Raw genomic sequence first — 288,358 nt, forward strand, 5'->3', positions numbered from 1 at the left:
AAGATAACAAAACAGAGAAGCAGTACAATGGAGAAGATGGAATGTTTGCTGGCTGATTGGATTGATGACCTCCATCAAAAGAAAATGACTGTGAGTTTAAGCTTGATTCAGGAGAAGGCCAGAAGCCAGTATAATGATTTAAAGGAAAGAGAGGGAGAGAGCTCAACAGCAGAAAAGGAGATCTTCAGTGCTAGTCATGGGTGGTTCCGCAGATTTCAGAAGCATGCCAAACTACATAATGTAAAACTCACAGGAGAAGTGGCTGGTGTGGATGAAGAAGCGGCTGAAATGTTTCCTGCGTAGCTAAAGATAATTGTTTCAGAAGGTGGCTACTCTCCAAAACAAGTTTTTAACGTAGATGAGATGGGCCTCTACTGGAAGAAGATGCTAATGAGGACTTACAGTTCTCATGACAAGAAGACTGCTCCTGGATTCAAGGCCTCCAAAGACAGCTTAACCCTTCTGCTTGGGGGAAATGCAGAAGGTGATTAGAAGTTGAAGCCCTTGCTTGTCTATCACAGTGAAAACCCAAGAGCAATGAGGGACTATGTCAAGTCTTGTCTCCCCGTAATTTGGAAGTTGAACATTGCCTGGATGACATGCAATATTTTCGTGAGTGGTTTGTAGAGCATGCTGTTCCTCAATTTATGGCTTACTGTCAGAAGGAAAATTTGGCCTTTAAGATTCCCCTTCTGCTAGATAACGCAAGTGCCCACAAACTGGACTAGGAAGCCCTCTGCCTGAATGTCAAGATCCTATTTTTGCCACCCAACACCACATCGTTGCTGCAGCCTATGGACCAGGGTGTTTTGGCCACATTCGCGGCTTATTACCTACGGAGGACGTTCTCCATGCTGATTAAGGAGACAGCAGGTGAAGGAAAGCCCAATGCAAAGGAGTTTTGGAAGTCCTACAACATCTTGAATGGCATAGAAAACATTGACGCATTGTGAGAAGAGGTCACTTCGCAATGCAATTCGGCGCCATGCATGGCCAGATGCTGTGCACAGCTTTGTGGGATTTGATGCCGTTCCTGCTCTCCGGCAAGAAATCATCAAGTTGGAGAAGGATGTTGGCTTCAAGGAGGTGGAGAAGAAGGATGTAGAGTTGTTGTTGGAGTCTCACACTGAACAACTGACAAATGAGGAACTGATTGAGCTGCACCAATGACGGATATCTGAAGAAAGCAAGGATGACGATGACAACATAGAGCAGGAAGCCAGGAGTCCGACGACAAAGAATCTCTCCCGTTTCTTTGGATTGCTGTATGCGATGATCGAAACCACATGGACCGCTGATCCTTTTCGTGAACCGTCTGCCAAAGTCTTCAGGGCTCTCAATGATGCAGTGGCTTGCTACAGAGAGATCTATCCGTCAAAGATTCATGCAGGAGAGCAGACGTCGATATAATATTTTTTTAGGACTTCTGCAACTGAAAAGCCAGCCATGGAAAAGCCAGCCCAAGAAAACCCAGCCGCCACCCCTACGTAAGGTACTGTAAGCCTAATTGACACTGTTTTATATTATTTATTAAAATGTTCTATGTGTTTGAACGGTGTCTGTAGGATTCTACCTTATTTTATTCAATGTTTTATGTGTAAAATTTGTGCTGTATAACCTGTCATTGTAAAAAGGCGCACTGTTTAGGTGAAAAGAGCATTGTCATAGACAAGTGTGGCAACACTGTGAACTCATCTCCCCCCCTTATTCCATTATTTCTTACGGGGAAAAATTCCCCGGTATTCATTGTTTCGGTATCCGTGGCCCTTTCAAGAACGCAACCCTGACATATACTAGGGACCCCCTGTAGATGTCAAAGATGGAGAAAGAACCCCATCCTCATGGCCTCAGTTCCCTGTTATAACGTCTAGATAAAACTTCTGGATCAGATATTATGGTCCAGATCCTCAACTGGTGTTAAATGATGTAGCTCCATTGAAGCTAAGCAGATTTACATCAGCTGAGGATCTGGTCCTGTGTGTCTATCTTAGACTTGGATGCTGCAATAGATACTGCACTGGTGGGCAGCTGCACTATGCAGAACCCCATAGACTTCAGTATGGCTCACAACATAGCACTCCACCAATTCATTAGTTTGCAGAACAGGGGCCTTAATGTGTAATGTTTGTCTCTGTTTGTGAGAGTGCGTGTACCTGTAATCTTTTTGTGCATAGTGTATGTGTAACTTGTGTCTAATATCTGTGAATATGTCTGTCTGTCTCCCTCTGTGTTTGTATCTTTCTCTCTCTCTCTCTCTGCCAGTAATGTATGCATGTCTCCCTTTGCCTGAGTGTGTGTAATTTACATCAGGTATCTTTATATTATCTACATATGTCTGTCTGTCTGTGTAACATGTCTGCCTTGTGTGTTATGTGCACATTTTGTCTACAGTGTATATGCCGGCCTGTGGATGTGCTGAACCAGGACACACACAACTGCAGTAGAGGCTGTTGCTGCTCGAAAGGGGGGCGCTCCAGATACTCTGGCTCCCTAGGAGGCTGGAGTCTTTTTCTCCCTGGCCGCCCCCTGCTCCTGGGCGCTCCTGCAGGCTGAATATTTCATTCATGCTTTCTCCTTCGCCATCTCTCTCTCCGATTCAGGGAAAACGTGTGTGGGCGGCCTTTGAAAGGCTCCCTGTCAATCAAGGCGGTGAACTGAAAAGAAAGAGAACGAGAGAGATGGGGGGAGAACAGCTTTAATGGGGGTGGTGGGCGGCTGTTGTCGCTGCTGCCGCCAGGCTTGCAGCTCTTCCCAGGGGCATCTGCATAGACAGGGGGAGTGATTCCTGCACCACAAACCTGCTCGGGGGGGGGAGGGGGGGCACCACCCCACATTCATCACCTGCTGCGAAACCACCTCAAACAAGGAAGGGGGGAAACTTCCCTTTAGCGGGTGCTCTGCCTAGCTAACCCCCAGGGCCCCTGGCTGGGCTGCCTTTGCCTTTCACAGGGGAAGGCAGCTCTGCAGCATGCAGGGTGGGTTGGGGAGCTTTGCACGGTGTGCTGGGGGCTCTGCAGGCTGTGGAGGGGCTTGGGGCGCACTGGGTAGTAGGGTGGAGCGCTGCAGAGTCAGGAGGGTTGAGGTTGCAGTGTGTAGGGAGGCTTCCCAAGGTGTAATAGCGTTGAAGGGGCTTTGGATTGTGTAGGGGGATGGGGGTTCTTTGCAGCCTGCAGTGGGGTTATGGAGCCCTTGTCCTGTGGCGGGGGTGGTGGTGGTTGTGATGCTTTGTACTATGTAGTGGGGTGGGGCTTTAAAATGTGGAGGGGGTGGGTGGGTGCCCTGAAGCGCCTAAGGGGTTAGGCAAGTTTTGCATTGTGGGGATGGGTGTTTGGGGTTTTTTTTTGCAGTTTCCAGAGGGGTGGGGACGAGTCAGCGTTTGGGGGCTGTGCAGGCTCGGGGGCTGCAATGGGGGGTGGAGCTCCGCCGTGCTAGGGGGACTGGCCGCGCGCGGCAGGGTGGGGGGCTTCGCCGCCTGCATGGAGCCGGGGCGGACGCGAGGAGGGGGCTGTGCGGTGTGCAGGACACACACGCATGCCCTCGCGTCGCCTTCCTCGCCCGGCTGGGCTGCGCTCTCCTGCCGCGTGAGTGAGGCGGGGGCTCTTTCTTTGTGCGCCCTCCGTACCTGAGCGGGGCGGGAGGGACGGAGCCAGGCTGGGGGGCGGCGGCGGCGCGGCGGGGGGGGGGGGGGGCAGCGTGCATAGCAGCGGCAGCGCTGCGGGGAGCCCTGGAGAAAGGCTGGGGGAAGGAGGCGGGCGGGGTGGGGGGGGGGGAGGCTGGTTGTGCAGCGCGGCGGTGGCGGCTCCCAGGAGCGACGGGACCAGCTTGCGCTCGATGGTGAGAGGCGAGCGAGGGGCAGGATCGGGCCGCACGGGTTGGTTCAGTTCGTGCGCGTTCGTCCGGGGTGTGTGTGTGTCTGAGTGTGTCTGAGTGTGTGTGTGTGTGCGCGCGCGTGGGCAGCCGCTCAGCTCCCCTGCCTGCCTTTCCCCCCGCCGCGTCCCAGCTCGCCCTGCTGGCTGCCCCCCGCTGCTCCACCGGGCGCGATGCACCGGCAGCCCCAGCTCCAGGCAGGGCTAGGGACCTGGGGTGGGGGCTGCGTTTGGTTCATCTTGGAGGGTGAACAGCCGCTAAATAAATGAACCCCGCCGGTGTTGAGTGACGGGGGGAAGAGAGAAAGCCGGAGGTGCGGGGACATTGCTCCGATTTCCACGCATCTGGCTGTAAATCTGCAAGCAGCATTGAAGGCGGCCGTATAGATTCCGAGTGATCGATAAGACCCATTTTCTCCATCTCTGTTTACATCCCCTAGGCAAGAATACTTAGGGGACTCCGGTCTCCCCCCCCCGGTCTTTTCCAGCTGCGAGCAGGAGCTGGGCTGTTGTTGCGATGTGCAGAGGGGGTGTGTGTGTGGGGGGAGGGAGTGTTTTCAATAGAAAAATCAGAAGTAATGCGTTAAAAATACAAAACAAACCCAGGCTAATCTAGTTGTTTAACGGATCTTTCTGGATGAACATAATGCAGCTGGCAGGACCCAGGGTTTGGGGGAAATTGGTTTCGAATCACGTACTGGGTTGTTAACCTGATAACTACTCACTGCAGTAAAATATTAACAATAGCAACAGCTTTGCGATGCTCTCCTGGAATAATGCTGCCTTTCGAGCGGATGTGACAGCCAACGCCATGGTAGACTATTACTTTCTACTAGATGGCAGTGCTGAGACCTGTATAGTTAATGTAGGTAATGAAGTCCTGGGAAGCTGGGGACTTTTGTGCAACTGCAGGTCTGTGAGGTGGTTTGTTTGGAAGGGGTTTTGGTGGCACAAAGCAGAGAATGGAACAAAACAGTGACTGTGTGTAGCCAGTTTGTTGGCTTGTTTACAGTTAAACAGTTATTAAAACTTTCTGATTTTTCATATGGTTATCTTAGCATATATATGTCTCTTTCTGTGAAGGGTAATTCTTACATCGTATTTGGGAAAGAAGAACAATTCAATATTTTAGATCTCTTGCATTACACGATTATTACTACATTACATTCCTTACATTGATTTCATCAGAGGGATTCTGCTTGATAGCAGCTGAGGATCTAGGCCCTTTCCATGTGTTAGATTAATAAATGATAGATTTCAAAGAAATGTGTGAGCAATACCCTCTCTTTGTTTCTTGATAGCCATGTGTAGTGGGACAGCATTTGTTGGTGTGAGCTGTGTATTCAGATCAAACAGTTTGAGAAAATATTTCTTGCATGAATCATGCATTCACGGTCACATTCAGATCTCTAATACTCACAGAGGTCTCATAGACTAAAGCAGGAATTGTTCATACATCACTTAAGGCAAAATTTTGTCCTTCATTATAATATTTGAATAAAAAAATAAACTTTTCCTACACTTGTTTTTTGATATCCCATTATGAACGCAGAGACAAGCACAGAGTGCAGCACTTTAAAAGATATTTGTATCAGAGCACTGGGATTAAAAGGTTTATAGTTAGAGTCACTTCCATTTATGCCTCAGAGGTCTGATTGTGCTCCAGTTGCAATCAGTGGGCACTTTGCCATTGACTTACTTGGCCAAATTGGAACCCACAACCCTGATGCTACAAACACATATGCACCTGATGAGTCCCACTCATTTCAATAAGTGTAAATACACGAGCAAAGTCAAGCATTAGGACTCCAAGTGTGTAACTTTGTTTTGCTGAAATGAAATAGGAGTAACCTTTTGCAGTAGTGATCTTTTGTTGATAGCCACTGTCCAGGCTGAATATAGCATTACTGCCAGTAATTTAGGGTCTGAACTTTTAAAGAGTGTTCATTCCTTTCTTACAATGCGATCTGCAAGCTAGATGTCATACGGGTGAAGCAAGAAAGTTTATTAGCCTTTAAACAGCAGCCACACACATTCATGGATACACTGTTAGACTAAAATGAGATATATATATTCTCCAACTAATTAAAATAAAGCCATATCTTTTACTAAAATGTCACTGGTGTACTTTATTCTACTTTATTTGAGCCCAATCCCTTATATTTCCGTAAGAGAAGGACTACTTTGTTGGATAGAGTTTAAAAAAAATACAAAGAAATAAAAGCAAGCCAGTCTTCATGTTTCTTAACTTTGCAGAGTGCCAGAGCTCAGTTGATTGCTTGACAGGAGGAGGGCTAAGGGCTAGCCATGGAAGACGCCTGCGGAGGGTTTGTACCACCCCTGCATGCTATCCTCCATTTATCATCTACTCCTGCAGGAGTGTTGCTGTGACTATTTACATGTGTTTTAAGTAGCATCTATAGGCCCTTAGAGAGAGCTGTATCCCATTGTGCAAGGCACTGTACGGGCACATGTTAAGAAAGAGGCTGGCCCTAAAGAATTTACAACGTATACAGACAGGACAGACACAGGAAGTATGTTTATCCCTATTTTTACAGATGAGGTCTGAGGTGAAGAGAGGGGTGATTTGCGTGAGGTCACATAAAAAAGTCTGGGTGGAGTCAGGAATTCTACTCCTGAATCAGAGTCCAGTGCCTCAGCCACAAGAGCAACCTTCCTCCCTGTTGACTTCTTGTCACGCCCATTCTAGCATGAGCAGGAAGGGGCAGTGCAGATGATATTTTGAAGTTCAATACACAGATCCAAGTAGCTGCACCTTGCACACCAGGTAGAAATTGCCTACAGACAATGTGCACTTTGGCAAAGCACCATTACAGCCACTGATACAAGTAAATACAACTGGTGGCCTCAATAGATCTATTAGAAATACCTTAGTTAGGTACATTCTCCGATGTTACAATTGGCAGAAAATACACTGGCTCATTGATTACATGCAGCTGTCCAACAGTCCGTAAGCTCCTCTCTCATATCCACTTCAGCAGCAATGCGCTGCTTTTACACCCAAGTCCTAGAGCTATGCATGACAAGAAAGATGAGAATGGTGGTTATGTGTATGTGCCACTTGACTGTATGCCTCCAAATTCCTGTGCCATAGCTTTGTAGTGCATAGGAGCTGTTTTTCCAGCCTGGGAGCTGCAGTATGTTGTCAGGATAATTTGTGCTGCAGTGCAGCTGTTTGGCCAGTAGGGCATAGGGAGTAGTTGCTCTGGGGTCCTTTCCCAGGTCCTTTCAACACCTGATATGGTAACTCTTTGTTCTCCATGGTGTGGAGCAGTTTGAGGATGTGTAAATGACAATGAATTGCAGTATACCATGTGCATGTTAGTCGTCCCATCCCTAGGGATCTGCAGCATATTCCTCTGCAAAACCAAGAGGGATCCTTAATAATTAACTTGTATTAATCTCTTGAACTCATTTAAGTCATTCAGTTTTATTTGAAAATGCTTGTTTACTGCATATGCCTTATCTCAGTTGGAAATCTTTTAAAATATCTTAGTCTTGAAATGTAAGAGACATTTATTTTTAATTTGATGTTTCTCTCCCCCAAACTGTTATTTGTGAAATCAGTTGCTCCTGAACTAAAGTTAATTAAAAATCTTATCAATCGAGAATAGAATTCCATATCATAATAGAGTGCACTTTCCAGACAGATCTTGCACTGTGAAGAGCTACACATACTGGAGGCTTACAATCATGCGTAAGAAACCTCCTACTCGTGATTTTGATTTATAACATCTCAAGGGATCAAAATAAATGTATTCCCTTCAGTCTTTGTTTATTAAATAGCATGTACAATGAGCAAAATCTGCTCTGAAATTCAGGCCCTTATCCTCCACTACTCCCTTCTGCATTGCTGGGGAGGTGCAAAGCAGCCATAAAGCTGAGTTAAACTACTCACGGAGGCTTCTCTTTGAGTAAGAGGATTCTCAGGATGCTGGAGAGGTGTCAGTGACTCCAAGACACACTCAAAGGCTGGGGCAACTTGAAACGGAGATAAGTGGCACAGGTTCAGAGTATCTGCACAGGGGCTGGGTGGCATCACAGGGTTGTAGCTACAACCGTTCAAAAATTTCTACTATAAGCAGACTAAAGGGCAACACACCTTACGGGATTTGCAAGCCTTCATATTTTGGGTTTTTTGTCTGTTTATCTCTGGCAAAGTTACTGAAATACCCACTGTGTAGATTGCTAGTTGGTGCAGTCTTTCCTTACAATGTTAGTTCTTCAACTGTTTAAGAATTCTGCTATAGATTTAGTTTTGTTTTACTCAGTAGAATTAAGAAAACAACTCAGTAAGTCTAAGATCGTATTGAATGGAATAGTAGACTCAAAAAGTAGCAACACAGGGCCATTTGAATGCAGAGTTACTTGCTACTTTCAGAGCCTGATCCAAAGCCTGTAGAAGTCACTGGAAAAAAAAATCCTCTCCTTGGCTAAGATAGAAACTTCTGTTCCAAAGTAAGGTTTGAGAGTAGCAGCCGTATTAGTCTGTATTCGCAAAAAGAAAAGGAGGACTTGTGGCACCTTAGAGACTAACAAATTTATTTGAGCATAAGCTTTTGTGAGCTACAGCTCACTTCATCGGATGCATAAGTGTCCACAAACAGACTTGCACCAGACTAACTACATTGGTTTTGGAAAGTCAGTTTAGTTTAGTTAAATCATTGCAAGATTTGCGTTACACTAGTTCATAAAATTCAAGAATTGGTCTAACTGGCCTAAAGGGCAGATTCTCATTTACACTAAGGCCCCTTTCAGACCAAAGGGGGCTTAATGTATATGAGAATAAAACTGCATCCAATGAAGTGAGCTGTAGCTCACGAAAGCTCATGCTCAAATAAATTGGTTAGTCTCTAAGGTGCCACAAGTACTCCTTTTCTTTTTGCAAATACAGACTAACACGGCTGTTACACTGAAACCTGAGAATAAAACTGATATGGATGTGGGGCTTTAGCTGTGCAACTTCTTTTAGGATTAAGATGAGCAGTATTCCTCTTACTGTAGACAATAAAAGGTCCAGTGCTCCCAACTAACATGTGACAAGCATTTTAAGCAATAAGACACAACAGGCACTGCATTTTTGGATGATTACAGCATACCTCCATTGGTATTTGTAAGACACAAGGCTGAAGGCCAAGGAGCTTTAATCACCTGGGAAGTGCTATACTTGCCTTGAAATGCAGTGCCTGGAATGGCTTGCTTCCATTACGAAATGGAATTTAGACATTTATGCAAAAATGGGTATGGAAAAGAGAAAGGCGAATTTACTGTGTATTCTAGACCTGGAGGTGAATCACACTGACAAACTGTCCGAAATTTCATTGTGTGTCAAGACTTAGAGAGAGCTTTCCTAATCATTCAATCATGGAGAAAGTCAAGCCTTGTCTGTACTAGGGACATGTGATAAGTTATACTAGTTAGAAACTTAAAGAAAAGGGAGAAAAATCAGTTTGTCTTCATTATAACAAATGCTTATTCCTGCCCATTACTCCCCCCATTTGTACTGTCTTTTACAGGGAGAAACCACTACTTTAAAGTTTTCACAGATGGCATAAAATCTTCAGGTTGGAGGAGGAAAGTTAGTGTTGCTTTTGGCTGGTAGCTTATCTCCTTTTAGTCTGAATCTCTATCTTCTTAAGACAAATGCACACGGAGAAGAGAGAAAAGGATAGCAAGAGACAGGAAGATACAACTTCTGTCTGAGGCTTTAGTTGAGTTATTGGAAGACCACAGGCACAGCACGTGATCCAGTTAGCCACCCCTAGACTTTGGCTTTATTCCCCTGGCTGTGGAAAGTGTTTGGCTAAGTTGGTCTGAGATTCCTCTAGCCAGTCTGTTAGAGGCAAGTATTGAGGCCAAGTTGCTCAGCATTGCTTTTGACTTGCCAAACTGGTCACAGCAAGCTGTTACAAGGCTATATTTGTCCTGGTTTGCCACACTGGACTTTTATTACATAGATGATAAAGAAAGGTAAGGGTGGAAATTGACACATTAGGATTGGATAATGGCTTTAGGTGCACATCTTAGGGGTTGTTTAAGACAAACCAGGAATTGGTGATGTCACTTAGTTCCCTCTCTTTAGCTGCTCTGCTCAGAAGCTTTTCAGGATCAGGAAGAAGATTACTGGCATGATTGTAAATCCAGAGGTCCCAGCATCTGATTGTGTTAAGGCCCATGGAGATAGTGATGCTGGTTGAAGTGCTAAGCATGACGCTACCCATAATGGCCCTGCCACCCTGAGTCCATTGCCAAATTATCTCAGTGAAAGCAGTGTCATTAATGGGCAGCCTTGTCCCATCAGGATTACTCAGTAAAATATTTCTAGTGATCTGTGCATGGACACTTCCCACCGTGAAAATTCTGGTCTGTTGCTGTATCAATTTTATATCTTCAGTATAAGTCTGAAAGATGTCCATTCTTTGATTCCTTTAGTCCAAACAAACTGCAGCTCACCCCATTCTTTTCACCCCACTCTTTCAACAACACATTTGAGGTAAGATTGTATATAGTTTAAAATGACCTTCCTTTCACCTACTTTGGACAATTTGAAATGTTAACCAATAGTAGGCTTTAGAAAAACAATACAATAAAACCAAACAAACAACAAAAGCTAATCAAAATCCTCAGTGCAACTCTTAATGTCAGCAGGCTAAATTTTACCCTGGTTTATACTCCTGTGCAGCCACTTGGCTTAATGGATCCAGGTGTGTGCATCTGAGGGCAGTGTTTGGAGAAACTGGTTCACTGGAGATAATCGAGGCTTGGATTAAGGGGGTACAGTTGAAATGAATTAGTTAGATTAATGTAGTATATAGAAGAGGGTGCAAGAACTCCTCTTGCCAGGCCTGACCTTGCATTCCTCACAGCATAACTCCCACTTAAAGTCAGTGTAGTGGTTTCCTGTTTTATTTAGCCTCTCATCCTATGTAGGCTCTTTACATCTTCTTCTTATTCTGCTTAGCTTCGCTCACACTCTGCCACTGCTTTTTGTTTGTGGCTGTGATGTAGGAGTCAAATTTGTCCCTTACTTAACTTGTGGTACACTCAGTATAAGTCATTTCATTGCCACAATTTGGTTTTAGGTTTGAAGTATTTCCATTTTACAAGATATTTGAAATCTGTTACAGCAAGGTACATGCAGGTGGAAGCATAGGTGCTGGGGGTGCTGCTGCATTCCCTGGCTTGTTTCCATCATATACAGGATTTACAGTTTATTTCAATGGCTCTCAGCACCCCCACTATACAAATTGTTCCAGCATCCCCAAGTGGAAGTCAAACAAACTGGTAATTGACTCTTCCTCTAGGCCTATTTCAGTGGAACAGTACATGAGGAAAGTACCAGACTAGTTGCCCTCTTCAAGCCCCAATTTGCATTAAGCAACAGTTTTGTTTGTTTTAAATGTGTTGATTCAAAATCAAATAAGGATATCAAAGCGAAAAAGCGTCAGTTTTCCTCGACAATTTGTGCATGTGTAATCTGCTGTCTTTTAGAAGGTTGGTAATCTGTTCTTTGCCATGCGAACTGCAGGGTCTTTGGGGCAGAGACTGTCTTTATTGTATGTATGTAAAAGGCTTGCCACATTGGGGCCCAGATCCTGAGCTGAGGCCTATAGGGTGCCACTGCATTACAAATAAATAATAATGTCCAGAAAAGGCAACAGTATTGTAAGTCACTGAGAAAGTACCATACAGTCTCGCCCACTGCAGAGTACTCATTGGGTTAGAATAGTACAGTACTTGTTTTTTGCAGGACATTTGTCCCAGTTCAGACTCATGTTCCCATAGTGATATGCAGGATGCAGCCAAATCCTGTCCCTGTGATTCTGAGTAACTCTTATAAGACCTGATTTAGAAATAATTTGCACATTACGGTTAATATTCTAAATGGAGTGAATTCTGGCATTAACACATTTGTTTTTGTATTCATCTTAGGTTAATTTACTTCTGATAGAATGATCATTGCTAGCCTGATCTCAGGCATTTCTACTGTATCCATCACTACAGCATTTAGATAGTATGGGTATACCCTTATTTATCCCCATCAAAAAGTTTTCACAGACACAGATATATACATTACCAGGAACTCCTGGTTCTGAAACAGGCTTACCCTAAGGGCATAAGCAACACTCTTGCAATATGGATTGATTCTGATCTGTTGCACAGCAGAAGACAACCAGCACTTTCAGAATAGCCAAGTTAGTCATTGCATTGTAACAAAACCCTGAAGGCACTTTTCCAAAGGCAAGTGAGAATGTGCCATGGGGCTGGCACAGCACATGGGGCTGGCACCCATAAAAAATTGTGGAAGGGCACATCCTTTTTATGGTCTAATACTCTTGCAAATGCTGTACTCTGATGTGCCACAGGATCTGTGATTTATTTTGAAAGCTACAATTAAAGCTACTAGTGGGTGATGTGAAGTGCAGATAATGCATCTTCAAAACACATTACCATTTACAGACAACCTCTTTAGGTCTAACTGCTGCACATGGCCTTGCACTGGAATTTTGCTGGTATCACTGGTATATACAGCCGGTATGCTATTTAAACAAGATGAAGCAAACTGTAGTCCCTGTTCATACTCTGGAACATGACACTGGTACAGACCAGTCTGAATCCCATTGCCTAATTCTACCGCTCAAGTGTGTCATTTATATGTCATTAGATTTACACTAGCACTCTCGGTTTGGCTCATAGACTTCGAATAGATCAACTTTCACTGAAAGCACTAAATAGCATTCACAACTCGGATTACAACAAGTCAGCAGTTTGGTGCAAGGTAAGACTATTCCTTTTAAGGAATGGATAGAAGATAGTTTCCCTGAAGTCCCAGAGCCTGGTGCTGCAAGCATAGGATGCTACTGTAGATTGTCTGAAATAGTAAGTCTCAGAATAACAAGATGTCCTCAAATTTCCACAAGTAAAGTTATTAGATTTGAGAAAAAAATTGATATTGGGCCAGATGCAGCGCTTCTCACCTGTGCAATGCCATTGGGCTAAATTCCAGTCAGTTACACTAGTGTTAATACAGAGTAACTAAGTCAACTTTGCTGGCCCAGATTCTGATCTTATTTATACTGATGCAGTTAGACTGACTGCCTTAAAAACTGTTCTTGCCTAAGATCAGAATCCGGACCACTATTTTAAACATGTATTACATCTTAGGAAAAATAGTAAAAGAGCAAGCTAAGATACATGAATTTTTAAGGTTAACAATATAACAGGGGTTTGTTTCATCGGGGCAAAGAAATCCCCCTCTAATAAAAGTGAAGCTTCAGGTGCAACAGATGTGTGTTGGGGAGCGGGGGTGGAATTGCAATTTCCCATAGTTACTAAACTGCCCACATCATGAAGAAACTGTGTCAGCTGTCACCCTGATCCTGCAGGCTGCTCCATGTGGGTGATCTCTGCACGGTCAGATGTTAACATCAGTGGGGCTCTTTGCAAGCACAAAGGCCGGCCACTGGGGAGCAGTTTGCAAGATTGGGGGCCTATGACAAATGAAAAGGAAAACAGCATACTGCCGGTTGTAGCTCATGTTAAATATAGAGTACAAAAATAACACCACACATGGCAGATTGTTAAGTGTTAGAGGAAAAAAATCAAAGTTAATATTTTCCACTGAACATTCAACGTAGTTAGTGGGTTTAGATTCAGCCATTTTTAAAAGTGCAAGAAATACATCTCGAGCTTCCATTTCCTTTCACCTTCATCTTAGGGTTTATACACTAGCATCAACCATGAGGCGTGAATGCAGAAAACAACTTTACAAAGCATGTTTCTATTTGTAAGTCGGCAAAGACCAAATCCTCCCATTCTAGTCATACATGCCTATTACCCCAAGAGAGGCAGGAAGACAGGTATATTTGGCGGGGAAACTTAGGGCTTGTCTACACAGGAATATTTACCAGAAAAACTATACCAGCATAATTATAACAGTACAACTCCCTGTGGTGACACTGAGTTACTGTCGTATATATTGTTATAGCAGTAAATTTCCTTGTTTAGACAAGTCCATAAATAGAATCTCCTCCTCAGATGGGGAAGTCATGTCTAAATCCAGAGAAGAACTGCAGCAGAGTCCAGTAGTAATACCAAATACTAGTATGAGAACAAGGACCACCAAGACACGAATATCTTGTAAGAGGCATTTACATTGTACTTTGTTAAACAAAATACAAGAAATTCGGGGACCAAATCTCCACTGCTTTGTATGATGTATATTTATTTAACCATTTTGCACAACTGTAAAATACTCTCCAGTCAGAAGGGTTGCCGTTTGCACAGATATGAATACACAGTGTGTTGTCAGTGCAGTGGAGAATCAGGCCCATAACATTTGCACGTCCCCAGTGTGTAAAGCTGAAATACAGCAGACTTAGCGCAAGGTAACAGATCAGAATCTGGCTTGATATTTTGCATTTCCTTTGTCTGGGATGCCAACTCTCTATTCAACTTCAAGGGATCAAAATCAGAGGTGATGTGAATGGTAGTGTAAGTTACATGTCACTAAGGATTAGATCCATCCTGCAAATGGATGTCTGAGCCGTGAGATGTTCTGCAGGGTGCATGAAAGTAAATTTGTTTTTAAATAAATGTTGAATGATTAGAAGTGAGGGGCATGCGAGGGATGTTGCAGGAGAAGCTACCATGGGAGGCTGAAAGGAGATGTGGAATAATAGAAAAGGAATACTTGTGGCACCTTAGAGACGAACAAATTTGTTTGAGCATAAGCTTTCGTGAGCTACAGCTCACTTCATTGGATGCATGCAGTGGAAAATACAGTGGGGAGATTTTATATACACAGAGAACATGAAATAATGGGTGTTACCATACACACTGTAACGAGAGTGATCAGGTAAGATGAGCTATTACCAGCAGGAGAGCGCGGTGAGGGGGGGGGGACCTTTTGTAGTGATAATCAAGGTGGGCCATTTCCAGCAGTTGACAAGAACGTGTGAGGAACAGTGCGGGGTGGGGGGGAATAAACATGGGGAAGTAGTTTTACTTTGTGCAATGACACATCCACTCCCAGTCTTTATTCAATCCTAATTGTGTCCAGTTTGCAAATTAATTCCAATTCAGCAGTCTCTCGTTGGAGTTTGTTTTTGAAGTTTTTTTGTTGAAGAATTGCCACTTTTAGGTCTGTAATCGAGTGACCAAAGAGATTGAACTGTTCTCCGACTGGTTTTTGAATGTTATAATTCTTGACATCTGATTTGCGTCCATTTATTCTTTTACATAGAGTCTGTCCAGTTTGGCCAATGTACATGGCAGAGGGGCATTGCTGGCACATGATGGCATATATCACATTGGTAGGTGTGCAGGTGAAGGAGCCTCTGATAGTGTGGCTGATGTGATTAGGCCCTATGATGGTGTCCCCTGAATAGATATGTGGACACAGTTGGCAACAGGCTTTGTTGCAAGAATAGGTTCCTGGGTTAGTGTTTTTGTTGTGTGGTGTGTGGTTGCGAGTGAGTATTTGCTTCAGGTTGGGGGGCTGTCTGTAAGCAAGGACTGGCCTGTCTCCCAAGATCTGTGAGAGTGATGGGTCGTCCTTCAGGATAGGTTGTAGATCCTTGATGATGCGCTGGAGAGGTTTTAGTTGGGGGCTGAAGGTGATGGCTAGTGGCGTTCTGTTTTTTTCTTTGTAGGGCCTGTCCTGTAGTAGGTAACTTCTGGGTACTCTTCTGGCTCTGTCAGTCTGTTTCTTCACTTCAGCAGGTGGGTATTATAGTTGTAAGAACGCTTGATAGAGATCTTGTAGGTGTTTGTCTCTGTCTGAGGGGTTGGAGCAAATGCGGTTGTATTGTAGAGCTTGGCTGTAGACAATGGATCGTGTGGTGTGTTCTGGATAAAAGCTGGAGGCATGTAGGTAAGCATAGCGGTCAGTAGGTTTCCGGTATAGGGTGGTGTTTATTATTTCATGTTCTCTGTGTATATAAAATCTCCCCACTGTATTTTCCACTGCATGCATCCGATGAAGAGAGCTGTAGCTCACGAAAGCTTATGCTCAAATAAATTTGTCAGTCTCTAAGGTGCCACAAGTACTCCTTTTCTTTTTGCGGATACAGACTAACACGGCTGCTACTCTGAAACCTGGAATAATAGGGAATTTTTAAATAGAGCTGTTTAAAGATTAGAAAGTGATTTGCAGCTCTTTTGGCAAAGGCAAAAAGCATTTTTGTTCTGTTCTTTAATAGCTGTCCAATATTTCTATTTGCTGCAGAATTCTTTTCAACAGTTTTTTTTTAAAAAAAAGAAAGAAATATTTGACTCCCCTTTAAATATCATAAATAAGAGTCCTAAAGATTTATTTATTTATTTATTTATTTATTTTTGAAAAATCTCACTATGTGACGATGCTGACCCATCAAAACTCTGGCAGGTGGGGGGCACAACCACCCAGAAAAACAGACGAAACCCTACACATTTAGCAGGACAACCAACTGATTTTTTTTGGTTACAAAAATCATGTTTTTTAAAGTTTGACAACTTTTAAAGACGTTTCAAGGTTTAATTTAAAAAAAAATCTGTTTTAAAAAGACCTAATTTTGATTGACATTTTTCATTTGAAGTATTTGATCAACTCCAGTTGTATACCTTCTTGCACCTTCTTTCTGGGAGTTTCTGTGGCTACAATCCCTCTTTTGCCTCTAAGCATGTTCCAGACACTAACTTAGAGCCCATCCTGAAAAGACTTATGCACGTGCTTAACTATAAGCAAACAAAATAGTCCCATTCAAGTCAATGTGCCATTCACATTGCTAGAATTAAGCAGATTTGTGTAGGATCAGGGCTGTAGTTGCTTATTGTACAATTGCTTACATCAATCTATTTACCTCTGAACTGGGCCCAAGCATATGGAAATCCTTCTGTTATGAGTTATAGGTATTTGTCTTACCTCTATGGCTTTAAGTGAGCTTATGCCTCAGCTTCTGCTCACCAATCTCCGATCACCCTCTGCTGGTAGAGAGTTTGTGCCTCACTCTCTAGGAATGGCAGGCCCATTCTTGGTGGTTGGGAGTGTGGCCTTTCAGCCCAGCATTAGAGTCCACCCTGTCTGGGATAGCAAAAGGTCAAAGTAAGCAGAAAAACACAGTCATTTGCTCAGCGTTCACCTTGGTCTTGCTCCTTGATGCAGGGAGCCTTCCTTCCACCCTCTCTAGAAGCCCTGCAGGTGCAAGCACCAGGCGTCAAACCCACGGTGCTGCTTTCATAGCAAACTTCTTCCTTTTGGTTTTTCTCCAGGTCGCAATCTTTACCGCTTCAATGAAGTGTTTTATTCCACTGAATCTCTTACCCCTCCCCACAGTTCTTTTCCCTCTTGCATCTTCAGGCCTTGAACAACCTGCACCTCTCCAGGGTTTCTGCCTATTCAGGCCTCCTTTTTCCTCGCCCCCCCGCCCTTTTTACTAGAACACCCCACTCCTTGCCTCATCCCTGGACTCTTCAGGACAGGGGCAGATGTAGCCTCTTGATTCGATGGGGGCACTATGCTAAGATAATGGGGGTTGAGGGGGGGCGGTAAGGGAATGGGGAGTCCGAAAGGGCCCAGGACTGTGGGGTCTCTACTCTCCCCATGGGAATGGGGGCTCTGCCTTGCATGTGGTCAAGGGCTACTCCCAGTCCCACTTCTCTCTGAGCTCTGGCCCCGCTGTTGGTGAGAGCAGTATCCCCAACCCGGCTCCTACCGCTGCACTCTTGGCCTGGCAGGTCGCCTTGGGCCTGGCGCATTGATGCCAGCAGCAGCAATAATAGGATCTGAGCCCAGCTAGAGTGGGCAAGTCACTCCCTGCACTATCATAGATTCTTAGATATTTAGGTCAGAAGGGACCATTATGATCATCTAGTCTGACCTGCACAACGCAGGCCACAGAATTTCACCCACCACTCCTGCGAAATACCTCTCACCTATGTCTGAGCTATTGAAGTCCTCAAATCGTGGTTTAAAGACTTCAAGGAGCAGAGAATCCTCCAGCAAGTGACCCATGCCCCATGCTACAGAGGAAGGCGAAAAACCTCCAGGGCCTCTTCCAATCTGCCCTGGAGGAAAATTCCTTCCCAACCCCAAATATGGCAGTCAGCTAAACCCTGAGCATATGGGCAAGATTCACCAGCCAGATACTACAGAAAATTCTTTCCTGGGTAACTCAGATCCCACCCCATCTAAGATCCCATCACAGGCCATTGGGCCTATTTACCATGAATATTTAACTACCAAAACCATGTTATCCCATCATACCATCTCCTCCATAAACTTATCGAGTTTAATCTTAAAGCCAAATAGATCTTTTGCCCCCACTGCTTCCCTTGGAAGGCTATTCCAAAACTTCACTCCTCTGATGGTTAGAAACCTTTGTCTAATTTCAAGTCTAAACTTCCGGGTGGCCAGTTTATATCCATTCGTTCTTGTGTCCACATTGGTACTGAGCTTAAATAATTCCTCTCCCTCTCTGGTATTTATCCCTCTGATATATTTATAGAGAGTAATCATCTCCCCTCAACCTTCTTTTAGTTAGGCTAAACAAGCCAAGCTCCTCGAGTCTCCTTTCATAAGACAAGTTTTCCATTCCTCGGATCATCCTAATAGCCTTCTCTGTACCTGTTCCAGTTTGAATTCATCCTTCTTAAACATGGGAGACCAGAACTGCACACAGTATTCCAGGTGAGGTCTCACCAGTGCCTTGTATAACGGTACTAAAACCTCCTTATCCCTACTGGAAATACCTCTCCTGATGCATCCTAAGACCGCATTAGCTTTTTTCACGGCCACATCACATTGGCGGCTCATAGTCATCCTATGATCAACCAATACTCCAAGGTCCTTCTCCTCCTCCGTTACTTCTAATTGATGCGTCCCCAGCTTATAACTAAAATTCTTGTTATTAATCCCTAAATGCATGACCTTACACTTCTCACTATTAAATTTCATACTATTGCTATTACTCCAGTTTACAAGGTCATCCAGATCCTCCTGCAGGATATCCCTGTCCTTCTCTAAATTAGCAATACCTCCCAGCTTTGTATCATCCGCACACTTTATTAGCACACTCCCACTTTTTGTGTCGAGGTCAGTAATAAAAAGATTAAATAAGATTGGTCCCAAAACCGATCCTTGAGGAACTCCACTGGTAACCTCCCGCCAGCTTGACAGTTCACTGATGGTGGGCGCCAAACAGAAGTGGCAATGTGACCCCGTGTGCTGGCCAAATTTGAGTGAGGGGGTTTGCAACCTGGTGCCTGGGTTGCAGCGCACCATTAGAGTGGCAGGACAGAGTATCTCTGCAGATTCCTGGAAGGCAGTTTCCTGTGCCTTCTCTGTCTGCGAATGCCGAACAGAGCCAGGGGGTGCCAAAATCAATCCATCTCACAGTATTCCTGACACCAGCTAGAGTTGTTCGTAAATTTTCATAAGCATTTCAGTTCTTTCCCACCACCAATCATGACACCAATGCCTTGTTTAAATATTTTAAACCAATGGGGCAGGAGCAAGACTGAGGCATGATCTACACAACAAAGTCAGGTCAACGTAAATTGCCTTGTGTCGACCTAATTGTGCATGTGTCTACACTTAAATTTGTCTCCCACTGATGTAAGTGACACATGACAGCGACGCAGCAACACTACCTCCCCGAGCGGCACTAAGCCATAGTTGGTGTAGTAAGGTTGACGCAGTGCGAGTGTAGACACTGTGTTACATATGTTGAGCGTAACAGGCTTCAAGCAGCTGTCCCACAACGTCCAACACTGGCTGCTGTGGTCACAATTGTGAACTCCACTGCCCAGGGCTCATACTTACCCGAAGCCTCCCCCCACTTTAAATCCCTATAACATTTTAAATGCCTTTTCCTGATTGTCCAGCTTGGCGAGCACATGTGGCAGCTCTCATTTATTGTGTGCCTAACTGACCATGCTGGCTACGCACTCCAGATGCTCTCTGACCTGGAGTACAGAGGAGATATTGGATCTCCTGGGCCTGTGGAGAGACGAGTCTGTGCAAGTACAATACGGAGCAGCTGTAGAAATATGGACATTTACGAGCAGATTGCACGGGGGATGCAGAAGAAGGGTACAACAGGGACCAGCAGCAGGGCTGCTTGAAAGCAAAGGAACTGTGTCTGGCACATCAGAAGGCCAGGCAGCCAGTGCTGAGCCACAGACCTGCTGCTTTTACAAAGAGCGGCAGGCCATACTTGGTGAAGACCCCATTACCACCCTGCATATGGCCGTGGGAACAAGGAGAAGGTGAAGGAGGAAGAGGAGCAGGATGCGGGCCTGCATCTAGTGGGTCCAGCTATGCTGTGAGCCAGGACCTGTTTGAACTCCACCGCAGTCCAGTCAGTCCTGGCAGGCGAGCCCGATGCAGTGGAAGGACTCTTGGGTAAGTGTGTAAATGTATTTCCCATTAGAGTGATGGCACCCCCAACTTAACAGGTCACAGCTTTTGACTTTTCCTTAATTTACTTGTATTAGAGGAGGTGGCGGTACAGCTAAGAGAAGTAGCGTTATCTGCTTTTCATTCCGCTGTAGACTTAGGTAAGGGGGAGCGGGGCGTGCAGAACACTTTGTTTATGTACAATGGAATGTCCCTTGAATCCTCCTGGGAGATCTTAATGGAACTTTCATGGAGGCACTCTGCAATCCTCTCCTGAAGGTTTGTAGGGATGGCTGCCTTATTTCTTCCTCAGTGGTAGGATGCTTTCCCTCTCAAGTCAGTGATAACTTCAGCAGCACCACTGCGGTAAACAGGCTAGCAGCATACAAGCCTGGGCAGCTTTGGGACATCATCAGCAGCTGTGCTCTCTCTGTCTTTATTACCCTGAGGAGTGAGATATCAGCTAAAATCGCCACTGCCTGTGGAAAATGCTGCCGGTATTCAGAACCATTGCACTACATTCATAGTTTCAGGCAACTGAGCAATTCCTTCCTAATTTCCCTCACCCCGGTGGGCCACACTCACCATGGCTGGAGCTGTGAGTGGTGCCATGCACAAGCAGTTTGAAGCAGAAGTGTCAATAAGCATGTCTAGTTTAGAACTTTAGGGGAGCAAGGGAAGGGAGTTCTGAATCTTAACTTTCACTTTCCATTGTGACCATACTGACAATGACACCTGTGTTTATCTGCAGCTTCTGCTGTTGAGGCCTTGAGGGGCTCCCCCTCTACACCTGTGGAATGCCTGAGCCAGATAAGGAGGAGAAAGAAGAGGACTTGGGATGACATGTTCAATGAGATCCTGCACGCCAGCGCTGCATCAGACTGTGAGCAAAGGGCCTGGAGAGTGAACATTGCAGACAGCATGGAAAAGGAAAGAGCAGAGAGGAGAAAGTCCCAGCAGGAAAAGGAGTGGGAGATGCATCAGGACATAATGGGGCTCCTCCAGCAGCAAACACAGATGCTGTAGGCTCTTATGGACCTACAATCATTGGCTTGCCTCCCTTTGCAGTCCATGGAGAACTTCTTTGCAGCACCTCCCTACACCTTCCATAACATTCCACATGACATCAGAGGCTACTGCACTACCCCTACCAGTCCACTCCAGGGGACATTATGGACAATAACAGCTTCTCATACGTTGACCTGTGAAAACCATGGTTGCTGTATGTGTAGGTAAAATGGACATGAATATTTTTTCCCCTTGTTAGGTTATGTTCCATTAATATATTAAGTTTTTAATATATTTGCTTTTAAATAGCACAGATTTTTTTGAACTGGTTTTGTTAGTGAATAAATTCCATTGTTTGGAAAATAATTCATCTTTATTAGTTCACAACATATGCTGCAAAGTGCCTAGCAATTTTGCAAGCACCCACTTACTTGTTACTGTACAGTGTGACACAACTCATAGGATCAGTGACAAACAGCGTAATAATCATAAATGTGCAGAAAGCACCTCAGAATTAATAGGTGCATTGTCAGTGTTATATTCATAGATTTACACCAAGCACCACACAATTCGTGACAGCCCCCAAAACAGCAGGGCCATGTAAAGCACAGTACACCACAACACATTACTGTGATTCACAGTTAAAGTGCTCTTTCAAAGCCTCCCTGAGCTATGTAGCTCTGCAGTGAGCTTTCCTAATAGCCCTTGTGTCTGGCTGTTCAAAGTCAGCAGACAGCTGCTTCACGTCCACCCTGCATCCCGGTAGAAATCTTTCCCCTTTTGCTTCACAGATATTGTGCAGAACACAGCAAACAGATATAATCATTGGGATGTTTTATAATTGAGATCCAAATCTTGTGAGTAAACAACGCCAGCATCCCTTCAGTCTACCAGAAGCTCATTCAACTGTCATTCAGCACTACTTGCTGACCCGGTAGTTGAATCTTTCCTTGATGCTGCTGATGTGACTGGTGTACAGCTTCGTGAGCCCGGGGAACAAAGGCTAGGTTGGGTCCCCCAGGATCACTGTTGGCATTTCAACATTGACAAGGGTAATCTGCTGGTCAGGAAAGAAAGTCCCTGATTGTAGCTTTCTGAACAGTCCTGTGTTCTTAAAGATGTTAACGTCATGCACCTTCCCTGACCAGCCAACCCTGATGTCAGTGAAGTGTCCCTGGTGATCTGCCAATACTTGCATAACCATAGAAAAGCAGCCCTTTCTGTTGATGTACTTTTTGGCAAGGTAGTCAGGTACCAAAATAGGGATATGCGTGCCATCTGTTGCTCCACCACAGTTTGGGAACCCCACTGTTGCAGACCCATCCACTATGTCGTGCATGTTCCTGAGAGTTACAGTCCTGTGTAGCAGGAGATGATTAATAGCCTGCACATTTGCATGACAACAGCCCCCACAGTGGATTTTCCAACTCCAAAATGATTTCCCGCTAACTGGTAGCTATCTGGCATTCCAAGTTTCTACCATGCAATCACCACTTGCTTCTCCAGTATCAGTGCAGCTCTCATTGTGGTGTCCCCTGCACTGGAGGGCTGGCAAGCGTGGCACACAGATCTAGGAATGTGGCCTTGCACATCTGAGGGTTGTGCAGCCACTGCATGTCATCCCAAGCCTGCATTATGATGCGATCCCACCAGTCAGTGCTCATTTCTCAGGCCCTGAAGAGGTGCTCCGCCATCTGCAGCTGTTTTGTGAACACTACCAACAACCTTGAATTGTTTCTCGCTGTGTCCCACAGCAGTCTGTTCTCCATAGAATTGTCATGTTCCCGGTTTATTTGGTTTTTCTTATGACTCTGCAAACACCAGAGGATTGTGTGTCCTGTGCTTGCAGTGCTCATAGCAGAACTGCAGATCCGTGCAGGCTCCATTCTTCTGTCATAGATAGTGGACAGCAAAGAGGGCAGCATGGGTTCGTGGAATTTTTCTAAAAGATGCAAAAATTATGGAATATAGATGACATTCTGGGATGGAGACAGTTGCATGCTAGGAAGTTGAGCCCTTGCTTCCAGTCACTCCTACGTGACTCATTTCTGCTTTATCATGAATTGCCAAAACTTCCCAAAAGACACTGCTATGGATGGTTGCACACTGGGATATGTACCCATGGTGCACTATACTGTACATCGACCCAAGCTCTCCTGGTGAGTATGCCCAACTCCATCACAAGGAGCCAAGTATGCATGCACACAAGCAATATACCAACTGTGGTGGCTTCGTGCTGGCATAACTTGTGTCAGCCAAAGTTTGTAGTGTGGCATGGCCTGAGTATATGTCATCACTGCAGAGCTAACTCAGGTATTGCCCCAATCCCTCTCTTGTCCACACACAAAAACCTCTCACCTGAGTTTGTAGGGAGGATGCAGGCTAAACCACATGGGTGCTGCTAGTCCTCCAGTGCCTTCCCATAGTTCCCCCTGTGTGCTCAGAAAGACATAGAAGTTCTACCACAGGCCACTGGGAAAGAAACATGGAGTGACCCGTCTTACTGCAGCACAAAGAAACATGGGATGTGCCCCCAGAAGTCCTTGCAGCACACATGGGTGAGGACACAGTAATTCAGGCAGGGCTTTGCAGTGTGGCTACTCACCCCTGGGGCGGGCTAACCTGAGTGCTCAGACCCGCTGCCGATCATCTGAGTTAACTCCACAGTGAAGGTTTACCTGACTTGGATTATAGACTAGGATGTTATATGACAAGCACAGGACAGAGGTAAACCTTTTCCTGAGGTTGCCACCGTACTTGAAATTCATAGGAAAGTCCCTACATTTACAGAACTGATTGAGGCCCTTTGTGCTATGAAGCAGATTATTTTAAGTTGTGGGCTGAAATCCTAGCTCCACTGAAGTCCGTGGCAAGATTCCCATCCAGATTCTTGATTTTCTACCAGCCCAGCTCAATAGGGACAAAAATTGTTGTTCCCATCTAATAGATGTTTGGTGGCTTCTCAATGAGATGCAGTTCCCTCCACAAAAGCCCATGACCACGCTTTGCATTAATTGGCAGACTCAGCATAGACGTCCAGAACTCCATGGGTTATAGAGACTGAACTGTCCCTGTTACCACAAGAGGAAGATTCCCCTGCCACCTGATCAGGGTTGTGGTATGGCGGCAGGGTGTGGGGGAAGCTCACCCTGTAGATACAGATAGGACTTCATTACAAGGTTGTCAGGCTGACACCTTTTACTAGCACTAAATCCATGCATGGTTTATTTTTAAAACTGAACTGTATGCTCACGTGAAAAGTACTTACAAATGTGTTCATTAAGGGTATGTCTACACTGAATTAAAAGACCTGTGGCTGGCTCTGGTCCAATGACTCGGGCTCGAAGGTCTCAGGCTGTAGGGCTAAAAATGGCTGTGTAGACATTCAGACTCTGACCAAAATACAGACTCTTTGGCCTGTGTTCCTGCAATGAGATGCATGCAGGCACACCCCTACACCTGTGCAGAACCCCATTAATGACAATGAGGCTGCGTGGGCATCAGGTTATGCTTGCCTGCTTCTATTGCAGGATCAGGGTAATTGGACAAGCCAAGATGCTTATAGCACCCCAAGTATCTTGGTTCCATCAGCTCCAGCAGGAGAGAAGATGTTTTGCCAGAAATGTTGGTTACCGCTGTACCTTAGCTCCTGAATACATAATGCTGCGTTTGAATGTACTGCAGCCTCACAAAATTCTGCTCACTCGATTTTTTTTATGGGTAAGTAAAATATAATTAATATTTCCTCCAGCATCGTCTGTCATTCTGCTGAAAGGGAGTCGTTTGGTGCCTGGGCTAGTAAATTTTGCTGATGGTTTTGCAAAGCTGATTTACTATTAAAACAAGAAGGATTTGCTCCCTCTCTCGTAAATCTTTACTTGCCTTGACTTGTTGAATATTGTTTTCTTTAGCATAGCATCTCCCATTCAGACCTGCAATAACATCTGTTCTATAATTTTTTGTTTCTGTAACAATGCACTCTGCTAGCCTGGGGCCAGGGATTCGCCATCTCATCGAGAAGCTGAGCCTTACTACTGTCAGTACGAATCACTGCCACCATTCTGTTACACTCACTGACCATTGTGTCTTGTTCTTTAAGTTTGAGAATGGCAAGCAAGGGAGGTGGAATGGTTTCAGCTAATTGGCTTGTTTAGGTCCCTCTTAAATATGGAAATCAGAGAACATGAATGTTTACAAGATGAAACTCTGGGAGAGCCATGAATTTCTGAAACTGTGGATGTGATTTTACCTTGTTGTGAAGCTGTGGGAGCTCCGTTAATAGCTGTGACAAATCCTGTGACTAAAAAGCATATAACTACTTTAGCTTTAGTTTATTCTGCTGCAGCCATCCACTTGTGCCTTTGAAAATCTTCCCCCCCTATTCTATTAAGCTCAGATCTGCAAATGTGCCCAAGCACCTAACCCCGGGGCTGGTCTACTTACTAGCTGTATGTAAACCAAAGTTACACTACTTCAGTTACGCGGTGTCTACGGGAGATGCTCTCCTGACGACTTACCTAACTCTTCTTGGGGAGCTGGAGTACCTGAGTCGATGGGAGAGCGCTCTGCAATCAACCTAGCGGGTCTTCATCAGACAGACCCGCTAAATCGACACCACTGCATCGATTGCAGCAGTGCCGATCGAGCTGTGAGTACAGACATGCCCCCAGACTTAGGCACCTAAGTCCCAGTTTTAGGCTCCACTGTGATCCACAGAACTCCTCTTCAGCTGCTGCCAAACCCTATCGGTGCCTAAACTCACTCGGCGCCTAAAAGTTTTTGCAGTAAATGTTCCGTGGGCTCCTAAGTTTCAGTTTCCTGGCATGCACACCGCTGCCTGATGGTATGTGTTGGGGCCTCTCTCTCCCAACTAAGCCCCAGAGCAGTCTATGAACCAGGGGAAGACAGGTGTTTGCCTGATCCAGCGGGGCCTGATCCAGTGGGCATGCTCATATGTATTGGGTCCCATTTGAAAGTGGGCTGCTGGAGAAAGAGGAGGTGGAAGTAGTGGTCTTATCACTTTTAGCCCTGTGCTTGGAGCACTCATGTGGAATTTGATACACCCAGGTTCAATTCCCCACTCAGGCAGCAGGCGAGAAAGGATCTGAACAGGAGTGCTCTAACCCTGTGGTTCTCAAGCAAGGATACATGTACCCCTGGGGGTATGCAGAGGCCTTTCAGGGCGTACATCAACTCATCTAGATATTTGCCTCGTTTTACAACAGGCTACATAAAAAGCACTAGCGAAGTCAGTACAAACTAGAATTTCATACAGACAATGACTCGTTTATACTGCTCTATTTACCATACACTGATATGTAAGTACAGTATTTATATTCCAATTGATTGATTTATTATTATGTGGTAGAAATTATGTGGTAGAAATGACAAAGTAAGCAGTTTTTCAGTCACAGTGTGCTGTGTGTGACACTTTTGTATTTTTATGTCTGATTTTGTAAGCAAGTAGTTTTTAAATGAGGTGAAACTTGGGGGTAACACAAGACAAATCAGACTCCTGAAAGGGGTACAGTAGTCAGAAAAGGTTGAGAGCCACTGGTCTAACCACTGAGCTATGGCATATTCTGGTAATCTTGCCTGTTGAAGATTAAAGAAAGCGTGAGAATGACTTTGTAGCCTGGTGGTTTGGGCACTTAGGTTGGAGACCCTGGGTCTAGTCCCCCGGCTCCAATTGCTTTTTCATTATCTGTCCTCAGTGGAACAACTTCAACAGGAAAGACTGAGGGAGCCCCCCCCCCGCCAATTAAAATGTCCCACAGCTCAGTGGTTAGCACACTCTCCTGAGAGGTAGGTGACTCCTATTCATATAATTTTTCTCCCTCAGGCAGAGGGGAAGCTTGAACTGGAGTCTCTCTCATCCCAGGTGAATGCTCTAGCCACTTGGCTAAAAGTTATAAGGTGGGTGACATCCCTAGAACTACCTTCTCCTCTTCTGGCCACTTTGGGGAGGGGGGCGTGCCACGGGCGGTGTGAGGCAGGAGCTTCACTCATTCTCACAAGTAAGGACTGAAGTGCCAAAGCCATCTGACTCCAGCAGAGCGTTTCTGGTTTCACAAGCAGAGATAGGCACCTCCCTGCAGCCCAGACTTAGGCTCCTATCTCCAGTGAGAGGAGTGGGGCTTAAAATGTACTCCTCTCCTGGGCTTTTCCTATTAGTTAGCTTAGGCAGCGGGGCCACTGACAGCGCATGGTTATGGGGGCCACTGACACATGATCCCTGCAGGCACAAGGTGCTGGAGGGGTCTTGGGGGAGGCTGCTGTCCTGGTGGGGCAGAACAGAGACCCCTGGCTAGGGCTGCAAGAGGAGGAGGAACACAGCCCCCAGCAGGAGCCATTCAGCAGAGGAGTGACCTCCCCCAATAGTAATGGGCTTGTCCAGGTCATTTGACACCCTACAGAAACTTAAATTAAAATAAAATAGATACAAATCCAGAAAAAAAGGTAAAATATAAAAATAAAATTTTCCATCAACATTAAAAAACTAAAAATTGAATTCTGACATGCCTGCCTATAACATATTTTGTTCATCTTTAGTATTCTGGCCCTCTCAATCACATGCACTGTAATGTAGTCTCGTCCTTTATCTCTTTCCAGCCCTAAACGTGCTGTACAATTGTGTAGTATGGTTGGTTAACAAGGGAGTAGTAATGAGTTACAGTGTGTTTCGCCTCCAGATTGCTGGTGTATATCCAGCTCAGATTGTCAATGGCCAAAGTTTGTTACCATCTGATGGATTCTGAGTAGTCTCTCAGTCCACTTCTTCAGTGGAGACATCACAAAACATCCTGATTACAATTGGTACCGATTGCCTCCCTATTGGCTGTCTCAGCAGAGAAGGCTAAGGACTGGATAAGCTTGGAGACAAAACTAACCCCTCATCTCTGGAAGTGGTCCCTTTGGGTCAGGGTCGAGGCATGTTCATGGAGGTAATATGAAAGAGCTTTCATGCTGTCTGCCTGTTCTGTGGGCAAGGCCTTGACAGCCCAAGTGAGTAAGGAATGAGTATCACAGTCACTGACTGAAGCCAGAGCCAGGATCTGGTCCCTCTCCAAAACTACTACATGGACCATACAGTAGGACATATAGACGGTTCACTTTTGCCTGCAAATACAGTTTTTTAAAAAATTGGATTTTCCCACCTAAATATCTAAAAATCTCCTGACTCTGTCTCCTGGCCTTTCTGGCTACAACTCTCATGTCTTTATTTTTCAGCTGCCACAGTTATATCTCTCCACTCATCTGACCATGTCTCTCATCCCTTCCATCTGCTTCTCTTATCCCCCTCTAGCCCCAGTTGTCCTCTCCACTCTCCACTGTGTATCTCTTTCACTCTCACAAAGTGCAAAGATCCTGATAACAATACTTTGGAGTAAGGAAAATAGAGGCTCTAAGAATTCCCCCCCCCCAAACATAGAATTACAAACTGCAGACTTTTTGTCCCTCAAATCGTTTCAAATTAGCAACATGAGCAGCAGTAGCTAGTGGAGATGGTTTCAGTAAAGATGGATGTTCCCATCAAGTAAGAGGCAGTGTGAACCTAGATGCTTTAAAAGTGCCTATATTTATGGCTTCTGGAGACTCAGACACAGCAGATTGTCCATAACCACAGTAATCAGCTCAGCTGTGAAAAGTCTCTTGTTATGCAGAGCATAGAATTAGTGGCAGCTGATGGTAGCAACAGATGCAAGTAGGTAGGCAAAGTCAAGAAGAAGAGTGGATATTCGGAATGCAGTTCAGAACCTCAGAAAAGATTACAATTATAGTGGTAAATCAGAGGTGTGGCAAGATGCAACATGAACACACAACCAAATAATGCAGGGCACTGTACAACCTACCATAAGTCCAGCCACCAGTGTGATATCATCTGCTCATGGATAAACTTTCATACACATAGAGTAGAACTGTTGCTATTTAGCAGACTGATGCTTACACTTTTCGGCTATCTGCCTGGTTTTTGGGGAGGTAGGTGGGTATATAGTTAACTACAGTTATTTCATAGAAAGAGAGTGAGCTATGTCCATGCCCTCTGACACTAATTATTAAACTGAACTGTCTTCCTGGTTTCTGAACTGGTGAGTAGAAAATTTGGGCTAGAAATTGGCTGTACAAGTGCTGCAGTGTGCGGTTTCTTTAGTGCTTAATCGAATTATGACATCTGTTGGTCTTTGTCCTTCAAAAGTTCATTCAGTGGGCTAGAAGTAGCAGGAAGGGACAGGTGCTGCTGGTGGGCTTTAGTAGTTATGATAATTTTTCTCAGGTTGGTAACCAACAGCAGCTCATGTCAGCACGAGTAGAAGTAGTGATAGCTTGCCACTCCTACTCAGACTTGGCTGATAAATGCTGAGCGTATGAGAGTGGGTGCTGTAGCACTGTTTGTGGCCAATTTCCCTCTTGTGAGTGCCTCTTCGTTATGTTTGACATTTTTGAGACTGAGCTTTGTTACAGACTACGACAGTGAATTGGGGAGCTGAGACTTCATTGAGATTTGGAAAACACCAACCAGTGGGAAAAAGTGGATTTAGTAGCCAGTTCTTTAGGGACTTTGAGATGGGATGAAATGAGATTAAAGGTTATAACAGAATAGTCAAACAACATTTTTCTCTGTGCCTTTCTTTCCTGTTATACCACTTGAGGGTATGAATATGACTTTTTCCCATTCTGATCATGAGATCAAAGCCCGAACCAGTGTTTGGAAAATTTATTGAACCTGAAATTATCAGTAGTGGGCTCTCAAAGTGATTCTAGCCAAGACAATTAATGAAGTATTGACCTTTAAAATGGCATTTTACTGGATATGATTGTCATCTTACTTTCTTTCTCACTTCAGTTACTACATGATTTTAGCAGCTGATATCTCACAAACTGCTGAAGTTACAGATTAATCCTTATACCATTAGAAAGCTAAGATCTAGTGCTGTCATCAGATGATGTAAAAGCATTGCTTGCTAGTCTTGGTGATATGTAAGATATTGGATGTTAAAACTGTCATTGGTCCTTCACTCTAGCAAGGTTTTTTGACACTTGTCCAAGAATAAGTCTCAGCTTCTAAGTAGCTTAACTAAATGTAATAAAAGGTAATTTCAAAAGTGACCCAAAATGAAGCTTGAGCCTGTTCTCATTGAATTTAGTGGCAAAACTCCCATTGATACCAGTGGGAGCAAGATCAGGCCCCAAATGGTAGTTTGCTGATGCTAGGCCTTGCCATGTGTATTAGGTACTTCCCTGTCTGAAAGGATCTTGAAATGTGGCCAACTGGCAAATCCCACTGTTATGTAGTGATATGCTTTCTAACTAGTGCCAATATTTTTTTATTGCAGTCAGCTCACTTTGTTTTTGGTGCTACTGTTTTCCTGGAAAAATTCATCAATATTTGAAAAAAAAAACCCAACGGTAATGTGAATAGACTATATGGGTACAGTAGTGATATGCTGATATTTTTATATACTGTATTAGTCAAATTAAGGGATCCAATTCTGATATCTTTATTCATGTGGAGTAGCACCTTATTTTGCAAATTGATTTCAGTGGGGTTTAGCACTGATTGATTTCAGTGGGACTCGTTGCTCCCAATAGGAGTTTTGCCATTGACTTTGATTTCAGTGGGTATTAGGTGCCCAAGTGTCTTTGTAAATCCCACCCTGAGGTGCTGATCCTGCAAGGTATTGAGCACCCTCATTTCCCTGTGAAGAGAGTGGGAAAGGAGGACACTCAACACCTTCCAAGATTGGACTAAATGTTGCCTTTTATTGTTACTTTAAAGTGTCAGAAACCAGTTAAAAATCCTTTGTTCCTTTTTTGTTACTTAAGATAGAACTTAATGTGATTAAGGGTAGAGGAATCTGGCCCATTAGATGCAAATACTAGTGACTTTAACAGATCTGATTATGTCTAAATCTTAACCTGCTTAGGGATGGAGTTGCTACTTAAAATCAATTTATTCTGTGTATAAAGTTAGTCAATTTCAGGAAGCCTATTTATGGAGAGACAGTTTCCCAAACCAAGAGTTGAGTCATTCTGACCACAATTTAAAGCCTGTCATGCATCAAGGAGTGAAAGGAAGAAGAGTTTGGTTTATAATATGATTTCTAGTCAATAATCTTCACTCTAGGAAGGCAACAATCCTGCCTTGCAAATGCTATGGCTGCTGACTTTAAGGGGTTCTAAGGATCAGCCCTTGAAACCCAGGTATACGTAGGGCTCAGCCCTTCTCTCATTTATCCTTTCTATGGTCCCCATTACTGTATTCTCTCAGCATCACACACACACTTTATTATAGTTATCTACGACACTCCTGTGAGGTAGGGCAGTGCTATTATCCCCATTTTACAGCTGGGAGCTGAGGTACAAAGACACTAAGCAATTAGTCTATGTCATAAATATAAAGGGAAGGCTAACCACCTTTAAATCCCTCCTGGCCAGAGGAAAAACCCTTTCACCTGTAAAGGGTTAAGAAGCTAAAGATAACCTCTCTGGCACCTGACCAAAATGACCAATGAGGAGACAAGATACTTTCAAAGCTGGGGGGGGAAACAAAGGGTTCTCTCTGTCTGTGTGTTGCCTTTGCTGGGACCAGAGCAGGAATGCAGGTCAGAACTCCTGTAATGGGTTAATAAGCAATCTAGTTAGATATGCATTAGGTGCTGAATGGAATGTATATTCTGGTTTTTGTGTCTTTTTGTAACTTAAGGTTTAGCCTAGAGGGATTCTCTATGTTTTGAATCTGATTACCCTGTAAGGTATTTACCATCCTGATTTTACAGAGGTGATCCTTTTATTTTTTCTTTAATTAAAATTCTTCTTTTAAGAACCTGATTGCTTTTTCATTGTTCTTAAGATCCAAGGGTTTGGGTCTGTGTTCACCTATGCAAACTGGTGAGGATTTTTATCAAGCCTTCCCCAGGAAAGGGGGTGTAGGGCTTGGGGGGATTTTGGGGGAAAGACGTTTCCAAGTGGGCTCTTTCCCGGTTATATTTGTTAGATGCTTGGTGATGGCAGCAATAAAGTCCAAGGACAAAAGGTAAAATAATTTGTACCTGGGGGAAGTTTTAACCTAAGCTGGTAAAAATAAGCTTAAGGGGTTTTTCATGCAGGTCCCCACATCTGTACTCTAGAGTTCAGAGTGGGGAAGGAACCTTGACAGTCCAGCATCACATAGGAAGTCTTTAGGAGAGGGCAGACCTGAACCCAGGACTCTTTTAGAGTGCTAGGCTAGCACGCCAGCCACTGGACTATCCTTCTTTAAATAAGAAAATGGCAAAACTCTCACTGACTTCAGGATTGGGCCATAGAGTTCTTTCCTTGTTCTGTCGATAAACAATTTGAATGTTGGCCATGCTGCCCCCACCATGAGCACAATGATGAATATTTGATGAGTTAAAGTGTTTAGACAGTAAACAGCTTGCTGGGAGCCCGGTTCAGTAAACTGCTTACCATTTCCTGCAAGGGGCTGGGTGCCCTACATTCTTATTGGCGATGCTGGGGTGCTCAGCACCTTACATGCTCAGCCCTTGCCTATGCAATTGAAACTGTAAAATCTTTTTTTACAAAAACACTATCAAGATTCCAGCAAAATAGAGTATAGCACATATAAATATTACAAACAGCCCAATACCACTTCTGTCAAGTCTAAAATATACCATGAATGCAAAAGAGCCCTGCTATGACATGGACTTTATATTTCATAAGATGTCTCTATGGTATGCCGTGTATATGGCTCTGATCCTCCCCATTGATGCCAATAAGAGTTTTGCCATTGACTGTGATTTCAATGGGAGTTAGACACCTAATTTCTTTTCTGAATCCCACCCTGAGGTGCTGAGCATCCTCACTTCCCTTTGAAGAGAGTGGGAAAGGAGGACACTCAGCGCCTTCCAAGATTGGACCAAATGTTGCCTTTTATTATTATTTATTATTATTTCAAAGTGTCAGAAACCAAATAAAAAATCCTCTGCTTTGTGCTATCCTCAAACAAACAAAAACCTGAACCAGAAGCTAGATTAATTTCAACCTTTTTTTAAGAAATATGTTATATAAAGACATTGCCTCCTGGACTAAAACCCTGTATCGTGTATATTGTGTTTCAGCAAGTAATGAACTGTTTTGCTGAAGTATAATTAGGGATTTATAATGGAAACGCTGGTACAACCTTAACTATCCCATTGCAAATGTGACACTATTAATTAAGGGATCTCTGGGGTGCAGTACGCTCCTTAGTGAATTAGCCTGGTGGAAATTTATTGGCAATTTGCAAATTGGTTTCCAGTTTTGTTTTTAGCTTTTCCCTCTTATTACTGTACAAAGGAATTTTGATTCAGATAATTTGAGATTCTGTTTTACTTTACATTTCTCTTTCATCTCTGCTAAAGAGCACTCTCCCTCCCCTTTTTTTCTTCCATGCCTTAGGTGAGGGCTGTGGCATCTGATGATTCAGCTGGGGAAATCCTGGAGATGTGGTATAATGACTGTATCCTTGGTAAGTCTATTTAGTGCCTGTTTAGTATTGTAGGAGATTATTGCCCTGACCTCAACAACAGGCCAAATTCTGATCTCAACTCCACGTATAAATCTGGTATAACTCCTTTGAATTAAGAAGAGTTACTCCCCATTTACACTAGTGTAATTGAGATCAGATTCTTGCCCAGTAGCATTGTGTAACTGGTACCTAGCATTTATTCTATTAGCAGACCTAGAGTAAGATATAAATAGCTTATTAATGCATTGTGTGTGTGTGTGTGTGGGGGGGGGGGTTAGATTGCCTCCTCCCATAGAAAACCCTCTGGAGGGGGATGAAGTTGGGGAATGAAAGACCACAACATTCTTTTTGTGGAGTTTCCTCTGAAGCAGCTTGTGAGGTGGTGTCCGACCTCTCCCTTGTGGCCTCAGAATATGTGCTGATACTGTGAGGTCCCCGTGGATCTGATGGAAATCACTGAAGGCCGAGGTTTATTTGTACACTGTCACTGTGCATTCCCACTGGCTTTTGAGTCCCCAGCCCTCCCTCAGCACCCTGTCAGCAGTGCACAGCTGCCTGCCTGCCTGCCTGCCATTTTCAGTCCTTTCACAGGGGTTTTCATAATGTGGAGAACTCAATTTACTTTTAAGTAGATTCCCCATTAGGCTGGTGAGTGAATGCTGTCTGCAGCCCACACTATTCCCATGCATGGATTTCCTCACCCTATAGAAAGGTGGGGGTCATGCAGGAAGAGTGGCAGCCCATCTCTGCTCAGAAAGGGAGCCATCCACTTTAAGGGAGGATTCTCTCTGCTCAGCAATCTTAACAGGAAAATCTGTCCCTGTGTTATTCTGATACACAATTAGTACTTTAAGGATGGCTTTATCATGATTTGAGCCAGTTTTTTCCAGACCTCCTGTATCACCAAGAATTTTGTTTCCTTTTTCAGCATGATATAGGATTTTAATCATCCTACTGAAAATATTTTGTACCCCTTATGGCTTGCCTAGGCATAGAGTTATTCTTGAAAAACTACATGTGGATACTCTTATCCAGAGTAAGAGTCCCTTCTTCCAAAATATCTTAATCCACTTTGGAAGTGGATTAAGCTAAACCAGAAAAGGCACTCCTATTCCAGAATAAGAGTGTTCACATGGAGTTATTCTGGAATAGTTACTCCATTTTAAATTCACACCCTACCTTATTCTGGAATAAATTTAATGTGTAGACAAGCCCTTAGATGCTTATAAACCTCTGGAATGCCTTAAACCAGGGGTTCTCAACCTTTTTCTTTTTGAGGCTCCCCCAACGTGCTATAAAAACTCCACGGCCCACCTGTGCCACAGTTGTTTTTTTATAAAAGCCAGGGCTGCTGTTAGGGGGTAGCAAGCATGGCAATTGCCCGGGGCCCCACGCCACAGGGGGCACCACAAAGCTAAGTTGCTCAGGCTTCAGCTTCAGCCCCTGATGGTGGGGTTCGGGGGCCTCAGTTGCAGCCCCATGAGGCGAGGCTTTGGCTTTCTGCCCTTGGCCCTATCAAGTCTGATGTCAGCCATGGTTGGTGGACCCCCTGAAACCTGGTCACGGCCCCCCCCAGGGGGCCTCGGACGTCTGGTTGAGAACCACTGACTTAAACTATGACTGTACTGATGAGTGTAGAAAAAATTCCTCCTGCATTGTTGAGGTTAGATATTTCAAAAGAGCTTGGCTTGTATTCTGGCACCTAAATGAAGAGCCTAAATTTTTCAACGCCTGCAATCACCACTGTTTTCAGTGAGAGTTGTTGGGTGCTGAGCACTTTCTGAATACCTGATCATTTCATTTAAGTGCCTACTTAGGGAGTGAACTCTTTTGAAAAATCTGGCCATTATAATGACTGGCCTCTTAGTAGTGGGACCATTAAAATGCATCACTTCACAACCATCATACCTCCCCAGGCAGTTTTACAGCCCCCTCAGCCCCGAAGACAGGCACAGATGCTCATTAGCCATGGAAGCTATTTTTGTTTAAATTTTAGCAAGTTACCCCAGCCAGGCACTCACTTAGGAATGGCATATCCTCTTCGCTATGGGCACACTGTGATAGGGTTGGTTGCTACGTGGATAAATTTGACTAGCAACTCTTAAACTCAACTAATGTTCTTTGGAAGCATGAAGGGCCATTGGCTACCTACACTCTTGCCCCTCTGTTGGGAGGTCATTGTGCTCACTCATTTCAATAGGAAGTAAGAATCAAGGACCCATAGTCATGCACCCATAGTCATGTGTGCTGGCAATAGAGTCTTCAGAAAGATATTTACGTAAGAATCAGGCAACTAGTCCAGAGTGTAATGGTGATCATTGCAACCCTCTCCCAGGGAAAGAATAGGTGCTTTCAACTTGTTGATTTTACATAGGAAGCCCCTCCTTGTGTAGGATTTAAAGAAGGAGTGAACAGGTTCTGGGCTCCTGTCAATAGTGAGTCCCTGCAAAGAATAAGATAGCAGGTGGTCACAGTTGTGAACAGCAGTATGAAAATACCTGTTAGCAGAACGTAGGTAGGCAAGTAAGAAACAGGCAGGTTCCCTTAAAAGGTAGTCTTCTATGGGGGTGGTGTTAGTTTGCTCCGGAAAGCCCTTCCCACAGCTTACTTTGCCTGCTCAGAGGATGCTCAAAGATTTGAGCGTAAGCCAGTTGGTGGAGAGGCCTCACTAATGCTAAATATCTCCATGAATGCTTTGGCAATACCTCTGAGTATATGCTGAATACAGAATTACAGTATTTCAGCTTCTGTACATGGACTAATGAGCATGTGACCTGTTTTTATCCCTTGTATGTTGTTGTCGATCGTAGGCCATATTCTAGTTTCCGTGAAAGAAACTTTTAGCTGCTTGTGTCAACCTTGAACTTCATGAGCTGCACTGCAGAAGTTTTGCATATTAGGAGTGAAATTCAGTTGAATTTCCATGAATTTCCTCCATGCCACTTAAGCCCAGTAATTGCCCTGAGTGACATGAGGTGAGGGAAAAGTGATTAGCTGGCACAGGGGCCTTGACCTCTGCATCACCTTTAGACAGGCTAGTGTGGAGTGTAGCATTGAGGATGAGCAAGGGGTAAGGCTACTGGATCTGCAGTTATGTGGATCTAGCTGTCTTAATATTTCTCATAAATGTCCCAGGCTGGGGGATGTGGTAATTTTGCTTCCCAGCCGTTTTGCACTATATTTACATAAGGCCCAGCTAGATGAGCCCATCCTAGAGCCCTTAGATGTTAGAGGTAATATTTGCAGATTATATTGTGACCTCTGGTACCAAATGGCACTGTGGCAAGAATTTTGTCCATTGTGGAGGAGCATGTGTTTTAAACAGAAGCAGGAGGTTTCATTTCCTCTCACACACTTATTTTTCTTACATGAGAATCCTGGAAAAATGCAACTGTGCACTTTGCGCCATCCTCGTGAGAGCAGAGGTGCTTGGGTGGAGACAGCTCTTCCACGTGGCTGTGAAAACAAGGGCCCCGATTCCGCTCTCAGTTATACTGGTGTAACTCTGGAGTAACCATTGTTCCTGAGATTGAAGTTCTCCATTGGAGTTCCTCTAGATTTACACAAGTTGTAGCTGCAATTAGAATCTGTCTTGGAGCTTATCTCACCAGACTTCTGTGCCTCCAGTAAATTGACTGCCAATTAACTTGAGGAAGTTAACATGTTTGGAAAGGTTGGTATGGACCCTCCACATGTTTGATCCAAGCTGTTTGTTTTTTACCTTAAACTGATCCCTTGGGTAACCTGGTAACCTTTGTACCTTTGATCAAACATGGGCGGGGGAGAGCACCCACATTGGTCTTTACAAATGTGTTAACTACCTCGAGTTATTAGGCAATCAATTAAAGAGAGGTGCAACAGTCTACTGAAGATGTGCCCTCGCTGTGTTTACTCTGTTGCTTCCGTAGCTGAGACCCTGTTACTGCTCCCCTTGTTTCCTCTCCTGCTGATTCCACTGCACACCCTTTATCAGGTTTCAGAGTGACAGCCGTGTTAGTCTGTATTCGCAAAAAGAAAAGGAGTACTCGTGGCACCTGAGAGACTAACCAATTTATTTGAGCATAAGCTTTCGTGAGCTACAGCATCCGACGAAGTGAGCTGTAGCTCACGAAAGCTTATGCTCAAATAAATTGGTTAGTCTCTAAGCCCTGGTCTACACTAGGACTTTAGGTCGAATTTAGCAGCATTAAATCGATGTAAACCTGCACCCGTCCACACGATAAAGCCCTTTATTTTGACTTAAAGGGCTCTTAAAATCGATTTCCTTACTCCACCCCTGACAAGTGGATTAGCGCTTAAATCGACGTTGCCGGCTCGAATTTGGGGTACTGTGGACACAATTCGACGGTATTGGCCTCTGGGAGCTCTGCCAGAGTGCTCCATTGTGACCGCTCTGGACAGCACTCTCAACTCAGATGCACTGGCCAGGTAGACAGGAAAAGAACCGCGAACTTTTGAATCTCATTTCCTGTTTGGCCAGCGTGGCAAGCTGCAGGTGACCATGCAGAGCTCATCAGCAGAGGTGACCATGATGGAGTCCCAGAATCGCAAAAGAGCTCCAGCATGGACCGAATGGGAGGTACAGGATCTGATCGCTGTATGGGGAGAGAAATCCGTACTATCAGAACTCCGTTCCAGTTTTCGAAATGCCAAAACCTTTGTCAAAATCTCCCAGGGCATGAAGGACAGAGGCCATAACAGGGACCTGAAGCAGTGCCGCGTGAAACTGAAGGAGCTGAGGCAAGCCTACCAGAAAACCAGAGAGGCGAACAGCCGCTCTGGGTCAGAGCCCCAAACATGCTGCTTCTATGATGAGCTGCATGCCATTTTAGGGGGTTCAGCCACCACTACCCCAGCCGTGATGTTTGACTCCTTCAATGGAGATGGAGGCAATACAGAAGCAGGTTTTGGGGACGAAGAAGAAGAAGATGATGATGATGATGAGGTTGTAGATAGCTCACAGCAAGCAAGCGGAGAAACCAGTTTTCCCGACAGCCAGGAACTGTTTCTCACCCTGGACCTGGAGCCAGTACCCCCCGAACCCACCCAAGGCTGCCTCCTGGACCCAGCAGGCGGAGAAGGGACCTCCGGTGAGTGTACCTTTTAAAATACTATACATGGTTTAAAAGCAAGCATGTGAAAGGATTACTTTTCCCTGGCATTCGCAGCTCTCCTGGATGTACTCCCAAAGCCTTTGCAAAAGGTTTCTGGGGAGGGCAGCCTTATTGCGTCCTTCATGGTAGGACACTTTACCACTCCAGGCCAGTAACACGTACTCGGGAATCATTGTACAACAAAGCATTGCAGTGTATGTTTGCTGGCGTTCAAACAACATCCGTTCTTTATCTCTCTGTGTTATCCTTAGGAGAGTGAGATATAATTCATGTTTACCTGGTTGAAATAGAGTGCTTTTCTTCAGGGGACACTCAGAGGAGCCCATTCCTGCTGGGCTGTTTGCCTGTGGTGAAACAGAAATGTTCCCCGCTGTTAGCCACAGGGAGGGGGGAGGGTTGAGGGGGTAACCACGCGGTGGGGGGAGGCAAAATGCGACCTTGTAACGAAAGCACATGTGCTATGTATGTAATGTTAACAGCAAGGTTTACCCTGAAAGAGTGTAGCCGCTGTTTATAAAATGTGTCTTTTTAAATACTGCTGTCCCTTTTGTTTTCTCCACCAGCTGCATGTGTTTCAATGATCACAGGATCTTGTCCTTCCCAGAGGCTAGTGAAGCTTAGAAAGAAAAAAAAAAAACGCACTCGAGATGAAATGTTCTCCGGGCTCATGCTGTCCTCCCACACTGACAGAGCACAGACGAATGCGTGGAGGCAAATAATGTCAGAGTGCAGGAAAGCACAAAATGACCGGGAAGAGAGGTGGCGGGCTGAAGAGAGTAAGTGGCGGGCTGAAGAGAGGGCTGAAGCTCAAATGTGGCAGCAGCGTGATGAGAGGAGGCAGGATTCAATGCTGAGGCTGCTGGAGGACCAAACCAGTATGCTCCAGTGTATGGTTGAGCTGCAGCAAAGGCAGCTGGAGCACAGACTGCCACTACAGCCCCTGTGTAACCAACCGCCCTCCTCCCCAAGTTCCATAGCCTCCACACCCAGACGCCCAAGAACGTGGTGGGGGGGCCACCGGCCAACCAGCCACTCCGCCACAGAGGATTGCCCAAAAAAAAGAAGGCTGTCATTCAATAAATTTTAAAGTTGTAAACTTTTAAAGTGCTGTGTGGCATTTTCCTTCCCTCCTCCACCACTCCTCCTGGGCTACCTTGGTAGTCATCCCCCTATTTGTGTGATGAATGAATAAAGAATGCATGAATGTGAAGCAACAATGACTTTATTGCCTCTGCAAGCGGTGATTGAAGGGAGGAGGGGAGGGTGGTTAGCTTACAGGGAAGTAGAGTGAACCAAGGGGCGGGGGGTTTCATCAAGGAGAAACAAACAGAACTTTCACACCGTAGCCTGGCCAGTCATGAAACTGGTTTTCAAAGCTTCTCTGATGCGTACCGCGCCCTCCTGTGCTCTTCTAACCGCCCTGGTGTCTGGCTGCGCGTAACCAGCAGCCAGGTGATTTGCCTCAACCTCCCACCCCGCCATAAACGTCTCCCCCTTACTCTCACAGATATTGTGGAGCACACAGCAAGCAGTAATAACAGTGGGAATATTGGTTTCGCTGAGGTCTAAGCGAGTCAGTAAACTGCGCCAGCGCGCCTTTAAACGTCCAAATGCGCATTCTACCACCATTCTGCACTTGCTCAGCCTGTAGTTGAACAGCTCCTGACTACTGTCCAGGCTGCCTGTGTACGGCTTCATGAGCCATGGCATTAAGGGGTAGGCTGGGTCCCCAAAGATACATATAGGCATTTCAACATCCCCAACAGCTATTTTCTGGTCTGGGAATAAAGTCCCTTCCTGCAGCTTTTGAAACAGACCAGAGTTCCTGAAGATGCGAGCGTCATGTACCTTTTCCGGCCATCCCATGTTGATGTTGGTGAAACGTCCCTTGTGATCCACCAGAGCTTGCAGCACTATTGAAAAGTACCCCTTGCGGTTTATGTACTGGCCGGCTTGGTGCTCCGGTGCCAAGATAGGGATATGGGTTCCATCTATGGCCCCACCACAGTTAGGGAATCCCATTGCAGCAAAGCCATCCACTATGACCTGCACATTTCCCAGGGTCACTACCCTTGATATCAGCAGATCTTTGATTGCGTGGGCTACTTGCATCACAGCAGCCCCCACAGTAGATTTGCCCACTCCAAATTGATTCCCAACTGACCAGTAGCTGTCTGGTGTTGCAAGCTTCCACAGGGCTATTGCCACTCGCTTCTTAACTGTGAGGGCTGCTCTCATCTTGGTATTCATGTGCCTCAGGGCAGGGGAAAGCAAGTCACAAAGTTCCATGAAAGTGCCCTTACGCATGCGAAAGTTTTGCAGCCACTGGGAATCATCCCAGACCTGCAACACTATGCGGTCCCACCAGTCTGTGCTTGTTTCCCGAGCGCAGAATCGGCGTTCCACAGCATGAACCTGCCCCATTAGCACCATGATGCATGCACTGGCAGGGCCCATGCTTTCAGAGAAATCTGTGTCCATGTCCTGATCGCTCACGTGACCACGCTGACGTCGCCTCCTCGCCCGGTATCGCTTTGCCAGGTTCTGGTGCTGCATATACTGCTGGATAATGCGCATGGTGTTTAATGTGCTCCTAATTGCCAAAGTGAGCTGAGCGGCCTCCATGCTTGCCTTGGTATGGCGTCCGCACAGAAAAAAGGCGCGGAACGATTGTCTGCCATTGCTCTGACGGAGGGAGGGGCGACTGATGACACGGCTTACAGGGTTGGCTTCAGGGAGCTAAAATCAACAAAGGGGGTGGCTTTACATCAAGGAGTATTTCAGGCAGGACTTCATGGAGGGTTCCAATAAGAAATGGTGCACCTAAGTTATTGTTCTTATCGGAACAAGGAGGTTAGCCTGGCCTCTGATTGATACATGGCTAGATTTACCGCGCTGCACCTTCCCTGTGAGTGACTGCAGTGTGACCTAGAGGAATGAGTCCCCTAGACGGGGGAGGGGAGGAAGCAAATGAGTACAAAACAAATCTGGTCTATTTCTTGTTTTGATCCACTCCATCTATCTTTTACATCTTTGGCTGGCAGCAGACAGTGCAGAAGGACTGCATGCCATCCACATCTCATGGCTGCTCGGCAGAAGATGGTACAGTACGACTGCTAGCCATCCTCATCTCTTGCCTGCCCGGCAGAAGATGGTACAGTACGACTGCTAGCAATCCGTATCGCCTGCCTGCTGACCATAAGACGGTTCAATAGGACTGACTGCAGGACTAAAGAGAATGACCTGGTCAAGTCACTCCAAATTTAGTCCCTGTGCCCATGTCTGCCCAGGCGCTCCCAGCCGACGTGGCCAGGAGCACCTCGGACACGACGTGAACGGCTACCAGTCGTAGTGCACCATCTGCTGCCAGAAGGCAATGGGTTGCTGCTACTGTGTAGCAATGCCGTACCGCGTCTGCCAGCACCCAGGAGACATACGGTGACGGTTACCTGAGTGGGCTCCACGCTTTCCGTGGTATGGCATCTGCACAGGTAACTCAGGAAAAAAGGCGCGAAACGATTGTCTGCCCTTGCTTTCACGGAGGGAGGGAGGGAAGGGGGGCCTGACGATATGAACCCAGAACCACCCGCGACAATGTTTTAGCCCCATCAGGCATTGGGATCTCAACCCAGAATTCCAATGGGCAGCGGAGACTGCAGGATCTGTGGGATAGCTATCCACAGTGCAACGCTCCGGAAGTCGACTCTAGCCTCGGTACTGTGGAAGCACTCCGCCGAGTTAATGCACTTAATGCACTTAGAGCATTTTCTGTGGGGACACACACACTCGAATATATAAAACTGATTTCTAAAAAACCGACTTCTATAAATTCGACCTTATTCCCTAGTGTAGACATACCCTTAGGTGCCACAAGTACTCCTTTTCTTTTTGCACCCTTTATCAGTGGCCCTGGGGGAGACACACACAGCATTCACATGCCCAGAGAAGGAAAATCTTAAAAGAACAAAACAAGCAACTACGGGTGAGCAATTGAAAAGAAAATCAGCCTCTGTCATGTTATGTTATAGGAGTCTTGAAGATTCAAAGATCCGCCTCATTTGTACTAGATAGTAAAGGCTCAATTGCCAGCCCTTTATAGGTGTGGAGCTACAATGGAGAGATTGTGCCGTGGGTACTCTGTCTTCCTCCGTCTGCTCCTTGCAAGGTGTGTGTGTGTGTGGGTGGAAGGTAATATGGGAAAGCAGTCTGCTCCATTCATGGCTCTGCCTTCTCCATTGAGTCCCAGGAGGAACAGGGGTGAGCAGTCCGTTGTACGCCGTAGAATGCAGGTAGCATAGGGGTTGCTATTGTGTGTAGCCCTTCCACAGCACGCTTGGATGCCCTGGACGCCCCTCCAATCCTGCATTTCCATGCAAGGGCTGCAAACAATCTGGCCCTCAGTATTTTACATTTATAGTGTAGGACATATTGTGGTGGAATCCAGCATACTTGTTTAGATTATATACATACAGCACAGCTGAAATGCCAGCAGCTGTGTGTGGAGAACAGCAGCCAGCACACAGCCTGCTGACCAGTCATCTCACCATTACCTTGTCCTCCCCCGTCTGTTTTCTACTCATGCTGTCTCACGTTTTACACTCGGACTATAAACTCTTCATGGTAGGCACTGACATTTTGTTATGTGTTTGTACAATGGACCTCTGGGCCCTCCCACCATACAAATAATACTTAGGTAGGCGGTGCACACTTCCTAGCTTGTGTAGGCTGAGCTTATTGCAAGCACCAGGGTCCCCCTTCTCCCTGCCCCATGGATGAGGTTCTCTGAGGGATCCTGGCATGGGGGAAGAGGGGCATACAAAGCCAATAGTGGGGGGAGAAAGAGGGTATGGGGGCAGACAGAGCCCCGGACATGGGCGGGGTAATGGGGATTCACACATTGTCTACATCCTCTCTTCAGGAGCCGTGGTCCTGCTCCCGGCTCAGGGGAATGCGGAAAGGGGTGAGGGAGGGTGCGAGGTACAAAGTTTGGGGACCACTGCCCTACTCTATAGACAAAGGCAGAGGTGCTGAAGGCTGTTGTGTGATATAGAGATGTACAAATTTAACCGCTTAACTGATAAGCATCAGTCTTATCGGTTTCAGTTCAGGGTTAACGATTAAACTCCGCTGCCTGGAGCACAGGCCCTCACGGCCGCCTGGGGCAGCAGCCAGGAGGGACCCCGAGTACGTGGTTGGTAGCGGAGTTTCAGGTGCAGGGCTGGGACCTCGGCCGCGGGGGGCCAGCAGCGGGGACCTGTATAAAATGTGGGGGTGCTGCAGCACCCCCTGCACCCTGCAGTTCCCCCGTTAAACGTTTCACCGTGTAACCGATAAAATTTTAATTGGTTACACGGTTACTTTTTTTAACTGCTATTTACATCCCTAGTGTGATAAAGAGCTGGCAGGGGCTTTATGTGTCCCCCATTTCCCCTTAGTTTTCCAGTTTTCCTCAAAAGTTAGTTGCCTAGAACGTTCCTTGAAATCATAGAATTGATTTCTATGAATTGGGCCAAAAGAAATCTGATGAGGTTCAATAAGGATAAGTGCAGGGTCCTGCACTTAGGACGGAAGAACCCAATGCACCGCTACAGACTAGGGGCCGAATGGCTAGGCAGCAGTTCTGCGGAAAAGGACCTAGGGGTGACAGTGGACAAGAAGCTGGATATGAGTCAGCAGTGTGCCCTTGTTGCCAAGAAGGCCAATGGCATTTTGGGATGTATAAGTAGGGGCATAGCGAGCAGATCGAGGGACGTGATCGTTCCCCTCTATTCGACATTGGTGAGGCCTCATCTGGAGTACTGTGTCCAGTTTTGGGCCCCACACTACAAGAAAGATGTGGATAAATTGGAGAGAGTCCAGCGAAGGGCAACAAAAACGATTAGGGGTCTAGAACACATGACTTATGAGGAGAGGCTGAGGGAGCTGGGATTGTTTAGTCTGCAGAAGAGAAGAATGAGGGGGGATTTGATAGCTGCTTTCAACTACCTGAAAGGGGGTTCCAAAGAGGATGGCTCTAGACTGTTCTCAATGGTAGCAGATGACAGAACGAGGAGTAATGGTCTCAAGTTGCAGTGGGGGAGGTTTAGATTGGATATTAGGAAAAACTTTTTCACTAAGAGGGTGGTGAAACACTGGAATGCGTTACCTAGGGAGGTGGTAGAATCTCCTTCCTTAGAGGTTTTTAAGGTCAGGCTTGACAAAGCTCTGGCTGGGATGATTTAACTGGGAATTGGTCCTGCTTCGAGCAGGGGGTTGGACTAGATGACTTTCTGGGGTCCCTTCCAACCCTGATATTCTATGATTCTATGATCAGACACAGCATTCAAAAAGTTACTCCATTACAGACATACAGACAGAAATGCCTTTGAGTTGAGTATAAGGCCTTCGGGGCACAGCCAGTAACAATTAGATGGCATCAAAATGATAACAAGCAAAAGGAATCTTTTGGCTTAGATCCTAAACTTTATGAAATATGGCCCAGGAGCGCATGTTCATGCAAAGCAGAGAGTACCTCACTGTTTTAAAGTCTCATCTGAAAAAGTCACACGTGCATTAAAATGTTAAGGTACTCAGTTTATATAAATGGGAAGAACGAAGGCTGTGTTGAGCCTGTTGAGATTAGGGTTGCCAATCCTCCAGGATTGTCCTGGAATCTCCAGGCCTAAAGATTAATCTTTGATTAAAGATTATGTCATATGATGAAACCTCCAGGAATACCTCCAAACACAATTGGCAACCCTAGTTGGGATGCCACATCAAATTTTATTTATGCATTGCTCATTATGCCATCCCTTCCACTGTACCAATGTATGTGGACCCCCATTGACTTTAAAAAGGACATGTTATGTGTCTGGCATGTACTGAATTCAACAGGACTCTGCAAAGGCACAGGGGTCTGTCAACCCATATGGATTCTGTTGCATTCTTGGGGCCTTAATCTATAGTGAATATATAGTTTTACTTCAAGCACTACATTCAGCTGCTGAAGCTTTGTACAAAACTGAGAGCAGGGCATTCAAAGCAAAAAAACTGAGAGCCTAATCCAAAACCCACCAAAGTTACTGGAAGGATTCACATTTACTTAAACGGGCTTTGGATCAGAATTTAAATTAGGCCCCAGTTAAGGAAAATATCCCTATTTGTGACACACTTAAGTAGATGCTTAAATCCAATTGAAGTCAGTGGGATTTCAAAAAGAAAAGGAGTACTTGTGTCACCTTAGAGACTAAAAAATTTATTTGAGCATAGGCTTTTGTGAGCTACAGCTCACTAAATTTGTTAGTCTCTAAGGTGCCACAAGTCCTCCTTTTCTTTTTGCGGATACAGACTAACACGGCTGCTACTCTGAAACCAGTGGGATTTCAGTATATGCTTAAAGTTAAGCATGTGTCTAAGTGCTGCCCTGGAAAGGGGATGAATTTAAGCACACATTTAAGTACTTTCCTGAACTGGGACTTCACTGTAGACCAGTCCAGCTTCCAACAAAATATAGTTACAGACACCTTAACCTGAGGGGTTCCGGTATCTCTGACTGATGCGTACGTAATGAAGATGTAAAAATACAATAAATTGGCAATCATCTTTCTCACCATGTGAGAAAGCAAAGATATTGTGCCAATCAAATATGCACATTAGATGACTAAGTGCTCCCACACTTTCAGTGTAGGCAGGGAATATGCTATGCTGCCACATATGTGCACCAGACACATACCAAATGCTTTTTATTCTGACTGTTTTGTTTTGGGGGTTTTTTTTAGATGAGAGTTCAGCTCACTGAGCAGGATGTTTATCTCTGTGCCTGGAAAACAATATTGATCATAATTTTTAATGGACAATAGCGTTTTTAAAACAGATAACCAATATGGATGCACCCTGAGTGACATCAGTACCTAAAGTGGTTGCTATAAATGTTCCTCAGGAAAGATTTGAGCATCACGCTTAGCATTTGAGTATCTTAGTAAGTACTGAATGAACTTTTTTTTTTCTATCAGAGGTGTTGCTGGAGATGGGAAAGTTTCACACGTAAGCCATATGATTTGGGTTTGATTTTCTTTCCTTGATAAATATATGTGATAAAAAAACCTAACAAAGTTGTATTAAGGAAATTAATTCCATCTAATTCTTGCTCAGATATGCGTATATGAGACAAAATATGCATTCAGACACTACTAGGCCTAGTGCCAGAGAAATAGCTCTTAATAAATACCCATACATGGTTACAGTTATTTGAATTACAGTAGCACCCACAGGCCCAAACCAAGATCAGGGCCCCGTTGTGCTAGAATATGTGCTAGGCACATAGTATGAAACCATCCTTGACCCAAAGAGCTTACAGTTTAGACATGCAAGGCAAATGGGGCAACAGAGACACAGAGAGGTGAAGTGACTTGCCCAAGGCAGCACCACAGGTCAGTGGCAGAGCCAAGAATGGAACCCAGGTATCCTGAGTCCCAGTCCTGTGCCTTAACCACTCGATAATAATGCCTCTTAGATAGATAGAGTGATAGGGAGTATGTGACTAAAAACCTGTAGCCTGTGGTCAAAAGGAGGGCAGATCTGAGAGAGACTCTAGGAAGAGCAGACCTAGGAGTCAATATTCCATCAAAAATGTAGGGGCCAGTCAGTGGTGTTGGAACTGAGGGTGCTGCCACACTTTGTGCCTTGAAGTAGTAATAACAAACACCAAATACACTGTTTCCATCATCAACACCCCACTATAAAAATTGTTCCAGCTCCCCTGGGGCTGGTCAAGAAAGTGCCAGTGAGGAAGCCAGGCATGGAGTGTATAGAGGCCCATGGAGGGAAAGAGCGGGAAATTTAGGCTGCAGAGCACACGTGGCTGGGAACCCACAGTAGAGTGTGTATGTGGATTCCTCATATACCACCACACCATGAGTTGGTGCAGTAACCCCTGGAGGAGCTGAATAGATCCCAGTGTGGCTGAAGACAAGGTGAAAGAGGACAGATCTTCAGAGGGAGGGTTGTACCCTATAGAAGATCCTGGGGTAGAAAATTTGGTTTGGAGTTTATATTGGACTTAAACCCCTGGAAGGGGTGGAGTTTTGGACTTAACTGGAGGGCTAAATAATTGCAAGGACCTGACAGCACTGGGAGCTGGTGAATGACTGACACTAAGGGGAAACTGAGGCAGAGAAAGGGTCTGATGCGTGGTTTAGAGAGATCCTTCTGCACAATTCCTATCCAGCAACACACCTAACCCCACACTTATAACCCATTTACTTCAGTAGGACTTACCATGCTTACGTGCTTTGCTGATTCAGGGCTTCAAAGGAAAAGTGGGAGAATATTTCTCCAACAGCATCTTGTGCCATAGTAGTGGTGATGGTGATATGTATTATAAGCCCCACAGGACTTGTTTCCATAAGTTGCCTGTGCAATGACTGTCTTCCAGAAACGAAGACTTCTCCGTTCTTTCCAGCAAAAGAAAAGAAAAGAGTAGCAATTGCTAATCCTCTGCTGCCATCTCACTTTGTGAAATGTTTCCTCTTTGCTAGGTTTGCATTAAAATTCTGTGTAGCAGTGCTTGCAGGTGTTAGTGTCTCTTAGCTACTCCTGCAGAGCCAGAGCATGTGTGCGGATGGCTGCATGTACAATTGTGTATGTGCACGGGCAGAGCCTGGGGCTATGTCTACACTTAAACCGCTGCAGCGCTGTAGCACTTCATTGTAGGTACTCGTTACGGTGATGGGAGGGGTTCTCCTGTCGCTGTAGTTAATCAGCCTCCCCAAGAGGCAATATCTAGGTCAATGGAAGAATTCTTCTACCGCTGTCTATGCCAGGGGTCAGGTCAGTTTAACTATGTCACGCAGGGTTGTGGATTTTTCACATCCCTGGGCGACATAGCTGGTTGACCTAACCGTTTGAGTATAGACCTGGCCTGAGTTGAAGCTCCCAATGAAAAATCAACCCAAGATCTTAAAATATGAATTTGTGCTAGTACAGTGCACTGGGTGAAGGTAGTTCTGCTTCTGTGAAATACTCTAAATAGGCTTTTTAGTATTTGGCTGTCACTATGCTTGAGTCTCGCAATTCCTTAATAGTCCGTTCGCCGTGACTTATCCTCCAGAGGTTTCAAATACTACAATAGAAAGTAGGCTGAATTCTTGTCTAACTTGGAGCCTGACCCTGCAAACACTTATGCACATGAATAACTTTTCTCCTGTGTGTAGTTAGAACTACTGACGTGAGTATAGTTAAGTACATACAGAAGAGTTTTAAGACACTGTGGCCCTGTTTTTTAAAATCACGGGCTGCCTTTAAAATTCCATTTTGATTTTAAGAGTCTTCTCATACTTACAGGCACATAACAACAGCAGCTTGGCATATCTTTCTGATTTCCTGCTACTATGGGAATGTCCATTCAAGAAAAGCTGTGTATGGGCCAGCCTACCTGAGCTAGCCCCAGTCCAGTGCTGTAACAACAGCGGTGAAAACAGAGCAGTGTGGGCTTCAGAGCAGGCTACAGAGCCAAATCCATACCCAGGGTCCATGCTGGGCTTGTGTTATCCGCACTGAAGCCCATGTGGCACTGTCATCACGGCGGCTGTTACCTGTGCTAGGTGGAGCTCAGGTAGGCTACCCCATGAACAGCTCTTGCCGTGTCGACATGCCCTGAGGACTCCCACACATTCAGATATGCCTGAAATTACTTATGTGGAATGCCTTCAATATCAATTTGAAACGTCAGTCAGGTCTTTTAGTGATTATGCACCAAAGCAGTAGAATCAAATAATTGTGAACAGCTGAATTTCTTCTCGTTTAAGTCAAAAATGGGAGATATGCATGTTTTTCCCTCCCTGTAGTTAGTCTTTAATTATGACGTGCTGTGAGTATTGTAAAGGCCAATATATAACTCATACTATGGTGTCAATTTGTGTAGCTCCACTGAGTTCAGCAATAGATCTGGCCCAGTTATAATTGTGTTGCTTTGTAAAATCAGAGCCGGAGGAAAATGTTAGTGCTGGCTCTTCTTATATTTTTCCTGACGTTAAAGGCCTGATTCCCCACTGCCTTGCACCTGGGCTAGTCATTTATACCAGCGCAAAGTGATTTCAAAGTGGGTATAAAACGCTGCTGAATCTGAATGGTTGTATTTCATGCCCACGTTGCACCCATGACAGTGACTACATAAGGCGCAAGAGAGCGGAGAATCGGACTCTGTGTCTTCAGAGACATTGCTGAATCAGACAGCTTTGCTTGCTTGCTTTCCTTCCAGTACACTCAAAATGTGTTTAAAATGGGCAAAAAGTCAGGAGCATTTAGTGGGGGGATTTTTGAATGGTCTCATCCCTTCAAACTAGTGAAAATAAAAAGTGTGCCTATATTGCTGGGGGGAAATGCCTAATTCCAGAGGGCATATGAGAATCTGCCACAGATGCCAAGCAGACAAGCAAAAATAAGATGCAGGGACTGACAAGGCACATATATTAAAAGCCAAATTATGACTCTTACAAGACAGGTACATCGGGGATAGGGGAAAACAGCATTGTGTCTACGTGCTAGGGAGAGCCAGTGAGAGGCAGCTCTTGCTTCCTATACATTGAAAAGTGTGTAGCCAAGCTTCAACCCGAGTGCAGTCATCCCTATGCTCAGAGATCAGAGCCACCCACACAGATATATCTCCTTCAGGGGTGCCTTCCTGAACACACACAATTCTTGGCCAAAGGAGCTCTGGGACCAAGGAGGGACCTGATACGTCTTCAGATATCTTAAGGGCTGTTACATGCAGGGTTGTTATAGCCTGTTGGTCCCAGGTTATTAGAGAGAGACAAGGTGGGTGAAATAAATGTCTTTTATTGGACCAGCTTCTGTTGGTGAGAGAGACAAACGTTTGAGCATACACAGAGCTCTTCTCCGGGACCTGAAAGCCAACAGAAGTTGGTTCAATAAAAGGGATTACCTCACCCACTTCTTCTCTTTAAAGGCTGTTACAAAGAGAATGGGGATCAGTTGTTCTCCATGACCGCAGAAGCTAGAACAAGAAACAATCAGCTTAATCTGCAGCACAGGGGCTTTGGGTTAGATATTAGGAAAAATATTCAAACTATAAGGTTAGTTAAGCTCTGGAATAGGTTACCAGGGGAGGCTGCAGAATTCCTGTCATTGGAGGCTTTAAAGAACAGGTTAGACAAACAGCTGTCAGGGATGGTCTAGGTCAGGAGTCTCAAACCTGTGGCCCGCGGGGTTATTTTCTGCGGCCCGCCAGCTCCCTGCGGCCCCCCCATCATTTACCTAGAACGGCTCCAGCCCGGTGCGAACCAGGGGCAGGGCAGGCTCCCTCCCTGCCCTGCCCCCACGCCACTCCGGGAAGCAGCTGGGACCTGGGGGAGGAGGGGGCACAGGGGTCCGTGTATTGCCCTGGCCACTCCTCCAGGTACCTCCCCTGAAGCTCCCATTGGCTGCGGTTCCCCATTCCCAGCCAATGGGAGCTTCGGGGGAGGTACTTGGAGGAGCTTTAGGGCAACACACAGATCCCTGTGGCCCCCCGCCTCCCTTCACCCCCCCCCCCGCAGTTCCCGGCCGCTTCCCGGAGTGGCGCAGGGGCAGGGCAGGCAGGCAGGGAGCCTGCCTCACCCTGCACCCCTCCTATACCCCACCCCACTGCCCTGAGCCCCCGGCCGCACCCTGCACCCCTCGTGCACCCCCTGGAGGCAGGGAGGGGGCGGAGTTGGGGTGGGGATTTCAGGGAAGGGGTTGGAATGGGGGCAGGGAAGGGATGGGAAGAGGCGGGGCAGGGGTGGGACCTCACGGAAGGGGTGGAGTGGGGGCGGGGCAGCAAGGAGAGGGTGGTCAGTGGTGTGACCCTCGGGCCAATGTACTAGTCCTCATGTGGCCCTCGAGGTCATCTGAGAGTGAGACCCCATGTCTAGATATACTTGGCCCTGCCTCAGCACAGGGGGCTGCAACAGATGACATCTCAAGGCCCCTTCCAGCCTTACATTTCCATGATTCTGTGAAATTGGCACTGATAGAAATACCTGTGTATTGTGACTGTGATGGTTTACAACATATGACTCTATTAGGGCTGGTTGAAAACTGTTCTGAGAAAAATTAGGTTTGGGTCTAAATGAATTTTTTGAGGGGAAAGTGTCTGCCTGGAAAATTTTGACATTTCATCGAAAACCAGAACACCTGCAAACCAACAATTTTTGGCTGAAAAATAAAATATTTTCATTTAGTTATGCTGATGTAATGCCTCATGTCCCTATTCTCGTTTATGGACCAGGTTCCCATAGAGGAGAGCGTGGTGCATTGTGGGAAATGTAGTCTGACTACGGAGTAGTTTTCAGCCATAATATTTCAACTTTCTCCTGAAAATTTTTAGTGCTTGAATTTTGGTTGAAAAATCAAAATGTTCCTCAGAAATATCCTCCCAGCCATTTTCTGACCAGCTCTGAGGGCTATAAATATGATACATAGATTGTAAATGTGTCCTACATATAACTTTGCTGCTCTCAAAAAATGACATTTGAATGATATTTAACGTACAAGTCATGTGCAGAAAACATATTCCTCGCACTGAACCCAGTGTGCCCGTGTGGTTCCTTCATGTTAAATTTGTTGTGAAACAAGCATAGATTAATCACTAGATTAAAGCAAGAGCAGGTATGTCTACAAGAGCTACAATTACACCTTAAATTGTGGTGTAGACACAACCTAAATTTCTTCTGATTGCCCCTGTCATTGCCCCTATCCTGGGTAGCGGCACCAGGGGATTCATTAATGCTGTGACTTCCTGCATTCGCTGAGGTGATTTCAGAGTGCCTTTTTTGGTGCCTTTCTCACCACTTTATTCTGCCTGACTCTTTCCCTTTGTACCCTGGCATGCCCGCATGTTTGTGGCCTATCTTAAAAGTGTATATATCTTTAAAACTTAAATCTGCCTAACAATACAATCGCAGAGCCAACTTCCCTGCACTTAGGCAGGCTTTGGCCTGTTCCTTGCTTATTTGGCCCTGATCCTTCTAGCCTTGAGTGGAAGGAACTCCCTTACATGTCAGCAGGTGCTCCATGGGTGGAGTGCTTTCAGGATCTGGCTCTTTGTACTCTGGGTCCTGCTCAATAGAGATCTTTCTGACTGGGGACCTGATCCAAAGCCTGTTGGAGCCGATGAAAAGATTCTCACTGCATCAGATGGCTTGGGAGCAGGCTGCAGATTAACTGGGGCAGTTCTACAAGCTTTAGATGTAAAATGGTGTAACAAACACATACAGATCTCCAAGGCAGAGCAACTGTATCAGCTTGATACTGCATAAGGAGTATGACACTAGCCCTTCTTACAGTACCAGAAATTAGCAACGTAGTAGGGGAAAGACTGTGGTTTATTAGAAATTAATTGCTTTCTTTTCACGCTCGTCGTTTTCTTTTTTTGCTTGTCATTGCACAGCATCTCAGGTTGCCTCACAAAATCTCCCACATTTGTTGGAATTTCATGTCTTTCTTGCCTGAATCAGACTCCTCTTTTCAGAACCCCTCCTTGTGGTACATGTGAGTTGGCTGGGCAATAGGCAGTGAGCTCTCATAGACCCTGGGCAATCCTACCGGCTTCCTGGAGATTGAATGGGGTGGTTGCAGTTCAGGCATTTTTATTTAAATGGGAGTTTTGTCTTCATTAGAATAGTGGGAAAGATTGCTCCCTTTGGACACCTTGCACATAGATCACCCCCTCATTACCTGGAAACAGAGAGACTCAGCTGCCTCCATGGCACATATCCCCCACCCCCAGGCCACATGGAGAACTTTGCATCATCCAGGTTTCCACGTGTGGGGAATAGGCAGACTGCGGCAGGCCAGGAGTGGGGGAGACAGGTGCATCACCACCAGTCCTACCCCTGTACCCCCCAGAAAAGCCAAAGGAAGATCAGATTCAGCAGCAGTGAGGAACCACTTTAAATTGTTCTCCTGGAAGTAGTGCTGCTGGGAAATACTTGCCAGGGGAGATCCTGGGAGAGCTCAGAACCATTAAGAGGCACAGGGACCATGCATGGACCCTGCCATTCCCAGAGATCTGTGTGATGGGTGGGCCAGATCCAAGGGGTTTTCCAAGGGGAGGCAGACCCCTTCTGCTGTGGAATAATTCAGAGGAGAATCCTGTGGAATTTCCTAGTGAGTGTACAGTCAGTTTCATGAAGGGACAGGATCTGGATCTGAATAAGGACTACAAGAGTTTACCAATAGCCAGTGAGAAATACTGATGCTAATGTCAGCACCTTAAACAGTTTTTCAGCTCCATAATTTAGTTCCCCTGCTCCCACCTGCCCCAGATCAGTGACTTGATAATACCATGTAGTCACACATCTCATACTTCTTCAAATGTTGGTCCTTATGCATATTCCAAATGTAGGTATGCATGTGTTCCATACACTTGAGACCAGAGATTTCTAGCAAATAGTGTCTGTTGGTCTGCTCCTGCTCAGTTGTTCCTCTCGTGCTTTGAACCCAGGATATAAGGGCAGGTGCCTTTACAGTTTCTTCTTACTGATGCCTGGACTGAGTCAGAATCCTCTGTGCCCAAAAGTATCTTTGCACTGTCTTCGTACCTTTAAATATAACTGAATATAGTTTCTAGTATTTTTAGTGTTTTTAGTCTTCTAATTAGTTAGTGAAGTGGGAGTACTCAAGGCCGACCCCCTATACATCACATTTCATAAGGAGAAGGTTTTCCTTTGCCTCCACTCAAAATTCACACCTAAGGTAATTTCTGAGTTTCACGTAGATCAATCTATTTATTTAATAATATTCTTCCCTTAACCACATGCTTCCAATGAGGATAGGAAACTTCACCCTCTGGACGTCAGATGAGCTTTAGCGTTCTACCTACAAAAAACTAAACCAATTAGGAAAACGCATATGATATTTATTGGTATAGCAGAGCAATTGAAGCACAAGTGTGATCTACTCAGAGGCTCTCTAAGTGGATCTCTGGCTGTATCACTTTTTGTTATCAGTTGGTGGGTCTGCTTTTCCCAGATGTGTTGAGGGCACATTCCACTAGAGCACAGGCAACCTCAATAGCCTTACTTCAAGAAGTTCCTGTATTGGAGCTCCAGCCATACCTTCATGAAGCATTATGCCTTAGCCCAGGCCTCTTCTGCAGATGCAGCTGTTGGGACAGCAGCATTGCAGATATCTATATCAACTGCGCCTCACACCCCTCTCCTGTTTGAATACTGCTTACCAGTCACCCACATGTGGAATACACATAGGGACCGGCATTTGAAGAAGAAATGGAAGTTACTTACTTATAACTAGAGATTCTTTGAGATGTGTGGTCCCTAACTGTATTCTACTACCTACCTTCATTCCCATCTCTTTTGGATCCTCTCTGATTCATGGTAAGAGGAGGAACTGGAGAGCCTTTGGTCAATACCACACCTTACACCAGTGGTTCTCAAACTATTGTACTGGTGACCCCCTTCACATAGCAAGCCTCTGAGTGCGACCCCTCCTTATAAATTAAAAACACTTGTTTATATATTTAACACCATTATAAATGCTGGAGGCAAAGCGGGGTTTGGGGTGGAGGCTGACAGCTCGCAAGCCCCCATGTAATACCCTCATGACTTTCTGAGGGGTCCCGACCCCCAGTTTGAGAACCCCTGCCTTACACCCTCGCTTTGAAGCATGAGGGGAACAACTGTACAGGTGTGGACCAATAGACTCTACTTGCTAGAAAACTCTGGTCTCAGGCACATGAAGTGCATGCATATCCACATGTGCAATACAGATATGGAGTACACATCTCAAAGAACCTCCAGTTACAGGTGTGTAAATTCCATGTATCACCCCATAATATTTCTTTTCATGCCTATAATGTAATAAATCCCCACTTATGCCTGAAAGACTTAGATTTTAATTTTTTTTATTTTAGGATTCTAGAGTGTAAACCACATAAGGACATAAACTATCATCTCAAAGGGCCGTGTGCCAATCAGACGAATCCTGGAGGAGATTTTGCAAGGGTTTACCATGTGACTAAGGGTACTCACTGCATGTCAGATGGTAAGTACAGAAGTTAATCATTCATTGCATCACAATGACACTACAATACTGGAGGGGAAAAAAATCCAACAATATTCTTTTTGAGAATTTGTCCTAATTTTACTGTGGAATAAAGGGGACAGGTAGAGAGGAAAGGGAAGAAAATGAATGCAGGTTGTACACATCTTCCAAAGCCCAGTTAACACAGACAGAGCCCTTGTTGCTTTTTTTCCAGTAAAGGACAATATTCATGAACAGATCATCAATCCTGACAGGTCCCACCTTTCAGAAAGTATCTGTTCATCTTTCATGTTAATGCTGGGCTTTTCAAAGGCCCATAAGGGATTTAGGCACCCAGATCCCATTGAAATTGGATGGGATCTGGATGTCTAATTCTCTGCGCCTCCTTTGAAAATCCCAGCCTAAATGAACTTCATGGGCATCCAGTGGGTTTTTAGACTATTCATCATACTTGTTAATGATACTGTGCTAAACAGTTGTTAAATGACTTAGGACCCAGTGGTTTAGGTGCTTGGCATTCTCAAGTGGCGTTGGAGTCAGTGAGAGCTGAGGGTGCTCAGTGCCCCATCAGAAGTGTTTAGCACCTTGCAGGATGAGAGGCCGCTGAAGTCAGTGGGAGTCTGTGGGCTTTGAATCAGGCCCTTAGAATAGTAAATCTTTTTTTTTTTTTTAAGTATTAAGTAGAAGGTTGATTTAATTTGCTGGAAATCTGATATATTTGCCTTCCTGTTGCATCATAAATATGCTTTTATACTTCCATTAAATCAGCTTTTTATAGTACTCTGTAGGCCGAGCTACCTTGTATTCAATAATCCATGGCTGTTTTTATGGTACAGAAGTACTTTCAAGCTATGTGAATATGGAATCTGAACATAATTCCATGTTGAAAATGAAGCTTGTGGAAAAGGGGGTAATGTAATACTATACTGGAAAATGTTTGGTGGGAAAAATAATTCGCCTTACAAGAACAAGCTGGTCAGGTAAATGGGATTATTCCACCCACATTCTGCTTATCTCATTTCAGAAGTGATTTTTTGCAAGAGGTGCTGACCTCTCTTTTTTTTACATAAGAGTCCTGAGCACGCATAAGATAATTTCTCATGCAGATATGTCTGATTGATCCTCACATTCTCTGCTGAGAACTGGGATCAGGTGACAGTTTGGCCAGTTGAAGATCAATGTATTCAGTGTTCACTTGAGGGCAGGAAGGAAGTATCTCATAATGTCAATTCACATCACCATGCTAAGGCTTGCTCTTTGCAGCCTTTGTGCAGTAAGGACCTGATCCAAAGCCTTTTGAAGCCAATGGAAGTCTAGGCACAAAAACCTCACATGATTACTGTTCAACATTTATATAGTGGAGCACCTAGAAGCATCAAATAGGTGGAGGCCCCATTGTGCTAGACCCCATACAAATATACAGCAAATGGCAGTCACTGCTTTAAAGAACTTGCAGTCTAAATGTTGGTATCTTTGTTAGTTTTGCCTGAATAAGGTTGTAGAGTTTGGTGTTGTCTGTTCTAAACATCCTTAAATTATTTTGTGTTAATTTCAGAGAGTGGTATACACAGTTCTGCTCACAACTCCACTCCTATAACAGACACAAAATAATATTTAAAAAACACTGTGTAAATTCATATCTGGTGTAACTACACTGAAATCAATTGAATTGCACCAGGGATGAGTTTGGACCATTGCCTATACAAAAATCACATATTTAAAAATAAATATTAGTGTTTTCCTGTATTACTTACAATACCTTCTATTATTAAGACAAAAAGATGTAAAAAAATCAAATATACAGTCCTTTTAGCCATTTATGATGTAGTTTACTTTTTGCATTTTTCTTAGCTTGGACTATAAAATGAAACTGACCAGTTTCACTTTTATGTTCCAGTTAGTTTCACTTTCTGCTTTGTATGCACCAACATAATGTTGTGGGTTTGGGGCTCAGAAAACTGCATAAGGAATAGTTAAATGAAAATAAGTCTTAATTTCATGAAAACCCTTCTGTTCATATGAGGCTTTGTTTCCCCTTCCATTTTTACTTACCATAATTTAAATTTTGATCCTGAACTAAGAAGAGAAGTGCCCCAAAATTGGATTCTGTTTGTCCTAATTAATTTTCTACTCACTGTGGACCAGATTGTGGCCCCGTACTCCCATTGGTGATCACACAGACAGTCCTATTGACCTCACTGGAATTTCTTGGATGTGTAACAGCGTACGGCGAGTAAGGGTTTGTCAATCTGGTCCTATGTGCTTACACTATTTCTGTTTCAGAAATAAAATATAGCAAAACACACTTTGGAACGAATGCTTGCTGCTTGGGGGAGCAAAGAGGAAGGAAGAAAGATCATTTTTATTACTTAGTAGTTTGATGAATACAAATATAGGGACTGCTCATTTAAAAATGAGCTTTCATTACATGGGCATTCCATGATTTCATTATGGCAATTGTAAACAAGAGTCAGCATTTATAATGAAGGCTCCATTCAAAAGGACAGGTTCATGCTTGTGAAATGTATTTGCATAGTAACATATCAGTGGAGTTTGGCTAACCATATGTTTGCATATGGAAGTCAAATAGAACCATGGAAAAATCTACTTTTTCAACATGAAAAAGAAAATCAACCTGTTTTAATGCAAGATTTGCACTTTGTCGTCTTCTTTTTTTTTTTTTTTTTTGTAAAAAATCAATCATGAAGGAGCAGCATCCATAGCATACTGGGTGATGCTAGTGGAGGTTTCAATGAGAACACAAAAGAACATCGGGACTCAAAAGGAGTAACTCCTGTTGGCAAGCTTAATATTTGTAACATGAGGGTGACACACCAACAGTGAACGTTCTGCATTTGTCAAGATTTTGAAGCAGAAGTGGTGGCACAGTGGTTAGTGCATGAATCTGAATCTCCTGTGTGGGAATGAGAGCCTCCCCTGTGGTATATTGGTTAAAAGAGTTGGAGAGATTATAAAGTACTCCTTCCTTTCTATGCATAGCCCCTTCCAGAGAACAGTAAATGATAAGGGAATTGACTCGGTTTTCTTCTCTTTCTTTATCCCATGCATTAATCAGTTTATTTCTAGTTTTCTTGCCTTAAAACTATTTATTCTCCATGGGCCTGATCCTTGGCTATTGTAGACTGGCATAGTTCCATTGATGCCAATTTAGGAAAAGGTCCCCAATGTGTTCTTATTTTTTATCCAATCCTTAATTAGTGGCAATATAAGAATTACACTTAAATATTGTCTTTGTTTGATGTCAAACATCATCATACCATCCATACCAGGGATAGTGCTACCGGTTTTGATTTCTAAAGGAGACTAATAGAATTAGGTGCCAACTCCCCTACAAATTCAACACCATTGAAAATGCCAGCCAGAGTGTTCTGCACTGAATTGGATTCATTTTACTGATAAACCATCCAGCTTTATTTTTTTCCCTTTAATGATAATTTTCTTTTAGATCACAATAAAGAGACTCCAGCTCTTCACATTATGCCACTGAGAAGGAAACCAACGATCAGACCATTTCAGCAAACCCTGTTGAGTTACTTTAATAATTCCTTTGGAAAGAGGTGTGAACTTGGCTTGTTCTGTGCAATGCTGGCATTTTACTGCTGGTGGTGCCTTTGCACCTTTGGATTCCAAGCTGCACTAAGAACTTGCTGCTGTGCGAGAAGGCGAATAGCAATGAACAGTTTCTATATCCTAATCCTCCCTAAATACCCATTGAAGATGGTCCTTTTCTTTCCTGCAGGTGCTTCCTACCCTGCCTCTGTCTCTTATTTCCCATTGCAACAGTGGAATCATTAACATTTTTTGCTGTGTATTTTACAAGCTTATCCAAACTGATTGAAAGATCAAGTGGTCTCTTGTCTGTTTGATAATGCTGTCTTGTGTCTACGGGAGAGGGATTATGGCACGGTGGCTGCTATAATGAACTGACATAGAAGGCTGATGAGCAATACATTGGGTTTATATGTTCAAATTCACTGATTGCACCAGTTATTCTTTTTGTTTTCAGTCTTTGTACATAAACTGAAGAATATCAACAGTACAATTAAAGATACATGAAGAGGTCAAACCTGATCCTGAAAAGGGAATTGAGGCAAACATGCTTGCTTATCAGGGAGCTTTCTAGATGTTAGCAGAAGTAGGTAGTGTATTTAAAAGCTTGATCTTGCAGTCCTGTCTCAGGCAAAACTGTCATTGGTACCAGTAAAGACTGAAGGATCTATGTTCAAAAATAAAACAAAACAAAAAACCCAACAATATTTGACAGCCTCTCAGGGCAAGGTTGCAAAGATGCAGCAAAATAATCTTTTCTTTTGTGCATCCAGGCTACCACAGCTCCCAAGAGAATCTTAAGGGGCCAGCTCATCTACGTTTCTGTCGCCATTCATAGGGCACCCTTGACATAGTCTCCTTGCTCTCCACAGGTCTCCCAGTGCAAAGCTTTATCTTCGGAAAGGTCAGTCATAAAGATAAAAGAGATCCAGGACACAGCACAAACCAGACATCAGGGTACACCATGTCATGGCATATCTTGCAGCTAGATGTGTCGCCTCTTTAATAAGACCATGCTCCACCTATGTGGGAATGTGATAGAACTTATATCATTCCCAATTCTGGGTAGTTTACATGTACATAGGAGTTGATATCCTGCAATGAGACCCTTGTCGCTTTCTTGTCAGTGACGTCAATAAAGACTCCATGCCTAGCAAAGGCAACACAGAGTACATATTCTGCATGAATATGCCCCATTCATAGATACGCCCAGCTTCCCTTCCACAAGTGTTCAGGTGAAGGGCTGTCAGAGACATAGGAGATGGAGGCAGGGCTTCTTACTGAGGCTCTGAGATCAGGGTTGAAGCAGGGAAGTTCTTGTTTGCTGCGCTTTTGGCTGATGTTTGCTTTGTGTGATATGAGATATTGCCTGTTGCTATGTTTAGTTTCCACTCTGGTTATGCCTCCTCTCTATGCTTGTCTTCTATAATGTCTTTTTTCTTTGTTTCTATTATTTCCCCCTCTCTTCCCTCCCTTCCTCTGCTCTGTATCACTAAGCTTATCCTCTTTTCCTCATTCCTCCTTTTTTTTCTTGAGCCTCTCCATCTTCTCTTGTCTTTTTTCTCTGTCTCATTTTTTTTCTTTTGCTTCTATGTTTGTTGCCATAGTCACTTTTCCCTAACACATGCCCTGTTCTTTCTAGTGAAAGCATAAAAATGACCTTCAAACTTTAGTAGGAGGAACATTTTAGACTTTGAATAAGTAGCAAGTGGACTGTCTTTCAGGCATGCAGCTGCACACACTAAAGACCTGATCCAAAGCTCATCGAAAATAATGGGCGGACCCCCACTGACTTCACTGGGTATTAGACCGGGCACTAAAAGGTAGCATACCTAATTTGTGTGCATATTCATCACAGTTATATATTTATTGATCGACTGGGAAACTGGTTAATTACACGCCGAAACTAAGAACACAACTGAATATCAAAACTGTCTGAAAATCAGGTCTGTGCAGGCTTAAAAATATATTAGTCATTTTTAAGATTAGGGTCTTGTCTGCATGGGACAGTTGCAGCAATTTAACTTAAATCATTTTTAAACCAAGTTAGTTAAACTGGTACAAAGCCTGGTTGGAGCCTCTTATTCTCATTTAGGAGTGGTTTATTTCAGTTTAGTTTAAATCTATTCTTAAACAATTTAAGCTAAACTGCAATGAGCCTGCTTTAAACCAAATAAGAGTGTCTACTCAGACTTTTGCACCGGCTTAACTATCGGTTTCAAATCACCCCTTTAGTTAGACCGGTGCATTTTCCTCATGTTGACAAGGCCTAAGCCCAGAGAAATGTAATCTCTCTTCACTTTTCTCACAGATCGACAGCTCGTGATTTCATGTTTTCCCTCTTGAGATCTCAGCACCTTACAGCACAGGGAAGGATAAATCTCAATGGGAAGATACATTAATAAAAATTGCATTGAGAGGAGGGTGGGAGGGGAAGGCCTCCCCAAGAATGAGAGGTTTTAATGACGGAACATTTTCCTCATTGTATCACAGCTGTAGAAGAGGAGGAGGAGGAAGCCAGAGACTGCTCTATCTTTGTACAGATTCTTATCTCCTTCCTCCCACTCTTGATGGGTACCTATTGCTAATCGGGATCTGCTATGTACATTCATGGGGAAGAAGCTGATCAAAAATATCAGAGTCAGCAGTGGGAGGCCAGAATGTGTCTGGTTCTGCACAAGCTGGGAAGTGGGCGAAAGGAGCCTTCCCCACTTACAGCAGAGGCCAGCCACAATCTGGAGAGGGAGTGCAGGCACTGAGCCTGCCTAGTGCCAACAGGGGCAGGGTAACGCCATCTGTCCCAGAGGAGCTGACAGGGTACGGAGGGGAATACATATGCCGCATTCACTCCCTGGCTGACAGACTATTAGCTGCAGTATGCACTCTTTGGGAGCTCCTCCTGTAGCACAAAGATAGAGCAGTCTCCTCCTTTGAGCCACCGTGTTTACCCAAGTAAGGCAAGGCATGTAACTGAGAGGAAGAACAGGTGGAGAAATCTGCCTTGGTGCACCTTTCCCAGGACTGATAAGATTCTGACTGAGCGGTCAACCAGACTCGTAAACCACCCAAAATTCCCATGGATCTCGTGAGAGAGTGTGACCCTGTTACTGGACTAGACGAACCTCAAAAAGACAGAGTGGGGAAGTAGGTAAACACTACAGAATCTGATTATGTGTACCACCTTGTTTCAGTCTTTGTCATAGAATCATAGAATATCAGGGTTGGAAGGGACCTCAGGAGGTCATCTAGTCCAACCCCCTGCTCAAAGTAGGACCCATCCCCAGCTAAATCATCCCATCCAGGGCTTTGTCAAGCCTGACCTTAAAAATCTCTAAGGACGGGGATTCCATCACCTCCCTAGGTAACGCATTCCAGTGCTTCACCACCCTCCTAGTGAAAAAGTTTTTCCTAACATCCAACCTAAACCTCCCCCAATGCAACTTGAGACCATTACTCCTCGTTGTGTCATCTGGTACCACTGAGAACAGTTTAGATCCATCCTCTTTGGAACCCCCTTTCAGGTAGTTGAAAGCAGCTATCAAATCCCCCCTCATTCTTCTCTTCTGCAGACTAAATAATCCCAGCTCCCTCAGCCTCTCCTCATAAGTCATGTGTTCCAGTCCCCTAATCATTTTTGTTGCCCTCCGCTGGACTCTTTCCAATTTTTCCACATCCTTCTTGTAGTGTGGGGCCCAAAACTGGACACAGTACTCCAGATGAGGCCTCACCAATGTTGAATAGAGGGGAATGATCATGTCCTTTGATCTTTTGGCAATGCCCCTACTTATACAGTCCAACATGCCTTTGGCCTTCTTGGCAACAAGGGCACACTCTTGACTCATGTCCAGCTCCTCATCCACTGTAAGCCCTAGGTCCTTTTCTGCAGAACTGCTGCCTAGCCATTTGGTCCCTAGTCTGTAGCAGTGCATGGGATTCTTCTGTCATAAGTGCAGGACTCTATACTTGTCCTTGTTGAACCTCATCAGATTTCTTTTGGCCCAATCCTCTAATTTGTCTAGGTCCCTCTGTATCCTATCCCTAACCTCCAGCGTATCTACCTCTCCTCCCAGTTTAGTGTTATCTGCAAACTTGCTGAGGGTGCAGTCCATGCCTTCCTCCAGATCATTCATCAAAATATTGAACAAAACTGGCCCCAGAGCCGACCCTTGGGGCACTCCGCTTGATACTGGCTGCCAACTAGACATGGAGCCATTGATCACTACCAGTTGAGCCCGATGATCTAGCCAGCTTTCTATCCACCTTATAGTCCATTCATCCAGCCCATACTTCTTTAACTTGCTGGCAAGAATACTGTGGGAGACCGTATCAAAAGCTTTGCTAAAGTAAGGGAATAACACATCCACTGCTTTCCCCTCATCCACAGAGCCAGTTATCTCGTCATAGAAGGCAATTAGGTTAGTCAGGCGTGACTTGCCCTTGGTGAATCCATGCGGACTGTTCCTGATCACTTTCCTCTCCTCTAAGTGCTTCAGAATGGATTCCTTGAGGACCTGCTCCATGATTTTTCCAGGGACTGAGGTGAGGCTCACTGGCAAATGCTGCAGTACAGGAAATGTGATATTTTAGGAAAAAATTATCAAAATTCCTAAGAAACCTCGCAGCCACCATTGAGGGTTTCACACTTTTATTTCCTACTGTCAGGAAGTGGCAGCTTAATTTCATGAAGGAGTCCATTAACCTTTTGCAGTCACATTTGCATATGTGGAAATAGACAAGCTTATCTGTTGTGCTTTGTGTTTGTTCCATGGCATATTCTATTCTAGTCAAGTTCTGCTAGCATACTATTCAATATCTAAACCTCTCTATACTATATTCTATCCTGTTCAGGTTTTTGTATTGCACTCCTTGCCATTGTATTTGAGCACCGGTGAGCAGTATCCTACTCTGTTCAGGTTCTCATACAGTGCCCACCACTGTGCTATTTCCTATATAGTGTATTCTATTCAGGTGCACCATATACCTTACCATACTATCTGAGTGCCTGTATACTGTACTCTATTCTATTCTATTCAAACATCCTGCAACCCTTGCTGTGCTAGCCAAGTGCCTGGGTACTATATTCTATTCTGTTCAGAGTCTTATATGTCCCCACAGTATGCAAGTGACTATCTAGTTTCCCAAATATCTTGTTTTAATTTATTTTCAACTCAGATTTTTAGCAGAGAGAATTTATTATTTTAAAAAATAGCAATTGCACCTGGAAGTGAATAACCAAGATGATTTTTATTTTGTCCTTACAATAGAGGCTACACGTTGTTGGCTATTGCTATTATTGAGCTCTTTAAGTGAGAACAAACCTAATACCCCCCCTCCAACACACACAAACAGACATGCCCCTTTTTATAACATATTTATTCATTAAACATACGTTTCTTTTTGAAAGACAAAAGCTATTAGCACTTCAAAGTAGAACGCTTTTTTCACTGCTTTTCATAGAAACAGTGCCACAGTGTTATGGAAAAAAACCCATTAACATGCCAAATTTAATTAACTAACTAAATATTCCATTAAAGCTCTTTTCTGCTCCATCAGTTTTGACAATAGGTATATAAATACAATATGTTGATGACTGACCTTCAAACTAGTGTTTTTGCTTTGTTAATCTCTGCTGTGGTTTGAATACCATTGTCCCGTGTGCACAAAAAAGCCTCCTACCTACGGAAGCTGGATGGATGACTAGATGGGTCAAATGAGGGAGGTCAAATCCTGACATTCTTACTCAAGCAAAATATCCTCTGATGTCAGTAGGAATTTTGACTAGATGAGGATGGAGGTGTCAAGCTTGCAAGAGGCTGGATAACTCCTGCAAGGTGCTGGATACCATCAAATCCCATTGGTTACTCTGGGAGTTGAGGGTTATTATAGTAAGCTCTTCAGGGCAGGGATTGTCTCAGTATGGGTATGTTTCAAGCTGGGGGGTGGGATGTCCAGCTTGAGAAGACATTTTCACACTAGCTCTCATCAAGCTGCTGCAGCTATATTCTGTTTTGAGCACACTGGCTCAATGAGAGCGGCTCAATGAGAGCTAGCATAAGTATGTCTCCCTGAGGTGGGAATCACACCCCCAGACATACCCGTTGTTATGTGATGTAGCAATGGTTACTTTTGTATCTTCCTCCTGAACTTCGCTGTGCTTTCCGTGCTGGTCTGGAGGATCTAGGCCTGGGTCTTCTCTGCATGACTTTAAAGATCCTATGGCACCTCCATAAGAGCAGGGGTTTGCTCAAAAGTCCTTGATGAAGTTCCATTATCCCATGGTGGTTCTGTGTTCCCTTTGGTTGCCACCTCTCTAATCCAGAGGCTGCTGCATTTTAGTGGTGCTGCATGTATGTAGTTTGTAAGGCCCGCTGGGGTCTGTTGAGGTGAAAGGCAGTGCCTTTAAGACAATGTTATATTTGCCTTAAGCAAAAGGACTTGCTATTTCCCTGGTCAGTCTCACTTTTCCTGCTTCTGTCTGTCTGAAACAGGCCATGGCACTTTTACTTTGAAAAGAAATAAACAGTGGATCTTTATTGTTCATTTCTGTCACAGGGTGACTGGCCCTTGAAAGGGAAATTGGTTCAGCCTCACCTGTGGGATACTTAGCTTACCTCCTCAGGTAGAGAAAATGAGCAAAGTCACATAACAGGCAGCCATGTGGCTAAATCAGAGTGTAGATTACTTTGACCCATTAAACTTTTACCCCAAATTGGGGAGATTGCAGATTATGTATTCCTTACGCCACCCTTTCCTAAACCGAATTTCGCACCCCTTGATAATCTGTACCTTATTCCCTGATAACCAGAAACTTCTATGCTTAAACTCTGTACTATTTTCTTTTTACTTCAACATCATCTTAATAAAATTATTAAATCTGAAGAGAAGCGCCTGAAGAGTGACCAGGAGGAAAGAAAGACTCAATATAGGAAGCAGTGGGAGTTGCTGATAGATAAAGAGTAGTGAGAGGTTCAAAGAGTCTGGGAGTGGCATGGGGCTGAGAAGAGAGACTCTGAGGAAGAAGGGGCTGTGACCAGACTGGGAGGTTGGGTGATCCAGAGTGTGAAAGGAGAAACAGAGGTAGTGGTTAGCACAAAGCCAGACCAGGTAGGCAGTGCTGTTACAATTTCCATTATGATGTCACTAACACCAGTGATCCTACTTTTGCTGCAAAAGGCCCACCCAATGGGCTGAGCTCCTCAGCTAGTGGGAGTTGAGAGCGCTCAGGAAAAATTGGTCTGGAGCTTTCAGGACTGGGCCTCAACTAAAGAAGAAAATCTTGGGTGGGGGCTTGTCTGAAACTTCTATTTAAGCCCCAGGGTGAAGGATGGGATTTTCAAAACCAGTCAGTATTGGCCTAACTCTGGTCTTATTGAAGTCAACTGTAAAGCTCCCACTGGGAGTAGGAGTAGGGTGATGTAACTGCCTCAAATGTCTGTCCGTGCAAATGGAACATTCTGGACAGAATGACAGGAATAGTTGTACTGGTGAGAGGTATAACTGAAAGATGTCCTGGTTCCCACTGATACAAAACTGTCACCTGGACAAAGCAAGTAACTGCCCACCAACACACTAGCAGCATGCCAAGATAGCAGATGAGTTGCATATGCTTAAAAATATAATACACTTTAAATAATGCAAAAACTTCAGAGGGAATGACTGTCGTAGTGTTTTGATGTGGAAGCAATGAGCTGGGACAGCCATGTATGTATAAGAATGTGATCTGCTGTGTTTGGAATGAGATGAAATGTTGAAATCAGGTGCTCCTGAAAATAAATTGATTAATCAAGGAGGCCTGAGGAAAACAAAGGCATTTACCAGCAGTCCCAATCATACACTAAGGAGGTAAAACTGAGCTGATAGGCTTTTATGGCCATCTCTCTATGAATCTATCTGCCCAGGTGCTTATTCTGGTGTCTAGCACTGTAATAGCTGAGCACTGCTTCCCCAGTAGTGTGAGCAGTTCAAGGACAATACTTCACTTTTCTATTCTCAGGAAGAAGAGAAACATCCATTCTTTGGACAGTGCCCTTGGGGCTTACAGTTAATTTTAAGGATTGGTTCCCATAACCTGCCTTGCTCATGAAAGAATGTCTTTGGAGTGAAGGTAATTTTTGATGGTGACTCAGCTAGTGCTTCCTTAGGTGGCTTCAGGGAGGTAAGAAGGCATTTAGTAAGCCAGTTTATACCCCAACGAAATGTCATCAAAAGGTCCATTTTCTCAGCAGGGTGAGAGACGGCCCCATCACCCATGTGCATTAAGGTGCAAAACCCACTACTTCCCAACAGCAGAAAGCTACTTTCAGGCCTATTGACCAGTAGGCAAATAAATCACTAGGAAGTTAGAAACAGATGCCATTTATCCTGTATCACTGCTTAGACGGAGAGTTTATTTTTTATAAAACACTTTCTTTTCATCAAGCAAAATAACAATAGTAACACAAATACAAAATACACTTAAATTGCAGTCTTTAATTTGTGTGAATGGGCTACTGTATTATAAAAGTTTTTTTTTAAATTAAAATATTCCACACTTGTGATTACATTAAATATACCCTTAAGTGTGTGTCTGCCAAAAGGATAAAGATATAAGTAGTATTTTATTTTGGGCTATCCTCTTCTAAGGGTATGTCTTCACTATCCACCGGATCAGCGGGCAGCGATCGATCCAGCGGGGATCGATTTATCGCGTCTAGTCTAGCTCTCCCGTCGACTCCTGTATTCCAGCTCGGCAAGAGGCGCAGGCAGAGTTGACGGGGGAGCAGCAGCAGTCGACTCACTGCGGGTAAAGACACCAGGGTAAATCGATCTAAGTACCTCGCTTTCAGCTATGTTATTCACGTAGCTAAAGTTGCGTAACTTAGACCAGGTCTAAGAGTAGAACTTGGCCCTATACATCTACATCTACATCTGTATTGTTGACAAATCTCAGTAACGTTATTTTGTCTCCATTAAGCTGATTTGTGGACAGTTAAAGCTGCAGCTCTTTATTTTAGCTATAGAATTATAGAGCTTTTCTGTGTGTTTCCATTTTCAGAATTAAAGAGAGAGGTTGCTAGCTAGGACTGGTGTGGGAAAAAGAACACAGCTGAAGGCCATTTATTGTCCGTTAACAAAGCTTAGAGCACCCACAAATTACTCCCATGTATTCCAAAATCTTCACGGAAAAAAAACAGGGAAACAAAGAGAGATGTATCTTTTTTTTTTTTTTTTTAAATTAGACTGTAGTTAATTGTTGGTCAATAATCAGAAGGACCCTTTGTGAGCTGTTGAACAGAAAAGGAAGGAAGGTCCTTGTGCAAAGACAAAAGAAGCTTTGAACAGAGCTCTGATTGAAAGATGGCAAATGCTAATTATGTGTGGGTGTGACAGAAGTTAATATTCACTGCCTCTGCCCACCAAGGGTCTACATTCACTTTTTTAAAGAGCTGTAATTTGACACCACATTTAATATTTTTATTTTTAAAGCAAAACTAACTTAAGAGGCTCCAGCTGTTAGAAATATCATATGCTCTAATCTGGTATGGTTTCCAAGGGGAAAAAACAGGACAGCCCTTAGCAACAAGTCCTGGGTTTCAGCCTGTAAATATTAACAGATCCTATTAAGAATAAATCTCTTGCTTACAGGATTTGAATAATCAAAGTACATTTTATATATGCACACATGGGGCTTGATTCTGTTCTGCTTATGCTAGTATAAATCAAGAGTGACTCCAGTGAGAACAATAGAGTCATAACAGTGGACCTCCAGTGTGGGAGGAGAATCAGACCCACAGTATATGATGTAATGGCTAGTCTATCACTGCTGTTTTCTGACTGGGTTTTTACTCCTGCTGCTGCTCTTAGCATTTGTATCAGCTAGTGGAGTTTCTTCTTTAGCCTGAAGTGGGAGAAGCCTATAGTTTTGGAGCAAAAAGCCTGATGAGGGCCTGACTCTTCTCTCACACAAGTATAGCCCCCTCACTTGTGGAATTACTCCTGTTTACAGTGGTGGAAAGGCTCAGTATTTCACGCAGAGTGCTGTCTGTGAGCAATGTAGCTGCTGACCATGCTGTCTGTACTGCATGCATGATGAACATGAATTTGTTACAGATGGGCAACCTGGTGGGCTGATTTAAATAATTTAGTTTGTTACTAGATGGGCTATGGGTATTCACTACTATGAACGCCATGTGGGTGGGAGCACTCAGTGTAATTTGTGAGGGGGAGTGACCCTTTAGAAGGACTAGGCATGCCCAGGAAGGACATATTCAGCAGTATCTAGTGCCATCAGCCCGGGGGCCGGGGCCGGGGGGAGGCCTAGCTGTGTCTTATTCTCAACCTTTGGTGAAGCCAGGTCTGGGGGCACATGACCCTGGCGGCTACATCCTTCCCCTCCCAGGAAGGCTGTGTGGATTAGGACCTGTAATGCAAGATGCAGTTTTTCAGATAATCTGGATTGTTTGCAATGGAAGAACAATAAGAGGTTTAGGGTGTTGTCTTTCAGAAATCATGTTTTTGTTTTTTTTATGTACAATCTGCTAAACAACCTGAAATGATCCCTTTAGGGGAAAAAAATAGGTGGGAGGGAAGGCATTTTAGGGCTTGTCTATACTGGGAATTATTCTGGAATACCTACTCCTGATTAATTCAGTGCGTGAACACTCTTAATTCTGAATTAGTTTAATTCACTGGAATAAGAGCATCCACGAGGGAGTTAATCAGGAATACTTCATCTGTTTTAAATTCATACCCTTGTTTATTCTGGATTAATGTTCATGTGTAGACAAACCCTAAGTGTAACATTGCCAGACAGAGGATCCTAATGGAAACACGTTGGGTCCATAGAGCCCAAGCATACTTTCAAGCTTGTAGGCTGCACAAAAAGCAATACTGAGCCCAGAGTCCCAGCATTAGCTCAGAACAGATTCACTTTCCCATGGGGGAAAAAAGCACACTACACTCTCTTTTGAAGTGCTAATTGTGCTAAATAACACAGAATCATTATCCAGGTTTTACCAACCCCCCAGTTTTCCCTCTAAATACAAACAATAATACTAAGTTATGAATTACTCTGAAAATTAATCACAGTTGTTCTGACTCAGTATGAAAAGTCAGTGAGTTTCACAAGTGATGTTTCAGAACATTGATTAATAAAACTAGGAAATGTCTGGACATTTTTTTCCTCAGTGACCTACAAACTGTATTCTCAAGAAATCTCATTTAAACAAACAAACAAACACCTACTGTCTTGGTAATTTAATGAAATGTATTTTTCTTTTGCACCCAAGAAGAATTGAATCAAGAGAGACCTAAACCTGACTGAAAGCCTCTCTCTGTAATGATTTTGAATTCCAAGTTCACCCTTTTGGCTTAAGTTGGTATGTGAGTGGAAAGGGGATGGCCCAACAGATCATTCAATATCTCATTGTGCTATCATGCAAGACACCAAGGTTTGGAAACCACGCACACATCTTGGGCTTCACTGCAAAAAAAGGTATGTTTTTGCAGCAGTATAACTAACGTGTGTTAGCAATCCTGCTGTGGAATCCTGTTGTAGACAAGGCACCCGTATGTTTAACCATGAGGTAGCTAGATGAGGTCAGCACTGTGCTTCCCCGACCCCACCAATCTGTGGTTGACCTGGTAGTAAGACTACAGTGCCTTGTTGTTACTAGGATGTTACCGTGGGAGGCTAACACGCATTAGTTGCGCTTCGGTGAAAACATACCTTTTTTGGCAATGAAGACAAAGCCTTAGAGTGCCAAATTCTGTGCTTAGATCTGCAAGCATAACTCCTGTGGAAGTCAAGAGGGAGCTATGTGAGCACATCTGACAGCAGCATCTGGCTTTGAAGAATAGCCTCTGTCAAGTTCACTTCCCAAGTTGTTCCCAGTGAAAAAAGGATTACTTCTTAACTCTACTTCCTCCTTCTGCCACCTAGGTGCTCAGGGAAAGCGTAGCTTGACAGAGATAGGGATGAGAATGAGTTTTGGAAGTGGAGTGCCATACCCAGGCCCTATGGCGGTGGGATGTACCTTCATTGGGGAGCAGAGGGTCCTGCTTCCTTTCTGGATGTGTTGGCCTATTTTACTGTCTTGTCATTTAACACTGATCCTTGCAGAAAAGACCTTGCTGAGTGTAGTTGTATTTTGTTTTAATCCTCTTGGGTCATTCCGCTGTCCTGCTGTGATTTATTGCCCTGTAAAAATATTCTGGATAACCTAATTCTGTTAAGCCTGTGGGGGTTATTCCATGCTGATGAGAATCTCATTCAGCTCTTTGTAAAATGTTACTCCATTTCTTTAGTTTCTCACTGAACTGGCTCATCAAAAGGAAGAATATGATGGGCCTGATCCTCGTCTTATGAGTGCAGGGAGCTGCCCCCATGGCTGCATATCTGGGCTAGGAGCCTTAATATTCTCTCAATGTAGTGTAATTTACAGAATTATATCTCACTGACAAATAAAAAGGATCAGTTCCAACTCTGTTCTGTATAGAGCCAGTAGGAAAATTTCTACAAACACAAGACAAAGCTTTGACCAAAACAAAAAATGAACATTTTGAATGTTTTTCACAAAAATTGCTCCCTATTTTCCAAACTCCTCTGTGTCATATGCGCAGGGGAACATATACAGCCCTTATTTATGCCTGTGTAACCTCACTGCAGTGAATGGAGTTGCATGGGTTTGTCAGAGGGCAAAAATATGTCCCACTGTCTGTACTTTGAGTCTAGAATGGTGACACTAATGTTCTTTAGTGCCTCAAAAGGAAAGATACAAGCAGATCTTGCTTGTAAGCTAAAATGCTGTGCCGTGCTCTGAGTCAATTTAATTTCACCCTTGTGTCTCAACCAGTGGGAAGTATAATGAATAGAAGTCAATCTGCTTTGTATGTGTGGCTAGAGGTTTTAATGAGGTTCCCCAACCCCCCACCCCAAGTCAGGACTCTTCCCTGTATGAAAGCACAGAGCAACAGTTTGGGGAGCATTACTGTCTTCGGTTCTTGCAGTCTCCCAGCTAAACAAATTAGAAACAGAATATTTTTACACTTGCTGTGTAATTTGCATCTGTGCTGTAAATGAGATAAATGTCATTTGAAAATGACAGAACAAAATTAAATCTTTGCAAGACTGTGTTAACTGATATTGCTCTTAATTAGTATTGGGTGAAATGTTGACATGCTTTACTCAGTTTTAAACAGGAAAACTCACATTGGGTTTCAAGGGATGTTTGCCTAAGGGCTGAGTAAAAGGTCTCAGGATTTTACCGTTGGGGCCAAATTTAGGCTTCTACTCCATTTGCTCTGTGGCAGCTGGAAAGCCATTTTTAACTGGTTACCTGGGAAATCCCTTTGTGGAAAGGGCATCTTTCCGTTGGCCCCTAGTGTGTGGGGTGTTATCCAGAGAGCCTCTGTGCTTTGGCTACCAGAACAGCTCCTTGGGGCCATGAATAGACATAAAGTAGAGAAGCCTTTGGACTAGGGCTGTTGGTTAATCGCAGTTAACTCACGCCATTAACTAAGAAAAATTAATCTAGATTAAAAAAATTAATTGTGATTAATCGCACTGTTAAACAATAGAATACCAATTTAAATTTACTGAACATTTTTGGATGTTTTTCTACATTTTCAAATACATTGACTTCAGTTACAACAGAGAATACAAAGTGTACAGTGCTCACTTTATATGATTATTTTTAATTACAAATATTTGCACTGTAAAAATTATAAACAAAAAACATAGTATTTTTCAGTTCACCTCTTACAAGTACTATAGTGAAAGCTCTTTATTGTGAAATTGTAATTTACAAATGTAGATTTTTTTTGTTACATAACTGCACTCAAACACAAAACAGTGTAAAACTTTAAAGCCTACAAGTCCACTCAGTCTTACTTCTTGTTCAGCCAACCACTAAGACAAACAAGTTTGTTTACATTTATGGGAGATAATGCTGTCCGCTTCTTATTTCCAATGTCACCTGAAAGTGAGAACAAGCATGTGCATGGCACTTTTGTAGCTGGTGTTGCAAGGTATTTACGTGCCAGGTATGCTAAACATTTGCACGATTAATCACGATTAATTTTTTTAATCACTTGATAGCCCTACTTTGGACTGGTCTCATTTACATCAGTGTCGCAGGCTAGTCATTTACAGGAAGTTAGACCCAGCCTCACTTGTGATGGCTGGAGATTAGATGGCCTTGTTTAATTATTAAACCAAGCTGGGAAGGGTCATGGGATGCCTACAAAAGGCTGTGAGAGCTCAGCTAGGGAGAGGGAACAGCTGAAAGGTGCTTGGGTCCTCTGGCAGGTCCCGGAAAAGGGTGGTCTGGTAGGGAACTGTAGGGAATTGTAGAGTTACAGGAAGGAGGATGGCTCTTATGATTGGCCCTAGGAGAAAGGAGATTCCCAGATGGAGAAAGCCCAGAGTCAGTGCACTGTAGGAGAACAGCAGGAAAACTGAGAACTGAGCCCAAGGAGAACTGAGAAGATCCTTTTGTTTATGTTATACTTGGAACTGTTGTCTTAAGTTTTTTACCAGCACCTTGTCAGGTGATGCAGAGAGAGACTACTGCTTGGGAGAGTTTCCCTGGGTGGAAACTAAGGCAGGGTGAATAGTGCCATGGTGGTCCACAAGGGGGTGTTGCTAAGGCTGACCGTACCACACAGAGATTGGATCAATCTCAAACTTGTCCCCGAATCTGGGGGCTAAAGGTGGTGAATAGACACTGTTCCCCCAACCCCTACTCAAAGCTGCTTTCAATGAGATTTAGACTCCTAAGTCATATTTGAAATTTTTATCCTTAGTGTCTCAATTCCCCATTTTAAAAAATTGAAATAATAATAGTGCTTTCCTACACAGAGGTTACTGTGAGAATAAATGCATTAAAGATACCATGGTAGTGGAGGCCACATAAGTACCTAAGGTAGGTAGAAAGAGAGACTTGGTGATGACCTAACAAGTAATCACTCTGAACACTTATGGGTGACAGAATCTGGCCCTTAATTATTGGGCCAAGTGATGTCCTCTGTTATTGGGCCAAGGGATGTCCTCTGTAACTTTAGAGAGATCACATAGGTGTAACTGAGGGTTGAATTGTGGCTATTATGTTGAAATCCTAGTCAGCACAATCCTGTCTGACTCATGCTCATTATGCAGGTTCAAATGTCCATAACTGCTTGCCCCTGATAAACGGTGAAATGTCTCTGAAAGGATGGTGGGTAATTGCTGTTGTCATTTTAGAACCTTCCTTAAAGCTTTAGAATGAAACCTTTGCATATAGCCTCCAACAATAGAGACCACCAGGTTGCCAGTGCAAGTTTGTTCCCTTCAGTATATCTTCTAGCAAAGTTAAGACTCTGAAGGGGGACTCAGGAGCTCTAGATTCTATTCTCAGCTTTGCCACAGACTTCCTCAGGCAAGTTATCCATGCTCTGTGTCTCAGTTCCCCATCTGTAAAATAGGAATAATACTTCCTTTCTCCCACCCTTTCTGTCTTGTCTACGTTGATTGTACAACGGTTGGGAAAGGGATTATCTCTTACTATGGGTGTATATGTAGGTCCTAGCACAGTGGGGCCCAAATCTTGGTTGAGCACCCTGTAGTACTAATACTATTAATAAAAAATAGTGCTTTGCTCAAGGCTGGAGTTTCCATCATTTCCCTTGGAAGATTGCACAGCTCTATCAATTTCAATGTCAGGAATATTTTTTCCCTGGTATCTATATCTAAAAGTTCCCATTCTATATTGCATCCTTTTACTCCTAGTTATTCCCCCTTTGTATCATCCTAACCTTTAAACCTTTGTATATTGTTGGGAACATAGAATTGTCAGACTGGATCAGACCACCTGGTTCATCTAGTCCATTATCCTGTCCCCAATAGTGGTCAACACCAGCTGCTTCAGAGGAAGGTGCAAGAAACACTGTAGTAGACAATTATGGTAAAACCTGCCCCAGGAAAAGTTTCCACCTAACCTCCAATCCTTAGAGTTTGACTTACGGCCTGAAGACTTCCATCCCTCCCAAAATTCTTGCTTGTTTTTTTAATATTGTATACACTGGAGATTTTCATTATCCATATAAATGTCTGATCCTTTTTTTAATCCTGCTGCTCTCCTGGGCCTAAGTGATGTCCTATGACAATGAGTTCTACAAGTGTGATGACTGGCGTGCATGTGTATTGCCTTCCTGTTCCTGTTTGTTTCCTGGTTCCTGTTCCCTGAATTCAGTGCATGTGTATGTAACATTGGGTGTGTGCAGTTACTCAGGGGCTGCTGCTACATACCTGCCATTTGGACTGTTACGTTTTGTTCAGACTGTTGCTCTGTTAACTGGTTCATGGTTATTACATGTTTTGTTTGACCACCTGCTTGCGTGTCTGCTTCTGTTTGCTCGTGTTTGGAGATTGCTGTTCTAGGGAACTTCAGAGCATAACAGGCTAATAGTGCACTGTTTGTAAAAATATTGCCATCTTGGGTTTTGAGTTTGCTCAATTTCAATGACTGTCCCCTGGTTCCTGTATTACCAAACAGTGTGAATAGCAGTTCCTGATCTGCCTTCCCTATACGATTCATTCATGTCTCCTATCTAAGGCAAACACTCCCAATCCTTTCAGTCTCTTTTCACATGAAAGCTTTTCTATGCCCTAAATCATTATCATCACCCATCTCCTTCCTCTGCTGCTGCTCAGTGATATGGGTATCTGGTGCAATGGAATAAAGGGTCACAATCTGGCTCTATTGGCAATTAGCATTGAACCCTGGAAGGGTGTGTGTGTTTAATGAAATCTTGTAGGCAGTCCTATAAAGTGCACTAAAGCTAGGTCTACCCTGTGAGCTAGAAGTGTGATTCACAGCTTGCATACATATACTGGGCTCTAACTCTCATTGAAATAGCACGAGTATAAATAGTAGTATACCCGCAGTCCCATGGGCAGCGGAAGATCGGCTTAGCTATACTGAGTACGAACTTGCCTAAAACCAGTAGGCATGTGCTTGGTAAGGCTAAGCCATATCTCCACTGCCACTGCCCATGCTACTGCAGCTACACTTTTATACACATGAGAGCTAGTGTGAGGATCTGCAAATTGGAAATCACACTTCTAGGGGCATGGCTACTCTAGAAACTTCAAAGTGCTCCCGCGGCAGCACTTTGAAGCGCGAGTGTGATCGCGCGCGAGCGCTGGGGGAGAGCTCTCTCAGCGCCCCTGGTAATCCACCTCCCAGCGCTCAGAACCTGTCCACGGTAGCGCTTTAAAGCGCTCAGACTTGCTTCGCTCAGGGGGTGATTTTTCACACCCCTGAGCCAGCAAGTTAGAGCGCTATAAAATGTAAGTGTAGACAAGCCCTAGGTTGTAGTGTAGCCATAGTTAAAGATCGGATTTTCAAATGCACCTGACTTAGACTCCTCAGTCAGTTTTAAATTTTTTTACCCTAAATGATTTTATGTATTTATTAAAGGCCAGAGTAAGGCCCCCCAGTCCTTACCCACTTTGAGTAGCATCCGGCTCTTGGAGGAAGGTACCACTCACCCTGAATAAGAGAGGCAGAGTGTGGCCCTAGCTGTAAATGAAATGCAGGCTTTTAAGGCCTTAAAAGCAGTTACTGCAAAAGTACAGCAACTGCCTCTTCTCAGACTTTGTACTAAGCATTGAATCTGTGCATTATGAAGGAAATGAAAGGTTTGCTTCATTCTTTTCAAAGGAGTTTTGATGTGTGCAGGAGTCAGCTGTGTTAGAAGAGCGTACATTATGTTCGTCAAAGTGTTCATCAACAAATAGGCAATGTGAAAAATGTTCATTATTAGCACATATCATTGCTGCTACGGCTCTTGAGAGGAGGAACCGTACTCAGCCATAAAAATCTGCTCCAGGCTGACAATTTGCATTCACTTCAGTTCAGCCCAGAAATGAATAAATTGCAGATTCTAAAAGAAATTAATTAGGCTGTTTTTAACAAAAGAGGACCCCTCTCCCGCAAAAAGCAGCACCTTTGATCCAGATACTGTTTTGCTTTCCCCTAACTTAACTTAAAAGAAGAAGGTTGCATTGAAAAATGTATAGCCCATTCACTGCTAACCAATGACTGAAGAACCTGATCTTGCAAACAAATTCACACATATTTAAGTGTGTAATCTCATTGACTTCCGTAGAGCTACTCACAAGCTTAAAGTTAAACAGATGTACGTGTGTTTCCTGGATGATGGCAACAGTGAAGATGTGCCTTAATGCATTAATAACCATTATTAGGGAGGAAAATACTAGGTTAACTCCAGAAAAAGTTTGAATCATTTTGAACAAAAGATGATGTTCTTTATTTGTTTACAAAACACATTTGAAAATGTCTTTTATAATCACTTTATATATACCAACCCACGTATCACACCAACCAAATGCATGTAACTGGAATTTATATAGCTAATGAATGTGTATCTTCCCTGCAAAAGTACAGGATGGGTTTGTGTTCACTTCTAAATAAAAATAATTGTCATTTGCATTGACATCCGTTCAAATTTACAATAGATTAATGCTATTAAAATGTAGAAGAAATTATTATATTCTGGTTTTTAGTTGTCTATTTTGAATACTAAAAAGTTAACTCCATTTATAACTATTTTATAATCAATTGCATTTCTTGGAAGAAAAAGTATGGCTCATTTCAAATAAGATCTTGTAGAAATCAAGTGACATCCTGTGATAAGAAACTAGAATGACTGGTGCAGGAAATGAAATCAGATATTACAGTGGAGTAGTAATCATGACTGGAATACAGGTATTGAAGGGTATGTGCTGTTCAGGAAAGGCAGAAATAAAGGTAAAAGTGGTGGAGTAGCATTGTATTTTAATGATTAGGTAGACAGTAAAGAAATTAGAAGTGATGGAATAGATAAAATGGAATTTGTTTGGGTCAAAATCACTTTGGGGAAGAAAGGTAATATAGGGTCCACTGGGATAGTCCTTGGGGTCTACTACAGACTCTCAGGATCCGATATGGATAGAGATGTCTCTAATATTTTTAGTGAAATAAATGCTACTGGGAATTGTGTGGTTATGGGAGACATTCATTTACTAGATATAGATTGGAGGACAAGTGCTACTAATAATGGTAGAGACCTTATGTTCCTGGAGGAGATAGCGGATAGATTTCTTCACCAAATAGTCACTAAACCAATAAGAGGTGATGCTATTTTAGATTTAATATTGATAAGTATCAAGGACCTCATAGAAGAACTGGTTGTAGAGGTCAACATTGGTTCAAGTGATCATGAGTTAATTCTATTTAAATTAAATGGAAGGATAAACAAAAACAGGTCTGCAGCTAAGGTCCTTGATTTCAAAAGGGAAAACTTTCAACAATTAAGGAAATTCGTTAGGGAATGGACTGGGTTGAAGAACTCAAAAATCTGTGTGTGGAAGAAGCTTGGAATTATTTTAAGTCAAAGTTGCAGAAACTATCTGAGGCCTGCATCCCAAGCAAGGGAAGGAATTCATAGGGAAGGGTTGCAGGCCAAACTGAACAAGCATCTTGAAGAGAAAGCAGAAAGCCTATAAGCAATGGAAGAAGGAATGGATCAGCAAGGAAAGCTACCACTTGGAGGTCAGAAAGTATAGAGAAAAAGTGAGACCTGCAGAAAGCCAAGCAGACCTTGCAAAGGAAAGTAAAATCAATAGTAAAAGGGTCTTTAGCCATATAAATAAAAAGAAAACCAGGCAAGAAGAAATGGGACTGCTAAACACTGAGGATGGAGTGAAGATTAAAGATAATCTAGGTATTGCCCAACACCTAAGTGAATACTTTGCCTCAGTTTTTAATAAGAGTAATGAGGAGCTTCAGGACAGTAGCAGGGTGGCTAATGGGAATAAGAGTATGGAAGCATAAATTACCACATCCGAGGTGGAAACCAAACTCAAACAGCTTAATGGGACCAAATCGGGGAGCCTGGTTAATCTCCATCTAATAATATTAAAGGAACTGGCACCAGAAATTGCAAGACCAATAGCAAGGATTTTAAATGAATCCATCAAGTCTTGATTGTACCATATGACTGGACACCTGCAAATATAGTACCTACATTTAAGAAAGGAAAAAAATGATCCAGGAAACTACAGGCCCATTAGTTTGACCTCAATTGCATACAAAGTCTTAGAAGAAATTTTGAAAAAGAGAGTAGTTAAATGGTAAATGATAATTGGGTTAAAATATAACATGGTTTTATTAAAGATAGATCATGCTAGACTGGGTGGGTAAGTTAATATCTTTTACTGGATCAACTTCTGTTACTGAGAGAGACGAGCTTTTGAGATTATACAGACATCTTCTGGTATTCCCAATATGGAGGAGGACTGGAATATCATACAGGAAAATTTGGACAACTTTGAAAACTGGAGTAATAGTGCAAAGTGCATGGTCATGAATTTAGGGACTAACCACAAGAATTTTTTGTATAAGCTGGGGATTTATCAGTAGGAAGAGACAGAGGAGGAGAAAAAGTTGGGTGTATTGGTCTGTCACAGCATGACTATAAGCCACCAGTGTGATGCAGCTGTGAAAAAGGCTTCTGCAATCCTAGGATGCATCAAGTGAGGTATTGCCAGTAGAGATCGGGAAGTATTATTACCACAATACAAGGCACTGGCGAGACCTCCTCTGGAATATTGTGTGCAGTTCTGGTCTCATATATTTAAGAAAGATGAATTCAAACTAGACCAGGTGCGGAGAAGGGCTACTAGGATGATCAGAGGACTGGAGAACCAGTCTTACAGGAGTAGACTTAAGGAGCTTGTCTTATTTAGCCTAACAAAACGAAAGACAGGGCAACAAAATGGCAGATGAAATGTAGTGTCGATTAATGCAAAGTAATGCACATTGGAAAACATAATCCTAACTATACATATACAATGATGGGGTCTAAATTAGCTGTTACCACTCAAGAAAGAGATCTTGGAGTCATTGTAGATAGTTCTCTGAAGTCATCCACTCAGTGTGCAGCGGCACTCAAAAAAGTGAACAGAATGTTGGGAATCATCGAGACAGGGATAGATAATAAGACACAAAATATCATATTGCCTCTATATAAATTCATGGTACGCCCATATCTTGAATACTGTGTGCAGATGTGGTCGCCCCATCTCAAAAAAGAATGGAATTGGAAAAGATTCAGAAAAGGGCAACAAAAATTATTAGGGGTATAGAATGGCTTCCGTATGAGGAGAGATTAATAAGACGGGGACTTTTCAGCTTGGAAAAGAAGCGACAAAGGGAGGATATGAAAGAGGTCTATAAAATCATGAGTGGTATAGAGAAAGTAAATAAGGAAGTGTTATTTACTCCTTCTCATAATACAGGAACAAGGGGCCACCAAATGAAATTAATAGGTAGCAGGTTTAAAACAAACACAAGAAAGTATTTTTTCATGCAACGCACTGTCAACCTCTGGAACTCCTTGGCAGAGGGTGTTGTGAAGGCCAATACTATAACGGGGTTCAAAAGGGAGCTAGATAGATTCATGGAAGATAGGTCCATCAATGGCTGTTAGCCAGGATGGGCAGGAATGGTGTCCCTTGCTTCTGTTTGCCAGACGCTGGGATTGGGTGACAGGGCATGGATCACTTGATGATAACCTCTCTGTTCATTCCCTTTGGGGCACCTGCCATTGGCCACTGTGAGAGGACAGGATAATGGGCTTGATGGACCTTTAGTCTGACCCACTATGACCGTTCTTATGTTCTTATGAAAGAGGAGGGGAGATACAATTGCTCTCCATAAATACATCCGAGGGATAAACGCCAAGGAGGGAGAGGAGTTATTTAAGTTAAGGACCAGCATTGGCACAAGAACAAATGGCTATAAACCAGCCATCAATAAATGTAGTCTTGATATTAGATAAAAGTTTCTAACCGTCAGATGAGTGAAGTTCTGGAACAGCTGTCTAAAGGGAGTAGTGGAGAAGAAAAATCTAACTTGTTTTAAGACTAAGCTTGATAAGTTTCTGGAGGGGATGGTATGATGAGATTGCCTACAATGCCATAAGGCCTATCCACGACTGCTATTAGCAAATATCTCCAATGGACAGAGATGGGCCACTAGATGTGGAGGGCTCTACACAAAAGTTACTACACAAAATTATTTCCCTGGTATCTGGCTTGTGGGTCTCACCCATATGCTCAGGGTCTTAACTGATCGCTATATTGGGGGTTGGGAAGGAATTTCCCCCCAGGTCAGACTGGCCGAGACCCTGGGTTTTTCCACCTTCCTCTGCGCCATGGGACATAGGTTTTAACAAGAGAAAATGGTGGATTATCTAGAACTTGAAGCTTTTAAGTCAAGATTTGAGGACTTCATCCAGAGGTTTTGAGCCTATTACTGGAGTGGGTGGGAGACGGTTTGTGGCTGCGATGCACAGGAGGTCAGACTAGCTAATCGTGATGGTCCCTTTTGGCCTTACAGTCTGAGTCTGTGATGAGTATCTATTTATTGTATTACCTCAGCAATGGTACAAAGTTGAGTGTAAACCATAAAGGGTGGTTCTACTCTGAAAAAAGAGTATGTACATTTGCATCTTCTCGCTCAGCGTATTTGGTCCCCGTGTCACTTCAGAGTCACATAATTCATTTTACAGATTAAAATAATCATTTACTAGTTTTTAACTCCTGTTTAGCTCTTCCTCGTCAATGAGCTGGATTCTTTACGGGCTCATAAGTGTCCACAAAATTGTTAATAGAATTCTTATCTTTATTTTTTGAAGAAGGATTCAGGGGCCCTTGGACATTTTAGTTATTTTAGGAGTACCTTTCCATAAAGATGGCCTTAGGCGGGATGTGATCTGCCCAGATGGTATTTTTAACCTGTCATCGTGCTATCTTCATTCAGCAACAGTCAATTACTAGGCAGTGGCTCAAAAAGTTTTGGAGTGTAGAAAAATTACAGCCTGATGGAGAGTTTTTGTGATGCAGAGAACACAGGGACAAACTCAAGGGCTGATCCAAAGCTCATTGAACTTAATGGACAGACTGCCCTCCCTTTGGAATAGGCTCTCAAGCACTAGAAATTAAAATGACTGGTTGGGAATCTGCTCAGGCTTGCAACATGCTAGCTGGGACTGTAAGAAGAGGGGGAGGCAGTGTGCCATTCCATCTGATTATTTTTTTCAGTACCCCTCTCTGGCAGCTTGGGTTCCTGTTCTTGCTTGTGTCCCAGCATACCGTAAGAATGGGCATGGGTGAATGAGAATATTTCTTCTGACTTGTTTCAGAGTAGCAGCCATGTTCGTCTGTATCTGCAAAAAGAAAAGAAGTACTTGTGGCACCTTAGAGACTAACAAATTTATTTGAGCATAAGCTTTCGTGAGCTACAGCTCACTTCATCGGATGCATGTAGTAGAAAATAGAGTGGGGAGATTTTATATACACAGAGAACATGAAACAATGGGTGTTACCGTACACACTGTAACAAGAGTGATCAGGTAAGGTGAGCTATTACCAGCAGTGGGGAAGGGGGAGCTTTTTGTAGTGATAATCAAGGTCGGCCATTTCCAGCAGTTGACAAGAATGTGCGAGGAACAGTGGTGGTGGTGGTGGGGGGGGAAATAAACATGGGGAAATAGTTTTACTTTGTGTAATGACACATCCACTCCCGGTCTTTATTCAAGCCTAAGTTAATTGTGTCCAGTTTGCAAATTAATTCCAGTTCAGCAGTTTCTCGTTGGAGTCTGTTTTTGAAGTTTTTTTTGTTGAAGAATTGCCACTTTTAGGTCTGTAATCGAGTGACCAAAGAGAGTGAAGTGTTCTCCAACTGGTTTTTGAATGTTATAATTCTTGACATCTGATTTGTCCATTTATTTTTTTACGTAGAGACTGTCCAGTTTGACCAATGTACATGGCAGAGGGGCATTGCTGGCACATGATGGCATAAATCACATTGGTAGATGTGCAGGTGAACGAGCCTCTGATAGTGTGGCTGATGTGATTAGGCCCTATGATGGTGTCCCCTGAATAGATATGTGGACACAGTTGACAAAGGGCTTTATTGCGAGGATAGGTTCCTGGGTTAGTGTTTTTGTTGTGTGGTTGCTGGTGAGTATTTGCTTCAGGTTGGGGGGCTGTCTGTAAGCAAGGACTGGCCTGTCTCCCAAGATCTGTGAGAGTGATGGGTCGTCCTTCAGGATAGGTTGCAGATCCTTGATGATGCGTTGGAGAGGTTTTAGTTGGGGGCTGAAGGCAACGGCTAGTGGCGTTCTGTTATTTTCTTTGTTGGGCCTGTCCTGTAGCAGGTGACTTCTGGGTACTCTTCTTATGCTCAAATAAATTTGTTAGTCTCTAAGGTGCCACAAGTCCTCCTTTTCTTTCTTCTGACTTTGTTTCTTTTTCTCCCCTCCCACCCTTCCCATATGAAATGGCAGGTGGACTGAGTGGGAGCAGTGTGAAAATGAAGTGGAGAGAGTGTGTGACTCAGCAGTTGAGCTGGGAACTTCTGAGCAGAAAGTCAGCTAACTGGGCTCAAACACTCAGGTGCAAGATTCCCATTCAGTTCCCCCAGAGATTAGGATAGACCCTTATGGATTAATGCACCAGAAAAAGTGGCTGTTTGTTTTTCTGCAGGCTTATTTACAGTAGAGAGGAGGAACACAAAATGGTTGGTTTGTTCTTGGAGTTTGTACAGAAACTCACAGAGCAAAGGAAGGATGTCCTGGTGGTTAAGGCACAGCCATGGGTCTCAGGAAATCTGGGTCCAGAACCTGGTCAAGACACTTGATCTCTATGCTTCAGTTTCCCATTTGTAAAACAGAAAATAATACTTCTGCTTATAGGTTGATCCCAGTTGGGAAGCCCAGGCACTGCCTTTATGCTAAAACTAATTAGTATATTTTCTTAAATTCATGCTCTGTACGGAAGATGCTGTGATTTCAATATGTTAGTAATTACATAGTGCCTAGCATGATGAGGCCCTGACCCTACCTAGGGCTTCTGGTGCAATTAAAATATACAAATAAGTGGTAATAATACATTTATGTAGTACTAATGGACTGACAGCACTGTGACACCTATTCGAATCTTGCTCTCTGAAGTGCTGTCTACCGTGGATCTAAAATCCAGTTCCCTTTTGCTGCTCCCCACACACAAAGAGAGAAGAGTGACAGATTAAAGGAGTTGGCGGATGTGATTGCAGAGCCATTGGCCTTTATCTTTGAAAACTCATGGCGATCGAGGGAAGTCCCGGGCAACTGGAAAAAGGCTAATGTAGTGCCCATCTTTAAAAAAGGGAAGAAGGAGGATCCTGGGAACTACAGGCCAGTCAGTCTCACCTCAGTCCCTGGAAAAATCATGGAGCAGGTCCTCAAGGAATCCATTCTGAAGCACTTAGAGGAGAGGAAAGTGATCAGGAACAGTCCGCATGGATTCACCAAGGGCAAGTCATGCCTGACTAATCTAATTGCCTTCTATGACAAGATAACTGGCTCTGTGGATGAGGGGAAAGCGGTGGACGTGTTGTTCCTTGACTTCAGCAAAGTTTTTGACACGGTCTCCCACAGTATTCTTGCCATCAAGTTAAAGAAGTATGGGCTGGATGAATGGACTACAAGGTGGATAGAAAGTTGGCTAGATTGTCGGGCTCAACGGGTAGTGATCAATGGCTCCATGTCTAGTTGGCAGCTGGTATCAAGTGGAGTGCCCCAAGGGTCGGTACCTCGGGCCGCTTTTGTTCAATATCTTCATAAATGATCTGGAGGATGGTATGGATTGCACCCTCAGCAAGTTTGCAGATGACACTAAACTGGGAGGAGAGGTAGGTATAGGACACAGAGTGACCTAGACAAATCGGAAGATTGGGCCAAAAGAAATCTGATGAGGTTCAACAAGGACAAGTGCAGAGTCCTGCACTTAGGATGGAAGGATCCCATGCACCGCTACAGACTAGGGACCAAATGGCTCGGCAGCAGTTCTGCAGAAAAGGACCTAGGGGTTACAGTGGACGAGAAGCTGGATATGAGTCAAGAGTGTGCCCTTGTTGCCAAGAAGGCCAATGGCATTTTGGGATGTATACGTAGGGGCATTGCCAGCAGATCGAGGGACGTGATCGTTCCTCTCTATTCAACGTTGGTGAGGCCTCATCTGGAGTACTGTATCCAGTTTTGGGCCCCACGCTACAAGAAAGATGTGGATAAATTGGAAAGAGTCCAGTGGAGGGCAACAAAAATGATTAGGGGACTGGAACACATGAGTTATGAGGAGAGGCTGAGGGGACTGGGATTGTTTAGTCTGCAGAAGAGAAGAATGAGGGGGGATTTGATAGCTCCTTTCAACTACCTGAAAGGAGGTTCCAAAGAGGATGGATCTAGACTGTTCTCAGTGGTAGCTGATGACAGAACAAGGAGTAATGGTCTCAAGTTGCATTGGGGGAGGTTTAGGTTGGATATTAGAAAAAACTTTTTCACTAGGAGTGTGGTGAAGCACTGGAATGGGTTACCTAGGGAGGTGGTGGAAGCTCCTTCTTATACAGGTTGACTGTGTGTTATATGAAGAAGAACTTCCTTATGTTTGTTTTAAACCTGCTGCCTATTAATTTCATTGGGTGACCCCTGGTTCATGTATTATGTGAAGGGGTAAATAACGCTTCCTTATTCACTTTCTCCACACCAGTCATTATTTTATAGACCTCTGTCATATCCTCCCTTACTCATCTCTTTTTTAAGGTGAGCAGTCCCAGTCTTTTTATCTCTCCTCGTGTGTCAGCTGTTCCACCCCCCCTAATCATTTGCATTGCCCTTCTCCACACTTCTTCCAGTTCTAATACAGTAGGACCTCAGAGTTACAAACACTAGAGTTATGAACTGCCCAGTTAACCACACTCCTTATTTGGAACCGGAAGTATACAATCAGGCAGCAGCAGACACACACAGACAGAAAGACACGCACACACAAAAAGCACAAATACAGTACAGTATGGTGTTAAAAGTAAACTACTAAAAAAATAAAGGGAAAGCAGCATTTTTCTTCTGCATAGTAAAGTTTCAAAGCTGTATTAAGTCAATTTTCAGTTGTAAACTTTTGAAAATACAACCATAGCATTTTGTTTAGAGTTACGAGCAACCTCCATTCCCCAGGTGTTCATAACTCTGAGGTTCTACTGAATATCTTTTTTGAGAGGAGGTGACCAGAACTGCATGTGATAATCAAAGTGTGGACATACAGTGGATTTATAGAATGGCATTATGACACTTTGTCATATCATCTATCTCTTTCCTAATGGGTTCTTAACATTCAGTTAGCTTTTTTGACTGCCGCTGCACATTGAGCAGATGTTTTCAGAGAACTATCCACGATGACTCCAAGATCTTTTTCTTGAGTGGTAACAGCTAATTTAGACCCCCATTATTTTGTAGGTATAGTTTGGATTATGTTTTCCAATGTGCATTAATTTGCATTTATCAACATTGAATTTCATCTTCTATTTTATAGCCCAGTCACCCAGTTTTGTGAGATCCCTTTGTAACTCTTTGCGGTCACCTTTGGACTTAACTATCTGGAGTAATTTACTATTGTCTGCAAACTTTTCTCCCTCACTGTTTCCCCACTTTTCCAGATAATTTATGACTATGTGGAACAGTACTGGTCCCAGTACAGGTCCTTGGGGGACCCTGCTATTTCCCTCTCTCCCCATGAAAACTGAGAGGTTTCAGAGTAGCAGCCGTGTTAGTCTGTATTCGCAAAAAGAAAAGGAGTACTTGTGGCACCTTAGAGACTAACAAATTTATTTGAGCATAAGCTTTCATGAGCTACAGCTCACTTCATCGGATGTTTATTCCTACCCTTTGTTTCCTACCTTTTAACCAGTTACTGATCCATGAGAGGATTTTCCCTCTTATCACATGACTGCCTCCTTTGTTTAAACCCTTTTGGTGAGGGACCTTGTCAAAAGCTTTCTGAAAATCCAGGTACACAATATTCACCAGATCACCCTTGTCCACATGTTTTTGACCCCCTCAAATAATTCTAATAGATTGGTGAGGCATGATTTCCCTTTACAAAAGCCATGTTTGCTCTTCCCCAACATACTGTGTTCATCTATGTGTCTGATAATTCTGTTCTTTATTATAGTTTCAGCCGATTTGCCTGGTACTGAAGTTAGGCTTACTGGCCTGTAATTGCCAAAATTGCTTCTGGAGCCTTTTAAAAAATAGGTCTTATATTAGGTATCTGCCAGCTATCTGGTACAGTGGATAGATTTAAGTGATAGTTTATATACCACAGTTAGTAGTTCTGCAATTTCATATTTGAGTTCTTTCAGAACTCTTGGGTGAACACCATCTGGTCCTGGTGACTTATTACTGTTTCATTTATCAATTTGTTCCAAAACCTACTTTATTGACATCTCAATCTGGGACAGTTGCACAGATTTGTCACCTAACAAGAATGGCTCAGATGTAGGAATCCCCCTCACTTTCTCTGTCGTGAAAACCCAAGCAAAGAATTCATTTAGCTTCTCCACAATGGCCTTGTCTTCCTTGAGTGCTCCTTTAGCACCTGTCATCTCATGGCCCCACTGATCGTTTGGCATTCTTCCTGCTTCTGATGTACTTCAAAAAATGTGTTGTTAGTTTTTGTGTCTTTTGCTAGTTTCTCTTCAAATTCTTTTGTGGCCTGTTTAATACTTTTACACTTTACTTGCCAGAGTTTATGCTCCTTTCTGTTTTCCTCAGTAAGGATTTGACTTCTAATTTTTAAAAGAAGTCTTTTTGTCTCTAACTGCCTCTTTTACTCTGTTGTTTAGTCATGGTGGCATTTTTTGGTGCTCTTACTGTTTTGTTTTGTGTGTGTTTTTTTAAATTTGGAGTATACATTTAGTTTGAGCCTCAGTTATGGTGTCTCCATGAAGTTTGCTGGCATTTCACTCTTGTGACTGTTCCTTTTAATTTCTATTTAACTAGCCCCCTCATTTTTGGGTAGGTCCCCTTTTTGAAGTTAAATGATACTGTAGTGCACAGATCGGCAACCTTTGGCACACGGCCCAAAAGGGAAATCCCCTGGCGGGCCAGGATGGTTTGTTTATCTACAGCGTCCGCAGGTTTGATCGATCGCAGCTCCCACATCCCTTGGCCCACGCTGCTTCACGCAGCCCCATTGGCCTGGAGCGGTGAATCGCGGCCAGTGGGAGCTGCGATCAGCCGAACCTGCAGACGCTGCAGGTAAACAAACTGGCCTGGCCTGCAAGCGGATTTCCCTGATGGGCCGCGTGCCAAAGGTTGCCGATCCCTGCTGCAGTGGGTTTCTTTGATATTTCCCCTTACAAGGATGTTAAATTTAATTACATTATGGTCGCTATTACCAAGCGGTTCAGCTATATTCACCTCTTGGACTAGATCCTGTGTACCACTTAGTACAAAGTCAAGAATTGTCTCTCCCTTTGTGGGTTCCAGGACTGCTCCAAGGAGCAGTTGCTCCAAGAAGCAGCCATTAGGGAGATGAGGGAAAGACGGAACAGAGCAGAAGGAGAAAGGGAGAACTTAACTAGATGCGTGAAAGAGGGCAAGAGACAACATAAAACAAGAAGAAAATGAGGGCGGGAACATGCCACCAGCAGATGCACTCACTATTTTCAAATCTAAACTTATTTCTTAATCTCTTAACCACATCTTCAAAAAAGCATACCTTTTTGGGCCAGCTTATTCTGCCCTGTGGCTCATCTGCCGTATTCCACCCCAGAGATGGTTGCATTTCACCGGGGGGGATTGATTCCTACGGTATAGGCAGCTAGAGCAATATGTCCACACTTGTCTCGTGGCTGCACTTGAACATTTCCCATTGAAAGCCCATAGTTAACTTAATAAACTCATTTGGGCTCCTGTAGAATGAAAGGCTTTAAGAGTTCCTTATTATTATTTCATTTTTCATGTGGTTTTTGATCTGCTGTTAAATGGCTTCAGGTGGTTCTGCAACTTCCCTCTACTTGAAAGGACTCTCAGTTCATTTTGATTCTGGCTTTTGTTTCTCTTGACGTTTTCTTTCTTTGCTAGTCATTAGAGATGATCTCAGACAGCAGCCTCAAATTCTAGCACCACTAAACATGAAAGATGGATTGAGACCTCATCTTTGTGCCTATCCTTATTCACTGATAATGCCCACTTCCCTACATTACAATTTCTACATCTCCCCAGAGATCACGTGCCATCCCCACTACTGAACCTCTTCCACAGCCTGCATACTGTGCTGAGGACAATCACCTACTAAGGTAAGTTTGGATGAAGCTAAGTCTGGGTCACTTAGCTTCGTCCAAACTGACACTTCTGGGGTAGCTTAATAGCAAGGAAGGCAGTTTTAAGGATGAGCACAGGTATCTCTGGATTGTCATCTACCACACCAGCATCTGGCCAAGCATTTGAAGTCTTTCATTTTTGGAGCTAAAAAGGGATTTTTCTTTTTTGTTTGTTTGTTTGTTTGTTTGTTTGTTTTTCCCTTTCAGAAGGGAGGAGGGGATGAGATAGATATTGCTCCAACAATAGACTGAAGAAAAGTAAGTGGGCACTTTCTATCTATAGGTGCATTTATGTAAGATCCTATATTCAGGGTTCCAGTGTGTCACACAATTCCACAGCTGCAGAATTGTGTTCTAAGTCTGAACTTTAATTTAAAAAGGTAAAATCTTTCTAACCCTTTCTGATGACATAGATAGCATGGAAAAGGGAACCAAGTCTAAGCAGATCATGTGATATCTTCCTGTGTTTACAGAGAGCCTGAAGCAATGGTTCTGAAAGCTATAAACTTCCCCATTCCTCTCAATTAGGGTGTTAACCGTGAAACCCTAAAGGTGGTAGATTAAATCCCAACATTGTTAGTTATTTCAGCACTGATCATTTTAGCAGGAACATCTCGCTAATATGCATATGCTGCCATCCCAAGCAGATTCACTGAGTACTGAAAGTCTCAACTGTATCAAAACTTCTAGTTTCCTTCCACCCTCCAACTTTTATGAGGCATTAGGTGTTTTCAGTGCAAAAATGAGCAGAATATTGAAAACTGAAAATGTGAGGACAGTGTCAAATAAACGGAATTTAGTGTCAAAACAAATATGACAGGGGATTCAGCACCTCTGAAAATCAACTCTCTGGTATACATATTGATTCCTTTTTGGGGAACTTCTTTTTCTCTGCAACTGAGACAGTAATCAAAGCCTGTTCCAGCCTCTTGTTTAGAATAATTATCATTGTCCTATTTTATTTCTTCTTTAAATCCCCTTCCCCATCTTTATTTTAGGCTCCAACTGAAGCAAAGTGTTGTAGTTAACATTATAAATTGCATGAAGGAGTGTTGAGGGAATTCCATTGGCTTTCAGTTAAATATCAAACTGGCTTAAGAACTGCTTTGATGACTTACAGCATAAAGTGATGCACAAATTGGGACATATGGATTTATCCAAGTTGTTTCCAGTGTTTGAACCGAGCTGTCTGATCTTCTGAAGTGGGTCTCTTGGTAGTTTCACATGACAGGCTTACTTAACAAGTGCTTTTGGTTGCTCTGTATGCTAAAATCTGGACTTCCTCCAGAGAGGATTTAAAATGTTGAGTCGAGTTCATTTAAGTCAGGGCCCCTGATTGAAAACCACTGCTCTAGAACAAATGGAATGAGACCATGTAATTAAAGACTGTCGTCACCTGGTCAACACACAGATTAGCACTAAGTTAATTAAAGGTGTGTTTTAAAATGGATATAGTTAAATCAGCACAAAAGCTTGCATGGACGCTTCCACTGATTTATATAGGTTTATCTGCATTTGGTACACTTTTTCAAAATTGATTTTAATTAGAGTGGTGTAACTTCTTTGCATAGAAAAGGCTGACCTTAATTCTGGAATTTCCTAACATCTGACTTCTTGACTTTGAAGTCATAATGTTATTTTAACGTACATTTTGTATGTAATTTCCTAGGTTTTTATATAGAAAACTGGAAAATAAAAATATCCATTCTCTGGTACCATATTGTCTCCCTACATAAGTTATCAGCAGGGTTTGAACCTAGGACTTTTAGGTGAAATCAATGGGAGTTTTATTAATGTGAGAAATACAAGGCTGTCACTTTCAGATGTGGAGCACCCCATGCCAGGTGCTGAGCACTCTTAGCTCGAAGTGAAGTCAGTGAGTCGTTAAGTGTGCTGAGAATCTGATAGGAAATTGTCAGTACCTCCCTAACTCCTACTGATTTCAATGGGAGTTACATGCCTAAAAACCTCTGATGTGGGCTCATCTCTTGTTCTCTCAAACGGGCACCATAAGATCCGCACTGTCCTTCACTTGAATAGGAGAAGAACTGCCAGATAAGGGAGAATAAGAAGCTTGTGACTCTGTGCTCCACACAGTATTCTGTTTTAGAAGGGAGATAACATGCTTCTATAAAGTCTTATCTTCTGTGTTTAAGGTCAGATCCTCAACTGATGTAGATCCACTGTTCTATTTACTTTAGTGGAGCTGTGGCCAATGGACACCAGCTGAGGATCTGTCCCAAAGTTTGCAGTTTTTGGATCTTTAGAAAAATAAATGATGAATGATGATGCATCCTGAAGGAATCTTAGCTTAGCAAACCACAATGATAGCCCTTTTGTGGCCATTATCCTATGCTGGTGTGCTTGGCTTAGGATTTGTTGCCATGGCTATGGTCTTGGTCAGAGGGCAATCTTTGGGCTTGATTCTCTACTAATGTACACCAGTATAAATTAGGAGTAATTTCATTGACGTTAGTGGGCCTGATTTCTTGCTGCTTCACAGTCTGTGAATTCAGTTACAACTATACAAAGTGGGGATAAAATGCTACTACTCTGTGGTTAGACAGTCGGCTGGTGTAATTTGGCATAGCTCCATTGAGGCCAGTGGCACTGCACCAATAGTAATCAGCTATCAGAGCAAAATCAGACCAGTCTATTTATTACTTTTGCTACACCTAGAGGTTGCTACCAAGATCAAGGTCTGTGTTGTGCTAGGGAACTGTACAAATATATAGTAACAGACTGTGTCTGTCTTGACATCTTGCAGTCTAAATAGACAGGACTGGCAATGGGTAAGAGAGGAAACAGGCAGAGAGAGATTAAATGATTTACCCAGCATCATACAGCAGGTGAGTGGCCAGAGCTGGGAACCAAACCCAGGGCTCCTTAGAAAAAAAATGAAGAAGAAAAGAAAGATGCAGCAATGTAAATGAGAATTTATTAACAACAAAGCCCCAGGTTCTGTTACAACAGAAATAAAAGAAAAATAATTTATCCACCCACGCTTACTTTTTCTGACGAAGGTAAGTGAATACTGCTGTACTAATAGAGTGTGACGCTTGAATCTCGAGCTGCACTTAAGGATGCAGAACTGAGAGGTAACCAACATCTTTACAAGGATAATATTCCTCAAAGCCTCCATGACGGCTGCAGAGTTACACTGCTTTTCATTCCCTGCACATGTAATTTGCATTTGAAGGTCTCTCCAAGCCAACAGTGATGGAGTCAATTGATGAAGCTGATGGACAGCAAGGACAGCAAAGAGGGAAGGAACAATCCCAGAAAGCCTCACCGAGAACTCTGCAGCATGGCTGGGCTGCCTGGTGGAACGGATTAACGACAGGAGGCGGTGTATATTTGTTCGCCCTCTTGCAGATATTGGTAAGGCACTAGCATACTTTATAACTAGCTCAACATGAAACCCTAATTTTTAAAACTGTTCTTGTTGTTAGAGATTTCAGTCATGTGTTGTCGTGTAATTCCCAGCTGGTGTCAACTGGCATAGCTGCACTGAAGTCAGTGCTACACTCATCATTACTACAATTACTGTGCACCACAGGCCACCCTCGCAACCTTAACTCTGCCCCTCTGCATATGCCAGCCTTCCATCGCCCCCTTTAACCACCCTTCTGCAAACACCCCTTTGCCAGACTGCCTTCTCCCAACACAGCCAACTGCTATACCAAACATCCATAATGTTGGGGAAGAATAATCTGGTTAAGTGTGCGAACGGGGTGGGGTGGGGATAGAGTTAAGATTGTGGTGCATGGTATGTGATATGGTAATGGTAATGTGCTTCTGTGTGGAGGAGTAAAGGGTATGTACATGTAGGTGGCTTAACTCTTCATTTTCTTGTTTTGGGGGGTTGGTGCCAGCCATGTTGTGAGTAGCAATCCTAACTGCTTGAAATGAATTTTTTGTGTGTATTAACATATATATGTGTATATATCTATATGTATATCTGTCTTGATATAGCAAAAGCTTTATACATTTATAAGAGTTGTGTTACTGTGCATTTTATGCATTCTAATATTCTTGAATTCTTAATGGAAGCCTAAAATGCTCTCTCTCTTTATTCCCTTAGCCAGATTTTTGCTGGTGTAAATCAGCGTCACTCTGTTGAGCTCAAGGGAGCTACACTGGTTTACACCAGCTGAGCATCAGGCTCGCCGTCTTTTTATTCTGGTTAAGCTGCAGCATAGAAAATACCTGACTTCTGAAAGTGAAAATGATGATCAACATAAAAATCAATGAGAACTAAATTAGTTAATTATGCAGTCTTGAAATGAAAATGAATGTTTGTCTAATGAGGAATGCTTATTATGTATTATCTGATTGATTTCACAGCTTTTCTGCATGATGTTATGGTACAGCGGTTTCGGGACAATCCCAACAGCTCAGAATGCCTTTGACCTGCTGTCCTACTTGCTAACACCATTTGAACAGTTCATCTCAGATCCAGGAGAGGTAAGTTTGCTTGTTTCTCTCTATTGGAGTGCAGGGCTAAGGTCAATAGCCTTGAGTAATCATTTTGGTATCTTCTTGGATTAAATGTGTAAAAATATGTACTGTATTAAAACATGGTGATTGCTGTGCTGTGTATCTGCTCTGGAATGAAGAAGAACTTTCTCCGGAAACAAACGTCTATTGAATTAGTCTTTAAAAATCCAAGGCCAGATCTTTTTGGCTCTGCTATTAAATCAGAATGAAGACCTTTGCACCTGCTTCACAGAGAAGTAAAAGATTACATAGGGAGCAAGGCAGGGGAAAATCAAGCCCATAAGGTTTACTTCACCATAAGGGAAGGGCTAGAACTCAATTTCTGAAGGCAAATAAAATATCTTAGATTCTGCAGTAGCTGATGGAGGCTCACAAGACTCACCAGAACAGTTTACCAACTCAATTCCAGCCCTCGTTTAGAAACATAGCGGGCCAGAATCTGGCCTCGGTTATACCCATGCGTCCCCACTGGAGAAGATGAATGTAACCTATGTAATTTCATTAGAAATGTGTTTTAAATCATTAGCCTCATGATAAATAAAAGTAATTCTCCTGATTATTTTTTAGAGCATTTTAGGCTGTGTTTACATTAGAAAAATTTGCATTGGCAAAACTATATCTATGAAACCTCCCCAGTGCAAACTCCTAGCGTGTGACACCACTGTAATGCGGGATTTACACCAGTGTGACTTAATCTGGTGAGTTACCAGTATAATTACATTGGTGTAAATGTCTCTAATGTAGACAGAGCCTTAGGGTGTGTCTACACTGCAGTCAGAGATGTGATTGCAGCATGGGCTGGTATACTTGCACTAACTTTAGCTAGCATAGCTAAAGCACAGGCTAACAATGAGAGTATGTACCCAGGGTCCCTAGCGTGCTTGTACAGCCCATGCTGAAGTCCATGCCAGTGCATCTTTGCTGATATATTTAGCCATGCTAGCTATACCAAAGCTAGCCCAGGCATGTCGACTTGTGCTACAGCCAATTGCCATATAGTCACCTCCGTATGGGGCTACAATGATCAGCACCTTTGAAAATCAGGCAAAAATATTTACCATGTGGGTGTTCAGAGTCATGGTGCATAACTTTTCTAGTAGTAGCTGTGCAATGCATATAGGGGATCTGACTGCTTATATCAGGTGCTTAAAGTACAGTGGAGACTGCTTTCGGTGTTCCCTGAACAGTGTTTGTGAACTTGGATATTACCTGGCCTTTCGTTTGTTATAGACAAGTGCTTTTTATATGACTTTTTCTCAGTTGGATTCATTGTGCATAATCAAAACTCCTCCTGCAGCAGGAGGCACTTAAATTATCTGCATGTTATTTGCAGTGTAATTTGTCAATCACAACTTAATTGTTCAGCCCAGAAATGTCCTGACTTACGTGACTTTAAGTAAAAGTAAACATAAAGCAGGTTGAGTATGGAGGAGTGTGATTCTCAGAATGCAGCACAATGAGACGACAAGTCTGAAAGTACATTCGCCTGCAAAAAAGCCCAGCACTCCTCTCCAATTTTTGAATAGAAACATTTGGTAGACATACCTGGTCTGTTAAATATGTGTACATAGAGATTTCACTCCGTTTAATAAAATCACTAAAAATGACATAGGTAGTGTAATGATGCTTACTCTGTAATATGGTAACATCCTGTTACATAGAAAGATCTGATTACTATATTCCCATATAATGTCTCTCTAACAAAAGCTAACTATTGCAGTGGTTGTTTTGTTTCTGGTATTTACATGGCAAGAATTTGTAAACCTATTAAAACTTCCTAAATAAATAGTTTAAAAAAATACTACAAGTTTGCATACGCACAGATGTTCATGCATATCATTGGTTATTATTTATTACAACACCATTCCCTTGCAAAAGAAAGCTTTAAAACAGTAAAGAGGAAACAATCTGCTAACGTTCAGGAAAGTGACTCTTCAGCATGGATCTCTTTAGCTGTACTTAATGAGCCAATTCTGTAAAAGCCTGGCTTTATTGAAGTCAGTAGGAGTTCTGCCACTTGCTTCAGCGGGGCCAGGATTTCATCTCTGATCTTTTTGCACTTCCGTACTGGGCCAAATCCTGCAGTCCTTATTCAAGCAAAACTCCTGTAGAAGTTATTGGGAGTTTGGGATTTTGTTCCCATTATTGACTATCATATTGAGTGAAAGTCACCCCTGTGCAGAGGGCCAGCATGAGGCCTATGCACTACTTACTGCCAACTTAAGACCTGCAGATAGCACATCGTGCAAAGGCATGGATTTCGCTCATGGTGCTGTGAATAGACATAGCACTTTACATAACATGTAAAAAAACCCAAGGTTTCTGGATCATAGAGTTTATGCTAAAGAAACATGGCATTATAAAAAAACTTGTGAAATGAATACCAGGAACAATAAGTAGAGTTTCTCACATGTTCCCTTATGTCCTATCCCTTAATCGCTCTGTGAGTTGTTGTCATTTCTGTTGTTTCACAGGACCTGACCAGAGTTGGAAGCATTGCGATGTTATATTTCCTGCTGTCCTTAGTTTCGATAGGATTGTTACTCATAGGAACTCTGGTAAGCGACCGTATGAGAAATCCAATGTTCTTATTGAACAGTGCTAAATGGATTCACACCCTCTTGCAGTGTGTTCTTACAGGGTGTCTCATTTACTCTGAGTTGTTTGATTTCAAAATAATACCTTTGGGCTATTTCCACAAATTACTGCACACTTTATGTAGCAAAAGTGTGGAGTGCACTTTCCCCTGTTCGGTTTCCTTGATGAATGGTGATTCATCAGATCCCTTTATTTCCTCCACGCGCAGGTGGAGAATGTATTCTTACATTGAACAGGAGGGTGGAGTCCAGCAAAAGAAGGATCTAATCTTACTTCCTTAGCAGTCAATTGCAAAGCACCCATTAACTGCAGTGGCAACGGGAGCTGTCCCATAGCACTGAAGAAATTTGGGGCTGTATGCACCTATATATGTAAGTCAAGGCCCTACCTACTTAGTAAGATCAATCACGTCCCTACCGTTAACGTTCTGTTAGCTCTCAGTCAGCTGGGAATAGAGGGAGAGCACCCTGCCCGTCTCCACTGATGGTGTAGCTGGCATGAAAGCATGCGCTGCCTGAAAAATCTAGGAAGAAGTCTTTGTGATTCAGGGGACTCCAGTCACACACCGCAGGGTGCCAAGGCCCTAGTATATTTTTATATTGGAGATAGGGAATGAAATTCTTGAAAATAGCATTTACAAATATGGAAATGCTGATAGACTATGATCTTGTGCCCTTTCTGTAATATACCTTCTGACTGCCCAGGAGGTAACAACAGTTAACATGCATGTGGTGTGCGTGAGTAAGCATTGTAATGCAGTGTATACCATCGTTAAGTTCACTTTGGGACAATATACTGCTGAAGGGTTCTGCTTAATGTATCAGACTGAATGTGCTTTTTAAAAGCATGCAGAAAGCACAGTAAATTAGTGTTAATACCTCCATTATTCTGATCACTAGTGTGGGCAGTGAGGTTAGCCTGGCTGTGTAATTTTCTACTTTTTTGATGCCGCTGTTCTTTAGCCAGGTGTATTGTGTGATCAAATAATAAACTTCTGACGAGTGGTGCAATTGCACTTATTAAAGTACAAGAATTGGACTTTTCATCTTCTCTATGAACTGTGTGAAGTTAAGGCAGTTTTACAGGGAAACACTCCAAGCTGCATTATGAGGTAAATCAGAATAACGGGGGTGCGATTTCCCTAGGGAAATGTATCTAACCCGTTTGTAGGTGTGTTAGAACGTTATGGGGCGCCTTTATAGTCAAGTCATTTATATCACATGAGTTAACTCTAAGTAAAAGTTCACTATGCGCAAAAATTCTGATCTCATTTTTACTGCTGTAAATCAGGAATAACTCCATTTAAGCTTAGAGTTACTCCTGATTTACACCTGTGTGAAGGAGAGCAGAAGTTGGCCCAATGCAGTCACTGTAATGTGTTGAAGTAGTCTGGGACTTCTGTGTAACAAAGCAATTTCAAAACAGAGTCTTCTGGTTTACTATAAACTAGATGGGAATCCTACAAGTCGGCTGTGAATAATGGGCAGTGCAGGGTTACTGCACTGGGCTGAATTTCACTGTTTGCTCAGAGTACTCCACAAACACAGACAAGTCACAATGCAACTCCTTCTCATGCCAGGTCATACGGGTTTTACAGTTTGAACAAATCTGCTGTTACAGGCATTTGCAGAACAGCATCATGGAAATAAAAAGCTTACTTACCAAGAAATGGGAAAATAATGCGAACAGTGGAGCTTGGCAGTGTTCCTAGAACCCCAGCTTGTAGGAGAATGACAGTTTTATCAATCGGTTTTTCTCTATCTCCCCCCAGTCTCCTCTCAAACGAGGCTCTTCCGATTGCGTTTTCTGGTTCTTTAACCATGATCTCTGCCTAGAAGGGATTTGCATAGGACGAAGGCTAGAAGGCGATGTTTTCCAGACAGAGAAGTGCATTTATGATGAGATTAGTTTTGACCAAAGAAAGAATCCTGCATACTGTTCTCCCAAGAAAGACAGAAAGGGAGAGTGTGATGATCTTTAAAATTCTGGGGCCTGATCCATCCCTGCACTGATGCTAGTGTCAAAGTCACAGACAGAGGGGAGGCAACTTATGCATCCCCTATTCAGGGACTGCCCTAATTTATGCCCCTGCTTCACTGGCATAGGCAAGGGGGTCATATTGCCCAAGTCCAGGTCTGCCCCAACATGCCTCCTCTTGCCCTTAGTCCAACCTTCCCACCTCCAGCCCACGCTTGCCCTAGAGTACCCCCTGTTTGCAGTGGAGGCAACGAAGATCTGGCAAAGCTGACTGTGCACCTGGCGTACAGGGTCCCTGCACTGGGGGTATTCCCAGAAGAGTGCACCTCATGTCTGCCCTGTGGCCTCTTTATAGTAGCACCTCTATAGCGCAACAGCAAATTGGGCACCTAGATTCTCCTGAAGCAAGGTTTATTCAGCTCTTCCTTCTCTGCAAGATGGTACATAAACTGAGTGCAGGCCCTTGCGCGTGGGGGGTATCTTACAAATTACACCTTCAAAACTGAGGTCCTGTCTGCTCTGTGTGCACATTAAAGATTGCCTGAAATCCAGAGCCCAGCTCATCCCTATGGAATATTAGAGTTCATAACTCCAGAAAACGTGTCTTTATTCATTGCGTAAGTTATGACGCCCTTTCCTGGGAATCCTGGCTGTGATGCAACGTTACTGAACACAGTGATTCTCAACTGTGGACGTGGACCAGCTCTAGCCTAATGAGTCGTGACTGGGGCTTTTGTAAGTGGTGCAGTAGGCTTCCCTCACTCCCTGAGGACTAGATTGTGCCCTGATACTCACCCCTGCAGAAAAGCCTCTAGAACTTAAAACCAGGGTTACGATTTTCCAAACTGACTTGATGAATTTATCGTTTATTAATTTAGTTAAAGTTCTATTAATTTTAAATGTCATGTAATTTCCTCCAGTCTCTTCATGATCCTTATTCCCCACATGCCTTTTCAGCCTAGAGGAAAGCGCCTTTGTTTCGAAAGCAAGTTCTTGTGTTCCTTTGGGTTTCCAACCCATTGAACCACTGACAAACTCACCCCTACCTGCTTGGTCAGCTCTGCACAGGAGCCCATCCTGCTTAAGAGTTGCCTAGGCCTTGAGCAGGGCCCTCTGCAGAGGTGATTTACAGATGCATGCACACACACTGCCTCTGTGCAGTGACTGGGCACGCTCATGTTTCCTGTGGTGCCTGCAGCATGCGGACGGCTCCATACAAGTGCCCTGGCAGAGACATCCCAGAGGGGGCAGCGGGACAGGTATGCAGCAGAGAGCAACTGAAAAGTTGTAGCGGTGAGTGGTTTGGGGGACTCAGAGAGGAATTTTGCCTTCCTGAGTTGGGCTGGCTCCACATCACCTCCAACATGGGTTTAAGGCACAGCGGAGAGCCCTTAGTGTTAAGCTTGTGACCGTGGAGTTTAGGCTGCTCGTTGGCATATGGAGGGCCCCAGCTCCACAAGTGGGTTAGAGCATGCGCAGTGGCATCAGAGGTGACAGGCACTGGCTGGTACACAGGTACTGTTGTCCAAAGCAGTCCAGAGCCTCTGGTTTAACAGGCTGTGTGACGGGGGCTCAGTCACCACGCTGGTGTCCCCTGCTGGCCGTCTTGGGGATTAGTGTACACCCTCTTCCAATGGTGCTTCTCTTGCTGTCACGTCTGCCCTCTGACCCGTATCACTCCAGGGCGTCCTCTTCATGACACAGCCCTCCAGCTGTGTCACCATCTCGGCTTTCCCCTTGTGGGGTTTAGAACAACTGTCCAGCCACTTCCCCAATGATGAGTGGGGGGACCAGGACTGCCCGCTACTCTGGGTCCCGACCCAGGGTCCCTGTAGATGGCAGCCATGTGTTGCGTCCCCTCCAACTTCTCAGTACATTTTCCTGGGCCACTTCTCTACAGCCCCAGCACCTTCTTTACCTCATGGCCTCAGCATGTCAGTCCTAGCAGTCAGCCAGGAGTTCCGTCTCACTCCCCTGTTTCCTGCCAGCACTGCTCTGTCCATGGTGGTAGCTTCCATCCACCTGCTAGGAAGCAGTCCTCCCTCCTTACGCTCCAGGCAGTGATTGACCCTGCTCTGCCCTGTGCTTCTTCTTATATGGGCCTGCTGGGCCCAGATTGACTGCCCCAAACAGCTCTCTCCTATTGGCTGCTTCCCGCACAGCCTCCCTAGGGATCTACTAACCCCCTACATGCCAGTGTGGGGCAGATGCCCCATCACACACCCTTACCCTCAAGTCTGCAACCCTTGGGGGTAGGGATGCCTCTTGCCCTGCACCTGCTAAGCTGCACCCGCAGGTTGTCCCTCTCTTGCTCTACTCCCCGCAAGAGGAAACAGATATTTTCCTTCTCTTCTTTAGCCTACCGTGCCTGGTTCTTCTGGAACTCTGAGTTCCTCTCCGTTATTTGCAGGGCCTCCTTGGATCTCTGCAGAGAGTGCTCGGTAGCTACCAGTCTCCCCTATAGCTCTTTTTACCTGCCTCGCAGATCCCCAAGCACCCACTCCTCCAGGGTCTGAGACCCTACCACAGCCTGTTCTGCTTCAGTGCAGTTCCCTTATCTGTTTGGGCCCTTTCTGGCCCAGTCATCTTATCCACTTCCTCCTTATCCCGCCTTGCTGAGTGTGGGAGATGACTCCCTGCCAAGGACACATGGGGATGGGCGGAAGGGGGCTGCAGGGACACATGGGGACAGGGCAGATATGCCTGACTGATTGGAAGAGGCTAGGGGTCAGCCAGGATCTGCATGAGTGAGGCTCCCCAACTCCCTAGCAATCGCTCCCCTCAAAAATGCTACTGTTCTTCAAGTGCTTGCTCATGTCCATTCCATATTAGGTATGTGTGTGCTTGCCACGTGCACCAGTGCCAGAAGTTTTTCCCTCAGCAGTATCCGTAGGGAACCGACTCTGGTGCCATCTGGAGAGGCGCCCCCATGGCGCGGTATAAGGGACACCGCCGGCTCCCCCCACCCTCAGTTCCTTCTTGCTGCGCTGATGGTGCTGGAATGTCCGCTGCTTTGGGTAGCGCTGTTCCATTCTTTGTTCTTATGAATTTTGAAAACCTGTAATATAGTTTGTAGTTAATTAGTTACCCTTAGTAGTAGTTCTCAAACACTTCATTAGTCCTCAAACACCTCATTAGTCCTGAACGGGACTCAGTCAGGGGATGGGGCATGCCCTGGTCCCCAGGCTTTAAGCCCTGTGATCGCTGCAAACGGCCTATGTCCACCAGCGATCCACATACCAGCTGCCCATCTTCAAGTTCTTTAAACCTAGGATGAAGAAGGAGCGCGATATCTGTCTGAAAGCGCTCCTAATGGAGTCGGCACTCACTCCGGCACCAGAGCAGCGGTCCGACTCCGCACCGAGCACTGCGGCCTCTGTACGCAGTGCTCCGCAAGCACCTTCCACGAACCGGCACTGGTCGCCCTCCACGACTCCGGTCAAGAAGCTAAAAAAGACTGTGAGGATCTCCTACCTCCCATAAGAGAAAGGAGAGGGCAGGGGGCAAGCCATGACCTATGCTGGGCAGCTCAACGCTCCCTTCGGGAAGTCAAGCCCCAGCTCACGTTGAGCAGTGCAGCCCATCCCATGCCTTGCCTGCGACTCCAGATAGCGGTGTGGGCTCCTGCCAGCTTCAGGTGCCGTTGATGCCCGAAGCCCTTCAAGCAGTTCAGGAGATCCTGATGCTCCCAATGCCACCCACACCAGCTCCAGCAGTATCCCGGTCTGGGGGAAAACCCGCTTTGGGACCTATGCGTGTGTCCCCGCCTCAGCAGCACCGTTCCTCATCGAGAGGGGCGTCCCACCATCGTTCACCTGCCCGCAGCCACCACACCTCAGGACTAGAGAGGCAGGCTCAGCAGGGTCACCAGTTGAGATGTACCTCGCCGGTAGATTGGCACAGACCCTCTGAGACACGCACCACCCGGCAAGAACTCCCGGACTGTCCCCGACTGTCTCCAGGGGCCCGGTACCGATCACGAGACTGATCAAGGATCAGAGATTGCAGATTGCCAGGCCATCATCGTTCGTCTCCAAGCAGTAGGTTGCTCTACTCAGGAAGATCTTCCTGACAACCGGCCCATATTAGCTCCCGATCCCATTGGACATCCCAGTACCATTTGAGTAGCATGAGGCATGGATTGCTGGGTGTCCGATGCAGATCTACCAAAAGCCATGGGTCCTCGAGATCCCGAACAAGACGCCCATCTCACTCAGACAGGTTGGCTTCGGGACGCAGAGACCGGCACCGGTTGGACAAGAGCCACCGCTCCGCCCAGTCCTGGTCTCTCAGTACTGACTACTCTGTTTATACCTCCATCTTGGAGCGAGGTTCCCTGCCCACGGGACAAGCCCTGATAACCTGCAGGGCTGCCTAGATCATCAACATTGAAACCTGTCTCATGGCCCCAGGCGGAGTGGCCAGTGCCATGGTACCCGTGGAACCCGTCGGGGTTTGCCCAGCCTTCCCAGGCTGCCTGCTCGGTGTTGGGAGCCTCCGAGAGGCCAGAGGTATCCCATCCCCCTCCGGTGCTCAAGCCTTTGGGTGGGAAGACCGCACAGGTCCAGGGGGACCCAGGAGAGCAAGCTGCTGGACCACCAATGGAAACGGAGGTTCTTGTGGCACCAGCATTGTCCTTGTTGTCGCCACACAAGGCTATCATGGGGCCCCCTCACCCAGTTCCTCAGGATGACACCCAAGGTGCACCAGGAACTTTTGAAGAGGGTCACTTCCAACCTGAGGCTTCTGGAAGAGCACTTGGACTCTCTGTTTGATGTCCTCAGCTCCTGCCAGGGTGGCCCTACCCCTTCATGAAGGGGTTTCCAAAATCACTAATGCTGTGTGGCAGTCCCCCTCTTGGGTTGGGGTGCTTACATGGGCAATCGCATGGCACAAGGCTTCTGGACTCTGTGGGAATCCAGAATGCATATCAGTGCACTAAAACTCCAGGCAGTCTGTTGAGCCTGTGACACCTTCCTCCCACTCATCCAATCCAGATGTTGGATAATATGACAGTGATATTTTATATAAGCAGGGGGAGCGAGGTTTCTCCCTCTGTGCATAGAAGCAGTCACCCTCTAGAACTGGTGCATTAGCCATCACATAACCCTGTCAGCAGTGTATTTACCAGGGGTGCAAAACTCCCCAGCGGACTGCCTGAGCAGGTACGAGTAGGTCTCATTATGACCCCACCTTACATTCATACCTAAAGTAGTTTCCAGGTTTCGTATGATAATCCACTTACAAATATTTTATTCCAAAACCCCATGTCTCGCATGTGGAGAGACAGCTGCATTCTCTAGAGGTCTGAAGGGCTTTGGCCTTTGCAACTGCAAAGAACAACGGGTGTTTGAAAGGCACCTAAACTGTTCGTTTCCATAACAAGAGCCCAAGGGGTCAAGCTATATCGATGCAGAGACTTTCAAAATGAATCTCAGATTTACTATCCTTTTGTAACCAACTAGCTCGTATTCCTCCTCCCTAGAGAGAGAGGGCTTATTCCACTAGGGGACTAGCGCCTTCTGCTGCATCACTGAGAGATGGTATCCTCTCAGAGACATGTAGGGCAGCTATTTGGAGCTCTTTGCATACCTTCACGAGACGTTATGGTCTGGTCCATTTGTCAGCTGCGCAGGCAGCTGGGGGGACAGCAGTACTACAGTCAACTATCACTTCTGCATCCCTGCACCCACCTGCTGCCTGACTACCGCTCGTTAATCTCCCATGTGTGGAATACGGACAGGGGCCGTCACTTGAAGAAGAAATGGAGGTGACTTGCCTGTAATTGGAGATTCTTTGAGATGTGTTGTCCCTCTGTGTTCCACTACCTGTCCTCCATCCCCTCTGCTGCGGGCTGTTTGAACTGCAGTAAGACTGGGGGAACTGGAGAGGCATGGATGCCCATTCCCTTTCAGTATTTGTAACCCAAACCAGCCCAACCACCTTTTATGCTCTCTGTTTGGCATGTGTGGGCCAGTGGACAGTCCTTGCAAAAAATTCCAGACTCCGGTGCATGGTGCACATGTGTATCCCATGTATCTTGAAGAACCTCCAGTTACAGGTAAGTAACCTCCATTTCTGGGTACATACAAACTCCAGCTCCATCACCGGTCATCAGCTGGATGTCAAGTTACAAACATTATCACTATCAAAACAAAATCCCATTGGCTGATCTTGTTGGGTGTCATATATACAATATATTCCTGAGGTTTGGGGGAAGATTTCACTTGGTCTCTCCATTCCACCTTCTTTGCCCTTCTCTCCCCTATGATGATCTCTTTGGGTCAGGTTAGTAGCTGATACAACCCCTTGCTATGCTGAGTACAAAGGAACCATCTGGCAGATAAACTTCTTAGGCTTGAATAAAGACTGGGAGTGGTTGGGTCATTACAAAATCTAATTTCCCCGTACTGTTACTCACACCTTCTTGTCAACTGTTTGAAATGGGCCACTCTCATTACCACTACAAAAGTGATTTTTCCTCTCTTGGTATCCTACTGTTAATTGAATTGTCTCGTTAGACTGACCTCCCACTTGGTAAGGCAACTCCCATCCTTTCATGTGCTCTGTATTTTCCACTCCACGGGTGTGATGAAGTGGGTTCTAGCCCACGAAAGCTTATGCCCAAATAAATTTGTTAGTCTCTAAGGTGCCACAAAGACTCCTCGTTGGTTTTTCTTGGAGGGAGACTGTGCACCAACTCCACAAGATCCCCAGAGGGGGGCAGCCAGAGAAGGGAAGTGTTCACATGACAGGCGCATATGTTCTAGACTGTGACAGCGTGCATAACAGCCTCCAACTGTCCTTGATTAGGAAGGGCTGAAGTCATCTCCCCTCAGTCCCTGTGCCAAAGTGAATCTGCCCCTTTCTGTCTCCCCCCGCCCACTTTTCTGCCTAAGGCTGGAGCATTTTTGATCAATATACTCAGTGTACAGCAGACCCCCCTACCCCGCCATAACAATTTGGGCTGTCATTCAATTGAGAGAGGAAGGAGGATCTGTTGGTTAAAGTGCTAACCTAGGACTTTGGAAATAATAACGAGTTCATGCGTCAAGCCAAGCTTCAAAGGGCACTGTCGATTCATATTTGGCCCAAAGTTTTTCTAAAACATAAGGCCAATAGAAATGTTTCCATACTTTTTCTTTTAAATAATTGCCATGTAAACAGATATGTGTAAACAGATGCCCGTTCCCTTTCAGTGTTTGTAACCCAAACATTGCAGTGCAGTGCTAGTGTGTGTGAACCTAACATTGAAGCTGTCTATAAGCAAAAGTGAAAACTTGTTTCATTAATTTTCATTGTTCAAGCTCAGAGAAATGCCAAAAGTAAATGACAAGTATGTCTAGTGACAAGAAAATTGGCTTTTAAAATCCTTTCTGAGTTAATATTCTAGGTCGTTGTTTATAATGTAAGGAAAGAAACTTGATTTTTTGACAGTGCACGACTTTCACATTTGACAGTGTCCCTTTAAAATAAAGAAAACCAAGAAAGGCTTCATCCTGCAAGATGCTGAGTGCTTTCAGACGCCCACTGGACTCAAAAGGAGTCGAGGGCACTCAGCATGCGAAAGGAGGAGTGCAGCACTTTGCAGGACCTAACCCCAAATGAGTTTGAGATGGAGTTAGATTGTTCCTAGCCCTGTGCAGTAGAGACCGGCTCAGCCCAAGACCCAGATCCAAACATCTCAGGACTTTGGCAAAGTTCAGATCTGATCTCAGACTTTGCCACTAGGGCCTGTTGCTAATTGGAAATAAATCCAACCTAATGTTCCCAAACAATATAATCTGCCACAGCATCTGTGTAAACCAGTGTGGCTGGGATTTTCAGAGGGGCCTAACTTCCACTGAAAGTCAGTACGCTGGGGGAACGAAGCAGTAGGCTTAATTTAGGAGCAATGAAGTTTCATTAACAAAACATATTAGCAATAATTGGTGCCTGTGCATTAGTCAGTATCGCTCAGAGAAATGGGCTTAATGCAAGAATTATGGGTGAAATTCTATGATCTGTGCTATGCAGGAGATCAGATTAGGTGATCATAATGGTCCTATGGTACAGTCGTCTTTAAATTTGCGCCATTCTCGATCCTTCCTTTTACTATAGACATTTAATTTAAGATATTTATTTCACATAATTTAAGAGAATTTATTATACAGCTTGTCTTGTTTAAATCAGATTATTAGATTGCAGAAGAGGTTTCTATCACTGAACTGAAAATGGATGCAGGCCATTATGAAGCGCTTAACGGCCATCAGAAACCGTTGTAAAATGGGGGTTTCATGAAAAACAAATGTGAGTTTGGATATGAATTTGGGATACGGTGCCAGATCATCGGAGATTAAGGTTTAGGAAACTGGTATTTACTTGTTTTAAACCCAACCAAATCCCAGATGGACAGCATCTAAATCAGGGAAGGTCATAATCTGTAGATTAACAGAGTTTTGTTAACACAGTGAAAGTTGATCAATTAAACAAAGGGACAGTGATTTCACATTGGCATGTATGTAATAGTCACAAGCATAGAATACTTCCACTGTGTTCCAGAGCGAAGCCTGATGGGCTACAGGGAACACTCTGTGCCTGGAAGCAGAATTAGAATAGGAAAAGGTGTATTCTTGTGATCTGTACAGGAAAGTTCCTCTTGTATGGAACTCTCCTGTTCTCTTTAATGCAATTCAATTTTGCTGGGGCATAATGAATGATATTATTGCTCAAAAGGTGTATCTATCTTTAGATTTACAGAAAATCTGGAAATACATAGATAGTTTTAAAACTGTTTTTGTTTCCTCCAGATTTGGTATCTTGTGAAAACCCATCCGGATCCCCCCTTTCCCCTACCAGAGGACAGGCGTCAGTCTGTGAGCCGCCAGCCTTCATTCACGTACTCAGAGTGGACAGAGGATAAAAATGAGGATGATTTTCTAGATTTGGATCCAGTGCCAGAGACGCCGGTCTTTGACTGCGTGATGGATATTAAAGCAGAGACGGATCCAGCGACTCTGACAGTTAAATCAGTGGGATTGCAAGAAAGGTAGGATAGTTCTGATGGAGAGCAAGGCATTTGGCACAAGTTGTATAGAGTTTAGACGTTCTGAATGGACCAAATTGGTAGTTTCACTGTATGAAATTAATGTATTTTGTTTTAAAACATCAGTTCTAGACTGAATGGCTATTTAATTTGCTCTTTGTTTCTAGGACAGTCACAACTATGAGATATATAGTGACTTTTGTTTTATCATTATTAACTTTCAGTACAAGTGTTACCAAATCTCATTCATAATCTGTGTTTGTTGCCTTTAGAAAACCTATTTGTATTTGGTCAGCCTCTTATTTTTGTCTGTATGTTTATTTTGTTTAGATTCTGAAAATGGTAACTGTATATTATAAAATCTCTTTGATCCTGATATAAGACTCTCTGTCATCTTTTCTACTGAACGGCTCTCCCATACTTTATTTCTTCATTTATTTCTTCATTGTTGTTGGACTGGTCGTTTCCAAAAATAAATTGTCACACATCTGGCTACTCGTAGTAATTGTGTTATAAACGGGCCATTCCCCAAGTCAGTAACCTTCTTTGGATTGTAAACTAATAGACGCACTGTGGATTAATTTACTGCTTGCACCAGCTGGGGAAGTTGTGTTTCTGCTAGAGGGGATTCACTCCTGGGGAAGGGCAACTTTACAGTGGAAGGAAGGAGGATTATATGTCAGAATATCAGATATTCATGGCATAGATTTTTCTTTCTTTCGCCCATAGCTCTGTACTTCCGTCACACAAAAAATTCAGGCTGTGAGAGGCATTGTTTGGAAAGCACAGGTGTCCGACAAATATTTGGACTTCAGGATGTATAGTTGGGAGTCTGGAAGAGGTTTTTGAGCATTCAGTTGGCCTGAATTATGTCTGAGACTTTCATCCCCAGGATTATTTGTTTCATTCTGACAATCTAAAGACTAAGTGCATGTTTATGAGAGAAACAGGGCTGCCTTCACATACATTGAAATACATTCAGCACTTCTGTTCACTGCAGCTAAGGCTGAGATAAAGATCTTTTCCCCCTTTCTCTTCATCTCAGTGTGGGCCGCAGCCATCGGAAGCCTGAGTTTTATCAGTTTCTTCACTGCCCGTAACTCTTTCTCTTTCCTCCTTTTTCCTATCAATTGTGTCAGTCAAACAGAGGGATCCTGAGGATGGAAATCCCATCCAGGGGAGCTCTGCAAAACCCTGTTTGAGGGCCAAGATAGTGTGAATGAGAATAAGGTCATTTAATTATGCTACTGTAGTAAGCATCTCCCATCTTTATTCCCATGTTTCAGGCTTTGTCAGAGACACTAGCTAGTAGTTAATTCATTCATCTGAAGCTGAAAGCAGGATGCACACGATTTAAATCAGATAATTAAAGTGTGTCTGACCTAGTGAGTTTTCAGAGCTCCAGGAAGTTGCTAAATGATATACAAAATTGGGGTTAAATAAGTGGTTTCCGTCTAGCTGGGTTTAGAGTAGTTTTTGCTCTCGCAGTTTAATGATTTTGTTGCATTGTTTGTCGTGCATGCCATCAAACTCCTTATGTTGCTTTGCTCTGTAATGTGACATTCCAGTGACCTAGGGCATGACCCCTTATCTACCCAAATCAGTGATCCCTTTGCCATTTTTTACAGGAAGAGCAGGTTTAGGCTGTGAAATAACAACACGGTCACTTGTGCATTCTGCTGTCCCCAATTACTGTCCATACTTACTCGTAAACACATAGGTGCTGGAACTAGGGGTACTGAGGGTGCTGGCTTGAAGTGTTTTCCGTCATACACAGGGTTTACAGTTTGGTTCAGTGGCTCTTAGCATCCCCACTATACAAATTCTTACAGCATCTCTATATAAAAAGACTCATCGCTGCTCTTTTGTCAGGGGACACATAGCCAGTAAGGAGGATACGAACTATTCCAGTTTGTTAGAAGTCGCTAATGTCAATGTAGATTTTTGCGGCAATAATAAAACTGTCAGTTGGGAAGGAAGGAAGTGACTGACTGAAATCCTTTCACTAGGAGAAATATGTACAATTGGGATGTAAAATAACCTTTTATTCCCAACATAAACATATCTTGGGAAGGCAAATCTCTATTTCAAATGTGGATTATACTGTAGCACGGAGCAAGGAAGTGTTTGTCAGTCTTAGTTTTTATGCTATTTTGTTGAATTATCTATCCACCCTTTCTCCCAACCGCTCAAAATATTTCCACCCCTTTCTTTTCCGAACCATTTATGCTGGAGAAAAGAACCCAAGTATCTAAGGGCATATGGCACTAAATGCTAGTTCTTGAGATGGGGAAGGAACTCTACCGAGTCACCTCCATCCCTGGAGGAATATTAATAATATGTTTGCATAGCATCTTCCCATCCTGAAAGAACCAAGTCACTTGAGCTGTCACAGCAATACAGCCACTTCTGGGGTGGAGTGTGACAGTTACTTCACAGTTCACAGCAATGCTGCACAATACTGTAGGATGGGAAGTGAAGAGAATACTGTTTCTATCTGAAACAGCAGAGGAGAATTTAATTAGGCAAAACATAAATGTATGAACTGGATTTGAGGAGGATATGAGTAAACATGCCAAACTCTTCTGAAAAGTGCCATTTAATACTCCATGACTGTAAGTGTTTAGGGCCTCAGTTTTGTGTCTCATCCAAGACCATTCCCCTCTGACTTTGTGTCATGGCTGCTGTCCTGACAGAGAGCTGGGCAAGACTTCTTTTGGAGACTATCAGCGCCATTCCTTAATTAGCCAAAGGGCAGTGATCCATGCAACTCCTTCTGCCCCTGTCTTCCTTGAGGCAGACAAATATACATACTTCCTGGGGCTAAGGCATCTGCCTCCATAGTAGCCCCAGACTCCGCCAAAGGAGAAAGCAAACATAAATCTGCTGTATAGTTGTACAAAGCCTTACAACTAGGTCCTAGCAATCAGCCTGTTGTATTATTTTTAACACCGATTCAGTGGTGGCATTTGGATTTTACTGTTGAATGTTACGTGTGAACTTGGCAGAAATTTGTGAAGCCTTTTAAAACTGAACAGATACTAATCTAAAATCAATCAGCAATCATAAATTCAGGGGACGTGATAAAGCTTATCTCTCAGTATCACTACATCTACAAGCAATTTCATTTTGGCTCTATCATTCTGTTACTTGAATAACCTGTATAAATTAGTCATTTCTACACTCATGGCACTCATTTTTATCATTACTGTTAACCTGCTGGGACTTGAGGTTGTTTCCCCTTGTAGGGGTTGTTGATATTTTAATGGAGAGAAAAGCTCTTCAAGCAGAAAGATGATCCATTTTAATGGATCAGATTTTCCTACCCGAACTCACGTTGAATAACAGGTTATCCTTCCTGCTGTTCCACTGAAATAAAGTGGTTTAATGATAAAGTGGAATTCAACATGAGTAACGAGTCAGAATCTGGCCTAAAGAAAACTATGGCCGAAATTTTCAATATTGTACCTAAAGCTAGATAGCTCGCTACATATTTAGGTACCTAAATAAATGTGATGTGATTTGCAGAGGTACTGCAGCTTCCCTGGAATTTCCTGCTCCACATCTTTGAGAATGAAGTCACTTCTATTCAGGTGACTAAGTATTGGTAGAGGTGCCTAACTTTAGGCATTCGAATTTTGAAAATGTTGGCCTGGGTCTACCAATACCTTCACTCCACATCAGTGATAGCCTGACTAGTTGCTTGAGCTCTTGTCTACAACAGAAAAATTACCCTTTCCTGACCAGTGGGAGTCAGCAACAAATGCAGCGAACCAGTGCTGCACATTTGTCTATGCCTGCTACTAAACTGCCTTAGCACTGATTCAGCTGCGCCTATTGCTGATACCTGTTGTCAGCAACAAGTCAGTTGTTTCTATTCTAGACAAGCTCTGAGAGTTCCAAAATCTTCACTGCACCATCAAAAGCACCATTGTCTCAAGGAAAGCAGATAAAGGCCAAATGGGAAAACATGTTTTAATTAATGCAGAGTGTTTCACATAGCCTTCATAACTGATGTCTTCACTTGGGGCTGTGTTTTGCAGGAGAGGTTCAAATGTTTCACTCACACTGGACATGTGTACCCCAGGCTGTTCCGAGCAAGTCTTCGGCTATGTGATGTCACCAAGAGAACAATCAGCCCGAGAGTACCTACAAACGGCATCAAATATTCTTACTGCAGAGGAGCTACACAAGAAAGCATTAGATCCTTTCATACTCCAGACAGAGTTTTTTGTGAGTATTTTGACTTCTCAAGTAGAGAGAAGAGTTTGTGGTATCTGAAAAATGGGACATTGCCACCTCCTGTGACTCTCACGGGAATTTTCTATAAGTTCTTCTGGAAGACCAAAATAAATAAATACGCACTCCAGTTCCTTCAGTGAAGAGCTTTATTAAATCCCCAAATTTGTTACACTTGGAAATGACTGGATTAGAAGGCTTTCAGCTATCTTTTCATTTGCAGTCCTAGTCTTGGTAATGAAGATCTAGCTTTGTTTTCAGAAGCCTTTTTCTCACCATGTTACTTCTTAACAAAAATTTCACAGTTTCGCACTAGACTAAAGAAAAAGAGTCAAATTTGCTTTGGGTATAACTCTTGAATCCCAGAGGGTTACCCCAGGCATGACTTCAGCCTCGTATATCCACTTTACTGGTGGATACTCTGTACAGAGTTGCTCTTCTGAATTGTCTGAAAGTTATCCAGATGGGTGAAACATAGGGTGTTTGTCCCACTTAACAAATGCCACGGAGAATTTGCACTAACTATCCTTGTCATCCACTTAGAAAATGTTCATTAGATATTAGCTGCTTTTTCAGTTGACAGTATGAATCTGAAGTATCTTTCCCTGACTTCATGTATCCACTTTTATTTTTGGGGAGCGTTGTGACTCTGCTTTTGGTGGAAATACAAGCATCACATACAAGTAGAATTGGAGTTTTTGAGCAGCCTTGTGAAAAGACCGGCTACGTTTAATTGCAGTTAGCACAATGGCTTTTCAGTTTCTCTGCTCTTTATCCAAGCTTCTGTCCTAACTGCTCGATTCTCCACTGTCATGCAACTTGTCATTTGTACCTGGGCAAAGTGAGCGCAAAAGGATAGTATGAGTGTGAGTGAGTGGAGAATTCTGACTTAGCAGTGTATTATGCCCACTTTACATGAGTGAAAATGACTGTGCAGGATGCTAAGCAACAGAGAATCGGGCCCTTTGCTTCACCTGCACCCAACTTCTTGCCTCTTTTCATGCCAGGGTCTTTCAGAGCACGCAGGTAGGAACCGCCTAAGTTAATGCTGACCCAGTCTGCATTCTCTTAAGCATGGAATCCCAGCAAAGTGGCAGGAAGATGATGCCTTGCACAGCTGTTGTCCCCAGAGCCCACCTACTTCCTGACCTGACAGAGAATCCATGGAGGACCTTTTATGGAGCAGAGAAAGGAATGGAACAACACCTCAGAGTACTCCCTTTCTATTTCCCCACACCTGCAGCTGCTGGGCTTTCTTCCCTTTCAGAAGCACAGGCAGAGAAGACATTTTGGGGCACAGTTTCCAAACAGAAGGCCAGACCCTTGTGGTCCTTACTCATTTTTTACTCAGTTTTCCTTCAGTCCCACACTCCCTTTTGAGGAAGCACTGAGGAAAAGCTGATTAAAGACCTTAAGATTTGGCCATCAGAAAGGGCTCAAAAGCGATAGGCTAAAGAAAACAGGAGGCAGACAAAGCATCTGTCAAAGGAAAACCATCAAGCCAAATCCACTTTGTGATTCATCACTGATTCCTTGGTGGCTGTGAGTAATGTAATTAGTTATCACATTACTCAGGGGGAGGAGCACGGTTGTCACTACTGAGGCCAGGTCTTCACGTAGTTATACCCATACAAAAACTATGTGGGTAAGAAGTGTGATTATTTTTACCAGTATAGTTTATACCATTACAACCCTTGATGTGGATGTAATTATGCAGGTATGAAAGTGCCTTATACATAATATGATATAATGTCCTTATACCTTTCCCATATGGGAATAATCGGTATAAGCACCATAATATCAATGTAGCTATGTCTACATGAGAAGAGTGATATCTCTTTAACTATTCCGGTATAATTAAAGCAGTTCAACTTTTGTGTGTAGACAAATCCTGACTGTTTAAAAATGAAACATTTAATAATGGACAGTGCTGTTTTAGAGGAAAGTAGTTGTTGAGATGCATCTTTGCTGAGGAAGTGCCTGAGCTGGCTACTGTAGTCAAGCTGGGCAAGTCAAGAGTGAATTGTTGTAGCCCATGTGGCCTGCCCTATATTACAGGTTAGTAAAGTGATATTAAAGCTAGTCAAAAATGTACTTTATTTTCAGTGGGGCAAAAATAGAATTTTTTTCCATAAAATGTTTTGTCAAAAAAAGATTTATATGCAAAAATGATGACCAGCTCTGAATAATAAATAAACCCTGAACTTGTATGCCATGTGCTCTCAGTCTGCCTCTTACTCGCATGGCTAGAAATGTTCGAATTCATGGTGGAGAAAGCATCAAATTGTGTGTACGCTTTGAAGGGAAAGTCAAGAGCAATATCTGCTGGTCCGAGTGCTGAATGGCTTAGGGCTTGTCTTCCCATATAGCAGCGCAGCTTCAGCGCGTTAGCGAAGATGTTACTGTGCCGACAGGAGAGTTTCTTCCATTGGCGTCGTTAATCCAGCTCCCTGAGAGCTATCTACATGAGGTGTGAGGTCAGTATAACTACGTTGCTCCAGGCTGTGCATGTTTCATGCCCTGGAGTGACGTAGTTATGCCAATATAGCTCCGTAGTATAGACCTGGCTTTAGTTTTTACTCACGCAAGCAAATTCCCCTTGACTTCAGCAAGAGTTTACTGGAGTAGTGAGTGAGTAAAACCCGAGGAAGACCCTTTGGATTTTGCCCTAAACAGTACACCTGGAAAAGGTGGAAATTAGTCCCATGAAATGTTGGGGCTTAACAAACAATTTGTTTGCTCAGTGCTGTACGAGACACACAATGTGTACAGCTCTTGCCCCAAAGAGATTAGAATCTAGCCCAGAAAACAGAGGAGCACTGAGGAGACGAGAGGAATAAATAGCATGGGCTGGGAGTAGATTTGGAATTGCTATTCTTACTGTTCAGTTTTATCATTGTTTGTGGCCCTTCCTGTGGATATCTCAGATGGGGATATTCAGTGCAGAGATGGGGTGGAGGGTGTCATGATGAAACGGGAAGAGAACACTTCATTGATAATGGCTGCCATCTTGTCTGACACACCAGAGATAACATGGAAAAAATCATGAGGACTGGAAGGAGAGAAAGAAATGAATGAGATTGCGTAAATGGCATCATCAGCAAAGCAGAGGTGGATAGGAGTGGGGAATGGATGTAGTAAGAGACAAATGGTTGGTGTCAGCCAGAGTGGAATTTTACAGGGCCTTCAGAAGACAAGGACAAGACTCTTAAATTTTGTGCAGCATACAAGTGGTGGGAGCTAGTGAAAGGATTTGCTCAGTTGTGTGACCGTCAATCTGACTGGTAAGGAAGGTCACTTGAGCAGCTGCATTTTGAGTGAGTACTGTGGGCATCCTGGAGGCTAGAGAAAAGGAAGTGCTAGTAATAAAGGTGGGAGATAATCAGGATGAGGACAAGTGTGTCCTATTGGAACAGAAAAGGGATTTAATTCATTTTCCCATGTTTGAGGAAAATTGTTATCAACAATGATTTACAAGTTGTCAATTTTTCCTTTTATTTGACAGATTAAGAGAGTGTTGATTGTAATAGGGATTGGGGAGACAAAGTATGATTTTTTTTCAGTCTTTTTATAGCTAATTCTTGGATACATTATAAACAGAATTCTAGCTAATAAAACTGGCTGCAAGAAGAGACTCTGGGTCAATTGCATTACCAGTTCCAACTTGCTCATCTGTCCATCTGTCAGAGTAAACACCTCGACCTCTGCATTCAGTTCCCTATGGGACCCAATAGGAACTGATTTATGAGGGTTTTTTTTCAAAATTAAATTGAATAAAAGCATATAAAAATGTGGCCTTTCTGGTGTATTCTGGGACATCATCTCCCCAAAATCACTGATGGTAAGGGACAGGGAAAGCAAGGAAAACACATGGCTAATTGCAAAATAATTAGGTAAAGCAAAGATCAGCAAAACTGCATTTGCAAAATAGCATCAACCATGAAATATGACCTCCATTCTAGCAATGTATTTATTTTTTAGTTGGGTGCTTGCTAAGGTTGAAGATTACTAATGCTTTTTCCACCATGAATTTGAGTTAGAGGCAGGCTGAGAGCACCTGGAGTAGAAAACTCAGTGTTTAATTTTAACAGTCTTCTACCTTTTGTTTACCCACAGAACATATTAAACACAGAACCAGAACAAGCTCTGCCTTTGTGCCTCTATCCTGTTCTGAAGGGGAAAAATCAGGGTCTGAGGGGAGTTTAGTCTCTGTGGTCACATTCAGTCCTTGGTCTCTCACCTGAGAGTGCTTTACATGGCTGTGCATCCACTATGAATTGATCAACTAATTTCACATGCTGTAGCCCACTGAAGAGCAATCAATTGGCTCCTAATGAAACCAGCCTGAGCTCTGAGATTTCAGTCTGTAATATAGATGTGAAAGGCTCCATAACCCATTGCTAATTCTCTTGTTATTTCTCCCTGTGGCTGTTTCTGATAAAGAAGTAGCCCTGTTAAAGCTCATTTAAGAAATTACTATTGTTATGTAATATTTATATCATGGGTAGAGCCCAAAGACCCCACTGAGGATCAGGGCCGTGCCCGGAAGACCTCACCTTCTAAGGGCCAGTTAGTGACTTGGCCTGCACACCTGTGTAAGGGAGTAAGAACCTACCCCTGACAGCCCTCTGTGAGCTACCTGGACCTTGGGTTTAGTTGTGTAGGAGAGGTAGGTGCACACACAGTATCTCCTTACTGTCCCCCCTCCCAGAGAAGGTGGATGGGGAGGGGCAAAAACTGAGTGGTTCCTTGTTTCCACTCCCCATTCCCATACTACTGACTAGTGCAGGTGAGCTGTGATGGAGGGTGTTGTACTTTGCAGATGCAGGCCAGCAGCAAATTACTGACCCGGTTTTAACAAGGAGGAAGAAGGGGAGGGATTGTGACTCAGAGGGACGTGTCTGAAGTACGGTGCTTCCTGAGGTGCTGCAGCTTACGCACCATCCTTGGCTTACATTTATGCCTCAAGTCACAATACACTTCTAAGAATATTAGGAGCGGAAATAGCGCCATACTGTGTACCACTCACAGCATTAGTCATCCGGAACATTTTTTATATTCATGATTTCGAAAAAGAAAACCATTGACACAAAAAGGAAACCATCAGTCGTGCTTTGGTGGTAAATTGCTAGAACTACTATGCCATATGTCTCAATTGACTTAATCTCTGCTACTCCTCCACAGTCAAGACGTAATGGTTTTTTCCCCCTCGTGAATCTATTAATATAGTCTATTGTGCATCTTCCAACAGGAAATCCCAATGAACTTCGTTGATCCAAAGGAATATGATATTCCAGGATTAGTGCGGAAGAATCGCTACAAAACAATTCTCCCAAGTAAGTTCCAGACCTATTTTGTCATTCTGCAATTCGATGACGCAGTATTTAGAGAAGTCTCAGTATCCAGTATTTGCTTAGTTTCTTGCTTTTGGTGGAATGAATTTCACAAATCCTCTCCAGGATACTTCGGCTAGGCTAAAGCTAACATTGAGCAAGGGTAATGTTTTCAAGAGCATCCACGTCCCCTTTTCATTAGAGACTAAGGCCTGGGCGGGGGGATCGATCTAAGATACGCAACTTCAGCTACGAGAATAGCTGTAGCTGAAGTCGACGTATCTTAAATCGACTTAGAATCACTTACTTCGCGTCCTCGCAGTGCGGGATCGATGGCCACCACTCCCCTGTCGACTTCGCTTCCGCCTCTTGCTGTGGTGGAGTTCCGGAGTCGACGGCAGAGCGATCAGGGATCGATCTATCACGTCTACACTAGACGCGATAAATCGATCCCCGATAGATCGATCACTACCTGCCGATCTGGCGGGTAGTGTAGACGTGGCCTTAGGTGCTTAAGTCTTATTGAAAGCCAATGGGATGCAAGCTCCTAAATCACTTTTGAAAATAGGAATTAAGCTCCTAAATTACTTAGGTGCTTTTGAAAATGTTGCCCAAAATCTTGATGCTTTATTCAGGTTTTACTTCATTTCCTCTGGTAAACTCGTGTTTAAGGGCTAAATTCTGACGCCCTTTCTCATGCTGAGCAGTATTTTACTATCCAAGTGCTTCCTTTGAAGCCAGTGGGATTACTTGAGTCATAAGGTGCCATAAGTCATAAGGGCATTGGTCTAGTGCCCTTTAAAGTCAATGACAAGATTCCCACTTAAATCACTGTGTGCTGGATTGGGCCTAATGTGCTTAGCACTTCTCAGGATCAGGCCCCAAGTGAAAAATGAATAAGGGCCTCAGGATTTGGCCCAGTATCTTCAAGAAAATATAATACATCTTTTTTTTTAAATGTAAGGTTTTTTATTACTTATAGCAAAGAATGGAAATTTTGAGAAACATTTTGCTTGGGATTGATTTTACAGCCATTATCGTTTTCCCCTCTGTCACACTTAAAGATAGTTTGGAAAGTGATACAATTATAAGATGTCGTGTCTGAATATTAATGTTTTGACAGATCCTTCTCTTTTCTCTAAGCCATTGTCAGATAGATGCCGCCATCAAGTTCTGTTGCAGCTTTGTTAGGGAAGCCCAAATGGTTCAGAGTGCTAGTTAGGCTCAGATAAATAAGTATCCAGAAATTAGAATCTGATCAACTATGCAAATCACTTTAGTCTGCAAAACTGGAGTGGAAATCTGGCAAGAATAGGCTTTCTCCTGAAACCCCCAACTCTTAAACTTCCAGTCTGAGTCAGAAATCCCATATAGATACCCCTTCTGGGACCAGAAGTGTTAAAAACACTCAGCCAAACATTTCAGAACCTTCGTCCTAAAACATACTAACGGTTGGGTGCTTTATCATTTCTTTCAAACTTTACGTTAGTTTGGACATTACAGCGATGATTTTCAAAAATGACTAGTGAATCTGAGTGCCTCCATTTGGGAACCCAAATTGATATACCTTAAAGGAGCGTGATTTCTAAAGGGGGCTGTCCAGCACTTTTTTGAGGATTGGAGTTCTTTAACGTGTCTCAAGTTAAACACTCAAAAATGGAAGCACACAAAATTGCTAGCCACTTTTGAAAATCTTGTCCTATCACTTTTAATGAGGTTCCAGTTAGCTTTTCCCCTGTGCATTCAGTAAGTGCTTGGTCATTCCTCAGGCTAGTTCTCTTGATGCTAACTTCACCTCAGTCTTACAAAATCTGGTAATGCTCATTTCCTTTGCTGTGAGCCATCTAGATGGGAGGACTGGCTCCCACTCTAGACTGATGATAAATGTTAACAAGGAATTTATCCAGAGGAAATCAGACTTTTCCACTGACTGGAATAAAAATCAAGAATTTCAAAGTTTTGGGGAGTCTTTTTAAGGGGTGAGGGTGTGTTTGATTTTGGAGATGTGTCAAGCTAAGCAGATTAATTTGGCTGTTTCACAAACTGCTAAATTTGCATGTTGACAGAAAATCTGAAACCTCTTCCCTTATGGAAAAGTGCCACAGAATCGAATAGAAAATGATCATTTTTCTATAGTTTTTTGGATTATCTTGTAGAATGTGATATTTTATCCTTGCTATGGAACTCCATAGAGGGTCAAAATCTAAAAAGGAAAGATATTATATATCATTCTCTTTCAGTCTTTTTGGTTCTAAGCAAAATTTCTAGGCAACCATATTTAATTGTATACAGCCACATTGCTTTCACTCCTTATTAAATTTTGTAAGACTTTTCAATAAGTGTTATTGTTAGGGAGGCACTGTGGCCTAGCAATAGAGTACTGCGATGGGCCTCGGGTGAACTGGGTTCTATTCCTGGCTCTGCCACTAGAGCAAGTCGCTTCATCTCTCTGGGCCTCAGTATCTCCATCTGTAAACTGGCATTAATGATACTAACCTACTTTGAGATTTACTGATGAAAATTTGTATCTATGAACTAGGTATTATCATCTGTCACTTTAATTTAAAAAATCTCAGCCTAGGGAGATCCTACTACAAAACCTAGTGTAGGCTCAAAACACTCTTAGAAAAGACTGTAGAAAAATAACTAACATTGTTTTGCTTCTTTGTGCTGTGAGTGTATGACAGTACTTTAAGGGACACTGTCAACTTTGGTGTGGTCTGCGCACTATTTTTATACTGGTATAACTATTTCAGTTATTGGTTGGGGGTTTTTTTTGTTTGTTTTTTTACCAAAATAGTTATACCAGTATAACTCCTCCTGATGTGGATGCAGTTACAATGGTATAAAAATAGTTACGGTGGTATGGCTTATTCCCCAATGAATATGACCTGGTCTACTCTAGGAAATTAAGTCAGTATTACTCTGTCACTGAGGCCTGGTCTACACTACAAGTTTATGTCGGATTTAGCAGCGTTAAATCGAATTAACCCTGCACCTATCCACACAACAAAGCCATTTTTTTCGACATAAAGGGCTCTTAAAACCGATTTCTGTACTCCTCCCCAACGAGGGGATTAGCGCTGAAATCAACATCGCCATTTCGAATTAGTGTGGACGCAATTTGAAGGTATTGGCCTCCGGGAGCTATCCCACAGTGTACCATTGTGACCGCTCTGGATGGCACTCTGAATTCGGATGCATTGGCCAGGTGTACAGGAAAAGCACCGGGAACTTTTGAATCTCATTTCCTGTTTGGCCAGGCGAGCTCATCAGCACAGGTGACCATGCAGAGCTCATCAGAACAGGTGACTATGCAGTCCTAAAATCGAAAAAGAGCTCCAGCATGGACCGAACTGGAGGTACTGGATCTGATCGCTGTATGGGGAAAGGAATCCGTGCTATCAGAGCTACATTCCAAAAGACGAAATGCCAAAACATTTCAAAAAATCTCCAAAGCCGTGAGGGACAGAGGCTACAGCAGGGATGCAACACAGTGCCGCGTGAAACTTAAGGAGCTCAGACGAACATACCAGAAAACCAAAGAATCAAACGGATGCTCCAGGACAGAGCCCCAGACATGCCGCTTCTACGCTGAGCTGCATGCAATTCTAGGGGGGGGCTGCCACCACTACTCCACCCCTGTCCATCTACTCCAATGATGGGGTACTTTCCGCCATGCCTGAAGATTTTGCGGACGGGGAAGAGGAGGAGAAGGAGTACGAGCTTGAGGAGAGCACACATCACACCGTTCTCCCTGACAGCCAGGATCTTTTTATCACCCTGACTGAAATATCCTCCCAACCCAATGAAGCCGGAGAAGGGACCTCTGGTAAGTGTACCTTTTAAAATATAATACATGTTATAAAAGCAAGCGTTTTTTAATGATTAAGTAGCCCTGAGGACTTGAGATGCATTCGTGACCAGTACAGCTACTGGAAAAGTCTGCTAACGTGTCTGGGAATGGAGCAGAAATCCTCCAGGGATATCTCCATGAAGCTCTCCTGGAGGTACTCTAAAAGCCTTTGCAGAAGGTTTCTGGGGACAGCAGCCTTATTCCATCCTCCATGGTAGGACACTTTACCATGCCATGCTAGTAGGAAGTAATCTGGTATCATTGCATGACAAAGCCTGGCAGCATATGGTCCCGGTGTTTGCTGGCATTCAAGCAACATCCGTTCTTTATCTCTCTGTGTTATCCTCAGGAGAGTGATATCGTTCATGGTAACCTGGTTGAAATAGGGGAATTTAATTAAGGGGACATTCAGAGGTGGCCATTCCGACTGGGCTGTTTGCCTGTGGCTGAAAAGCAATCCTCCCCGCAGTTAGCCACACGGTGGGGCGGGGGGGGGGGCATTGGCGCTGAACTGTTCGCGTTTGGCTAGCAGGGATCTTCCCTGATACCAGCCATGTGGTGGGGTGAGGGGTAAAGCGATCACCCCAGAGAATTGGATGGGGTGGGGGGTTAGTTTGGTTTCTGCTGCTGCACGTTAACAGGAAAACCGCAGCACTAAACGGCCAACTCAACATGCTTTGCTTGGTATGGGAGCGGAGGGCGCTGCTGTTTTGAAGATTGCAGAAGCCAAAAGACTATGGCTTACCATGGCCGCCTGCAAACCGAATTCTGTTGCCCGGCCTGCGTGTGTGATCTCTAACACCAAAGCCACAGGCACTCAATATAAGATGCAAAATGCGACCTTGTACCAAAATCACATGTGCTATGTAATGTGAATAGTGTTGTTCACCGTGAAAGAGTATAGCCATTGTTCTGTAAAATGTATCTTTTAAAATACTTCACTCCCTTTTTTTCCTCCAGCAGCTGCAAATGTTTCAAGCCTCCCTCCTCCGTCCCAAAGGCCATCTCAGATAAGGCGGCGAAAAAAACGCACGCGCGATGAAATGTTCTCTGAGCTCATGCAGTCGTCCGGCACTGACAGAGCTCAGCAGAATGTGTGGAGGGACACGATAGCAGAGTACAGGAAAATAGCCGATGAACGTGAGGAGAGGTGGCGGCAGGAAGATCAGAGGAGGCATGAGGCAACGCTGGGGCTACTGCGGGATCAAACAGACATGCTCCGGCGTCTGGTGGAGTTTCATGAACAGCAGCAGGATCACAGACTGCCCCTGTTTAACCGCCCTCCCTCCTCCCCAAGTTCCATAGCCTCCTCACCCAGACGCCCAAGAACGGGGGAAGGGGAAGGCTCTGGGCACCCAACCACTCCACCCCAGTGGACAGCCCAAGCAACAGAAGGCTGTCATTCAGCAAGTTTTAAAGTGGCCTTTTCCTTCCCTCCCACCCTCCTCCCACACCCCATCTGAGCTACCTTGTGAGTTATCTCCCTATTTTTATAATCAATTAATAAAAAATACATGTTTTTTAAATGATAGTGACTTTATTTCCTTTGCAAGCAAGCTGTGATCGAAGGGTGGAGGGCGGCTGGCTTACAGGGAATTTAGAGTCAACCAAGGGGGCGGGTTTTCATCAAGGAGAAACAAACAGAAGTGTCACACAGTACCCTGGCCAGTCATGAAACTGGTTTTCAAAGCTTCTCTGAAGCGCAGCGCTTCCTGCTGTGCTTTTCTAACCGCCCTAGTGTCTGGCTGCACATATTCAGCAGACAGGCAATTTGCCTCAACCTCCCACCCCGCCAAAAACATCTCCCCCTTACTCTCACAGAGATTGTGGAGCACACAGCAAGCAGCAATAGCAGTGGGAGTATTGGTTTCACTGAGGTCTGAGCAAGTCAGTAAACTGCGCCAGTGACCCTTTAAACGTCCAAATGCACACTCTACCACCATGCTGCACTTGCTCAGCCTATAGTTGAACAGCTCCTTGCTACTGTCCAGGGTGCCTGTGTATGGCTTCTTGAGCCAGGGCATTAAGGGGTAGGCTGGGTCCCCAAGGATAACTATAGGCATTTCAACATCCCCAACAGTTACTTTCTGGTCTGGGAAGTAAATCCCTTCCTGCAGCCATTTAAACAGACCAGAGTTCCTGAAGACGCGAGCGTCATGAACCTTTCCCGGCCATCCCACGTTGATGTTGGTGAAACATCCCTTGTGATCCACCAGTACTTGCAGCACCATTGAAAAGTACCCCTTGCAGTTTATGTACTGGCTGCCCTGGTGGTCTGGTCCCAAGATAGGGATATGTGTTCCATCTATCACCCCACCACAGTTGAGGAATCCCATTGCAGCAAAGCCATCTAGTACGACCTGCACGTTTCCCAGACTCACTACTTTTGATAGCAGCAGCTCAATGATTGCGTTGGCTACTTGCATCACAGCAACCCCCACAGTAGATTTGCCCACTCCGAATTGATTCCTGACTGACCAGTAGCTGTCTGGCGTTGCAAGCTTCCACAGGACTATTGCCACTCGCTTGTGAACTGTGAGGGCTGCTCTCATCTTGGTATTCTTGCGCTTCAGGGCAGAGGAAAGCAAGTCACAAAGTTCCATCAAAGTGCCCCTATGCATGCGAAAGTTTCGAAGCCACTGGGAATCATCCCAAACCTGCAACACTGTGCAGTCCCACGAGTCTGTGCTTGTTTCGCGGGCCCAGAATCGGTGTTCCACGGTATGAGCCTGGCCCAGTAACACCATGATCTCCAAATTGCTGGGGACCGCGGTTTTAGAGAAATCTGTGTTAATGTCCTCATCACCGCGCTGCCATCACCTCCTCGCCTGGTTTTTCAGATGCTGGTTCTGCATAAACTGCACGATAATGCACGAGGTGTTTACAATTGTCATAACTGCTGTGGTGAGCTGATCGGGCTCCATGCTTGCGGTGCTATGGTGTCTGCTCAGGCAATCCAGGGAAAAGGGCGCGAAATGATTGTCTGCTGTTGCTTTCACGGAGGGAGGGTTGACTGACGACATTTACCCATAACCACCCATGACAAATTTTTGGCCCCATCAGGCATTGGGAGCTCAGCCCAGAATTCCAATGGGCAGCGGGGACTGCGGGAACTGTGGACTAGCTACCCACAGTGCACCGCTCGGAATGTCGATGCTTGCCACGATACTGTGGATGCACTCCACCAAATTAATGTGCTTAGTGTAGAAGCACGCACTTAACTTTATACAATCTGTTCCCAAAAACCGACTTCTGTAAAATCGGAGTACTTTCGTAGTGTAGACATGGCCTGAGGGATGTGAAAAATCCAGTTAAACTGACTTAACTCCTGGGATGGTGAGCATTACGTTTATGAGAGAATTCTTCTGTCGATCTCTTGGGGAGATGGATTACCCATGGAGTGGATTACAGGAGGGGTTCTCCTGAAGTGCTACAGAAGCACCCCTGAAGAGGTGCTGCTGTAGTGGTTTATGTGTAGACAGGCCCTAAGATATACCAATATAACTGCATCCACTCTAGCACGGGTTGTATAGCTTTAACTATACCAACATAGTGAAAATGGTGCAATTATTCTGTGTAGATAAGGCCTTAATTTAAGGCCAAAAAATAAGGTTAGGGATAGAGTTTATAAAACCAAATAGGGCAAATCTTGAGGTCCTAACACAGTTTTTACTCAGTCCTTACTTAGGCAGAAAGCCTCACTGAAGTCATTACTTGTTAACACTATTTGCTAAATAATACTTTAATGCACATAAAAATGAAATTAATGCAAAAGCAAATTACAGTAATGTAGTGAGCTTGCATACGTTACATGAAATTTATCTCAAAGCTTAGACATAGATGACATAGTCAAATGCCAAGAATCATTCAAATGCTATTGCAGTTATAAATGATGAACTACCCCTCTACTTAGAGCAGTAATATTAATTTAGTAAGATATTTAATTTTGTTGCATGCAAATATCTGTTGATAGTTGCACACTGAAGGTAAATGCAGTGATATATACACACATTTCAATCAGAGACTCCCCAGTGCCCCCTTTAGAGCATCGCAGGTATCTGTTGTGGCGACTAATGAATATGCCTGAGTAATTAGCTGTATTACTAATGGTTAGAAAACGATCTTAAAAATCTTTTACTCCTCTTGACAGATAACTATTAACTCTCTCTTTGCACACTGTAGATCCTCACAGCAGAGTGTGCCTTACCTCAACTGATCAGGATGATCCTCTTAGCTCATATATCAATGCTAACTACATCCGGGTAAGAGCTCAGCAGTCCAATGTACCTGCATAGACTGTTTGCAACTGATCATTTAAGAATAATCGCCATGTCCATTGGCTTCTAAAGACCATCTTGTTTTTTGGTTTCTTTTTCTGTCTTGTTTTTCTATTATTGGAAGCAGAACCTCAGAGCGCAACTGTAAAGGTTCTGGTCCAATAAAAACAAGATATTTGCATTTTTTGACATGAAGTTCCCTGCCTCACTGGCCTGATGCAAGCAAAACTCCCAGCAAAGTCAATGGGAATTATGCTTGCAGGATTTGACCTGGAGTTAACACCAGGCTGTTGTAGCATGAATCAATCCCATTGCCGTAGTATTGCCTGCTGCTTGTGTAACCTGAAGTTGTACCTTCTACCTTGCCTGTGTGTGTGTGTGTACGCGCGGGAGGAAGAGTGCGCGTGAGCACAATACCTCTTGGATTGATAACTGTTGACCTGATACTGCAGACTTTACTCAGGCAATAATCCCATTGTAGACAATGAGAGCTTTCCCTGGGTAAAGATTGACGTGTCCAGGCATGTGCGTGTGTGCGCACACTGTGTGATAGTGATTTATTGTTGCTTTGTTGGCAGGGCTATGGAGAAGAGGAAAAGGTATATATTGCTACTCAGGGACCCATAGTTAATACTGTCAGTGATTTCTGGAGAATGGTGTGGCAGGAGCGTTCTCCCATCATTGTCATGATTACCAATATAGAAGAGATGAATGAGGTAATGATATTACATATGAGCTATGTCTCAATCCTCTCTTGTAGCAGGTATTTCACAGGACAGGTGCCAGACCCATGGAAATAAATGAGTTGGTTCAGTGACCAAAGTTTATCGTGCTTTGCAGTTACCTTTTTTGAAGTCATCGCTGAAGGTTTCAAAAGCAACACCCCCACCAAGTTCAAGACCTATTAATTTTTGTATATGAATACCTATAAACAATAGAGTAATAGAGACTGAACCTCTTTATCCTGTATTTATTTTGGCTTATCTTCTGCATCCTTTTTCCATTAAGCTGTCCTTGCTTCATTAAACATACTATGTCTTGTTATAATGTTAGTTATGTTGAGAAGCAGTTAAAGATGATTTGTATGTGGAGGACTGCCCCGGTTGTTTATCATTTTGGGGAAATGCTGTTAAAATATTGCAACCATTAAGATGTTCCAAACTTTTTTGAATCATCCCCTGCTATAATTGGTATTTATGAGAGTTAACGTCTGTGGTTATAGAATGTATTTCTACCAATCCATCCCATACAATTCTGTCTGCAAAGTTCCAGACTTCCAGAGTTTGCATCACCACTGTTTTGGGATCCTGTGGCCAGTATCATAACATTATTCCACAGGATCCCAAAACAGTGGTGATGCAAACTCTGGAAGCACGGGACTTTGCAACACCAACGGAGAAACTGTGAGGCCAGAAATAAGAGTGGGGTAAAATTTTCAAAGTGCCCAAATGATTTAGGAGCTAATTTTCTAAAGTGTTGCAAGGCCTACGTGATTTAGACAGCTAAGTCCCATTTTCAAAAGTGATTTAAGCACTTTGGACCATTGGTCTTGTTGAAAGTCACACTTGAATGAGACTTAGGCTCCAAAGTCAGTTAGGTATTGCAACACTGAGCAGAGCAATGTCTACATACCTTTAAAAATCTGGGTCTGAAGAGCCTAGCTCCCATGGACTTTCAATGAGACTTAGGGCCAGATTCTCAAAGGTATTTAAGCACCTGAAGATGCAGAAAGGTGCCTAGTGGGAGTACCTGTGTGCCTAACTCCCATTGAAATCAATTACCTTTAAAAATCTGGCCCTAAATTCCTAGGTCACTTTAGAAAATGGGACTTAGACTTCAAGATCACTTAGGCCCTTTTGAAAATTTTACGACCATACACTTGAGAAGGAAGAAGAGACCAAGAAGCGATCATGTCCTTCATTGTCTTCTCTGCTCTGAAGCTTTCCCACTGTTGTTTTTACATCTGGGTTGTACCACTAGAATGCAAAATAATCTTTAGCGTCAGTGTTTCCTGTTATTCAACACCGACAGACAATCCCACCTGTCATGTCAGCCTCAGGAAACACTGCACGGCCATGCTACCGACACAGTAGTGACGCTGGCTGCAGCATATATCTAACATAGAGAGATACTGAGTCTTTCCTGATACCTGTGGTATCAAAAATTAAATGGTTCTGTGGGATTCAGACATAAATATAGGGTAAGCTCTTCCATGCCAATGTCTTCTATATTCCCTTTTTTTCTAATACATATTAATATATAAATATCAGGTCTCCACAGTGCGTAGATTCAGAACTAAAACCTTTGTTCTGCTATGATGCTAGTAAGGAAGTCTTTGTGCTTCTGCTATACACAGTGGCTTTGCTAACGTGAGGATGAACAGCTCAGTATCCCAGCCCTCTGTCACATCTAATCCAAACTGACAGACAGCCCACAGAAATGTGTGGGCGATCCTACTCCACTCATTTCAGCAACATAACGTCTGTGCTATTGATAGCTGCTGGCGCATTTGACGCTTTTTACCATGGATTCTGCAATTTAGGAGGAGGGGGAAAATTCAGTCTGCGTTCACAGTGACATAATGGGCCACGTTTGTTTCTAGTGTGAAGTGGCACGGCTCCATTAATGGAGCAGCAGCCGTTTACACCATAAGAGAATTTGGCCCAGCAACTTTTCAAGACACTTTTTAGTTCTTGGCCCTTCCCTTCCAGCAGATTTTTTTTTAACTTGCTCACAAAGTTTAAGGTTAAGGGCCAGATTGTGCTGGATTTTGCAGAAGGGAGGGCTTGCAAGTATTCTCTCTCCCTTCACTTATGTGGGTGCGCAAAGACCTCCCACAATAGCAGCCCCTGTACTCTGGGGAGCATGCGGGCTGCTTGCTCTCTGCTTCATCCCTGGGGAGCCATTTGTTCAGAATTGACCCCCCTCCACATTGGTCCCTGGAATAGGCTTACAAGGGGAGCAATCTCTGCTGATGTGAAGAGGGCCTACTCCGTGTGCACGGAGCAGCCCCAGGAGAAATTGTATCGGTGAGAGACAATCTTTCCCAGTACTTTCCCTGGGAAGTTTTGCTCTCCATTACCTCTCAGGCAACACTGTGGCACAAATGCCATAATATATCCTTAAATGTGGACTATAGCTTCAGTTATTCAGACTGTTTGAGTTACACTGAATGAGCCCATAGATTTGGCCAAAGTGATTTAGCAAAACTAAAATCTGTATTCTGACACTTTCTTCCTTTTTGTTCCTTTGCTTTGATGTAGGATCTTTTCCCATTTTATAGTGGGGTTTTGAACACACTCTATATTCCAAAATCATTTCCAGTCATGTCCTTTTGTAGGGAAAAGAAATGCAGCTTATAATTTCAAATTCAGAGAGCAATGGCTCTTTATTAGAGACAGAAAAGGTGTACTGTACATTTCCATATCCGTTTGTGCACAGCACAGAAATATTAATGATCAAAGAGCAGATTATTTATGAATATCAGTCATTATATAATAAAAATGAATAGAATAGAATATTAATAAACCCTGCTACATTTCTTTCGGGCTTCCCAAATGAAATTTTAAAACGTGCATATACATCACATGGTGCACACTCACAAATCAAGTTTTATGCACGTGAGTGAGGTAGATAATTGCACATTGGATTTTAACCAGGTGACTGCAAAGAAGACTACCTGAAACTTTGGCCCCTATATTTAAAATAAAAAGTTGAGTTGCATCCTGTTATAGAAACATTCTGCGTCCTGATCCATCTAAACATGCACTTGGCACAGTTTCTGCATAGTGAAGGGAACCACCGTTGGTGTCTCCTTAAATATATTTTATGTTGCATGCAGAAATGTACAGAGTACTGGCCAGAGGAACAGGTCACCTATGAAGGAATAGAAATCACAGTTGACCAGGTCATACAAGCAGATGATTACCGATTAAGACTCATCACCCTGAAGGTAAGATCGCTCAGATGTATTTACAATAGCGTAGAAATTCAAAGCCTTAAACAGGACTGTTCATGGAGAACTGAGTACAAATCGTATCCACTGTGCACTACTGTGCATATATCCCTTGTCGCTACTGCATTTGTGATGCCCCTGATCAGATCCCAAAAATGTAAACAATCCAATAATAAAAGCAGTCGGAGAGGGATAGCTCAGTGGTTTGAGCATTGGCCTACTAAACCCAGGGTTGAGAGTTCAGTCCTTGAGGGGGCCATTTAGGGATCTGGGGCAAAAATTGGGGTTTGGTCCTGCTTTGAGCAGGGGGTTGGACTAGATGACCTCCTGAGGTCCCTTCCAACCCTATGATTCTATGATCTATGTAGACAGTGAATGCATACAGTCTAAAGACTTTCAGACCACTTGTAACAGGAATGTGTTCATTCACTGGAAGAGACCGGTGAGTAATTCTGTGCAAGTGTCTTCTGCGCTGACATGCTAGTTTGGGGATAGTGTCTTACCTAACTTTGAACTGGCCTTTATAAGTCATACTAAAGACATTGGCTTTAGGTTAACATCATGAACTTAGTGATGATGTTGTATGGAGTACAAAGAATTTTATGCAATATGGGTCAGTTCCTCAGCTGCTGTAAATTGGCTTCGCTCAATTGGCTTCCCTGGAGCTATACTGATATATGCTAGCGTAGGATTTGGCCTTATGTGAGGTTTTACATTTTCAAGGTTGTGTAGAGATCTCTGGAAGCTGTTAATCTTGGAAAAGCTTAAACTGTGCTTCTAGTCTTCACATTAACATTATTAAACTTCTTGTATACTATTGTGTTTGTCAAATTGTTGGGTGCAAAATGTTATATAGAAAGCTAAGATGACTTTTGTGCCACTGAGAATATGCAGTAGAGCTGGGAAGGGAACTCAGGAATCTCAGTCTAATGTCCTGTCCCTCCTAGACCATCTGTTCTACTCCTTTGGCCTCTGTGTTGTCTCCTCCCTGTTTCCCTCAGTAATGTGTCCACCGATCTATTTAGCAGTTGCTGGTGGTACAGTAATTCCACCACTGCTCAATGCGGCTAACCCTTTTTTGATCTGTATCATCCTTATTATTCTGTTAAGCAGTTAGGTGAACTAGCACTGAAACTGCTTAAAGGAAATATGCTACAGTAAACAGAATAAAACTGCTGGTAGCTTGTTGAGCACTTTTCCACCACTACATCCCCAGAGTTAACTTTTCTAATTACGGTATCCTTTCTGTTAACTGTTTGAAATAAAACACTTAGATTTCCAAACGAATAACAGCCATGCCACCATGTGAATACTGAATTCCAGAACATAATTATTTTGTTAAATACTCTATTGCTACCTGATCCAGGATATCACCATCCTATTTTACAACTCACTAGGTTCCATGGTCTCAAGGCATATACTTAAATAGGAAAAGTCTCTTCGTATAATCTTCACACGTCTTTTCATGTATCAGATCCAGCCCTGAACTCAGTATAGCAAAGCAGAATTGCTTCCCAAACTGCGAACAAGCCTCCTTTCACACAAACAGCTTTGAGTCTCACCAGCCATGTGCTAATATGCAGGGAGCTGGCTTATGAAACCCTGTGTCTGGATCAAGAGCATGGAGAGTCTGTCAATCATGCATTTGGCGCAGAGGATGAGTTGAAGATCACACTCTGAGACAAGTGAGAAGGGGAAGGAAAGATTACTTCCAAGCATGTGCAGACTTGCATAATCCTTAAATACAACCATGTCTCAGACAGTGTGACACAACAGAAAGAATAAAGTTGAGCCAAAGTCCATTTGAGTCCCCTTGTCTCACAGACAAGGCTTTTGTTAATTTCACTCAGCTACTGCAGCTATCTCAGTGAAATTGACAATCCCGGTCAGGGTGCAATGTCCACAAGGTTATTCAAGAATTGTGGTTAAATGCAGCAGTTTAATACTAGCGATCAGGGCTGATCAAAATTTTCCCGTCAGAACTGTTTTTTGACAGAAAATTGAGTTTTCAGCCAAATAAAATTTTTTGCAAGACATGTCTGTCTGTTTTGCATGGAAAAGTTCAACAAAAAAAAACCAAAAGCACAAAAAGTTTTCAGTTAAGAAGCACCAGGCAGACTGCTTGGCGGGCCGGGAGCCCCAGACTTCCAAGGTTCAATGCTCCAGGGCAACCCCGCCAAGCACACTGTATAGGGCCACAGCTCTGGGAAAGCTCCTTCACATGCACTGTTCCTGGGCTGGGGACTCCAGGCTTACCAGGGTCTGCGACTGCAGGGCAGCTCTGCCATGCTAGGGATATCAGGGTTTCCAGACTCCCTGCCGTGGAGCAGAGAGCTTGAAAGTCCTGGGAATCCTGGCTCTAGCCGGGGCTTGGCTCCTGGGTCTGCACAAGGGAGCAAAGAAGCCCCGAGAATCCTGGCAGTGAATTCTTATGGGAATTTCTGCTTTGTGAAAAATTTTAAAAAATGTGGTTTTGTTTGGAAATCCTGATTTCAGCCAACTCTGCTCAGATGTGCATTTAGTGCAGGGGTAAATCTGGCCCCTTTTATGTATATAGTTATGTAGGATTCTACCAGAGAAAAAATAGAATTTTAAAACCAAATTGTGGGTTGGGATCAGAGATGTCTGATAACACCAGCCACCCCAAGGCAGATGAAAAGAGGTGGAGAAAGCAGGCAGCAGATAAAAAAGGAGAGGACTAAAAACGGTTTAAATTTATAATCTATATCCCTTCAGGAAATGAGAATGTTATGCTGACACACATGACACTGAAGCTTTGATTGGCATTGCATGTGTCCAAGCCCATAGTTCCTTTTCCATACAACCTGTTCCTTTCATTCATTTTAATGTCACATCCCCACTTGGTTATTCAACTAAGCAACACTTCAGCTTTCAGCATCAGTGGGACAGTACTAAAAAAACGAAGCTGGTAGGTGAATGGTTCCAAGCTGCCAGAAGAGAAATAAAGGAGCTGTTTAGTGAGATGTCATTGTCTGGGACTGTTCTTTCATCATATAGTGGCAATAATGCCTGTCACTCTGGACCCATACTTACAATAAATGGCATGGTAATGAAAACCATTACCATTAATTGCGTCACATTCTCCAATGCCATGGACATTCTCCCTTAGATAGAGGTAGGATGTTGCAGCATCTAAACTGATTAGAAATTTAATGTGATCCACCAACTGCACTCCAGAGACTGATGCGCATTTCTCAGCAACAAGGTTTGAGGATGGTTTATCATAATTCTTTCAGGACACAGGTCAGGCCTTAGCAGGCTTTGGGAATTCAGAAACAAATAAAGCAAAAGGGAGAAAGAAGCCTTTTTCGTTTTAAAAGGAACCTAACAAGGGTCTAGCCACTGACTGATTATCCCAGCTTTAGCAGTAACATGATTCTGGGCTTTGAACCACCAATTAAACCTTGTTTCTTCCCAACCTAACCCCACGCCTCCTGAATCTCAATGAAGCATAGATAAAAGAGTATTTTCTTTTCAGTAGGAATGGATGTATACAGTGTCACTGAATTCAGGGTTCTCTGATTGGAAAGTTTAAAATTGGGAACAATGTAAAGAAAACTAAATGCATCTTGAACTAGTGATTATTTTTTTCCCATCCCCTAGAAGAGTAACTTCACATAAGTATTCTTGTTTCTTTTCTTCTGGCATTTGTGTTTTGGAACCACTGTTTTTCATAATATTTGGAATCTGTTTTCAAAATGTAGTTATAAAACTAGTGCTCTTAACTGCCATGGCTTGGCTCTCAAGGAGCCTAGGGTGCAATTTTAAAAATGCCAAATGACTTAGGCTCGTACATCTCATTTTCAAAAGTGACTCTGGGCCCAGATCCTCAAAGGTGTTTAGGCAATTAACTCCCATTGTTTTCAGTGGAAGGTAGGAGCCTGAATACCTTTGAGGATCTGGACTTAAAGTGCCCAAATCCCACTGAAAGTCAGTGAGACTTAGGCCTAGATTTTAAAGGTATTCAGGTGTTTCTCTGCTCAGCTTTGCAAATCCTAACTGCCTTGAGAGCCTGTCTCATTTTCAAAAGTGACTTAAGAGTTTCAAGTCCCTGTAGTGAGGAGGCATGGCCTCCCTCAGAGAGTGACAGGGAGGGACCACGACACGCCCTCTGGTGGGCAGAACCAGGGGAGCCACTTCTGCCCCGCCATAAACGGAAGGGCGGAACAGGAAGCAGAAGTTGAGCTGGAGCTGTCACGGGAGACAGATGCATCCCGCCTGCTGCTGGAGCCTGCAGAGAAGCTGCGGGGGTTGCCTCCTGAGGACTGGCCAGAGCTCCCAGGGTTGCTGGCCGACTGAGGGACCGAGGAGCTGCTGGGGCTACCGGCTGAGGACTGGCCGGATCTCTCCCGGCCGCCAGCCGACCGAGATGCCAAGGAGCTGCTGGGGGCTGGGCCTGCTGCCTGAAGACTGGCCAGAGTTCTCCAAGATGACAGATGACCCCCACAGTACAGAGGTACCAAATTCCAGGGATGTAGGAAGTAGCCCAAAGGAACAAGATGACTGGTTGAGTGTTGGCTGGATACAAGGTCAGCATGTTGCTGGCGGATCCCAGCTGACCCAGTGGCGGACTACTCTGCCACTGTTAAGGCCTTGGGTTGGGATGTGAGGGAATTGGGTGGGTCCACATCCCCCTACCACCCTACCTTTGGGGTGGCAGCACCCCCACCTTTGGCCAGGAGGCCTGTGGTACCCTACTGTTCAGTCCTGCTGGAGCCCCTAGACTCTGCTGGTGCTCACCCCTGCCGGAGCCTCTAGACTTCGTTGGTACTCGACTTTATCTGGGGCTCACATACTGCTTAACCACTCTGCCCTGATTGCAGGTCAGAGCCTACTAACTATTTGCAGCCCTGCCCTGGCTGACGACAAACTGCCATCCTTCTCAGACAGACGGAGCACTGGGTGCAGCTAATTCCTCCCTTTTGAGCTCACCTTTACAGGTACATGGCAGCGAGGAGGCATGGCCTCCCTCATAGTGTGACAGGGAGGGATGGTCATGCAGCCTGCAGTCCCATTGACTTTCAGTGAGACTAAGTTTCCTTAGTGTATACATCACTTTTGAAAATAAGACTAAATTAATTAGGCATTGCAATGCTAAGCAGAGCAACACTTTTTAAAAATCTGGGCCTTAGGCATTTTTGAAAATGTTACTCCTAGTTCTTAGTCTGAAACCAAAATTGCTCTCCACTGCTTCCTTAAAACTCAGTCAAGTGTTTAAAGGAAGTCTGTGGAAGCTAAAGGTTACTTTCCTTGGACGCTTTCCTGCCTTTTGAAGAGAATTATTCAGCCAAATGCTGGCTGCTCCAGACAGTCTCTGCAAGGCTAAGCCCAAGACTTTGAGGCTCGCTAGCTCCATTTAGCACCTCTGAAACTTAGGCCTAAGGTGGGTTGTGTTGATGCCCAAAAACTTGAGGCCATAACTAAAGGCACAAATCTCGCTTTCCTCAATGTCTCTGAATGTCTTGCTGTGTGTGTGTATATTATTATTTATATAAAATATACAACAGAAAGGGTAATCGATCAATTTATCTGAGAGTCTATCAAATACTTCATTAAACCAATTGTGTTATAAACCACTGTAGCCTTCCTGAATGAATCTGTCAGGAGGAGAGTAAGATGACTGTAGACTGGTATAAAGGAGACATCATTTTGCACACAACTCTTGGCACTAATGTGGAGGAGCTGGGACGGAAAACTCTGAAAAAGGACATGAGAGTTTAGCAGGGTTTTTAGTGAATTTTTTTTAGCAGTTTGCTCAAGTGCAGTAGTGAGCCTTGAAATCAGAATTTCTGCGTTTTGTGGCTTTGTGTGTGGGTGCTTGTTTTCCTTTCGCACTGGTTTACTTCTGCTGTTCTCACAGGGTGTGGCTACACTGCATTTTGAAACTCACAGCAGCAAGGATCTATAGACTTGGGCTTGCGCTGTGGCACTAAAAATAGCAGTGTAGACATTGTGGCTCAGGCTATGAAGCCCCACCATCCTCCCTGGACTTCAGAGCCTGAGCCTGAACATCCACACAACTGTTTTTAGCCCTGTAGCACGAGCCCCGTGAGCCCAAGTCTGTCGACACAAGCTTGGAGACTCGCTGGTGGCATAGACATGCCCAAAGAAACAGATTGTCATAGTTTATCAGTTTTGATGAAGAATCTTTGAAAATATTTGCAGTAGTGTACTAATTTTCTGTATAATTGGGTCACAGAAAGGTGGTGAAGTAAGAAACCTGCGACATTACTGGTATACATCCTGGCCAGACCAAAAGACACCAGATCAAGCACCAGCCCTCTTGCAACTGGTGCGGGATGTGGAAGAGGCCATGCAATGTGCAGAAGAAAAGAATGCCCCAGTCATTGTCCATTGCAGGTAAGTTAATGCTGTATTATGTCTCCATGGAGCTCTGTGACATAGAGTGTCTTAAAGACCTAGCAGAGAAAAGAAAAACTTCATGCAATTGCAAGGAAACAGGATGAGCATCTCCTTAAACGTTTATTTATAATCTGTAAAAAGAAAAACTGCTTTATCACAGGGAAATTCAGTCTGGGAGACATATGCTGGAGGTCTCATGCAGCCACTAGTAAAATATCCTTGGAGTTTCTAAAAATTATAATTATAATTTTATGACACAAAAAGTATTGCAACTGACTTAGGGCAATTCTATATTAGATCTCATGCTGATGCATAAAGAGGAATTGATCACTGAGCTAACAACTGGTGGTGCCCAGGTACAAGTAATCAGGGAGCTATTACCTCTGTATATAATTAATTGGAAAGTATTCTGAAAAGAGCTACAAGAATGATTCATGATAATCATAATGGTCCTCTTTGGCCTTAATATCTGTGAATCCGTGTATGTCTCACTGAAATCTCATGGTAGCTTTCACAGGCAATACTGACCCCAGTCCACAGCTTCATATTTTGCTTTGCATGCTTGTTTTACTCTCTCGCCTACTGCTTTGTCTTTCCATCTCCAGTAGCATACTGGTGATTTTTGGAAATGCAAGACATTTGGTTCATTTTTCTTACCTAAGTATTAACATAGAGGGTAGTAGGCGTCTAGAGAATTTTATATGACAGCTGGTGACTAGAGCAGTGTCTGATTTTTTCAGATGCCCTTTTGGAAAAAATATATGCTGTGAATGTAGTAAACTGTATGTATTCAAGATTAGGAAGTGTACCAAACCTTAGCCTATGCCCTAAAATGTGCTGAATCCCACAATTCCCATTGGCTTCAGTGGAAGGTGCAGGTATTCAGCAGCGCTCAGGATTTGATCTTCTAGGAGAGCATAACCACTGCAAAGATGCCGATACTGTCAGCCCTCTTAAATACAAAGTAGTAAACCTTTTAAAAAATCAAACATGAGCCTAATCCTGAAAGTATTCTTAATAACAAGTACATGTTAAAGGTAGGTTGTCATTCCTAACATAGACCTGTGGGTAAGGCACTGGACTCAGAAGACTTGGTTTCTATTCCTGCCTCTGCCACTAACCTGCTATGTGACTTGAGCAAGTATCTTTACCTCTCTTTGCTCAGTTTTCCAATCTGTAAAATGGGGGTGCTACTTACCTTCTTTTGTAAAATGCTTTGACATTTATGGATGAAAAGCATTGTAGAAGATCTGTATATTATTTGTTATTTGTATCAGCGTAGCACCTAGAGAGCCAACCAACCTCCAGGCCTCAGTGAAATAGGTGCTATACATACACATAGTAAGAGACAGTCCCTGCCCTGAAGAGTTTCCCCTCTAAATAGACAAGACAGACAAAGGATGGGAAATGGGATGCAACATGGAAGTAGAAGGCTGGGAATTGAGGTATAGAAACAATGACTTATCGAAGGTCAGACAGGAAGTTTATGGCAGCACCAGAAATTAAACCTAGATTGCCTTAGTCTTGGTCTATGCCTGAAAAGTAAGATCGTCCTTCTTCCTTTGTAGTGCCTGCATTTTGTCATTTTAACCATGTTCCTGCTACAGCTTAACACCATTTAAGCACAGTTATTGCTAGCCCCATTTTCCTAACCAGCTTGGTCAGGAATTTCTCCCTGAAAATTTAAATAACGTGGTCAAAATCCTGTCTTTAGTGGTCAGGGAAACCATGCTGGAACTTTGCTAGCCACAGCCATATATAAGTCCAGTTGTTGCCTGAACACTTGTTGCCAGTGTCTTTGCACTATGATTTTAACACTGTTTAAATGGATGTAGGTTCTCTGGAGATTGTGAAGGGTAATTATTCCTGAGACTGCTCACTTAATTAGTTAACATGCAGAAGTGTTGTCAGCTTTGCTGCTCATTCTTCATGGTGGTAGTAAGAGGAGTTCACAGCTTCTCTTTGCCACAATAGCATAGCACATGTGAGAACAAAATCATCTCTAGTCATTAACCAGGGCCTGAAACAGATATACAGAAAAATGTCTTTACATTGATAACAGAAGAGAAAAATCAGTGGTTTCTTTAGTGGTGAATTGTTGTATCCTGCACAAATCCAGAGAATTGTGAGATTCCAGATCTGAATGACTTTGGAAGTGGCATCAGACTTACTGCGTGTGTTGCTGTTAGTCATAATTATTTAAGCAATATTTGTCACAGCATGTATGAATGAAAACTCATCTTGAGACGTGCACACCCGGGAGATCTTTCAAACTTAATCTGACCAAGGAATAATGGTTATTTGTATCTCTGTTATTTAGGGTATGTCTACACTGCAATAAAACACCCATGGCTGGCCTGTGTCAGCTGACTCGGGCTCACAGGCCTCAGGCTGTGGGGCTATAAATTGCAGTGTAGACGTTAGGGCTCAGGCTGGAGCCCGGGCTCTGGGGTGTTCCCCCCCGCCCTTGCAGGGCCCCTCATCTAAGTGCTGGATTCTCTTGAAAAAAATAAGCTCATGGTTACAACATGGTTTGCTGTGTCTGACTGTCCATTCCACACATTAGTAAGTAATTGCTTCTGAGGGGGAGGGGGCGAAGCACCTACTCCCACTTTATTTTCTAATCTCTTTTGTACATGGAGGCCATCCCTACTCCACCATGAGATATTCTCAGCTGACACCAAGTTTCTGTTCTTGGCTTGCCTCATCAACAATGAACCAACCAGCTCCTAGGTGGTGAGGGAAGGATCAAGGTTCAGAGTCATGGCAGGCATCTTTCAATCCCTGTTTCACTGCGGCCCTGCATTCCATAGAAGCACCTCCATCCCATTTTACATCAGACCCCTGCCGCAGTGGCATCACCCCCAGCCGCAGTCAGATGTGCTGCTTCCCAACCAAACTGAGCGGTGGACCAGCCATTGGCATACACCTCACAGCATTCCAGTCCTTCCACCTTCCCGTGTGCAAAATGAAGGTCCATGCCTGGGATTCAGTCTCTGATCCTCTGTTTTGTAGCATGATGCACCAACATGAGGTCATATCTCTTTTTCTTTATAATGTGCATCACTAAAATTCCTTTGCTGCTGAACACAGCCTTTTGGGGAGAGTACCTGTTATTTTTTTTCATAATCATGAAATATTAGCAACATCTAATACTCTGAAACATGTCAAGGGAGTGAAACTACTATCTATGAGATTTCAACAGACACCATCTTAGTGCTCAGAGGCTACAGTGATGATGGACTGATAGGCCTAACGTGGAAGACCACTTTACTATCTTGTACAGTACACCACTGAAGCTAACTAGAGCCATGCAAACCTTCCCCATGCTACCATAGAAAGGCAGCTGGGCCTCGTGGATAGAGCACTGAACTGTGACTCTGGAAACCTGTTTCAGAGTAGCAGCCCTGTTAGGCTATATTCGCAAAAAGAAAAGGAGTACTAGTGGCATCTTAGAGACTAACCAATTTATTTGAACATAAGCTTTCGTGAGCTACAGCTCACTTCATCAGATGCATCCTGGGTTCTTTTCCCAGTTCTGCTGCTGGGTCACCTTGGGCAAATCACATCGCCTCTCTGTAACTCATTTTCCCCATCTTTAAAATGGGGATAATGATACTGACCTCCTTTGTAAAATGCTTTGCCATCTTCTGATTAAAAGTGCTGTATAAGCTGTATTATTATTACTTAAGTCCCAGTGAAGCTAATGTCTTTTATTAGTAATTAGTAATGATTTTTCCATACACACGCCCCTAGGGATGATGGGAGATTCTGTTTATTTCACACATTTGACAGCAGCCTCCGTACATTATAAATGAAATTTTAACATTTTTCTTTCTGGGTTATTTGCCCACACTTTTTCTCCTCCCCAGTGCAGGTATTGGGAGAACTGGCTGCTTTATTGCCACCAGCATTTGTTGTAAACAGTTGAAGCACGAGGGGATAATTGACATACTGAGAACAACCTGCCAGTTACGGCTAGACAGGTAAGAGAATTTTCTTCCTTTAAAAAAAAAAATTCCACATGTTTAAGGGGGAAAAGAAACATGAGGGGGGAAAAAAGACAAACCTTAGGTCAGTGGGTAAAATTTTCAAAAGTACCTGAGCCTAAGTAGTGGCTATGAGTCAAGTCCAATTGACTTTTAGTGAGACTTAGGCTTCTAAGTCACTTGGGCCTAGATCTCAAAGGTATTTAGGTGCCTAACTCCCAGTGAAATCAATGCGAGATAGGTGCCTAAACACCTTTGAAGGATTTGGGCCTTAGATACTACTGAGAATTTTAAATGGCACCTCTCATCTGTGCTATGGTATTAGCCTGTGATACCAAAATTATCAAATCCCAGCAGCAGACGACAATCCCAACAAGTCACAGTGGGGGCAGATCTTCAGCTGACATAGCTGCCTTGACTTTAATGGAGTTACAGCTGATTTATTTTAATGGAACTACTGCTCATTTACGCTGACTGAGGATCTGGTCCACAGTTATAGCTAAAAGAATACGGCTGAGAGGGCCATTGCTCTCAGAATCACAGACCGGCACACAGCTGTGAGGATGGAACACCAATGATGAAGAAAATGAACTAGCTGGAATCGCAAGCCTCAGTGGAAGAGCACTGCAGTATGGAAGCTGCTGATAGTGTAGGCTGGGCGATGTTTCTTTACGCACAGGCAAGAGATGTTTGCAGACATGCGAAAGGAGATGCAAAGCTCTCCACAATCAAAAGGTTTCTGTTTAAGGGCTTCTCATCATGCCAGTTGCCTTTGGGTTTGACTACGACGTGGAAGGGCCTGAGTTTTGCACCAGAGAGATTATTTTTCTTCTCTCCTTGATTTGAAGCTCTGTCAAAACGTGTCCCCATGCTCTCTCTAACGATAATAATAAATGGAGTGAGGGGAAGAAATGTCATGAAAAATATATCAACGTTCTTTAAAAAAATGAATGAAAAACACAACCCCACGCTGAACCTTATTTCAGGCGAGTCGTTCTGCTCAGTGGGAGGCAGAAAATGAAATGCTTTTCACTCTGCTGTGGTCTTGATAGGCAGAGACCTGCAGAGGTGCTGGGTGTTTGGCTGTTTCAATGAAGGTCAACCCAGACAATGAATGGTCACAAAAGAAAAAAGAAAACATTGAACAGAACCTTGGTTTGTCCGAGCACAGAGAGAGTCGCTGGATCTGAAATGCCCTCCACTTACGTCTGTCTGAGTGTAATATGGGGGGTGTATTTCACAGCCAGGTAGCCACAGGAATGAGGGCGGAAAGTGTCCAGACAAACACTGTGCTTGCTACAAGAGGTACATTTTTTAGTGCTGGCCTGTGGGGATGGGAGTTCAGAAGAAGAGGAGGGCACAGCAGGTATTTAAATGTGCCTAATACCTACTGCTTCATCAGAGGGGGAGCAAGACCGGGGCCCTGCAGGAGCCCCCGATACATTAGGAAAGATCAGGCTGGGAGCCCTGCCTCTCCTCTGTCCCTGAAGGTCCCTTCGTGGGATGAGGGTAGGGGACAGCATTATGAATCACAGGAGAGAGGCCTGATGGCTAGCAAGGTCCTGCTGCTTCCAGGGAATGGGGGGAAAGGGGCTAGCAGCCCCTTTGAAACCATCTCTCCATGTGTCTGTCTGCTGCCACCACTGCCCCTCTGGCCCCGTGTCTCGTTGTGGCCTCAGGAGCAAGCACATGGGCGGCGGCAGCCACTGCAAAGGAGCATAGCAGACAGCAACCTCTTTGACCCATCACCATTATACCAGTTGAGTCGGCAGAGAAAACCAGTTGAGCAGGGGTGGAAGAGCCTCCAGGGACATGGTGGTGTTGGGGGATGAGAGGTTGGAATGAACATTTTGAGCAAGGGAGGTGAAAGTAGGAAAACACTACAAGACATGCAGAACAGTAGCCCTACGACGAGCGTTGGCACTAAGAATCCTCCTCTTGCGTGTGAACAGCAGGGAGCATCTTCAGACAGTCAGTGCCATGTCCAATATCTGGTTTGGGGAAGCTAATTTTACTGACCTGAAATAACAGACACCAGCACCGGGAAGGGGAGGCCTTCCTCAGGCCCATTCTGGAGTCTGGCATTATAAGGTGAATGTGATAAAAGAGTAGTGCAGTTACCACCCTCCTGGACTTCTGACCTTTGCTATCTGCAAAAGAAGTGCCCTCTTTTTCCATAGAGGGAGAAATCCTTTTGCCACAATAGCTGCAGAAGGCCCTAGCTGGAGTGTCACTACACTGGTTCTTTGACTGGAGAGAGACTGCATAGAACCCCTGGTGGGTAGGGGCGATACACACCTCCGTGTGCTGCTGCTAAGCACTGCTCCATGGAAGAACAAATACTTCTAGGGTAATGTCATCAGTGGATCTGTGACTACACAGCAGTAGTTCCTATTAAAGCCAGTGGGGTGTTTTTCAGCTTGCTGTCAGGTTAACGGGACAAAGATTCCTTCTCCCTAGGTCCCTTGCAAGGGCCTGTGTATTGGACTTTGTACAGGAGTCCAGCATTTGGTCCGAAAAATAGTCGACGTGACAAAGAACAGGCTGAGCAATGCTTCCTGCATCCCTTCAGCCGGTGTTCAGGGATGTTGGGTACCTTCTGTCAGTGAAAAAAACGTGTATTTGAAAGGTCTCTGTGGCAAAGAAGGGTGAAAATGTAGATTCTCGAGTCTTTGCCAAAGCTTGGACAGTGAACTCATGATGTGTGGGGAGGAGTGGGGGAAGGGAGGAAGCAGCAGCATAGCAGAAAATGAGATAAAAGGAAAATCATTTCCTGTGGTCTGAAACTAGATGGCCACCCCACTGCTTCTGTTGCCACAACGTCAGGGTCCAACCTAGCTGTTAATGGAATTGCATGGGGAGTAATCACCGGATATGACTAACATTCCTTGTGTGTCACAGCCTGATGGAGATACATTTTCAGTGCTGTGTGCAGCAGAAATGCGGTGCACAGAAACACTCTGAAGCAGGCGAACAAAGATGCTGTTCTAAATAGAGCAGATTGACAAATAGGTATGCTCAGCTGGTAATGGGGTTTCTTTGAAGGGGTGCAGCATGTGTTCCCCACCCCTGCCAGCTGGTGCAGGGGTTGTGGGGGGACACATGACACCACCATCTTCCTGCCGACTTTGGAGCATCTGCCTCATGCAGTGATTGCACTCCTTGAGCTGCTTGAGCAGAGGAACTGGGATTGGGCACAGCCACTACGCAGGGAAGTAAGGGAGGAGGCCACTTACGTACAACCTCGCCCTACGATTACAATGAGTGTAACAGCAAATCACGTTTCTCTTCTTGCCTAGTTATAGTATGGGTTCGGGTGAACTCGGTTTTCATTTCAGGTTTTCAGTTCAGTTAGACTGAAAGCTGAGTGAAGCCCAGATTTCTATGTTGAAAGTCCTTACTAATCAGGATGTGGGTGGTAGTCAGCTCAGAATCTGAGCTATTCTCTGTTGTAATGTCTTTGCCTAGTCTGAAATCCTACTGGCACTTCCTGGTTCACTGGAAGTATTCTGGAATGCATCATCCTGTGACATCAGAGAGAGAAAGAGAGAGGAAATCTAATTTACTGCATGGGAGACAGTGAGACCCAGTTGATAGGGCACTGGTTTGGGATTTAGGCGACCTGGCTTCTGTTCCCAGCTCTGCCATTGACCTGCTGGGTGACACTGGACAAGTCCCTTAACTTGTTTCCCCTCACGCCTGTCTTGTCTATTTAGACTGCAAGCTCTTTGGGGGCAGGGACTGTCTAACTATGTATTTATACAGTGCCTAGCATGACTCCTGTAACACATAATAAATTATGATATTGTCAATGAATTAGGGCCTCACTGAGAGAAAAGCAAAGGTAAAACTTATTTCTGTTCTGAATACCTCTCATTTACTGGTTAGCAGAGGCACTTGGGGCCAGATCCAAATGCAGTGCAGTCAGTGGCAGCTTTTCCATTGACTTCAGTCATTGGGCTTAGGAATAGGCTCTTGGAGCGTAAATCCATTTCATTTTAGCTGTGCCATTCACCATTAAGTGCACTGTTTACATGTAACAAAAGGACTGTTTCCCTCCTCTTTTTTTCTGCTTTCCTTTTCAGGGGAGGAATGATCCAGACTTGTGAACAATATCAATTTGTCCACCATGTCATGAGCTTGTATGAAAAACAGCTCTCTAGAGCAGCAGAAGAATAAGCTTTCATGATATTCCTAGTGGTTAAAACCAAGAGAACTCTTGACGGGAGTCAGCTATATTTTAGATCTGATAAGAGACACATGGTAACTTGGCAGTCTTTGTTGAATATATATATATATATATATATATATATATATATATATATATATATATATATATTTGTTTTACTTTGATATTGCTTTCTTTGCTCTTGTTTGCATCAACTTTTAAGAGCTGAGATACTGCTTGTCTTAAACATGTGGCAGAACATAATCACCAAAAAAATGGCTTATTTATACTGTAAATAAGAATAGTAGCTTCATTTGTTACAAAATCAAAAAAAAAATTCACTAGCTGTCTTGAGTTTGCTGTTTTTAAAAAATGATTTAATTGCTAATAGATCCAAATACAGTGTGGAACTCTTTGAAACTGTCATGCTGAAATATGTATGGTATGTTGACTAAGCTTGAAATTAACTTTTTGCCTTTTTCTGATTGTTTTTACATTTTAAACTACCGAATACTGTGTATATCATAAACCTTCTGAGCCTCTGCATTAAATGATTCAAGTTGATTCATATTGAAATCATGTTTTACACCTCATGTTTGCTTGTGAAAAAAGAAAAATTCCACAAAATGTAGCAGAACCAAGGGAGGGGAGAAAAAACAATTCATTGACATGAGGCGATTGCCACTTCTTTATCTCCAATATACCATGGAATCAAGAAAAGAATGGAAAAGTATGGTGACCATTAGAGATGAGTCTGAACCAAACCCTGAACTCAAGCATTCCCCCAATCTTTGTGAGCATTATGAAATCTTAACTTGGATCCAGATCTGAATTTGGCAAATAGCCTCTCTTTATGAGCCAGACCAAAATCCATGATACAATTTCCCATGAATTTTGGGGTGTTTTAACACAGATTCTGAATGTTGTGACTTGAGCTCTTCTCTAATGAATACATAGTAAAGGAGGTCACGTGTGCACTGTGAAGTTAGGTTGAGATTTTCAAAGCTGTCTGAGGCCTGGTCTGCACCAGGAAGTTAGGCTGATATAACTATGTTGCTCAGGGGTGTGAAAATTCCACACCCCTGAGTGACGCAGTTAAACCAACCTAAACTGACTGTAGACAACAGTAGCTCAATGGGAGAATTCTCCCATGAACCTAGCTACCGCCTCTCAGAGGTGGAGTACCTGTGCCAATGGGAGAAGCTCTCCCTCTTCACTGAAGAGTTACAGCTGTGACGCTGCAGTGTTTTAAGTATAGACAAGCCCTGAGAGAATGTCTACGCTGCAGTTAGGTGTGTGATTGCAGCACGTCGGACATGCTAGATCAAAGGTAGCTCGAGTAACAATATCAGCGAAGCAGCAGCAATCACCTCCTGGTTGCAGTGTAAACATACCTTAATTGATCTGAGTGCCCAGTTCTCATTACAATTAATGGGAACAGGGCATCCAAATCCCATAGGAAGTTTTGAAAAACCTCAGCCTTAATATGTTGGCCAATGTTTAGAGATTTGCCTTTGAAAATCAATTCAGACTGTCACTGTCTCTGGTTCCTAAAACCCCTGATCCGTGCAGCAACAGTTCCCTTTAGGCAATAGAGACTCTGCTGCTCTTGGCTGTGTTCTAGGCCCCAATTCAGCAAAGGACTCCAAGCATGCACATCGTTACATACATGCTTGAGCACTTTACTGAGCATGGATGGACTTGACTATGTGAGTTAAGTGCTTTGCTGAACTGGGACCCTAGTGAACAATTAAAGCTATCCACAACTTTTTTTTAAAAACAAAAAACATTTCTAGGAAGTGCTGAAAATTCTGAGAATTTATAGCACTTGTTGATCAAGAAGGGATCAAAAACAGCATTCAGAACAATAAGGGCTTGCGCCTGCTCCCACTGATGTTCTGCACAGGATCGGGCCTGAAGAGCTGTGCGTATATACAACTTACTGTGTCACTGTGGGGAAAGCTTTCCCAAAAGTTCAAGACATGTCTTCTGTTGGTTCAGTACCTGTGTTTACCTTGTATCCGTGCCTCTGTAAAAATCCTGTCAGCAGGGTTTGCATGAATGTGGCAAAATGTGTTATCTTTAAACCACTTGATTTTATTGCTGTATTTAAAATATTTCCTTCAGTGATACGCTAACCGAGTGAACTGGCGTTCTTTTTTTAAAAACTGTTGGTAGTCATTAAATAGAGCAATAAACTTAAGCATTTTGAGCATAACATGACTGTTAGTTTTATGTAAAACTTACCAGGTATCCTACTCCCCTTGCTACCAACTTTTTTATAAGGGTGACATTACCCTCGTCTAATGACCCTTTCATAGAAACAAGCATCACTGACGGTCAGAATGGCATTGTAAATGGAAACTGCCCCTCCCCCTCCAAATAATGTTTTAAGATGTTTTGTGCCCTTCAATTCAAACCAAGTAAGTGAAGAAAATGACATGTTTTCTCACGATTTATGCCATGCGTCAAATAAAGAATATTTGTTGCTGAGGGATAGCGATGTGGGTATGGGACAGTAGCTGAATCTAAACATTTGTCTCTTTTCTGCGGAGAATTCCTAGTAGAGAATCATTCCACAGCAAACAAAGTAGGAACTACTGTAAATAATGCTCCATAAGATCAACACAGAGGCTTAGATGCTCAGCTGGTGTAAATCAGTGTAGCTCCATGGACTTCAACCTAAGGAAGACTAGCCTGCTGCTCACTCCTGTTTTGCATTAATAGCATGCTCTGAGGGGCTCTTGAAAATGTACGGCCAGTTTCACCAGTGCATTTTCACTGCTTTGCATCCATTCATTGATACAAAGCAGCCATAAACCTGGCTTAACTGACTGGTTCAAATGGCTTTACAGCTGCTTTGCATCACCACAGGCAGAGCATTCTAGTTACTCATGCCCAAAATGTTCAAATGGCTCATGAGATGGTATTTTGTTTTACCAACTTGGCACTAATCCGCCTATTTATTGCTTGGCCTTGCCATAATTAACATCATTCACACATTTCTCTCTCCGGTTATAAAGTTTAAGAACTGAAGGGACAATTAGATAAGCATTTGAATATAGCAGAGGAAGGAGAGCTCCTGTATAGGGAAAGGTGTTTAGAATGGGCAGGATTCCTTCTTTCCTGCTACTTAATAGGTTGAAATCTTTAGCTGCCCTGCTAAGGACAGGGGGAACTCAGCTGATAATGGGCACTACCACTTTCCTTATTGGAGACACTTTATCTAGTGAAAAACCACAGGCCTACCACACTTTTACCTCCCTGCTCCACAAAGTTCAGCAGGTGGTCTTATATCAGAGACCTCACTTAGCATCTGCAGTGCACAGTGTTTCCCATAGGACCACAACAAATTCCTGTGTCCAGCGTGTGGTTTCGAAACACACCAAAAATTATTTTTCTCAGCATAATCAGCGGTAGTCTTTCTTCTGTCTTGTCATGTGAGCAGTTCCAGCTTGTGAAACGTGGTGTGAATGGGGCATGAAGACTGGTGGTGAGGAGGGATCTGGGTTGTGCTCGTCACTCATTGACTTGCTGTATGACTTTGGGCAAACCACACTTCTTGCTTCAGTTTCCCCCCAGCAGTAGAATGAGAGTGATGATGCTTCTCATCCTTTGTTAGGTGCTTTGAGATCAACAGATGAAAAGTCCTATGTAAGAGCTAAGTAAAATGCTTGAGATTGAAGAGGTCTGTAAACAGCAGCTTTATCCATTTCGGTTCCCTGCAGTTTCAGGCAGAGACAGCAGGGGGAGCAGAGGTACTGTGTAACTTGCACATGGGCAATCTTATGAGGTGCATGTTTGAATCTGGATTGGGTTGTAAACCTGAGAACTGGGATTTCAATGTTATGGCTGGTGACATTTTTATCAGGGGGAGATATTAAACAGAAAATGAGAGGTTAAATTTACAACTTCTTAATCATAACTGGGTCCTATTCATTGGTGTTTTTAAGTGAAACTAATATTTTGTATTTTTGCTTGAAAAAAATTAAAGCATATTTTCTGTGAGGTTAAACTCTCTTCCCCACCCTGCCAAGCCTAAATATATGTGTATAATTTCTGACATCTGCGAGGGTAAATGCAAGTATATGGTAATAAGGGGCAGCTCAGGATTCCCGGAGAGAAAAATAGTTTCGCAGCATTCAAAAAAGAATTAGAAATGCAAATGAGTGAAAGTAACATTTGCAGCTGTACTTGTGAGGGCAAAGCATTCTAAGGGCTGACAGTCCTCGTGCTTCAGTGTGCATGCTGATTGCCTTCTGAGGTCAGGAAGGGATTCTTCCCCTACCCCAGACAGTTGAATGCATTATACTGTGATAGAAGGTGGAGTACACTTTCCTCTCAGACTCCAGATACATTAGTACAATAGACTCCACATTCCAAATGGAATTCAGCAGCTGGATGTGAAATTCACTTCCATGTAGATGGCCTACACAGGCCACGTACGGTACATCTTCACTGGAATAGAAGACCTGCGGCACAGTTGCAGCTGGCCCAGGTCAACTGATTCGGGTTCAGGCTGCTGGGCTAAACATTGTTATGTAGACTTTGGGCGTAGGCTGGAGCCTTGGCTCTGGACCCTCCCCCATCCCAGGGTCCCAGAGCTCAGGCTCCAGCCCAAGCCCAAACATCTACATGGTAATTTTACAGCCTTGCAGCCCAAGCCCTGCAAGCCAGTCAGATGACCTGGGCCAGCCACAGCTGTTTAATAGGTGGGTAGACATACCCTTAAGGCCCAAAAAGGCTACTTAGTATTATGTCCACTTTACTGATGGGGAAGCTGAGAAGCAAAGAGAGGTTAAGTGACTTATTCAGAGCGATGCAGCAAGTTGGTTTCAGTGCTTGCAGTATGGCTTGTAGTATCTGAAAGAAAGCTACTATGTTGATGGTCTGCTGTACAAAGCCCTAAGATAGATATCTGAGTAGCAGCCATGTTAGTCTGTATTGGCAAAAAGAAAAGGAGGACTTGTGGCACCTTAGAGACTAAATTTGTTAGTCTCTAAGGTGCCACAAGTCCTCCTTTTCTTTCTAAGATAGAGAGAATGCCAGTATCCTGACTTCCAGTCCTTTATTCTCTCCACCAGACCCTGGTGTTCAGGTGCTGCTTTTCTTTGTCTCGTCTCACTCTCAGGCTTCTCAGAATGCAAACAAGGAACCACGCTGCTCCATTATTATTCTAAAATGTTCATTGTCACTGTTTTCTGGGCATTATTCCTGCCCTCTAGAGTGTGTCCTGCCAGTCCCCTTCCAATGTGATCAGCTTCCTCCGCTTCCCCTTTAACGTCAGTACATCTTTGAGTCCACGAGACAGAGAATTCCTGCAGCAGCATGTGTCTTATTACAGAGATTTCTCTTTTGAGAAGTTGTAATGCTTCCCTGAGTCAAAGTTTTATTATTATGTCTGACTTGAGTTCCTCTGGTCCCAGTGGCAGCTGCAAGTCTTCTGCTTTCTTCTTATAAGGCAAAGGCTTTTTGCAACAGCACTTCTCTCCGGGGATCAAAAGGAAAGAGTCCGGCACGGCCCCTCCTGCTCTAATCCTTCTCCTTTGCATGCTTAAATGGTGTGCCCCTGGACTGTGCATACGAAAAACGGATGTAAGAAATGAAGACGCTCTGGCATATTGGTAGATATCCATTGAGCAAAGGAAAGAATAGCTTAGTGGGGGTTCTTACATTGTAGGGTGACCAGATGTCCCAATTTTATAGGGGCAGTGCCGATATTGGGGGCTTTTTCTTATATAGGCACCTATTATCCCCCATCCCCTGTCCCGATTTTTTACACTTGCTATCTGGTCACCCTATTATATTGCCCATATCAGAGGGAGAGGAAGGGGAGGGAATGTGGTCTAGTAATTAGAGCAAAGGACTGGGAGTCAGGTGATTGAGGTTCTATTTCTAGATTTTATACAAAGTTCCAAGTTTTTCAGAGATAGGTAACTAAATATGTATTCAGGCACCTAACTAAGTAGCCAGAATTCCGTGAATTTCCCATTTGAAAGCTTTGGAGGTTTTACGTGCAAGTCATTTCTCTCTGATGACCTTTGGAAACCAACTAGTGATGGAGATTTCTTTGCATTCAGGTCTTTGTTTTGCTAGGCTCCTATACTTTTAAAAAGTAACGGTGGGTTATTTCCCAGAGTCCTCCTGGACCAGACTCAGCTCTCATTTACACCTAGCATAAATCCAGGGTAACCAGTCTAACAGCACTTTGAATGGACATCAAACGATGATAAGGTGTGGTCGCTACTTCAGCCACGGCACAAACAAGAGGTCTAGTCTGGATCCTTTGGAATGGAAAGTGCTATATAAATGTAAGGTGATTGTTGTTGCTGTTACGTATTTATTATTTTAGCATTTCTATTATTATGTCAAATAAAACAAAAGAACTAAATGATTAGATTCTGCTACCTTTACTCATGCTGAGAAATACCCTGTTCTGGGAGAATTCCCACTGATTTCAGCAGGATTATTCCTTCAGTAAAGTACTACTCCACATGGAAGGGTGGCAGAATCTAGAGTTTATTGCTGAATATAAAAGGGTAGATTTTCAAAAAAGCTCAGTTCCCATTTGGACACTTAAGTCAAGTGGTCAGGTCTGTGAACAACAGAAGCTGCTAGGCGTTGAGCACTTTTTAAAAAAATCTGGCCATTTCATTTAGGTTGTTCAATGAGTGCTGAGCTTTTTTGAAAATCAGGTCTCTTATTTAGGTGCCTTAAGAGAAGCTCTTGGGTGTTGAATTCTTTTGAATATCTGACCCCAAATGTTTTATATTTAAAAACAAACAAAATAAAACAGTTAAGTTGAATATAAAAAGGTATCTGAGCTTGGTCAAGATCTTGAAATCACACCCTGACATATCTTGAGAAAAGCTCCAAGAAGCCATCTCTTTGACCTTCAGACGGGTTATTCTTATTATATAGCCATCCTTGCCCTTGAGATTTTATCATCCTATTCCTCCAAGCATGTGAAACTGCTGAAGTCAGTGTAATGGATGTAACTACATAGCCCCCAAGAGGCCAGTATGTATTTAAAGTTTGAACTACTTAGATCCATATTTGTCCTGTGCTGAGGGACCCAGCTGTCTTCCTGAGACTGGAACTCTCTACAGTGCTTCACATCAGCCAAAGGATACAGAAGGATCCACTGATGGTCTGAAAACTCATAGTAGGGCTCAACCAGGACCGTGGCAGCTTGAAGAGAAGGTAAACTTTACATGAATAAATATTGTCTGTAATGTTAAAGCATTCGATATTCACTAACTGTCTTTGCTGTGGGTATCTGGGGTGGCAAAGAGTTCTCTGACATGATTAGCTTTATTTTAATTTTTGTTTTGTTCACTGTTTTGGGGTGGGAGGATTGACAGTTAAAAAACAAGGAACCTCATGAAATACCACCTTGAAGCACCATTGCTTGAGGCATTTAAAACTAGGCTTAAAAAGCTTTAGAAAATATCCTGTAGGGAATAATCCTACACTAGCTGCAGGATGGACTCGACAACTTGATCTTCAGTGACTGACACAAAATTACCATTCTTCGCACTGAATCTTTGTCACAGGTACTTTAATGGTGTTGGCCATCCATTTCTCAAGACCCAACTTTACTTGCAGATGTTTAATAAGATGCAATCATCATAAATACGGTGAAGTAATCACACTAGAAAGAATGAGCAAAAATCACCTCTGTGTGGTGGGGTTACCCAATTTATATATGGTCCCCATGATTTATCTCTGCCCCGAGGGAAAAGGATTTGCCTACACTGTCATTTTGTATTCTTTCTTGCTCAAAGACCTAGATACAAATTGAGCCCTGGTGATGGGCAGCAATATATGACAGTAAATGCCTTATCTTTAAAGTCCGATATTTTGGGCCTTTGAAGCTGGTACTAGTCCCACAGAGAAGCAAGTCATCTCTAATGGTATAAAGCTCTGTGCAAAGTAGCAGACCTTAAGCAATGACATTTTTATGTATAGAAAAGTTGTCGCTGGCCTAGGATTGAAACTTTCTTCTTCTTTGGCTCAGACAAGGGTAATTTGGAGGGAGAGGCAATTCCACATTTGGGAGGAGAGGAGGAAGCATTCCTGTGGAGGTTGATTTTTAAACAATGGCAACTGTGTGAAGTTGCTTAGGGTTTCGAAATCTTAGAATAAGTCCCAAGCCGTATGGCTTACCAGGCAGAGGAGCAGGTGAGGTGATCAAAGGAGTGTGATAAATAAATTTCTCCCATTAGCACCTCTGGGGCTGCAGCACCCACCAGCCACAGCTGTTGGGCGGAACTCCCAATCAGCTGTTTGGAGGCTTGGGGAAGGGGTTGGAGGAAAGTGGAGAGCAGCGAGCAGTGGGGGCTTTGGGGAGGGAGTGGAGTGGGGGCGGGCCTCAGGATGGAGTGTGGGTGAAAAAGTGAAAGACGGAGCCTATGGCTTCCAGTGTAAGTGAGAGTAAAATGTGGTTTTTCCCAGTGTGTTTGGTATTAGAAAGAATTTCCCCTTTCCTATCCTTTGCCCAGTCCCATCACCTGTGCCAAAAAAACATTGTATGTTGGGAAGGAAAGGGTGGGAGAAGAACAAGAGATGTGAGGGGAAGGAAAACATTTAATGTGGTCTATGAAAGCAGAAATCTTCCTTCACCTCCCTCTTAACAAGCTTGTTGTTTCCAGATAGTCACAACTTTTCCAAATCCTATCAGTAAGACAACGTCTGAGTAGAACAGAGAAAGCCACAGGGGCCGAGGGAACTCTGGGGAGGTTCTGGGGCTGGAACTGTGCCTTCCCACCTGTCCTCTACCCACAAGGAGTCAAGCGAATCTTCCCTCCAGTACAGGCATAGTGATGCTAAACTGGCCTCCCTCACACACCCTGGGGACGGGGGCAGGGTGGGAGGGGGCATGTCAGTGACAGGAGGGGGATTCACCCTTAGCCCATGATGCTATGGAGATTCTGGACTTTGAGGCAGCCGATGGGAGGCCGCCACAAATTAGAGCATCCCTGGAAAGGCTCTCATTTATGCTGGGAGCCATCTTGTCCCCGCTGGCAGCCTAGAATCTCATGCTGTGGTGAGGTATATAAATCCCACACTAGAACTGAAGAGGTTACGGAGCAGTTTGGGTCCCAGCAGGGACTCTGCCCCTTCCCCCCAACCTTCAGAGCATGCTCCTGCTGGAGGAAGGATCTAAAAAGGAATCAGACAACTCAGATGGGGGTAAGCAGGGGAACAGGATAGATCTACCCTGAGAGCTCCTGACCAAAGCTGCCACAGAAGTCTCCACTGGGGAGCAAGGGACTACCAGCGGAGCCCAGCTGGGTTGATGGTTCAGTTACCCTTTTCCCCCATTGCTATTTTAAATTGGACTTTGAGACTGCAGAGGGGGGTGGATGGTAGGAAGCGGCCCAGCAGGGCAGTCTTGGGGCACTCCCTAATGCCTGTCATAGTTTGCTTCTCAGAGCGCCCTGGGTCAAAGCCTGGTGGAGTGGAAGGCCTGGGCTCCCCTTCCGACCTCCCAGATAGGAGCATAAATCTCACTTCCACCCCTCCCGGGTGTAAAGAGAAGATAGAGATGTTGGATCCTCGTGGCAAGGATAAGCCACCTACAGGGGCCAAGTGATAGAGTGAGGGTCCTTCCAAGTTGTAAGGATGCAAGGCCCTCTACAGTTCATTGGACACTGCTACCCCGAAAGGGGGAGGGGGAGTTGAGCTAAATTGGTGACCCAGACAGAGGGCTGAGTTGCCGCCCACCAAAAGGTAGGCCATCCCACTACTAGAGGAGTTGCCAACAGGTGGCATCAGAGACTGAGAGAAGGAAATTTGAGTGACCAACGACATAACCACTAGGCGATGCCACCGAGAAGCCTGGCTTCCGGTCACAACTAGTTGCCTAGAGGCAGCATCAGAGACTGAGAGGGGAAATTGAGAGCCCAATGACCTAATCACTAGGCAACATCACTGATAAGTCTGGCGTCTGGTCACACACAGTCATAAAGGTGGCTTAAAGTTCCCCTTCCCCATGGATTGTGCCTTCTGTCCTGCATCCCCTGGAGGTGTAACACATAATCCCAACCCACATCAGACCAGGTCATTGTTCCAGGAAAACGGGGTGAGAGGAGATCAGGTTCCAGATGATGGTTCTCTGACATGATTCTTTAACACCACAAGAGTGTGTCAGGGACTTTGGGACCTATGTTCTAGTCTTTGTTGTATATCGGTTGCCAAAGAGGACTTTTAGCACTAGGGAAACAAAACATTAAGATGTTAATGGTACCCAATCTTTGGGCAAGCAGAGGGAGAGTCAATCATCCTTCCCACTCCTACAGTGCACTGGGTGGGCATGACCAATAGCCATTGTGATCGCACTAGTGCAAGGGTTGCTGGACTCTAACACTGCTGTTGGTATGAGAGTTGCTAGCAGGAGCAGAAAGAGGGTTTGGCCTCCTCTCCATGCCTTGCTGAGGAGGAAGCGGAATACTGCACACTGTTCCAGGGTAGCGCAGTGGGTATGCGTCCTACAAGCTCCTTTCAGTGGTGTTGTGCCTGCCTGACACACTGCTTCCTGCAGCTCCACCCAGGGCATATGGTCCTGCCTGTCCCCTACTGCAGGCTGTGGGATGCACCCAGAGTTGAACTTTCTGCTCTGGGCCTTGTTTAGGGAAATTCTGTCCCTCCTTCTCTGATTCACTCTTTAAAATTAGTGGATTAAAAAACCCTGAGTAAAATACAAATGAATAGGCATCAGGGGCCTAATCCTGCTCCCGTGCACATCAGTGGCAAAGCTCCCATTGACTTTCGTGGTGCAAAATGAGGGTATAAGTGCCTAATTACACGAACAGTCTTTGTTTCAGTGGGTGGACTTCAGTGAGGTTACTCAGGTTAGTAAGTGCTAGTTACATGAGTGAAAGTTGCAGGGACACACCCTAAAACCTTTTAATAAATGGTCAGAGCTGATGCAGTGCAGCGTAGTTTATGTTCTCAGCCAGCTCCTCAGCTAAATCGATCTAGCTGAAAACACCAGTTACGCTGGTTTACACCAGTTGACGAGCCAGTCCTTAAAGAATAAATAGCTAAAAGCACTCCTAGTGAGGGAAACAGACAGGAGCACAAGCTCTGGCAAGTCATGTGTAAAAGTTTTAGAAGTCAGGCCAAGAAAGAATTTGAAGAACAGCTGGCTAAGGATATAAAAACTAACAACAAAAAAGTAAGTATATCAGAAGCAGGAGGCCTGCCAAAGAGTCAGTGGGGCCATTGGACAATCAAGGTACTAAAAGAGCACTCAAGGACAAGGCTGTTGTGAAGAAGCTAAATTAATTTTGTGCATCAGTCTTTACTGCAGGGGATGTGAAGAAGGGCCCCACACCTGAGCCCTTCTTCTTAGGTGACAAATCTGAGGAACTGTCCCAGACTGAGATGTCAATAGAGGAGGTTTGGGAACAAATTGATAAATTAAATAGTAATAAGTCACCAGGACCAGATGGTATTCACCCAAGAGCTGTGAAGGAACTCAGATATGAAATTGCCAAACTACTAACTGTGGTATGAAGCCCATTGCTTAAATCAGCCTCTGTACCAGATGGCTGGAGGGTATCTTACGTAGTGCCTATTTTTAAAAAGGGCTCCAGAGGTGATCCTGGCAATTAAAGACCAATAAGCCTAACTTCAGTACCAGGGAAACTGGTTGAAACTATAATAAAGAAAAAAATTATCAGGCACATAAGCCCAATATGTTGGGGAAGAGTCAACAGGGCTTTTAACAAGGGAAAATATGCCTCACCAATCTATTAATGTTCTTTGAGGATATCAACAAGCATGTGGACAAGGGTGATCCAGTTAATATCTTTCAGAAAGCCTTTGCCAAGATCCCTCACCAAAAGCTCCTATTCAAACTAGGCAGTTGTGGGATAAGAGGGGACGTCCTCTAATGGATCAGTAACTAGTTAACCGATAGGAAACAAAGGGTAGAAATAAATGGTCAGTTTTCACAATGGAGAGAGATAAATATCAGGGTCCCCCGTGGACCTGTACTGTACTGTTCAACATATTCATAAATGATCTGGAAAAAGGGATGAACAGTAAAGTAGCAAAATTTGCAGATGCTACTAAATTACTCAAGATAGTTAAGTCCAAAGCTGACTGTGAAGAGTTACAAAGGGATCTCACTAAACTGGGTGATGGGCAACAAAATGGCAGGAGAAATTCAGTGTTGATAAGTGCAAAGTAATGAACACTGGAAAATCCCAACTTTATATACAAAATGATGAGGTTCTAAATTAGCTGTTACCACTCAAGAAAGAAATCTTGGAGTATTCCTGGATAGTTCTCTGAAAACATCTGCTCAATGTGCAGCAGCAATCAAAAAAGCGAATAGAATGTTAGGAACCATGAGGAAAGGGATAGATGATAAGACAGAAAATATCATATTGCATATATATAAATCCATTGTATGCCTATACCTTGAAAACTGTGCAGCTCTGATAACCCCAACTCAATGAGGATATATTAGAAATGGAAAAGGTGCTGAAAAGGGCAATGAAAATGGTGACAGGTATAGAACAGCTTTTGTCTGAGGGGAGATTAAAAAACTGGGACTGTTCAGTTTAGAAAAGAGATGAATAAGGAGGGATATGATAAAAGACGCTAAAATTATGAATGATATGAAGAAAGTGAATAAAGAAGTGTTATTTACCCATTCGCGTAACACAAGAAGTAGGGGGTCATTTGATGAAATTAATAGGCAGCAGGTTTAAAACAAACGAAAGGAACAACTCACAGTCAACCTGTGGAACTGGTTTCCATAGAATGCTGTGAAGGCCAAATGTATATCTGGGTTAAAAAAAGAATTAGATAAATTCATGGAAGATAGGTCCATCAATGGCTATCAGCTAAGATTGACAGAGACGCAACCCCATGCTCTGGGTGTCCTTAAACCTCCAACTACCAGAATGTGGGACTGAACGACGGGATGGATCACTCAAAATTGCCCTGTTTGGTTCATTCCCTCTGAAGCATCCAGCACTGGCCACTGTCAGAAACAGGATATTGGGCTAGATCAGTGGCTCTCAATCTTTCCAGAGTACTTTCAGGAGTCTGATTTGTCTTGTGTACCCCAAGTTTCAGGTCACTTAAAAGCTACTTGCTTACAAAATCAGACATAAAAATACAAAAGTGTCACAGCATACTATTTCTGAAAAATTGCTGACTTTCTCATTTTTACCATATAATTATAAAATAAATCAACAGGAATATAAATATTGTACTTACATATCAGTGTATAGTACATAGAGTATAAACAGGCCATTGTCTGTATGAAATTTTAGTTTCTACTGACTTCACTAGTGCCTTTTATATAGCCTGCTGTAAAACTAGGCAAATATCTAGATGAGTTGATGTAGCCCCAGGGGTAGATGTACCCCTGGTTGAGAACAACTGGGCTATATGGACCATTGGTCTGACCCAGTATAGCCATTCTTATGTTCACTAATTTTGACCAAAAATGAAGCATCTTGGAGCCTTCTGAAATGAATAATTTCAAAATCTTATCCTTTTAGCCTTTGGGCTGATAAGTGCTGAAATTGTTCCTCTGTGATAGTCCACCACAGAACATTATCCTGATTTGCTGAAAAAATACAACCGCAGAAATGGTAGTGAAAGGCCTTATGTCTGAGCGGATCAGCTAGGCATGTTTTTTTTTTTTATTCTGAATCCCATTCTGTCTCCCCTTTCTCCCCACCAAAGTTCACACGCATACTGAGAGGTGCAGAAGTTGAGATATTTTCATCATGGCAACCACAGTAATGCAAATGGAAACCAGGGTCCAGCAACATCACTCCATTAAAGTCTCCAGCTCCCAGATGCAACGTATATCTCAGACTGTGGGAGGCAAGTATCATTTCAGTCTCTGGAAGCTGATACAACCCCAAAGGATGTTGTCATGGCTTTTAGATTATAAATTTGGCTAGCAGAGAGGTCTTTCCTCATAATGCTTGCATTTCTGACTGCATGGAGGAGTATGGTTGATCCAAATCAGTCCATGGACCAGGCTAGATACCACAGGCAAAAAACAGGCCTTAAGAGGCTAAAACCCAATGCAAAGTGCATGACAACAATAGTTATTGAAACCTCTTCATGGGACTTTTGATAAGCAGGTTTTCTATAGTCCTCATATTCATAGTCTATGAGTGCTTCACAATATATGATGTATTTATCCTCACAACAACCCCTATGAGGTAGGGAAGTGCCATTATCCCCATTTTACAGATGGGGAACTTAAATCTCAGAGAGACTAAGTGACTTGTCCAAAGTCACACACAGAAAGTCTGTGGTGAAGCAAGGTCTCAAGTCCCCAGGGTCACAAGTCCCAAGGCTAGTGCCCTATGCCCTGAACCAGGCTTCTATCCAGGTTTCAGCTGATCTAAACCATTTTCAATATAATTAATTTATGTTGGGGGTCCCTCCCCCACAAGAAATAAACACCTCAAAAAACACATTTCTGTTCCTCCTGGCTAATATATTTTTCTTCGAACAGGGGAAGTTGTTTCTAGGAAATCTTCTACCACGGTGGAGTCCTTCAGCATGGTGACACGCTCCTTTGAGATCCCTTTAGGAGAAAGCATCCCTGAATTTGTGGAGAAGCCTCATCCACTGACAGCCCCTGAGGGTAAGCAGCACCCCATTCCACTGAAAAGTCACCTCATTACCTGGACACTAAAGATATAATGTTTCAAAACAGGTGCCTGAAATGGGCTCACCAAACCTGCACGTGTGAGTGTAAACAGGGCATTGTATGTGCAAAACATGTAATTGAACACACAAAATGGATAACTGTTAGGACTGTCAAGCGATTACAAAATTAATTGTGATTAATCGTGTGATTAAAAAAATTAATCGCACCGTTAAACATTAATAGAATACCATTTATTTAAATATTTTTGGATGTTTTCTACATTTTCAAATATACTGATTTCAATTACAACACAGAATATGACGTGTACAGTGCTCATTTTATATTTATTTTTCATTACAAATATTTGCACAGTAAAAAAACAAAAGAAAAAGTATTTTTCAGTTCACCTAATACAAGTACTGTAGTGCGATCGCTTTATCATGAAAGTTGAACTTACAAATGTAGAATTATGTACAAAAAAACCTGCATTCAAAAATAGAACAATGTAAAATTTTAGAGGCTGCAAGTCCACTCAGTCCTACTTCTTGTTCAGCCCAGACGAACAAGTATGTTTACATTTGCAGGAGATAATGCTGCCCGCTTCTTGTTTACAATGTCACCTGAAAGTAAGAACAGGCTTTCGCATGGCACTCTGGTAGCCGGCATCGCAAGATATTTACATGCCAGATGCACTAAAGATTCATATGTCCCTTCATGCTTCAACCACCATTCCAGAGGACATGCGTCCATGCTGATGACAGGTTCTGCTCGGTAATAATCCAAAGCAGTGCAGACCGACGCATGCTCATTTTCATTATCTGAGTCAGAGGCCACCAGCAGAAGGGTTTTTTTTCTTTTTTAGGTGGTTCAGGTTCTATAGTTTCTGCATCAGTATGTTTGATTTCAGTTACAACACAGAATACAATATATATGAAAATGTAGAAAAACATCCAAAATATTTTATACATTTCAATTGATATTCTGTTGTTTAATAGTGTGATTAAAACTGTGATTAATCGTGATTAATTTTTTTAATCATGATTAATTTTTTTGAGTTAATTGCGTGAGTTAACTGCGATTAATCGACAGCCCTAGAAACTCTGCATGCAAATGCCTGATTTCATTTGCAAATGCCTGCCCTGTGTACTCATCCATTTGGTCAGATACATATCAACTATTTATTTTTAGGGCCCTGCCCTGCGCACATTGAAGTATATGACAGAACTCCCGTTGACTTCAAAGGTGCAGATCTGTCCTTAGTGAGAACCAAATTGTGCCTGCCTTCCTCAGGCAAACCTCCCATCTGGGGAAGTTTTGCCTAAGTAAGGCCAGCAGAACATGGCCCTTGTAAATAGACGAGTAAATAAATAAGTTTTCCAGTCATCCATAAGTCTTCTAGGAAAAGCAGAGTATACAAGATATGAATGTCTAATGTAAAACAGAAAGACAGACTTTTCAAGTCTTCAGTGCCCATCTTTCACAAAAAGGGGACAATCCCATTTTTACCTTTTCCTAAAAGTGCAGATCATTTTTAATGAACCAGTATAACCCGCAGTATAACTCCACTGGAATCAATAGAGTTACATTAATCTGACCTTTTCCAAAAAGGAAAAGAGGTTTATACCATTAAGATGACCCCAAGTAATTTAGGCGAGTGTAGAGAAACTACATAATGGATAAATGTTGTTCCTTTTTAATTCCTCACTCTAACATTTCTCCTCCTGGAATTTCAGGAGACAAAGCAGTATTTCGAGCTAAAGTGAAAGGTAACCCCAAGCCCAGTGTAACATGGAAAAGAGAAAGTGGGATACCAATAAAAGAGGGTTCAAAAATGTTTTTTGACAGTATCAATAAGGAGTTTGTGCTAAAGGTAATGCATGTTTTTTACTATTTTTGGCTTGTAACTGATTGTGTTATCATTATCTCTATACAAAAGCACTACAGCATTCTTCAGCAATGGTCTAAGACACCATCATTTGCCATAGTCCTGCTGTAAGATTTGGGGGGGATTGCTCATGATGTGTAGATGATGACATTCAGCCCTGTACTTAGCGCAGGGCCTTGATAGTAAGCACTGACCATTTTCTGTGCTACTTATTTGTACAGGGTCTAGCACTCTTGGGCCCTCATTTTTCATTGGGGTTGCCAAGCACTACTGTAATGGAAATGATGATACTAAATAATGCTGATGGACAACGTACGTCCCATTTCAGCCCTATTTCATATTTGGGATCATTTGCAACAGAAGTTCTGCCCTTATGTCCACCTTCCTGCATCTCTCCCATCTGCTCTGTCCTTGACCCTATCCTAATTCATGTCATCTTTCAGGCAGTCCTTTATGCTTACCAGCCTGCCAGCTGATGTATGCCAAGCTCCTTCCCGGTCCTCTTCCACAAAGCTCCCTCATGAAAACCCATCTATTCCTTGGGCCTCAAACCCCGTGCCTGGTAGCTGCCCTGTTCTTTGTTGGATGCTCTCCATGCTGGATATGCATGGTTTTGGTTACATTCATCTCTGTGCAGAGGGCCTGTGCAGAGGGCCCGCCTAAAGGACAGAGCAGGAAAGAAACTCATCTGTTTTTGCTGATAAAATATCCCATTTCAGGCCAAGAACCATTAAATCTAGAGCCTGATCCAAAGGTTATTGAAGTCAATTTAAAGACTCCCTGCCCCAGATCCTTAAAGTTAATTAGGCACCTAAGCTCCACTGACTTCACTAGGCTTTGGATCAGGTCGCTAGTGCTTGACCTTAATTTCCTTAATCACTTGAGTAGGGGTTGCAGGATTGGGCTCCAAGATTCTCCTTCAAGCGTTTCTATTTTCAAGAGATGATTTCATAAACTCGTGTTAAAAATAGGGTTTAAAAATAAATACATAATGGAATTCCTGAGTCCATTTTAATACATTTGAGCCACTAACACTTTTGGTCTCTTGGTCCATGTGTTTCTTCTTCCAGCTGGAGTCCCTTGCCCCAGATGATGCTGATAACTACAAGTGCATCGTTTCCAATGACCATGCTGATATCATCTACACTGTGTCCTTGATTGTGACTGAAAGTAAGTGCCCGGGGTCCAGCTTGATTAATAACTAGACTAATTAATTAAGAATGAGATTTGGAAGGATCCAATTAGCTCTTTTTAGGAATCTCAGTGAATGCTTGCTTCCAAGAGAGTTTTCACTACCAGGTGAGGAAAAAACTACCCTGCTGTAATGCTTTTTATTTGTGCAAGATGTAATGACTGTAACAGTCGAGATTTAGCAATAAAATTAGGTTATTTGACCATTTTAATATTTCTCAGATTTCTTGCTATCTAATTTCTATCTGTGATACTTATCTCCCCCCCTTCCCCGTTTGTCTGAGTGCCTAACAATCTATGGAGAACTGAGGCACACAGAGACTAAGTAACCTGCCCAAGGTCACACAGGAAGTCTGTAGTGAAGCCAGAAACTGAAATTGGTTCTCCTGAGCTTGCAGCTAGTATTCTAACCACTGGACCATCCTTCCTCTCAGAGCAGGAGTGATATTCACCCCACATAGAGGGCTAAGAAGGCTTGGGGTGGTGCAGAGGACTTGTGAGGGTGCTCTGAACTGAAGAGAATTTCACCTCAAGCACTAAAAAGCAGGCAGATCCCAACATATCTACTGTCCAGTTGGGCAATCAGGTGCATCTTTAAACTCCTCTTCCACTTCACCCCTGATGTGTTCCTGTGCACGGCACTGGGAGCCTTGTTAGCCTTTTTGTAGACACACTTGTCACCATTCCCGTTTGTTCATTTTGATTATTAACAATGACAATTTCCCCATCATTGTTTGGGGGGTGGGAAAGTGATGCTTACGGACATTTACCTGTGAGAAGCCAACGTTTCCATGGCAAACATCTTGCACAGCCATATGGGAGTTCTGGGTTTGGCAATGAGTTCGGCACTCTCCTTGTCTTGGTCCCTCCCTTCCCCAAGGGTAATAGTGACACAGCGCTTTTGGTTAGCTCCATTTTATTCTTATGTTGGCTTGTCAATATGCAGCGAGGAGATGTAGGAGCCCCAGAGCCCTGACAACAGCACGCACAGCTGGCACTACTAGGAGCCAAGCATCTCCCACAAAGCTGTGACTTCCAGAGGGCATCTTACCTCAGAAAAGGCTCTACGGTCATTCCCTCAGAGAAGCAACAGCATTTCCCCTCCACTACACAGTTTGACCAGTGGATCCACCTAATTACATATCGATAGCCCATTCTGTGCCTCATACTGCAAACTTGTAGACATCTGCTGTCAATCACTTCTCTGTAGAACAGGCTTAGGATGGTGCTCAAATCTCCCTGCATAGTGTTTTTATGTCTTCGGCCTGTCCAGCAGCTTTTGAGACTTCCTGAAGGATTTGCCCCTTAGCCTGCAGAGTGCATCAAAGCCATGGAATCCCTCTTGATGTTATTTGTATTGTTATTTATTATTACGCTTCAGCTGAATGAATACAGGTAGTTACTTTGGGATTTGTTTTTTCAGGTCAAGAAAAGTTGGATTTCAAAAAAATGCTTAAAAAAAGGTGAGGAGTTTTGTCTCTGGAGGACTTATGTATTATTTCTTTATTTTTATTTCTTTATTTCAATTAGCTGAGCTGGGTTTCTCTGGTGTGCACTGAGACACTAGGCCATTTCTACAGAGACACTTTACAGAGCAGAACAACAGCACGAGCAGTGCAGGGAACTGCTCAAGGCTCCCAGCTTTGGGACGGCCATGTTCAGACTCAGTAACTCACAGGTCAGCCCACTCTTCCCCTCTGGCCTCAGCACTGGAGGAGAAGGCAACTAACTCCCAGCAGATTCTCTGACAGTGGTGCCGGGGAATTCTCCCCTCCCTCCTTCCAGCAGTAGGGGAGACAAATATCCTGCCCCTTTTTCCCCACAAGCGGGGAGCCCCATTCGTGTTTGGAATCCTACCAATGGGAAGTCTGGCCCTACAGCTTCCACAGGCAGGAGTCCCATCACATCCAAAGCTGTAGAGGTGAGAGGTGCGTTTGTCACTTTGAAATATACCCTGCATTATATGGGGTCTATGCGCAGGGGCCCTCCTGCTCCAAAGAAGAAAGCGAAGAAGGTGACTGATGAGAAGGAAATGCTTGAGATCCTCTCCAAGGTGCCAAAAAAGGACTTTGAGAGGGTCTGCATGGAATACGGCTTCACCGACTTCCGTGGGCTCCTCAGGAAGCTAAAGGAGATGAAGAAGAAAGTGGAGGTTGAGGTTAGTAATGCCATCAGCTTTCAAAACACCTTGAACATGCATTTCTATTTTTGTGTCTATAATGAACAACACTCCTACGCATAAACCACACTACAGTAATGGCCTTCAGAGGCAGCATTGCTGAACACTTTACAGAAAGTCAGCTGTAAGCCAAGGAGAAAAGGATTTCATTAGAGATGGGCCTGGAAAAAAATCCACATCCAAACAAATTAGCAGAGGAAGGACAGTTCAAAATCCAAAACTGGATCCACATCCAAGTTTTGCATCTGGTCCTCTGGCTTCAATTTTCAAAGGGGCATAAAGTTATTAGGTGTCCAAATCCCACTGAAATTCAGCAAGGATAATGTGCCTTCAGCCCCTTTAGAAAATAACAAATGTTGTAAGAAGAATTCTCATTGTAACAAAAGCTTCCACTTGCTCAGCCAGAATCTTTTCTGTATTGTTGTTTATTATCTGTATTATGACAGCACCTAGAGATTTTATCCAAGATCAAGGCCCTATTGTGCTAGATGCTGTAAAACATAAACAGTCCCTGCTCTAAAGGGTTACTGTCCAACTAGAGAAGGGAGACAAGGGACATATTAATATCCCATTTGCAGAAGGAGAGCTGACACACAGAAAAAAAATTAAGTGGCATGCCCAAGGTCATACAGGGAGTCTGTGGCAGAGCCAGACATTGAACCCAGCTCTGCTGTGTTCCTATTCAAGTGCCTTAATCCCAAGGCCATCCTTGCTCTCTGCATGCACAAAAAACAATACCAGATGTCCAGAAGATGGAAACAGTATTGCTTTTTGAGTATCACAAATTCCAAGAACCAATGCGAAATAAAAATAATAGTAAAAAAATCTATTATTAATGGGAACAAAGATCCAGTCTACTTCAAGTTGTGGGAAGCAATACAGATTTCTGTTATATTTCTTCATAAACTGATCTTGCAGGCAGTCAAAGTTCTAAAACCTCTTGAGGATGTCTCAGCTAAAGTGGATTCCACAGCTATATTTGACACCATTCTGGAGCTGAAGGACCCCAATACTAAGATGACATGGTATAAGGTAACCTCCCATATTTCCTTTGGTTTGACTAAAATAGGTGGAGGTACTGAGATTCAATCTGTCAGTGTTACTTAACTCAGGGCTTAGCTATTCTAGCTGCACATTCAGTTGTGGGTGGGGAAAGGTGGTAAGAATGCTGTGTATTATTCAGTGTCCTGTCTGACAGGGTCTGTTTGAGGGGTGTACAACTAGTCCTACTCCTTCCTTTTGCTTTAGGTAAAGACACTGGAGTGCTACATCTTTGGTAAAGAATCCCTCTAGCACAGATTCCCCTGTTTGGTTTCTTTTCTTTTTAATTTTTACTAATCCCTCCAACTGCTGACCCTCCATTTATTTTGCCTGCAATCATGATAAGTCAACTCCTGATGTTTTACACAGTCAGCATAAACCCACAGCGAAATCAGTGCCAACTAAAGACTAAGCAAAAATGAAGGGCCAGATTCTGGCATCCTTTCTCACATTGAATGATACTTTAAATTGCAAGTCAGTGCATTGATTTCAGGGAGACTGTTCACAAAGTAAGGTACAAAGGAAATAAGAACACCAGAATATAGCCCTGAGTAAGGAGTTGCTATGCGTTAAAGACTCTATGTTCTTGGTCACAATAATTACCCATCTCAGCACTACATGATGTATTCTTCTAGTAGCCTGTTACAGCCTCTGAAAGGCTGACGTGCCTGGGCAAAGCATCATTGCTGATCACTGATTTCTATCTGAAACTGGTCAGTAGGCACAGAGATTGAGGACAATTATTGTAGGGTTTACCGTGCAGCCCCATTGCTGGCTAAGTTGCTGGACAAGCTCCTTAAACGTGGTGTTGTACATATTCCACATGCATCTGTGTTTCTTGGAAGAGCCTTTCAAAGGTGCCACATTGTCAAAGATGTCAATGTTCTCCTTTTCAGGGTAATGATCCCTTGCGTATTCAGTACTGCCTAGGAAAATATGAAATAAAGCAGATGGGTACAAAGTATATGCTATACATATTAAACGTGAATGAAAAAGACTGGGGCACCTACAGTCTAATTGTGGCTGACAAGAAACTCTCAGCTCAACTGAAAGTGATAGGTAATTTTTTATTTTTAAATGCATGATAGTGTGTATGTCACGATGAAACTGAAGATTACGTACTTAAAAGGACACTGTCAAGGTTGGTGAGTCAAACTCGAACCTATGTATCTTTTTTTATATCTATTTGCAACATCCATGACTCACTGGTCTTTCTATCCTGAAACAGAAACCCACTACGGTACATGTCCTGATTAACCTCACAAAAACCACTGTGCACATATGATCAAGGGATGTACATCTGAGATGGTAAATTTCAGCATGAAGCTTGGTTATTATACACAATAGGCCAAATTCCCCACTGACATCAATGGGGTTGGCTGGGATATGAGTCAGCAGAGTGTAGGGGGAAAGATGTAAATGATGAAAAACACCTTGAAAGTGTCCTTTTAATGGAAGTGAACCATGCTTACACAAAGTCACCAGGAATGGAGGGGAATGCACACACCCAGAGAAGATTGGAGACTTTTCTCCATTGCTAGTCCTTGCTGTTGCAGGACAAGTGTGTGGTTGCAGTTTCGCAGGAAATCATGGATCCTGTCCATTTTGCATACAGCAACAAATCTGCCTTAAATTACTGCCCAAATCATCAGGATAAAGACTGCCGCCTTCCTTACCCACAGTACTCCTGTTATGCCCCTTATCTGCCAACTCTTTCTGTTGCAGCTGGCCCATCTCCTGGGGACATGTTCTGCCACTAGTACTTGTGTTGGGAAGTATCTTATTTTGCTACTTGTTTTCAAGAGGACCGTAGGAAGAATAAGGTCCTCCTAATGCTGTCAGTTCTCATTCTTTATTCATGAAAGTAAAATATTACACTATGTGTCAAATACAAGTAGATGCATTTGGCACAGGTTATCCAGTAGGGTGACAAACTCCTCTTAGGCCACAGAGTGATCATGGAATGCTCTGTTTCTGAAATGGCAGCCTCGGGGTGTCTGACCTGACTGCCGTCTCTCTGCGTGGCAGATGGTTCCAGATGAAACACAAATTCCAGGAAGGTTTCTGGATCTTGGCTGCACTGACCTGAGGCCATTTGCTTTACAGCAGGGGTCTCAAACACACGGCCTGCAGGCTGCATGCGGCCCACGGAGTTATTTCCTGTGGTCCGCCATAGCTCACTTCACCCCATGCACCCCCAAGCCTCCAACTCCCCCAAAATGCACCGCATCCCCGCTCCTCCACCTACCTCCCAGTGCTTCCTGCCACCAAACAGCTGTTTGGCGGTGCTTAGACTTTCCAGGAGGGAGGGAGAAGGAGCGGGGACGCAGCGTGCTCAGGGGAGGAGGTGGAGAAGAGGCAGGGCCGGGGCGGGGATTTGGAGAAGGGGTTGGAATAGGTGCAGGGAAGTGGCGGAGTTGGGGCGGGGACTTTGGGGAAGGTGTTGGAATGGGGGCGGGGAAGGGGTGAAGCCTCATGGAAGGGGTGGAGTGGGGGCGGGGCAGTGGGCAGAGCGGGGGCTTTTGTTTCTTTGTATGAAAAGGTGTCAGTGATGCGGCCCCCGGGCCAATGTACTAGTCCTCACGTGGCCGTCGTGATGATTTGAGTTTGAGATCCCTGCTTTACGGTGACTAGAATAAAGGGGAGAAAAAGGAGTAAGGCAGAAGAACTGGACTAAGAAGTAATGTGCGCACTGGTGATCAGCTTTGTAGGAAAACTTTCCATTTTTATTAAGTCCCAGGGACCACGATCAGCCATAGCATAAGTGGACACAGGTCTCTGTGAAGTTAATCACAGGTGTGCCAGCTTATATTAAGGATGCATATGTCCCTGTTATCTCCATGCAAAAGAAATCAAAATGGTAGTGCCCAGTTCTCAGATGGTGCAAATCAATGTAGCTCTATTGACTTCAATGGAGCTATGTTGATTTGCTCCAGCTGAGGATCTGGCCCAACACAGTGTAGGAAAACCCCCTACATTTAGGAACAAATTTAAACTGTTAGCATGACTGTTTGTCTGTCCACATCTTAACAGATGAGCCCCTAAAGTTCCTGGCAGAACTGAAGCCACTGAAAGTGACAGAAAGGCAGACAGCAGTGTTTGAAATCCGCCTGTCCAAAAAAGTGCCCAATTTCACCTGGAAGTTCAATGGGAAGGAGCTGAAGAGGGATGACAAATATGAGATCATCACATCTGACGATGGATTAACCCACACGTTGAAAATAAAGGACGTTCGGCCCAGCGACATTGGAGAATTTAGTGCCCAGGCTGGGGATCTGGTGCAGAAAGCGCCACTCTTCATTGAACGTAAGTGATGCAGGGATGGCATGCCTGAGCAGTATGTATGTAATCAAACCTTTCATGGCAGCATTTGAATGGGGGACCTACAGAGATGAAAAGCCCCGCTAACTCCATTAGCTGAAAGTAGTAGCAGACTCATCAAGTGCTTTTGTGGATCAGTCACTGAAGGGGACAAAGACCATACTTTTCTGTTGTGGATTCCATAGACTGTAGGGAATTTTAGAAGAAACCTCTCAGGTTCAGAAGGCACAGTCCCTATTTCATGGAGATTTAGCTATTGATCATTGTCCAACTGATTTGATTTAAAACAGAGGGCAAATGCATAGGGAAATTTGAAGGGAAAGAGAGGAGTTTACCAGCAAAAGCACAATAAGACTGAACTTATTGATTACATGAAAACAGAGAACAATCAAAATGGAGCAAAGAAAAAAAAAAGTATTCAACTCAGAATCTGCCGCATTTCAACAGAAGAGGAGATGATCCCCTGTGTATGTTTTGCATTAGTTTAAGGCTGCAAAGCTCTTCAGGGATCTTGTGCAAATGTAAGATCAGTGCTATCACCAGTATTGTGGTAACCGTAACCAACACCACAATACCTTGGAGTCCTTTCTAATATTGTTTTTGGTGAAAGAGCTATCTCCATCGCCCTACTCATGTGTGCCCAGTACTTTACCCTCCCAATCTTTCTGGGATTCCTGTCCATGCTACTCCAGGCCCTCAGCAAAGGTTTTCAACCTACCCTTCTCAGATGTGTCCCAAAATGCTTTGCTGTCATTACCAAGGGGCTTCAAATAGAATCAGCATCATTGTTTTGGAGGCATTTGAAGAGGACCAGTTGCAAACAATGAAGCAAGTCCTTTTTGGTGCAACCATAGAGTTAAGGAATGGGAGCCAGCCTCTCATGTTTCAGTTTAGGTCTCCACCCAAAGACTATTACATGAGGCACCAAGGTTTTATACTCAGACAGCCGTGCAGTTTGCACCATACTCATCAGGGAAAATATGTCACCTACAGAAGCGGCAGCCATCTTGGAAGTAAAGTTCTAAGCTTGGAATCTCTGTTCCCCACAACAGCATATTAATACCCCGCTGAGGTGATACTAACAGACCCTCTCTAGCCTTGATTTCTAAGATTATTCCGCAAATATGAAATTTCATACTGCTGATCTCTTTACCCTCCCTCTTTCTCAAGGAATTCCAATTAAATTTCTCAGCAACCTGAAGAATGTCCGAGTCAAGGAGAAGGGGAAAGCTTGCCTGGAGTGTGAGCTGACCTCTAAAGATGTTACGCTGAAGTGGATGAAGGATGGGAGGGTGATTGAGAGGTCTGACAAATACAGCATGACACGTGAAGGGAAGAGGGCAGAGCTAATCATTGATGATGCTGAGCTGAGTGACTCAGGAGAGTACACAGTGGTTGCTATGCAAGATAATGACCCAACAGAGTACTGCAGCACTGCCAATGTAACGGTGGAAGGTAAGGGCAACTGGGTCAAGAGCATGGTTTGAATTGAGAAGAGAAACAAACTTTAATCGTGCTGCGCTGTTCTACGTTACAGAGATGCTGTCTTGTCTAGTGGGGACAGCAGGGGACTTGGCATCAGGTGACTTGGGTTCTGTTTCTCACTCGGCAGTGTACTTGCTCTTTGACATGGGGCAAAATCACTTAACCTCCTTGTGCATCTGTTTTCCTATTTGTAGAGCAGAGATAATAGATAACCATTATCTGCTAAGTGCCTTTCTTTGATCCAAGATGCTATATAAGCATAAAGCAGTAGATGAAGACCTTGCATACAGGCGTCTGAAACTCACAAGTATTCAGTGACTCTTTGTGATTTTAATCAGTGTGAGCGTAAGGGAGTCTTATCCTGATACTTTAAAGTGTCCCGCAAAGCATCTGATTGCCTCCCGCCCAGTACCAGTAGTACATAGGCCACAGTTTCAGGAGATCACTGATGTAAATATTAATGATCATTATTGTTACAGGTTTCAGAGTAACAGCCGTCTTAGTCTGTATGCGCAAAAAGAAAAGGAGTACTTGTGGCACCTTAGAGACTAACCAATTTATTTGTGCATAAGCTTTCGTGAGCTACAGCTCACTTCATCGGATGCATACTGTGAAAAATACAGAAGATGTTTGTTTTTATACACATAAATCATGAAAAAATGGGTGTTTATCACTACAAAAGGTTTTCTCTCCCCCAACCCCACTCTCCTGCTGGTAATAGCTTATATAAAGTGATCACTCTCCTTACAATGTGTATGAAAATCAAGGTGGGCCATTTCCAGCACAAATCCAGGTTTTCTCCCCCCCCCCAATCCCTCCCCCTACACACACACACAAACCCATTATCCTGTTGGTAATAGCTTATCTAAAGTGATCACTCTTCTTACAATGTGTATGATAATCAAGGTGGGCCATTTCAAGCACAAATCCAGGGTTTAACAAGAACGTCTGAGGAAGGGGGGGGTAGGAAAACAAGGGGAAATAGGTTACCTTGCATAATGACTTAGCCACTCTCAGTCTCTATTCAAGCCTAAGTAAATTGTATCCAATTTGCAAATGAATTCCAATTCAGCAGTCTCTCACTGGAGTCTGGATTTGAAGTTTTTCTGTTGTAATATCGCAACTTTCATGTCTGTAATCGCGTGACCAGAGAGATTGAAGTGTTCTCCGACTGATTTATGAATGTTATAATTCTTGACATCTGATTTGTGTCCATTTATTCTTTTACGTAGAGACTGTCCAGTTTGACCAATGTACATGGCAGAGGGGCATTGCTGGCACATGATGGCATATATCACATTGATAGATGTGCAGGTGGACGAGCCTCTGATAGTGTGGCTGATGTTATTAGGCCCTGTGATGGTGTCCCCTGAATAGATATGTGGGCACAGTTGGCAACGGGCTTTGTTGCAAGGATAGGTTCCTGGGTTAGTGGATCTGTTGTGTGGTATGTGGTTGCTGGTGAGTATTCGCTTCAGGTTGGGGGGCTATCTGTAGGGAAGGACTGGCCTGTCTCCCAAGATCTGTGAGAGTGTTGGGTCATCCTTCAGGATAGGTTGTAGATCCTTGATAATGCATTGGAGGGGTTTTAGTTGGGGGCTGAAGGTGACGGCTAGTGGCGTTCTGTTATTTTCTTTGTTAGGCCTGTCCTGTAGTAGGTGACTTCTGGGACCCACCTGCGGAAGTGAAGAAACAGATTGATAGAGCCAGAAGGCTAAGGAGAGTGATCACTTTAGATAAGCTATTACCAACAGGAGAGTGGGTTTTGGGGGGGGGAGGGCAGAAAACCTGGATTTGTGCTGGAAATGGCCCACCTTGATTATCATACACATTGTAAGGAGAGTGATCACTTTACATAAGCTATTACCAGCAGGAGAGTGGGGTGGGGGGAGAGAAAACCTTTTGTAGTGATAAACACCCATTTTTTCATGATTTGTGTGTATAAAAACAAACATCTTCTGTATTTTCCACAGTATGCATCCGATGAAGTGAGCTGTAGCTCACGAAAGCTTATGCTCAAATAAATTGGTTAGTCTCTAAGTACTCTTTTTCTTTTTATTATTGTTACATGAACATATATTGTAATGGTATTATTAGTCCTGTAGAATAAACTGCTGTCTAGAAAATTCGATGGAAAGAGGCAAAGCCAAAAAGGGGAAAAAACTCAACATAACCCAGTTGCATGCACCTGGTACTTCAGCTTAAACCAGAGTCAGTTTTTTCTGAGTTCTAGTGGCTTTTACCATATTCAGGTGACTAATGGTGGAGGCAAGTTGGCTTTGATGTATACCGAGCTTCCTGCCATAAAAAGTGTTGTCTCATAGAAGCCCATCTTAGAAGAACCGGCACAGAGAATGAATGGATAAACACCTATTTCCCCCACATAAAGCCAGACGGTGAGGCAGGGCAGAGGCAGTGCACAGACTTGTCATTCAGGAAGGACAGGCTCAGAACAAAGCTCAGTATTCATAATCCCAGGAAGGATGGAGAGACCAAATGCAGCACAGGTTTAAACAAGACTAATAGGGGGCTTGGGCATACTCTGAGAGGGGGGCATGACCCCACCCCCACCATGACCCTGCCCATGGACCAGGGGCTTCACCCCTGTTTGGGGTGGCAGTGGCAAGGGACCCCCACACAACAGCTGGGCTGGGCACACCACCCTTTCCACAGACCACTGCTCCTCATCTCCAGGTAAACGGGGGTCTGTTCCGAAAGGGGAAGGACTCTTCCACACACACCTAAGCAGAGGACTCGGGGTGAGGGGGAAGGAGACTCTGCCAATACCACCTCAGCAGAGCCAGGCTGGGGTGGCAACAAAGCCCTTCGCAATGCAGTCTTCTATCAGAGTAGTTTGGCATGTTTCCTCCCCGCCCCGCCGTGCCCGAGAGCATGATGTTTCAGAGTTAACAGCCCTTTGAAATGAATGTGGCGATCCACTCCTTTACAGCTATTGTTTCAGGCTCCCTGCAGACTCAGGCAGGGGTCACTGCATGGGTTACACACGGGTCATTTTTTCAACATATCTTTGTGCAGCCATGAGGGCTATGAAGAGAACGGTTTTAAAATGAAAACTCAGATTCCTGTGCCATCATGTGCCTATAGAGACTATCCCTTAACCTGGCCCTGGGTTTGTGGAATGTGCCCGCTCATGTCAGGTTGAATTTGGCTCTTGGTCTTCAGGGGAACGGAGGGAAGAGGCCAACACAAAGACTGATATATGAGTGCCATCTACAGGCCACTTGTTAGAATGTCATAAACAGCATCTGCAGGGCTGGCTGTGTATTCCATCCTCCTGGCTAGGGGAAGATCAAGGGTATATTTTAGCTTCTCCTACTTCTTCAGTCAGAAAATTGGGGGCAGAGGGGGGGGAGAGATTTCACATGAACAGGTGTCCTGATGAGCTTTCAACTACTCTGGCCTTTTTAAAACTTGATTTAAAACCCATCCCTTTATAAAGACCACCTCCTTCCTATTTTCCAGAGGGGGCAGGTCAGAAGCAATGAATTTACCCCCAATGGCCTTTGCGCACTGAGGAGAGATTTCTTAGAGAGACATTCTTTCCCCCGTTTCTTGGGAAGCTTGACTGTACAATCGCTATTGGCATATCAGCCCCTTCCAGTTGTCCCCATCTCTCAGCTGTGATATATTAACACATTCACCTGTCCTCCTTGTTGGCAGATGTCTCTGCCAGTGGGTTTCTCTGCTCCCTTTTCCCATCATAAAATTGAACTTATCAATTAGAGACACGAGCCAGTGTGTGATCCTAGTAAGTGTCTAGTTGTTTATCACAACTGAACCAAACACCTTTATGGTATGAGGTTTATCCCTTGCTAATTCTGTGCTTTGGTGCAGAAGCGCTTGGTGAGTCAAAGTTGTTTTTACTCACTGTCCTTATTCACTTATTCCTTACTCTCCCTGGGATTTTTTTCAGAGAGATTTGCTACAGTTAAGAGCGGCATGTCAGACGTTCAGGCTCCAACTGGGAACCCAGCAGAGCTCTGCGTTGTCCTCAATGATGAGAAGGTAGAGGGAGTTTGGCTGAAGGATGGCAAAGAGGTAAAGAGTTTATGTTGTAATTAGAAAAATGAAGGGCTGGAAAAACTTAGTGGGATTTTTGCCTGAGTAAGGACTGCAGGTATCGGCCCAGTGTTGATAACTTGGAAAGGAATTTAGAATAAGGATGGACAAACTGGTCTAAGTCTTCCCAACTCAATGGAACCTCTCTCTTCTTTATGTTTTGAATCCCTTTAGCTTGGCACCCACCCTTTCTTTGTTTGTCATCTATCTTCCTCTGCCAAGTACCCCAAAAGTCATTGGATCACTCCCTTCCCACACCTTCTAACCAACCTTCTCAGCCTCTCCCTCTCTCTCAGGGAATCACATCCTTCCCCACAGGGTCAGCAGGTCCCACTCCCTCCCCACCCCAGGTCGTCAGCAAATTTGGCAATGTATCCACTGGACACCAAGGTGCTGCCCCAGTCAGATGTCATGTGCAGAGTGGCTCCCCCAGTGAGAAGCACTGATCATTCAGATCCTCACAGTGAATACATAACACCCGACACTGACACTCTTTTCAGCCAAGAATCACAAAGCATTTTACAAGCGTACAAGCCAGGACTCTTTGTTCCTTGTTCTAATCAGGCCCTTATAGTCAAGAATCTCTGATTAGGTCTTTTGTAAACTGCCTTAATCTTCCTTTCAGATCACGGATATGACAGGGATCCAGATAGTCAAGCAGGGAGCTGTCCACAAATTGATCATTGACAAAATGGGAGAGGAACATGAAGGGAAGTACACGTTCAGAGCCAAGGGGGCAGAAAGTGAGGCCACCGTAGCCATTGCAGGTACTACCTCCTTTCCTTAACACTACTCACGAATCAATCATTTGCACGTGTCGGATCCAATTTCTAACAGGCCTCCTTCCTGGGGCCTGTGACATTTGCAGTCTCATCCACTTGTTTGTGCAAAACCCCATTTCTTGACACACAAAAGGCCATTTGCTCACGCTTTAATGGGAGTAAATCAGAAAATCATTTTAAGTGGCTAGATTTAGGAGCCTATCTTTACGCATCGCAATTTGAAAAAATGTGGCCTGAACCATTTGTTGAGTATTATTCCTGTAGGAACAACAAGAAAAATCTTCTAGCAGGAAAATATTTTTTTTGCCTAACTCTTGGCAGGCAGGTGGCGCTAGCTGAGCTCTTCAAACTCCCTTCACTTTTAACATAGCAGTCAGCCTGCTTCTGTCCTTTAAATGAGTGGGGCTCAGACTGGTGATTGTTACTGAGACATCGGGCAGAGTGTAGCACAAATTAGTTACTAACATATGAACATTCCAGATTGAAAAAAATGTAACTGAACTCTTTAACTAAAAACCTACACTGAGTAATTTGGTTGGGGCTGTAGATCGTGACTTCTTTTGTTCAAAAAAGGATTTTTTTGACAAAAAGTGGCCTTTTATAAATGAAATTTTTCATGGAAAAAAAATGGTTTCTAAAAGTTCTGGTTGTATGCACAAAAAATGAAAACAGAAATTGTTTCGCTGTCGGAGGGGAGATCAGTTTTTCATTGACAAACAGGACAATTTCAGCAAAATATGTTGTTTAAAATTATGAAATCTTTTTTATAAAAAAATTGGCAGAAAATACTGTTTTCCAACCAGCTCTAGTGGCAGACGTATTCTGCAACATTATTCATAGTGCACAATACTTTTCTATTCCCGTAGTACCTTACTCTGCAAGTAGTCTCACTGGTTTTATAGAATCACAGAACCATAGGGTTAGAAGGGACTGCCAGGATTATCTAGTCTAACCCCCTACCAAGATGTAGGATCCCTATGGAACCCCATTTGAGACCTCCTTCCAATCTGACATCACTCCATGAATAATTACTCATTGTTTGCAATTGCTGAAGCAATTATGTGTGTACTTAATGGATACATAATTTCATAGTACTCAGTAGAATTTGGCCCTTGGTCAGGAGCATCACAGGGATTAGCCTTGTGCCTTGCAGAGCTTAGAATCACCACAAGATTTAACCTTCAGTCCTCTGGAACTCAGGAACTTCTTGAGACTGATGCTCCCTGGAGGCCCCTTGTCTCCTCTTCTGCTGAGCTGGACAGTCTTGGGCAAGCCAGATAGGTCTCTGTACGGTAATTGGGAAAACCGGAATATCTGAATCCAAAGGTAGTGAATATACTGGGAGCCCCTCAGGACCTTCATAAAATCAGGGATTCTACCATTAAAGAAATTTGAGGGTGAAGGAGTTAAGGCCCTGAACAATGCCACTGTGGCAGGGGAACTCACTAATGCATTAAAAGCACCAGAGTATCTTTGTGGCTGCAGTTATTCATGTGTCTTTTTTCCATTTTTTTCCAAGATGTTCCTGTCATTGACCCATCTGTGCTGGAGGTTTTGGCAGCACACCCAGTGACTGTGAAGGCCGGGCATACAGCATACATCAAGGTCCCATTCAAGGGAAAGCCACTGCCAAAAGTCACCTGGTTCAAGGACGGTATTGAGGTGACAGAGGAGGAGAAGGTTGTGATGGAAAAAGCCAGTGACTTTGCAATGCTCACAATAAAAAACTGTGTGAGAGAAGACAGCGGAAACATTATGCTGAAGCTGAAAAATGATTGTGGTTCAGCTATTGCTAATATGTTTCTCAACGTTGTTGGTAGGTCCTGAACAAATAGCAATTCACTGGTTCTGTAGACATGTAGAGTTGTAAAGGTGCAGTCTGAGGCCACTGTGGGTCCAAAGCTCAGAATCCCTGCATGGGGGACAGAATGTGACTCAGAAGATCAGCTGGTGTAAATCCGTGTAACTCTAACACCGATTTACACCAGATGAGGAGATAGCCTTCTAAATACTGGCCATCCACTCACTGTTTATCTCCCAATGTTGCAGACAAACCAAAACCACCACAGGGTAAAGTGGAATTGCTAGAGCATACGGGAAAATGCATTAAAATGAAATGGAAAGCACCCAGAGACAATGGAGGAAAGCAAGTGACCCATTTCATCATTGAAAAGAAGATGGCTGGGAAAAAGTCCTGGATCAAAATTGGGGAAACTGACAGCAAACACACCACATTTGCCACTGATAAGGTGGAGGAAGGTAAAGCCTATCAGTTCAGAATCATTGCTGTCAATGCAGAAGGTCTGAGTGATCCACTGGAGACAGAAGAAATCTTTGCTGGGGAACCTATTGGTAAGCACCTGAGCATTCCAGAGCTGCCATTTTTAATGTGGCTTTATTTTTGCTCCTTCCCTCCCCCACCTCCCCACCCCCAAGAGGACATTGTCTCTTCTTTGACTTTCTGTACTTCAGAGTTGAAAGCTCCAAGAAGGGCAGGCCCTTTGTAACCATCCCTCACTTGGTCTGACAGTCGGTTTGAACCAGGGACAGTGTCCTTTGACGGCAAGCAGTAGGGTATTATGCATGGCAGGGCTGCTTGAAATTTGAAATTTTTTCATCAAATCAATTTTTTGACAAAAATGGGGAGTAGGCGGGAAGGGACTAAACTATTTTTTTAAAGTGTCTACTTTCTATGCAAAATTTAAATTAAAAAAATGAATGCCCAAAAACAAAATAATTTTTTAGCCAATAACTGAAATATTTCAATTCTGAAATGCTTTCAGAGTGTCTCATGAGATTTGTAATGTAGGCATCTCATGCTCCCGTTCTCTTCTGTGGACCAGGATCCTTAGTCTAACTACACTTCCCATAATGCACCACACCCATCTGACTTGCTATCATTCACAGTCTTGGTGCATCCTGGGAGATATAGTCCAATCAGGAAGCTCAGCCAACATAAGAGAATGAGAGCCTGAGGTGCTGGAACTACAGCTTCCAATAGGCACTGTGGCAGTATTTCAGAATACAAATATTTCACTTTTTGAATGAAAAATTTCCATTTTTTATTTTTCACTGAAAATTTTAAATTTTCCGTGGAAAATGTCATTAAAAATTATTTTCCACATTTTAAAAAAAAAGTTAACTGACCAGTTCTCTGGTGGAACTTCCAACCTTGGCTATTCTTGGAGTGCTTGCTCATGTCCATTCCATATTAGGTGTGTGTGCTCCGGTGCCTGAAGTTTTTCCCTCAGCAGTATCCACAGGGGACCCTCTGGAGCTCTGGTGCCCTCTGGAGTGGCACCTGCATGACGTGGTATAAGGGGCGCCACCGGTTTCCCCCACCCTCAGTTCCTTCTTGCCGCCAGTGACAGTGCTAGAACATCCATTGCTTTGGGTAGCGCTGTTCTATTCTCTGTTCTTGCAAATTTTGAAATCCTGTAAACTAGTTATATATAGTTAGTAGTTTCTTAGTTGCCCTTAATAGTAGTTCTCAAACTCTTCGTTAGTCCCAGAGGGGACCCAGCCGGGGGTCAGGGCATGCCCCGGTCCCCAGGCTTTAAGCCCTGTGATCGCTGCAGATGGCCTATGCCCATTAGCGATCCACATACCAGCTGCCTAAGGTGCTTAGGCGAAGGGCACATAAGTGACAAGTGCCATATCTGTAAGTCCTTCAAACCTAGGATGAAAAAGGAGCGCGATATCTGTCTAAAAGCATGCCTAATGGAGTTGGCACTCACTCCGGCACCAGAGCAGCGGTCCGACTCCACACTGAGCACCGTGGCCTGCATGTGCAGTGCTCCCCTGGTGCAGTCCATGAGCTGGCACCAGTCTCACTCCATGGTTCCTGTCAAGAAGCCGAAAAAGACTGTGTGGGGAAGATCTCCTACCTCCTGCAAGGGAAAGAAAAGATCAGGAGGAGAGCCAAGACCTGTGTTGGGCAGCTCAACATCCCCCTCGGGAAGTCGGGCCCCAGCTCAAGTCGAGCGGTGCAGCCCATCACATACTTTGCCTGTGACTCTGGATAGCAGTGCAGGCCCTGGCCAGCTTCAGGTGCTGTCAATGCCTGAAGCCCTTCAAGAGGCTCAGGAGATCCTGACGCTCTCGGAGCCTCCCTCATCGGCTCCTGTGGTACCCCAGTCTCAGGGAAAACCCACGTTGGGACCTATGCATGTGTCCCCACCTCAGTACTACTGTTCCCCATTGAGAGGGATGTCCCACCAGCGTTGGCCCGCCCGCAGCCGCCACGCCTCAGGACTGCAGAGGCAGGCTCAGCAGAGCCCTCTTCGGTCCCCATATTGGGGGCACCAATCGAGGGACTCAAGGCATACTTTGCCGGTAGATTGACGCAGACCCTCTGAGGCACTTGCCACCCAGCAAGAATTCTGGGACCAGCTCCGACTGTCCTCAAGGGCCCAGGACCTATCCTGGGACCGATTGGACACCAGAGACCGCCGATTGCCAGGCTGTCATTGCCTGTTTCCAAAGGGAAGGTCGCCATACTCAGGACAATCCTCCCGGCAACTGGCCCATAGTAGCTCCCGTTCCCATTTGATGTCCTGGTACTGATGGAGTAGCGTGACACATGGCTCACCAGGTATCGGACGCAGATCTGCCACACGCCATCAGTCCCCAAGAGCCCAACCAAGACCAGGCGCCGGTCGGACAAGAGGCACCACTCAGACCAATCCTGGTTGCCTGGTACTGACCACTCCACTGGTAGCTCTGGCTTGGAGCAAGGTGATACTTACCTCGCTGCGGTGGTGGACAGACCGCAGAACAGTCCTGGGAGGGGTTCCGTTCAACAACCCTGTATACTCTATCGAGTTGATGTCAGATGCCTCGGACCTCGGCTCGGGGGCGCATATCGGCATCCTCCAGACTCAGGGGATGTGGTCCCTGAACGAAGTGCGATTGCACATAAATGTCAAAGAGCTCCGAGCAATCTGGCTGGTGTGTGGCGTCTTCTTGCCCCATCTGTCAGGCAAGGTGGTACGAGTCCTAATGGACAACACAGACTCGATGTTCCACATCAACAGGCAAGGGGGCCAGTGCGCGCATCGACCCTCTGTCAGGAGGCACTCCGTCTATGGGACTTCTGCATCAGCCATGAGATCCACCTGGAAGCCTGTTACCTTCCCGGCCTGGCGGACCAGCTCAGCAGGGACTTCTCCTCTCACCACAAGTGGTCGCCCCATCCAGAGGGAGTCTGCATGATCTTCCAAAGGTGGGGAACTCCCCAAGTGGAGCTGTTCGCTACCAGGCCGAACAAGAAATGCCACCGGTTTTGTTCTCGGCAAGGTCTGAGCAAGGGCTTCTTCTCCAATGCCTTCCTCCTGTCGTGGTCAGGGAGCCTGATGTACGCGTTCCCTCCAATTCCACTCATCAGCAGGGCCCTGGCAAAAATCAAGAGGGATGAGGCGCAGGTCATCACGATCACCGCAGCGTGGCCTCCCCAGCACTGGTTTGGCACACTCATGAGCCTGTCAGCAGCCCCTCCCTGGCCCCTGCCCAACCGACCGGACCTCCTCTCACAGGACCATGGTTGGCTCCTGCACCCCAACCTCATGTCCCTCCATCTCTTGGCGTGGATGCTGCGTGGCTGAACCCGGAGGAGCGGACCTGTTCAGAAGGAATCCAGCAGGTCCTCCTGGAAAGTAGGAAGCCCTCAACTAGACTGACTTACCTGGACAAGTGGACGAGGTTTTCCTGTCGGGCATCCGAATGGGGCATCTCTCCCTTGTGTTCCTCCATACAGGCTGTTTTGGACTACCTGCTCCATTTGAGGAACCAGGGCCTGGTACACTCTTCCATCAGAGTGCATCTCGTGGCCATCTCTGCTTTTCATCCGCCAATCCAAGGACAGATGGTGTTTTCCCATGACATGATAGTCAGATTCCTGAGGGGACTTGAGAGACTCTTCCCGCAGATATGGGCCCCTGTCCCCCAGTGGGATCTTAACTTGATCCTCTCTAGGCTCACTGGCCCACCCACTGAACCACTGGGGCCCTGCTCCCTTTCCCACCTGTCATGGAAGTTTGCGTTCCTGGTGGTGGTGGTGTCAGCGAGACGGGTCTCTGAAATTAAAGCGTTGGCCTCAGAACCTCTGTACACAGTCTTCTACAAAGATAAGTTTCAGTTGCGTCCCCACCTGGCCTTCCTACCAAAGGTGGTCTCCACCTTCCATATGAACCAGGACATCTTCCTCCCGGTGTTCTGTCCCAAACCGCACAAGACCAGTGAGGAGAGGCGTCTTCATGCCCTGGACGTCTGGAGAGCCTTGGTGTACCAAGCCTTTCCGAAAATCAACTCAACTCTTCATCGTTACAGCGGATAGGATGAAGGGTCATCTGGTGTTGTCACAGAGGTTTTCCAGTTGGATCACCTTGTGCATAAGGACCTGTTACTACTTAGCAGGGCTTCCGCCGCCGCCGATTGTCAGAGCCCACTCGATGAGACCGCAGGCATCTTCGGCAGCCTTCCTGGCACATATCCCTATCCAGGATATCTGTAGAGCCGCAACATGATCCTCTGTCCACACGTTCATGGCTCATTATGCCATCACTCAGCAGGCCAGGGACGACGCTGGATTCGGCAGAGCTGTGTTGCAATCTACACGTCCGTGAACTCCTACCCACCTCCAGGGGTACTGCTTGGGAGTCACCTAATACAGAATGGACATGAGCAAGCACTCGAAGAAGAAAAGACAGGTACCTTTTCCATAACTGGTGCTCTTTGAGATGTGTTGCTCATGTCCATTCCATGACCCGCCCTCCTTTCCCACTGTCAGAGTTTCTGGCAAGAAGGAACTGAGAGTGGGAGGAGCTGGCAGCGCCCCTATGCTGCGCCATGTGGGCACCACTCCGGGGGGCGCCAGAGCTGGTCCTCTACGGATACTGATGAGGGAAAAACTTCTGGCACCAGTCCATGTGGCAAGCGCACACACCTGATATGGAATGTACATGAGCAACACATCTCGAAGAACACCAGTAATGGAAAATGTAACTGTCTTTTTATCTGGCACCTCTTACATTCAAAATACTTTACAAAATGTTATCTAACTAATCTTTATGGCACCTTATAAGGTAGGTAAGTAAGTATTAGTATTCCCAATTTATAGATGGGAGAAATGAGGCAGAGAGGGTAAGTAACTTGTTCAAGGCCACACAAAAATCAGTGTCAGACTTAGGATTAAAACTCAAGAATTCCTGGGTCCCAGTCCTGTGCTTTTTGACCACTAGGTCCGTGGAGATGTACAGCATTATCTTAGGAACAAAACATAAGGCGATGACATTTTCAGGTCTTTACTAATGAGTACTGTCTGCTGCTGAATCCCCAAAAATGAGCTGGCGAAGTAGATAACAAAGCAAAAGCTTTAGAAAGGGGTTTTTGGCAATGAATAAACCTAGAGGTCCAGATCACTCTTCCTGGCCTCTTGCTATCTGTTGTTCTTACCAAAAGAGGTTTTGCAGTGGAGCAGTAGGTGATTCTGATTCTTCTGTGCTGAATCTAACTCTGTCTAGAGCCTCCTGGACTGGCATCTCAACCTCAAGTTACAGATGTTACTAAGGAAGCTGTCACCATCACCTGGAACCCTCCAGCACAGGACGGCGGCTCCCCAGTACAAGGATACATTGTGGAAAGAAGGAAGAAAGGCAGCAACCTTTGGGTCCCAGTTACCAAAGAGCTAGTCCAAGGTCAGATACCTATTTTCCTGCACCGTGCAAGGGCAGAATGAAAGCTAGAGAGGACATGAGATGAGACACTGACGTTCTGATCACTCAAGCAAAGGGACAGTGTTGTCTAGACATAGCACATGGTTTATGAAGACCAGCTACAGATACTAAAGTCCAAATTTTCAAACACGGTTGCCTGAAATTTAAGAGCTAAATCTGCGTTTAGGCACCTAAACAGCTATGGCCTGATTTTCAGAGGTGCTGAACATTAGAACAAATTGGAGCTTTGGATACTCGGCATCTCTGAAAATCAGGACATTTTTATTTATGTGCCCACATGTGGATTTTGGTGCCTACTTTCAAGCATACACGTTTGAAAATTTTTCCCTGACTTACCCTACTGCCTTCCTCTGTTTTTGACCAAACTTGATTTAAGTAAGTAACTGAGTTTGTTATCCATATGTAATGGTGATCATTTATGATATATGTAAATCACAGCTTATATAACACATTGGAAACATTTATGTCAACCACATCTGAATAACAAGACTTTTGGTCTTAGTCATCTTTTATTATCGTGATTCTTTCTTGGATTCTTCTATCTCATTCAAAATTTTGGATTTCCTTATTAATTCAATGGCAATCAATTGATTGATTGAAGGACCAAAATTAATTGCTGTAAAGGGTGGAAGCTGTGTTTAATTTTAAAACAAAATATTTGGTTCCAGAGGTTTTGACCAAATTGAGTGGAAGATCTATCTGATGAGTCTTTGGTGGCCAGATTTCAATAGTCTTAGTCAAATTGATTAGTACAATGGGACTGCTCATGGAAAAAATACTACCTAACATGAGTGAAGGCATCAGACCCTGGCCCTGAATTAAGTAGAAGGAACTATACTGGCAAATTATACATTTTTCCTGTGTTATACATTTAAGGCATATTTGTGTGTGCCACAGAGGTTCTCCTTGGAATCCTTGTGGTTCCATTCTGCAAGTGAGCTGCATGACTGGATACACGGAGACCATCATAATTCATAATGTTCCCCCCCCCCCAAAAAAAATTTGAGCTGAAATTTCTCATGCTTAAGTCTCAGTTCAAAGGTGATTTTTATGTATTTGTTTGTTCTGATGCTCACTTGGGAATTCTTTTATGTGTGAAGGGACTTTCCCTAAAAATTATGAACTGTCTACACACTTGTGACATTTCCATCTTTAGATACCAAGTTCAAAGTGGATGGATTGCTGGAGGATACAGAATATGAGTTCCGTGTTACAGCTGTGAACCGTGCAGGGCCTGGACATCCCAGTGTGGCTTCAAACTCTGTTGTTGCAAAGGACCCCATCAGTATGTTTCTTTTATTACTTATTCCCTAGTTTTCTTAAAGCTGTTTCCCATGACGAGACCCATATTATATGCAGACAGCATGCCCAGACCAACATGATAAGTTGCTACCGTGCTTAGGTGCTTTCTGTACTGGGAGGCTTTCATTCACTTCCTGGTATTTGTACTCTGCCAAAAGTCATAATGCAATTGTTCCATACCAGTGTAAATCATTTCTGTTTAATGGACTTCAGCATACTACACAACTGTGCTCTGTGGGGTGATCTCCCCCCACACCTCACCTTGAACCTTTGGTAAAAGAAGAAGAAACTTCTGCAGAATTAGCAAAAGATGGTTGAGCAAATTTTCCAAAGCTTAGTTTGCAAATCTGTTTTTTCATTGGCAAAAATGTGGGCCTAATCCTGCACCCATTGAAGTCACAGCAAAACTCCCAGTAACCTCAGTGAGATCAGAAATGGGCTCTGTAACCTGTTATGATGGGCCAGTAGGCCCATGTACCATCTCTGGGTAACGTAACATCCATTCCACACAGCCATGTAACCAAATCCATTTTTAAACCAAGTGGTTGCCCAGTACCCAGTATATAAATAGTTTAAACTGTGTAGGGAACTGGGGAGCTTCTGTAATAGTTGCAGGAAGGGATGTCAGTAGCTGTAAGTAGTTTAGAAAAACACTGGAAAAGTAAGAGTCAGTGGAACTAGAGGGGAGATCATTCTTCCACCTACATAGAGCACTAGGTTAAATAGTTCCCCAGATCAGAAAACATTTCGGTTCCTTCATATCAGAGGGCTGCACTACAAAATGTCACAGCCAAAGATATTGCTCCCTTCATATTTAAAGATTCACATTATCTCAGACAGAAAGCTGGAGAATGCTTCTTGAACATTCCCATCCAATCCTTGCAGCCCACTGTGAACATTTATTATAGGGGTTCTCAAACTGTGAGTCGGGACCCCAAAGTGGGTTGGGACCCCATTTTAATGGGGTCGCCAGGGCTGGTGTGAGACTTGCTGGGGCTCGAGACCAAAGCCCGAGCCCCAGGGCCAAAGCCTAACATCTTCAGCTCTGGGTGGCGGGGCGCAGGTTACAGGCCCCCCTCCTGGGGCGGAAGCCCTTGGGCTTTGGCTTTGACACCCCCCCTCCCCACCCAGGGTGATGGGGCTCAGGCTTTGGCCCTCCCTGTCAGGGCGGCAGGGCTCAGGCACTGCTTGTTACTGAAGTCACACATCATATGCTGTCATGTGCCCCTAAAACTCAGTCTTACAGGGTATAGGAATGTGCTCATACACCTCAGGAGCAGTACCTTGTGACAGTGTTCAGCACTTCCTGAAAATCAGGTTCCTTTAAAGTGTCTCAAGTTGAGCACCCCCAAAAAAGGATTTGGCTGAAATCACGAATCACTTCTGAAAACGTAGGCCTGAACTATGGGGTTGGTGCAGAGATAAAGGTGAGAATCCCTGGTTTTGGTACACTGTGTTCATCAGCAGTGTGCTGTTGCTGTTTCAGAGCCTCCAGGAATGGTGAAGGGGATCCATGTGGTTGACTCTTCCAACTCCAGCATTTCCTTGGCGTGGGAGCAGCCAGATCAAGGAGACTTGCCCTCAGGATACATACTTGAGATGCGCGCAGAGAACACCAAGGAATGGACAAAATGCTCTAAAATCCCAATCTCCGGCACTAGCTACACTGTGGGAGGCTTGCAGGAGAGGCAGAAATATTTCTTCCGAATCCGAGCGGTGAATGAAGCTGGTGTGGGAGAACCAGCAGAGCTAGAGAAAGGAGTTCTAGCTATGCCCCCTCCAGGTAATCTCCAGAATATCCTGTCTGGCTGCAGGACACTTCTGTCGCTCATTCATTCATGAGTCAGTGTGTATATTTTAATAGCCATGGTTTACAAAGCTTCACAGAGTGACTATTATTTAAGCTAATGCTCTTTGCAGGTAATAAAGCTTTTGTTAAAGGCTAGATGAACATTAGCGTGTAATCCAGTTGTCCTCCCTGACAGTCCGCCAGCGTGACTGGTTTGTAATGTCCACAAAAGCTCATGCCAAATACATTTTCACTAGGGGCTTTGCCCATCAGCAAGGAGAATCAATGAGGGATCTGCTTTTGCTTAGAGAAAACCAGCTCAAATATATAGAGTAAAATCCAGCTTTTCTAGCCTTTTCAGACTCATAATGAAGATTAATTAAATTAAATGAATGAACTTCTCCCAGAAAAAGCTATTAACAAATGCTCTTTCTGTTCTGTGCAGTGGTTTACTCCAATATAAAGGGACACCCTCAGTGCCAAGGGTCTTATTTTTTGCTCATATTGTCAAGTAATTTCACTTAGAGTTTGCAGATAAGATGTTGGCAAGTGACATTGAGCCACAGAAGCTCTTTGTAGAGTCCTGGAGCTGGACTGATAGCTATTCTGCCACACCTCCTGCTAGGGCTGAACTATAAGACTCTTTCACAGCAGTTCCTGAAATCTCCAGCTACCGCTCAATTGGCTGCAGCTTCTTCTGTCATCAATAGTCTCCGATGTCAGCTATGGTGATTGCAGAGGCAGTTCTCAGGGAATTCTCCCTGCTGCCAGGGATGCTCTTAGATAGGTAGATAGTAATGCCTCCTGATGGGAGAGATGAGTAGATAGTGTACTGATCAGTAGCAGGTAAGCTATCATAGTATTGGTAGTGCCCATCTGCGATAGAGACTGGAACAGAGACACAGATTACTGTTTTTCCAACTGGGTAGTGAAGAGTGACAGCCTGGGTTCAAATGAACAATCAGGTGGCACTGTGATAACAGACAACATGGAGGTAATTGTATTGTCAAGGGGAAGACTCCAGAGGAGCCCATCACATCTTGAGAATAACTGCTGAGGTATCTATCATAAGTATCCCTTCGGAGCCCAGTTATAAGAGGTGGCAGTTCAGACTTTTATTGTTTTGCACTCATGGGTCGTGAATTTGTTTTTACTCTGCTAGTTAGGAAATTCAAACAGCTTGTCTCTGGGATGTTCCCACGGGACAGAGCTGCCTGAAGAGGTAGAAAGACTAGCAAGGTAAGATACAGAACTCATGAGTCATGCTACATAGCAGTGATTTCCATCAGGAATAAAGACATCTGGCACTGACCAGGGGAATGTCAGAAGACAACACCCAGGAGAACAGCACTAAATTAGAATATCTATTAAAATCAGCTTTTCCTTTATGTCTTCACTTCAGAATTGCACTAATAATCTTGATACTAATTGTTACTTCTCCTAAAAGAGAAACACCAATCTAACCTCAGATTTACTGTATGACCAAAACAAAACAAACTGTGGTAGGAAATAGGAACCTGCAGTGCTGTAACGATGAGCACATGTAGTTTGATGTGAAACAACAGATCTGCTTTCAGCGTAGCGGGAGTAAGCGGTGGGCAGTTATTTTTAAGGTGGTTAAAGTGGTAATTTCAAGCAACATCACTTTTTTGGCCCACAGGTTTCTCACACTAATCATTTTGAAATGGTAATACTTCCTCCCCCTTGCAACTTGGTTTAAAAGAATATAATTGACTCTTCTGATTGAGACCTTGAGTGCCAAGGAATAAATATTCCTCACCTAGTTGCATGCCCCTAGAACCTGAGAGGGCAGGAGGTGGTGGTGTTGAATGCACATGGTGATAAACCCCTTACATTACAGGACAAACAGTGCTGTAATAACTCAAGGCTCGATTTTGCAATCCTCACATTGGCGAACACCTCTTCACGCAAGTGGTGCCATTAACTTCAGTGGGAGCACTTGTGTCAGTGTTGCCCCATCTAGCCCTCACAACCATACCCTAACACTTGTTCATGCAAGCTTTGGCTTCTGTTCAATTTAATTACTGCCTTGGTGGTTTGAAGAGAAGGGCAGCTATGATTAAAGTGTATTACTTACTCCTATTTCTCAGTTCCTTTTTGATAGTAGAGGCGCAGCCTTTCTTTAAAAATTGCATGGTAAAGGAGTGGCTACTGATTGGCATTAGCTTCAACATGAAAATGTACATTGTCTGTTTCCTTTCCTGTACGTACGTATGTATGTATGCATGGTTCCCTCTAGCACTAATGAGCCCATCACTGCAGTATCTGTACATAATTAAGAGTAGCTTCATTTCCGCCAGTAAAAGGAACAGACTCTCAATCCCATTCCCATCTTATGATTCAATTATTAACTTAATTTCTTAGCTGCCTTCTGTGGAAGCTAATTTCAAGGACTGCTTTTCTTTCTCCCATCATGCTGTTTTCACCGCACAATGCTTAAAACAGCAGGCTGATAGCAGGGAAATGGCTTTGCTCAGATATAAGGCCTCTAAGATTTTAATTATTCTCTCTCTCTCTCTTTCTCTGTTTTGGTGGTGGTTTGTGTTTTAGCTTGTCCGAAGTTTGATCTAAGTGCCAAGCTGAAGAGTCATATGGTGGTTCGTGCTGGGACAGCCCTCTGCATTCATGCTGCCTTTACTGTGAGCTTTCTTCTGCCCTGCTCTACCTCTGGGAAAGTCTGCATTGAAAGTTTTCTTTGGTGTCAACATTTTATCATACACATAACCCATTTTCCTCCTTTCATAGATGTGGGACCTGGTCCCACAAGCTGTATATGATTGGAACATCCACTGAAATTCCCCATGGCCGCCTCACATTTCCACTGTAGGTGCAGTGAAGGTAGCAGGGAATAAGTACCCAGTATATCCCCACACTGCAGGTGGGCAGGGAAGCAAATGGACAAATCCTTATCTCCACCCCATCAGTGTACTCGCCAGCACAGCTGAACCAGTGTGGGAGTAGGTGAAGCAATCTGCTGCTGGTCAAGACTAATGGCTGATTACTCACTTCCATGAGAATGAGGGAACACAGAAGGCATTATGACTCTCTGAGGCACAGTTCCTTCCCCTGGGCTTCTAAAGTGGTACAGATACATGCCTCAGGGCTAGATATAAAAGGATCATCTGGCCCTTTAAGGGACAAATACTTCTGCTGGCCTTCCTCACAAGAACAATCACACTGACTTAAAGGGGACAGTTTGCCCGAGTAAGGCAAGTAGGATTTGGCCTGATGGCCGTGCAGCACTTTGGATCTGTGAAGCAGTGTGTAAATGCTGACTGTTTTGGGGCTCGGTTTTTTAGGCCTTCCTCGCACTCGTGAAGTTGATGGGGCTATTCCCAGGAGTAAGCACCTACCAGCATGAGAAAGGGTTGCACAATCTAGCCTTCCGTAGTGTGGGTTTGGGTAGGGAGTTAATATCAACCCACCCAGAATAAGCACTAACAATTACTAGGAGAGACCTATCATTAAAATGTGTGTGATTTCTGTTTCATTAATCACAGTAGTGCAATATTATCTGATTGAGATGCCACACACACCAGAGCTTTATGAATCCTGTAATCTGTTCTGCTCAAATCCATGCCAGAGAACGAAGCTTTACAAGCAGCATAAAGAAGTGTTGTTAATAAGGGTGCACACGTGGGGCCAGAAAGGGGTTTTTTTCTACTCCGTAATTGCACAGGATACGACTTGTGGCTGATACACAGTCAAGCTTTCCCATTTGTTCTGATGGCTACATCACTGTGATGGTCTCAAGGTATTTTATTGTATTGTACTAAAGCTCTCAAGAATGTTCCCTGTTAGGAGCTGAGAGGCACGGCATGCTTTGTAGTGGGGACTTAATGTGGGCCACGTATTTAGTAAAGGAAACATTACGGTTTATGGCTTCTAAGGCCAAGCACCTGCAAAGCTTTGAGCACCCTCAATCTCTACTGGGGGTAGTTAAGTCAGTGGGAGCTCAGGGTGCTTGTACCTCATAGGACGTACTCAGCACCTCACAGGTTTGGCCCTAAAGCCAGAGTAACTTCAGTGGTGACGATCAGCGGGAGCGAAGGGCTGGCAGGAGCCGGCCCTAAGGCAGGACTGCAGGGGCATTTGTTCTTTGTCAGCTTGAATTCACTGCACTAGAGGAGCTGCAATTTCCCCTGGGGGAACCTCTTGGTGCACTGTCTAGAGCTGAGGTGTTATCGCTATTGCACCAGCCGTTTCCTCTGCTTTTAAAAAGTGCTTGGAGAAGATTAAACAGGGATAAACTTTAGCCTCAAGGTTATGTTGGAATCCCTCCAGCTGAGTCAGTAGAGACCACTAGATCAAGTGTAATGCTGGGGGAAGTCTGATTTTTTTTTAACCTATTTGAGAATCTTAGCAACATCATCATCTTGAAACAAAACTAAGGGTCAGATCCTCAGCTGGAGTAAGCTCCATTGGCTTCAGTGGAGTTATGTCCATTTACATCAGCTGAGCATCTGGCCTAGTACCAGGAGAGCATACATTCCCCTGGTATTTCTACTGCCAAAATTCCCTGGGAGCGCTCTCCTTGGAGTATTTTGGGTGATATCAAGTTGATATCCAAGACACTGTTGTGTTAAGTTCAGAGCTATCTATTGTATACTGAAAGTTAAGGCCACCATTATTTTTTACACATTTATCTCGGGCAGGGTTCCCCTCCACCAACTGTGACCTGGCAAAAAGACGGAATTCTGACAAAAGGGAGAGAGATAATCACCAAAGGCAAGAACCACTCCCAGTTCCTCATCCACAGCACCAAGCGTTTTGATTCTGGTGTGTACAGGATCCTCCTTAGGAACGACTATGGTGAAGCCCATTATGACATCCAAGTACATGTGGCAGGTACAGTATATCAAAAGCTCTAGCTTCCAGGCTACAACTGGGTTTAGTCAGGGAGCCAATTAGTCTGCCAGGGATTTCAGGTTCTTAGGGCTGGAAAGGTCCAAGGGAATGAAATTTAGGAGTGCACGTGCAGTACCAGAATTTGCTAGACACACAGTGATTTGCATAAGCAATTCACAAGGCAGCAGCTGGGTTGAAAAGGGTTTGCTTCGAGAGAAAAAAAATAGAGGGGTGGTCCTACATAAGAGAAACAAATACCTAAAGGTGTGTCCTATTTGTTAGATTCCCCACGGCCACCGAAGAATCTGCAGCTGATTGAGGAAGTGCCGAACACCGTGACTCTGAAATGGGATCACACCCCAGATATAATGGACGATGGGCATGCCCATTACGTCATCATGAAACGTGATGCTAGGACTGCCACCTGGTTCACTGCAGCTGAAAAAGTCTACAGTAACAAGTACACCGTCACAGCCCTGGTCCCAGGGAGGAAATACTTTTTCCGAGTTATTGCCCGCAATAACATTGGAGACAGTGACCCTCTGGATTCCAAGGAGCCCTGGCACATCTCTAAAGACAAAGGTAAACATTAGAATAGATGCATGTACAGGCAGGAAAAAGGGTGCTCTTGTAGATAAGAACTAAACTGGGACTTGGGAGGTCTGGCTTCAATTCGCAGCCTGGTCACAGACTTCCTATGTGACCTTGGCAAGTCCCTTAACCGTTCTGTATTTCAGTTCCCCATCTGTAAAATGGAGACAAAAATATCTCCTTTCTCCCACCCTTTGTCTTCTCATCTGTGAGCATGCAATCACACTGGGGCCTCTTGGTGTTACCTAGAGTCATATGCATAATAATGATAATAATATATTCTCTCTGTGCGTATGTGTGAATAGAGAGTAGTTGTGTCTTGACATGAGAGAGTTCTCATTTTTTACTACTAGGTTTCCCTCCAACTCATCCCTGGATGGATTCAGACAGTTCCCAAAATGAATAGCAAAAACACTTAGAGGCATAGCAGATTTTTTTTTTTTAAGTTTTACCTCTCTTTCCCCTCCCTCCCTCCCCCCACCCCAGGCCAGTTTGCTTCCCTCCACTCTTAACCAGTGTGTTCAGGCTTAGTGGACGAGATGATGTCCTCATTAGAGATGGGCTCAAAACAAACCCCCAGAGCTGAACATTCTCTCACTCAAGGGAAGCTCATATAAGGATCATAAGTGGGCAGTATCCCCACAATGGGCCAAACCAAACCCCACATCCAGACACTTGGAGATAGTTAGAATCCAGATCCAAACTTTGTCATGCAAGCCTATCTCTAGTTTAATAAGCAGGACATAAGCACAAAACAACCAGGCAGGTTGGACAGCTACTGATAAATTTTCCACGGAGCATGTGCACTTTTTGCTATAATGTTTCCAATCTTGTTAGTACTGTAGATGTCACACAGATGGTTTATAGTCATATGTGTATTTAAAGTCAGTCTTTCTCGTGCCATATAATCTAGACACAATCATGTCACTTCTCTTAAGGTATTTCCATTGTTTTAGGGTGTCACCAAGAAAGAAAACTTCCAACTATAGCCATGATAGTGTTCTTTTCTTGGTTCTACTCCAGGCCTGATTTGAATCTCATTTACACTGCTGTAAATATGGACTAACAGTGGAGTTAAATCCATGTTAATCAGGGGTAAATAAAAGAATCATTAGGTTTTCTGTGCCTTGGATCACTTGATAACCATTCTTTATGCAGGATAGCAGGACACAGTTGCAGCAGAGCACTACTCCCTACCTCCCATTGAAAATGACTGACAATCTTCAAGTTGCACATTTTGAAGAGAAAAGTAGACAGACTTTGCTTTATTGTCACAGCCCAAGGGTAATAAGAAAAGCAGCAAACTGTGCTCTGAGAATGAAGTCGGTGTAACTGAGAGCAGAATTGTGCCCTTTCATATTAAATTTTAGGATCAAGGAATTTTACCCAGCTGGAGCCTCCTATTGGTGGGAAAAGTAGGTATATAAAAAAGAGAGGTTTTTAAAAATGCTTTTTTGGTGATGGCTGAAAAATGTAGCACATTCCTGCAATGCACACTGCCATTTGTAATACAGTCTCCTTGACTCTCTACAGCATTCTGCATACTGCCAATCCCCCCCTGCAAACTATGCAGAGATGTAATGCTTCCACCCCAAAAAAGTTTACATACTTCAGTTGACAATCGTGTGTAATAATTTATTATCATGATTTGCATTTCATAGATTCATAGACACTTAGGCCAGAAGGGACCATTATGATCATCCAGTCCGACCCCCCGCACAACGCAGGCCACAGAATTTCACCCACCACTCCTAAAAAAGACCTCACACCTATATCTGTGCTATTGAAGTCCTCAAATTGTAGTTTGAAGACCTCAAGGAGCAGAGAATCCTCCAGCAAGTGACCCGTGCCCCATGCTACAGAGGAAGGCGAAAAACCTCCAGGGCCTTCCAATCTGCCCTGGAGGAAAATTCCTTCCCGACCCCAAATATGGCAATCAGCTAAACCCTGAGCATATGGGCAAGATTCATCAGCCAGATACTACAGAAAATTCTTTCCTGGGTAACTTGGATCTTACCCCATCTAAAAACCCATCACAGGTCATTGGGCCTTATTTACCATGAATATTTAATTACCAAAACCATGTTATCCCATCATACCATCTCCTCCATAAACTTATCGAGTTTAATCTTAAAGCAAGATAGATCTTTTGCCCCCACTACTTCCCTCGGAAGGCATTTCTAACATACTGTGTCATCCAAAGATCCCACACCTTTTTTCAAGGTAATGACATTAACTAGAGAAATTACGCATCGCAACATCTACATGAAGCAGAAAAATCGGACACCTTTTTACAGATGGGGTACAAAGAGGTTAAGTTACTTGCCTACAGTTGCATGGAAAGTTCGTGTTTAAAGTTGGAAATAGAACCCAGAGGTCCTGACTCCCAGCCCGCTGCTCTCCCCACCAAACATGCTGCTTCCTGATTTGTATTTATAAGTGAAGAGGGCTGGTGGAGTGCTAAGAATAATCCTATGAGACATGTTACTCATTCCCTCTGCTCTTCACCTAGTGTTCCCTAGCTGGGAAAAAGAAACTCGGGGCTGAGTTTTACACCAGTGTAATTGAGTTGATTGGAGTCACTACTTGTGATCCATACCAGTATGGGAGGAGAACCCAGAGGGGTACAGCTATCTGTCTGGAGATATGCACTGCTGTTTTACACATTTGGAATCAGATCTCTTTATTTCCTTTGTAGAGCGTTTCAATGCCAACTTGAAGGAGTATCACGAGAAAGACTGGCGCCAGGCCCCCCATTTCATTGCGCCTCTGAAGAACCATGCAGTTCGCCGGGGCCAGGACTGCACCATGAGTTGTGCTTTCCTGGGCAACCCCCGCCCGGTGGTGACATTGTACAAAGGCAATGTGAACATCACGGCCAATTCTAAGTTTTGGTACAACTCAACAAGTGGCGTCTGCACACTGATGATCCCCACCTGCAGCTCCAAGGACAGCGGAGACTACACCGTGGCCATTGAGAATGAGCTGGGCCAGGAGAAATGCAGCTGCATGCTGACTGTGTATGGTGAGTTGAGTTCTCAGCCTCCATCTTTCCATGGCAACGATTCTCCACCAGCCGTGTAGCTACTGATTTGAAATCTCTGACCACAATATACTCCCATGATCTCTCAGCGTAAGCATGCTTACTGCACTGGGTTGGCCAATTTCATCTGGCCCCAATGAATTACACCATCTTGATCCCCTGCATACACCCCAGTTGGGGGCAGAGGCTATCTCCCTCTGTGGGGATTTCCTGCCAGGGCAGGATAGTTATATGTTACACTGGGAGCTTCACCAACAGCATTCATTAAGGGAACACACTGAATGGGCACTGACCACTCCCTCCTCACTTAGCACCATAGGTTTTTGAGCTATGCTGTCCCCCATCATTCCTCACTTCAACCTTCCCTCTCTGTTGATTTCACCGCCAGGGCACTGCATGGAGTTTGTGCCAGTTTCCATGGGTGTGGGCCCTGGGCTGAGTCGGACCCATTATGATCACCAGCAGAGCAGGTGTAGTTAGCTACACATTTCTATGCAGTGTTCATGAAAGAACTGATAAAGAGCAAAAATGATTTTGCCAGTTTCCATACAAAGAAATTAAAGCCATGTTTACCCTATGGGGACTATAGTAGCATAGCTATGGTGCTCTAGCTATCCTGGCCTAACCCCATAGCGTAGGCGCATCCTGCACCAATGGAAGTGGTTTTTTCCATCGGAGCACGAACACCATGACTCTGAGCAGTGGTAGCTAGGTCGATGGACGCATTCTTCCTCCGACCTAACTGTGTCTACCCTGGGGGTTCCATTGGTATAGCTTTCAGAGTAACAGCCATGTTAGTCTGTTTTTGCAAAAAGAAAAGGAGTACTTGTGGCACCTTAGAGACTAACCAATTTATCTGAGCATAAGCTTTCGTGAGCTACAGCTCACTTCATCGGATGCATACTGTGGAAACTGCAGAAGACATTATATACACAGAGACCATGCATCACTCAGGGTGTGGGTTTTTCATACTCCTGAGCAACATAGCTATGTCAACGTACATTTTCAATGTAGACCAGGCCTTAATCACATGTTCTGGGGCCCGTGACGTTTCTGCACCCATGCAGGGGCTAGCAGCTCGTGACAAAGTTTAGCACATGAAGTCAGTAGAGTTTCTCTGAATTTACTCTGCTGGAACCAAGAGCACAATCCAGCCCAAGATCTTTTATTTTTCAAATTTGCATTTACATGGCAGGAAGGTCACTGGGATAGATAAGAGGCCTGATTCTGCTATGCTTTGCACACTGTGTGGGCATTTTCACAGGTGCAAAGTACGTGTAAAACATTTCCAAATCAGAATGGTAGTGTTTCACACCCACTTTGCACTTGCTTTGCATAGGTGTAAATGGCTTCCCAAAGGGCAAGGCACTGGAGAACTGGGCCCAATCTGAAGAACATATTTTCATATCTGGAAATAGGTCTACTTCTACCTTAAGTTAAAACAGGTGTAGCTGCCACTGAAGTCAATAGGAATTGTATCCAGCCAACTGAGGGCAGAATCAGGTACTGTAGCAGAGCGGTATGAAATGTCATATTCTCGCTTGGTGAATGGAATCCTATTCCTTCAAGAATTCACACAATGGATCAAGGGCAAAATATGGCTATTTCTGGGAGAATAACAGATTTGCACTGCACACATGGCAAACCTCCGCCTTAGAGCAATTCGCTTATGTGCTCCGAGAATGGCATCTTCCCATTTTCACAGAGTTTTGCCTTCATTTTCTGTTGTAGAGAAAAATTCAAGGGAAATGCTATCTCTCTTTTTGCACAGTCCTCTCCCAAGTTCCCTGGCTATTTCTTTCTGTTTTCCCTGGTGGTGAGAATGCTCTCCACCTCAATAGGGCTTTTACTTTAGGTTGCAGCAGGATAGTTTGGCTGGGAAGGTTCCCATTGTGTTTATCCTGTGGAACTAAATAATTCTATCTGCATGTAGTGATGTTGTAGCACTATGCCCCAACATCACAATGTGGAGATGCAGCATCATTGTGTCATGGTCCCCAAATCTGGGGACTCCCTAATTGCTCTGCAGGATGATCTCACAGTGTCGACACATCAGACCCATGAAAATCATCTGAGTCCCATTAATTTCAGCACAGGTGGCAACTCTCCCAGGAGGCTGCTTCACTGTAAGCTTGACACGTCTATAAATCACCATGGGAGAATTAAAGAAAATTGAAGAGCTGCCTCAAATGGGAAATATTTAAGATGAAGAATTCTCCTCCATCCTTTGTCTCAGTGGTAGTATGGAAACAAATGCCTTTATTTTACTATGGGGCTTAAGTGCATTTCTCTTGAGCTCTGTTCTCACCAAGTATAAGCCCTGATGCCTCATGGCATGTCATCGCTCTCTTAAATGAAAGCTGAGAGACACGTTACCCAGCATAGAAACTGATATACCAATAAGGAGAGGCTATATTTGGATGGATCTTTCAGTGTTATTTTTGTAGGTGACCATTGCTTCGGCACAGCTGGCTGACACATGCTGATGATATCACTCTGAAGTTTCAGTTCTTTCTTCTCTACTTCTAATGGAGAAGTAACTCAACCTGAAATAATGGTGAAGAGTGATGGTTACTCTCCATTTGCTATTCCAAATTAGAGTTTTATTTTCATTTAGATTTATATATATATATATATATAGTGACAGGGTCAGGCCAGATGGCTACAGGAGAGTGATAGAAGGCAGATATATTAGCCCCAGGTTAAGTAGGTCCCTTTTCCCTGGATAAGATAACAGGGAAGGTTCCAGAACAATCAGGAACTTTCTGGAAACAATTAAGGCAGACAGGCTGATTAGAACACCTGCAGCCAATCAAGAAGCTGCTAGAATCTATTAAGGCAGGCTAATCAGGGCACCTGGGTTTAAAAAGGAGCTCACTTCAGTTTGTGGTGCATGCGAGGAGCTGGGAGCAAGAGATGCAAGAAGCTGAGAGTGAGAAGACATACTACTGGAAGACTGAGAGGTACAAGCATTATCAGACATCAGGAGGGAGGCCCTGTAGTGAGAATAAAGAAGGTGTTGGGAGGAGGCCATGGGGAAGTAGCCCAGGGAATTGTAGCTGTCACGCAGTTATTACGGGAGCCACTCTGGACAGCTGCATTCCACAGGGCCCTGGGCTGGAACCCGGAGTAGAAGATGGGCCCATCCCTCCATCCCTGCAACTCCCTACTTGATACCGGAGGAGTTGAACTGGACTGTGGGTTCCACCAGAAGGGAAGGTCTCTGGCCTGTTCCCTGATCCACTAGGTGGATCAGCAGAGGCTGCAGGTATTGTTCTTCTTCTTTTCCCCATGCTGGCCAGCGACGAGGCTAACTGAGTGAACGGCAGGTTTGAGCCACGAAAGTGGCCAAACTGAGGGCTGCTGTGAACCTCTGAGGCAAGAAAATCCGCCAAGCACAGGACCCAGCAAGGCAGAGGAGGAACTTTGTCACAATGTATATTGTGTGTGTGTGTGTGTGTGTGTATATACAATATACACACATGGAGCACTCCCTCAGTTACATCTGACCACTGCTGATCTCACAATGAAAAGAATGTTTGTTCCACTTTGATGAAAAATAGAAGCTGACTGCAGCTCATGCCTGGTTTTAGTAGTATTTTGGAGACTGATATAATTTGGTGCAGAAATCACTGTTAACATTAGTTAGCTGCCCCCTGAGGAGACTCAGCAGAAAAGAGGAGTCAATGTGCTGTAGAGGCCAAACTCCACCCCCACAACCCACAGAGGGGCTGTCCTTGCAGGTCAGTGATGAAGCACATTGGCAGGGAAGTGTGAGAGAACCTAAAACTGCTGCCACCCATGATGTACCTCTTCTGCAAATATATAGGAGACTTCAGAGCTGTCAGTCTGGCCAAGAACATACCCTCCTAAATAACTCTGTCTGATTGGGGGGCAAAGGAGAGATCCTGGAGGCCTCCCACCTCACACTCCATCCTCTCATGAATGTTTCCTCCTGAGGTCAGGCATTAAAGTATTATTAAAACTTCTTAATCAGTCCGAAGAAGAGATTAGTAAGTAGAGTCCAACTGCAGGGATGGTTTCTCCCTCTAATTGTCCTTATCTAGGGTTAGGTGTCAGTGAAGTTTTCAGTGGAAATGGGAGAGGTCACAGGGTCTGCGCTGGCTGTGATATTCTATTTTGGGAGCAGGGGGAGGGGGCTGATTGGCCACAATCTATCAGTGTGTAGTTGTGTGTGTGTGTGTGTGTGTGTGTGTGTGTGTGTGTGTGTGTGTTTAGGCAGTGGGGAGGTGTTAATATAGCTCAGGAGTTCACCTCCACCTGGGAGTGTCACAGAGCTGAGAAATTTACTCCAGCTTGGAAGTTTGGTGTGGCTCAGATGAGCTTAGCTTGGGAGCTTAGCTTGAACTTAGCTTGGGAGCTTGTCCTACCTTTTGGAGTTTACTCCAGCCCAGAAAGTCCACCACAGTTTCAGCACCTTAGTTTGAGTTATGAGTTCAGCCCAGACTAGGATCTAGAGCTGGAAGGTTTCACTTGCGGGTTTCAGTTGTCTTTACCTGTGTGCTCCTAACATTCCAGATCACTCTAGGATAAGGGTGGCACCCAAGAAGAAGAGGAAACATTCAAATGCACATGTGAACTTAAATATTCATGGAGCAGACCCTCAGAGTACAATTTCTGTGCTGACCAATGATGGGTCTGGCCAGAGCCGGATTAATGCAGGGGCTTTAAGCACCGCAGCCCAGGGCCTCGAGCTAAGGGGGCCCCACAGGCTCGCGGGCCGGATGCAGCCTGCTGCTTCTTTTCATCTGGCCTGCATCAAATCTCTGTGCCACGGGCCGGACACCAGTCCCCGAGCCTCAATGCTCTGCCCCGGGGCTGGAGCCATGAGCGCCGGCTCACCGATGTGCCCCTGCGGCCCCTAGTTGAGGGGCGTTCAGGGAATCTCTGCGCGATGCCCCCACCCCCAGTGCCATCTCCGCAGCTCCCATTGGCCAGGTACCACAGCCAATGGGAGCTGAAGGAGCAGTGCCTGCGGGCACGGGCAGCATGCACTGCACAGAGCGGCCTGACCCCTCTGCCTAGCAGCCGGACATGCCGGCCACCTTGGGGAGCAGAGCAGCATGGAGCCAGGGCAGGCAGAGATCCTGCATTAGCCCTGCTGCGCTGCTGACCAGGAGCTGGCTGAGGTAAGTGCCTCCTGGCCGGAGCCTACACCTCCTCCTGCACCCCTACCCTAGCGTGGAGCCCCCTGCTGCACCCAAACTCCCACCCAGAGCCCATCCCCCGAACTCCTGGCGCTGAGCTCATTTTGTTCAAACTTCCAGGGTGTGAAATAGCTTTGGAGTGAAACAATGCCCAGAAAAATTCAGCCCCAGCGTGGTTCATTTGAGACAGTTATGGGCAACTAGGAAAGAGGTTTTAATGGAAACTGGAAATCGCTCAACTGCCATGTTTGCTTACCATGAAAGTCATGGTAGAATAATATTTTGCATTTATGTACTGGTGTGTTTTAACCAGGGAATCTGTCTGTGCTTTCCAAAAGTACCATAGTAAATGACGCATGGTTAATCAGTTGTCAATGGTCATAATGATGCCCCCTTGCCCTCTCTCTCTCTCTCTCTCTCTTTTCTTAAAGATAAAGATGATAAAAGCCTCCTGGACTCAGTGACTGAAAGTCTTCAGAAGTCAAAGCACATCATGTAATCAGCAGACCCGGATCCAAATTCATCCAGTCCAGCATGCAGAACAATTCAAACATTTCTGTGTAGTTTGACTTAGATATGCATGGCTCAAAACAGCAACTGCACTATCTTCTATAGTGATTAATGAAGCCAAATGCCAAAAGGTGGGGCCTTCACTGGAGAAGGGCCGTTTTAATGGTTCAGTACTTTCTTCCACATAGGCAGCTTCCACATGCTAGTGTGTGTGAATGGTAATATTTCCAATACTGGATGAAAATGTATCTTAAAAATAAAAGGAGCCACAGACAATGAGAGTTCTGCTTTGACTTCAATGGGAGGAGAACTGGGAAATATGCATTAGTTATTGTTACTTTATTGCAGTACTTAGAGGCCCCAGCTAAGCTCATGGCCTTGTTGTGCTAGACAGTGTACAACCATACAGTAAGAGATCGTCCCCATCCCTAAGAGCCTACACTCTAATCTAAATAGACAACACAAAGAAAGAATTACTGTACCCATTTTACAGATGGAGAACTGAGACCCAGAGAGACTGTGACTCACCCAAGATGTCTGCAGTCAAGTCAGAAATAGCATCCAGTCCTCTGACTGAGGTCCAGTCCAAAGTCTTAACTATAAAAGGAGAGGTTACTTATCTTGTACAGTAACTGGTATTCCTCAAGATATTTCGTCCCTATGAGTGCACCACATAAGGATATATATGTGCCCATGCACTCCTGAGCAGAGATCTTTGTTTTGTTAGCAGTGTCCAGAGGTCTGCACCTGCACCATACACTTCCTTGTGCTCCAGTATGAGGGCGTTTAGGGAGGCGTGGGCCCACACAACTCCAGTTCCTTCTCAACCTCAGAGCATGGTAGAACTCCAAAGCAGAGGGGAAAGGAGGGTGGATGGTGGAGCTCCAATAGGGACCAAACATCTTAAAGAACTCCAGTTGCTGTACAAGGTAAGTAACCTCTCTTCCTTCGAGTTATTAGCCCTATGAGAGCTCCAAGTCAGGAGACCCCTCTCCTCTCCCCCTGCGCCCCCCCCCCAAGCAGTACCTCAATGAGGAGGAGGATGCTGAGGAGGCAGATTTAGTACAGAGTGTAAAACAGCTTCACCAAAGGCTGCTCTGGAGATATATATGCAGGCGTAAAGCTGCAAGAACATGTGAACAGAGGACTAGTTGGCTGCCTTACAAATAACCTTGATGGGTACCTTTCTAAGTAGGGGTGTGGAAGTGGCTTGAACCCTAGTTGAATAAGCAGTGACTTTAGGAGGGGGGGTGCATTCCTAAGGACTCATAGCATGCAAGAATGTACCTGAAACCCATTTAGATAGCATCTAGATGGAAATAAAGTGACCCCTTGTCCTCTTGGCAGAGAAATTGAAGAGCCTGGTGGAATTCCTGAAGGGTTTAGTTAGTCCTGTGTAGGTAGAAAGTCAGAGCTCTTACATCCAGAGTATGGAGGCTGGTCTCTTCCCTCAAAGAGTGAGGTCTGGGGTAAAAGCCCAGTAGTTGGATGTCCTGATTGATATTGAATGCTGATGAAACTTTAGCGACGAAGTGAAGGTGGGGACTCAGGATAAGGCTTTGAAATCATCTGCGTAGAATGGCAGAGTATGGTTGCCGCATGTGGGAATGAAGGGGATGGTAGTGTTGCCTCCTCTAGTCTCAGCTCCTGTTCTTCTGGTGGAAGGATGAGGGGGGCCCTGAGGTGTTGGTGGCCGAGAATCTTAGTGGGTGCTCTTGTGTGAGGGCAATCTGTAGACTTAGTCCCCAAAAATCCCATTGGGGAGGGGCATAAGGAAAAGGAGTAGGGCCCCCAGGGTATTCTTGCCATGGCTGATGGTCACCCATTGGCTGGTTCCTGGGGTCTTGTCCTCAGGAAACATCTTGAAGGATATAGGGTGGAATGGGTAGGTGATGGAGCCTTGAATGGATACTTCTGAATAAGTGTTACCTGAATACCATGTTCAGTAAGGTAGCAGACCTGAGAGACTTCTGTCTCGAGCCGCAGGCAGTTGAGAAGGAACTGGAGTCCTGTAGGTCTTCTCCTTCCTATATGCCCTCAGACCAGAGTACAAGGAGGCATATGGTGCAGGCGTGGCCCAATGGATGGTGCTAACAGCAACAAAATATCTCCAATCCAGAGTGCACGGGCACATATGCCGCCTCATGAGGAGCAACCATAGGGACAACAACTCAGAGAAGACCCATCCTTCCTCTCTGTGATATAATATAATGTGGTTTGTTTATTCCTAGCTAGCCTTTTTGTTAGGTAATACTAAATAAACAATATGTATTGAGGCACAACAAAAAGGTTTAAAGATGAACACAGCCGGGAAGCTGATACAAAATAGAACATGGTGGAAAGGCTTCCTTTGGCCCCATCATCACGGTTGAGCTGACAAATGGGAATCAAAGAAAGATTATTATGTAAAGGACTGCTCCTGCAAATAGTATAACCCATGTATAACTCTATTTATGGAAAGAGCCCCACAGATTTCAATGAAACTACTCCTGGGTATGCTTCAGTGTTTGTGTGATCAAGCCCTAAGAACTAATTAAAAAAAAACAGGATGGCTTCAGTAATAGGCATTTTAATCTCAAAATATGTTGCTACCTGCCGCCGCTGCTGCTGGTATGGCTAAAGCCAGATTAAGAATTATAATACCTATGACCTGATTGAATTGATTTTGTGCCTATTTTTCCAGTGTAGTATTAATCTTTCAAGGAAACTGTTGTGAGATAAACACGATGCTGACCGGTCATGTGCTCCAACTTTCTCTGCAGGCTGAGAGTATTTTACATTCCATGTGCCACCTGGAGTGTGCTGGTAAGTGGGAAGGGAGCACAGCTAAAAGGGGACATACCAACCCAGCGGGGCTGGAAATATTTAAAACAGTTTGCAAATGAAAAGGCATGGTACCTTCTGATGATGCTAAGTTTATGTCTACACTACAGCTGGGATTGACGCTCTGAGATCGATCCACCGGTGGTCGATTTAGCAGGTCTAGTGAAGACCCGCCAAATCGACACCAGAGCACTCTCCAGTCGACCCCTGTACTCTACCCCCGACGAAGAGAGTAAGGTAAGTCAACAGGAGAGTTTCTCCCATCGACACCCCCCCACCCCTCCCGCACGGTAACTCGACCTAAGGTACGTTGACTCCAGCTACAGTTATTCAGGTAGCTGGAGTTACGTAGCGTAGGTTGACTTCCCACAGTACCGTAGATCTAGCCTAAATTATGTGACAGCTACTTTGGAAACAATGCAGCAAAGTTCCTGTGTAACAGTGGTTCATTCCCAAACGATGGGTCACTTTATTTGAGGGAGGGAGGATGTTGGAAGGGTGCTCACAGGATTTCTTTTGCTTAAAGTTTGAAGAAGAGAAGAAATCTCAGTGTTAATTTTTTTTTTTGCTTTTTCCCAAACTGACGGGGAATTTTCACCTAGGTGAATGTGGAAGTCATTAGGCCTTGATCCTGCAAAGAGTTATGTGTGTGCTTAACTTTTTAAGCATCTGAGTAGTCCCCTGGAATTAAATAGGGCTTGCATGTTTTAAGTTTACAAACATAAATCATTGCAATACTGGGGCTGTATTGTACCCCCAAAAAAAAAATGGTTCCTCCAAATGTGGCATTCCCAGCGGTGATAGAAAGAATGGTTAATGAGGCCAAACTAGCTCGTTCACCGCATCAGATATGGCCAAAAAATACTGGGCCAAATCCTCAACTGGAGTAGAATGGCCTAGCTCCACTGCATAGAACTACAATAATGTACAGTAGCTGAAGATCTGGTCCATTGACTGCAGTTCTACTAGGGTTAAATTGAAGTAGAACCGTGTTGACTCGGGACCTGTATTTCAAGATGAAACTGTCATGGAAAGAGAAAACAAGCAAAAAGTAGTTTCAGCTAGGCAGTACAAACATCAAGTAAATTAATATTTTAATTATTGGTACACATACAAGAAATTAGAAGAAAAACTACATTCCAAATACAGAGTAATAGTAAAATTAACATAAAAATGCATCATAGATAGTATCAAAGTGGCCATACTGCATGTGGTGACTTTTAAATTGATGGCAAAATAGATTAGTTAAGTGCTCATCACTTTAAAACATGGCTAAGTGCTGAGACTGTGAATGGAGAAGGGGAGCTGCTTGATTTGTATATTAAATCTTTAAAAATACGCTTTGCCTTTAATTCACCAGAACACAGGCGGTTCAGTTCATATAGGAGTCATTGAGATTAGCAGGTCAGGACTTGTAGCCCGATCCTGAAGTCCTTACCCAGACAAAACTACCACTTATCCCAATGGGATTTTTTCACTGAGGGAAAGATTCTGCCAACCTTCCCCACAACGAATAGCAGTGGACTCCATGAACAGTCCTATCTGGGAAACAAAATGGGCCTATTCTTGCATAGGCCCTGAGTAAGGACTGCAGGTTTGGGCCCTGGATTTCTAAATTGTCCTGATTCAACAAAGAAACCAGTGTGGAAGGTCTGTTTTTTGTTTTTGTTGTTTAATTAGGTTGCCAAGATAATAGTTTCCTTACTGGTGCTAAGTTTCCTGATGTTCTGTCTATTTTAGTGCCAGTAGGACTATAACATAGGCCCATATCTTGCTCCCACTGATGTATCATAGGAGCAGAAGCAGGCCCTAGACCCCCTCTTTCACAGAGCTAGTTACAAGGGTTCTGAAGTAGCAAATTATCACTGGCCACAGCACATCAAGCCTGTATTTCATCCACCTTTTCTTTTAATGAGTTTATATCTACAGCAATTTGGTGTCACCACAGATACAATACAAGCCACTTAAATTTTGGCATTTCAGCCATCTGGCCACTTTTTTTTTTTTAATCTATCTATAGGTATACAGACATAATTTTTATATTTTTACTTTAAAAGGAAAAAAATACATCGTCAACGGAACTTCCTCCAAACTAAGAAAAAGAATATCTATCAAACATTTAAAGAAACAATAAAAATTTGCATTGTATTTGCCTTTGAGTTCATAATAATGTAAGTTTTACTGCTTGAGAATTATGGTCCATTTCACAGGTATACACCCATTTTTAGAATGTAAGCGCTTCAGCCTTCATTTGTATTTGTACAGCACCTAGCACAGTGTGGGTGCTACTGGAAAAAATAATTTACAGTTTGGGGCCTGATTTGAAATCAACAGAGTTATGCCAATTTATACCATTTGAGAGCCATACTTTGGAGCCATAATTCTGTTCATAAGTTTGTTCTGAGTCCAGTGGCTGTTCATACAAACACATTCTCATCCGGAAAATCGTACACATCCTACATACAGTGGACAGAAATTAATTCCAAAATGGGCATTCCCTCTCCATTGGCTTTAAAGCCAATAAAGTTTATGATCAAAGGAAATTAAATATCCCGTTTGTAACTCGTTCCTTAAACTCTAGTTGACTTTCTGCCTGAGAAAAGATGAACAGAACCACAGCATGTTCAACTTCAACATTTTCAGCAATAATCGAGCTAGAATTAGGATACTTTGTTTTGGCTGGATCAGGCTTATTCTAGCTCATTCAGAGATGAGCCTGCGTTGCAAAATTGGGATGCGATGCTCACATCTTGGGGTTTTGCTTCTGACTTTTAGAAACTTTTTGCAACTTTGGGATCTGAGTTCAGACTTGTTAAAAACCCCTTCCCTTGAAGTTTGGGTGTGTCTGGGTCCAGAGTTTTGGCTTGGCTTCCTCCCTAATAGATCATGCAAATGACTGTTTTCCATTTGCTTTCCATCTGATGCAGAAATCTAACTGAAACATTTATTCACGTCACCTTTTTTCAAGTGAATTTCTGCAGGTTCTTCGAAGCATTTTTATTTTGAATACTATAGTATAATAATACTTAGCACTTATCTAGTGCTTTACACCTTTCAAGGTGCTTTACAAACATGCACTAATCCTCACACCAGCCCTGTGAAGTAGGTAGGCATTTTACAGATGGGGGGGAACAGAAACAGAGAGTTAGATTCTCAACTGCTGTAAACTGGCATACCTCTATTGACTTTAATCAGAATTACATCCTTTCAGACCAGCTGACTTAACCAAGGCCACAAAAGGAATCGGTGTTAAAGCCAGGCTCAGAACTTAGGAGTTGTAGATATCCAGTCCTGGGCTCAGACCACTCAACTCTGCTGCCTCTCCAGATAAAAGAGCAGCTCTCTCTGCCAAAACTAGGCAATTTGCCACTCCCATGCACCCAAAATAGAGAAGGAGACATCTGCCACAGAGCTTTATATCTGCTCTGTTTTGACCACTTTCCCCTCCAAGGCCAATAAAGAGCTATGTTGGAAAGAAGGGCAGGGAGTGAAAGCCTTCAAGTCCTTCTTCTAAACCATGTATTAAATACTAAGGACCCGTTTAACCCAATTCTGATCTAATGCTGGTGTAAATCAAGAGTGGCTCTGCTGAAGTCTCCTCTACACGCCAATTTTACATCCGTAGCTCCACAGACTTCAGTGGTATTGGTAAGGCCCTGCCCAGCCCAGTGGAGTTACAGGAGTGTAACAATGGTGTGAGGTGAAAATCAGGCCACTTGGCTTCAAGAGGAGCTTTTTGTGAGTAAAGGAGTTGGGTTCCATATAGGGTAAAAGCTAGGCAGATCAAGCAGACTCCGCACACTCTTAGTCTCCCTGAATAAGGAGTTACTGGCACTTAATGGTTAGTCCAGTAGTGGAAGATGTGGTTTGTAGTGTATATATAACCTCAATTAATCACCCACAAGAATTTCAGAGCGGATTTTGAGTACAGTGTAGTCAATTATTTTTGTCAAGGTCCAAATTTCTTGGTCAAGGGCCAGATGCCAGAGATATTTAAAGAAATAAGAGGTTTCAGAGTAGCAGCCATGTTAGTCTGTATTTGCAAAAGGAAAAGGAGGACTTGTGGCACCTTAGAGACTAACTAATTTATTTAAGCACTGTGTATATAAAATCTCTCCACTATATTTTCCACTGTATGCATCCAATGAAGTGAGCTGTAGCTCACGAAAGCTTATGCTCTAATAAATTTGTTAGTCTCTAAGGTGCCACAAGTCCTCCTTTTCTTTTTAAAAAAATAAGTAAATAAAAAGATTTTGGGGACTGTTCAAAAGCATCTGGCAGTCTGGATTTCACCAGTGGTCCGCTTATTGACTACCCCGGGTATACAGTGTGTAACTACTGGGTGCCTCTTGTACTTAGGAGTTAATACTGCTGGGATTAGGAATACAATGTACCGTACACTGCTTCTACTCCCTTCCTGCAACGTTATCGCGCCTAAGAATGGATGATGCTCCTTAAAGATTTTGCTTCTAAAGGGAAAGGCTGTGTATGTGTTTGGAGTGGGGGGAAGGGAAGTAGAACAATACTTTCAAATTTAAAAGGCAAAGAGAGACAATGGGAGAGTTAAGGAAGGAAGTGGAAAAGAGTCAAGATGGATATTTATGTGCTCTCCATTCCTACTTTGCCACTGCCTTTCAAATCCCAGATTGCTTTCACCAGTGTTGAACTGTTTTTTGTCCCAGGAAACAGTATCTAAAACAGACGCCCACCTGCACCCCTCCCCCACATCAGCAACTGGTCAATGTTTCCCAGGCTTAATCAGAAGAATGGGAGCTGGCTGTGTCAAATCTGTGCCCATAGCAGCTGGCCTCTTCCCAGCAAGAAAGGCTCTCTCAGGAAAAAGGGTTTTGTTCAAGTCATGTGGATTAAAGGGATGTGGAGAGGGAGATGGGCGAGAGACCAGGGTGACTCTCTCTAACAGCCTGAGTCTGTGATGCCCCAGGCAACCCTCGACTCTCTTAGAGTTCTCCAGTGCAGGCCCACAACAGAAGCAGTGCATTTTACAGGGCCCATGCTCAGATTATGCTAGCTCCCTCCTCTCAAAATGACAGATCACCTAGGAAGGCCTATTGAACCCTCTGCAATCATCATCAGGATCAAGGCCTGAGATTGGCAGATCGTAAAATAAACTGAGATTAAAAAAATGACAGAAAAATAATTAAAACTGCTTCCGGAAACTGAAGAATAATACTCTCTGGAGGTGAAGAAAGTGATACCCTACTAACTCAGAGCAGGGGAGATTATAACATTCAATGAAGGTATCCATTCGCTCCTTTACTGAGCATGTCAGTCTTTCTTACAGGGGAGGGAATCCTTGGAGAACATAAGTGAAGAACAGATATGCCAAAGTGACATAGTCCAAGAGAGAGTTAAATAAGTCTTAAATTAGCCATTCACTCAAATCCTGCTAGCACTGGCCCCAGCAGACAGTTAGAGCACTGTACATGCATATTTTCTCTAGCTGGCTCTATGACAGGAAGAGGGTTGCAAACAAGCGGCCTGTGTAACAGCAGGTGACATCCACAAAGAGCAGCGATGCAGGGGCCAAGCTGGGGATCACAAGACAAGCAAAACTGATGAATGGAGATGCTGCATGCCTCCTACAGCTGGTCGCTCTAGCAGAAGCAATCCCTTGAGTGAATGAATATGGGAAATATTGTGCAACAGCATTAGAGGAAGGAGATTACAGGGGCCTGTGCTATTTACAATGCGTTCCCCCTCAGTAATGCAGCTAACCTTTCTGGTGTATGTTTATAAAGCAGCAGACGCTTCTGGGGGGCACTATTGTTAACCCAGCCTTTTGCAATGGTACTTAAATTTTCTAAAATATGAAGAGTCCTTGGAAGGAAGGCCCAGATCCTCGCTGAACTCAATGGAAGTTAAGAGTCTGAATAGTACTACTGGGGATCTAGGCCAAAATGTCTGTTCAACATACTGAATCCCACTATGTAGGGCTACTGGTGGGTGTGAAAACTACTCAGTAAAGAAAGTGTGGGGTGTTCTCAGTGCCAGCATTCTCACACTGCTGTTCTCACACTGCTGCTAATACTGCCCACTGGTCCTGTCAGCCGTGCTCAGGTAGAATAGTGCCGTACTCTGCCAGTCGTCCCATGGATTAAGTGCTACTCTGTGAGCTGAACTGTAACACAGGAGAGAGCGCTCTTCGCATCAGCCAAGGAGAAGGAAGGTTTGTGGGAGCATCACCAAGCCAAGGAGAGGAGCAGAAGCTGTCCTCTGTTGCTAACACTCACACAGGGGGACATGATCAGCGTTCCCTTATATCAGGAGTGGCCAACCTGTGGCTCTTCAGAAGTTAATACGCGGCTCCTTGTACAGGCACCGACTCCGGGGCTGGAGCTACAGGCGCCAACTTTCCAATGTGCCGGGGGGTGCTCACTGCTCAACCCCTGGCTCTGCCACAGGCCCTGCCCCCACTCCACCCCTTCCCACCCCCTCCCCTAAGCTGGCCGTCGCGTAGCTCCTCTTCCCTCCCCTCCATAGCCTCCTGCATGCCACAAAACAGCTGATCGGGAGGTGCAGGAAGGGAGGGGGAGGTGCTGATCGGTGAGGCTGCTGGTGGGTGGGAGGTGCTGGGAATGGGGGTGGGGGGGTGGGGAGCTGCTGACCTATTACTGTGGCTCTTTGGCAATGTACATTGGTAAATTCTGGCTCCTTCTCAGGCTCAGGTTGGCCACCCCTGCCTTATATCATGGCAGCCCTCAGGCCACTTCACTTTACACTAGAGCCTGACCATGTGGCCAGAGGGCTACAGATTTGGCAAGGTGCAAAAGTCTCTTCAAGAGATCTTTGCCCCCTCTCCAGCCTATGCCAAGCACTCCTTGGGTGAACCAGAGAATGGAGGCCCACATATTTTATAGGAGGTTAAATCCAAGTGGAATTATATTTTCCTAAACTGCAGCATTCTCAGGTGAGAGTCCAAAACAATGCCACCCCATCAGCGTTATTGGCTCGGAAGAGTTTGTATGTAATATAAAATCAGGGGGCTGGTTGAGAGACTCTGGGGTGCTCACCCGTGTAGCTCTCTAATTAAACCCAACACTGCAGCCTGGTTTGTTCTAGCAGTGCCTGTCTCTCTCCCAGCATCTCCCTTTGAGACAGACACACAAGAGAAGAGGGTGTCCGGTGGAGGACCTGCACTTAGGAGATGGTCACCCAGCTGGTATTTCCCTGGCACAAGTGGTGTGTTCACCCTTGCAACCAGTCACAGACAAAGACCATTTTCTTTCAATTCATGGACTTAATGCACAGACCATTCAGTGACTAATAGTGTCTTACTATGTAGATAGCAGGGTTTAGCCCAAAGGGCTTTGCAAACTGTGGGCCAAATCTGCAGCTGGTGTAAATTGGCAAAGCTCCACAGAAATCAATGGCCCACTTACACCAGTTGTGGATACCATTACTAACTCTACATTTGGGACTAATTTGGATCTGACCATGTCTCTTTGTGTCATATTTGGTCCTGAAAAACCTGCCATTTACTTTCAATATCTTAATAACAGGGAAAACAGGAGCTGCCTTTATAAGGGGGAACAGTGCTGGGAGACCCCACAAAGAGCAAAGGCTAGAGAAGCATGTGAACTAAAGGGACTATTGCTGGATTCCAAGGGGCATAGTGAGCAGGGCTGCAGCAGAAACTGAGGCTTGCTCTGCACTACAGACTTATGTCGGCAGAACTACGTCACGCAGAGGTGTGGAAAATCCACACCCTTGAGCAACGCAGTTAAACCAGCTGAACTGCAGCCGTAGACAGCGCAACACCGATGAGAGAAGCTCTCCTGTCAGTATAGGTAGTGTCTTCACTAAGTGCTACAACCGCGCACTGCATCAGTGCTGCTGCAGCCCTGTATGTGTAGACAAGTCCTCAGTCAGGGCATGGCAACTGACCTACGAGAAACCTGCAGGCTCAGGCTCAGGCTCAGAAATGCCAGGTGCAAAAACAAAGCTCTCACTGCATAGGGCCTATGATGAGAGGTACTCCCCACAGGAAGGGCTGCATTAGGCCTAGTCAAGCCTCATCAACCAATTAGGATGCAAACAGGGGAGATTTAGACTGGAGGAAGCTAATTAGAAGGAAGATCACCTGTGAGGGCATAGGCAAGCATTCTACAAAGCCAGGAGACGGAGCTAGTGTAAGAAGGTAGTAGGGAGGAAGTCTATTGTCTCACTTCCTGAGGTCAGGGAGAAGACTCACAGTAAGAAGGAGACTGTGGTGAGAGCAGTAAGTTTGGAAAGAGCCAGGCCTTAACTGTTCAGTACAGAGGCCTGGCCTGGAACCCCAAATAGAGGGCAGGCTTGGGTTCCCCTACCAACCACTGCAGAGTGGTAGGGCTAAGGGCAGCAAACGTGAAGACTGCTGGAGTGATGTTGTCAGTCCAGTGGGTGTGAGGACTGCCTGTGGAAGGGGAAACCACTTAATGACCTGGCTGGACAGCTGAATCACAAAGAGGAAGCAGCAGCTCCTGGAGTGAAAGAGGGGCTGCAGACAGAGAGGTGGATTGCAACTATGGGAAAGGGTGTTGGTCTGGTAGAGCTAATCCTCAGAACCACCAGGAGTAGGGGTGATCCTGTGGTGAGTAGAGCACCCTGTGATAGGGCCCACTTGTGAACTCCTCACTCACATGTAGGAACAGTTATTCACCGGCATGGTCTCATTAGAATCAATAGGACTACTCATGTGAGTACCATGGGAGGAAGGGCCACAAAACAAACATTCAAGGGACACCATCCGATTTGGGAAAGGGAGAGGAAAGCGCCCTTGATGCACTATCACTGTATATCCATAGGAAATGCCTCTGCATCCACTTGTCATGCATCAAAGACCAATCAGGGGTAGCAGCAGCTCAGCACTTGTGAGCAACCCACAATAAATTAAACAGCATGCAGGAGGGAAGGAACTATTGAAAAGTAAAATTATAATTGTGAAATTTAAAAATACCTCACCAGAATCCTTTAACAGAGTCTAATGGAAGAGATACTCTTGCTATGGCAGGGGGAGGATAAGATTGCCAAATAGTTTGGGTTGGTTGGAAATAGGTTTTTCCCATCTCTAATGGTTCTAATTTTTCTTATAGGCTCCACGACGTTAGGAGAAATGGGGGTGAGTTGGTTTGAATGCACAGAATCGTTCTTTTCAGGTGGTTTAGCCTCAAAGTGGGCTTTGCCAAGTCAAGTGGCACAAACTTGGTTCTTTGCCATTGACTGGCAAAAAACAGACACTTGTTCTACATAGCTGGCCTTGTAGGTAAGGGAAAATGCTCACAGACAAATAAAATACCCCGAGTAAGGACTGTATTAAATATGTGCAAATATGCAGAGTATTCTCACTTATTAGCAGCTGTAAATACTGAGCAATAAATGCTTAAATGTCAAATTCCAGTCTCCCAATTCCCACATTATGGATAGAATGTGAGCCCAGGAAAAAATAAATCATGATTTCTTAGTGGAATGTATCTCCAAAAGTGTGATGCAAAGCACAGAATACCCCAACTCAGGTTGTGTATGGTGGCTCCTAATACCATACTACTGTGCACATATGTATAGGGTCAAGTGTGTAGACATGCAAATACAGAGAAGCCTACTAGCCTTAATTGAATAAATAGGTTTCCCTGAAAATCTGCCAAGCTCACAGTTAAAACAATTGCCTGTTAACACTAATGATGCATCTATAAACTTGGGTCTGCAGTAATTTCACAGTGATCGAAGTATGCTATATCCCAGTGTGCATTTCTTTATATGCTTTGTGTTTTAATACTTTGCCTTTGTTTTGGAGTTTTTTGGGGTTGGCACAAACATTGTCACTGATTCAAGAGCTCTCAACACCTACAGAGGAGGTGCAGGAGGTTTACCAGGCTTATTAATTCAGTCAACAAAGCTACTGATAACTGGGGGTGAGGTCTGATGCTGAAAGACAGACCCATTGTTCCATCATATATCTTAGCACATGGCCACAGGACTACCCTAGGCAAGCAAATGCTGAAAGTTGCCTGCTAAAACTGCTCATTAACTTTCATGCACGTATCCTTTCATTGTAACCCAGCCTGCTTCAAATGCCTTTCACTTCCCATTTTCTCAAAGTTCAGAATGTTATTGCATTCTGTTGTTGCTTCTGCAAGTATATAGCATACTAAATGCTCAGCAGCATTCACGTTGGGCACAAACTTTGAATGGCATTTAAATAGGAAGTTGCATGAGTTTGGAATTCACAAAAGAGCCCCGGTTAGAATCCAGTACAGTGCAAGTTTCCCACCACCCAATTCTTACCAATGTACTTCAGCCCTGACCTGCACTACCTATCCTCTTGCTATGCTACTCCTAGGCTCTCTTTGAGCAGAGGCTGTCAGTTGCTGCACCCTGTGTAGTGGCTTTGTAATGGCCACAACTTGGGTCTAGTCTAGTCACCACCTAAGCTCATTGTCACATCCCTATCACCTTAGCTGGGATTGGGACATGTGTGCCCAGGCTGGAAGGCAAGCCTCTTAACTTGCCTAGCCTCTTTTCACGGTCTCTTTAAATTAGCCTTCTCCTTCCATAACATTCAGAACCAGCTTCAGGATTAACAAATACAATGTTTTAGAGAGGACTCCTGAAGCTTCCAAGAGGAAAAGGTCAATGAGTAGCTACTGTAGGAGCAGTCTAAATTTTCCAGTGTGGTCTCCACACTGAAGTAAATTACATTCAAGGAGAGTCAGATTTAAAAAAACCCAAAGATAATGCTTTAAAGAAGCAAAATCTCTATCACCAATGCACCTTGAGAGATGGAGATCTCCTTCAGCGACTAATGCTACTACAGCACCCCAGTTATAATCCATGCAGTTCACGAGCCTGCTGGCGTTCCATCTAATTCCTCTTTTTGAAGTCCTCTTCATCCCTGCTCTCCACAGCTGAGAGTGCAATGAGCATCTGGGCTGCATAGTAAGTGGCCATGATGATGGCACGTGAGTAGGGCACCGGGAAGCAGAACTTGTTAACTGCAATGGTCAGATCTGACACCATGAAAAGCACTGCTCCGATGCAGGCTGAAAGCTTGGTCCAAGTCCAGAGGTCATTGCACAGCTGCACCCCAGCAATGGCGCGCCACCCCATGAAGCCGATCAAAGCGATGTAGACAGCAACCAGGTAGGTGAATGGGCCTGAGAGGTAGTAATACAGGAAGGTGTAGCAGAAGCTGGAGACAAGGGTCATCACAAAGCCAGCTTTCAGGTCCAAAGGCTTCATCCCAAATGCTGAGGAGTACAGGATGTGTGTGATGGCAAACATCAGCAGACCTGGAAAGAAGCATTGACACAGCAAGTGTGAGCTTTAATGGGCATAACTACATCAGATTAAACAGTCACAGGGAAGGTGCTGTCTTAATTCTGCTCCCACTGGTAAAACTCCCACGTGAATTTAGTGGGAGCAGAGGTAGGCCAACATTCAGCCCTTCTGAAAATCCCATCCCTAGAGGGGAAAAAAAAACAACTTAATACAGTGACATCTGTAGAGGAGGCTACCCTGGTCAGGCTGGTTCCTGCCCTAGGAAAATGTCCTGATGTACCCACAGTCACACTGAGGATAATTCTGCTCTGCCTTTTAGACAACCACCTCTGCTAACTCTACAGATAAATCAGGAAGAAACAAAACTCAAGTCTTTCAGACCTAACCTCTTTTTTGAATTTCAGAGTGGAGGAAGGCAGGTTTGAGATCCCAGATCTGTAAACACCTGTAGAGTTTTTTCTGGGTGGTACCAAAACTGGAAGGAACCTTTTCCCAGATCAATGGAATCCAAATATTGTGAGAGCAATTATCAAAGATTTCAACACCTCCAAATTCAGACCCAAACTCTCTGGCCTTAGCCACAGACCCAAACTCCAACCTGGGACTCAGCTGGACCTAGGTCTAAACATCCTCTCCACCCACTGATAGCAGAATCATAAACTGGAAGGAAGCAGCTGGCCACTGGATTACACCAGTTTAACCTACCAATTTTTTTTATGGCTACTTGCAAGACACAAACGAATCAAAAGTGGAACTGATCTGAGAAAACCAAACAAGCTTCCCTTTGAAGTAAAACACCCTTGAGAAATCCCAGATGTTGGTGTAGGAAGGAATTGCCCATATGTTAATCACTTTGCACTAGTCCATCTGACAAGAAATGTCACCATGTGTTGCAGCAGGTGCTGATTGCTAGTTGGTCTTGCCAATCACACATGATGGACTCCAAAATAATTTCAGCTCCCTTCTCCCACCCTCAGCCCACAGACCTACATACACTGAAAGTCTGTTCCATTCTGTTCATGCAGATTTGTTAACTTGGCTGGAAGTTTTCATGCCTAAATAAAACCATGGAAATCTGAGCGCCCCAGCAGGCCAGTGGCTTAAAATTATATCGTGATGCCCTGGTACAAGGGGAACAGGAGCTCCTTAGCAACTAAAATCCACCAGTGACAAGTTTGTACTCTGTCTGTCATGCTCACAAGCCAACACACTGTGCTAAAACAACTCAACCAGGTGGCACTGTCCCCTCTGTACTGGGGAGTGTCTTGTGCTATGGCCAGCTGATCTACAGCTCAGATTGCTGGTGCATCCACAGAATGGAACTGGTAGACTGAGCGGAGAGGCAGAGCCCACATGTTGGGCACAAGGCTAGATAGATGGGAAAGGGCACTAGAGGAGAGGGATGAAATGGGGTCGGGGGAGAAGAATAGAGCAAATGAGGGCCTCAAGACTAATTCAGGGAACAGGAGGGGAGACTTAATGAGCTAAACATGAGGAGTAGAGAACTTTACCAATTTAACTTTTTTTTTGGTGTGCATGTGCTAATATAGAAATACAGTTAGTTTCCATTCCTAACATTTTATATGAGCTAAAGTTCAACTTGTAAGTACTCTACAGTCCTCCTGTGGTGAAAGTGAATGGGTTGTAAAAGGTGGTGAAGAGCTCTTACATTTCAGCAACTGTGGGGTTGGCAGCGTAAACGTATGTGTTAACAGGGCATATTAGGGCATTCCTAAAAGAGGGTAGAGTCAAGGTAGCATGGGCACCATTAACGCTGCATTTTCTGGTTTTCTGATTGAGCTTTGCTCAACGCAGCCAGGCAAGCTTACTTCTGTGTTAACATAGTTTTTTGCCATTGAAAGGAAAGGGTTGTGAAATGGTTGACAACCACTAGCCCAGACTGATGCAGTGCGCGGTTGTAGCATTTAGTGAAGACACTACCTATACTGACAGGAGAGCTTCTCTCATCGGTGTTGCGCTGTCTACGGCTGCAGTTCAAACATTTGAGGAGGCAAGACAAAATTGTCAGCAGCTCCTGAAGAAAATGGGCTGATGGGTATTCATAAGAACAGCCACACTGGGTCAGACCAATGGTCCATCTAGCCCAGTACCCTGTCTTCTGGCAGTAACCAGTGCCAGATGCTACAGAGGAGTGAACAGAACAGGGCAATGAATCGAGTGATCCACCCCATCATCCCCACTCCCAGCTTCTGGCAGTCAGAGGTTTAGGGACACCCAGTGTATGGGGTTGTGTCCCTGACCATCTTGGCTAATAGCCATTGATGGACCTATCCTCCAGAATTTTTTTTTAACCCACTTACATCTTTGGCCTTCACAACGTTCCCAGCAATGAGTTCCACAGGTTGACTGTGCGTTGTGTGAAGAATTACTTCCTTATGTTTTAAACCTGCTGCCTGTTGATTTCATTGGGTGACCCCTGGTTCTTACATTATTTGAAGGGGTAAATAACACTTACTTTCTCCACACCATTCATTATTTTATAGACTCTCATATCGCACCCCCTTAGTTGTCTCTTCTAGGTTAAACACTCCCAGTCTCTTTTAATCTCTCTTCATATGGAAGCTGTTTCATATTCCTAATCATTTTCATTGCCCTTCTCTTTACTTTTCCCTCCCCCAATTCTAATATATCCTTTTAGAGATGGTATTCAAGGTGTGAGTGTACAATGACTTTATAGAATGACCTTTTCTGTTTTATCTCTCCCTTTCCTAATGGTTCCTAACATTCTGTTTGTTTTGACTGCCGCTGCACATTGAGCAGATGTTTTCAGAGAACGATCCACAATGACTCCAAGATCTCATTCTTGAGTGGAAACAGCTAACTGAGACTCATTTTGTATGTATAGTTGGGATTATGGTTTCCAATGTGCATTACTTTGCATTTATCGACATTGAATTTCATCTGCTATTTTGTTGCCCAGTCACTCTGTTTTGTGAGATCCTTTTGACACTTCACAGTCTGCTTTGGACTTATCTTAAGTAATTTAGTATCCTCTGCAAACTTTGCCACCTCACTGTTTACCTTTTTTTTAATTCTCCCTCCCCATCTTCTGCCGCCCCCCCCCGCCAATTTATAAATATGTTGAACAGCAGTGGTCTGGCATAGATCCTTGGGAGACCCTGCTATTTACCCCCTCCACTGTGAAAATTCACCATTTATTCCTGCCCTTTGTTTCCTGTCTTTTTAACCAGTTACTGAACTATGAGATGACCTTCCCTTTTATGACGAGAATGCTTAGTTTGCTTAAGAGCCTTTGGTGAGAGGGTACTGGTCAAAGCTTGCTGAAAGTCCTCCATTTTCAAGATAGGTTGAGACGCAAGTCAGCACACTTCTAATTAGGGCTAGGCCTAGTGGTTTCTATCACCCACCGCTAGCCCCAGGGGCACTGAAGGATCATGGGCCTCAAACCCCAGCCACCACCCAGAAGCTCGCCTGAATGACTGATGGGAGAAGGAGGCTAGTGAAGCTCTAGCTTGCATAGGGCCCTACCCACAAAGCTCCTGATTGGGGGGGAGATGTCAAGCTGTCTAGCCCCACTAGTTGGCTTAGATGCACTACTTAAACCAGAAAGAAGAATAGGAAGTTGTCTGAGTGACTAGAGGAATCCTTGGTTGGCTGCGACTACACACCCTACCTATGTGCCTGACTCTTGTTTCCTGCCTTGCAGCCTGTTTCTCCTTATCCCAGACCACCATCTGTTCCTGCTTTGCTCCTACACCCTACCCCAGACTCAACTCCAGCGTCTCCTCCTGACTTGATCTCTGGCAGGGACCTTTTCCCTTGGCACTTGACTCAAACCTCAGCTCTGGTTCCAAGTGCATATGACTAACCACTGCCCCCACCCTGCTCCCTAATCACATGCTTCCCTGTTAGAACACTGAGGAGCCACTTTCCCCTTCACTTGTTCTCTGCTTTACACTGGGGCCTTGGGAGTGCACATCACAGCAGCTATCCTTGTATAAGAGATGATTGCACAGAGCCCAGCTAGCTGCTAACTGCTGAGTGGTGTGAGGTCATTCTGCCACATTCCCAAGTCCTGCCAGTCCAGGGAATGAGGACAGATGCTGAGATGCTGGGCCAGCACCATGACAGGGCTACCAACCAACCCCAGGCTTTTGGAATGTGATTACAGTGGAGGACATGGGTCATGTCCATCCATGGTGCACCCCCTCTAATTTCAGTGCAAGGGATTTATGCATGGGATGAGTCCGTCCTACTGCCATGACAATGGGTTATTCATATAAATAAAAATGAAAGAATAAATATATAAACCCTCTGCATAAGAGCATTTATTCAGTGATAAATTTAACTGGTTGCTATTATATCCCTTCAGACCTGGCGCCATCACTTACCATGAACGAAGTAGCCTTGCTCCTGCCAGATGAGGAAGGCATCCCCCACTGCGGAGAATATTAACCCTGCTAGGATCCTATTGGCGCTTCGATGTGCGACTAAGAAATTGATTCCATGTGCCAGCAGAAAAACCCATAAGCAGAAGATGGGCAGACACTTGATGAGGGCACTGAACCAGGAAGGGCTGGAAGTTGGCAGCCAGAGGACGAAATAGACACAAGTGGCTTTAAAAAATGGCACCAGCTTGGGGCCTTCACTCTTCACCTAAAAGAAACAAGTCATTTAAAAAAAAATCAATAGGATCATTAGAGGCTACACTATAATAAACTCCTTTGTAGAATGCATCCCTTGGCTTTGAAAGGCTGCTTCCTTTCTAGTTCAGAGCGTCCCTGCGACTGGCAACATCAACTACCCATCAGGCAAAAGCCACTTGAACTTTAACACGTTCTTCACTCCCATTAGCTGTTCAGCCAAGGAGCTGTCCTGAGCCTCTGTCCCAAAAATAAGGGTTTGGGGTTTGTTTGGTTTTGAGTGGAAGTGGGGGAAGAAAGTGTAAAATGCTCTACTGCTGCCTTTGAAATACACTGAGGGCCTGATCCAAAGCTTGCTAAAGTCAGTGTAAATCTTTTCATTCACTTCAATTGGCTTGGGATCAGACCCTCTTTAGCAGCCCCTTGCCAAATCTTGTGGCCTAGGAGATGCAGCATCAGTTATAGCCTGGTATCAGATAGCTGTGTGGGGAGAAGGTGCATCTTCACAAACACAAATTCTCTTTGAACAGATGCTGATGATGGTTATTAGCATTGCAATAGCAGCTAGGGCCCATGACTAGGTCAGGGACCCATTATGTAACCCCAGGTGCAAAGTGCAGCAGGTGAGCTATACCCAGTAAAAACAATGCATATGGGACAGAGCCGCAGAGTCCAGATCTGAGCTATCCCAATGTTTGTGAGTGTCTGGATTTGGTGGTCCAGTCTGTGCCCACCATAAAGAGAGTCCTAAGGGGCAAAGTTCTCAGTCCAGATCCAAACTTATCCCAAGTCTGAGGGTGTGATCCAGTTTGGGCCCATCTCTAAACAGTGGGATGGTCTAAGGGGAACCATTATGCTATGCTGCCATAGCCTAGTATCTCTCTGCACTTTAGGCCATATAGGGAAAAACACATAAAGAATTAAAATGAGGTAGATTTTTTTCCCCTCTAACCATGTTATACCCAAGAGCTAAAAGGATCTTAGATGCTGTACGCAGCTGGGTAGGGGAAAAGGAGGTTACCTTGCACAGCTGTCAGATTATTACTGGAATCATGCCTGACAGCTGCTGGAGTCCTGGGGGAAGACCAGCTCCCGCAGTAGAATCCAAAGCAACAGAACTTCCAACAGAGTCATTGGTGGATGGTTTTGAAGGACTCATTGATGGAGTTAAAACAAAACAGAGTAAAGTACCCCACAGTGGAAAGCCAACCATCAGCTGATATGTGACGGCTCATAGAAAATCTCCCAAATTATGTTTGCTCTCATCTATTCTAATGGAGTTACTTTGGATTTACACTGATGTCACTGAGACTAGATTCTGGCCCACAAATGAGACAAACAAACATCATGCATTGTGTATCTGAAGAAGTGGGTTTTTTACCCACAAAAGCTTATGCCCAAATAAATCTGTTAGGCTTTAAGGTGCCAGCAGACTCCTTATTGTTTTTACAAACATCAGGTATTCTTAAGTGGCCAGGGGTGATTATATTGTGTGTCTCCAAGCAGTGTTAATAAGGAGGCTGTATTCAGCACAGTGAGCATATACCCTAATTGTCTCAGAGGGCACGACCTTCATGCCCACAGCAGAGGGATTTACAGCTCCTAATTTTCTGGAGACGCTAGATCAAGTGTTTCTATTGACTGTCGCCATGGCCACTGCTAAATGTGTGTAGCTCCCCAGCACTGATGGTTAGGGGATCGTTTGTCCAGTCAGAATATGGACTGTCACTGATGCAACAGAATGTTGGGGTGAATATGGGAGAGGAACAGTTTAGTTCCAGCCGTGAAGTCCAGCAAAGCCAGAGCTGCTCAGTAATGTGATGTTCTATGGGTCACAGTGCTATAGTGCTGAAAACCCAGTTACAGAACCCCTGCTTCAGGAGTATGGAAAGAGGGTTGGCCTTTTCATCACTCAGTAGGCCCTCTGTTGCTGGAAAGAGGATTGTGAGGCTTGAGGCAAAACCCACTGAAGTCAATGGCAGTCCTTCCGTTGATTCAATGTGCTTTGGTTCAGGACCCTAGAAGACAGGCTCTTCTGGTGTGTGGTTACATCATCTTCCTAGTGCAATGCCAAGTCATCGAAGCCCAAACTCCCCCCACAAGTTCAGTGGAGTAAAGCAGAGTTGGAATACTGAGGTGGAAAGTCTCTTCAAATGCAGTGTCTCTAATGGGTAAAATATGAAGCAGTAGGACCACAGCAAATGAGCAACCCTAGGAAACTAGAGCTTGTCACAATAGATAAGGCTTTCAAAACTACTGTCGCATTGAATGGAAAGTTCCTCCATGTAGCAGCAGCTCCTTAGCAGTGAGATTTTGTAACATCTCTGAGTACATTATTTATATTGCCAACACAAATTTTAAATGTTCTAATAAGCAACCAGGCTAGATAAATCATTCTCTCACAGCACATTAGCTTCTTACGTTATAGGGGGAGCTGGTAGCGACTCCTATATTTGGGTTGCCTAGCACTTCCCCATATAAAAGATTCTTGTGAAATGTTTTAGAGACACTCTTATTCCTCCATTGCTTGACACAAACCTTTGAAATAAGGAAAGGAGAAGTGCCTTTTCTTTGTCCCATGAAATTCTATTTAGATTTGAAGATCTAAACTGTGGAAAATCATTATTTTCCTTCTCTCACTTGTGTTTCTCAGGAAAATTTTGACACCAAAATATTAACAGGACATGAATGTTCTAAGACCAGATCCATGCTGTCACCAAAACAGAAGACATTGTACTGGGAACACCTAGGAGCTACCAAATATCTGTAACAGGAGAGGAGGGAGGAAGAGGGAGAGATTGCTGAGGTGGGTTCCCCCCAACCACCCCTTCAGACCCAGCATACGGCCCCAGCAGCCCATCCCCCTTCCTCTAGATGCCATACAGAGCAAAAGCTCCTTCAACTCCTGGTTTGAAGTGGGGAGAGAGGGAGACACACACACACTCAGAGGCCAGGGTACTCTGAAAGCATCTGGCCCCTGCAGTCCTTTCCACCTCTGGAATAACAACCTTGTCTTCCTGTAGATTAAGTAGTAGACATCTGTGCTGAAAAGTCAGGGTTCAAGCCCAGCCCTGTTTGTGATGTATGATGGAGAAGTGGTTACAAATGCACATAAGAGAACTTGTTTTTAACTTTTCCTTTTTTAAAAAAATCTAGCAAATTGCATTTAAAACCCCTATATTAACTGAACATTACTTAGGTAACAAGATTTAAGGTTGCCTGTGCAATCTTAAATTTGGCCCCCTTGTGTGTATGCATTACCATATACTCTTTAATTACACAATCATTATTTTCCCCAGGGCCCCTGCCTCCTTCAGTGCACAGGATAGGTGCACAAAAGGGCACAATTAAGTTTCCAATGCAACTGTAAAACTAGTATTTCCTAATTTTTGAGTGCTTGATGTTGCAACCTAAATAATCATTTAATGAAGTTTTATAGTTATATAAACTTCATCTTAATACTAGTTTTGGAATTTTTCAAACACTTTTGGCCAGATTCTGATCTCAGTTACTCTGGTATATAGCTGGAATTTGTAATTTTAAGGATAACCCTCCAGCCACAGAGAGGCAGTATTATGTCACATTGTTAATAGTTCATCCTTTACATCTTCTAGACCAGCATTATTCTAAATGGGTTCTGTATAGGGTGCCACTTTTGAGATACAAAAAAAGGGACATCTGGGATGATCCTGGGCCCATAAAACTGGACAGCTGAGCACCCTTACAGATTGCCAGGTCAGCTACCTTAAAATGGGACAAATTCTGGGAAAATCTGGACAGGTGGTAACCCTAGTTATGTAACAAAGCATGGAGTGACCCTTTAAGTGCCCTTGTTGACCTACTACTGCCCTGGTCCTGGTTCAGCCCCAAACAAGTGCAGTCTGGGCCAGTAGTTTGCAGGGACTAATGGGAGATGTAGTCAGGGACCAGGTGACTGTAGGGCAGGACAGCAAGGCATGCTGGGAAGGAATGGCAGGGCATGTAAGAAGCAGCCTTGCTGTAGAACAGAAGGCTAGGAATTAGGTAAGGAGGAGGTGATTCCTCCCTTCCCTCTCAGAACTGAGACAGTCTAAACACAGGCAAGATATAGAAGGACCATGGGGAAGGATGAAGCAAGTACCTGGTGGTAAAGGGGTATACAGGGGATGAGATGTAAACTGAAAGCTAGAATCCCATTTTGGGTACATGACTATGATGTTCAGTCTCCCTTCATTCATTACCAACAGAGATCAGTGCAGGGGAGATTGTTTTGCCTAAGGAGGACGCGTTCCTATTGGTATTAATCAACCCTATGTCTACACAGGTGAAGGCTATGACCTGGCGTTGGCCAAGAATATGTCAGGTGTTTGGATTTCTGTTCCTTCCAAAAAGAGAGACCTCACTGTTGGCTAGAGGGCTGCACCACATCAAATCATCCAGCTACCCAAGAGTGAGGGAAACTGAGCCATCTGTGATGGCTGTGTCCTGATGCTGGTAAGGTAAGAACCTGCTACTGCTGACTGTATACACATTAGTTTAAATGTCTGTCATGAGTTTAAATAAGCTTCTATTGTCTTCACTATTCTTTCAAATGCTGTTTTTCTGGGATTTATAAACTCAATTGCCAACTTTACTCTGGGCTGAAACTTACTATGTAAAACGTAAAAAATTGCAGAGGAATTGCATTTACATGTGCTGAATTATATAACTGCTTACTAGGAAATCTGTTTATAAAAATTTAATATCCTAAATATTCCAGTTAGTAACATTTTAGCACAACATTCTGTACAAGCCAACAAAAGCTGGGGCACTTTCCCCACTCACCCTTCAGAGTGGCCTGTTTTAATCAAGTAGAATATTCTGTTGTCTTCGCAAAGTTAAACTGTTTTTATTGGCCCTTGGCCTCCCTCACGTCCCTGCCCTCCTGGGATAATTGTTTTCATTTCCAGTTTGTGTCTGTCTGTGTCTATAAATGTTTAAGTGGTTGGCAGCTTTTTTGTGGTGGGTGTTGTTGCCAGTCCAGGTCATGGCTTGTGCTTCTCATTCTCTGGTCTCCATAAACTACTGTGACTGTTAGAATGAATGTCAACCGTTTTGTCTCAAGTTGGAGCCCTGGGGCAAGGCAGTTGGCTTGGATTTGTGATGGCATGAAGAGGGGGTCATGACTTCATGTGCAACTGTCAGGCTCTCTTCAGAGATAGAAGGGAGAAGATTGTATTCTTAGGTTTTCTTACCAGATCTACCACTGAGTACAACAGTGGCTCTCAACTGTTCTAGACTATTGTACCCCTTTCAGGAGTCTGATTTGTCTTGCGAAACCCCAAGTTTCACCTCACTACTTGCTTACAAAAATCAGACATAAAAATACAAAAGTGTCAGAACACACTATTACTGAAAATGTGTTTACTTTTTCATTTTTACCATACAATTATAAAGTAAAGCAATTGAATATAAATATTGTACTTACATTTCAATGTATAGCATATAAAGCAGTATAACAAATCATTGTCTGAATGAAATTGCAGTTTGTACTGACTTTGATAGTGTTTTTTTATGTAGCCTGTTGTAAAACTTGGCAATTACCTAGATGAGTTGATGTACCCCTTGGAAGATCTGAGTACCCCCAGGAGTACTTGTACCCCTGGTTGAGAAACACTGGAGTACAGCACCTGCCTACATCATTAGTCAATACTGGATGCTTCAGAGAAAGAATCTAGACCATGGGAGGAGGACGGGGACTCTTCTGATCTCAGTAGTCAATTGTCTTTTCCCTGAAGCAGATTGATTACCCCGATCTGCAATTGCTAATCATCTGTTGGCCTATTTGTGAAGGGTCAGCCACAGGAATGTGTCACATGTGCAGAAGTAGGGACTCTTACTCTGGGAGGACCATCCTTTGGGCATGCACCTAGGCACTCTACCAGCTGCTGGCTTACTGTTGTTCCTCTCTCTGCCTCAGAAGATGAGCTTCTGAAGCCAATCCTTCCAGCTTCTCACTGACTCTCCCCTTCCCACAGTTACTCACCAGCTCATTTCTCTGTGGTGTAACAAACCTGTTGGATGTGTGTATGTATCATAACAGTTAAAGCAAGGGAATTTATGGTCAGCTGGGGGATTAGATACAGGGTTTTGGCTCAGTCTGTTAGAGGATTCAGCTGCTCAGTTTTGGATCTGAGTACCTAAAATTCCACTATTTTTATTTCTCCCTCTCAGTGAGAGAAATCTTCCCTCTTGTCCTCTCTGGGAAAGTTTTCTGGAAGAAAACGTCTGGTACTTTGCCTTTAGCACCAATTGCAGTATACCATTGCAAATAAATGTGGAGGTACAGAAGGCCTTTATACCAACATCTTCCAGATTTAACTGCAGTAGGACAGACTGACACAGGGTTCAGAGGCCTTGCTTGTTTCCAAGTAAGGGGTTAATTCTAGTTTAGATCTTGAAGGGTGTAATAAGAATACAAGGCTAGAGACACAAGGTCCAATCAGGCTCTCAAAAGGGAATAGAGGAAATTCTATAGGGCAAACTCACGCCTGCTTTGTGTTTGTTCGGCACTAACGTGGCTAACAGCTCTGTGCCACTGCTGCAGAAGCCGCTCCCTGTCTGGCACAGGGTGGCCTTCTACGCTGGGCAGGTGCCAGGCTGGAGGAAGGCCAGCGGATGGAGATGAGGGATCAAACAGTCCAGCACTTTGGCAATTCAGCACCCTAGCAGTGGCACAAAGCGGCCATTGCAATAGTGATGCTAATAACCCACACGCAGGCTCAAACCAGCTACCAGTTAAGAGATGAGGTTCAAGTCACCTCCCCTCCATCCCTGCTCCAGTGCAGGAATGAACCTGCCTCAGGAAGAACAGCTCCTTCCTTGTCAGGAGAGAAGGGCAAGTTCCACACCTGTGCTCAAAGGAAAAGCTTGTGCCCCAAGTTGCCCTTTAACACAAGAACAAAACCTTGACCAATAGAGCTTGCTGACTGAGGCTGTTTACTTTTGCTGCTGAACAAGCTGTCAAGGTTCCTCCCCCACTCTGAACTCTAGGGTACAGATGTGGGGACCTGCATGAAAAACCTCCTAAGCTTATCTTTACCAGCTTAGGTCAAAACTTCCCCAACGTACAAAATATTCCACCCTTTGTCCTTGGATTGCTCGCTACCACCACCAAACTAATACTGGTTACTGGGGAAGAGCTGTTTGGACGCGTCTTTCCCCCCCAAAATACTTCCCAAAACCTTGCACCCCACTTCCTGGACAAGGTTTGGTAAAAAGCCTCACCAATTTGCCTAGGTGACTACAGACCCAGACCCTTGGATCTTAAGAACAATGAACAATCCTCCCAACACTTGCACCCCCCCTTTCCTGGGAAATGTTGGATAAAAAGCCTCACCAATTTGCATAGGTGACCACAGACCCAAACTCTTGGATCTGAGAACAATGAAGGGGCTGCACTTCACCACAGGGGAGCTGATCACGGTGCTGCAGGTGCCGGACAGTGGCTGTGGGAAGGACAGAAAGAGGACGGGCTGCACAGCTGGTTCCCAATAAGTGACGTGCAGCCGCTGGAGGTATGAGACTGGCTGCATCAAGTACCTGGGGGGTGAGGAGGTGCAGGGGGTTAGTGCCACGAGGGAGTGCAGGGTTAGGGAAGAAGGGAGCACAGGAGGGGAGTGGTTAGGGTAAAAAGGATGCAGGAATCCACTTTGGTCTTGGCAGAGGCAATGTGTGTGGTGAGGTGGGGGGCATGCAGGGTCACGTGCCACCCCATATCTCTCAGAATGCCTCTGGCAAGGACACCCAGCAGTGAGGAGTCAGAGTTCCCCCTGGCAGTGTCTGTGCAGTGAGGGGAGGGAGGAAACAGTGTGCCTGGCTGCCGACTGAGCAGCCTGCCATGAGGCGGCTACTTCTTCCCTGCTGCTGGACTCCCAGCACAGCTGCCTGCTTAGCAGACTCTCCGCTGAGGTGAGTTGGGGGTGGTGGTGCAGGCAGAGGCAATGTGTGGGGCAGTCACATGTCCCTGCAGAACCTTTCAATTGTGCCCCCTGCCCAGCCTCAGTTGTGTGCCCTGCCCCACCCGCCACTTCTACAAAGGTTCCGGCACCCTGGGTGACTGACCTGTAGAGAACTCAGGCAGATATAACAAAGTGGCTTGTGACCTCTAGTTGGCCTTGGAGCTTGGGTCAGCTGTATAGCAAGTCTTGTTTTTAGTGAAGTGAAAGAAACTTGTGATGCTTTGTAGAAGAGCACCAAAGGGCTCCATTTAGCACATGCCTAAGTGAAGGTCAGACGTCATGTGACTAGATTTTAATGTTGACCATTCATGCCAGCCTTGCTATGGGGCACGAAGCCTCCCCGACAAATTACACCTGTGTCAGGAAGCAGTGCCATTAAACACTTGTCCCTGCTGTGGCTAATACAGTCTGTCATAATTAAATGAGAAATATATAGTGGGGTTTGTGATGACTGGGAGAAATGCACAGTAAATTGCCCGCCAGGTCCAAAGGTTGCAGATCTCCTAAGATATCTAGACAGACTTATGTGCAGTGCTGGGAGGAATCAATGATTGTGGCACATGTAGGTACCAGTGACATAGGGAAAGGTCGGAGAGAGGTCCTCAAGGCCAAATTTCGGCTGCTAGGTAACAGCTTAAAGTTCATGGTAACATTGTCTGAAATGCTTCCAGTTCCACGCACAGGGTCAAAAAGACAGGCAGAACAGCAGGATCTTAGAGAGTGGATAAGATGAAAGTGTAGGAACTGGGAAACTTTTGGGAAAGGAGGAACCTATACAGGAAAGATGGCCCCCTCCAAACCAAATAGAACCAGTTTGCTGGCATGTAAACTTAAAAAGCTTGTAGAGGAGTTTTTAAACTAAGGTCTAGGGGAAAGCCAACAGATACAAAGGAGCACATGATTTGGGTGGAAACATCTCCTAGGAATGAATTTATTAAAGAAGGAACTCTATATCTTAGTAAAGAGGACAGGAAAGAAGTTGGTAAAGTACAGGTAGGAGCTAGTGAGGAACAGTCACATATAAAAAAAAGTCCCATTTAAAAATAACACATGAATGCAAGCAACAGAATATTGGCAAAATGTACAAGTGCGTATACATACATGCTAGAAGTCTAAATACTAAGATGGATGAACTAAAGTGTCTGGAATTAAACAAGGATATTGATATAATAGACAGTGTATACTTGGTGGAATGAAGAAAATCAATGGGATTTGGTAATACCAGGGTACTATATATATGAATGACCAAACAAGTCGCACCGGTAGAATGGCATTATTGTGAAAGAAAGCTGAATTAAATAAAGTAAAACATCTTAAATGAATCGAACTGAACCAAAAAAAAATCTCTATGGATAGAAATTCCTTGCTTGAACAATAAAAATACAGCAGTAGGAATAAGCTACCAATCACCTAACCAGGATGGTGACTGAAATACTCTGAGACTGGAGAGGCTGCAAAGGCAGAAAATGCAATAATAGTGATTTCAACTATCCTCATATTGACTGGGTATGTCACCTCAGGGAGGGATGCAGAGATAAAATTTCTAGACAACATAAATGACTGCTTCTTGGAATAGCTTGTCCTGGAACCACAAAGGAAGAGGCAATTTTTGATTTAGCCGTAAGTGGATTACAGGATCTAGCCCTAGAGGTGAATACAACTGAACCGCTTAGTAATAGCAACCATAATGTAATTCAACTGAACATCCTTGCAGGGGGGAAAATGCCAAAGAAATCCCTCATCATAGCATTAAATTAAAAAAAGGGAACCACACAAAACCGAGAAGAGGTGGTCAGGGACAAAAAGACAGCCTTTAAAAACTGGAAGTCCTATCCTAGTGAGGAAAATAGAAAGGAGCATAAGTTGCAACAAATCAAGTGTGAAAGTATAATTAGGCAGGCCATGGAAGAATTTGAAGAGCAACTAGCTAAGGACACATACTAACAACAAAAAATTAAGTACATAAGAAGCAAGAAGCCTCCCCCACAGTCAGTGAGACCACTGAATAACCAAGGTGCTAAAGGAGCACTCAAGGAAGACAAGGCTGTTGAGGAGAAGCTAAACGAATTATTTGCATCAGTCTTCACAACAGAGGATGTGGGGGAGATTCCCACACCTGAACCATTCTTATTAGGTGACAAATGTGAGGAACTGTCCCAGATTGAGAGGTTTTGGAACAAATGGATAAACTAAATAATAAGAAATCACCAAGACCAGATGGTATTCAGCCAAGAGTTCTGAAGGAACTCAAATATGAAACTGAAGAATCATTAACTGTGGTATGTAACCTATTACTTAAAATCATCCTCTACCCGATGACTGGAGGGTAGCTCATGTAGTGCCTTTAAAAAAAAAAAAAAAAAAAAAAAGGGGGGGGGGGGGACTCCAGAGGCAATCCTGGCAATTATAGGTTGCTAAGCCTAACTTCAGTACCAAGGAAATTGGTTGACTCTATAGTAAAGAACAAAATTTGTGGATACAAGTGAACATCAGGTGGAGAAGAGTCAACATACCTTTGGTAACACATGATTTCCCTTTACAAATCTACTAGTATTCTTTGAAGGAGTCAACAAATGTGAACAAGGGTGATCCTGTAGATACAGTATATTTGAACTTTCAGAAAGCTTTCAACAAGGTCCCTCACCAAAGGCTCTGAAGCAAAGAAAGGCATAATGAGATAAGAGGGAAGGTCCTCTCATGGATCAGTAGAGAAAGGTAAACAGCAGGGTCCCCCAAGTTTCTGTACTGGGACCAGCGCAGTTTGACATATTAACAAATGATCTGGAAAAAGGGGTAAACAGTGAAGGGGCAAAGTTTGAAGAAAATACTAAATTACTCAAGATAGTTAAGTCCAAAGCTGACTGTGAAGAATTACAAAGGGATCTCACTAAACGGGGCAACAAAATGGCGGATGAAATTCAGTGTTGATAAATGCAAAGTAATGCACAGTGGAAAACATTCCAACTATATATACAAAATGATGGGCTCTAAATTAGCTGTTACTACACAAGCAAAATCATGGCGTCATCCTGGATAGTTCTCTGAAAACATCCTCTCGATATGCAGCAGCAGTCAAAAAAGCTGACAGAATGTTAGGAACCATTAGGACAGGGATAGATAAAACAGAAAATATCGTAATGCCACTGTATAAATCCATGGTACATCCACACCTTGAATATAGTATACTGTTCTGGTTGCCCCATCTCAAAAATGAAAATGGGGGTTATGGAACAGCTTCTAAACAAGGAAACTTTCAAAAAGACTGGGAGTGTTCACCTTAGAAAGTGGACAGCTAGGGGAGAATACGATAGAGATCTATAAAAGCATGAATGGTGTGGAGAAAGTGAACAGGGAAGTGTTATTTACCCCTTCACATAACTTATGAACCGGGGGTCACCTGATGAAATTAATAGGCAGCAGGTGTAAAACAAACAAAAGGAACTACTTCTTCACAAAATGCACAGTCAACCTGTGGAACTTTTTTCCAAGGGATGCTAAGGCCAAAAGCATACATGGGTTTAAAAAAAGAATTAGATAAATTACTGAAGGATAGGTCCATCAATGGTCCAGCAACACAACATGCTCTGGATGTCCCTAAGCCTCCAACTACCAGAAGCATCAGGCATTGGCCCCAGTCTGAGACAGGGTACTGGGCTAGATGGACCATTGACCTGATGTAATATGGCCATTAAGTAATCGGAGGGAGTCCCCTGCCAATTGGACACTAATGCAGACTTCATTAGCTTAATACTTTCCACCCTGGAATGTCACAAATCAACCCCTCATCCTGGACCCCAATGGCATTTGTGTTCTCTTTCTACAGTGGGCTCAGTAGCAATACCCCCAGTGGAGCAAAACAAGCCTTTCACATCTCTTCAGAGCCTTGCTCCTCAACTGACCGAAGCAAGAGGGTTGGCAGCTAATAATGCTTGACTTTTTCTAAAGAGCAGACTATGGCTATCTGCCAAAAGAATACAATTAAACCTTTAGCGCGGGCCCTTGGAATCTGTGGGTGCTGAACTTGAATGTATTGCTGGAGTAGCCTTGGTCTCAGAAAATCTCCTTTCGTGGCACCTAAGTGGAGGTGTGGGGAGAGGAAGGGGTGGGAAAGAATTAATCAAATTGGCATTAAAAAGGGGGGCCTCCCTTCTATCAAAGTGGATTCTTAATTTACAAGGCAAAATTTTGCCATCCTGTTGACTTTAAGTTTCATCTCTGTATGGCAAAGATCAGCATTAATCATTGTGGCTGAACACTGGTCAGCAGAGAGCTAAAACCATCCCAGTCATGTGTCTTGTCCCAACCAAACATGAGGCAAGTGAATCTCTGGCAGCATAGCTCTGAGGAAATAAACTAAGACAATCTCTATTGTCAACTCTACTGTCCTGTGGCTGTGCAGTCTGCTCACAGGACGGGGTGCCACTCAACCACACGGTTGGAGCCCAGTGTAACTCAGCAATAGTAGCTACTTCAATTTTGTGTTGCCAAACACCAGCCTCTCACTGCCCTGGCAATGTTGACAGGTGGTACTGAAAAGGCTAAGCATACTGTGGGTGGGTGAGGTGGGGGTGCCGATCTGCTGGCAAGGAACTGCTTGTGATGTCACAAATCAAGTATTATAAACCAGAGTCAGCCCTGAAACCTAGAGATGCAACTCCTTTAAACAAAGAAGCAACACTCGCTGACGGCAGTGGGGAATTAGTCCCTGTTACTTTATTGCAAGACCAAGGGAAAGGTGGTTGTGAAGACCTGTTACCTGACGTCAATTGCTCCCATTGTGCCTTCAGACTTATCAGGAAAAGAGCCTGCTGTCTCTCCTTATCCAAGAACCCCAACCAGATATCATGCATGCTACTTTTCAACCATCCCTGTGAGTAGGGTACCAGGTGGCATGGTCTACCACAAACAACAATATCTATTTCTTACATAGAATGTGCCTCCCCTCACCCAGGAAAACTTATGCAGTGGTTCTACCATATCAATAGTGAATCTTTGAAAGGACTCCTCTAGGATAGGTCTCCATCTCTTTTTAAAATGACACCATTCAGAATATTAGGATATATATATATAGCATATGGGATTAGAGGGGGAGTGGAGGAGACAATGGGTGTCAGACAAGCTTTGGGAGTTGCCCAGAGGCCTACAAATTGAAAATAACTAACAGGTCTCCTTGTATAGTGATCAGGGATAGGACATTTGTAGTAACAGAAGTTGGTAATGGAGTGGTAGGTTCTATTGCTGCTTAGACTTTATGCCACCTGCCACCACTCCACAAAACAAATAAAAGTGCTGAAGTGTTAATGCCATCATGGTAAAATCTGACAGAGATACCCAATAATCAATTATCAACACAACTAATTTCTAAGAGGAGAATTAAATCAAAAGGGGAGGAACAGGTATTCATTAGATGTGTCAGGAAAGCGAAAGATGTCACTATACTGTATTGAAGGAGTATGGGAGAAAGGGAAAATATTTGATTTCTTTAATAGGTTCAACTCAGCCTATGATTTTTGTCCCTACAGTTTCCTAAGTGGAAAAATAGGACATGTTTTATATACCAGACATCTATCTTATTTGTGGGTGTAATCAAGCAGCTGCATATGACTTAGAAAATGCTTCTGTAGTTATTTGTGCCCATAAAACTGTAGCTGCAATTACTTCCAGATGCAAAATTGCAGGCATGGAATCAAAATCAAGTGTCTCGAAGCTAGAGGAAGTTGCTCCCTCATTGAGTATAACCACTTTAAAGTACAGAAGGTCACATTTTGGCCCTAAACAAATACACCACCACCCCTATATAATTACACAGCCTGCAAGCTGGTACCAGCTTTTGCTTTGTTAGCCACCTCACTGCCATTTCTTGAAGTTGCAGTTGTACTGTCATTACAGAGTGACACCAGGCACTGGATTATCCAGGTGTCAGTGTTTGTTACCATGTCAGGTGTCACAGTTGTTAACTATTTCCTGTCCTAAATATGGGAAGAAAGAGTGGTATTTCAATTAACACTGTATGGTGACTGTTGGCAACAACCGGCTGGTTAACAGGGACCAGTGTACCTAGCACATTAGGCAGCACAGAAACGGTGAGTATCATGGGATAAGGTGAAGTGAGCACACTTTTCTGGAACTACGCCATGAGGATTTAACAGCCTAGTTCAAATTTTTTTCCATGTCAAAAGTAACTAGCGTAATTGGCCACTATTTAGTGGGAGAGAAGGAAAGTCTTCAAGTACTAGCCAACATGACTCAGCTACAAAGCCTTAATTTTGTGGCTCAGGATTCATAAAGCCAGATCATCAGAAACACATTTCACCCTGTACTTAACATGACATTTGGTGCAGAAAATCAGGTTATCCTACTTATTGGACTAACATACTACTGTAAACAGGGGCTCTTAAAACCCTTTTTAGCCAGCAGCAGAAATATGATTGAAATGGGGGTGGGAAAGGGGGGCTGACTAAATCCTGATACCCTTGCAATCTTTGGACGTCAGTTTTCAAGGTAGTATTCATTGCATGTGGTCAACAATGTACTGTTTCCGGTAGCCAACAGAATTCAAATGTGTTGCTGTTTCAGATACCTCTGGAGGGGGAAGGGAGCTCATGACAAATCAGCACTTTCAGAATGGTTCTTATCAGTTATCAGAAACTGAGCACCAGAAAGTGGTGTTAGCAAGACAGCATCCTACCTTAGCAGACCATGTGGTTGTGTGAAATGCTGGAGGAGAGGAATTGTTGCTCTCATTCTCCTGTGCCTTCCCTTCTGCCTGGGAGGCGTTCTCAGTTTACAATATGATCTACAAAGCCAGTATATTAGCCTCTTAAAACTCACCTCTGCTGTGATATCTAAAAAAAGCTTGGAAATGGTTAAAGAGAGGATATGCTGTAACTGCTGCTTACCGCAGGAACCGTAACTGTCTTGTTATCATGTGCTCCACACACACCCTTTATCAGTTTGTGTCCACCTGGTTCTCATCATACTCTGACTGCGAGCTCCTTTGGGCAGACACTATTGGTCTGCTCTGTGCGTTGTGCTTAGCACAAAAGGACCCAAATTCTTGACTGAGACCTCCAGGGGCTAATGTAATGCAAATGATAAACTCCAGTAGAGCCAGAAGCAGCCATCTACCAGACTGCAGGCTTAAAATAGTCACAGGGAAGATGCTGTGTATTTCCCCAAAAGAACTTCATTCTCAGAAAAAGAAAAAAACTTACACACTTAGCCTGGCAAGCCAATCTAGATCAAAAACTTCTACTGCTACAAAAAAAAAAATCTTCATGGATGATTCTGGTGATGGTTTTCAGGTCACAAGCACATGTTCTCATGAGACTCATCATTATTTATATCACATTCTTCTGTGAAAAGAACACAGATTTTACATTATCAAGGAAAAAAATGCAGTGTTAGGTTTCATGTCATTTTAAATGTTGCCTTGCAGGAGACTGGAAGGCTCAAGAAAGTGGTAATGGCATACAGAACTTCACAGCCTGCTTTCTAACAGTAATCCTGTACTTTGAGTGTGGATGGAGCAAGAGAGCAACAATGGCTTTAAGCCACTTTGTACTCACCATATTCTGGAGTTGTGCAGGGATCTCTCTGGCCCAGAGTGTAACTAGAGCAGCCCCAAGGCTGCTCTAATTTAAATTCTGCTTCCTCAGGGCCCTGGAAAGTAGAGATTGTGGCTGGAGTGCACTGTACTCTGGCCACTCTCATGCCAGGGTCTGGGAGCAGGGCTATCGTAGAGTCCTTACTTTACCTCTTCAGGAGATGAGGAGGCTCTCTGCTGGAGTATTCTCAAGGGGGCATTTCTGCCTTCCTTAGGGCCCCTTTACATTGCCAAAATGGTGTAAAAAGGGCCTTAACATAAGGGAGAATAAGGCCTCTATTTCTAGGTTGCTGAGTCAAAATGGTGAATAATTAAGTGACTAATTTCTAGGTTGCGAAGTTATTGGTGACCAATTAGGCCATGACACAGTCTTCAGCAAGTTATATGTGAAAAGAGTGACGGTCTCCATCTTCCCAGTAGAGCAGGTGCATATATTAAATAAACCACTTCAATAGGCACTTCACTGACATCTTTGTTGGCGGTGTCAATAGAAAGGCAAAGAATTATTACAATGGAGAAAAAAAAAACGACAGTCTCACCAACGGGACACAGCAAGATGCTTTGGTGAGAGTTGTATTGCTACTAACCGTGTGGTGCCTGTTCCACAGTTACACTTTCAATTTCCAGGCTGCAATGTTACATTTTTGCCTTCTTCATACATTTAGGCCAGATTCTCCCCTCTGATTTGCACTGTATAAGCACCAAATTCCCCCACTGTGCAGGGGAACTCTCCTGTACCAGCCACCCTACCCCTCCGGCATGGCCAGCATGGAATGCATGTTCCAGTGGTTAGGAAGGAGCAGGGCAGAAAGGAGCTCCGCTATGTCCTAACTTACACCAGGGGAAGATAGAACTGCTCCCCCGCATGGACAGGCCTGCGTGGGGGCCCAAAAGAAAGGGAAGAGAGGCCCTTCTGTGTGGAATGGAGCCATCCCTGACTGGGAAGTCCCTTCCATGTATAGTCTATGGGGGGTGATCTGAGTCTGTGTAAATGGTGATTCAAACACACAGGTAGTGGTTTCCCATAAGACAGACTACAGAAGTACTAACATGGCTGAGCTGTATGCTAATGGAACATCACAGCCCTGTTTAAGATTCCAAAGCAGACTCTCTTCCCTTGGAAAAGCCAGGAGTCTCTTATCTATGTGAAACTTCCTTCAGCAGCCCCAGAGTCCGGCTGGAGAAACACTCCTCGTGCTAAATTAACACAATGAACTCTCACACACACTGTGCCTGGCAACTGTGGACTTTGCAAGTTAAAGGAGATATGTGATATACAGGGAAGAAGGGTGATAATGGATTTCAGTGGTGATGAAACCATTATAGAGCTGATAGCTGTATAAGGAGATTTACTGTAAAGGTGCTAGCACCGGGGTGCTGTCTGGATCTGCAGAATCTGTCAATAGCAAGCTGTGATTCATTGTTCTAGGAAAAACACACTAGCAGGGAAGCACAGATTGCATTGCTCCCAATTTAGAGCAGAAGTAGTGCATAGATGCTTTAACTGCATATCATGTTCTTCTCACAGAAAGCCAGTGATGATGAAGAAAATGAGAGCAAAATACTGAAGGGCCCCAATAGGGATGCATATCCCGGTGAGATGTAACGTTAAGAACAAACGGCAGCTGTCTTTGTTCTTGAATGGACTGCGTGCTTGGGGGATGGTCTTCAGGTTAAAGCATGGCATTGGGAATATAGATTTTAATTTCCAGACTCTGCCACAGGTTTCCTGTGACTTGGACAGACACTAGCCTCGGTGTGGGTCTGATCTCACACCAGTGAAGTCAGTGGGAATTTTGCCATTGACTTCAGTGAACATAGTATCAAGCTGCACATGTGCCCCCTCCCATTGCAATGTAGCCAAGCTTGGCAGGTGCAAACACTTTCAATAATGTAGTGCAACAAGTGTTTTGAACATGCACAATCCACTGACCCCAGTGGGTTTTTGCAGGTACAAATTCTAATGATTATGTGCATGGGTATTAAACTACTTTGAGGGGCACACAGGGGTCTGCACTAATAATATGATGGTGCAGGTATCTGCATGTTCAAAGTCCTAGCAGATAATTAGCTTTTTACAAACAGCTAATTGTTCCACACAGTCTGCCCTTACGCCCACTTTACAGATAAGGGGAAGAAAGTCAGAAGTTACGCAACTTGCCCAAGACCACCCAAGGGATCAATGTAACAGCTAGAATTAGAATCTAGGAGTGCCTAGCTCCCTGCTTAGATCACACCTCTATCACAAAAGCACAAGGAACAAAATAATTACTGATCCTGGCAGAAAATTGTGCCAGTCCCACAACTAAGTCACCATAGCTCTACTGAAGTCACTGGACCCACACCAGCTGAGGATCTGCTCCTCTGTCTCTAATCTATTTTACACTGAAAGATGTTCAGCTATATCTCTTGATTGGAAAGTTACCCGTAACCTTTGGCAATAGGTCACCTGGAGCTTCCTGCCATTAGCATGAATGTATATTGTTACGTCTGGAAATCCCTCTGCCTGATACCAAGTTATTTTGATTTTACACAATTTAAAGTCTGTCTGCATGAAGAGTTGGACTCTGGGTGGTGTGGGGAGCGACTTCCTACATTCAAACACTACAAAGGGCTCAATACACAGTTTCACCAATTCTTATTTAAAGGTATGGCTGGCCCAGTTTCCCTTCACACTTTGAGACTACAGATTTGGAAGTAATTTACAAAATTACTGTTAATGAAAGAGGACATCTCAGCCCACCGAAGGAAATGTGGTCTGCCTGGTAATGAATTGCCTCAGCTTTGACATTTCTTATTGTTTTAAACCCAGACTGCAAGGCTATTTAAACCCCATGTGCCTCAGTCTAATCTCACAACTGGGTAAACCTCAGTAACTATTGTCATCAATGGGGCAGATCCTCAGGTGATATAAATCTGCACTCGCTCCTCTGACATCAGTGGAGCTATGCCAATTTATACCAGCTGAGGATCTGGCCCCATGGCATTACAATTAGTGTAAATGAAGAATTGCATTCAGTTTGTCCAAAGAGAAACAGCCATTTATCTGAATCAAGGTTGTATTCCACTATGTGAATCACTTACCCAGTAACTCTCCACAATTATTACATAAAGCCCTCTCAGTCTGAAATCTTCAAGACATCTGGCTAAATGGAGCTGTGCTGTACATGAAAAGCAATCCACCAACCTGCCACCTTCAAGCTGCTATTCCAGCTAATGATCAATTCTCTCCTCTTCACCACCATCCCAGAAGCAGCTTTGTCATGGTTACCTGGATACTTACTGATGAAGGATGCTTGTACAGTAGTAGGTGCAGAGATGACCAAAGTGGTTAAACAGTCAGACTTGTTATCTAGAAGTCAGTCATTAATGAAATGCTTTTTAGCTAATGGCAGTTTAAGCCATGGATGAGGGGAGTGCATTGTTCCATCTGTCCAATGTGAGTACCAGGCAGCAGGATACCAGCTCTGCGGCCTTTTACTGTAATAAATTGCCTCGTGATTTTTAATAGGACGTAACCGATAGAGCTGGGTGACATGTTTTAGCCAAAACTTTTAGCATTTGAAAAAAAATGCAGATTTGAGTCAGATAAAGTTACAAAATGCTTTTATTTCAGGTAAGTTTTGGTCAAAAGAGAATTTGGAAATGTTTAAACAGTTCGCTTCAACACGTCACCACATTTCAAACATTCACAAAATGGAGGTGGTGTTAGAGGTGATCCTCTTATACCAAATAACCTGGTGATTAAGCCACTTACTTGGAATATGAGAGGTACAGATTCAAATCCCCACTCTGGAGGGGACTTGAACCAGCTCTTCTCTTCTCTGGTGAGTGCTGTAGCCACCCACCTATGGGCTATGTTTGGGTGCAAGACTCTCAATCTATCCTGTTGAAGACATTCAACTTTGTATAACTAGCATATTCATTGGGCTAAAGAAGAGTAAGGGATTCTATAGCCTGATGGTTAGGTGAGTCACCTGGGTTCTAGTCCCAGTGCCAATGAACATTTAACTAGTTATACAAAGTAGAACAGCTTCAACAGGAGACCTTGAGGACTGCCCTATCCACCAGCAGATAGACTTTCAGGTGGCAGCAGGGTGATAGGAGTTCAAGCCCCATGTCCAGAGTGGGGATTTGAACCTGGCTCTCCTACATCCAAGATAAGTACCATAACCACAAGACTACTGGGTGGCAGGATGGCACCTTCTCCTGTGTTTTGTGAATGGCACCTGTTAAAAAACCTGCTTTAAAACTTCTATAGAAGAGGTCTCATTCTCTATGGGATTTTCCATAAACGATATTATCTGCTGTCTTACATTTACATTACATGTCTTGTCCCTAAATGTTAAGACTGTAAATACTTTGTAGTTAAGAGACAACATAGAAAAGTCTTGCAGGAAACATCAGTGGCTCTGTGTGTTTAAGAGATGGTTATCAAAAGTGTTACCTCAAGCCAAACAGATATAACTGCCAGGAGGAAAGCATGGGATCATTCCACCTCGTGAGCTGGATTAGAGCCCTGATATGGGATGGTTTCATGCTCTCATTAACAAAGTGGATTTTTCCCATAGAACATGTAGTCTCAGCCCTGTGCAATTATCTGCAAAGATGATGGTGACAGAAGCCCTTGGGGTATTGTTTTGGATATAGACATTTCAACTGCAAATGAATATGAAAAACCATCTGAAGGGAGTTTTGTCTAAGGACTTCAGACCCGGATCCATAAAAAACAAAAAACAAACCAAACAAAAAAGACTAGTCTACAAAGCATGTTTAGATTTATGGGCATGTGACTGTAAAGATAAACGTGTGCTAATGAAGCAATTTAATCCCACTGCATTGTTGACCGTGGTGATCAGCACTGATTTTTTAAAAACTTAACCACAGTGGGAGCGGGAGCAACAGCCTTAATGAAGGTATAAATGCATTGTCTATTATAACCCTCCCATTTCAGTTGTTCATAATAACTAAGGCCAGTTGTTTGTCATGAGGGGTGTAGGGCTGTACAGCAGTAGTCTTCAACCTTTCTTCATTTGCAGACCCCTAAAAAATTTCGAACGGAGGTGTTGACCCCTTTGGAAATCATAGGCATCATCTGTGGACCCCAGGTTAAATACCATTGTTCTATGGTAATGACAACCATTTGCAGACCTCTTAGACATGGTCTGCGGACCACAGGTTGAAAAACACTTTTCTATGGTGTGTATTCTCTAAGCAGCAAAACTAACACCAGGCATGTACACACAAGCACAAACAAGGGAAATTCGGTTGGCTCTGATCAACAGTGACATTGGCTTGGAACGATCTGATGATACCCAGGACATGTGGGAAGCTGAATAACCAGTCCATGCAGCGCTTCTAGCTTTTTCTATCTAGATACTTATAGGCCCAACACATTATCTCCATCACAGGCTTTGTAGTTCCCCTCTTTGTCATGTTTGTTATAGTTTTGTAACCATACAACGTTTTAGCTGTAATGAGGTCTAGCCTTCCACTGTGGTAATCCCATTACCCTTAAAGACTTACAATGGATTTTTCAAGATTCTTTCCTTTACTGCTTTTCCCTTGTGAGGAAGGGGATCGGATGATGTAGCCTAGGAAGATGACTGCCTTTAAATCAAAGCAAACAAATCCTAGGTTGTTTGCTAGAGAAGGGCCTGGAATTTTGGTTAAAACAACCTACAAATATTATGCATCAGGACCCAGGCTGATCACAAGCCAAGGTCAGAAAAGAATGTGCCTTTCCTCCCCATGTATTATACTGCACTAAGCTGGGGCATCACTGGAGGGAGTGGGCTCTTCTGAAGCATCAGGTACTTACGGTCAGGACCCTGTGGGGAGAAGAACCATAGTAGATTCATCTTGCTTTCCCAAAAGAGACGTGTATGCCCAGTGGCAAACTCATTCATGCTCTTGCTCGCCTGGGAGAGGGTATAGCCCTGTTTGCAGTGGCTCCCAGCATGGGGATATTTTCTTATGTACTCAGTGCCCTACTTCCCATATAGGTGGAGTGAGAAGTGCTACTATTACAAGTAGCATGGTCTGACCTGCATGAACATTTACCCCAAAGTGGTCTGGGTTGCAACGAGCAGTATGGAATGATTTGGGGGCGTTTTGGGGAGGACCACTTAAAAACGACGTTTAAGTAAATAAATAAATAAATTTTACCAGGCAGGGAAATATTTGAAAAGCCCTCCTTCACGTAAGCCCAGTGCACAGTCTGTCTAAATGAGGGTCCCAGGAAATATGCAGCCCCACATACTCAGTAATTGTCTTGTGTTTGCCTTGTTCTTAATTCCTCCAGACACTGAAATCAAACAGTGTACCAACCGGCCATGCGAAGGGAATCCTGCTTCCCATAGTCACGCAGAGACCATGGAACACCTCATGAGCAAGCACGTAGGTTTTGGCTCAAGGTGTCCCATGAGAATTTAAAAGCTACTCAGCATGTGACATAGTGCTCATGATATGATTGAGGACGTAAAGAGCACTGTTTGAAGGATACCCGCATCCCACTTCAATGAGAGTTGACTTTAGGAGCCCATGGTACTCTTCACCTTTAAAGATTAGGTCCCAAAAGGGCAAGTGTTGCAGAACTGCATGACTTCCATGTGTGCAGAGATCATAAACTAAACTGTGCATACAGTATAGCCAACCATACACAATGGCCTTGTCTGGCCTAGGGGAAAATTAGGACTATAAATTCACAACCAACCCAACTCCACAGATGCTGTCATCGGAGAATTAAGGGTACTGATTTTTCTTTGTGCAGAAGCAGTCCATGTTGCTGTACAGCCATTTGGAGAGGTAAAAGAAGAATGGAGGAGAAAGCACAAATGGTAGATGCTAGTCACGCTGCTTAACACATCAATGGAAGAATCCCAATACCACAGAGATGGGTGCAGTATAAGAACCTAAATGGAACAGAGCAGAAGCCCTGGGAGTGCAGGCTGAGTTGGGTTCTTTAGGCACCAGTTCTTATTAAGGCATGAATAAAATTGGCAAACCATGTTTTCCACCACTATTGCTAGCTCAGGTGTAGAGCATGGATTGAACATGGTCCCCAAAGCAGAGCTATAAACCAACTACCTCCTACATAGCCTATCACATGGCTTCAAACACAGCCGTAACCTGTTCTTTAACCGTGATACAGCATACATGGATACAAACTGGCCCATCATGTTAGAGTGTTACTATGCTTAAAAGTGGTTTCTAATCAATACAGCCTTGTCAAGACCAGGGGACAGTCAGAGCTGTGATGCTCCACCAGTGGTAGTGATGGTGGGAACACCAGTAGAGGCAAGGGTTAAACTGCCTCAACCTTCTGCAGAGGCTGCCACTGCTGCTGCTGGCTGAGCAGCACTAGAAGAGAATTACAGCAGGGATTTTCAAAGAGGTCTAAGGGAGCTAGGCATCTAAATCCCATTAGAATTCAAACTTCTTTAAGAAAATTTGAAAATCTCAGGCTACAAGTCTAAGTTTTTTGTCTAGAAGGCTAAATCTACACTAGCAAGACTAGATCGGTGGGTGGGTGAGGCCAGCCTAAATAATACCCTGGCCCCAGAGACAGCAGGGGCTCTGAGGCTGCCAGAAGGCATGAGCGGACAGTGGCTTTCAGCAATAGATCCCTCTAGACCCATACTAGAAACTGTTTAAGTGGGAGAGGACAAAACCCCTTTCAATACAGTTTCAAAAAGCATTCTTTTCATTAAGACTGATGCCAGTGGCTACTGAGTCAGAATAGAATTAATTAGCAAATACTTACTGAACAAATAGTCTCCATGTAATGCATTACATTTGTTTTCTTTTCTTTCTGCTAGTAGAAGGCGCCCACAGGCCATCCTAGCCTACACCAAAGAAACAGCGCTTCAGTCTGAGTTTTGTTGCTTGCTTTCCCTCCAGTTTTACAACCCCACTCTTTAAAGGTGGTGTTACTCATCATTGCTGCACTAGTCCCTTCCAGAAACAAGAGCAGAACTCACTAACTCCTTCCACTAGTGTAATAATCTGCAGTGGAGCAATTGGCATGCTGCCTTCTCCTCCCCAATTCACACAGCAAGTGTTCACAGTTCAAGTAGTCCATCTCTGCAGTATGTGCCCAATCCCCACCTGCCTGTCAAGTGAGTCCCCGGGGGGGTCAAGATCTTGGCTTTCCTCCATTAACCAATTTTCTGCTGCTGTACCATAAGCAAGTAAAGGCCAGGAGGTTATGAGATACCCAAAGAGATTATAAGAGCTGCCTGCTAAGATTGGAAGATGGTATATGCCACAGATGCAAAGAAATTGCTTTGAGATATTGGGGGTGGGGAGGAACAGCATCCCAGAGTAAGTATTGAAACTTCCATCAACAGGGTCAGTTACAACAGAACTGTCAAAATACTGAAGAACACATTAGGAAGGTCTGACAGAGGGATGAGCCATTTCTGGGCCAGATCTATGCTGTTTTACACCAACTGAGGCTTCATTGATGTCAAAGGAGCTACACTGATTGACACCAGCTGAGGATCTGGTCCAGACTTTATTCTATCAGAGATGGCTTGTAATGTATCTGTAACATGCTCCTATGGCCTGTTTTATGCAAGAGGTCAGACTAGATGATCACAGTGGTCCTTTCTGGCTTTGGAATCTATGACTCTATGCCATAATACACTTTGCAGTATATACCCTTCTTTATGTTACCTAAGAATATAACTTACATATAAGATATGCATAGTATGAGAAAAGGTCCCATTTACAGTGCCAAGCCTCCATACGTTATTTCTTTAGCAATAAATTGTAGTGGTGGTAGAAATTAAACTTCCATATTCCACCTTCTTTGCATTCAGGGATTCTTCCCTCTTTAACAAATTGCTTCGTTCCATGTAGGAGTATTTGAGGGGAGGGGAAATAAAAACTGGGAGAAAATGATACTCCCGAGTAGCCAAAGACAATTGCTCCATCTGGAATGTACACACAAAGATCTTAGAAAACAAGAGAAAAAAATCATGTCATCAACTGCAGTTTTCAAATATTTTTCCCACGCAGGTCAATATTGCAGACAGGCAAGAGAGGATATGCATGATAACCAAAAACAATTCCATGTGCTAATCTGGTCTTGTATCCGGTAATAATGCCTTTGTGATATATGCCCAGGATATCCCACATCCACGTTTCAGCCTGCTAGTCAGCTATCCCAGCATACTGTTAAAGGTGAACTGCAAAGCAGTTGGTTTCGACTTTGCTGCTCCCTTATGAAATATAAAGACTCATCATTTTCTTCTGCCAACTTTTATGAGAGCGGTGGAGAACCAGAACACTGACTGCCTAAAAGTCAATTTATTTTCCCACTTCTACTGCAGAATGGAGCAGGTGCTGCTCTGGTTACAGCTTCATGTGTTATCACTGTTCCAGTCCTCCTCAGGTTTTACCAAAGTCCTCCAGCAAACAAGAGGGGAAAGCAGACTTTGTATTTCAAGGGGGAAAACCAGCAAAAATCAACTGTTAAAAAAGCTTGACTTTGTCATTGGGCAAGCACAACTGAAGGGCACTAGTCTATTTTCTGCTCCACAATTCACTTTTAAGACGTAAATTCACACAGTGCAATATTTTGGGGTTCAATACAGACCAGTGAGACATTGTGTCACCAGCTGCCCTGTGTGCCTTAAATGCTCTGCTGCTGTGGCTCACAGCCTGATCAACAACAGACAAGCATGTAGTTTCCTGAGTGTCTGTGTGATGTTTAGCCCTGGTTCTGCACTCTGGCCCCAACCATCTGCCTACAACATAACAGCCCCACCCAGGTCTCCACTAGCCATGGACCCCACCACACCCCCACTTCTGAATTTCCCCAGAACCATCTGCCCTAAAGCCACCAGCCCTCTCTAGGAACACTCAGGGAAGTGATAAGATTCATTGCTCCTTTAAAGAGACAAAAGTACAACTTATCATTTTAACTGAAGTTAACAAGCCTTACCATTCAAACACAGCCCTGGGCTGGATTACAGTGAAAAATACAGCAAAGTTAAGTGACCCCAAGTAGAAGGTAGAATGGGTTACAAACAAAAGTAAAAATACACTTTCTAATGGCTAAGTCCTAACTTAACAAGCTACAGATAGTGCTCAAGGTAGTCTTCTCACTAATCATTCTTGGTCCAGCATGGCTGTCTAGACCCTCTGGCCAGGAACCAATACACAGCACATAAAGTGTTCATTTGATTCCTTTGTCTCCTCAGGGGTAAGATAAAGATGGAGTTTCTCTCTGTCCCTTGTACTTCCTCCAAAGGAATTGTCTTTGTCCTGAAAGTCAGGAAGGCTTCCTGGGGATTCAGTCTCCAGTGTCTCTCTGGGGTGCTGGATCCATATTAATTCTCTGTCTCTCAAGGTCAGTCTGAGGATAACCTCCACTGGTTTAGCTTGATGGTTTTGTTTACTGCTAATATGTAAATTGAGGTAAACCCACATTCCTTTAGGACAAAGCTGTGTATTATTGTGACGGGTGCGATTCACCACTACAGCACCTCCTACTGGTGGTCTTGGGAATTAGCTCTGCACCCTCTTCTGGTGGTGTCTCACCCACCGTCATCTCTGCTCCTGGACACACATAACTCCTAGGAGCACAGCATCCTCTTCATGACACTGCGCTCCAGCTGTGCCACACTGTCTTCTCCCCTTCCAGGGGACCTGCAATCTCCACCCAGCCTCTTCCCTCAGTGGCAACTGCAGTTCATTGTCCCAAGGCCGCTTCCCATGCAGTTCCAGCACCCTCTTCTTCCCTTGCCTCAGCTTGCTGGCCCTAGCAGCCAGCCAAGAGCACTGAATTGTCCCAGGTGCTGGGCTTCTCCCCTTGAGTTCCAGTCAGTTACTGAACTCTGTTCTGACTGCAGCCCTTCTTATATGGGCTTGCCAGGCCATGATTGGCTACTCCTCTCAGCCCCTTTCTAATTGGCTGCCTCCAGCGCAGCCTCCCTTGGGCTGCTTTTAATCCCTTTTCTGCCAGTGAGGGGCACCCGCCCCCTCACAATGACCTTTACCTAGCCTACACGGTCTGGTTTTAAACATGTTCTAGAACATACGCACTAAGAGCGAACTTCAAAGGTTGCCCCTTAAGAGTATAAAAAGAGAAATTAACAACGTTTGCATGATATTTCAAAGTTATTTTAATTCAGGCTCTAAAGACCGATTCACCTCTTTACGACGGTTGCACTGACTGCAAGGGACAGTCACTGGAATGTGAGACAGCAAACTATTGTGCAGGCCTGGCAAAGACAGGGGTAAAGAGTCTTTGCACCTACTGCTTTTGAAGTGTTTTGATCAAAGAACTTCTAGCTTTGATGTAAAGCACAAGGGAATCACTTCAAAGAGAGCCATTGGCCAGAGTACTTTGAAAACAGGAAGATGATAAATCAATATCAATTGCTGATGCCTAATATCTCTGGGCTAAGTGCTGTAGTGAAGGGACTGTTTAACCTGCTGACTAACACTTAGTTATTCCTGATGCAGCTATAGATTTGTCAGTTAAACTCAGTCAGATAAACTATTTGTGTCCTGGAAATAGGAGAGCATATGAAGGCACATAAGATGTACACAGAGTTCTTTCATCCTGGGATCACACAGTGCTTTTCCACGTTAATGTAATAACACTCTATATCGGCTCATCTGCAGGGACTGAACCTGGACCTCTGGATCTTAAAGCCACAGCCACTGTTACTTCAGCTAAACAACCAGCTCTATTAGTTCATACACAAACCTCCACATGTGGTCTTGCACATTGTATTAGTATGGATTATATTAATTAAGCTTCTTGACTACCCTGTGAGACAGGCAAGTAATATTATTCCTGTTCCACATAGACAAGGCCCTTTGTTTTTTTTACTCATTCTTACAAAAAAAAACATCGGGGGTTTCAAAAGTGTTTTGGTTTTTACCCATTTTCAACTGAACTGTGAACCACTCAAGTACATGAAAATACTGATTATGTTAGGAAAATCCAATCCATTACACTAGGTAGATGTATTTGTGTTAGTATATTAGTGTAAGGGTAAATGTGGGGTTGTCTATTTAAATTAAGGCAAGGTCATGGAAGATAAACACACGCACATGTAGGGATATATCTTATGATACTGGGTGCACCGATGCATGTGTGCATAAAGTCCAAAGATGCCTTGAGACAAGAGGAAGAGGGGGACCGAGTCTCAAAGACAGAAATTCTGATCAGTTTACAGGATGAAAGCCTCAATAATAATAATAATAATTAAAAAAAAAAAAAGGCCATGGTGCTGCTTCTGGCTTGGTGAAGGAAGAAGAGAAGAGTTGCCTGCACTTAGCTGGCTCACTCCCTCTGGAGCCGCTACTGCTGGGAAAGAGCAATAGTAGAGCTGAACTTGGGGCAATCCAGCCCTCACTGGTCTCTGAGGAGGAAGAAGCAGAGGTTCTGTCAAGCCAGAAATCTGATAATCTGGACAACTGCGCCTGCAGATGAGAACCACAAATGGACACAGAAGTGAAGGCAAAAGTGCACAGGAAAATTATAAGCAAAATGGTCTCTTTCTGAAAGGATTTACCAAAAAAGAGCATCCTGGGTAACAGGAAAGCTCAAAGAGACTTGGAAAACCAAGGCAGAGCTCAGAATATGGATATAACTGAGGGGTCCAGAGAATAAAATGGGGAGCAGACCGCCTGGGGGGGAGGAGCAGAAGAGAAGCTGATCACTAAAACAACTGAAACTCAATTTTACTTAGAGAAGGTTTCTACATCACTGGTAAGGAACGGGAGAATCTCAGCAGAAAGGCAGAAAAGAGCAGATCTATTACAGCAACGCTGTCTGATGGAATACACAAGATTTCTGAATACAGTGAAGGCAGCAAGGAAAGTTACCTATAACAGCTACAACATATTTTTCCTTCCGTCCTGAGCCCTTATGAATTATGTTCAGCAGGAGAGAGAGAATTTTCACCCCCTGAAATTACTCAGGTGGCAAAAGGAACAGATACATCAATCCTGTCTCTGGCAAAATTGCAAGCAGTGTTTCAGGTCCAAGTATATTTTGAGGACACTGACTCTGCCAAAAGAAAATGGAAAGAGAAAAATACACTAGGCATCTTAATACTGGCTTCTGCTAGTAATAAATAACAAGATGGGCAATACCCAGTTACAACTGTAGACCTTGAAATGTTTTTCAGAATTTTTTTTACACATTCTGGGCCAAATTTTGCTCTTAATTTCATGGGTGTAAGAATTTTGTCCATTCCTAGCAATATTTGTATTTCTATTGATAATATATATTGCCATTTACATAATTGTTCATTTTCTTTCCTATTTTGACAGGAGGTGAAGTTGCAATCTATTCTTTTCAGAGTAACAGCTGTGTTAGTCTGTATTCGCAAAAAGAAAAGGAGTACTTGTGACACCTTAGAGACTAACCAATTTATTTGAGCATAAGCTTTTGTGAGCTACAGCTCCGATGCATCCGATGAAGTGAGCTGTAGCTCACGAAAGCTTATGTTCAAATAAATTGGTTAGTCTCTAAGGTGCCACAAGTCCTCCTTTTCTTTTTGCGAATCTGTTCTTTGCTTCCCTCCCTGTCCCCTGCCAAAAGGCCAAACATATGATGTTTAGGATATATCAGTGTATAGAATTTACAATGCAGTCATGATCCCCTATGAACAATATACTTTAATGTTAATAAACACTGAAATTTAACAGTGATTTCTTTTTTTAGAGAAAAAAAGGTCTTTCACCTATGCAGTGTTTTTAAAATTATCCTACAGGAACCAAAGTGCAGTAAAATAGAACATTCCATTATGAAAGGGGGGTGTGATACCATCTCCAATGGATGTTGTACTGATAATTTACACTGATACTTGTATAACTGGAAATTTATCTGGTACACCAAGTACCTTGCTTTTCACTGCTGGTCTGAATGTTGCATGAAAAACAATACACGGAATATTTTAAAATATTGGTGGGCATTTCTGGCTAATACCAACTGTTTTCTGAATATTTTATCTACTTCAACTGGGCCTACAGAGATATTTTTGTAGTATTGGAAGAGCATAAACATACGGCCAGCCACAAATATGATGACTGCCTTGCAAAATTGTCATGATAATTAGCCAGCCCAGGCACAGAGGCTAGGGATTATCCCCTCTTCCACCACCACTATTGCAGCTACTGATCCAGACTGAATGGCGAGAGGAGGAACATATTGCATCGGGATAAATTATTATGATGTGAAGGGAGAACATTAACTTTTTTTTTTTAACTCCGCAGAGGATCCCTCTATCCTGGTGAGTGGACAAGGCTTCATTACACCTCTGATGCACACCCAGGCACGCTGCTAGAGAGCTGGTCCATACACATTGCACATCCCTCCCCCGGGGGCATACAGCACACACAGCACAGAGGTTCCCAGATGTGCAGTGCGCAGGGGGATATTGACAGACCCGCGCCCAGGCACATAAATCACAAACATAGCACGACTATCAATAGGACAGTGCCTGCTGCTCCTTAGAGAAATGATGGGGCGGCTCTGCTCAGGCTGCTGGGCGAGGGAGAGGGGGGCAGACCGAGCAGGGCTCTCCTTCTCCATCACTCAGACAGCGTCCAACCGGCGAGACCAGAGAAATCAACAAAGTCACGCTGCCCGCTCACGTGCACGGTGTTTTCATCCGATGCACTTTTTCGCAGGATTCCCATCCCCCACCCCCCTGGTATTAATTCTCCCCCCCCACACACATATCCCAGCAGAGGAAGGCACAGGCTGGAGAAGACGGTAGCCTTGAGCCTGAGGAATCAGATTCTGGCCCCCTATTACTAACTCCATCCCTCCCCCCAGAGCCAACAAGCTGATGGAGAATCGGATTTAACAACCCAAGGCAGCAGCCGCAACGCATTACTCCAGTCCCTGGTGGGGCAGCGATCCTGAACACAACCCAGCATGGGGCCAGTCCTCGTTCCCCCACGCTCCGCCCCATGCATACAGGTTCCCCTTCTCAAAAAAAAAAAAAAAAAAAAGTTGGGTTTTTCATTGTTACTGTTCCGGTTTCGTCTCCAATCCATGCAAAGCCCCGTGTGCACTCACCACTGTGACCGGCGACACCATGTCTTCTCGGTAGGCTTCAAGCTGAACTGCAGTCCCTGACTCTGGCTCTGCGGCTGGGTCCCGGTGCCTGGCGCTTTCCCTTTAAATAGGATCAGAAAATATATCTGTTTTTTCTCAATGCCGATTGTTTTCTGGGTTCTTTTTTAGAACGCAATGACATCATAAAGGCCGGAGCCAATGGGCTGAAGGGAGGGGAGCTGGGGGTGTGACACCAGCCGGCTCTGTCTCAGTCGCCCCTCCCTCTGCCTTCCTCTCTAGGCTCACAACCCGCAGCTCAATAGACTCAGCTCCTAAGGGGAGAGGAATAGGCTGGCAGTTTTCCACTTCTTCCCCTCCCCTCCTGTCCGCCTGATGTCCACAGTAGGTTTCAATGCACACACGTAATCGCACACCAAAACATGGGTACACTTACAGACACGTGCATAAACACATACACTCACAAATACATGTGAGTAAAAATCAGATCCTTCCAGAAAAGCCTGCTGATTTTCACAACCCAGCTCCCAAATAAAGAAAATGTCCAGTTGCTACTTATGTGCCACAAAATTCTAGAATCCAGCACATCGTGGAACCCTAGTGCTGCAAAAAACTTATTCTAGACATGGATTCTGATGGACCCGGCTGTTTTTGTGTGCCGACTCCCAAATTCCACTTCCTAAAGGGCTCACCCACCTGCTACTAGTGTGCCAAAGTCTTCTGGAATATGGCACATCTAGTTGCTACAGGGCAACAAAAAAGTAGATCCAGATCTTGCCAGTTTTTGCCCTACTCTCCAAACTGCTTATAGTTTACCAATCTTTATATATATAAAACGGGACTCGTGAATCCTTTCAAGTAAACCATAGGGGGAAATATTAAAATAACACCATCAATTAAAATAACACCATCAAAATATTAAAATAACACCATCAATCATTATATGTCAGACCACCAACTGAATTACACAATAGATATATGCCCATCAATAAGTTATCATTTCTTATAATATGCACCAAACATGTGCTAGGCAAACTACAGATCAGGAAGGCCATGATGCATACCCTGCAGAGGTTACAATCTAAATATAAGAACAGGAGTACTTGTGGCACCTTAGAGACTCACAAATTTATGAGAGCATAAGCTTTCATGGGCTACAGCCCACTTCATTGGATGCATAGAATGGAACATACAGTAAGAAGATATATATATATATACATATAGAGAAGGTTAAAGTTGCCATACAAACTGTAAGAGGCTAATTAGTTAAGATGAGCTATTATCAACAGGAGAAAAAAACTTTTGTAGTGATAATCAAGATGGCCCATTTAGACAGTTGACAAGAAGGTGTGAGGATACTTAACTTAGGGAAATAGATTCAATATGTGTAATGACCCAGCCATTCCCAGTCTCTATTCAAACCCAAGTTATTGGTATCTAGTTTGTATATTAATTCAAGCTCAGCAGTTTCTCGTTGGAGTCTGTTTTTGAAGCTTTTCTGTTGCAAAATTGCCACCCTTAAATCTTTTACTGAGTGGCCAAAGAGGTTGAAGTGTTCTCCTACCGGTTTTTGAATGTTATGATTCCTGATGTCAGATTTGTGTCCATTTATTCTTTTGCATAGAGACTGTCTGGTTTGGCCAATATAATGGCGGAGGGGCATTGCTGGCACATGATGGCATATATCAGATTGGTAGATGTGCAGGTGAACGAGCCCCTGACGGCATGACTAATGTGATTAGGTCCTAGCCCTGGCTGGGATGATTTAGTTGGGGATTGGTCCTGCTTTGAGCAGGGGGTTGGACTAGATGACCTCCTGAGGTCCCTTCCAACCCTGATATTCTATGATTCTATGATGGTGTCACTTGAATAAATATGTGACAGAGTTGGCATCAGGCTTTGTTGCAAGGTAGGTTCCTGGGGTAGTGTTTTTGTTGTGTGGTGTGTGGTTGCTGGAGAGTATTTGCTTCAGGTTGGGGGGCTGTCTGTAAGTGAGGACTGGTCTGTTTCCCAAGATCTGTGAGAGTGAGTTATCATTTTTCAGGATAGGTTGTAAATCTTTGATGATGCGCTGGAGAGGTTTTAGTTGCAGGCTGAAGGTGATGGCTAGTGGCATTCTGTTATTTTCTTTGTTGGGCCTGTCCTGTAGTAGGTGACTTCTGGGTACTCTTCTGACTCTGTCAATCTGTTTTTTCACTTCAGCAGGTGGGTATTGTAGTTTTAAGAATGCTTGATAGAGATCTTGTAGGTATTTGTCTCTGTCTGAGGGATTGGAGCAAATGTGGTTGTATCTTAGAGCTTGGCTGTAGACAATGGATTGTGTGGTGTGTCCTGGATGGAAGCTGGAGGCATGTAGGTAAGCATAGCGGTCAGTAGGTTTCCGGTATAGGGTGGTGTTTATGTGACCATCGCTTATTAGCACAGTAGTGTCCAGGAAATGGACCACTTGTGTGGATTGGTCTAGGCTGAGGTTGATGGTGGGATGGAAATTGTTGAAATCATGGTGGAATTCCTCAAGGACTTCTTTTCCATGGGTCCAGATGATGAAGATGTCATCAATGTAGCACAAGTAGAGTAGGGGCGTTAGGGGACGAGAGCTAAGGAGGCATTGTTCTAAGTCAGCCATAAAAATGTTAGCATACTGTGGGGCCATGCGGGTATCCATAGCAGTGCCGCTGACTTGAATGTATATATTGTCCCCAAATGTGAAATAGTTGTGGTGGGGACAAAGTCACAAAGGTCAGCCAACCAGGTTTGCCGTGACATTATCTGGGATACTGTTCCTGACAGCTTGTAGTCCATCTTTGTGTGGAATGTTGGTGTAGAGGGCTTCTACATCCATAGTGTAGATCACCGATGGTGATCTTCCAGAAAACACCATCCTGGCCTCTTCCCTTCTTTACTCATACATCCACCTTCCACATGAATTCCCACATGCCTTTCATGCACCCTATTCTTTCTCTATAATCCCCACTTCTACCCCACCTAGATATCTCTGTGGTCCTAGTTTCTTTTCTCTTCACTCTGACTGAAGTTTCATAGCCACTCCTACTAGTATCCCATTTCCCCTCCCTCTCTCCTCCAACTTCTTTTCTCAATTCACAACCAGTCCCCCTCTTCCTTCAGTCTTATTTAGTAAAGAGACAAGGGTCTTTTGATGCATTTTACTGTTGGGTATGTGACTGTATCTATTCTTCCCACCTAGTCTCTGGCTCTTTAGTGTTTGATGTTCACTTTCTAAATGCCAGGAACAAACCCATATCAACAGATTCTCACTACATGTAGCCTCAGCTCAGCACTGATGCTACTTTTTTGACATCAGTACATACTGGAGAAAGTTGTTTTATGGGCAACAAAAATTTGGTTAAGTGCTTTGCTTAATAAGGACTAAATACTCATGTGCTTACATGCGTTGCTGAATGGGAGTCTGGGTGTTTTTTATTATCTAGACTACCACATTGACATAAAACCATCTTCACATCAAACCAGTGCAAACACTATAAGAGGTTTGCAAAGGTATATCTGAGGGCAGAAGGTCAGCAGGTAAATTTGCTGTTCAGGGCCAAATTCTGTTCTCAGTTACATTTATGCAAACCCACTGACATCAGTGAAGCAGATGACAGGACAAGGAGTAAATGGTCTCAAGTTGCAATGGGGGAGATTTAGGTTGGATATTAGGAAAAACTTTTTCATTAGGAGGGTGGTGAAACACGGGAATGCGTTACCTAGGGACGTGGTGGAATCCCCTTCCTGAGAAGTTTTTAAGGTCAGCCTTGACAAAGCCCTGGCTGGGATGATTTAGTTGGGGATTGGTCCTGCTTTGAGCAGGGGGTTGGACTAGAGGGACCTCCATTGTCATCAGACCTCCAACTCTGATATTCTATGATTCTATGACTGAGGGCAGCATTTTGCCCACCAGCCCATGGTATAACTGAGAAATGTTTCATTCCTTTGTACAGAACCATGAATAAGCCCTTCCAAAATCACCTTGCATTATCTACCAGTTAGAGATGGGCTCTGTAAGTAGAGAGAATGAACTGAAATGTACTATGAGAACAAAATGTCTCTGCAATGAAATTAGTAACAGGTAAATATCAAGTAAACAAAAATAAATGCTTTTCCACACAGCATGAAATCACATGTAGATTTCGCTGCTATAAAGAGTGATCAGGTAGTTGAATACCTTAGCTAGATTTTTAATTAGGCTAGTTAATTTGAAAAGTGTTGCTATATATTCAGGTAAATGCAATCAAATCTCATTCTTTAGGGCACTAACTGAAGAGAGATCAGGAAGAAATTTCTTTGCAATATACAGCATTGCACAATTAAGGCTGAACCAGCCCCACTGAAGTCATAGAATCGATCACAGAATCATAGAATATCAGGGTTGGAAGGGACCTCAGGAGGTCATCTAGTCCAACCCCCTGCTCAAAACAGGACCAATCCCCAACTAAATCATCCCAGCCAGGACTTTGTCAAGGCTGACCTTAAAAATATCTAAGGAAGGAGATTCCACCACCTCCCTAGGTAACGCATTCCAATGTTTCACCACCCTCCTAGTGAAAAAGATTTTCCTAATATCCAACCTAAACCTCCCCCACTGCAACTTGAGACCATTACTCCTTGTTCTGTCATCAGCTACCACTGAGAAGAGTCTAGATCCATCCTCTTTGGAACCCCCTTTCAGGTAGTTGAAAGCAGCTATCAAATCCCCCCTCATTCTTCTCTTCCGCAGACTAAACAATCCCAGTTCCCTCAGCCTCTCCTCATAAGTCATGTGTTCCAGTCCCCTAATCATTTTTGTTGCCCTCCGCTGGACATTTTCCAATTTTTCCACATCCTTCTTGTAGTGTGGGGCCCAAAACTGGACACAGTACTCCAGATGAGGCCTCACCAATGTTGAATAGAGGGGAACAATCACGTCCCTCGATCTGCTGGCAATGCCCCTACGTATACATCCCAAAATGCCATTGGCCTTCTTGGCAACAAAGGCACACTGTTGACTCATATCCAGCTTCTCGTCCACTGTAACCCCTAGGTCCTTTTCTGCAGAACTGCTGCCGAGCCATTCGGTCCCTAGTCTGTAGTGGTGAACGGGGTTCTTCCGTCCTAAGAGCAGGACTCTGCACTTGTCCTTGTTGAACCTCATCAGATTTCTTTTGGCCCAATCCTCCGATTTGTCTAGGTCACTCTGTATCCTATCCCTACCCTCCAGCATATCTACCTCTCCTCCCAGTTTAGTGTCATCTGCAGACTTGCTGAGGGTGCAATCCACACCATCCTCCAGATCATTTACAAAGATATTGAACAAAACCGGCCCGAGGACCGACCCTTGGGGCACTCCACTTGATACCGGCTGCCAGCTAGACATGGAGCCATTGATCACTACCCGTTGAGCCCGACAATCTAGCCAACTTTCTATCCACCTTATAGTCCATTCATCCAGCCCATACTTCTTTAACTTGCTGGCAAGAATACTGTGGGAGACTGTGTCAAAAGCTTTGCTAAAGTCAAGGAACAACACGTCCACCGCTTTCCCCTCATCCATAGAGCCAGTTATCTCGTCATAGAAGGCAATTAGATTAGTCAGGCATGACTTGCCCTTGGTGAATCCATGCTGACTGTTCCTGATCACTTTCCTCTCCTCTAAGTGCTGCAGAATTGATTCCTTGAGGACCTGCTCCATGATTTTTCCAGGGACTGAGGTGAGGCTGACTGGCCTGTAGTTCCCAGGATCCTCCTTCTTCCCGTTTTTAAAGATGGGCACTACATTAGCCTTTTTCCAGTCGTCCGGGACTTCCCCGGATCACCATGAATTTTTAAAGATAATGGCCAATGGCTCTGCAATCACATCCGCCAACTCCTTTAGCACTCTCGGATGCAGCGCATCTGGCCCCATGGACTTGTGCTCGTCCAGCTTTTCTAAATAGTCCCGAACCACTTCTTTCTTCACAGAGGGCTGGTCACCTCCTCCCCATGCTGTGCTGACCAGTGCAGTAGTCTGGGAGCTGACCTTGTTCGTGAAGACAGAGGCAAAAAAAGCATTGAGTACATTAGCTTTTTCCACATCCTCTGTCACTAGGTTGCCTCCCTCATTCAGTAAGAGGCCCACACTTTCCATGACTTTCTTCTTGTTGCTAACATACCTGAAGAAACCCTTCTTGTTACTCTTAACATCTCTTGCTAGCTGCAACTCCAGGTGTGATTTGGCCTTCCTGATTTCACTCCTGCATGCCCGAGCAATATTTTTATACTCTTCCCTGGTCATTTGTCCAATCTTCCACTTCTTGTAAGCTTCTTTTTTGTCGTTCAAGATCAGCAAGGATTTCACTGTTAAGCCAAGCTGGTCACCTGCCATATTTACTATTCTTTCTACACATCGGGATGGTTTGTCCCTGTAACCTCAATAAAGATTCTTTAAAATACAGCCAGCTCTCCTGGACTCTTTTCCCCCTCATGTTATTCTCCGAGGGGATCCTGCCCATCAGTTCCCTGAGGGAGTCAAAGTCTGCTTTTCTGAAGTCCAGGGTCCATATTCTGCTGCTCTCCTTTCTTCCCTGTGTCAGAATCCTGAACTCGACCATCTCATGGTCACAGACTCCCAGGTTCCCATCCATTTTAGCTTCCCCTACTAATTCTTCCCGGTTTGTGAGCAGCAGGTCAAGAAGAGCTCTGCCCCTAGTTGGTTCCTCCAGTACTTGCACCAGGAAATTGTCCCCTACCCTCTTCAAAAATTTCTTGGATTGTCTGTGCACCGCTATATTGCTCTCCCAGCAGGTATCAGGGTGATTGAAGTCTCCCATGGGAACCAGGGCCTGCAATCTAGTAACTTCTGTGAGTTGCCCGAAGAAAGCCTCGTCCACTTCATCCCCCTGGTCCGGTGGCCTATAGCAGACTCCCACCACGACATCACCCTTGTTGCTCACACTTCTAAACTTAATCCAGAGACACTCAGGTTTTTCTGCAGTTTCATACTTGAGCTCTGAGCAGTCATACTGCTCCCTTACATAGAGTGCAACTCCCCCACCTTTTCTGCCCTGCCTGTCCTTCCTGAACAGTATATATCCATCCATGACAGTACTCCAGTCACGTGAGTTATCCCACCAAGTCTCTGTTATTCCAATCACATCATAATTCCTTGACTGTGCCAGGACTTCCAGTTCTCCCTGCTTGTTTCCCAGGCTTCTTGCATTTGTGTATAGGCACTTGAGATAACTCGCTGATCGTCCCTCTTTCTCAGTATGAGGCAGGAGCCCTGCCCTCTCGCACGCTCCTGCTTCCTCCCGGTATCCCACTTCCCCACTTACGTGAGGGCTTTGGTCTCCTTCCCCCAGTGAACCTAGTTTAAGTTAGCCTCCTCACTAAGTTAGCCAGCCCGCTTGCGAAGAAGCTCTTCCCTCTCTTTGTTAGGTGGAACCTTGCTATCCTCTTAAAAGGAGCAGAACTAGGGACCAGATTTTTAAAGGTTTTTAGATGCCTAAAGATACATGTAGGTGCCTACTGGGAATGTCAAAAATCTGGCCCTTGATTCTTAGCCAAACTCATCTGTTTGTTTGAGCCTTTACTTACCCAACACAGTAGGGTGTATATATTCAAATTTGTGTGCATTTTGGTATTGGCTTTTACTGTTGTAAGACACTCAAAGGGCCTACTATGGTCACCAGTTGTACATCTTTTAATTGTTTCTTGTGAGGTTTTTATCTTGTTGGATATTAACTGTGGTTAAAGACAGATCCAGCAAATCTTGTATTGCTCCATTCATACAGATACTCAATATAGTTCTTTGTAATAGTATAAACTGTAACATGGGTTTATTATTTTAGTAACTAGCTCAAAGAAACATACTACAAGTGATGGGGAACACTGGGGAAATGTCTTAACTACCCAATCCCAGGGAGGTACTTTGAAAATTAATCTAATTTAGCATAAGGCATTATATGATCTGGTTGAACTGCATACTATGGGTCAGGCATATCATCTTAAGATCATTTCCTGCACAAGCTATTATTAATAATTTGTTATGGGTTGTTGCCTAGAAGTCCCGATCAGGGAAGTATTGTGCCAGGCACAATGAAATCATGATCCCTGCTGCAAAGAGCTTACGATCTAAATATAAGATGAAACTATACTGTTTCCCAACATTATTAATAGCACACCAGTTTCATTATAGCTAATACATTATTCCCAACACTTTAATGTCTGTTTCTATGGTATCAAAATAAGTGATAATGTAAAATGAGTATTCCTCCTAAGTCTGGTACAATGCTGGAAATCATGGCTTGGAACACAAAAACTAAAATTCTCTGCTTATCATAATGAAAACACTAACAGAACAGATCCTCACACAAACACCCTCCATTTGGAGAAACAGTATGTCAGGCAACCATTGGAGTCACTTTGGCTGGTTTGTGAAGGAAAGAAAAGGAATACAGGATGCAATGAGCTGATGAGCTGATAAACTTGTTCTTGGAATATGGGAGTATCTTTTTTGTTGTTGTTGCAGGAACTGGATTCCTCCCTCTAGTTTAGGATTACTTTTCTGACTGATGCAGGAGAGATTGTGATGAGCCTCATGAAAACAAACATTTTGTTTAAAGTACAGCTTTAGGAAATTTGTTAATAGGAAATTTATTGCAGTTTTGATTTTTTTTTCTTTAAAAACATGCTCACAGTGAGCATGAACAGAGTTCAATAACAGTCATGTGATCATACATTTACCCGGTCAGGGTTTGCAAAACAGAACTTCAGGGATTTTTGTGTGTGTAACAGTGTGGAAATGGCTTTGGTGAACAATGTCTGTGGGTTATGAAAAGAGAGAGAGAAACTACCTCTTAAGAATTTGGTTTTTGGTCTGATAATGAAGTTTTTCCTTCCATATTTTCCCCCTTGGTGGACTCCTATGCAGGGGGAGTCAGTGGATCCAGGTAGCACTGACCTGAAAGCTAGTCTCTCTAGGCTAAATAGTCAATGGTGGTTCCCAATTACATGCACTCAGAGCCTAATCCAAAGGACTATGAAGTCAATAAAAGTACTTCAATGGATAAGGCCCATGATGGTGCATGTCAGCCTCAGAGTATGCTATTATTTGTATTACCATAGCACTCGGAGCTCCACTCATGGACCAGGGCCCCTTATACTAAGTGTTTCACAAATCCAGAACGAAAGGACGGTCCCTTCCCAAAGAGCTTATATATTGGTTTACATTACAATGGCTATCTTAGTAATATGAAGGGCTAGAAATATTTATGTAACTGAACTCTTAGCAGCAATCTATATTCTTCTTATCCAATGGTGTCTATTGTCCCTAGTTACAGGCTAAAGCAGTAGTAACAGACCTCTGATCTCCAGGTGCCTCTCAGAACATGGAAGCCCCATAAGCTTTCCTAGTTTGCAGCCCCAAGATCTGCTAGAACAAGCTATGTTTTCTGATAATATAGCCAGGGGTGTACATTCTGTTTCAGACTTTCAAATCTATTATTAATACTAAAGTGCCTGGGAACAAAACCACTGAGGAAAGCAAAAACAGATGTGTGATCTAGTAAGTACTAGAGATGCTTTATTTAAAGAATCATCTGTCAGGCATTCCTTGGTCTGCTCCTTCCTGACTTCTCATATTCGTTATTTGGAGCACTTTGTTACTGAAATCCAGACTACTTTCATATGCCAGGGCCTGTGGGATTTATCCAAGAAAATGTTATAGAAAATGTTTATTTTCAATTACATCCATCAATATTTGAGTTCAATGACACTCCTTTCGGTTTCTATACCAACCAATATGCACATATTCTGTTTTTTCTACCCAACTGTATATAATTTATACAAAGAAATCTAGTGCTTTCTCCTTTAGAGGGCAACTATAAGCTATTCCTCCTTGTACCAATTTTTTTTCCCAAAGCCCAGAGAAATCTCGAAATTACCTCATCTCACTTCAGCAGAACTCCCATGATGACAATGTGAATGGGCTCAAGAGTAGCCTTTGACCCTGTGAAGTAACTAAACATTTGGACCCTGATCCTGCTATGAGCTCCACACAGGTAATTGTCAGGCCCTTAATTACCCTCATCTATTATATGATCAGTAACTTATTATCACTTCAGCATTACTCAATGAGAAAATATGCTCATCTTAAGAACTACTGCTGTTTCTTCCCTTTTTTGTTTCTCTCCCTCTTCCCTACGTATGTCTCTCCTCCTTTCTTCTTTCCCAATTTCCACCCCATAAGCTTCACTTCCATCCTCTTCCCCATTCCAGCTGCTAAAATGATCAAAGTGAAATAGTTAAAACTGAAACATAGTGTGCCATGTGTAGACTCAGAGTTAACACCATGACAAAATGAATGGGGGACAATGCAAGTTCACACCAATGCTTTAGGCTCTCTACAGATTCAGGAAGATAACTGTATCTGTTCACATTTGGAAGGTTTTCTTCACAGCCATGAGTGTTAAAAACTTTATATGTAAGATTAGAGTCCATCACATACATACAATCGAACCTGATCAAGACTGCAGGTTTACTAATTAGATTTTTTTCCAGTAGCTACCCTCCTCCCCAAAAAAATATTAAGGGTGAGTCACTTTTTTTACTTTTCCAGCCCAGAAGTGGTTCAAAAATCTAAGTTTTTAAACCACATATATTTGTATTATTCTTCAAAATCAACTACAGGCATGTAACCAATCAATGGAGATTGACAAGAATTGCAAATCTTCCAATTAAAATAAATAGAGTAAACCCAGTCCATACCAAATAAATCCACTAATACTCTAGTGGGGAGCTAAGATGAATTGACTACAACTTCAAAAAATTGTGCCCCATTTCTCTGTGTAAAATGCATCTACAGTTACAACAGATAGTAGGGAATTATCTGTGCACCAGTGATTCAGTTACCACATTTGTCTCAACAAGTCCTGTTAACTGCAGTACTGCTCATCTAAGACGAACAGGGGAAGGCTGGGCTTGTCTCAGACAAGCAATATGCAAGAACAAAGATTGCATGCAATTAAACATTTGAGTTGCAAAGCAGAATAAAAGCAGGACAACTACGGTACAAAAATCTGCTCAGAATCATGCAGACACACGAATCCATCTGAGCCTTCAGAGGAAACAAACTGCAGTTGTAAGGACAGAGGGAATGAGAGCACATAGAGGGAACAGATATCAGCCCAAAACAATGTGCTGCCCAAGATAGTCCTTTCTTCTCCTCACAGAAGAACAATGCTTTCCGAGGTTCCGAGTCGATAAGCACAAGAAGAACTGGATGCGGAAACACAAACTGAGACTGAGAAGTTATACATTGGCTGTCAAAGCGACTGCACTATTTAGTTCAAGATTATCAAAAGTGGCTGGTGATTTTGGGTGCTCGGCTTGACACCTTCAGGGGGCCTGATTTGTGCAGGGCATTTCTGAAAATCTAGCCCTATGATGTGGCAGAGAGGAGTGGTTAAGGAGAGCCTGTAGGCCCAGTTAGCCTTATCCCCACTATACATGCAACCAATGGCAAGCCTGGAAGTGGAATAAAATGAGAGAACCTGGCTCAGTTTAGGGCTGACCAGCCAGGACGGAGGACAGAGCTCTGCCTCTCTGCCTGAAGGGAGCATTGCCTGTAGAGATGTGAGGAGATGGGCTTGATAGCCAGAGCAGCTAGACTCCAAGGACCAAGTGATGCACTAATAAGGGACTGTTTGTAAACCAAGCTCGAAAGAAACAGCAGAGGCCCTGCATGGGAGGATTGGTGGGCCGACCAGTAGTGAGTTAGCTTTGCTTTTTGCTAAGCCCCTCCAACTCCTGCAGAAGGACATAGGACTGAAGGGACAATTAGCTGGTGGGCTGAAGCCCACCTCAGTGGACACCAGAGACCAAGACTTCTTCTGGAAGGTCCACAAGGGGTTGCTGCTCCAGCCATGCCACTACAGCCCCCTTTTATGATCTCTTCAGTGGGGCACCCAAAAGTTACAGCACCTGAAATCATCAGATACTTTTGAAAATCTTGATGTTGGAGTGCAGGTACTTTTCAGGCCACTGTGAGGTCAAACCAAGCCATTAATGAGTTCATACAAGCTATTCTACTAAAAAAAGTGGCAATCAATATGTTAGATTTTCCCATAAAAATACACCAGCAGCAACAAGCAATACACAGATTTTATACCAGCTCGATTTCCATTGATCTTTAGGAGCCATTTATTGCACACATTCTCATTACTCACTTACTAATGGAATATTAACAATTCCTTAGGGTCATTCTAGGGACATGGGAGCAGTACTGGGAGTGTGCTTTGCACCCCCATTCACCTGCTATATTAGGTACCAATATAACATTGAGGACCCTGCACAGAAGGAAATAATCAGATCATGGAATCAGAACCTTTCATTGCAGTAACATCATTTGCAGTGGCGGACAACTTTTCCTCTCAAGCTTGGATTTCCAGGCCCCTTTCTGATACACACAGCTAAGTTTGATGCAATGAAACTAAGTTTGGCTTGTACTAAACCTTAATTTTTAATTAGTATTATCTTGCATTTTTTTATTCAGAATTGGTCAGGCAAAAATGTTGGTATTACAGCTGTTCAAAAAAATCTGTCAAGATATTTCTTGATAGAGTTTTTTTTAAGAAAATGCCCGTTTTCATCAATGTTTGGGTCAAACTGAATTTTTTTGGCTCTTGGTCTAAAATTTTCAGTTCAAACAAAATTTGCTTTTTCTATTTTTTTAATCTAAAATTTTCACAGGGAAAAAATAATTTCCCAACCAGCTCTCATTAGCATGATAAAAATGCTTCTTTAAACATGTTGTGAACTTAGTGATAGCTAGAGCTGGTTGAACTATTCATTTAAAATAGATTATGTGATGAATTTAGCCCTTTTTTTCTGTTTTCAGGATCAAATTGATCCTGGTTTTTTGCAAATGCATTTATTATTTACCAATGTTCAGAGAATAGTTTGCATACAGAGAATAGTTCCCAACAGAGTGGAAACATGGACTAACCAAAGACTATTCCATCAACTTTATACATGTTGTATGAATATTTATGGGTTAGGGATTGTTTTCTGGCTTTATGTGGGAGATAGCTTACCTACAGGAATGAAAGTTACCAGGGGGTGATGAAAGCAAATTCTTAAGCTTGTAACCAATTTGGTGAAGGCTCAACCCTGGAGGAAATTGCCAATACTTGTTTGACTTACTTGGGTCATGCCGACAGAAAAGAGTATCAGCTTTGTTTATGTATTTCAGGGAGGTGGCTTAGCTATGCCTGCAGAAGAACTTCTTATGCTGCATCCACACTAGGGGGTCCTGCTGCCGTAGCTATACTGGCCAACGCTCTGCAGACAAGACATACTCCTCTCTCTCTCTCCCCAAAATCTCCTCCTGGGTGTCCTGCTGCCACCTCAGACGTAATTCTCTGGCCCACAGCTTTGTCTGTGAGTGAGCACACAAAACAACTGAGGACAAGGTGTCTTCAAGCCTTCAACTGTCTTTATGCTCCCTAATCCTGGGTGAGCTGTGCACCAGGCCAATCCCCCACTGTAAATCAGAGCAACCCAAAGGCTGCTGTAATTTACACTATCTGCCAGTGGCCCCCTACAGCAGCATTTTGACAGCCGAGGTTTGCCAGGGTACAGATATAAATCACATATGTTCCTTTTCCCCAGTCACATCCCATGCACTGGCACCCTGGGAGCGGGGTTGGCATATGAGCTCTTCCACTGGCTCTGTCACTAGATGATCCCTTTACACTAGATTGTTCTTCCCATGGTAGGCTATGAAGGGCAGTGCAACATGCCCACAGCACAGCCTAGGGATGGCTGCGTCCTAAAACTGAGTTTATTATTTTCCTCCCAAGCCCTGCTCCTCTCGTGCTCTGTCACTACTGACAACATCAACCTTCCACTTCCCCCAAGCTCACAGTCTTGGTGCAATCTTTGACTCAGTTCTTTCCTTTTCGGAGTCTGGCTCTTGCCAGACTTGTTGATACTTTCTCTACAACATCTCCAGAATATGTCCCTTCCTCGCAGTTCCCATTGCCCAAACACTTGTCCACACTCTAGTTATCTCCCATATTTATTGCTGTAACCTCTTCCTTTCCAGCATCACCATCTCCTACCTCTCAAATATAGGTCAAATAACCAAAGATTTCAATTGGTTCTGTTGCATATTGTCTTGTTAAACCATGAAACCTACCTAGGATAAAAGGTAGGCAAATTAAAATAATTTCTTTCCTTCTCTACTCTACAATCTAGTCCAGCCCTCTGGACTAGATGACCTCTTGAGGTCCCTTCCAGCTCTGTTTCTATGATTCTACATTCCTTGCCCCTCTTGATCAAACCTGACTGCTGATAGAGCTTGTCAGAAAATGGGCATTTCCCCCCTCCCTCTCCCCCCCCCCGAACATATTAATGAAAATGTCAACTTTTCATCAACCCCCACACCTAAATTTGGGTGTTTGTTTTTTGACCAAAAAGGCAAAAACCAAATGTGCAGAAAGCCAACACTTTTTGTGAGAAATTTCATCTAGTCAAAAACCAAATTTGCTTTAAAAACAAAGCAAAACCCCTACCAGTTTTCATGGATTTTTTTTTTTTAACTAACCTTATTGTAGATAGCTCTTCTCTCTTACTTGCTGCTTTGTACTGTTTTCCATGTCATACCATACCCCTGGAAAATTCTTCCAATCAATGTATCTCTCTGCCCCAGTGGTTCTCAACCTGTGGGCCAATCAGCACAGAGCTGCAGCCCATGTGACATCCTAGGGCCATACAGGTTGTACTGGATGCAGCCCACATAACACACTGTGGGCCACAATGGTAAATAGGTTGAGCCACACTGCTGTACCCTCACCTCCACTAAGAAGCTCCTGAACAATCATCTGTTCCATGCTGCTGTGACCAAACAATGCTGTGTTTATCTGCAGGTACTTGTTCATTTTTATATTGCTGTGTACTCACCTGTATCCATCTGTGCCATTAGTCTGTAAGCCCCTTAGGCAGGCATTCCACTCTTTGTCTGACCCTCAGTTTTGTAAAGCACTGGGTACATCTAATGGCACTACGGGCCTGAGAAACTCCCACTGACTTCAGTGGGCTTTGTATTAGGCCCTTTAAGAATAATTAACAAAATAAAAAGTAAAATGAAAGATAAATGCAAATAAAATTATTCTTAATAATAGGTAAAGGGGGAGGAGAGTAAGAGGGCAATAGTGGGGAATGAAATTATTCATGAGGGACAGTCACAACACCCAGGACTCTAGAAACAGTTTGCAAGAGTTGTGTCTGTAGATGTACATATCCAATAAGCCTGTGTCTTTATCTTTTTATACTGCATTTAAGCACGTTAATTAAACGCTCCCAGTAACCTGGAACTCGGCTTGTTCCTGTAACTTCATTAGTTGGCATGCTAGAGTGCTGTGACTGGTGTTTTGCTTGGCACACCATTGAACTGCAGGACAGTGAATAATGAAGGAATTAAGGAAGGGTGAACCAATTCGGGTAAGTGAACATGCTCCTTCACCTTCAAATCTTCACCCATTTGGAATTGAACTGAAACCAAACCTTTCCTGAGATCATTCCAAGACACTCACTTCTGGCTTGCAGCAGAGACCAGAGGTGCCTGAAGTCTCATGAGAGCCTTCATTCTTGTGAGATTTCCAGCTTGTTTTATAGACTCAAGATGCTCAGGTGAACACTAGAGGGTTTGGATGCCTGGCCAAACCGTTCCACTAAACTTTTTGAGGTGCCCCACCTCAAGGAGGAATTTCCAATAAGGACAGATGGAGGAAGGATGTGGTGACCTGCACAGCTTTGGAGAGGATGAAGAGGGAAGGCAGCATGTCCTGGGGAAGAGGGCACTGGACTAGGAGTCAGAGATGTAGGTTTTACTCCCAGCTTTGCTGCTTACTTGCTGTGTGACCCTGGGCAAACCACTACTTTTCTCTGTGCCTGTTGGCCTGTCTGCACTAAGGAAATGGAGCCATGTTTTAAAGCAATTTTTTTTTAACACCGCTTTCCCCTAAGGGTCTCCCTGCACCCCAGTGAACTTTGAACATAGCTAACTGAAGCTGGTCAAAACATGCAACAGAAAGCACGTACAAGTCTGCTTTTGGAATTCGCTGTAGTATATTTCGGGGCCTGGCGAACTCCAGCCAGCTCACTGTGTTCACATTCAGCTTGTTTGAAAATGGCTTTCCCCCCTACCATTTCCTAGTGCTGACATTGCCCCGGTGCCCCACAATTCTGAGCTTGCCTACACTACTGAAGTAATGGAGAACACTGGAGCTGGGCTCTATTGGTCGTCTATACTGGTGTCACAGCTACCTGTTACTATGGAAACTGATCTGTGACAGGCATGAATAAAAAATAAAAATTAACAATTGGAACCTGAAATGTCTGCTTAGTTTTCTTTTCTCCCTGTACTATTCCTATGGGAACAGCTGAAAGCCTCATGGAGACAGTCCCAGATTCTACTGTAAAACTAACTCCACATCCCCCTTTGTCAGTTACCCGCAACTGAACAATCAGCAATATTCTTAGCAGATAGAGGTAAAAGTAGCAAAAGCCTTAAGTCAGCAGGAAAAGCCCCCGAGTGTGCAAAAACAAAGCCTAACGGGAACAGGAAGCAATGTAAAAAACACAGTGTGGTCTGTCTTTCGTAAATTCTCTGGCTTGCTAAGGGCTGGCAGAAGAGAATGTCACACAGAGCAGACCAGCACTATGGCCGTTTACTGGATGCTCCTGAAACAGGTGGGCCAGACACACAAGAGAAGCTACTTTATTATGCACTTAATACACAGGTGCAGGTGAGTGCAATGGCACAAGCACAGAGTGCTGTGGGGTTAAAGGGCTAGAATGCTTTTTTGATTTAATAATATGGCATATTCTAGATTTCCCACATGCATGTGCTACGGGTACTTGACAGCTGGCTCTTTTTAAGAATCTGATTCAAATCCAACAAAGATTAGAGTAGCCAAAAGGGTATTTTCTTCCTGACTCGTAGGCAATGAAGGTCCTTATTGAAAATGACTTTGTCTCTGTTTCTTTGACTCTACAGCTCAAGGCTAGCTCTGGTCTTACATAAATGAATAGACTATGCTTGGCCACAATGAGCCAAGCTGAAGGCAAAAAAGCCTGCAGCTTCCCCCACAGTCCAACCTCTCCCTACCAGGGCTGGCTCCAGGCACCAGCGAAGAAAGCAGGTGCCTGGGGCGGCCAATAGAAAGGGGCGGCACTCTGTCCGTGATTGGGGCGGCACGTTCGCGTCTTCGGGGGCAGTTCAGCTGCGGGTCCTTCTCTCCCTCTCTGGCGGCAGGTCCTGCTTTTTTTTCTTTCTTTTATTTTCTTTACCGCTTGGGGAGACAAAGAAGCTGGAGCCGGCCCTGCTCCCTACACTCACCCCCACCCCACCCCTTCCCACCAAAAATGGGCCTGGCTGATGGGAATGTATTTCCCATTTCCCCAGTTGATCTGACAACTTTACTCGCTCTGAGGACAAAAGCCACTGGATATTGTAGCCTGAGGTGGCCCTATGACAGAGAGAGAGAGATCCTAGTAGAAGAAGGAAGCTCAAGATCTCCCACAGTGGTACAAACCCAGCAGACAGTAGAGAGGCCATTATGCCTGGAACAGGAAATGGAGGGGACACATGTGAAGGCCTGTGGGTAGCTCTAGCAGAAAAGTGATGTTCCTGGGGTGTTAGTTATTGCCTTGAAGCAGGACTCACTGGGTGAAATTCTATCACTTGTGTCATGCAGGAGGATGATCACAATATTCATTTCTGACCTTAAGAATCTATGAGCAAAGCAGTAGGAAAAACTGGCTTGACAGGAGGAGACCAACAACAGCAGCTGAAATAGAGGCTCAGACAGAGATCACCTGCAAAAAAACTGGTAGTGAGGCAGTGATCTATAGGGAGAAGCCTAGTTTTGAGGAGGATCATGAATCAACCTGCTCAATTGTGGGCTCTCACCGCCTCTTAAAATTAGGCCAGTTCTTTCAGTGTTAAATATGGATTTTGGTGCCTAGTTTTAGACACACAGTTTAGTTTTACACAAGCGTAAAAATTTTGACCATAACCTTTGTCGTCTGGGAATCTAAAACAGTTTAATCAACATTAAATAAAGCCTTATTATTGGTATTGCAATAGCACCTACGGGCACAACCACGTAGGCCCAGTGATGGGAGTTAGGTGCCTAAATACAGTTAGTGGCTCTGGGCCCTAATTAAAGACTGCCCTTTCAGTGAAGATCTTACAATCTAAATAGGTGAGACATACAAAGGAAAAGTTACCCCTATTTTAAAGATGGGGACCCAAGGCACAGCAATTGGATAACTTACCTTCCTGTAGCACATCAGTGGCAGAGCCAGGAATGCGACCCCAGTCTTCCTGAATCCCACCCAGAGCCTTCACCACAAGACTGTCCTTTCTCTCTAATTAAATCTCTAATAATCCTCATTTAAAAACCTCTAAATTTCATCACACTGTGAGATGGGGTGAAGCATAGAACAAAAAGGATGGGAACAGAGGTGAAATAGATCTGATATGGTCCAATGACCAAGTTACTACTGTTGTCCTCCCCCACAGTGTAAACTGTCTGTGTTATATATATATAAAAAAGGAACAAAACCTTGGTGCTGATAACATTTTCTGTATGGTACAGATAGAATCAAACATTCCAGGAACTGAATCAATAATGAATTTGTTTTCATGCTTCCTGAGTTCTGAATTTATTGTTTCAAACTACTAATTATGTCTATTGGCTGGCCTTTGCTTCCTACACTCCTGTCCATTCTGGTTAGCACTGAATGGTTTCACATTTGGGGGTATAAATATTCACCTAGCTCCTCAGAGATCCAAAGGAGACCAATGCCAAAATACTACTCGGGGGAAAAAAGCATATCATATCTCTGATGCTAGCACTACCTGCTACTGACCTGATATGGGAGAAAAGTGTGATCAAAATGAATATCATGCCAAGCATTTGGTATTACTTCTAATAACCCCACTGTTATTCACCAACACAAAAATAACAAAATGTAAAAGTTATCAGTGGATTTGTTTGGTGGATTAAAAAAAAAGAGATTATTTATGATTCTAAAAACACAGAGGGACTCAGTCTCACAGCCACGCCCATGTTCCAGGCACATTAGATCATCCAGTCTGGCCACCTCTATGACACAGGCAACAGAACTTCATTCACTAACTCCTGTATGGACTCCGATAACTTGTTTTACTAATGCATGTCTTCCAGAAAGGCACCCAGTCTTGATTTGACAACTTCAAGAAATGGAGAATCCATCACTTCCCTCTGGAGTTTGTTCTAGTGGCTAATCACCCTCACTGTGATTTTTCTGCCAGGGCATGCAACCTCAGATATAGTCTCAATTAGTTGTTGTCAAAGTCCAGCCTGAGCTGGTTAGAAATTGAGTAACATTAGCTGTGCCTAACCTAGAACCTTGGTAGAACTATTTCCACTTTCCTTCAGTCTGTGCCCTCGGCATTTTTAACATAACCTCAGAGCCACACAGCATAGCTGTGGAAAGGAGTGGCACTTGACCCAAAATTCCCTTCTTAAAGCAGGGGAACTACAGCCCATTATTCACAATAACTGTAGCATGCTTTCATTGTGTAGGGATGGGGATCACAAGGGTCTGAGCAATTTAGGGGCTAATGGTGCTTGGAGACCAGTGGGGCCAAGTGTTGAAACAGAAAGAACTAAGAAACTACACATAATCCCCCAGGTTTACTACTGTAGATATTTACAGTTTAGAAACAATGGCTGGAGTTCTATGCTGTGCCTCTCAGAGGTCCAATACAGAAAGGTCTCTTTAAGCCATCTTTATGCTTCTCCAGAATTCTGTGCTATGGGGTCCACTCCATCACTTGGCATAAATTAGAGCATTAATTTATAGCAGCCTCTCAAGGAATGCCTTGAGAGTTGCTCTGCAGCTTGGAACAACCCAGAATCCTGTTAGTGGCTCTCTGTCCACCTCCTGACCCACTCTCTTCCTCCCCCCACCACCAGTAGGCCCCTGACTATAGGTATCCCTATGCAGTGCCTGTGTGGCAGGGATTCTTCCAGGTTGGATGCCTAGTAGAAGGGCTAATCCCTATCTTTATTTTTAAACACAAACTGTAAGTCCTTTGTTTGAACCAGAACAGAAGTTTCTGATACAAGCCACTCTCTGTTTTCTAAATACAATTGCCCCCACTGAATTTATCTCCAATATATATACAGCCTTAAGCCAAGCAAAACAAAAGACAGGTCAGGTAAGAAACAGTGTTACACTGATGTGGGAAATCTGTCTATGTAAAACTCATAAATTCTGGATGAGCGTAATTAAGCACTGGAACAATTAACCAAGGGGCTTTGTGGATTTTCCATCACTGGCAATTTTTAAATCAAGATTACATATTTTTCTAAAAGATATTTTTTACTGCAAACAGGAATTATTTGGGGAAAGTTCTATGACCTCCATTATACAGGAGATAAGACTAGCTGATAACAGTGATCGCTTTGGGCTTTGCAATCGATGAATCATAGAACCACAGTGGACATCATAGATCAGGGAAATCCAGACTCCTCCAAGCTCAGTGGATTTTCAACTAAAATATGAGATTTTTCTTTTCTCCTTAATTGTACATGGAGTCCATCCCCCTCAATGAGCCTTCCTGCTCTAAAACCCCAACTAGATATGGCTGATGCTGATGTACCAGTGAGGTGATCTTCCATATTTCTTTAGTGTAACTTTCACATATATTTGAGCAATTGCATTGGCTTTCTCTACATTTTTCTTCCAGGAGACAAGAAAGACAGGAATTGAAGAAAGTGAGGATTCACATACCTGAAGCACACAGACTTTAGTAGTAATTTTAAGTGTTCTTCTGCACAAGCATCTACATTTTTGCATCTGATACATATTTCCGGTTTAGCACAAAGGAGCCCTGTTTGTCATTAGAGATCACCTATTAGGGCTGCGGGAAGAGGGGGGCTGCAGGAAGAGACGGCCCGGCCCACACTGCTTTCTACAGCCCCCATTGGCATGGAACGGCGAACCACGGCCAGTGGGAGCTGCGATCGGCCGAACCCGCGAACGCTGCAGGTAAACAAACCGTCCCGGCCCGCCAACAGCTTTCCCTGACGGCCCGTATGCCAAAGGTTGCCAATCCCTGACCTAGATTTTGAGGAAGGGCCAGCCGTAGACAATGTATAATGGGCAATAAAACAGCTGAATCTAGATTTAAACAAGAAAGACTTCTCAACCATTTGTAATTCTCCTCTAACTAGCAGCTTTACTCTTGCAAAAGACCATGGTAGGAGAAGTTTCCAGTAAGGCCAATATATTACCTCTGGTGCTTTGTTTAGAATAATTCACGGGACTAAGGAATCGCCGTAACTGGAGTTGGAGTTTGCTTGCTTTTACTGCAGCTGATGGAAGCTGGCTGTTTTTCCTGTGACCATATATGCACTGTAAAGAAACAAGCTGCTTCAGCTAAAATCTCTCCCTCAAGGCCTTTCTCATGACTCTGAAAGTTGAAATGTCGAGAGAATTATGAACGTGGACCCTAGTGGAACATGTGTACATAATCTCTTTCAAAGAGTCCCCTTATCAGGGTAATACTCAAGGGCTTTGTTCTTTGTTTTCCATAGCAGATCCAGTAATTATCGCTGTATAAACAGCCTGAAGTGAAGCTGACATAGAAATCCAAGAGCCAATCCTTTTTTTATTGATCCTTTCCATACAATCTACTGTTATTCTTATTTGTACTGGTAACTGTGACTTCATATCATGTATAACAGGAAGGATGGTCTTGCGGTCAGGACACCGGACTTGGACTCAGGCCATGTGGGTTTATTTCCCAGCTGTGTTTCTTACCGTCTGTCTCTTCCTATATGTGTGTGCACAATGGGACCTGGACCTCAGTTAGCACCACTAGGCACTACTGTAATACAAATAATAACAGTATTTACTTTGCTGATACCGGGCACTAAGATGTGCGCACCTGAATAGGTGGCCTTAGGTTTGATTAATCTGACTGTACGAAATGAAATAAACATATTATACAATGGATGTTCCTCATTCCATCTCCTTGACCTTTGCTGAGCTAAAGCATTTACAGAGATAGGGCCTGATCCACAGCCCACCAAAGTTAATGGGAATCTTTTCATTGACTTCAGAGGGCTTTAGGTCAGGCCCATAGTGCAGCAAACCAGTGCCTGTGTTACAGAGACAAACCAGTACAAAGTTATATTGGAATAACGCTGTCAGTCAGCAATGTGGGAAAAACTCCTGACTGATGTAGGTGTGCTGACAAAACCCCTCAGTGGAGACCGTTCTATCAACGGAAGAGCGCTTCCACCAGTGTAGCTAACATTGTTCAGGGGGCTGGCGTTCCTGCACCAACACGAAAACCCCTTATATTGGTGAAAGCTGCATCTATGCCCCGGGACTATTCCAATATAGCTGTGGCTTCACTGCTGTTGGTACCCTAGCTAGCTCGATTAAAGTTAGCTCAGGTAAGTCTACCCATAATGCAATCACATCTTCCAGCTGCAGTGCAGACATACTCTAAGTAGTACAGCCAGCATTTGTAGGATTTGGCCTTTCCTTCAGTAAGATTTCTGCCAGAATATGGGCTTTCCCATGACTTTAGCGATCCCCAATAATATCCTGTTTTGTGGGTTAAAAGTAAGGGCAATGCACTTTTTACAGAGGGTGTTTTTTTATGGAAGAATGTTTGACAATATAGTGTAGCCATTGACTGCAACTGGAGAGTCTTAATATAAATTCTCCTAAGGCTCCCAATCCTAGCACAATACTATTGCAATGAGCAGAGTGTTTAAGGTTATTTATCTCCACTCAACTAAATCTGTGAGAAAATTCATTCAGTTAGTACAATTACGCAATTGTCCTTTGCAACTGAAACAGTAAAAGAAGGTTTATGGGAGACATTTGGAAAAACAGTCAGTAAAAGCAAAGACAATCAGACAGTTTCGGCATGAGAAACAAGAAATCAAACAACAAGCACACACAAAAAAGCCCCGCTAGATTTATAGACATCAGAGAACAAAGCTGACAAAGAAAGCCTGTGTAAAATGAGAAACGACATCACTTCACAGACTAAAGAGAAATCTGTAGACTTGGGTCCAGTCTCTTACAAAAGGGCAAAGAAATTGGGGGGGGGGGAGGTTGATTCTCCTCACTTTCAGTGCTGTAAATAAGGAGCAACTGTACTGTAGTCATTTATTTTAACAGACTCATACTAGAGTAAAACTGGTTTAAGTGAAAGGGGACTCAGGCCCAGAGGAATGGGTACAGAACCTGGCAGCTAGCCCTTAGACTTAGGGATAGGCATAACATTTCTGTGACACTGACCTTAAAAAACACTAAAAGATAGTGACAATTTTTCACAGGAAAAAGCGCAGCGACTCTGAGACATTTACTGTCCCACAAAAAAAAAAAAACGCATCTGAGGAGGTCTGTGTTTAATAAATGATAAGCAAGATAAAGTCTTGAAGTTGTCTATGCTTACTTGTTCTGTAAATGTTGATGGAAGATTCTATTTCAGCCACTCGGAGGATTCTGATAAATATATTTTTCAGCTTCATTTCAGTGGCTATAAATTCAGGGATGACTCAGGATTGAAATACACAGTCATCACAGCTGCTGAAAATAGACCACTATAATATAGTATATACCACAGTGTATAACCACTGCAAGATGCTCTCCACCCCATCTCTCTGAAGTTCCCACAGGTAGGTCACAACTCATATATATATATAAACTTGTTGTGGCTACACATTGTTGTGTACAGAGCAATGGTGTGAAGTGGGCCAGAAAACAGCAATATATTTAAGAGTGATCCTAGACAGGAGCACAGTCCAAATACCAGTCTGTGCCCTGCCCTGCTCCTTGGGGTAGGAAGGAGAAAATTGTTCCCATGTGAAAGTAGGGATTCCAGTCTTTTAGATTCTGTACAGCACTGATTTCGGCTACAAATAGTTCTTCAGATAGCAGCTTCTAAAATCAGGTCAGAAAAGGAAGAGGGAAAGGGTATGATGATAATCAGAATGATGTGATTTTATTCCTTGCAAACCCTCAAAGTCTAAAAATAAATGCTGCCAGGCAATGAAAAGATGGAATTTTAAGTTTCCCAATGGTATATAGCATCGATTTTTAGCCCTAATAAAAGGTTCAGACAAACTATTAAATGACATTAATGACACAAAATACCAGACTTAAAATGGTCACTGCTTCTTCAGCCCCACAATGCTATTTTTGTCTGGTTCCAGGACTTAGCAACCTCTATGCCCCAAGCAAGGGGCAGTGCATTGTTTCACGGCCTCTGGAGCAGTCAGGAAGCAGAGTGCGACTTTCATAGCAGGTGCGATGAAGAGGCAGATCCCAGACTTCACTCATTCCCTGTGCACAGAGCATCTGAGTGGGAGGTAAGCTGAAGATATAATAGTTGGATGGTGCGCACTAAGGCAGCAACTTGAGGACAACCAGGAAAGGACATAGACCACCACAGGGGGTAGCAATAAGGCAGGAGGAAGTCAGGGCAGGGCTAAGAAGGTGAAAACAGGGGTCACACTGTAGCTATGTGAATCATAGAAGCAGTGGGAGAGTTAGGATTACTTTATGGGGGAAGGAGAAAAAAGACACAAACCAAGTAAATTAAAATCCCATCTCTTGGCTTAAAAAGCTACAGTTCCAGTGGTGAACTATATTGGCCCCTCTTGGTTCACTAGAGATGCATCATTGTATGACATTACAGCTACCAGAAATTTCACAGGCTGCAAAGAGACTTCTGCTTTTCATGAGCTCACATAGTGATGAATTTTATTATACAGAGTTATATTCAGCAAACCAGGAAATGTCAGAGTGCATCAAGTTGGGGGAGGGGATAAAAAGGGTGGTTTTTTTTAAAGGTCAGTTAATACTTTTTTAGGTGCTGAATTAAATCTCACCCACAAAGTGGGGTAATTCAGCCGAGATCTCTGGGATTAACTGTTTAGATTTGCAACTCACTCTGAAAAACATGTTACGTCCAAGGAACTTTGATTTCGAAAGACGAGAGTTTATCTGCCTCAGCAGTAAAAGCAGCCACAGCAGCCGCAGGAGTCAGCTAGTTTCCCCCCCCCCCCCCCCCCATCTCTCATTTGACAGTCACCATCCTCCTTGTCATTGGGAGAGAAACAAAGAAATTTCTTAGCTGATGGAAGCGAAGTTAAAAGGTGCAATGTCAGCTATCCAGTTCAGCAGCACATGACAGCCTGCAGTGGGACAAATGCCAGTTCCATGAGGAGAGAATGGTTCCGTGATTTGGATGTGGCCAGTATAACTTCTGTTGGTTTTCAGTACTAGCTGCAGCAGTCATTTACATTCTCACACAGCTACAGAGTCTGGATTTCTGGATATAAGGCCTTTGACTTCTGTTGGCTTTGGATCAGTTTATTTATTTCAGCATGAATTTAGTGCTGATGCAAGGTGCCAGATTGAGTGTTCTGGGGACAGAAGTCCTCTATTTATCTGAGCAATGCCAGATTCTGGCTCCTCCTCACACTTCTTTGTGCAGCTCCAATGGTGCAAAGGGGCTCAAAAGCTGCCCTCAGTGGGCAGCTTAGAATTCCCCAAGTATGGCTGAATCTTTGCCTAGCATAGAACTCCTGTAGCTGGTTCTATGCCCCGCTCTGTCCTGCTCCCTGTGTTGGGGGCACATGGAAGAGAGTGTGACCAGAATGTGCTGCACTCTGGTGATCCCCACCAAGCCCATTACAAACTGGCATAGTTTAAAGGGCTCCTGAGGCTGTTTTATAACTTGCGCTGGGGGCAATGCCAGGGGTTAAAGGAGCGTGGATACAGGGGGTTGTTGTGCAGAACTGTGATAAGCTCAAAAACCTACCTCTTCTTTGCTGCCTACAGGCGTAACCTACTGAAGCTCTCCATGGCAGCCTTTCATCACTGTCTGTCTACTGTCCCCAACTACTGCTGTCTATTCCTTCCTTCTATGTTTCCATGACTTTAAGCTATAACTGCTGTGCATTGAGAGAGATTTGTATGAGTAACATGTAGGATTAAATCGCATGGTGTGGTTATACTCTGGGCTAGGTTAATGAATACCTGATTTTCCTGGTTGAGACTGCTGAAAAAGAGCATCCTGGCTGGTAAATCATGTTTTACCGGAGAAAAACAAATATACTTTTCTTCTTGCTCCCAGTCTCTCCACTCCTAGTTGCTTTGCATTGCTCCTGGTTCATTTGACTCTGGGCAGTAACTCAGCAGGGTTGCCAAATAAACTGGCCAAACAACTATTGAACAGAGCTCCAAAAAAAATCCAGCTGAAAAATAGCAGGCATTGATGGGGGACACAGACATGTCACTGTAATAGCTAATCAAACTCCTCGGAGCAATCAGCCACAGTCATTAGATGTCACTGTCAAGAACTGGCCTCTGGCTTTGTCAGCAAAGTCTTGGAAATTGACACAGTGGTTGAAAATGGATCTTCCCAAAGAACCCCAGTTAGCTGGATTGTACAGACAGAGGTGTTACTAGTGACTCCATACTGTTCAATTTTACCTTCAGAGCATGTCTATGTCCTGCAGACCATTAATTACTTTCCAAATAAAAATGAATCTGCATCTGAACAGTAAATTTATTTTAGGACATTTTTCAAAGCAGTGGGCCAAATTCTGCTCTTAATAACACAGGTACTCATCTGGAGTCAATAGAACTACTCTAGATTTAGGCCAGGTTCACTGACACCAGAATTTGATTCCTTTATGTAGGAATCAGAAGCAGCTAAAACTTGCCCCTTTGAAAATTTTTTGTCCTGAACCTTTATGGGTTTTATTTTCTCATCCCTAAATGGGAAAAACGATATCACTTGGGCCCTTCAGACTTTCACATATCACAGATCATTCAAGAATCAGGGTACTTTGTATTCTAAACTTAAAGGGGAAGCTGTTACAACCATTTTTTGTCCCTTTTGGTTTTGTTCAACACCCTCAGAAGCTGATAGAAAATATGTTGTAAGTGTAACGGGGTGCCCAGCTCCTTTCAGGGCCAGAGGTCTAGAATGGGTTTGTCAATTAACCCAGCCTGCCACCCCTGAGATGGGGTGTGACTTGAAGTTTAATTGGTAAAACCAGCTGAGTATGGAGAAATTGATTCACCTATAAAGAGCAGCAGGCAGCAAACTGTAGAGTGAGATGACTGGAATGAAGCCAGTGTGTGAGATTTCAGCAGAGGTTTAGCACAGCATGGAATGACTGCTGAGAGCGAGCAGACTTTAGCATGGACCCCTGACTCTTTAAAGAAAAGATTCCAGCCACAGAAGGCCTTGGAGACTCCTAGTGGGAAGGGGGGTGGGGAAGTATGGACTTGTGGAGATTTGATAACTTGATTTGGGGTCTGATAGCTATTTTAATAAATCCAGCCCTAAGGAGAACTGTTGTTGAACCAAAGAGTTATGGTAGCCTGAGTGAGAGAGCCCTGAAAAGTAGGGAAACTGAGGCAGGGCTGCTGCAGCGCAACCTCAGGCCATGAGGGGGCACTTAGGAGGCAGCTGACCCATTAACAGTCAGGATCTGACACAAAACATTTTTTTTCATGCCAAAACTTTAGGTAGCTAGGGCAAATCGGGGTGGGAGAGGAGCTTCCACATCTCCTGTGGAGCTAAGGAACTCTGCAGGAGTGAGAGATAGCAAAAGCTCCCTTTGCCCAAAGAGTTCCTGAGCAGAAAGGAATCTCAGAAATGCTCCAATCCTGCAGAGTTCAGGAACTGCACAGGACAGGAGAGTATTGGATGCTCCCCTCCTGAGGACCTTTCTGCTGTACTCTTCAAGGTGTGGATGGATAGAACATTCGGAAGTGCACAGGAAAGGAGTAAGATTCTATGGACCTTAGGAAGTTTCCCTCTTGTACATTTGTTAAGAGGTCCCAGAAACTATAGACAAATGAGAATTTAAATCAGTTTATCTTTCCTGAGGCAGATTTCATGTTTGTTTCTATTTCTGTACAGAATCAACAAATCATGCTGGCTCACAATTGCCAATAAAATAACTGGAAATTGGAATTGTTCCCAGTCAGAGTGTTTCTATAGCTATGGCTGTCCCATTTGAAGATTCCTCCTTCCCACACAAATCATGAGATTATCTAGCAAAAGTGGAAGATAGAGAAACTAATGGGCTCAGAATCCCTCCTTCTGTTCTGGCCTCTTCAGGCCACTCAAACAAGTGCAAAGTAGCAGAATCTGGCCCTAATGACCAGCTAACAATTCCCCTGGCAAGGGGGAGCTCTAAGCTAATATAAAGTGGCATAGCTAGTTCCTATGACAAATGTCCATCTGCATCCTATGTAGGGGGCAGGAAGAGGTGAGTTGTGGGTGGGAAAAGTGCACCTGAGCTACACTAATTCACAAGCAGTGTAAAGCCCGAGGGACCTTAGCTAGTTGGTGTAAATTAGAGCCACCCATTAGCTGCTCTATATTATGCCAATCATATGGGGCTGGTGCATGAGAAGCAGGGAGGTATAACTTTCTCCCTGACAGCACCTCTCCTTTTCTGTGCCAAATGCAATCTAATGCAGGAGAGCATCTGGAGCCAGCCATCAAAGGAGATTTTTCCAGCATACAGCTGAATTGTCAAGAAACCAGCACAGTGACACTGCTACTATTATCTTGTTCTATTATTATTTGTATTACAGTAGCACTTAGAGGTCACAACTGAGATTGGGACTCCATTGTGCTAGGCATTGTGCATACAGAGACTAAGAGACAGTCCAAGCTCTGAAGAGTTTATAACCTAAATAGACAAAGGGTGGGAGAGGCACTGAGGGGTGAAGTGACTTGCCCAAGGTCACATAGCAGGTCTGTGGCAGAGAAAGGACAAGAATCCAGCTCTCCTAACACAGTCTCATGTTCTTGTCTTAAGAATCAGGTGTATCCAGTTGTTTCACTCCTTCTAATTTCATATAGTGACTCTTAGATTAGCATCATTTAGCTAATCAGCCTTAAAATATTCACCCTGACAAAGTGAGGCATTGAAGCCAATGGATACTGCAGGTGCTTAGGAGGGGGGCGTATCGTAAGTATGATTGAAATCATTGAGTATTTCTGCCTAAAAACTGATGGTACAGTATGGCCCTGATTCAACACACTTCCTTTGTTGTGGGTTTGCCTGACTAAGGACCTTGCGATTCGACCCTTAATTTAGAATATGTTACTCTATAAATGAGTTATCATAATTTGTCTGCAGTGTGCTTGTCACGAAAGCAATTCAGAAGAAATTAATCTGGAGGTAGGGTGACCAAACGCCTTGATATTCAGGGCTTTGTCTTATAGAAGCGCCTTTTACCCCACGCTCCCGTCCCAATTTTTCACACTTGCTATCCTACCTGGAGACGAGCCGTAAGAGCCATTCTTATGTAACCTGGGGCTGGAAACTTCCCCCAACAGGCAAATGCCACTCCTCACCCTGACACAAAGCCAGAGTACATGGCTTTGCACAGGAGATCTAAGAGATGTGGGCGGGAAGGAATCCTTTGCCCAATCCAGCAATTGGTGAGACGTGGCTGCACAGCTGCACCTCTGTCGCTCTGACAGTTTGATGGGTGATACTAGCAACTGAGGACTCTGTGCTACTCTTTGGGGGTGGGTTTTCACTGTGTGCCCCTTCCGTACCCCACTTCCAAATCCCTCCTCTGTGCTGCCAGAGACTATATGTTCACCCTACAGAATTCACTCAAATGATTCAACCTCAAGTGACTTCGTGGTAAAATAACAAGTGAGTTCCATGCCCTTCCTCCTCACTGGTGCTGTACTCAGTTGTGCATGATGCAAAAACTTCTGGAGGCACATCCCATAGCAAGAGGCACCAGGGAATTCTTCAGAGCACAGGGAGATGCATTGTCCCCATATGCAGCCTGTCATTGGCCTACAGTACTGTGGGGATGTGGCAGCATCTGGCCTTGAGCAGAAGCGTTGGCCACAGTTTGTTCTTGGACATCTTGAGTGGGTGCTTGCTGCATAAGAGAGCCTTTGTCTGGGATGTGTTGAAGGCTATCATCATGCATAATGACAACTGAAGAAATGTTCAGGAGACAGGTGCCATTGTGTTAATTATTCTTAAGAATGGGATACTGTTGCCACTGAAGTGCTCTGTTGCTCTTGCTAGAAGTGGGACGTTACAGAAAGCCGCTCTTTGGTAAAGTCAACAGTAATGATCAGTGTTCTGACTAAAGCTGCCATTGTTTGTATCATTCTTTTAAAGAGTAAATAAATCTGTAGCCTTTGCTCCGAAGATAAGTGTGGTGCTGATTTGAATTTAGATTGGGAAAATGTGGGAGCCTGGTCTGCTGATGGGCATTTTCAGAACCATTTAACTGTGTGATCGGTTTTGCTGAATAATCAGGCTTCTTAAAAGAGGGAATTCTATGCTCATGATAATATCTTGTATTCATACAGCACCTTCACTCTGAAGGCTTCCATGTACATAGTGATCCCTCACCCTCCATTCAAATGCAGCAGCATTTGGGGTGAAAGGTAGTCACTGTTTAATGAGTGCACAGCAACTACATAATGCTTAGGATAGGAAGTGACAATTAACTTCAATTGAACTGAAACGGCAGGAGAATTCAGGCAGGCAGAATGTAATTACTGAGAGTGGAATTTAGCCAAAACACTGAGGCTAAAACTCCGGTGATTGTGAGAAATGCCATATCCACAAGAAGGTCTCATCTGAAAGACAAAGCATTTGCACAGTACACTCAATGCTATTCCAATGCACTGGATCACTCAGAAGAGTGTCACCTGAAAACTCCCCAGCACTGCTTCTTGCAGTTCCTCGTTTTTCCTCAGTCGGGGTCTCCGATCCAACTACAGGTTGAACCTCTCTAGTCTGGCACCCTCAGGACCAGAGAATTTCCGAACCACGGGAGGGTAGTGAGCGGGTCTCTTTTTATTTTTATCTCGCTGAGGCAAATAAAAGGAACAATGCTTGCAACGCCACCTAGTCAGGGCTTACCGGCTCTCTTCATAACAAAGTGTTAGTGTTGTTATACAATTTTACTGTATTGGCACAAGGAAATAAGTAGATAAAGCATAAAAAACATAAAATAAAATCATGCCAGACCACAGATGTTGCCGGTCCAGAGAGTGCTGGACCTGAGAGGTTCAACCTGTACTGACCTGCCTTGAACCTTGTGAGATCTAATAGAATCACAGCACCGGCTGTTATGACTATAAATTGTATATAGGCCATTACAGCCCCAAATAGCCTGCTTTTCATGTACTTTAGTAAAAATAGTCCTTGCCGCTTTTCTTCACTCCAAAGGACATTTGCACTCAGGCAATGGCTTTCTTCTTCATTGTCTTTCTTCACTCTCTGCTGAGCCCCATGCAGTAAAGTTAGAATGCAGGATTCGGCAGGACAAGCTAAGCTGAGAGAGGGGGGAGCTTACTCAAGCTTGGACAGCATAAGTAATAGCAGAGAAAACAGAGAAAGTTACAAGCAGAGTACATTATTAGTATGGACCACCAAGATCTAGGCCCTGTTGTACCAGGCACTGCACAAACACTGTGGTGGGGGCTGTCTCCTATCTGTATGAGCTTACAGTCTACATAGATAGGACCGATGCAAGGTAGGAAAGGGGTAGAACAAACCGGCAGAGTGAACAAAGATGGTGTCAAACATCAAATTAGTGTCAGGATTTTTTTCTTGGGTAGGTGGGTGCTTCATTGGGAGGGAATAAGCTCAACAGAAAGAAAGGGGGAGGGGACATTAAACCAAGTGGGGTGGGGAGGGGAGGAAGGAGTAAGATAGGAAGGGCAGGTGCGAAATGCCTGCTGCTTCTGGGGAGCTGCCAGAGGTAAGAGCCATCCGGAGCCTGCATCCCAAACCCCCTCCCACACCCCAATGTCCTGCCCCAGCCCTGAGCCTCCTCCCACATCCAAACTCCCTCCCAGAGCCCACACCCCCCTCCTGCACTCTGAATCCCCTGGCCCCAGCCTGGATCCCCCTCCTGCATTCCAAACCCCACATCCCCAGCCCCACACCAGAGCCCACACCCCCAGCAGAAGCCCTTACCCCCCCTCCCAGGCCAGAGCGCCCCCCCCGCAACTTGAACCCCTCATTTCTGGCCCCAACACAAAGCCTGTATCCCCTCCAACACCCTACTCCCCTGCCCCAACCCAGTAAAAATGAGTGAGTGAGCGAGGGTGGGGGACAGCGAGCGATGGGGGGGATGGAGTGAGTGGGGGGCAGGGACTTGGAGAAGAGGTGGGGGCAGAGCCTCGGGAAGGGGCGGGGTAGGGGGCAGGGCAAGGGTGTTTGTTTTTCTGCACCTGGAAAGTTGGCAACCCTAGCTGGGGATGCTGCCACAGCCCCTGGCTTGAAGTGGTTTCCATCACGTACAGGGTTCACAGTTTGGTTCAATGGCTCTCAGCACCCCTACTACTCAAATGGTTCCAGCATCCCAGGCCTACATCCAGCACCACTTGTGCTTCAGTCTCTGGCTGGCTCCTCCCTGCAGTGGACTTTGATTAAATAGTGTATGCTGTATTCTGTTTAAATATTCACGTTTTACAAGTTTAGTACTGTCAGAGGATGAGTGTTTCACAGGAAAATTAATGTACAAAGCCCAATCATCTTTCACTGAGCACCACCGCATCATTACAGCCTTAGACGCTGAAGAGATTGATCCTGTCATTTGAGTTGCCCTGAAGGCTGCAATTCAAAAGTTGAAATGTATGGATTGCAAAAGCTGACAAGAGCCCAGTTCGCTCCAGCTGTATATTAACAGTGCAGAGACCCTACTTCAGAAAGCTCACTCGCAAGGATGGGAATACCTCCAACTTTCAGATCAACTTCCCACTTCATAAAAAGCTCTTCAAAATAATATTTAAATTCACAAAAGCAAGGAAATCTGAATTAAAGCTCAAATTCCAGTCTGACATCACTATAATGGCTATATTGACTATGGTAGCCACAGTACTGAGTTAGATCATCTGTTGTAAACTGGCATAGATCCATTGAAGTCAATGGAGCTATGCTGATTTATGGCAGCTGAGGATCTGGCTGAAGACATCTTAGTATTTCACTGTAATCTATGACCTCCGTTGTGCTACAGTAACTTCTCATTTAACGTTGTAGTTCTGTTCCTGAAAAATGTAACATTAAGCGAAATGATGTTAAGCGAATCCAATTTCCCCATAAGAATTAATGTAAATAGGCGGGGGTTAGGTTCCAGGGAAATTTTTTTCACCAGACAAAAAAAAACCTATATAAAAATATAGATTTTTATAGGTATATATACACACACAGTATAAGTTTAAAACAAACAACTGAATACTGTACACAGCAATGATGATTGTGAAGCTTGGTTGAGATGGTGAAGTCGGAGGGTGGAAGAGGGTGGGATATTTCCCAGGGAATGCCTTACTGCTAAATGACGAACTAGCATTCGGCTGAGCTCTCAAGGGTTAACACATTGTTGTTAATGTAGCCTCATACTCTACAAGGCAGCACAAATGGAGGGAGGGGAGAGAGATGCGCATTGCCCCTTTAAGTATGCTGACACCATTCTAAGTACATTGCCTTTAAAAAGATTAGGAAGTTGAGACAGCAGCTGAGATAGCAGCTGCGGCCAGCAAGCGCGCTCTGTCCTGAGTCCTGTCCTGTCCCCACCCTGCTCTGTATGGAGAAGGGGTAAGCGGGGGGCAGGAGTAGGGGGAAGGGGACACCCTGACATTAGCACCCCTCTTCCCCCCTCCCCTGCACAGCAAGCAGGAGGCTCCCGGGAGCAGCTCCAAGTCAGAGGGCAGGAGCAACACATGGCAGTGGGGGGAGGGACAGCTGAACTGCTGGCAATTGATAGTCTGCTGGGGAACTTAGGGGAGTGGGGAGCTGATGGGGGAGCTGTCAGTCCACGCTGGTTCCAAGCCCCCACCAGCTAGCTCCAACGGGCTGCTCTTCCTGCAAGCAGTGGACAAAGCAGGCAGCTGCCAAACAACCTTATAAAGGAGCATTGCACGGCTTTAAATGAGCATGTTCCCTAATTGATCAGCAGCATAACAACAAAACAACATTAACCAGGAGGACTTTAAGTGAGGAGTTACTGTATTAATTTTATGTAAATGGAATTAGCTTTATCAAAGCAAAACTGAGACAGAATGGACAGTTTCTCCTATAAACATCTTATATTGGGGATAAAATGGTAGAATATTACAGCATAAGGCCATCACTGATAACAAAACAGTTTTGCAGAAGGAAAATCAGAAAAGACCATATTATTTACTAATATGCTGAAGGTCTTCTATTTTTCAAAGCAACACCAAACGTGCAATATGAAGAGATACAGATTACAAGTTTCCGAAGAAATTTAGGATAAATCCAAACAGAGGTGAATCTCCTGTTGAAGAAAGTTTAGCTAATATCTGACGATAGTGAAATCTTGACCATACAAAGCTGAACTACCTAATAAATGTATCTAAATGAATATGCCCCCTACCTACTACAAGTCCCTCACTTAACTGAAACCATATTTATCTAAATGAATGCCTCTTCTGCATTTCAGACGCAACCTCACAAGGTGTTGATCACCCTCAACTTCCATTGACTTAAAGGCTCAGCATTTTGCAAGATCAGGACCTTCTTGCGGATAATCAAGATTTCATTCTACTGTCTTTAAATATGACACTCTCTAGTTTTTATTATGTTGACTGCACTGAAAACAATTTATCACTGTGAAGGCTCATGCGGTGAAAACTCCATTTGAGATTACACTCCTGTAATACACTCAACATGGGGCTATGTTCGGAAGATGAAGCTACTGTAGAATGTAGCAGCCCATTTATTAGGCAGCGCTTCACACAGAGAGCATATTACACAGGTGCACCACGATCTGCTCTGGCTTTCAATTAGTTTCCTGGCGGAGTTTAAAGCATTGGTTTAGTCTTATAATTCCCTACATGGTTTAGGACTTGGTTACCTGAGAGAGCCTCTCTATTTCAGTGTGATATGGACACAGCTGCAACCAAAGGAGGCTCTTGAACTAACTGCTTTCTATGTAAATGAAAGAGGATGGTGGCAAGGCAATTTTTGTCAGGGGTCCTCAACTCTGGAACTGACTCTGGAACTGACTCCATGCCCTGCTCCAGCAGAACCCAGGTCTGCTGATCTTTAGAAGAGCATGCTGCAGGGTGTACCTATTGTCTGAGTGGGGCGGGTTGAGAATAAAGTCATATGATGGTGGGAGGAGTTTGTTTAATTGGGTTGCTTTACTGTTCTGGCACTTTTCGGGGAAGCAATAATGGTGGTCCACTACTTACACCACTATCACTTACCGGATGTACCAGAAGCGCATTCTGGCACTTCTTTGATTAGGACTGGGGCACTGCATGACAGTAATATAAATAATAAGAATAGGCATCTTACTGTATTTTGTTTTCATTTATTTTAAAGATTTGTAAAAGTAGTGGGAGCCCGATCTCCAGAAGAGCTGAGCACAAAGCAATGGGAGTAGCTCTGAAAACCAGGCTGCTAGCACCGTTGGGGAACAAAATCCAAACACTTAGATAAATGTGTTTGGAAAGAATATACTTTGGCTCAGGAGTGATATGTAAAAATGTACAATTCATCTGATTTGCTTTGGATGCCACCACAGCCATCTGCAATTGCATGCAGGAAACTCACACTTCTCAGTTGGATAAGAAACGTATGATCATGAAAAGATTTTAATTCCACATTAAATAATACAATCCTTCGTATGCTCTTTTTGCTATTCACCTTCATCTCAATGCCGGCATGTGAAAAAGTCTTGTACGCTGAGGCCCTCTGGGGTTTAAAGCTCAGTAACGCAATGCTGAGACTTTTAGGGGAGAAAAAACATCATGTACAAACTTGTCTGACAAGCAGCCAATAAGAACAACAGGCTGGCACCAAAGAAGGTTCACAGATGCTTCTTTTGGCATGCGATTGTGCAATATTTTCTACTGCTGCTGCCGTAATAAGGACACTGGCGCCATCTGCTCTTGCACTAGTACTCTGGCAGGATTAAACTATAAAGAGGTGAAACCAAGATTGGAAGGCTTGGCAATTTAAGTGCCTGATCCAAAGCCCACTGGAGTTAGTTCAGCGGTTCTCAAACTGTGGGTCGGGACCCCAAAGTGGGTCATGACCCCATTTTAATGGGGTCGCCAGGGCTGATATTAGACTTGCTGGGGTCTAGGGCTGAAGCCCAATCCCCACCACCCGGGGCCAAAGCTGAAGCCCGAGGCCTTCAGCCCTGGGTAGTGGGACTCAGGTTACACGCCCCCCATCATGGGCCCCCTGCCATAGGCGGTGGGGCTCACGCTTTGGCTTTGGTCCCCCCACGCTGGGTGGTGGGACTCGGGCAGGCTCAGGCTTCAGTCTCCCTTCCTGGGGTCGTGTTAATATTTCTTGTCAGAAGGGGGTTGAAATGCAATGAAGTTTGAGAACCCCTGAGTTAGCTGAAAGGATTGGACTTAGGATCCAGTCCTTAGTTTCTCTCTTCTTACTTTGCCTAGGTTTTAATATTTACTCTCACTTATTTTACCTTTTTATTTATTTACTACAACCAAGGAAGAAGCACGGCAGAGCTGTAACACTTTGCATGACATACAAACAAGCAACCAGAATCGAACAGTGACACAGCTTTTAACCTTATGATGCTGGGTTCCTATTATCTGACACAGATGGGAGATGTGATTGTGATGTCATTGTCAACTTAAAGGACTTATATTCATCTGGGTTTACAGCTGCATCAGTAGTGCCATTTTGTTCAAATTCAACTAACAGGATGCACATGCTATTCAAATTGCTCATCACTGGGTTCTGAGCCCAGATCCGATGTATAGATTTGTGGGTTTGGTTCCAGCCAGTCTCTAGTAGAGATCTTGTACCAGTATCAATTCATTGGTCCAAGGGAATCATTTACTGAATTGAGAGACCAGTGCCTCAGACAAGAAATTACTTACTTTTGGACACTATTACTGAAAAGCTTGCATTACTTGAGCAACTAAGTCAATGGGAGGTTTGGGTGCAAAGAAGGCAGCATCCTAGCCATGGAGGAAAATATTTATGGCTCTGTAGCCTCTCCAGTATATGCTGTTTTCAGTCCTTCTTCCACTGACCCTATCCCCATTTTTGGGCACTTTCCCCTTTATTCAATATCTTAATCTTGGGGGTTCCCCTCACCTTTATTTTGTGGCATTTAAGCAATAGATACTATTAAGAATAGGTATCTATTTCAAGCATAGATACTTTTGTAATTATTTAGTTACATTTCAGCTTCCATTTTAATTTGTAAACCTTTTGTCCTCTCACTGTTTCACTAGTTTGTGATTTTTGATACCGTAATTCTCATTTCTTGGGACACCTTTGAGCCAACCTGCCGCGTCACTCCATCTCCTGCCAATTGCCACCCTAATTACTCTTTTTCTGTTTATATTTTAATATGTCATTTTAAATACAGATTTTAGTTGAGTTTTAGTGCCCAAGAAATCAAGGGCTAGAGCCAAGCATAACAGGCAGGCATTGTGCAAACTCTCTGCCCACTTACTTGAATCCTGATTTGCAACACCCATGTTATTCAAGTCTCGGGCTTCTCTTGAGCATTGATCACCAGCTGTGCTAATATCTAAGGTGATTTATGATCTTGAGAACTTACCATTGGACATTAGGATGATTTTTCTGGAATAAACATTCAATTTATACACAAAGTGTGCTGTATGAAATGGGGACAGAATAACTAATACAAAATATTATCTGAAAAAAAGCAAAATACTGAAGTTCCACATAGACATATCTCTTTGAAATCTGATAACTGTAGCTGACCTGTAAATTAAGTCATCAGTCTTGTAAACATTTACACACATGTTTAACTTGACGTTAATGAGACTACTCGCAGCACATAAAAAGTATGATTGGGGCCTATCACTGTAATAAATATAGCTGGTTCAAACTTTCATTGAAAACATTCCTGGGGAAAAACATTTGGTGAAAAATAAGTCCATTTTTTCAACCAGTTCTAGTTGTAAGTAGCTTCTCACTATAAAGCTTTTTTAAAAAACTTCCTTTAACTTTGCTAAAACTAGAACTGGTTGGCAAATCGTGGTAACATGGGGACATTTTTTTGCTCCAAACTTGTATTGAGATGCATAATTTTTTAAAACAATTAGCTAGGTCTATAAACTAATAGAAAAAATGTGAAATTTTCTTTGAAAAATGTCAAGTGGCTGTACCCAAAATGAACCAATCTAACTGAAATTTCTCATCTTCAGTAAGTTTTTTTTTAATTATGTTGTGGAAAGTTTGAGGGTAATTAGGCAATGGATCAGTCAGATCAGAATGTTTGGAAAAAAACAAAATCAGAAGAAAAATCTCCTACCTTTTTTATGCCAGGTCATAACAGGAAATCAGGCTTCGAAACTCTGGAGTTGGTATACTGTGTTGTCCTCCATGAGTTGAATCACTATTTTGGGAAAGTCTGATGAGTTTATTTTGGAATTATTCTTTACATTGTGGTCAAACATATGAGAAGTTCATGGGACTAGACAAAATGTAGGAAGTGACTTCCTTAAATGATGTATTGGAGCTGGCTGAAGATACAGGGTTGTAGCTGCAACAGCAGCAAGTTTCCAGTCCCTTGTGTCACATTACTGCCAGAGAGGAGACTGGGTGATGCCAGGCTACAAGATGATGTGTAAATGTGCTCAAATTTCTGAAATCACTCGTATTTTATGGAAATGATATCCATCCCTCAGGCACTGCCTGGGAATGTTTACATGTCCCAAAGTCACTCATCAGTGGCCCATGAAATGTATACACCACACAACCTGATGACACACAGACACAGCATCATTTTAACCACCACTAGTGTAGAGACAATGTTGGCGGGGTTGTCACTCTATTATGATGCATAAGAAAAAGTGGCAACTGGGTACTGAGCGTCACAGAAATGCAGGACTCTAAGGAATCATAGTGCTTGTATCCAAGACTGGCTTTTGTTATCCTGTCAGATCTAAGAAAAGATCAGTTTCCTACTAGGGTGACCAGATGTCTCAACTTGATTAGGACAGTCCCAATATTCAGAGCTTTGTCTTATATAGGCACCTATAGCCCCCCACCCCCTGTCCCAATTTTTCACACTTGCTATCTGGTTACCCTAGTTCCTGCACTCATTCCCAGGATTAGTCAGCGGAATAAAGAGAGTGTATGGGACCAAATGTAATTATCAAATGCAAAAAAGATTAAACTAAGCAAACACAGAAGCCCCAGACTAATAGCCTTACTCCCCTAGGACGCATCCGATGAAGTGAGCTGTAGCTCACAAAAGCTTATGCTCAAATAAATTTGTTAGTCTCTAAGGTGCCACAAGTACTC

The 288,358-nt window shown here is 44.0% G+C and overlaps 4 protein-coding genes across 9 annotated transcripts; 3 read left to right on the forward strand and 1 right to left on the reverse strand.

Moving 5' to 3' along the window:
* The first annotated feature begins 3,504 nt into the window (after window positions 1-3,504).
* Window positions 3,505-144,838, forward strand: PTPN5 (protein tyrosine phosphatase non-receptor type 5). 6 transcript variants are annotated; one of them, XM_073350621.1, is made up of 15 exons: window positions 3,564-3,581; window positions 33,694-33,763; window positions 55,769-55,899; window positions 92,896-93,077; window positions 94,044-94,163; window positions 96,671-96,754; window positions 107,561-107,799; window positions 111,840-112,029; window positions 117,287-117,371; window positions 125,407-125,486; window positions 126,080-126,217; window positions 129,343-129,453; window positions 135,677-135,837; window positions 139,713-139,826; window positions 143,915-144,837. In XM_073350621.1, the coding sequence occupies exons 3-15, from the start codon at window positions 55,890-55,892 to the stop codon at window positions 144,006-144,008; spliced, it is 1,608 nt and encodes a 535-aa protein (XP_073206722.1). In that variant the 5' UTR covers window positions 3,564-3,581; window positions 33,694-33,763; window positions 55,769-55,889; the 3' UTR covers window positions 144,009-144,837. The 6 variants fall into 6 exon arrangements, with proteins under 6 accessions (XP_073206720.1, XP_073206722.1, XP_073206719.1 ...); XM_073350623.1 differs by lacking the exon at window positions 3,564-3,581 and adding an exon at window positions 3,855-3,871; XM_073350619.1 differs by lacking the exon at window positions 55,769-55,899 and having other exon boundaries at window positions 3,505-3,581; window positions 143,915-144,838.
* Window positions 38,131-40,018, forward strand: LOC140913823 (uncharacterized). The gene is made up of 2 exons (XM_073350617.1): window positions 38,131-38,853; window positions 39,441-40,018. The coding sequence occupies exons 1-2, from the start codon at window positions 38,265-38,267 to the stop codon at window positions 39,962-39,964; spliced, it is 1,113 nt and encodes a 370-aa protein (XP_073206718.1). The 5' UTR covers window positions 38,131-38,264; the 3' UTR covers window positions 39,965-40,018.
* Window positions 144,839-157,757: 12,919 nt separating the features above from the next.
* IGSF22 (immunoglobulin superfamily member 22) lies at window positions 157,758-199,878 on the forward strand. The gene is made up of 22 exons (XM_073350322.1): window positions 157,758-157,857; window positions 158,504-158,635; window positions 160,375-160,511; window positions 161,597-161,696; window positions 163,141-163,180; window positions 163,698-163,875; window positions 164,815-164,928; window positions 165,834-165,996; window positions 167,971-168,243; window positions 169,429-169,713; window positions 173,678-173,802; window positions 174,449-174,590; window positions 176,125-176,421; window positions 176,655-176,957; window positions 182,126-182,299; window positions 183,495-183,623; window positions 185,127-185,423; window positions 188,001-188,089; window positions 190,106-190,298; window positions 190,581-190,880; window positions 193,588-193,914; window positions 199,532-199,878. The coding sequence occupies exons 1-22, from the start codon at window positions 157,758-157,760 to the stop codon at window positions 199,597-199,599; spliced, it is 3,966 nt and encodes a 1,321-aa protein (XP_073206423.1). The 3' UTR covers window positions 199,600-199,878.
* Window positions 199,879-208,868: 8,990 nt separating this feature from the next.
* Window positions 208,869-249,104, reverse strand: TMEM86A (transmembrane protein 86A). Its single transcript, XM_073347302.1, has 3 exons — window positions 248,976-249,104; window positions 218,081-218,345; window positions 208,869-213,718 (listed from the first exon to the last, which is right to left on the reverse strand). The coding sequence occupies exons 1-3, from the start codon at window positions 248,994-248,996 to the stop codon at window positions 213,291-213,293; spliced, it is 714 nt and encodes a 237-aa protein (XP_073203403.1). The 5' UTR covers window positions 248,997-249,104; the 3' UTR covers window positions 208,869-213,290.
* Between the last annotated feature and the right edge of the window lie 39,254 nt (window positions 249,105-288,358).

This window comes from Lepidochelys kempii, chromosome 6 (genome assembly GCF_965140265.1).
Source record: "Lepidochelys kempii isolate rLepKem1 chromosome 6, rLepKem1.hap2, whole genome shotgun sequence".
Classification (NCBI taxonomy): Eukaryota; Metazoa; Chordata; order Testudines; family Cheloniidae; genus Lepidochelys; species Lepidochelys kempii.

Bases quoted from the DNA above. Each gene is read 5' to 3' on its own strand.
- PTPN5 (XM_073350618.1), top strand. The intron at 96,755-107,560 runs GTAAGCGACCGT...TGTTTCCTCCAG, and splicing joins TGTTACTCATAGGAACTCTG to ATTTGGTATCTTGTGAAAAC. The intron at 129,454-135,676 runs GTAAGATCGCTC...ATTGGGTCACAG, and splicing joins TAAGACTCATCACCCTGAAG to AAAGGTGGTGAAGTAAGAAA.
- LOC140913823 (XM_073350617.1), top strand. From the start codon at position 38,265: ATGCAGAGCTCATCAGCAGAGGTGACCATGATGGAGTCCCAGAATCGC. The intron at 38,854-39,440 runs GTGAGTGTACCT...TTTCTCCACCAG, and splicing joins AGGCGGAGAAGGGACCTCCG to CTGCATGTGTTTCAATGATC.
- IGSF22 (XM_073350322.1), top strand. From the start codon at position 157,758: ATGGCAACCACAGTAATGCAAATGGAAACCAGGGTCCAGCAACATCAC. The intron at 165,997-167,970 runs GTAATTTTTTAT...ACATCTTAACAG, and splicing joins AGCTCAACTGAAAGTGATAG to ATGAGCCCCTAAAGTTCCTG. The intron at 169,714-173,677 runs GTAAGGGCAACT...GATTTTTTTCAG, and splicing joins TGCCAATGTAACGGTGGAAG to AGAGATTTGCTACAGTTAAG.
- TMEM86A (XM_073347302.1), bottom strand. From the start codon at position 248,996: ATGGTGTCGCCGGTCACAGTG. The intron at 218,346-248,975 runs GTGAGTGCACAC...TGTTTCTTTTAG, and splicing joins TGGTGTCGCCGGTCACAGTG to GTGAAGAGTGAAGGCCCCAA. The intron at 213,719-218,080 runs GTAAGTGATGGC...GCTTCTTTCCAG, and splicing joins GCAAGGCTACTTCGTTCATG to GTCTGCTGATGTTTGCCATC.